Here is a 283,982-nt window from a genome sequence, read left to right as displayed (position 1 = left end):
GACGCGCTCGAGCAGTCTTTGATGATTTCTGCACGGGCCTTAGCAAACAAAACTACATTTTCCACTTTAGTCTCTTTGTTGTACAATCAGGTGATAACACACAATGTGAAATGTTGTGACTCCAGACACTCTAGTTTTGTCTTCATGTAAGTGTTAGTGTAGGCCCTCAGATGCAGGGAGGATGGGGGGTCCAGTGGGATAAAGGGATTAAGAGGGGGGCAAATTGACACCACTTGTCAACACAACCCCACCACACAACCCAACACACAGGCTTGCATATAATTGCACGCACATACACTAACACATAGAATAACCTTCACTCCAGATTAGCACTAGGTAGGTTTGAAGGTTTTGCATAGTGCCAGTGTGATTGATACCTGAGCTCTGGTGCTGATGCCAGAAAGAAACATTAGCTTGAGAAATACACATATGTATTTTTAGCAGTGGCTAGTGTGGCTGTATGGATGTTAGTGTCAGTTGATCTGTTTGTCTGTCAGTCAGTCCAGACTGAAATATCCCAGCAAATACTGGATGGATTACCATGAAATTTTGTGATCCCCAGAGGATGAAGCCTACTAACTTTGCTGATCCCCTGACTTTTCCTCTAGTGCCAACATGTGGTTGACTTTTTTTTTTTTTTTTTTTTGGTTTTGAGTGAAATATCTTCACTACTATTGGATGGATTTCCAGAACTAGTGATATTTCCGTCAGCCTTAGCTATGCATTGAGTTTAATACTAACTAGCCTTTTTAGCTGCTAACAGACTGAATTAGGATAGAGAACTGGATAAAAATTGCCTAATCATCAACATGTTTGCATTGTCACTGTGGGCATGTTAGCATGCTGATGTTAGCATTTTGTTCAAAGAAAAAGCTGTTTTCAGCAGAACATAGGTGGAGTTTGATGAGTGGATTTGCTGTTCTTGATGTTACAGGGCTGGAAGCGACATGGCCACTCCTGCTACATGGTGACTGGCCATGAACAGAGCTATGAAGACGCACAGATGGGATATTACTGCAAGGCTCCTCTTCTCACTGTGGAAAACAGGTATTTTATTAAACCGTCACACTGTCAACAGCCATGGCCGGAGGCACCATTTTTTCAGATTGTCCGTCCTTCCGTACACACGTCCATACATGCGTCTGTCCCATTCTTGTGAATGCATTATCTGAGGAATGCTTTGAGGGAATCTCTTCAAATTTGGAACTGTGACATCATAACGTTCTGCTAAAACACTTTTCTAGTCAGTATTCAACACCAGAACTCAGGAACAGAAGGGGAGATTGTGACCACATTTGGTCAGACACTGAATTTGTGACAGTAATCTTGGGTGTCCACCTTGAAACTGTGGTCACCACATGTATTGTGAGTCTGGACAGATGTGGATGTAAATGCAGCTTGACGGGCTGGTGGAGGCACATGGCTGTGAAGTGGGAAATCCAGTTGAGCAGTTGATTAGTTGTTTGTAGCACAGGTGGAGCCTCTGTCCTCACTTCTCGTCTCTTCGTCCTCATGCTGGCAGGTTCGAGCAGGCATTTGTCAACAGTTTGCTGAGTGAGAGTGGGGCCAACAGTACCATGTACTACTGGATCGGCCTCGTTGACCAAGAGAAGGAGGGAGAGTACAGATGGCTTCTTCACAACGGCACCTCTCTGCCTCTGACCTTCACAAACTGGAACAAACACCAGCCAGGTAGCCAGTTTTTGGGTTGATAATTCTGAATGCTTTGATTGTGTTTACTTGGGGATTTGGTTTAATGTGAATCACTTTTGCCTTCATCTTCTCTTCTTTTCCTCTTCTTTCACTTAGTCAGTACTGGTGGATGTGTTGCGATGTCAGGTGGTCCCGCTTTGGGTCACTGGGAGGTGAAAGACTGCAAGTCCCACAAGGCCTTGTCTGTGTGCAAGCAGAGCATCAGCAACTACCACGACATCCAGCTGCCAGAGCACCACGTTGATGCCTACGCCCCCTGTCCTCCAGGGTGGGAATCACACTCAGGGCTGCTCCTCTGTTTTAAGGTTGGACCATCCTCATCCTTTCTCTGTGCTTCTCTCTCCTCTGTCCTGACTCATGTTTCTCAGTCATCTTTTCAGTTTCATCTCCTCTCCTTGCCTCCCTTCTTTAATTTAGGAGTGCGAGGTCAAGAGTTTCACTGGTCAAACACAAGTGATCCAAGGGGTCAGAAGTAGACCCTCAACAACAGTGGCTGAAACACACAAATGACAGCCCATCACAGGACAAAAGCATAGACAGGACTAACCCCGAGTTTAAAGAAAAATTAACATTATGAGGTTTGCCAAAAAAAACATTACTGCAGGACTGAATACAGAAAATGTAGATATTACTGCAACATGCACAGAATATATAGAAACTTACACAGTAAAAACAATTTCTATGTGTGTGATGCATCTCTACAGCCCAACTGAAAATGTTTGTAGTCAATTTAACCTGTAACTCCCAGCTGACTGTGGGTTTTGCTCCTCTAGGTGTTCCACGATGAGAAAGTCCTGATGAAGCGTTCCTGGGTGGAAGCAGACTTCTTCTGCCAGGCCCTCGGGGCTCAGCTGGCCAGTTTCTACCACTATGAGGAGCAGGTGTTTGTTAAGCAGCTCCTCAGTACCATGTTTGAAGGGTTGGTACAGCCCTCTGGGCCTCATCAGTGCCGGAATGTTATGAGAACTGATAAATGCATCAGTTGGAGTGTTGTGTTTGAGGTTTTGTGTGCATAGAACAGCGAGCACAGGATTTAATTATTGGCTTTTGAGGATAAAACTTGGTCCGGAATTGTTTTATAGTATGTGTACAGATGATTGCTTTTCTACAGTGAAAAAATAACACCTAAATAAGTCATATAAGCAAGTAAAACACTTTAAGATATCAAGTTTCTTAAGTGAAATTGTGAGCAAGGGAGGATGTGCTACAATGATTAAATAATTGTAGAGAATCAAGTAAATGTTAGGTCTGGGTGGTGTGATGATATATACTGTGAGATGATGCCAGAAATAGTAATGTTTATTTGTATAACATAAAAAAAATATTAAAAGGAGATTTACGCACAACAAGCAGTTAAAACAAAGATACATGAATAAAATCAGCAAGACAAAACCAGTGAACCAGACATAATGAAAACATCTAAAATGTGCAGTGTATAAAACATCTGAGCCTGAGCTCCTCACTCCAGACCTTAGATGCCCTGACAGCAAAGCCACAAACCACTCTAGTCTGAAATCTAGACACAGGAACAGCCAGCCGGGCCTCGGGCTGCACAGAGGTTGGTGATATGAAAGCAACCATGAAATATAATCTGGATCTTGACACGAAGAGCCTTAAAAGTCATCAGTAAAATCTTAAAGTCATGAGGCAAATATAACAACTTCTGCATCTTTAAACGTCCAAACTGGTTGAATGCTGACTATGTTTTGCAGATGATTAAGACAGGTTTTAACAAGCTTGCTCATATGGTATTCAAGTTTTTCCTTTCTGCAGACTTGATGTTGTCAGCAATGGCACCATGAAATGACTTGATCTTTGTATGCTGGTTTTCTGGGCCAACGACAAGAATCATGTTTTTGTTGACATCTTAACCAGACAGGACAAAAAATCAGAAGGGTTAGAGATAAATCTGAATCAGAGTCTGGCCAAGTATGTGTACATGAACAAGGAATTTGACTCCAGTTTTCTGTTACACTCAATGTGACACAGTTCCAGGAACAACAACAACAAAGATCGGTAAATATAACCGTGATGTAGGCAAAAGAAATGTATATCGGTGTAACAATAAGATGCAGCACCATGCACCATAATGTCAGATGTCATGAGGTCTTAGAATTAAACCCTGAGGTGCTCCACATGATTTTTCCATCAGTGTGATTAAATATTTTGATTTGTCAGGTATTTAATTCACTGGATTTAATAAAATATATTATGAACAGTTTATTTCCTCCTATACAACTAAAAAGATTTCTTCCACTGTGTCCTGGTGAGTTGGGAGTTCAGATGTTAAAAGGTTACAAGACTCAGATGGACTTGTGTTGCAGTGTGTTTTCTGTTCTGCTCCTCTTTTTTTAGAACAGAGGGTCGCTGGTTCTGGGTTGGTTTAAATAAGAGAGACCCTGAACATCTCGGCTCCTGGGAGTGGTCTGACGGTTCCCCTGTAAGTACACAGAGGCGCCTGCTAAGTGTCCACAAGCCTTCATAATCAGAGGGCATATCCATCATGGTTTTGTCTCGTGCCTCTTTACTCCGGGCAGGTGGTGACGTCCTTCATAGAGGATAAAAACGAGGAGGATGACAGGAGGGACTGTGCTGTGTACAGTGACCTGACCAACGCTCTCATGCCGCAGCCCTGTGACACCAAACACGAGTGGATCTGCAAGCTGCCCAAAGGTAAACGCCCTCTGCACATGCTGCACATACACACAGCAGTACTGCATTACTGACTAAACTCTGATTTATGTTGCAGGTGATAAACTGGAAAAACCATATTGGTACACTGAGCGTGAGTAGAATTTTCATTTCCTTCATTTCCTTACAGACGCTGATACTGTATTGTCTTTACTACTGTGTGATATAAAGCATGTCAGGTAAAATATGGCCTGTCAGGGTGAAACAAGAGCATATTATGGCTGAGCTGGAGAAGATTATTTTGCCACAATCATAATTACTCCTCTGAAAGTCTTCTGTGAATTTTCTTATGACCTGCTGACTGGAAACTGACCGTGGAATCCACATACAACCCAAAGCAAACCCAAACTTATTACACTCAATATTGTATTTATTACGATACTTAAATTTTAAGATACTCATTTTCTTAGTTTTGCCACTGCTACATTTGTCTACTTGGGATAGCAGCACCTTATTTTACCAAACTTCCTGAGACTTCTTGAAAACTTGTCTAAACTTGTCTTCCTGGCCCCCCCACAGAGAGCGATCCCTGGGTGTTTTACCGTGGAGCTGAGTACCTGGTGGCGAAGCAGCCCTTTGACTGGGACGCCGTCTCTCTGGCCTGTCAGATGATGGGCGCCTACCTGCTGTCCATTCACTCCAAAGAGGAGCTGCACTTCATCAAGGAGCGCTTGCGGCGGGTCTGTTACTGCCACTGCTCATATACATATTGCCAGAAGTATTGCCAAGCTGCCATATATACAGATTTGTATTAGAAGGCATCTATTTTATAAACACTCTGAGGTAGCAGCAGTAATATGAAGTTTCCATAAAGAAACACTGTTATCTTTATGGAGGTGTAACAACTGTCTTTTAATGAATTATAACTTCCCCACCTCTTCACTGCTCGCACCACAATGTTAAGAGTAACAGCATCTGACAGCGTCGGACATAAACCCTTTCTTTGTCTTCAGCAGGCAGGAGCACAGTTTGATACAGGAGTACACAGCCAAAGCAGTGTACTGGACTTCATCACAGAGGCTCTTCTCCTCTGAAAGGCTCACTAGGCTCATTCTTCTAACAGTTTTTACACTCAGTGAAAAGCAAACATGTGCTTTAAAATGTGTGACAAATGACACGCTCGTCCTCATACAAACTCAAGTGTTTACAGACGAAACTCGACAAGATGAAATGTACCTCATGTGTGGACACTTTCATGCTCGAGTGCCTCCACACACACTGAGTAAGAAAAAAGCCGTTTTTTTTTTTTGTTTGCTGGCGGCCTTTTGGACCACACTAAAGGAGTCTCTTGTGGTGTTGAGGCTTGTGAGGGGATAAAGCGGACTAAATAAGGCGATGAAAGAGCTGACGCACGGGCCAAGGAGAGCGCCTGAATGGCTGCTCATGTGAGAGAGGCTCTGAAAAGCCGATCTTCCAGCCCAGTGAGGACTGGATTTGCAAAGGAGGAGGGTAAAAGTGAAGTTCTTTTTCATCTCCTTTCACTGTGTCTCCTCAGCTCTCCCTGGGCCCGACCGACTGGTGGATCGGCCTGTCTGTTGGACAGCCTGGAGAGGAGGTCAGGTGTGTGCGCTTTAAACATTTCCTGTTGCTGCCACTGATTCTGTTGGAGCAGTCGATGCTCTGCACTTGGTTGCAACTCAGGGGCCTGTTTCACAAAAAGCAATTTGTGAGAGCTGCTTGTGTAAAGATTGCAAATGGTTGCATCTACTTGCAAACTGAAGATCAATGTGAGTGAGTCCTACAGGGGTTTTGATGCTCATGCACGGTTTGCAGGTACAGTGTTTTGATCAGTGACACGTCAAAATGAGCAAGAGGAAATCATCTCGCGTTGCAAATCGTAGCTTGCGTGTTGCAGATTTGGTGAAGTGTGCTCCAGGTCTCTGAAATGTAAGGTTACGCCAACCAAAGTTTGGCAGTCAAGTAAATTATTTCAAGTGCAAATCATTTTAACAAACTTGAACTGAATACACATAATAAGAAATAGAGCCCAGCTAAAAAGAATTGAAGGTCTGCGGGTGTTGCAAAAAAGAAATGTAACAAAGGAGGTCTCCTCAATCACAGTTTTGTATGAACTACTGAACTGTCTAAGCAAACAAGAAAATTAAAGCCTCAACTGATTGAGCTGCTCTTCTATTTCCCTTCCCAGACAAAACACAACGGAGGCAAGCGTGACTAGACAGGAAACCTACTCCAAACAGCTTTTATGGAAAGATAACTTCTACTAATCCTGGCCCAGTCTCAGAGTAGTCTACAGCAAGTGTCTCAGATTACAGGTCAAAAAACAGGCAACAGGTGAAACTCAGGCACAAGATGCAGACATCTGATAACTCAGACACACAGGGACATTTTGTTAAAGACACTTATGACAAGAACTGTTTGTTGCCAGTTTTGGTTGGAAATGCTGTTTGAGGAAGTCATGAAAGAATCTGAGCAACAAAAAGGATTCTGTTGGAAGAACTAATCCCTCTAATTTATAAGGGTACAAAATTGAAACAAATGTACGTTTGAACATTAGAGCTTAGTAAGAAAACAATGTTTGTCCATCCAATTTCAGTTTACATTGCATTACAAAGAAATCCATTAAGTGTTTGCTAATTTGAGTCCTTTTCTGATGATCCATAGTGATGGAAGCAGGTTCACCACGTACAGAAGATGGAAGTCGTCAGACTGTCGTGTGGAATATGAGATTTCAATACATGAACACACAAGTCTGGTGGACAGTATGTTCACATTAAATATTGGTCGCAGTTTGTATTTTCTGCATCTTCAATTTTTGCATCAAAAAACAGCAGAAATTCTAAAGATTGCAAAAAAGTTCGCAGAATGCAACAAAGAGAAATGAAACCAGACTTTAATCATGATGTACATGAAGCATGCAAGACAGGTGTCCACTTAATGCTCTGTTCCCCTTCAAAGAGGAAGAATGTGGCAGGAGGAGACTGTAACGTTCCTCAAATTCATACCTGAGACAAACGCCGTACTGAATGCCAAATTTCCATCATGTTTGAAGCTTGGCTTGGCCTCTACCTTTGCAGATATTTAATGGCCCGTGACTAGACTGCAACTTTTTATCTTGTTGTAATCACAGCTTTATTTGCTTGCATGAAAACGTGCTGCACATCAGCGAGGGCTGTGCAGTAAGTATTTGTGTTTGTTTGCAGGTGGAGCGACAAGACAGAAGTGGAGTTTCAGAACTGGGCTGAGGGGGTTGCCAGAGGTGACCAGAGGAGAAACAGGTTGTGTGTCACCATGTCCTCCTTATCAGGTAAACACACGCACCAGCAGAAACGTGGTGATGCACGTGTACACGCACATGCTAGAGTGTGTTGAGCTTTTTCCTGGTATGTTTCAGGGAAGTGGTCGACGAGCAAGTGCAGTGATCTTCACGGGTATGTTTGCAAGAGAAAGACTGTGTCTGTGGTGGAGACTCCCAGGGAGCCGCACTACATCGGAGGATGTCCGGAGGAATGGCTGTACTTTGGACACAAGGTTCAGACACACACCTGGACATGGACACGCACACACACACTCACGCACAAACTCTTGAATCACATATTAATATAACTGGTCTAATGAGGCCTGGATGTCTGTGGGAAAAATGAAATAAGGGAGAAGCAGGATGTTTCCTCCCTCACCTAGATATAAAAAGGTTTTTATCATCAGATGTCAGAAACTCCACTTAAGGCACTTCTGCACAAGCTTTAACTGAGATCTGAGATCTGAAACATCATGACAGGCTTCCACATCGTTACTTGGCTCAATGGATAAGAGGAACGATCCCCTGTGTTACCCTCCCTGCACAAAATTGATCATTTTATATCAGGTTTGAGAATAACAATCAAATAAATGGAGACTGGTCTATAAACAGATAAAGAATGAGAATAAAATACATTTATAGTTCAAATTAATGTATTTTTATCTGCTTGCAAATACATTATCATGTGTTATAAACATTAATTAAATGTTTAGAAGTGCTTATGTAAAGTAGGGGTTATTAAAGTTATCATTTTCAATTATGATCCTCGTATTTTGCTTTAATGGTGCAAACTGCAGAAGAGTGGCTCTCCCATAGATCGCTTCTTAAACGGCCGCTCCTCTGAATTCCCATCTGCCTCTGGGGCTGAAGCAGGATGTTTGTGTTTACATTCACTGTTCTTGAGTGAGTTATGTTGACAACTTCAGAATAACCCCCCACTGATGTGAGTCAACCTCAAATAAAGAGTAAAACCATCTGATCTCTCAAATCATCTGCTAATGTCGACTAGTATTAGACGTCAAAATGCAGTTTTCTTTGAAGTAACTTACTGCATTGTTTAAGTAATGTAGATTGTTGCTAGAATCAGTACAATACTTTGCTATAAATGAAACATTATTATTTAGAAATCATCAACTTAAGAACACGTTTTCCACTAAAACAGATTCTAAATGTAACGCTGAACTAACTTGATGAGACAGACATTCATAATGTGTCGTTCCAGATGAGGCCCTCCGTCTAACATGTGGCCTTTAGCAAAACTATCATTGCTCTGCATATTTAACTGAATGGAAAGCCTTGCAGCAATGCCTGTCCTTCCTGAACATAAACATTTTTTTGGCATTTTATGCCTATTATTAGAGTGTTAAAGGAAATCAGGGGAATGAGAGAGACTTGTAGACTTTCTTGTTCATGGTTGACGTCATAAAGCATAAAGCATAAAGCATAAACCACCATAATCATTTTAAAGTATACATATAAGTACCTTTCTCAGCTGAACCTCATGGGTTATTAACAGTTAATGCCTTTTCTGACGTTACCTGATTTCCCTCAGCCACAGGAAGCAGAGCTGTGGCGATGCAGGAAATCAGCTGCCAAACTTTTGTTTCACCAATAAAATGAAATTAGGTCCTTCTCTGTTTATGAAAGGTAACTGCATGCTTGGGCTTTTTTAACTTTGAATCCTGACCTCTCCGTACAAGACTCCTGGTGGTGATTGGGGAATAATAATTAGCATTTCTCAGTGTGATGTTCATGCTTCGTGTGTTTGTGTGTGTTGGCAGTGTCTCCTGCTTCACCTCCCTGGCAGTCCAGAGGAGGGAAAGAGTTGGAAAGATGCCCAGTCCATCTGCTCCTCATTCAAAGGCTCGCTTGTCGCTATAGAGGACGAGATTGAGCAAGGTGGACACAAAGTGAACTGTACAACCATCTGATGGTTCATTTTATATGCATATATACACCATAAGATGTGATATACTGCTCATTTTTTTTTAAATTTTGCTTTTATTTTCCTGTTGACATGCCATCGCTTCTGCAGCGTACATCACCATGTTGCTCCAGGGAAGCTCTGTCGGTGTGTGGATTGGTCTGTGGGATGAGGACACCATGAAGTGGACCAATGGGAAACAAGTCAGCTACACCAACTGGTCTCCAATTGAACCAAAGAGTTATCTCATCGTAAGCTCCTGTGAATACTTCACACTGCTGACTGTTGTTGTCTATTTTTATCACGGTGTATGTGTTTGTGTTTGTTCTCTTAAACACTGTTGGAACATTGAACTGCAAACCAAGACAAGTATCCAGGCCTCTCAGTTCAATGGCGTCTGTGTCAGATGGAGGAGATTGAGAGAACACAAAGTTATGCTCTAATACAATAGCAAAGTGGGAGACGCAGCTGCTTCGAGATGTATTTTTAACACTATAAATTCTTTTTTATTGTCCATTAATCACCTGGCATGAGCCTCAGTTACTGAGAACGAAGGAGAATCAGAGCTGTAGCTTTTTCATTGCAACCGAAAACAGTGTCATAGTTGCTGGATTCATCCAGAATTGAGCCATCACCTGAAACTGAACTGCTTGTAACTGCTGGATGTTTTTCTCAGGTTTCTGCTCGTTGTCCTGTCCTAACTTTCATCTTCATCTCAGTGTTAGCAGTGCACACAGCAGAAGTTTAATCTTTAGATTGGTTTTGATTTGATTGGATTTTTTTTTTTTACTAAAAAACTCTGTGGTAGTCTGTATGCAGGAAAGAAACTGAGCATTTACTTCTGGATTGTCCCGACGATAACGATAATGCTTAAAAAAAAAAAAAAACTGGACTTACAATAAAAAAACATAAATCATTTAAAATTGTTGACTGGTTTCAGGTAATGCCATAATCTGAGCAAAGGTGTACGCACCATTTCACCTGTGCAAACACACTAAATACTGGCTGAAGGTATGTGAAGTGAAACTTCTGTGAGCAGGTTTGTGTGTGTTGATATGTACTTTATGAACCTTCAGGACGATGAGTGGCTCAGCGGAGGTGCCGACGAGCCACTGTGTACTGTTCTGTCCAACAACCACAACTTCCACCTGACAGGGAAGTGGTACGATGAGAGGTGCAGCGAGAGTGGGTATGGCTTTGTTTGTCAAAAACCTCAAGGTAAGATCCCCTCAGTTTCTGTAGCTTTGGTTTTGTTTTGTTTCTGTCTGTCTTTCTCTTTTGCTGTCAGACCCCTGTTGCTTTCTGATGCTGAATGGTCTCTCATACACTTCTCTTGTAAGCTCTTCTCTCTGCTAGTCAATATGAAGTGGAATCTTGAGTGTTGAGAGGTGTTCCTTTCCTGGCATTCACATAGTGCAGTACTGGCCCCCAAATACAGAAAGATTACAAACACAAAAAAACAACAAAGAAAGTAGAAAACACAATGACATTTGAAGGCAAATTAAGGAACAACTTGGCTGCACTCCAAATTGCATCCTTTGTCTTTTTACTTTTAGTACGCACTGCAGCTGCTTTTAGACTACGTATTGTTGCATGCATACAACTGGGACATGCTAATTTGTCATAATGCTCATTGAACTTTGACCCTCTCGCTCATACGTCCATTGCAGTCTGTAGGGTGAAAACTGAAGTATAAAGAAAAAGCATGTGATTTGGATGGGTGCTAAGACTTTGTATGAACCTTTTCTTTACTGCTCTGCCAAAGTGACGAATCATCTGCTCCACGAGGATTGTGGGTTAGAACAACATGCAACAATACATCCTGGTATTTTTGACATGCTGCATTTGACACACGCTTCATTCAGACTTACTAAATATTTTTCTTCATACACCGGGTGTAGATTCCCATGCATTTAACCACAATGGCTATTACAGCTATTACCTGTTGGAGGCCTGCTTCTCCTTGTTTTCTCTGAATCTTTACAAAGGAGTTGGCAAGAGCACAATTTGCATAACCCATAGGGTCATAATAGCCACGTTTATGGGAAATATGCCAGGATTATATCTGCTGTCTGTTTAATTGAATAAGCTGAAAAAGCACAATGACACCAGTGATGTGGCAGGTCACGTTTCTATGGATAACCAGGCCCCTCCTTTCATGGCATGGCGTTATTCCATTAAAAATAGAATTGATAGCTCTGATGGTTAACCTTAAATGAGTAGTTTGACATTTTGGGAATGCGCTTATTCGCTTTCTTGCTGAGAGTTAGATGAGAGGATTGACACCACTCTATCTGTCTCGAGACTCGAGGAAGTCACTGCTCTAACAGGACAGTGCCGTCAATTTTGTAACTCACTGCATGTGTGTACGCCTAAAATGTCCAACTTTTCGTCTACCTGTGACAGCTAGTCAACATGAACGCCTTGAAGTGATCATTCTGACCCAGCCTACCGGTATCTGACCTTCATTCCACCCTCCTCTCTTTTGTCCTTTCATTTCTTGTTACAGACACATCCAAACCCCCCACCCACTCCTATCAGCACCCTCCCCCTGACAATATTGAGTACAGGAGCCGCAGCTACAAGGTTGTGTCTGGCAACATGAGCTGGTACGACGCGATGCATTTGTGCATAGAGAATGATTCTGACCTAGTGAGCGTTACAGATGCCTACCACCAGGCTTTCCTTACTGTCCTTGTCAATAGATTGGCAGTCCCCCACTGGATTGGACTGTATAGTCAAGACGTATGTATCCTCTCATGCTATATGTACTGTTTACCTCTACACTGTGTGTGTGTGTGTGTGTGTGTGTCTGTTGAATGTTTGTGTCTGAGAGGTGGCATTGTGTGTGTTTGTTTCCTTTTCTACTGTTTGTCTTAGTTAGTTTGACATTTTGGGAAATACATGTATTCATTCTTATTAATAAGAGTTAGATGAGAAGCTCTCATGCTTGGAAATATGAAGATGACAGACGTTGGCTAGCTTAGCATAAAGACTGGAAGCAGGAAAACAACCCGGCTTGGTTCAAAGGCTAACTGTCCAAGGGTTTTCTTTTTTTTTACAGTCCTTACGAAAACCAGTAGTTTCACGGGGAGTTATTTGAGCCTCATAGTCTTGATGATGACTGATGTCAGGAAATCAGTTAAAAATGGTAGGTGGGGTTTTTCCCTGCCAAGCTACCTGTTCCCCCCTGTTGTCGGTCTTAATGCCAAGCTAAGCTAAGACATCACGGTGGTATTCTCTCTAACTCTTGGGAAGAAAACGAATAAGTATATTTCCCAAAACTGTTCCTTTAATACTGGTTAATTAATGAGCATGAATTACAGATCTGCATGCATGAGATGCATTTTTAGTTCAATACTTTTTATGTGCTTTTTGTCCTTGTTTTTCTTTACAAAAAGCAAAGTTTGTGCATGTCAGCAAGTCACCAGCATCCTAAAACTGGCAAGTGTGGCAGTTCAGTGTTTAGCCTAAACATTTTATTGAGTATCTCAGTTTTTGTCCTGCTCCGCTGTGCCATGATGCACCACCTGATAAGACTGAATTTGCTGCACAAAAAATTGAAAAATGGAAGATTTTAAACTGTTCTTGATTAATAGGGACACATAGAATGCTTACCTGCTAAATCTTAATATGCAACCCAAAGGTCTGAAGCACAAAGGAAAGCATTGCAAAAAAAACAAAAAAAAACAAAAAACATCCTAAAAGTTTCTTGAAACGGACACCTAATGTGTTTTGTTTTGGCTCGTTTCACTTAGGTGTCTGCTGATGGTTAGTTACATTCATCTCACATGCCTCTGGGGTTTTTCTCTTGCCTTTCAGAGGTTTTCTATCCACAGGCATGAGCTTTCCCAGCAGACAGTCAGAGATTTAACATTTGGATTCAAGTATCGCTGAATCCCTGCGGAATGTCTTAGTCATGGAGAGAAATGAACACAGGAAGCGAATGAGCTGATTCTCTCTCTGCCTCTCTTGCCTGATCTTGTTCATGTCTCAGCAGCCACCCAGAATAAATCTGCCCTTTAGACTTTTAGTCCACTCATTAATACAACAAACATTTGTTCAGCACTAACAAATACCTGAAGTATTTTTGTCATAGATTAGTAACTATTATGACTGCTTTGAATCATGTAGCTTTATCATTATATGGTGTGCGTCATGTCTGGTGAATCAGTCGCCGGAATCCCCCTTAACTAAAGCATGGTGCTTTCTTTGTTAAGAGGTTAAAAAAAAGTATTTTAATTTGAGATTTCTGGGTTTGTAATGCTTCTAAATAAAAAGCAGACCTAGAATAAAGTATTTCAGCGAGCATGAGTGAGAAACAATCATTTTGAGTCAGTTGGTGTGAAGATTTCTTGATGTTTAGCTAATAACTAGTTATGGGAAATGAAACATACTGTGCACAGTAAAAATCAAATACAAAGTCCATACATGCCAGAAACCAAGTACCACTGACAAAAATTGAGCATGCACTGTGCACAGTATTACGTAGCACCAACCTGCAGGTATTATTCAAGTACAAGAATCTGATATAGTAAACTAATGTAAGCATACATGCAAAAGATGCAGTAATTGTATATAGCAAGTCAGCAAGTCAGAGGTCCACATGAATGGCAACGCTGATTTTAAGAAGTCTTTTCTAATTGGATAATTCTGCCTCTTCAAGTATTTCCCTGAAACCTTTTTAATCAAACTGCTGTGTGTGCACAGGTAGACACCGCTGCAGCAGCTTGCATTTTAAGTAAGTGTTGAGTCTTATCGGCCACCACAACTTCTTGACTGACACTTTGGTGACTGTGCTTTCCTTTCAGAGTGGCATCAATTATCAGTGGTCAGATGGCAGCGACACGGTGTACACACACTGGGACGCAGCCGACGACGACGAAGACATTGTGTCCGGAGAGTGTGTGTACATGGACGTGAGCGGAGGTTGGAGGAGAGCCGACTGCGAAACTCTGCTGCCGGGAGCATTGTGTCATGTTCCCCCACCAAGTCAGTGCTACTTCAAGGAAACTTGAAAATCTGAGCGCTCCACTCTGCATCTCCTCAGCTGTTGCTGTCGCTCATAATGTGTGAAAATACACACCGTTTTCTGCCTTTGTTCCGCTCTCTCTCACAGGCAGTAAACCGTTCATCTCGTATGAGGTGGTGTGTCCCTCCACGTGGGTGAAATTTGGACAAGGCTGCTATAACTTTGAACCTGTGGTGCAGAAACTTACATTTGAAGAGTCGAGAGAGCACTGCAGACAGAAAGGTAAGGATTCGTGAGGTGGGATTTTGATAATTCATTACCTGTGTTAGTCACTATCTGTGTCATTTCTGTGTTGCATTTCTCTAGATGACAATGATATCACGACTGAAAATTAGAAAAGTAAACCAAAGAAATGGCTGCTTTATCACTGTAACCTGCAGGATGGATTGCATACTCCCCCTACAGGTCAAGTGGAGGAGCTGTTCTGAAAAGCACAAAGCTTTAGAAAACTGTCATTAAACTCTTAATTAGAAATGTCAAGCAGAAGAAATAGATAGAAACAGTAAAATCTTGCTTAATCTGAAATAACATTTACTTTTATTTAAGGAAAAGTTTGACATTTTGGGTATATGCTTATTTGCTTTTTTGCACAGAGTTGTGAAAGGGTCAGCGCCACTCTGATGTCTGTACAGCAAATGTGAAGCCACAGCCAGCAATTGGTTAGCTTAGCTTAGCAAAAAGACGAGAATCATGGGGAAACAGCTATCCTGGCTCTGTCCAGATGTATCAAAATCCACATCCAGCACCCCTTAAGCTCAGTAATTAACACATAATGTCTTATCCGTTTAATCTCTGCAAAAATCAAAGTGTGATGTATAGCTGTAGTTGACAAGACAGAGCCAAGCTAGCTGTTTCCCCCGTTTCCAGTCTCAATGCTAAGCTAAGCTAACATGCTGTTGGCTTCATATTTACTACAAAAACATGATAGCAGTATTTAAAACATGAATAATTTTTTTTTGTCCAAAATGTCAATGTTCCTTTAAACTGCACAGTAATTGTGAGTTTGCTGTGCTGCTGTCACTTTCCAGCCAACACTTCAGACGTCCTGACCATTGAGAGTGAGAAAGAGAATCGTTTCATTCTGGAGCAGCTGTGGTCTTCAGGGTTCCTTCACCACACCGTGTGGTTGGGGTTGTACTTCAACATTGACAGTAAGAATCTATCACTCTGCCATGCTGATCACGATCCCCCGCAGTCTCACATTTCATTAAATAGAGGCCTCTGCTTTTAGCTGATTCTATGGCCTGGGTGGATGGTTCACCGATGGACTACACCAACTGGGCCGGCAAAGCCCCAGACTCCAAGCTGCTGACTGCTGATGCCTGTGTTACTACCAGGGTGGTTGACGGTGTGTGGCACCTGTCACCGTGCACCGAAAGGCTCGGTTTCGTCTGCAAAACCACCTTAAGTAAGTTGAATCAGGGGCTGTAGCCTGGATCTTTGAAGCCTTCTTAAAGAAAAGTGGGCCCCTTGTATTGAGTTCATACAACATATTGGAGTATTCATTGGCCTTTTCTAGATGTGGGTCCTCAAAACCTTTTACCCATATGACAATGGGTTGAAATTAACAAGAGAAAATACATTCAAGTGAGAGACTTGCAGAAGTCACAAGCTGCCCAGGACGATACACGATTAATGTTGAGCTTCACCTTATATGTTCTTTTGCAGATATAGTGTCTGAGGTGGAAGTGGAGCCGCTAAATGGTAAAGTGCACTTTAACTGGAGTGATTCACACTGTACTGATTCCTATAGGTGCCCTAAGCATTGTTTCACATTGTGAGACGAGAAGCTCAGCGAGGATTCGATGTATGATCAAACATAGGAGCTGTCATGTTGTGTGTTTCAGGTTTACATCACGGTATCATCCCTGCCGCAGTGCTGGTGGCTGTGCTGATCTTTGCCCTGCTGGCAGGAGCGATGTGGTTCATGTACAAGAGGAACCGATCACGTTTTCAAGGGCTCCCCACTTTGGGCAGCGCCTATTACAGACAAACCAGCTCACAGGCTACAGAGTCGGATGGAAACGTGCTGATCACAGACCTGGAGGCTCACTCAGGAGAATAGCACTCAGTGACACCTGTTTCTTCTTTTAAGGTCTCTGTTGATCTCTCCCGTTGTCTGTCTGTCTCTCACCATTTCACCATCAGGTATAAATGCCACATGACACTGTAAAGCTGCGATGCTGACTCCTCAGGACAGTGGTGAGACGATGATGGCAAACGTCTTTCTTCAATATGAGAATATGTTTGAAGGATTCCCCGTTGCTCTCTCCAGTTTTCGTTCATTCAGCTCATTTCCACGAGACAAATGTTCATGGGATGTTTCTTGTGTTGACACTGAAGAGCCCGCGTTTGAATTCCTAGACTAAAAAAGTTAAAAAAAATGAGAAGATGGGATGCTTGAGAGCTTGAAACTTGCTAAAAGAGGTACTGAACAGTTAATGTTTGTCAAAATCGTGCAGTATGAGGATTTCGTCTATTATAATTAAGATTATTTAGGAAGATTAAAGACAATAATGAAAGGTTTTTACTCAATAAGATTCAAAGAAAAATCTTGGTCAGCTTGTCAAAAGAAACTTTCATTGTCATAAATAAGATGCAGATTGATGACAGAATAGAAATTAGTGATATTTCTGATGTAATTTTGCATATTTCACTCAGAATTCAGGAGCTGTTGGAGCTGCACATGTGGTGCAGCAGTGTTGTCAGTATTACTTTTGTGTTTTTATTTTATTTTCTTGAAGTATACATACTGTATATTGATACCAGAGGGTTTTTTTTATTTTTATTTTTTTTTTTTTTTGTACATTTAAAATTAACAGGATATGTGTAAGGCTGTAACTGATTGGATTTGTTCTCTTTTCATTCACTTTTGTCTGCTGATGCAAAGCAAATGATTAGATGTATTTTGCACAATTTTCTTTGTGTTTTAATAAACTGAAGTTTGGCCTAATGGGTCCAGTGGTTGTGTGAGGAATGAAAGAAAAAGGGGAAATCCTCAGTGAAATCCCCATCATCTCCTGAGTTCCCCTTTTCGGTCTATTAATTACTTCACTTTATGTAGAATTTCTCCAGAGAACATGATCATAATTTGCTATTTCCTCATTGAACATCCTCATGAAACAATGACTTGGTAACCAGTAAGGAATTCTTACAGTAATACCATCCAACCATGAATACTATCTAATCTATACCCACTTAAGCTTTGCAGGGTCAGCTGTCTAGCATTGCTCACCCATTCAGGATAAATGTGTTGCATCCTTAATGGAGAGTGTAAAGTGCAGGCTGCGGGCTGGCTCATTGTAGTGTTTTGTTATCACTAAAAACTGACAAATCAAAGGTCAGAGAATACCTTGCTTTTGATGACAGAAAAGTGTAATTAAAAAAAAAAAAAAAAAAAAAAAAAAAATTTAATCTACTTATGTTTAATTTATGTAAATAAAACACTCAAAGCCATAGACAATAAAGGTATCAGCGTTTTCATGGCAGCACCACATGGTGGAAAAATGAGACAGCAACGTGCAGCTAGACTGTATCTGACATCAGGATGTGGTTAATTAACTCTGCAGCATTTCCAAATAAAAATTAACCACGTATAAAATACATCAGGACTGTTCTGCTGTTGGTGGGTTAATGTGGACTTGCTGCAGTTAATGTGGACACGCTGCAGATTGTGGACGAGAAGCACAACATGCGTGTTTTCACTCGATGGAAACAAGCGGGTGGGCGTGAGACAAGGAAGTTGGAGAAAATTTCCGGGCAATCGGGAATGTAAGGGAGGGTATCAGCGCAAAGAGCCAGCAAATACAAAGGCAAAATAGGAAGACGAGTAATGTGGCCTTCAAAGTTAAAGCGTTACAAGAAATTTGCTGTTCAGGCAGCCCGTTCATTTTATTTCGTTTTGCTGTTAAAGCACCTCAAACACTTTATTGAATAATAGAAATTTGGGTCCATAAGGCCACACGGTTATAAAATATTCCCAGGCACAGATTCCGGATTAAAGAGACACACCCTTAATCTAATGTCGCGATACAGAGCGGTCCAGAAAATTACAATTATTCTCAGTTCAAGTAGAAAACCAGCACATAAGTAAACTGTGTTACTGACTTAAGTTGTTGCATTGAATGACTGCACTTGACGTCTTTTCGGATTTGTTACATAGGTTATTATAAAGATCGTGTTTTTTTAAACTTATTTTTGATCTATGGGTGAGTTTACAATAAATGATTTTAACCACGTAGAGAATTTCATCGTTTTATTGCTTTCCCTGTGTGGGAATAGGCTTCCGTACAATTTCTCGTGCCCTGTTTTATTTTATACGCTAAACCGGAAGTCTCTTTACGTACCGTGGCGAGGGCTAACTTGACAATGTCGTAGGAGCGGGACGCTGGATAACACAGCTGACAGTTGAGAGAACTGGGTTAGGTTAGTTATCCAGTCACTTTCAGTTTGGAGTCCAGTTATCGACCGGCCTATATTCACAGTCCAACACTCCGGGAGGGAAAACTCTTTATGAATCCAACAAAAAGACCCTGCAGTGACCATGCTGAAAATTTCCGAAGCGACACTTTGCCTTTGTTTGTTGACTCTGTTGCAGTCAACTGTTTTCTTGGGGACTTGCTCGCCGGCTAATCTCAGAAGTTTTGGTAAGTATCTGCGTCAAGCCTCGACACTTCGCTTTCGTTTCCGTGCCGCTTATTAAAACATCATTTTCAACCATGACCAAGCCATTTCTGCCTCCACACATGCGGAGAATAACTTCGCCCGCAGAAGCGCGACATGAGTACGAGGACAATAGCCACAAACCGGCTAGACTACAACAAGTGGAGGCAGATACAGACCCAGCCTTTAGTTGAAATGGTTAGTTAGTGGCTTGACATGGTTCCCATCCCCCAGTGAGTGTGATGCCACACCATTTTCTGACAGGTCAAATAAACTGCACACTCATCCCCCCCCAGTCCCCCCAGTACCCGTGTATATCATGTATTAACACCACACCTGTACAAGGCTGTCATGTTAGCAGGCTAGCTACTGTTTATGTTCAGCAGTCAGTCAGTTAGCATATAACACAAGCCTGAGCAGCTGAAATACTATACAGTGAAGCTGTAATGTGATATTATTTTCTATTTTAGAAATCAGTGGCGTAGGTGCTGTATGCATGCCAGCTGATTTGATCTGTTTGCTTCTTGTTTTGCTGTAATCACCCTCAGCTATTTACCCTGGTTATTATATATCCCTGCTTAATGTCCACTTCTCATTTGTTTGGCCAGCTGTGGAGCTGCATGTATATTTCTTTATGACCTTTGTGAAGATCTAAATGTTTCTAAGCCTTCCCCATACTTGATTTGTACTTTATTGGTTTATTCATTGGCCAAGTTTGATTTACCAAGTCTAAATTAATACTGGATTCAGCTCTATAAAAGATATATATACTGCACAGATGATCTGTGTTTAGTCATTTTTTCACTTATTGTTAGGTCACTTTCTCCTTGCAGGTTATTTCATTGACATGCAGTCCGGCCATGCTTGCTTGGTCTTGCAGCTGCTTCTTTGTGAGGGCTTTCCTCTGTGAAATTATAGTAATAATAATTAGATTTTATTCATCCCGTGCCATGAGTTGATCTGGGATTTTGCCCACGCGTAAAACGACGAATGAGCAATCAACCTCTGTTCCAGATATTTTCATTGTCTCTTTGGCTACTATTGGTTTTGTGCCCAAGGGTAAGAATGTGGTCTCCCTGCATTGTTCTAAATTGTCTTCATGCCTTTACTTACATTAGTAATTTCAGCCACTTTGTTTTATCAAGGATTTCTATTTGCTAATTTGCCTATATGACCTAAAAAGATCATAATCTCAGACCCTTTTAAACCAGTGTTGTTTTGTGTTGGTCCCATCACAACAGACGAGGATGCTTTCGCCATCCAGCACTCGAGCACGGGGATGTGCCTGGGCGCGGGGGCTTCGGCGGACTTGAGTGTCGCCGCCTGTGACCCGAACAGCAAGTCTCAGCTGTGGAAGTGGGGTTCGGGTCATCGGCTCTTCCACGTGGACACTTCCCTCTGCTTGGCGTTGGATGTCCGCTCAAAGACGTTGTCTCTGGTCGACTGTGGCTCCAACATCCTGCTGTGGTGGCGTTGTCTGGATGGAGCTGTTTTCACCGTTTACCAGATGGGCCTGGCGGTCAGCGATGGCAAAGTTGCCGCCAAACGGGACACTACCGACACTTGGCTAAGAGGAGGATCCCAGGACAGCATTTGCCAGAAGCCATACCGCGGTGAGTGTGGTTTGATTTAACTTATGTGAGAGAGAAGATGCTTACATACTGTAGAGCTGAGCACTGCGGAGCGTGCTTCAAGCTGCCCGTGATGGACTGAATAATACTTTATTATCAGTCAGGGTGCGAAAGTAGTGTTAAATTCAGTTTGTGTCAAGTGTAACGCATTCAGTTGTGTCAGAGGATCCACTTCCTGAATTGCATGTGAATTTACTCCAACCTTGTGTAATGTTACACCCAAGTATGTACAGATGCGTCCTCCTCAAACAGGTTCTTGTACATTTTAAATAAAGCCTCACCAGCGGGTCGTCTTCATTCCTGTCAATTATTACACCTTTATGCCAGGAAACAACAGGGTGTGTCAAATTCCAGCTTAAAGAGTAGGTCATTCTCTGCAATCTGCAAGGCTGAATACTTAAAGAGCGTTTCAGATTCAAAGGTGCCGTTTATGAATATTTGGGGAATTCCCTCAGCTGTGCTGAGTGTGCAGTGCAGCATAAAAGATGGCTTTCACTTTTGTTTCATAGGTATTGCTTATGGCATGACTCTCGTTCAATAGAAATTAATAGAAGTAGTGTAATAAATTCCGCTTTTCTTTACACTCAAAATGATCCATAAGAGTAGACAGGGAAAGTGTGAGTGTTGAACGCTTTTAGGTTTGTAGAACTGTGGTAATATGAACTTGATAAAATTGCTTACGTCTTGTTGATTACCATCTGTAAGACCAACAGTAGCATTAAATGTGATGAAATGTAAAATAATTTATTTTTATAGGATCTTTTGCTAAAATATGGAAGCTGACGTCTATATTTCACACTTTGTGTGCGTGTGGCAGCACCAGAGACCCAAAATAACACCCCAAATCCCAGAAAAAGTGAGTCTTTCATAATATGGGACCTTTAATAGAAAACTCACAAGTCTCAGGAGGTTTTCAGCTTACTGCTTATTTAGATGACCCAGAAAATACATTATTTCTAAATGTCTCTCTTTGTAATTAAACATAATTATGAAAAACAGCTCCAGGCTGAAGATACACTCACATGCTGCTTTTTTCCAGTGACTTTAAATCCCACATTTGCGCCTGTGTGAATTAAAACTGTTACAGGATATTTAATTCTCTTGCTTGTCTATGTAACAGCAACCTCATATTGTCACACCTTTTATAATTAGATTTTCTGCACCAACCCAGTTTTGATCCCTCAGTGTAGAATGTTGTTTCTCATGTAGGGCCCTATGATTTCCACACTGCAGGAAACACGGTCGGAATCGACTGTAAAACACGGAATAACATGTGTCCAAAGCCGAATGAACAGAAACAAAGTATGCTGAGGGAGGGAGAGGTAGCGTGCCAGCTAGAGCTCATCACTTCCACAGACTCTCAGAAGTGCAACCACATCAGCAGATGCAAGACGCAAGTTTGTTGAAGACTTCCTGGCTGCATGTGCAGAATCAGATATTCTGTTGGAGCAAATGAAAAATTTATGTCCATTCCTGGTCAGTTGTTGTAAACAAGGAGGAGCGTAGCCTGAACGTGAGTGTAGCCCCCATCAGTCCTGCGTCCGGGCTCCAGATGTTCGCTAAAAGAAAAATAGTGTAATGTTCTGTAACATCAGATTCACTGATATTCATGAAATTTGTGATATTTTCTTATTGAATTGTTGAAATTTTATTCATCCACTACATGATTAGACACTCTGTCTGATGACATTAAATGTGTGTGAATAGTGAAACAGACTTTAGGCAAGTTAAAATGGAAAATTTGGGAAAAGCTAAATCTGAATCTGGAGAACGTTACACAGAGCCCTGCTCGTAGTCGTTTTATGTGCTAACATGCAGGATCTGATGTAAGTTTTTGGTGAGGTGCCTGCAGTATGGAGAAACCTGTGCTCAGTGTTAGATGTAGTGTTTCACCATTTGCAAAAATGCAACACCAAACTGTCTAAAGGTCTTCTGTTTTTGTGGTGTCGTCCAGAAATAAACACATTTCTGTCGAACAGTGTTTTCAAAGAAAGATTTGCCTCTGGCCACAAGTCATTCTGCTCTCAGTTTAGTGAAATTACCCCCTCGGCGTGTGTGTCTGTGTCTTGAGAAGGAGAAATGGTTTGGTGTATGCAACAAGACACCAAATTTCACTTTCAGCACATCACTGTCCTGACATGTTTTTCGTTGATACAAATACCGGAGGCTCGTAAGAGGACTTTGACTTTGCTCTTCGCTCTCCTCTCCTCCCTGTGCAGTTGTCCACACCACCGATGGGAACTCTGCCGGCCTTCCCTGTGAGTTCCCCTTCAAATTCAACGGCAGCTGGCATCACGGATGCCTCCCGGATGCAGACTTCCCTGGACTGTCCTGGTGCTCCACCTCATTGGACTATGACCAAGACAGAAAGAAGGGGCACTGTCTAATACCTGGTATGTAGTGATTTATATTATCTTAAGTTTCACAATTTTTACTCTTATGTTGGCATTACTGCAAGAGGCTAATGAGCAAAATTGTCGAAGCTATTTTCTCTTTTTAATCTGTTTTTCTCTGCAGTGAATTGTGTTAAATTAAATCCGGCATTAGCAAAACTGAATGACACATACTCACTCACAGTCTCTTTGACTTTGCAGAGGAGGGTTGCCAGACTCTGTTTACCGGGCCAGAAGAGGAATTCTGCTATGAGTTTGTTTCCAGTGCGGCGGTGTCCTGGCAGGAAGCTTTGGATTCATGTCGCAGTCAGGGAGCCGATCTGCTGAGCGTGACTGGGCCCGAACTCCACTCCAAAACTTGTACGACTGATTTACTCTTTATTTCGTCCTTTTCCTCGTCTGTTCTGGTTTCTTCTCTACCTGTAAACTGACAAAAACATCAACAGAAAAGCATCAACAGAATCGAATGCTTTAATAAGAGAAGAATGCTTCCTAATGCACACATTAACAACATGTACTATGACTAAAAACTGCAGTAAAAATGAAGTTGGTAGGGCTACAAAACTACCGTAAAGAAAAGAAATAATGACTAAAAATGAATCCTATTCTAAATATATCAACTGGCATGTGCCTCTCAAAGCCAGGAAATGATACTTATGCCATTTGAGACCTTTGAAAGAAACAGTTTCATTTCTGAGGGCAAACCCTGCTCCTCGAAGGAGAAACATGACTGATTTATATAACATCACAAAGTATCTTGATGATATTGTTTCTTATCTTTGGCACACATCACATCATACAAGCAGTCTTATTCAGTCAGCGGTCTTGAAAAATGCATTCCTTCCCTAAAAACAAAAACCTTTCACAAATAATGTTTTGCCTCAGTTACATTTAATAGGTGTGGGGTTTTTCAGGGGTTTGTTGCTTATTTCCACTTGTTGTTTATGCGAAAGTAAAAGAAAGGGATAAAAGTGAAACTAGAATGACTAGGAACCATTTATTTGTACGACCGACAGCATGAGCTCATTAACACTTTTTTACGAATTCCAGCCGTATTAGTTGTTCTGAAACTCATCAGTCGAAACCAGTGCTGTGGTTTTGCTGTAAGAACCGTAAATTTGGAAGTGCCAATGTTGAGGCAGAGTGGTTTTTTTCTACTTCTTCTTCCTCTTTTTGTTCTTCATCTGTTGTTTCTAAATTGCGAAGAGCTAATTGCTAAGAGTTTCTGGATATCTTCACCCTGGAATGAGTTTTCCAAAAGTTTTTTGAGTGACCTGAAACTGCATTTGTGTTTGGACGAAAGGCCAAAACGCATAGACAAAACAGCGTTTTGAAAAATACCGTATGCGTGGGATAGACGTATCATTAGTGATGCCCTGACCAAGTTTTTTTGCCCAGATCTTGATTCAGGTCCTTTAATATTTGGCCTCTGCCGATACCGCGTCTGATCCCTTACTTAATTTGCCTTACGTAAGTTTTTATTGCTCTCACACACCTAATTTTTTATGAGGTTCTTGATCCAAATACTTAAGGTCATGGCACAGCAAGCAAAGTCTTTCAGCTCAAATGTCACATGCCCACATCACATGATATGAATCAAAGTCCACTTGGGGGAATACCATCCCTGACAGTGACGTGACGTGATCCACGAGGATGAAGATGCCTCACTCTTTTGGATTTGTTGAAGCTAAAGAAACACTCAGTTCACTTGTGGTTCTTCAGTGGTGCGATAGAGTGGAAGCTCTTCTCTCATAGACTATCTTTGATAAGAACTATCAACAGCCAAGTTCAACTCAGGCCTGTCTTCGAGTTACTGACAGAATCAACACTGACCAGTGACAGCGGATATGGCACACCGCCGGCAACGTTAGCAGTGGCTAAAAGCAGAAGCTGCAGCTGAATGGCTTTTACACTTCTTTGATAATGATTATTAGCGTTGTAGTGAAGTGAGTGTGTATATCTTTCCAACCTCATTGTCTGAACTCTTATCGCTGCGCCCAGTTAATATTTCACTTTAACATGCTAATTTTCACTGTCCTATGCAGCAGGAAGCTGCACTGTAGAGCCCAGCCAATGAAATATGCCTAGCTCGACCCTGATACTGATTGTAAGGAGAGGCTCGGGACGTCTCCACGTATTATTTCCTCTTTAAAATGTATCCGTGACTTGTTCTTTGTGCTTTGATGTTGCACTGTGCAGTTTTGGACGGCTTCGTCAAGATGCCTGAGAGGATGTGGATCGGCCTGCACCAGCTAGACACTTCTCAGGGCTGGCAGTGGTCAGATGGCTCCCCTCTCTCCGTCCTGCGCTGGGAGAGCAGTGATGATGGTATATCTTTTTTTTTTTTTTCCCCTTTTACTTTTCCCCTGTGTTACTGTCTAATCTTTGGCCCATTTCTGAGAGCGTCTGTGTAAATGACATAGAGATCTAAAAGTGTTAAAATGCTTATTGGTCACAAAGAACAGGTGCTAACGCTCAACAGTTCTATTAAAAAAACATGTATAGAGATTGTGCACCATATTTGTAGGCATAGCTTGAGCATAACCACAGTAAACCCATTTCAGTTGCCTGCAACACCTGCTCCTCATAGCAAACCAAACCCTGCATCCTGTTGTGATCTGCTGTTGCCGCTGCCCTTCTATGAACTGAGACTTGGTGTCAGTCAGAGAAACAATGAGGCCAGTGTTGAAAAGAAGCTCATTGTTCCTGGTTTTTGGACACAGTGTAACATTGGGATTGTTTGTGTTGCTGAATAACTCATTAATAGTACTGAATGGAAGGCTTTATAAAACCGTCGAGCTATTGTAATTTTGTTTGCTGTTTATTTCTTCTGGTGTTGTTCTTCCACTGGAGCGTGAAGGTTAAGGATACTGCAGCCATCTGGCCTTCGACTGATATCAGTGTTGCTATTAGCAGCACTGTTTCGGACCGTTACTGCAACATAAGATGTTTCTTTTATTTCACCTCTCAGTGTGAAACACAAGTTAATAACCTGAAAACTAGAGAGACACCCAGAGGCAAATGCCACTCCTCCGCTCTGCTGTCACAGCTCTATGTGATTTTATGTTTATTTATCGTGTGCGTTTGACAGGAATGCCATCCTCCACTGTGATTATTGAGTCAGACTGTGGAGTACTGAACTCCAAACACAACTATGAATCTGAGTCATGCAACAGACTGCTGCCATACATCTGCAAGAAGAGCGTCAGCGCCTCTCACCCAGCAGCAAATGGTAGGTTAGCTGCTGCCCTTACCTCCTGCTCTCATTTATGCATTTCTTCTCAATCATAAGGGAAACTAACATAGCCATGCTAGCAGCTATGTGAGGCTGTACTCAGGCAGGTGTAATGCTAACCATGTTTAATATCTTAGTTGACTAATTAATGACTGCGTACATAGTTAACACAAACTGCAGGTGTGTTGTCATAAACCTAAATCATAGTGGCACTGGAAGGAAGAGTGAGGGGTTCACCAAGGTTTTTATAATTTATCCTCCAGGGAACCTGAATGTCTCTGGCAAATTTCTTGGCGATCAGTCTGATAGGTGTGGGGACAGTTCAGTCTGGACCAACGTGGCTGACTGACTGACCGGCCAACATGGCCGCAGATCTGGAAGCTTCACTAGCAGCCCATAGCTTCATAAAACACATCCAACATGTTCCACATGTAGTTTGTCTGTTCTGGAAGTGAGGACTCTTTTGCTCGTCTATTTCTCCCCGTTTCCCTGTGAAATGTGAGACATATTGATAAAATTAACCCAACTCCTCCTCACAGCCTCCATCTGTCATACTCCTTCTCTCCAGAGTCTTCAGTATATAAAGAAACAGTGTGTGCAAACGGCTGGGTCCCATGGAACGGCTGGTGTTACAAGTTAGTCAAGGACAAACCTCAGACCTTTTCAGGTGCCCCTCTGTACTGTAACAACACAGAGGGCGGAGCCGTTCTGGCCAGCTTCCACTCCATCGACACCAAAGAGATGATCAGCACCTATTTCCATGCAGGTAAATCTCTCAGTTTCAAGTTTCCTATATTATTTTAGTCTGTAGTAAGTCCTGAAGTATTTATTTTACTTTGAACTAGTGAAATATCTGCTAATGCAGAGTTCACAGTTGTTTTTAGTATGATTCAGAGATAGTGATCACCAAGAGTCTGGATTTCATGTTCTCTCACAGACCCATCCTCTGACTGTTTGTCTTTAAACATGTCTAAAAAGTGATGTTATTATGTGTGTTATGGTCCATCAGATGGCCAGTTTTTGGATGTGTGGATCAGTCTGATCGGTATCGGCGTGAACCCCACTGTCTTCAAGTGGGTGGACCAGGCGCCCGTCACCTTCACCTACTGGGGCCCAAACCAACCAGTCCAACCAACTCAGGATCCCAGCTGTGTCTTCTACTCTGGAGAGGTGTGTGTGTGTGTGTGTGTGTGTGTGTGTGTGTATGTGTGTGTGTCATCGTGTGTGTGAGTGCATGTATTTTTGTGTAACCCCTCCAGTTGTATTCAGTCTTTTTTGTATTGGGCCTGTGTGGGGAGTGTGTACTGCCAGGCTTTGTTTTTGTCTTCTTATGATCACAGTGGTTGTACTATGAAGCAAGTTCCACATAGCCTGGCTTCCTTTGCATTAACTGGCTTCACAAAACCTAAAAGCTCAATCAGAGATAATGGCTGTCACAATGGTGGCTATTAGCTGTGTTAACCCCACTTTTCTTCATTAGGCTCTGTGCATGTTCCCATAAAAAGGGGGTGTTTGATGCAGCATTTGACTCTTCTTCTGCATAAAATGGACAGTTTGCACGCAGCCTACTTCAGTCCAGAGGCACAGGTCGTTATAATGGAGAAAAAAATATTCCAGTAAAAAGCAACACTGTTGCTCAAAATAATGCAAGAGGGGAATGATGCAGAAAACTGCTAATCAAATAAGTTTGTAAGTTCATAAACAGTATGTATTGTACCACTCAGTGCACCCTCAATGCCTCCCTTTAATTTCTACCATGACAATGGCACATTGTAGAGAGCTCTTATTAAAACTTGATCTAGTATACATTATAGTCAGGAATTGCATCCAGGTCTGATATCGTCTCCTAATGAAGTTTTTGGCAAAGTCAAAGTGAAATGAGAGAACTTGGCAGCAAATCAGCACCAAGCATGCAAACATTATCCAAAGTGCTATTTAGCTGCTGTGCCTTCATCATTCTTTTCGTGTTTGGCTGATATGCATGCAAAAAACCATGACTCAATGACGTAACTAATGCACGGCTCAGCAAGTTTGCATGTATGACGTATTCCCTCAGCAAAGAGTCAATATGGCTCATAAATATAATAAGGAAAAGAATTAGTGAAAGGGTGGTGCTTAGTCAATTTAAAACAGAAAGTCTGAACATAACCTCCCCTGGAGCAGGTTACGTGTGCTGCATACGTTATCACTGTGATTTTACCTGGGTTAAAAGAGAGCTACCAGTGTGACTTTGAAAACTCTGGCATTAGGCTAAAGATACTTTGCTAACCTATTAATCTTGCTTTGTAATACGCCCCTCTGCAGTACAGAGTATAGTTTGTTTATACGAGGCCTGCAAAATCAAAGCTGTGTCTGTTCTCCACAGTCTCATGGTTGGCGGGTTGGGAACTGCACACAGAGGCTACCTTTTATGTGTCAGAAGAAAGGAGAGGTCAAGGAATCAGAACCGCAGCCTGGATGTCGCTTTGAGGATGTGAGTATTATCTGAATGATGCGATTTTCCAAGGGAAGCTATCTGATATCTGCAATCGAAATCTGCAATGCCATGCATACGTCATAATACATCAATATGTGCATAATCATGAATCATTAAAAGGAAATGAGAAGCCTTGCACGTGTGTATTTTATTTTGATTACTTGCTATGACAGTGAGATGACATTTGACAAGATTTTGAGTGATAAAGGGGCTAAAGTCAGATCTGTAGTCGCATTAACAGCTATTGCTGGCATGGAAGAGATGTGTGAATGGAATTCGTTGTCATTTGAATGTAGTTCAAGTCTTGTCAATCCCTCAGGGTTGGAGGAGACACGGCAACTCCTGTTATCAAGTCAACACCAAACAAGTGTCCTTCAAAGATCGCTGTAACATCACTATAAGAAACAGGTAGGAGCCTGTTCAGCTGGTGACCCTACTGCTTGCTTCAGTTGCTGTACACACATTTCACACCAGTTCAATGGAAAACTGTTTCTAATTGTGAGGCCGCTTGTAACTCATTCATCACATATTCTTCTTAAACACAATCGTAGCTGTTCTTTCTGTGTTCGGACAGGAAAGGTTACTCATATCTGACTGTTCTTTCCAGGTTTGAGCAGGCCTTTATCAGTAGTCTACTGAGGGAGCATATGAGCAAGGAACCACAGTATTTTTGGATAGGGCTGCAGGACACTAAGAACACAGGGGAGTACCAGTGGCTGAGCCAAGATGGGTCCCCGGGTGTGGTTACGTACACCAACTGGGGCTGGTTTGAACCAGGTTAGTAAGAACCACACTGCTTCTGCTGCTCCACCCAGTACATAATGCAGGATTAGCACAAGACTAGAAGACACCTTTTACCATTCACTGTTTCAAGAGCAGGACACTGGCTGATGTGGATACTGGCAGTTATAAGAATATTAATGTCTGTAATACACCGTATGTATCAATGGATTAGACTCTGATTCTGTGTAATTTATATGGTCAAAAAATAACTGGATTTACAATCTCACACAATAGATTTAACTGTGTTTCATCTACATGTGTATTTCAGATCAGGACGGAGGTTGTGCAGTGATGTCCACGTCAAAACCTCTGGGAAAGTGGGAGGTGAAGAACTGCACCATTTTTAAGGCCGGCACCATTTGTAGAAATGACCTCAGTCCACCTTCACCCCCAGAGCCAGAGCCGAACCCCAACGCAACCTGTGCTGATGGATGGGTGTCCAGGCCAGACATCAAATACTGCTACAAGGTGTGTGTGTGTGTGTGTGTGTGTGTGTGTGTGTGTGTGTGTGTGTGTGTGTGTGTGTCTTTGGATGCCTGTATTGCAACGGGAATATTAAGTCTCTGTCACTGAAGCTGATCCTACATTGGACCAATCAAAATGATGATCTCTTTTCTGTAGTTTCTTTTTTATTGTCCCATGCTCTTCTAAATGACACAATCTGATGACGGTTGAACTGGCTTTTCCAGTCTGTTACTTTCCTGGAACTGTCAGAGTAGCAGTTATAAATATTTCTTTCACCTTGTCAGGTGTTTCATGAGGAAAGGCTGAGCAGGAAGCGCTCCTGGGAGGAAGCTGAGAGGTTCTGTCAGGCTTTGGGAGCCACCCTGCCCAGCTTCACAAATAATGGTGAGATGAGGGCCCTGCACAGCATCATGAGAGAAACCATCAGGTACACACACATGCACGCAAGTACTATAAAAAGTGCTCCTTCTTTCAAGCATTACTAGCGTTGCTTCAGACAGTCAGTCAGGCAATACCAGACATGCAGCAGAGAAATGATTCAAAGGCGCATACCTCAGAGTCAAGCTTCCTCTCATTGTTCACATAAACATTCAGCACTTCACTTGAATGTTATGTCACAACCGGACTTTGGGTCATGACAAAAATAAGAGACGCCATGTTCAACGATCACACTAAATCCTTTATTTTAGTGACTAAGCATAACAAGACATGGCGGAGCCTGGGGTGTGAATGTCAGAGGGATCAGTGATGTGGGGTGAAAAGCAAAGGAAAACTAAAGGTACAGACACACCGAATCCAGCGAGGACACATCTGACCACTGAAAGCTCCAACATGGTGGCCCGGTCACCAACTTTCTTCTATTACAGCTACACCGAAATATGTTTCTGAAAACGTTGTAAGGGAGAAAAAGGCAATTCAGTAACAGCATCTTGATTCATATTTTATGAGGACGACCTAATGTGACAGTTTGATCTGTTTTTGTGAGCCTGGTGCTTCGCGCTGCGTGGACTAATTTGCATAATGTTGAGGACGAGTCGTGATTATGCTAATTCAGATATGGCGGTGGGTCCGTCACCTCGCTGTATTCGTCTTACACTGCATGGATCTCCTGCTCGACATAGAAAATGAATTGGATATGTTGGCTTGACCTTCACCATCAGTCCCAGTGTTTCTGTACCTTTAAAGAGAAACTGCGGCTGCCTCATGAGCAGACCAGCCTGCAGGGGGAGAAAGAGAATGAGCAACCGAGTCTGGATTTATTATGTGGGAACACTGGGGCCAGCTGTCACCAGAAGGCACTGATTACCAAGCCCTCCCCCAATTAACTACCAGTTAACACACAGACACTGCTGACTAACTGCGGGGGTTATGACAGTTAAAATAAACACACTTGTTCAGTGAGCAGTTGAATTTAAACTGTTGTGTCTTAGGATGAGATGCCAGTGTCCCTTTTTAGAAATGAGGATTTCTGTTTCTCTCTTTTTCTTGGAAAGAAGATTAATTACGTAAGTGTCACGAATGATGGCGGTTTGCTCTGGTGTTCTTGTTGCAGTGATAATCGGTACTTCTGGGTTGGCCTGAACAGGAGAAACCCGGCCGATCGCTCCTGGCAGTGGAGCAATGGTCAGCCTGTGAGTACAGCCTTCACCCTAAAGCCCTGCACGCTGTGAGGAGACATACAGTAGAAATCTTTTGGACTAGTCAGCATGTTATAGTGACACAGTGACTTCTTCAAAGTCGAAACAAATCAAGTGCATTGAAAACTATAGGAATTATAACTGTGTAGGATTAAATGACTGTATTTCCTAGTGTATAAACCTGCACCTTTATTTATTTCCCTTTTCACACCTGTTTTTGAGTGTGAAGTCTGTGTATTGAATGTCTCCCCCACAGGTATCTATGGATGTTTTTCACTACAGTTTCCATGAGGATGATGAATACAGTCGAGACTGCACTGCGTTCAAGGTGGGCGGGATGAATTGTACTAATAATTGGAGACTTTAAGGAAGCAATAAACATTTGCTCTGCCTTTGTTCTCCATTTCTGTACCCAGTTATCTATCTTTTTATCTATGGTCTCTTATCTCTATCTGACCTTACGTTTTTCAGTGTTTTTTTTTTTTATTTAGTGTAGTGAGACCTCATTATCCGTACTGTACAGCTTGACCTGTGAATCAAAGCCATTTTTTCAGCTGTTAGTGGGACACATGAGAAGAGCTGCAGCTGAAGTCTGTCCCCATTATCTCAGTGATTTCATATCCTACATGCTGTCTAGAAACAAAATCCCAGAAAAGAGCTCAGTAGACGCCACGAGGACACTGTCACTCGCCTTTGTTTATTTGGTTCCTGCGCTCCACGCAGAAGCGAGCTTAAGCTGTTTCTCTCCATTTAAGAAGTACTCTTTTATCTTGGCACTCAGACTCCAACCTCAGCTCTCAATTAGTTTGTGATTGCGTTGTCAGAAAGGGAAACGTTTTCTTCTTAAGCGATCACTGAACTGCAGGGAGCAACAAGCTCTCCAACATCACAGTTATGAAGCTTTTTTTTTTGTATGTATTTTAATGATGATACGGGATTTATGCAAACAATCTGTGTCCTCTTTAGACATCGAGGAGCACCTTGAAACAACTGTTTGTGTTTCTGCTCCAAGACCTACCGCCTCCACCTTTCTACGCCACACCTTTTCACTGTGACGCCAGACTAGAATGGGTCTGTCAAATACCCCGCGGTAAGACTACACATACAAGCATTACTGGGTACTGTATGTGTGCAGGAAGCAAAGGTTTTTTGGTTTGTGAAGAGCTAACATCTCTCATGAAGTCTGCTTAATTAAAGGGTTTGTAATGCCATTAGAATTCAGTGGTCACACCGTAGTTGACTTATTTGTACAGTTCTGTATAATAATGAAGTAAAGAGAGAGATTTCCTCCACAAAGGATTTAAAAAACCTCATGAGATTATTCATAAATCTGCTGGAACACGGTCTATTTACTTGTGTATTTCTGGTTATATTCAGCTTCTAACTCATCCTTTGTTGATGCTTCAACAGGAAAGACACCAAAGAACCCAGACTGGTACAATCCCGGTAATGACCAAATCCTTCCAGAATCAGTGTTGAACGTCTAATTATCTTTAGAGTCAATAATTTGTATCTATCAGTGGTCAGAATTTCTGTGATTCATCATTTTTTATTTCTAGTGTCACTGTCTAAAACATGTCATGACTTCAGAGCTGTTATGTATTTCAGGTGGGCACCATGAGACATCGATCTTCATAGACGGAGCAGAGTTTTGGTTTGTGAAGGAGCCTAAGCTAACTTTTGAAGAGGCAAAGCTCTTTTGCGGTGCGAATGACAGCAAACTGGCTGCGCCACTCAGCTCAACCGCTGCCGTACAGATTCACCAGCACCTGAAAAGTGTAAGTGACAGGACGATGTGAGTTGTGTGTGTTTTTGTGCTCTGTTGGTTACTGTTAAAACACCTGTTTAGCTCTCAGTCCTAGGACGGCACACGTGCAGCTCACAGTATTCACAATTCACACGAGTTGTTCTGAAACTGTGGGTCCTTGAGTTCAGACAAAGGGAGGCGATAGTAGGTTTCTTCTTTGTAGATGAATGTCAGCTAAAAATCAGACTATCTTCTACCCATCAGACTCTAGGAGAGCAGACCTGCTGTGCCTAGTTATGGGTGCTGAACTATCATTAGACAGTCGCTGTTTGGGGCAGGGTTTAATAGTCTAGTAAGTCCACTGTATATGCATTCTGGTCAAATTAACCGAGACTCTTCACAAAAATGTGTGTAAAAACGCCTGTATGGTTAAAACAGAAGGTTTAAACCTTGAATAAATTGGAGTTCCCTATCCTGCCTTCTGCAGTTAACTCTGTTTACATTTTCTTTCTTCCCCTGGGCGCCCATAGTTGATTTGTAGATTGATGACCAGGAAATTCTTTCCACAATCTTCTGGTCTTGGAAAGTTGACAGTTTTTCCAGAGAATGCAGCTTGAAGCAGTCGGAATGAAGTAGAGCAAAATTCTGCCTTTTAAGCTAACCACTAAAGAAATAAAAATATCAGCGCCATAAAAGCTTATTGGCGTTTACTTCACAGTTCGTTAAAACTCACCACCAAATTTATTTTCCAAAAATGTGAAATACAGGCCGACTCGGCCTCGGCTGCATTCATTTTTCACCATTCTGTTTTCATTCTGACTCTTGGGAGTCCTCAAAGTTTATGGAAGTTTAACACTAAATCATGAAATGTTTCTTACACATACATCTAGTACAGTCAAGCTTTTTACAATAAAGTTGATTACACAGTTCTTTTATGATGTGGTACTAAAGCTTGCATGTTTTGAACAGCTATCAAGTTCTCTCAAGCAAAGCTGGTGGATCGATTTGAGAGAGCCTGGGCGGATATTCCCCATGTCGTAAGCCAGTCCAGTCACACACTATTCATGTTGTATATCAAAGAGATATTTATGACGCTTGCACCTGTATGTATGTGGTAAAATGTGATTGGTTGACTGAAATAATGTATGTTCTAGGTACACCCAGATGTACTTTTATCATTCGGTTTTCCTGGGCAAATGCACCTCTATCACACCTGAAAACTTCTTTCCAGGTGAGTAAACACCGTAGAGTTTCCATACACCTGAGGATGTTTTTTTTAATTCCCCACATTGTTTGTCCACTCTGGGCTACCATAGAGACACAGTGGTGCAACATGGTGGACTTCTTTTCCATTTCTGCCATATTCTGCAAAGAGATCACGTCAGGTTGATCTGACACATCTGTCTTTTAAGATTTTAAACCATATTTTCAAGGGCTTTAAGACTGGATTTTACACAGCTGTGTTTAAAACTGATTTCTTCGTTTACTTAATAAGGGTAACTTGTTTTAACCACTTAGTTGGAAAATATCTGCAACAAGAAAAAATGGCAACGACTGAAATGTTTTAAATATGGTCCAGAGCAGCATAGAACAAAAAGGTAACAAGAACTAATCTTAGGACTTAAATCCTGCCAAGGAGCAAAAATGCTCTGATGCAAATTACTTGATTCATAAATGCTTACGGTCTCTTTTACTAATACACACATTTGCGGTCATATGCTTACTTGCAGAGCAAAATCACAATTGCCGGCAGAAATTGTCCTTTGTCTGTGAGAAACACAACGTCACGTCAGTGGAGGTGAACCCTCTGGAGCCCCGGCCTGGAGGACTGCCCTGTGGAAATTCCAGCCTGACCTTCAGAAATAAGGTCTGATCCTTGAATTCATTTAATACTGCATCCACATTTTAGACACTGCATGAAACAGTTCGCAGTGAATTCTCATCACTCACATATGGCACAATAACATAGGACTTGAGATTCACATTACGATACTGGTCTCTTTTTTCCAGTGCTACACACTGATGAGGAGCATGAAGCCTTTGTCATTCAAGTATGCCAATGAGGAATGCCAGTCGGTGAGGGGAACCCTGGTCACTGTATCAGATCAGGTGGAGCAAGGTGAGGAAGTGTGTGTTTAACGAACAAGTCAAGCATGGTTATCATGTCGGAGCCACTGACTCAGATGATGTTAAATACCTTGATTTCTTATTTTAGACTTCATCACCACCCTTTTGCCGGGCATGACCAACATGGACAGGGTATGGATCGGTCTGAAAATCAAACGTGACGACCCCGAGTGGATGGATCAGTCCCCAGTTAACTACGTCAACTTTAACCCCCTGCTTCTGGGCATGCACAGGGCGATCAAAGTCAATGTAAGCTCTCCACACCTTCGCTTCTTTATGAAACGGTGACTCCACCAATCTTACGTGTCAAATGGTGTCTTGGGGACGACTACAGCGTAAAAACCTTTAGAAAGCCTTTTGCCTCACGTGACGTCACTTGAGTCTGTGTTAGATGGTGTCGAAGACTGCAAGTTTGAAAAGAACAAAAATCAGGGGGTGTGGAGTTAGAAAGAAGTGAGCTTACAGGCCTCTGTAGCCTGCTGCTCATTTCTGCTTGATGCTCACGGTTCAGGGCTACATTAACCGCTGCTAACATAACAGGCCTAAATCTCTGACTGAACGGTTGCCAGACAAGTTGAGTAATGTAGGCAGCAGGTTTTGACAAGGAAGAGGAACGTGGAATCAAAACGAAGTCTCTGGTTCCTCTACATTGGTTTTTATTGTTCATTTATTAACTTCAAACTGTCCATTATTATTAGTCATTCACAATGTCCTTTTTGTTTGTTTTTTTTCTTTTCTGATAGACATGGGATCCAGACAGTATGGATTTGTGTGTGTTTATGATCAATAACCCCAACTCTGCCATGCTGGGTACCTGGGACTATACTTCCTGCACACAGTATCAACATTTGTCCATTTGCCAGCACTATGCAGGTAAATCACCACTACCAACACCTAACCATGCTTTATTATCTAGATTTTACTGCAGTCAATTTATCAAGTTACTTAATCTGGCATGCTCAGGTTCCTCTTGATATTCATTGTGATTGATGTTTTGTGAAGTATAGACTGTGATGTCTGATATTTAAACTCTGAAGATACATTTGAAAGAGCAGAAAATTATAGATGCTTGTTGCATGACATTGTCCATCTCTCCCTTAACTTCCTATCGTCTCTCCAACAAAAGACATGAAGTGCCCAGATAATTACTGTTAGGGATGAAAGAAGTCCACTGTTTGCAACCAAGGTATTGGAGCAATAAGGGTGAGCTTACATGACCTGATGTTCCCTAAACACAAGGCTTCCTCATTTCAGATAAACTGGAGGCCCCCCACTTCCCCACAGAGCCCTTCCAAGTCAATAACCACACCTTCCTGCTGCTTGTCAAAAATCTCACCTGGTTCGAGGCGTTAGAGCAGTGCAGAAGTAATAACATGGACCTGGCGAGTGTGGCCGACACCCTCCTGCAGTCCACCCTCACTGTGCACGTGAGCCGTGCACACACGCCCATGTGGATTGGTCTCTTCAGCGAAGATGTAAGTGTGCCACAGACTTTATTTTAATCCACTGTTTTCCCTCCAGATTCTTTTCAAAATGTTTCTTTTGTCTGGCGTTCAGGATGGGATCCACTACCGCTGGACCGACCACAGTCACACCGTGTTCAGTCGCTGGTCCTCCGATGTCACCAGTGGCTCGTGTGTCTACCTGGACACCGACGGCTTCTGGAAAGCCACTGAGTGCGAGGAAGAGCTGGGAGGCGCCATCTGCCACAAACCACACGGTGAGAGGGGATATGGGAAACAGATGAACAGAAATGCCAGTTGTACCTCCTCGTACAGCTGATTCCTGCCAGAGATGGAACTGCTGGTGTTTTCTGCACGAGCAGAGTTGATCAACATTTCCTCTGGAACTATTTTGGTGCTTTTGCACAGCAAGAAAAGGGTTCAAAGCCATCAGTTTCAGCTCAAAATGTTTATAGCACATGGTTGAAATGCTGTGCTGTGTTTTAATGTACAGCCCTGCGTATACGTCCTCTGTGGTAACAGGATGTAGAGTCTGTTGTGGAGTAAATTTAGAACCTTAGAAAATGAAGCCATGGTTTCCCTTTTTGGCCCAGCTGTCAAAACAAAGCAGAGGCAAAGTTCTGGGAGTTATTCCAGAAAGAGGGATCATCGAATTGTAAGTTAAAGGTCTATAAATTTGAAACTGAGGAATATTCCTGCATTTTTCTGTTGTGAAAATGGATTCACAGAAGAATGCGATGACACGGGGTGTACATTTTTATGCTTGATTCTCCTTTATTAATTTAATCCATGTGGAGTGTCTGATCATTTTTCATATTTAACTTTTCTGTTGTTTTCAGACAGAATTGATTCATTTTGGTTTTCCTTTCCTGTCCTCTTGATGGCTTCAACAAAAGCACCCAAAATAGTCATCCTTCTTCTTCCTCTGTTTGATTTGAACACTTTACAACTTGTGTAACACAGAAGAGACCATCACCACACCAGAGGATGTTGCGGTGAAGTGCCCCCATAAGATTAACGGTCCAAACTGGATCCCCTTCAAGAACAACTGTTACTCCTTCCAGCTGGTCGCCTCCAGATGGGAGCAGTTTGACCAAGGGCTGATTCACAACACCTGCAGAAGTCTACGTGAGAATTTTACAACACTGGGCACATGTTGTTATGTGGAAGTTTGCTTGTGAAACTCTCTGTAACAGGCTGCTGTTGCTGATGGTGACACATTTCATGTTTCAGATGCAGAAGCAGACATCCTAACCATCCGAAATGCAGAGGAGAACGAGTTTATCACGCAGCAGCTCATACCGTTTCGGAACCTGGCTCAGTTTGTGTGGCTGGGGCTGTTCAAAGATAACAACGGTTTGTATTGCATTTGCTTTAGACAGTCTTATAGACCGATGGATCGGCTCATAAACTCTGACTAACATCACTGGTACCATAAATGAGCTCATTGACATTAATTTATATGGATGTGGGAGATGCTGCAAGAGCCCTCTGATTGGTGTGTTCTTACAGGCCCTGAAGACTGAAATGTAGTTAAAAGGTAGAACAAGTGACTGACAGACTGCAGGATTTTTTTGTCTCTTTCTTTTTTTTAATTTAAAATTTTTAAATCCCGTTTTCTATGTCTGTGGAGAGTAGTCACAGCCTCGTGCTGCTTACAGCGTTTTCAGGCTTGTGCAGTAAGATGTACAGTATATCAACACTTATACTGCTTGTTAATGTGCGTGGTTATTTATGACATCATGCCGGGTAATTCAAAGTAATTTTGTTCTGCTGTAGATAAACAGATGAAGTGGTATGATGGCACAAATGTCCAATATTCCAAATGGGCAAGAGGCAGGCCGGATTTTGAGGGACCGTTCATGGCTGGTCTCGCCATTGACACCAACTGGATCCTCATCACAAACAGAAACTTATTCCCGGAGTTCAAGCAAAGGTCCATTGTGGCCTGCAAACTGGACAATGGTTGGTGTATCACCCTTGATATCACAATTCATATTTCTCTGACCACCTCTAATATTATCGTGACTGAAAATGTTTCATCCGTTTTTAATCTTTTCCTACCAAGAACCCAAACAGCAGTACAACCAGTCATTCAAGGATTTTCAGCACTACGGCAACTTGACTTATGAGGTCGTAACCCGAAAACTGAGTTGGTTCCAGGCTCTGGAAGAGTGTGACCAGCGTGGAGGCCACCTGGCAAGTGTCCACGACATTCAGCACAGTGCACACCTGAATCTCATTGCCAAGACGGACGGCTACCCGCTCTGGATTGGCCTGTCGAACCAGGATGTAAGAATTTTGCTTAAACAAATTTTTGATATGAGCTGAGTACATCCCAAGCACGTTTGGTTTGGATTTCTTTCACCAGAAGGTCTAACCTGACAGCCTTTTTCTCTGTCTCCGTGCAGGTTAGTGGCTCAGTCTATGAGTGGTCCGACGGAACGAAATTTGACTACAAAGCCACCATCTCTGATCCACAGCAGAGCTCCAGCCCAGACAAAAAAGAGCCCAGCTGTGTTTTTGTAACCCCTGCTGGAGCCTGGGAGGGGACCAGCTGCCACGTGATGGTAGAGGGAGCCATCTGCTACACCACCACCATCACCACCCCTTCCCAGAGTAAGACGTTGATGTGTTTTTTATGGCAAAGTGGTACCATTGTGTAAAAGGGAAGCGTGTGCCTTCGACTTAAATTGTGTGGGAGTTGCACTGACTGTCGTCCACCTTGTTTCCTTGTTGTTTTGCATCAGGAGCCAGACTGCAGGCTGCCCCAGAGGCCAATCGCTGCCCTCTGAGCAACGGCGTGTCCCAGTGGGTGCAGCACGAAGATCACTGTTACGCCTTCAACATGAGCTTCTACAACTACAGCGTGTACAGCATGGAGCAGGCCAAGAGCATCTGTCAGAGCATGGGTGAGTTGTTGTTTGCTGTGTGAAGGGTTATAATTAGTATTCATCTGAAGGAGCCGTAGTCCAACATTTGTTTTCTTTTTTTATTCTGCTCACAGATGCTCAACTGCTCACCATAAAAACCACAGAGGAGAACGACTTTGTGTGGAAGTACATGTCTGATGACCCTCTCGTCACCAGCCGAGTGTGGCTGGACGTGGACGTCGATTCCCAAGGTAAACCCCAGAATCTGAAATAGAAGCAAGACAGTGGACGACTGAGGATTTAGAAAACATTACAGGACAAACGAACTGTGTTTACTGACTGAGTTCCTGAGTCCATGTATTAATATCCTTCATACAACCATGTGTTCACAAAGAGGTGAACCTCGCTCCATGCTCGCTTGTGAACGAGCCTTTCCAGGATGCCCCTTTCACACCCAATCACGATGCTATCACCTGTTACCAATGAACCTGTTCACCTGTGGAATGATCCAAACAGGTGTTTCTGGAGCTTTTTCTTCTTTCCCAGTCTTTTGTTGCTCCTGTCCCAACTTGTTTGAAAGGTGTTGCTGGCATCAGGCAGCTGAGAAACAGCACCGAACAGCAGACATGCATGTAGGCGAGTATTTAGGCGCTAAAGAGCCAGATATGTTTCCAGGAGATGGCAGAGGGCAAAAACAGAGCTAGAAGGAGAAGGAATATTGGACTTCATTCCTTTAGCAGCAGAAACACGACTCCAAATATCTTAGATTGTTAGAGTAAAATAATTAACACAGTCTGAGCTGATGCGTTCCGTGGAGGCTTCCACTTCCTGGGTTTTGATGAGTCATTATCTCCTTGTTCTTCCTCTCAGGTAAGCCTGTATCCTGGCAGGACGGCTCCTCTCTGGTTTACTCTAACTGGAATTCTCAGGCCTTGGCTACTGGGAAGGTGTCGGGGCCCCAGTGCGCCGTCATGATGACGGCCGATAAAGGAGTCTGGAACCTTGTGAACTGCAAGGCGAGCAACAGTCGTGTTGTCTGCAAAACTCAAGCAAGTGAGTATCACAACTGCAAGTGTTCACTTTCTTGTTGGATGTTCAATAAAAAGATGGATACTGTTCTCACATCTTTGATCTGAAGGCAGCACCCTGTTAGCTTAGACAAGCACGAAGTCAGGAATTGGCTATCCCAGCTAGGGCGGTGGGGGGTGGGGTTTATGACTTCTACTGCAGCCAGCCACCAGGGGGTGATCGAGACATTTCGGCGTCGCTTTTGGAGAGCTGGCATGTCGTCCATCTTTATGTACAATCAATGATACTGACCAAGAAATAGTCTGGCCCATAACCGTGCATAAAACAGTGAGTTATCATATTTTCGCGTTTTGCACAGATTAAACAAACCAGATATGATGTTTTAACAATTGAGCTCGAGAGGTCTTTGTGCTAAGCTAACTGGCTGCTGGCTGCAGCTTCATATTTACCACACATCTTGTTCAGTGGGAAGTGACAAACCTCTAAAAATTGACTGCTCAACTTCCCGTTCGCTCCTCAGAGTCTTCAGGCTCCCCTGTGGCACTCGGTCTCCTCATCGTGGTCCTCATCTCTCTCCTTTTAACCATCGGCTTCGTCATCTATAAGAAGAAGAGATCCCACTTCTCTTCTACCGTCCGCTACGAGAGGACGTTTGATGAATCGGACACCACCAGTATTATAACAGATGCTGACTGAGCTTGCTTAAGTAATCGGCCTCAGGGAGTATTGATGTGCCTGCCTCGTGTGCATTTTAGTGCTTTTCAGCAGGAGCAGATGCAGCCTTCCCCGTTTTATCAATTATTTATTTACCGTGCCTCCAAACCTTCTAGGATTATGTGTAAAACTGTACATATTGTCGGAGAATTGTGAATATCTGCCAAAACTCAGCTTCTTAATTTGGGTTATTTTAGATTGTGTTTGATAAAGAACCCTGTGTGATACCGAATGTAAATACTCAGGCTGACGCTTTCTGGTAAATGTTGATAATTGACATTAGTGGGATGTACTTAATGGGTGTTTTTTTTTTTTTTTTGCTTTTTTGAGCTCGTAACAAGATTTTGAGTTGATTTACAGAAATATGCAACCTGACAAAACACTCCCCTTTAGCCTTACACGTGGGGTTAAAATGCACTGATGTATGAGTGACTCCAAACTATCAGAAACTAAACGTGCACTTACCGATTCATACTGTACATACCATTACTCCATCTATTCCTGTTTTATTTCTCAACTTCAGAAGCTTTGCTCTTCACATTGTTCCAATTAACTGATACATCAGTGGACTAAAGGCCGGTTCACCTGAAAGTACAGTGCAATGTTTGACTGGGAGTGTGTCGCCTCTCTGTGATTCGGTTGAGAGCTAGTTTTTACCAAAGTATGCAGTGTAAAGCCATGCAAATGGAAGGAAGTAAGGACTGTGGATCTGACGTAAACATTGAATTACACTCCATGAGAAACTTTGCTGATCAGTTCTTTACTTTGTATTTTGGCTGCAACCCTGAGCTCCACTCCATAGCTAATATCGCCAAACCTCAACAAATCACATTAAAACTATCCGGATTGAGAGACTGCACTCTGGTCAAGAACATGCATTTGTGTTTTTATGTGGACTTTGCTTTTAAACAAAGAGAAACACAAACTGTGCCTTTTAACATCATTACTGCAGAAGAAATGGGAGGTTTTAAGCCACTGGATTGGGAATTTTCAGTGTGTTTACTGTTGACTCTTAATACCTAACAGTATGTTTTAGCTGTCAGTAGAAGTGATGAAAGAGATGAATCTGACATTTTAGTCCTGCTGATTAGTTTTTAATGCGTAGGACACCGTCTTAGCCTCAGAATGAATCAGACTTTCCTATGCACTTAACTACTGAGCAAGAACGCACTTTAATACATCGCGGAGCTTCAGTTCCGACCATGTTTAAGCACAACGAGGTTTGGAGAGTTTTTAAAGACGTTCAAATTGCACTGCCGTCTGCTGTGAATGCTTTGTAAATACGTGATGTTTGTTTTATAACTGAGATTGAACCAAAGATGCTCTGAGTCGTTTGAATGTCAGAAGCCTGAGCTTTCCTTTCAGTCTGTGGTACAGCTTCAGTGCGGCTTGTTAACCCAGTCATATCAAGTTGGAAACCAAATGTTTTTCTTTTTTTCACCACTCCTAAAGAGATCTGTAAGCTCCAATCAGGTACAGCGTAAATGTCCAATAAATGTTCCTGTCTTCCATGATTTGTCTTGTCCAGTTTTCTTTACTATAATTAGCGTATGTGATATCATTGTAAACTAGCAACAAGATTAGACTTATTCCCCCTCCACTGCATACAGAAAAATAACTGAGAAGCATTTTACAGTTTTTGAATCTTAATCTTCCAGCGCTGAATCACTGCTTTCAAACCACAGCTGATCAGTGTCTGAATTATGTAACCGTAAGTAAGAAGCCTGAGCAGGAGAGGCAGTTTGCATTCAATCTTTATTCCCAAAATCATAAGCATGAAAACTTATTTTGTACATACATAAAGCATTTCAAACACGAAGATGGAGAAAGTTCAATGGGTTAAGTTCAATGGGTCTCAGTGGGAAAGGTGAGAAGAACAGACGGAAAAAGGAATAATCAGGTTTTATATTCCCTCCGAAAAGCATCCATCCTGCATCACAACGTAAACGCTGCCCTTCCCTGCTTCTTCCATTTCTGCCTTTCCTTTAAACATTAAAGCACTTGTGGTATCACAGTTAAAAAGACTTGCATTTGTGTTTGATTATAACTGAATAAAGTGCACTCTTGCAGAAACAAATTCGGTGCTGTCAACCAGAATGTTTTACCAACTGGTTCGAGTTTGCATATCTGCAAAAGTCACCTGCAACAAAGGCGAGACGCATTGTGTGCATTCGGCATTTTTCTCTGCCGTTGCATTCCTGATGAATATGACGATGTAGAAGCATGTGTGAAAACGGCGTGAGCTACCGTACGGCGTGGAGAAGCCCTGCAACTTCAGATCCTCCGACCCAATATTTTTATTTTTATTTATTTTTTTTTTACCCTCATTCCACCACTTTGACATAACTGTTACTCATCTTCAAGATCGTCTTCCGGATCAGAAAAATCAATCGACGGTCTGTTGTCTCGGCTCTCCGCGTCACTTTCACCGTGGAGAACTGCAACCCAGAGACACAAAGTCAAATTCTGCAGCCACGAAATAACACCAGAGAAAACATCCAAGAGAGCAATCTACAGTTCACTGTGATGCACAGAGAAGCTGGGAGCTGTAAACAACAAAGTAGAGAAGGATTGAGCCACATACTTTCAAGATTGTCCATGTGTTCGTGAAGAATTCTCACCAGGTTGAATAACTGGGTGTGAAAAAAAAGACGTTTCTCTTCAACACAGGAACACACGAGTTTCATAATAGCACTGAATTAACACTACGGGTAAATCCAGGAAGTGTGTCTGTTAATGTGCGTGTTCTCACCCCAGCTGCATCGACTGCTCCCAGGACGTCAGAGAACCTCTGCTCACAGAAATGCAGCAGCACCACCAGATAGAGACCGCTGCTGATGAACTCATCATACTCTGACTGTAAAGCAGGAAAAGCAGCTTTCAGCAAACTGCACGTTTTTCATGCACAAGACCAGTGGATGCAGCCAGAGCTGCTTGTTTATGTGAGAGGTGAATGGGTAGCGCGTCACTGTTCTGATTGGTGGTGAGGCTGTTTATGTTTTTTTTATGGATAGTCCATCAATTCGTTATGTGACATAATAAAATCAACATACATCATTTGCTTCAATTAATTAGGAATGTATTGGGCACTGTAATTTTTTAAAATTCTCTCATAAAAGGAAATTAGATGGTGACTCACTTGCACGTGCGTCCTGTATAACTCCTGAATGTCAAAGTTGTCTATGTTCAAACGCAGTTTCTCCTTGCAGAGTTCACATGTTGTGATGGCCTCCAGGTTTGTGCCTAAAAGAGAAAAAAAAAACCCCCACAGTGATTTGTTTGACAAGACGTGGTTTTTCGTGAAAGCTGCAGCCAAATTAAGAAGTTTGTATTTACCCGAGCCAATCTTGGAGCGAAGCCACCTCTTGATGCATTCCTGGTGGACGTACTGCAGGCTGCCTGTGCAGCGGCAAGGCTGAATCAGGGGGTTGGATGCCGATTCCTCCCCCATCTGACAGATTCGGCACAGGTCGCCATCTTCCTCGTCAGAATCCTCCAGCAGCAGTCTGTAGCAGGACAGGAGGATATGTAGTTCCACTGGTGATACAGTGCCTGTATACATGTCTTGGCAGGGGTGTCTTAAAATCGGGCTAAATTTGTGTAGTCTGAACCAGGCATTAGAGAAGGAAACTGTTATGAAGCATTCTACTGTAGGCTAGATTGTGCTACCATATGATGTACATTTGATATTCATGTCATCCAACTCCCCGTGACACAGCAGTCGAGCACAGTATCTCATACCAAGCAGTTCTCTAAGAGGACAAGAAGTAACAAACGCATGCTTATGAGGGAGATCAAAATCCAATACCTCTCCTTGATCTTGCGCAGCTTCTCTTGATCCCTGCTGGAAATGGGCTTCTCCCTCTGGCCATCCAGCTGGCTCTCCACATCGCTCAGTGGACGCATAGACACTGAAACGTTTTCATACACTCCGAGTCTGCGGCGCGGAGAAAACTCGACCGAGGCATCTTCCAGCTCAGGCAGCGGCTCATCCTCCAGTTTGCAGGGACCACCTGCGCCAAAGGCCTCTAAACCAACTGCTCCCTCCTCCTTCTCCTCTTCATCCTCATCGCCCTCCTCCTCTTCCTCATCCTCATCATCGTCGTCATCATCTTCATCATCCTGTGATGTGTTATGCTCAAGGTTATCCCACCTTCTCAGTAAATGCTGCGGGCGGCCGTAGCTTTCTTCTAAGCCGGCTGTGGAGTGTGCGCTCTCGTCCCTAGCGTGTCTTCTAAGGCGAGAGAGGAGGGGAGGGCAGCGGCCGCGGAGGGAGGAGGAGAGCCAGGAGGCGTTGCTGCCTCCTCCACTGCTTGTGCTATTACTTCGGCTAACATCAGGCTCTCTCCACAATGACATCCTGGGCCGAGCCAGGCCACTACGATAGCCGTTGCTGTCGTTTTCCCGGATCGGGGCGAGGTCTGCTCTACGATTCCTGGGGACACCTGTGCTCGCCTCTGAACCTCCAGCGTTGGGCTCCACGCTAGCCATCTTGGCTCCCTCGTCACTGTCCACAGACTCTCCGCCAATTGATGGACTGTCATCGTCAAGGGAGCGAACGCTGGAAGATCCACTTGAGGAGTCTTGGCTGGAGCGGCGTGAAAAGAGACGGGACAAAAGGTGACGAGTGGAGCGACGGCCCTCTGGCTCTCCTCCTTCAGGGGCCGGCCTAAGAGGGAGCGTGGCCTCCGGTCTGGCCAGGGGACTGGTGCGCCAGGGGGTGCGGGAGGAGTAAGAAGAGGAGGAGATATCTGAGGAGGATTCAGGGCGTCTTGTTGGTTCCTGAGATGAGGAGAGGGTGGATGAGCCGCTCAAGAGGCGGGCTGTGGTTCTGTTGCTGAAGTCACGCCCCAGAGGAGAAGACCGGTGGGAGGTGGAAGATAAGAGGTGGCGATTTAGAGAGCTTTCTCTACTAGTGGAGGAGTAAGACGAGGAGAAGGAGGAGGTGGGAGGGTAGGCAGTCTCTTTGGGCCGAGCTCCCTGTGCATATGTGGAGGTCACCCTGTCTGTTGGATCTGAAATGAGAAGGATTGGCTTATATATAACAATACATTGAAGCAGGCTGCGTGCTATGTGTGAGTTTATGTCAGAAAATATACCTACACAAGGAGGAACCCAATCCTGAAGTCCGTCTTTCTCCCAAACCTGAGAGGCTGAGCTCACTCTTTGTCTCCAGCTCTCTCCTGGACAACAGCGGCTTTGCTGAGGAAGAAGACGTCTGTGAGAGTAAACGGCATGAGCTCCACGACGACTCGCGTGTGTCGTTTTGTTTTTCACCTGTTAAGAAACGAGTAGACAAACTGTTTTGAGATTTGCTGGGTTCATTTTCCAAACCAGTTTAAAAGCATTTGACTTGACATCTCATTTAGATCTGGTACACTTTTTAAATAAACCAAATACAGGCTAAGAAAATGTATTTTTTCAGTGTAATCATCACTAATTACTTACATGTCCAGATGTTCATGTATTAGTATCTATGTCTGGTAACTGCTAGTTGAAATTATGATCAAGTGCGACTAAATCTACGGCTGACAGAGACCGTGCAGAAAGGCTTTCGCTCCACAAGCTACCCCCAAGTTACAGCACATTTAACATCTGGAGCTGGTTGCAAGTGTGAACTTAACAAACACTTATGTTACTGCTGAGTAGAGTGAAGATTTATGCAGCCCTAAATTAAAACTGGTGACACCACGTAAAGCAGTAGAGCTTAAGAGATACTAAGTACTTACACATAGTATATGCTCAGTCTCACTGTTGCTAACATAGCTAAAAGAGATATAATGGGATGGTCCTCACGTTTGACCATCACCTTCCCAACACAATATACCTTAAGTTAGAAAACTTCAAATGTTAGAGTAAATAACTTTGTTAGGTTAGCACGACCACATATTACCCACTCATTACATCTGAAACACACACATTTCTCCATGTATCTCTATAAATAAATGAAGTCATGCCTACATTTACATGGGATCATCAGTTTCGTTAATAAATCATTTGGCCTCCTAAAACTATTTATTTTGGCAGTTACATCACAGCTTGTAGTGACTTCCTCTTTGATACATGGTTGATCCAGTGCTGCATGTTTGCTGCTAAAGTGTTTACTTGCTAAGATGTTCCTTAAGTTTAAATGGTGCTGTGTAATAAAGTTAAACAACACTTCCTTATAACTCCCAAAGGATTTCACACACAAACTTTGTAATGGATCTAAGAATAGCTGGTGCAACGTGATCCTGGAATACAACTGACAACAAAACTCAACACCAGCCAACACCTACTTCCAAAGTTCAGACATTTATCGGCGTAGTGTCACGCCATTGGCTGCATTTTTGCAACTATTTATGTGCACCAGTAGCCCACCACTCTAGTTCAGTCATGTTTCCCTAAAGAATTATTTAAATATGGTTTACTATAGTTGTTAAATATGTAAACCACGCATGTTATCACAGATGCACCACTGTTTCACCACTGTTACCACCTGCACTGAAACCAAATCAGGCTACCTGACAGGCTACTAAATACCCAGTATGTCCTGTGTATAAAGTGTGAATGATCACTGACGCTCGATGTAATTTGATTTCCTGGTATTTCAGGTCATCCGTGTTAGCTTCTACTGCTAATGAACTAACAACATGGTAAAAAGCAGCCATCTAATTTTGGCTCTCCACTGCAGGTGAGTCAACTAAAATGAGGAATGTGCAGCTCAAGCCAGGCGGTGGGGGTGCGCTCTGGACAAACTGTATGCAGTGTGAATTAACATGTCCAACCCACATCAGAGCAATAAAATACAGGCGTAAAAATCAGTGAGTGTTCCCTGGGGCAACAGTTTTTCTCATGACCTCCACAAGTCTGGTATTATGTACCTCTGCCACTGCTAAGCCCATTACTGGAATAGGTGGATCCTGAAACTGAGGTGCTGGGCGTTCTTGAGTACAGTCCTCTGTTGCTGTATGACAGTTTGGCCCTTTTAGAATCGCCATCATCAGTGGCGTTCAACAGAACTGAGCGCATCCCCAACCTCCCCTCAGAATCAGTCTGGGAAAATGAAGGCAGACATTAAAAAAAATGCATTCATATTTCAGTGATATCATTCAGAAATGTTCCTCTAACCTCCACTCTAAAACGTTTTAAAGTTTTAGAGAATACATTTCACCAGGCTGTGTTTTGCCTGCTATTAATTAGTACGGCTCCAGTACCAGTTTGCTCCTGCTGCTGAGAGGGGATTCAGCCCACGGGCGGTCATAAGATCTGCTGGAGGCTGTTCGAGAAGAGGGTAACTTCCAGCTGGCGGAGCAACTGTCAGAGCTGCTGTAGTCTCTGGATGACCCCAGGAGACGAGAACTCTTCAAAGGGAGAGAAGGTAAAAAGCGTGTTCACTCTTCCTGTCTCTTTGTAGTGGGACAATCACACAAACACTAGTGGCACTATGGAGTCATGTTTTGATGAGTGGTTCCCCATTTTGTTTGCATCTTGGGGCCAGCCAGCACAGGCGCAAGCGTGTGGTGAAATACATATTTCAACAGTCTCACTTTTTTTTTTTTTGGTGGGCGTAATGTGCCAAGAAACAAAGAGCAGGGAAGAAGAAGACTGCTCGCTGACATTAATATGGAAGTAAGCAGTGGGTTTTAAAATATTCAACAGACTGGCTTTGGTAATGTTTTCGGAGCACGGACATGCACTCAACTGGTTGGTTGGTTTCTGGGGAGAAACACTGAATGTAAACATCAATGCACACAATTTCCTTTTTGTTGTAAGATTCGTCTTTGAATTTGTGCTCATCTCAGTACCCATAATAAATTGAATCATGGAAGGGGAATGGTTTGTTGGGTCTTTGCACCAAGCTAGCTCTTCTGGAAAGAAGAGGAACAACTAAACAGGGCCCAGGCCAACAGTAACACTATCTTTTGACACAGGCCATAATGAGAAGTGGGACTAAAATATACACAAAGTGTGCCAAGGAATCTAGGCTGCCCTATAAAAAGACCTCCAAAGAGTCTACTGTTGCACCACTAATAGATGTAGCTAGCTACTGTACCAAGTTCCAATGGGAACATGGAAGAAAAGAGCTTACGTGAATGTCCTCTCTCTGGAATACACCAGAAAGGCAGATGAGTAAAGCCCCAAGACGAACAGGTACACAGATACAGTAGGATGCCATGGGCCCAGCAAGTGCTGCTGTTGTTGTTATTGTTGCTCTGGACTGTTTTATTCAACTTAAACCAACACTATCACCCTGCATGACCTTTCATACCAGGCTGAATTACATGAAGCTGGTGTTAACCTCCAATGACAGCTATGAAACAGACACATATCTAAAAAAAACTCTGAAGACTGATACAGCAAACTAAGGGAGTGGTGTAGTCCATCTGAATTTAAACTGTCTGTGTTGTAAGTCAGTTTATAAAGGGGGGTGTAAGCTCTGTATAGACAGCAATGCTATGCAGGGTTCAAAACCTTGAGCCATTTCTTTGCCATAAGCCTGAAGTATAAGCCATCAGCCTACCTGTTGGTCCAGATCTGCTTTGTAAGCCGATGATGCCCTCGGGAAGCGGTCATTGTTGAGCGCTGTCTCCCTACTGTACAACCTGCTGGAGCCCAGTGATGAGGAGGAGACTGATGGACTGGATGTGTAGGACGACCTTAAGCTGGGCAGACATGGAAGTCTGCGAGACCTGGAGTCCATCACGGATTGCCTGTTGGGACATGAGAATGAGAAATCCAAAGATGTTATTGGAGGATAGTCGAGGTGTGCTGGCAAGAAGCGGGAGGAACTTTTCCCAACATTCCCCACCCAATGGAAAGACAGGGCATGAAGTTTACACCTTGCAGCACGGAGTTTTAGAGGGGCCTGCAACCTCTTGATCTGACAAGCAGCCAGGCTTGGTGGGACGGTGTGTGAGCATGTCTAATTTGTTGACGGAGTACACGTGACAGATGTGTCTGTAAACACCAAAACCTGCCATCATGCTGCTTCCCGGCCATGGTATCAAGGTCGAGCTGCCTATCTTAGGGACTATGAACTCTGTCACAGCAATCTGACACTCAGCAAGCAGCAGCACTCTGAGCTGCGTGTCTAAGCAAACAGGGTGCTCTACAACAGCTATAAGATGCTGAGATTGTTTAATATTAACCTGCCTTACTATATCTAACACACAGTGCAGAGTCACGCAAATTGTAAAGTTCTCTTAAGTGCTACAGACGTATTAGTTGAAAGCCAACCTGAGAGGAAGAGTTGAGAGTTTCTGACATAAAGTGGTACGGTACAAGTTATTCCCTGGTAGTGATATGGATCCATGGACATTAGCTCGAGCACCTGTGGCCAAAGATAGCTCAGCAAGCCAGCAGCCTGTCAGACTGAAATGAACAGCAGTAAATAAGGCAGGATAACGAGAACATTTGAAACCACAACACAGCACTTCAATCTTTAAACCACCTGCAACAGAATACGAGATAATAAGGAAATGCAAATGCTTTATTATTTAACAATAAACAAAACAGTTAAGTAGAAGTAGTCCAGGAAGTACATCTTTTAAAGGAGAACAAAATATAAGATAATGTGCATATCATGCATAAAAACTTGTGCTTGTGTGGTTAACCACTAGCTGATGTATGCTATGTTACAAGCTGCAGATATCATGGCAGTTTATTAAGGTACACCTTTCTAAAATTACCGTAGTCTAATGGACAAACGTGCCGCAATTAAATGTTACTTTCACAAAGTTTATGATGTTCAGTTTCTGCTGCAGCTGTTTCAGGGAAGTGTTGGCTCAACTTTTTGTTCGTTTTGCAGTCTGTGGTTTGTGGTGTTGCACAACTGTATTGCCTTAAACGGAAAGATGTCTATAATGTTTTCTTCAACCCAGCTAGGTTAATGAGGGTAATGCTATTCAGCTGCACCATAAATCACAGGCTTCACAAACAACCATAAAGGTGAATTAACGACTTTTATGACACAGCGTCCAATTAAAAATATTACAACATTCATAATGGTAGGTTTTAACAGAGAGCTGTTTATTAGATTACTATAGTTTTAACTAAGGCGACTAAAACAATGACAACTGACCACGAGCTCTGTGTTGTTAGCTAACCTGAGCAATAGTAGCTATAAAGATAAGTTAGCACCTTATTTGAATACAAAGGGTAAGCAAAGACACTTTGTCATTCACTTGAACTACAGACTTGCTAATGTTTTCGACGTTAAACAACATTGTCCTGCCCGCTTGCCTCGCCATCTTGGTTATCTTTTCTGATGCCTTCTGACGCTTTGCTGACTGATAATTTACGAACCGTCTCCTGAACACCCAATCTCAAATAAGGTTAAACGTTAGCTAGCTAACTACCTAACTAGCCTTACTGTTAATGTTCGGTTAGCTACAAAACAACGTTAGCAGTTAACGGTTAGCTAATAAAGAAAAGGACACTGCTTTGCGTGTTTAGCATTTGCAAAGTAGTTGTCATTAAGTATTAACTTTCCCTCTGGTGGCCGTTCAAAAATGGTAACGGAATAGTTCAGCTGCTGTTTTCCGACGATTCGGCAGAGCTGTCTGCTAGAGCGGCTGGCAACTCGGTTAGCTACAAGCTAGCTGGTTAGCTTGACATTTGTACTGTAATAAGTCCTGAAATCTTACTTTGACGGTTCAGTGGCGCTGACTTAAACGTTGAGTGATGCTTGTTTGAGACAAGTCTCAGTACCAAGTGACTATTTATTACACGTTAACACAATGCACTGTCAGCAGACATCCTCACCTTTGATTTGTCTTGCTTTAGCACAGCAGGAACGATGGCGTCTGTGTTGACTGCTGGTAAATGCAGCAGGTCAGGTGATTTAAAGTTACCATGACCCGGAGGGAATGGCTCAGCAGAGGAGGTTCATCATCCTCATGCACGGGGTTCATCCACGTTTCTGTGAGTACATTTTGAGCTATTGCTTTAATGCACGTCGACAAGAAGTGACACATTTGTGGCACTGATAAAATTAAAGATCACGTCTCATAACGAATTTTGACGCCTCAGATATTTCCAGGGCAGGCAAGTCAAACAGCGCCACCACGTGGCTCATATAAAATCAATCATATTTTCGTTTTTGGGGATCGATACCACAAAAACAAAATGAAGAATGAAGAATGGCCCATTTCAGAATAATATAGATTATATCACTGGATTATAATTGCATGCATTCATATGGAAGCATCAGTAATGTTGGAAGTGGGGGTAATTTTAATGACTTTATGTACTGCTGGGGAGCTTAATCCATTTAAATACATCATGATTTCAGTTGATTTATATTTTGTATTAATAACCTAAATCTGCACAGTAACTGGTGACAAATCAAATAACTTTAGTGGAGTAAAAAGTAAAATCTTGGCTTCCGAAATGTAGAAGTATAAAATAGCATAAAAAGGAAATTATCAGGTAAAGTTGAAGTGACTCAAAATTTTAGGTCTACTTAAGGACAGTGCTTGATGAAATGTGCATTGTCAAAATATGTAGCTGTACATATGATGCCTCAAACTTCCTTTGTTACTTCTGTTTTCACAGCAAGGTCTCAGTTCTCAGCCACACAGGCGGCGGGTACTGTGTGCACGCTCCTGAAACAGTCTCACCACTTAATGGCTTAAAATAAGAGATATGTGTTTGCACTCACAAACAAAAAAACACCTCAGAGTATCAAGATTTACACAACATGTGGGATGAGGAATGAGCCTGGCATTATTAACAGCATGAGAGGTGCCAGTGTATTCCCCGTGGAAGGTATCGTATGTGCCATGTCTCTGCAGTCATTACAACTGCTCGGTTTTGTTAGTGAGTTTGGGATGTTGACAAAGGCTGCATCTGAAGCAGCCCAAACTTCAGCCAGTGAATCCAGAAATGACACCATTTGGAGATTAAAATCTGAAGTATCACTTGTGAATCAAGCAGACACACAGTCGTACATTACAAACTGTGGTGGACAGTAACTAAGTATATATACTCAAATGTTGTGCTTAAGTACACATTTCAGGCACTTTATTTTGTTAACATCTGTACTTTTATTTTCTTTGTATTCACGTTTAATGCTACTTTATACTGTGCTCCTACTTAGCAGGATTTCAAAGGGAAATACTGTGCTTTTTATTTATGTTACAACTTCTTACAGTTATTTTGCAGATTAAGATTTACATACAACATATGCAAAGCTTTACAAAAAAATCAGATGATCGTCTTATGATATATGAAGCAATGTTATAGATAAAACAAAACAAATCAATCTGTAACATTAAGATGCTGTTTAAATATCTGCAACAATATTAAAATACCAATATAATAATAGTATAACATTCTGAGAGAGGTCATTCTGCATTTCTGATTAATGAACTCTTTTACTTTTGATATTTAAGTATGTGCTGCTGGTAATACATCTATGTTTACTGAAGAAAAGCTATAATTGCAGGACTTTTTCTTGTAAGTAATTATTTTTGGTACAGCGATGAGATGTGACATGTGATTATTTTGATTATGACAGACTAGCTTGATAAACCTCACACTAATCAACTTCCTAATGTGACGGGCAGCCAAGACGTGGATGAGGAAAAATGAATGAAATCTAGGACTTTCGTGAAATACAGTCCATGACTGTGAATTTAGTAAATAAAATAATAGAGAAGATGTAGCCAATTATAGAATTATTGAAGGAAAAAATTAGCGAGAAGAGAGACAACAAAAACTATGTTTGAATTGCTTGTATTTTTATCTGCCATAAATGTACTGACATGCATTAAAATGTTGCATAACAGTCAAAACATCTTAACTGTAGCAGTTTGAAATTGATGGTGTTGGCTTGAAAGTTGATGTTTTTTATTAGATTCAGGTTTCAAGTATGGGTCTTTCACGTACAGAACAATATCTCATACACACCACTGATTGGATTTTGACAAAACTGGGGCATGTGATGCGTCTCATGTGCATCATGGCATTCTGACATTTTCAAAATTACTGCCCCAAGGGAGACGCTGTAAATACAAGTCAAAATTAATAAGCGAAAACTTTGCTTACAGCTACTTACACGGTTTTCAGCAGCGCTGAGCAAATGCCAAATACTTCACAAATGTTTTTCCATGAGAGTCATGAGCATAAGAAACACATCTGATAATTTAGCAGCTCCTCCTGAAGACAAAGGATTTGCAGCAGAGAGATAAAATCCTCCACAGAACACCCTTTGAACTGCCTTTGTGGGGACTATTTCTTCCATACAAAGTGTTTTTAATGAAAACTGTTTTGCAATAAAGTCAGTGGATTATCCAGAGTAACTTTGTTTCCTGAAAAAGATTTCTCAATGCCTTGAGCTGGGCAAATTAAATTTCATCCATTTTTGGAGGGTGGAGGCAGAAATCTCAGAGATGGATATCTCAAATCCTGTGTAAATAAAAGAAAAACTGTCTGCATCCTTATGTACTGCTGTAGGGATAAGTGAAAAAATACGTTTTTGTTTTTTTTTTTGGCATTTTGGATAAACTTAATACTTCTGGCAGTGAGAACAGCAAACCACATCAATAACCTAATATATTACAGTTGGACAGTAATGGTTATTATAAGAAAGTGAAGTAAGTGCAAGGGTCAATCTTCTCTACAAGATCTCTATTTTAATAACTGATTGTGCATATTAGGTTGGCTGCATGTGATGGCTGTTTTAGTAATATTTAATTTATTTTTTAGGTTATTTTGGGGCATTTTTTTGTCTTTATTGGACATTTGATAGTTATATAGTGCCAGATGTTTGTTAGGTGGTGACAGATATATAAAGGGAGAGAGCGATTCGACATGCAAAACAAATGAAATGACCACCTTAAAGATCAGGTGAAGTTTTTGCAGTTTAAGTGGTGTAATATATCTAGACGGGCAAAAGAAAGGACAGCAGGTTGTAGCTCTACAATAATTTGAAGCCAGGTGCTGAATGCATGAGAAATAAATGCAATAAATTCAAGCACAGACAGTCCACGCTCGCTGTTGGTTGCAGCCTCAAGCTGCAGTGACAGATCACGATAAAAGAAAGCATTAATGAGACAAAATGACAGAAGCAAAGAAAGCAATAGAGGATTCAGTGATAATCTTTCCAAAAAGGGGCATTTAGTGTCTCTGTCTAAATGTGCTGACTGCTTTGATAAGCACAAAACATTTGATCTAATGGCCACTGGTTCAAGTCTTTAATAAACAAATTGTAGGTGGATCACTGAAAAACAACTGACCTCTGATTATCTTTTGTAGTAATTGTTAATGCTTTTGTTTTTGATGATGATCACACTTTACTTGAAAATAATGAGAATCTGGGTCATTAGCAACACACACACACACACACACACACACACACACACACACACACACACACACAGTCATGTCTCCATTACCTTTGGGGATTACTTACATTCATTTCCCGGAGACTTACCGTAACCATAACCATAACCACTGCTTGCCTCACCCTAACCTCAGCCAAAGTCTTTACCTGAAAATGCACTGATTTATGTTATGGAGCCGTGCGTCCCCACAGTGTGCCTGTGTAAACAGATTTATGTCCTTGGAACATGAGTAATACATGTCCACACACACACACACACATCGTGTATACACAGTAATGTCCAGGGCTGACGTCATTATGAAAGCCAGAGGAAACCAGTAGCCACTAAGGGGCGCTGTAGTTCACGCTTTTCCCTTCCACATCCTTGGAAGAAGCAATTGAGCTGCACTACTATTTGCATGCCAGAACTTAGTGTTTGTTTAGTCAGGGAGGCAATTAAAGCCAATTTCAACAGGTTTAATTAGATTGATTTGAATAATTGCTTTGAAAGGCATTGTAGATCCCGTCATCACAGTAAATCCAGGATTAGCAGCATTCATTTGATTTGCATACTTTAACTCACATCTAATTTAGTAGACCTCGGGCAGCATTGATCAAAGATAAGTCTGAACACATACTTTCTATTCATTTTCTTTTCATGTTGCATATATTATAGACGTTATTGAAGGGTTTTTTTGTTTTCACTGAGTGAAATTCATTTACCAATTTAAAACTGTAACACACTGAATTCATGTTAAATGTGTGGGGGGTCCGGAAAAGGTCAGCTTGGAGCAGAGAGGGAGCAATGTTGCACAGCAGATGCATAATAATGTGAAGGTCAACAAGATACTCATCATGCTTGGTAAAAATGTAGCACTTAAAAGGCCGGGCGATCCGTTATTAGCCGCATGTATACAACGGTGAACGGTGATCAAGCCAAGTGTAAATCTCCTCAAGGCTAACAGAACAAGAGGTGAAGGAGAAACAGAGAGTGAAAGGGATAAATATAGGAGGGCGGTGCTGCAGATTAATTGCTGACAAAAAGGACGCCTGACCTAGACAAATGAGGAAGTGCAAGGTCTGGTGAGTTGGGGAGGAGGATGCTCAGCCCAATTGCGGGTCTGTAGGCCAATGCCACTGCCCCCCCCCCCTCCTCCTCCTCCTTCAGACACATGATTCTGCACACTGAAGAGAGACTACAAGCTCTCCTCCCCCAGTGCTGCTGATAGGATGATAATGGAGCATTCCTTTGAGCTGTTTCTCATTCATGCTGGCTGTGACAAGGGAGGAACATGCTTCTTTTTCCACTGGGGGCAGCTAACTCTTTCAGCTACGATCATGGTCCTATAATGTGAGATTTGCACAGAACCCCCTCGTCTTGCTTGAATCTTCTTATTTATGTGGTGTGGATATGAGACGGATGCCTACCTGTCTCTCTGAGCTGTTCATTGGTTTTGTCCCAGCTGTACTGGATAGCATTTTGTAAGTTTCCTGATGAAAAAGCATAATTGGTGCAAAATTGCTGGTGACCCCTCAGGTTTGGACAGTTTATAAAATCAAATGACTTAAAAAGTCACAAAATCTAACTGTCACAACAACTATGAGGACATGGAGATGTTGATGTTTACACTCTGCTCATGAAATTGACTTTAACTTGAGCTGTAACACACAGAATAACTGCAAGAATGTCTGGATTTGTCCAGCACTGTGTAATCACAAAGGAATGTCCTGAGACATTTCTGCTTTTCCTCTACAAGACCCCTCTTTTCCCACGGCTCGTCCAGGTCTTGAGAATCTGTTTCCTCTCTCTCCCTCCCTCTGCCTCCCTTCCTCCCTCTCGCTCGCTCCCTCGCTCTGTTTGTGGAGACACATGAATACCACAAAAGGCTGGTTTGTAGGAGAACTACAATACAAGCTCAGTGTCTTCAAGGGCGCAGAGAGCAGGAGTCTATGCCTTCTGAGAAATCTCTCAGAAGGAACATCCAGGCTAAGGTTTTGAGTTATTTCAAAGCGCAAATCAAACAGACGATTCATAGAAACAAACACGCAACACAGCAGCGCTGAGTGAACTTACTAAGCACATATTGTAACTTGTTGTCCCGGGGGAATTTCCTGTGTTGTGTTATTTCCAGAAACCTTGACACATGAATTTTTTTTTGTAATGTTCACAAATTGTATAGAACAACAAACCGCAGGCTAAATGTGCCCAAAGACTTGTGTTGTATGGAGTTCAATGTGTGCTCACAGACAGACAGTTTATTAGCATTTGTGTTTTTATAATGAGGAGGTCTTTGCCCGCTTGATGATGACGCTTGGCTGTATTCAATGTGTGCCTGCTTCAAACACACTTGTGGAGACACACATCTGAACACATCAGTAACAACGGTGAAAAAGCAAGGCCACATGTGTTAGCACTTTAGGTCACATGTTTGAGGGGCACCAGCTAAAACGCTTGCCAGTTATTTGCGGACATTCTTCTCTCGCCGTGGGTTTGCTCGGCTGCAATCGGCGAATATAAATCTGTACATGTTTCATTTCAATTCACATGTGTTGCAGATAAAATTTAAAAAAAAAAAAAGAAAAATCAGACACCTGATTCACAAAGAGAAGGTGCCCATTTTTCAATTAGTGACTTTTAGCAAAGCAGTGTTTTACCCCACACGACCACTAAAAGGCTTTCCCGAGGATTCAAAGAACATTTGTTGGTCTTAATGTTCCCCAGACACAAAGTGACATCTGCCTCCCTCCCTGCATGCCTGCTGCTCTTTGTTCAGGAGAGCACAGAGGGGAGAGCACATTGAAGGCAAAGATGATGTCACCATTGTGATCATTACTGTGCTGTGTGGTGCCCTATTTTTGACCAGGCGTCACTGAGGGCAGGCCAGAACGTCTGCCTGCACACTGCCAGGAGGAACAGTGGCCTGCCAGTATTAATTAAAACAGGGCCTGTTTTCATCAGTCCTAAAACCGTCTTTAGACCACCCCCACAGGCCCACCTAAGTCTATGTTCAGATGCTCCTCGGCAAATAGATCATTTGAGCAATCTGACGATGTGCTCTTAACCTCGTGCTCGTGACTCTTTTGTTGTGTTTTCGCCACATTTCAGTTATTAAGCAATGAACTAAATTATTTATTCAATATTTTTAGCATATCCCCATATCTTTGGTCAAACACAGACCTAAATCTATTCCATATATGCATGCATTTCCTGCTGGAAAACTCAGACTTCATACCTTTATTTATTGTTATTTATTAACTCCTCACTAGTCCTGCCCGGCTGTGTTAACACTCCAGTTCAGTGTGAACATGTCTGTTGAATAATTTATTATGCCAATCAAAGTAATTAATAGAGACTGTTAATTATAGAATTAATACAAAAAACACAGTCACACTAATAGAAATACACATGTGCAATTTTAAAAATGAGTAGTAATTTGCTTTAGGAAACAAGTGAGTATTTAGTCTGAATTCTGCTAATTATAACCCCAAAGGCTAAACTGGTATATAAATAGTTGTATCACTGCAAATTAGATCACTTTTACACACCAAACCTGCGTTTAATTTCCGAGAGATGATGTTCTCTTTGACACCACCGTACTTTAGGGGTTCATTTAACAGACATTATTCATAGTGAAACTTTCACACATGCAGGTGTGGCAGGCTGACTGACAGATGATACCTTCAGCATTCTAGATCTTTGTCACTCTCGGCACTTACGCAACATATTGTGTCATAGTTTTTATATAGTAGCCTTATTTGTTGAAGTTCCCAGTGCACCTGTCCTTCATAAAGAATTCACAACTGTAAGGATCAAAGAGGTTATGTCTGTAATGATGGACTCTGGTTCTGTTATCATGACCAGCAACACCCATAAATTCCTCCTAGCTCATTTGAGTTTCAAGATATCAGTAGTGTGCTGTAGGAAATTTCAATGTGCCGTTGGGCGCCATGTGTATCTTTAAATATAATTTTTTGGATGAGGCACCCTAAAACATTGAGCAATCAGGCTCAGAGGTAAATATCAGCTCATGATGCAGATAAACCAAGCTGTTATTACTCTGAGGGATTAAAGATTGTCTTGTAGAGAACTTGCCAAAAAATCTTAGAGTATCTTTGAACACTCTGGCCTGAAATTTATTCAAAATGTGTGAAGAACTCAAAATATTTTGTTCAGCCTACAAATAAGAAGTCAGGGATGTTTCTCATTTTGCCGTTTCTTAATTATGTTTTCTAATTTAGCTTGAAGTGTTCAGAGTTCAACCAGCTGAGGTATAAAATGTGTTCAGGAAGCTGTCACTCCTAATGTGTACCTTGTGGGACAATATGGCTTCATTCATTTCAGACTTTCACAGAGAACAAACAATTATAGTGGAGACGTCACACCTTTTTCTCAAAATGACGGCGCGGTGAAGTTTAGCAAAAACACGTGCCCTCACATGTGAAGCTACATTTGGTCTTATTTGATGTGTTTGCTGATTATATAAAGAGCTCAGACGCTGGCCAGCATTACGTGTGTGGACATTTATATTTACAGGGGCGTCTTTTTCCACAGATTTTACAATTGCGTTTAGAGTTTATACACAGTTCAAACATACCTCTAGAATGAATATGAAAGCTCATTCAATAGAAGGATTTTTCATGGCCTTGACGCACTCTGTGTGAAAATAGCTCATATAGTATGCAGGGACATTTTTTCCCATACTTAACTGATACTTTAAGGTCTATAATTAGACCAAAGGTAGCATTTTTATACATTTTATTAGCATCACATTTACTTTGGATTTGTTTTTCTGCCACCCATTTCAATGTAGCGAAGGTAACAAACAGATATGGGAATCAGCACGGAAGACACAACAAAATCTAGAGATTTCACACAAACGTATGCTCTCAAAGGTTTTTATTTATGGCATCCACATCAAGAAACACAAAGGTACTTTGTGTTAAGTATGCTTCACATGTGGTCATGTGTGGGCGTTGAAACCACTCATATTTCAGGCAGCATTTGCAATTATTTAGGCACGAAACACTTGGCAAGATGACTAATAACGATTTTGGGTTTGCTGAACATTTATCAGTATGTGGCAACAATTTCTTTTTTATGTAAGAGCAGTACATTATCGTGACGTGTTAAGAATATAGTTGAACATTTAAGGGGAATGAAGCACATTCATGTGGTTGTTTTCATGCTCTCTGTGTACCAAACTCAACCATTCAGATAGACAGTTTAATTTAATCATCCATTTTTATGTTGTCAAAACACAAATCCTTCCTTCACAAACACTTATTATACACTTATTTCCTTTAGCTCTTTCATAATTGACCTAATTGAGTTTCAATATAAGATATCTTAAAATATTTGAGAGGTTTCTTTCTTCATGACCACTGGTTGATTTATGTCAAGGAGAAGGAACTGATTGATTTCACAATTTGAAAAAAAAATCTTAATAAAGCCTGTCAGCAGTTTCAAGATGACTCTTACAATTCTCTATTCCCAGGGCTCCTAAGTTACTATAGAGCACAAGACACAGTACAGCTGTTATTTATATCAGTGACTATGACTGTAGTTTTTCCTGTTTTCATATCAAATAATTTGCTTTTTATAGTTGCTTGGTGTTGTTGCATAATGAAGGCTGGTGTCCCTTCAACAGAGGTGCCAAATTTCCCACTCAGATGAGTTTGGTGTGTCCTACAAAAAGTTGGTGTTCACACTAAACGCTGGTCATGTTACACAAAGCATAGCTAATTTGAGATTAGTTACGAATTCCACTTTGAGTGCGCTGCAGTGTAAATACCAGTATTCTTCCTCCATGCTTTGATCCAAATTTTCAGGGAAGTCGCTGCCAAATCAAACTTGTCAAAGTCACTGCTTAAAAAGAACAAGAAAGCTTTCCGCCCTGCAGAACCTGAACACTGCTAAATCTCTAATGACAGATTTTGCCAACAATGATGTCTGTCAATATGAGTTGAGAGCCTCCTGTGGATTAGCATTTGAGTGGAAACCCATAAAAGGTAGCTCCCCTTTGCATTACAAATCACTAGTGGGTGACTTAATAGAAGTAGGTCTAGTCTCCATGGAATTACAATAATGTTTCTTATTTTCCAGGTAATGACCATGCATTATTCAAGTAATGTGAGTGTATTTATGTATAATAGACCATGTAAACTTTGTAAGAAAATGAAAAATAAAACAAATGGACTGGTGATACACCTGCACTTTAGTAATGACTAATATCATGCTTTCTAGATGGGTCAGAGAGGACAGAGGAAAACAGCAAAACCTCAGTCATGGTAATAGAAAAAGTGCAACGGCCACTTATCTATCAAAGTATGCTCCGCTGTCAAAGATATATGCTAGCCACAGTGGACAGAAGTCAAAGCTAGTTATATGTAAACTATGATAAAGCAATGCACTGAAGCTTGAAATTCAACTGTGAAAGTCATTTCCCTTGAAAAATCCCCTCAGCTTCATCTGTCTCAAAATGCAGAATAAGAGAAATTGTATTGTCACAGAATGTAAGTAATGCCAGTGTGTGTGTGTGTGTGTGTGTGTGTGTGTGTGTGTGTGTGTGTTTGTGCGTGCGTGCATGTGCATCTGCTTTTCTTTTTCTTTGGTTTTTGTAAGTTTTGGCTGAGTATGAGTAAGGGCAATTTCAAGCCACTTTATTTTAAATTGATTAAATTATAAAGTAAGTAACTGTAGTTAGCTGTATTTAACAGCAGGGTTCCTCCAGGGTGATATTCATATGGACTTGCAGGAAAATACTAGGTTGATAAACCCCTGCACTTAAGCGCAGGTTTAGCAAATGGAAAATCTGCTGACATTTTGTGTGGTGTGTGTACACACTGACGTGGGTAAAGATGTGTTTTTATTTGATTCAAGGTCATTTGGCTTTGCTCAGGTTGGGGTGACATTTGCTTGTGATCTAATTCTTCATGGAGAGATGCATCACTGTAGGGCTGGGGCTTGTTTCTCCACTTTCCTGGCACAAATGACTCCTCATTCCCAGAAAAGGAACATACTAATTCTCTCTCTGTCTTTCTGTCTCTGTCTCTCTCTCTCTATCGGTCACACACTGACAACATGTGCACACAGGCTGCATCTCCTCATTGAATGACAGTGTGAATGTACCTCATCAACGAATGAGTCACTCTACTACTCTGCTATTATGATGATTTCTCCCTTCTGTGTATTACATCATGCAACAGAGGGTTCTGCTCAGTTACAGTCACCACTCTCCGAGTGCACTCATTTATTAGTCAGCCTTGCATGGAAAACATTATTTGGTCGATCTTCAGAATCACTTTTCATCTAGTTAATTTTGTACGCATTTACCAAAAAATACAATGTTTTAACAAGCTGACAGTGACTATTAAGGCTGACATTAGGATGACTAAAAACATGTCACAAAAACACTCAATGTAACATCCCTGGACCTATTTCCTGTAGACATCCCTGGGGTTAAAGGTCAAGGATTAATGCATATGTCACTGTCACATGGATTCCCTTATACCATTAGGCATAGCTCAGCTTTCTGAATATCTGCAGTTGGGTCTACACACTTGAAGCCATTGCATTTATTGCAAACCTTTTAGACTACGGGATTGTAGGATACCAATCAATAACAGCGTTCATCTGGCATAATTGCTGAATTTCATGTCAATGAGAGAATATGAGTGTTACTTGAGGCACACCAATATTCTACATATAGCAGCCGCAAATTGGTCCCTTGTGCTTTAATCACACAGGCAGTTCAAATCATTGACTTTGCAAATCATTACATCTCACAAGGCATTGTGCTCAAGACTACTGATGTATTGAAAGGATGCTACAAAGAGAAGATACTACATGGGTGGGAACAATAATTACAGTCCGGTTGCAGGGTTTTTACATTAATCTTAAAACAAAAGATTAAATTAAACTCAACTGTTAGAGCAGTGGAAGATGTTGGAGGAAGAGACAAACAATTGAGCTTGACTCATTCTATACAGCAGAACATTGTCTTAATTTAATTCATCGGGTGTTTATTTAATAGTTATTATGTAGGACACAACAATAAGTGAGGACTAATTCAATTGCAAGAAAAGACATCCTTAGGCCCCTTTTCTTGTGTGTGAACACTATTTTAAGCCCCATTTATGGTGTTCAAATTAAACATCTCAGAGTTGCTGGAAGCTTCTGGTGTTAATGGAATCCCACATAGCGGATTGTGTGGGGAGGAGAGCAGATGAATCTGTATTCCCTGAATGTGTCTGGGCAAAAATCAATAAATGCAAGCACAGCTCCTCGCTTCTGACGGCTGTCCCTGTCTTTGCATGGTGGACTAATAGAAAAATAATAATTAAATCCAAATTACCAGATTAATTTGTTTTCCATCAGTCTCAGGAGAGATCTTTTTTTTTTCCTGTTTCTTTAGTGGCTCATTATACTTTCTAATCAAGACAAAAAAAAGTCCCTCTTTTAGACAGACATGTTGTCTCCCTTCCCCCTTCTCTTCCCTGTGGTGTGCTTTCTCGCATTGCAGTCATTGTGCTGGCACTTATTATGTTACAAATGACCGAGGTACGGCAGGCATTCTCAGTGTGCATGCAAAGAGGGCCCACCCTTCTATGCTGCTAGTGCCTTCTCCTAATGACGATGCTCAGAGTGCCCCCCGACGCCGCCCCATGCAGCCCTCTCCCCCAATCCCGCCCCCATGTGCTCTCTTTAATGAAGATTCTCCAATGCAATTAAAAATCCTTGCTTCTTGCTGCTACTGTATGACAAACAGAGCCACTGTCATTCCTCATGGCCTGTCATTCCTGCTACAAGAGGCGGAGGAGATGGAGAAATACACCAGGGTGCCAGTGGCTAGAGAGACAGATAGAGAGGATTGTGCGTGTGTGTGTGTGTGTGTGTGTGTGTGTGTGTGTGTGTTTGAAGAAGAGCAAAACCCCCCATCTCAACAGGTAATGGAAAGGGGCTGAGAAGAAAATCAATGACCAAAGAACATGGAGAGCGAGCTTATAAAATGGCTTTAACTGCACGCCACAAGCTGAATAAGGGCTTCTGCGTCCATCCTCCAAAACTCGGGTGATCATGAATGTTTTATCAGACCCCCACCCCACTGCCACCTTTTCTTTTTTTCCTCTCTCTCTGTCTTTTTACACATGAAAATGACTGATTTATGAGTAACATCTTTGCAATTCTTGCAATAACATCAAAAAACGTTCGGGTGACACTTTCGGATGACATAACTGCAGAGAGAGAGAGAGAGAGAGAGAGAGAGAGAGAGAGAGAGAGAGAGGGAGAGAGAGAGAGAAATAGGAAACATTTATAGTCATTTATAATGTTTATGAAGCATTAATATGAATGTGCCTGTAAACCAACACTCCATCAAGCTGCTAACAATGAGTTCATTGTTTGTATGTGATTTATGAGGTGTCTATAAACTAACAGTGAACAGTTTGTTAATCCACTATAATACCTGTTAAAATGGATACAACCAGGGGTGATGGGACATGTCGCGAGACACACCAGTTGGCTCTGGCTCTGTGACCCATCCTCATCCTCATCAGGGTGGGGCATATAAGAACAGTTGCCCACTCCATCTGCAAAAACTCCCCACCACCCCTCCACCCCCTTGTTGTTTTCCAGTTGAATGAAATAATCTTCCCCCGTCTGGAAACCCAGTCTGGGTCAGAGGGCCTGCGTTCAGCCTGTTGCTTATTGTGTGTTCAGAGGAGGAGGTAAAGCATACAATTAGGCACAGATGGCTGTCTTTGCCAGGCAATGTATTGATCCTATCCCTAGGAAGATCTGTCCCATTTCTGTTTTTGTTTGGCGGATGCCTTCTCATTTAGAGCCTGTGTGAAACCCATTTGTATTTGTTTGATCATGTATCATCTTCTGAGGGATCATCATTTGGTCAGTTAATAATGAGACACACAAGGAATTTAAGTGACTCGGTATTGAGAGGGATAGATCCTAAAGGGAAATTTAAGATCTGTTTTGTAACTCATCAAATGCATATTAATGATAATAATTAACATATTGAGGAAAAAATGATACATCAATTGATAGAAAATGAATCAACAATTATTTTCACGATTGTTTAATCGTCATTTAACAAGCAAAAATGCCACATATTCACAGTTCCAGGTAATGAATGCAACTTTATTCATAAATTCCATAAAGAAAATCAAGTGCTGTTGTCTAAAATACGAAAAGGATTGGACACATTTCCCTTCCTCTGCAAGCTGCAAAATCTTTGCACGCAGGTATCATTTGATGCATTTCAGCTAAATCCACCAAAAAAAAATATAAATATAAATAAAAATAAAACCATAATCGGCATTATAGAAATTGATACAACTGATCAAAGTTAGATGAAAGTTGTGGCTTTTACATGAGAAAGGATCAATGTGTTCTTTTTTTTTTTTTTTTTTTTTTTTTTTATTAACGCAGCCTATTTGTTTATCATGTTACTTGTTTACACTAGCGGCCGATAATCGCCATAGGTCCGTGCGGTTCATGGTGCTACTAACAACAACATCAATAAAGTTACCGCCGCATCTTCCGCCAGCTCCGTGAAGCTAATGACAATGTCGCATTTAAAGTAATAACGTTCAATAACTGCATGCCTCCTTCACTCCAGCCGCTGCACAAATAATAAGTTTTCTTTGTGTGGCAGTAGTGAGCTGACGTCAGGTCGGTTCCTTGAAGTGGAGCTGAATAAACCTTGAGAAGAGTCTCCTTCAATCTGCTGTTAGTAACTAACACACACACTCACACACCGAGACTCAATTACTGCCCAATTCCCTTCTTTATCACTCGTCCCCGACCTCTTTCATAAGCAAAACCGACCAAGGAAAAAAAGAGGCGAGAAGAAGAGCGAGCCGAAGTGTTAGTTGAACTAAAAACCCACGCTGGAAATAAGTAAAGTGTCGAAACTAAAAAAAGGTAAGTGTTTTATTTCACTGACGCTGTTTTGCCCACATCACAGAAGAAGCGACGAGCTGCGTGGAGCTGGCTCCGTTTCGACTTTCTTAGCTGTTTTTTCTCCTCTCCAGCTTGTGTAAACTGCTTTACGGATAGTTTCTTGTTTTCCGTTAATTCATTCAGTTTGTGTATTCCGTGGCGGTACGTTTGGTCATATCCGTAAAGTTTTTTCTCTTTAATTTAAGTGTTTTTTCCCCCCTCTCTTCTGAGTGCTGACCTGATAGTGGGAATCGTCTTTGTGTCCCTCTCTTCGTTTTCTCTCTCGCACCGGGGCTGTTGTATTTGATAACTTATCTCATCGTTGACAAATTAAACTTTTTAACGCTTAATGGCGTCGTCTGCTTTGCTTTTATCGACCGTGTAAATGTGCGGTGGTCGGGTTTTTTGGGTGCGTATTTCGTGCTGGATGTCGGAACCGTCAACGTAAAGAGGAGGGGGGGACTGCGAGGCTCTGGACTGCCGTTGGTCCTCGCTGCCCGTCCCTTAAAAATCCATCCAGTTTAATAGGCCCTCGACGCGAAAATAAAACAATTAGCGACAAATACATAAATATCCCTTCGCTTCGGATTAACTTTGACGTCTAATATTCATTTCTTTTCGCCATAGCGGCTCGGAGTTTGAGCTTTTTGTCGTGTTGCTCGTCATACCGCCGGCCAGCCTGCCGGGGAGCTGCTGCCGCGGCCGCTTCCTCAAACCGAGCGGCGTGCAGGCAAGCTAGCAGCCGCTTGGCCGAGTTGTTGAAATTTATCCCTTTGTGTATATTACAATATCCTCCATTTTTTCTGCCCCTTCCAAAACAACAAGCCACTCGCCATCTTGGTTATTTTAAATTCGTCCCCCCTCGAAGCACCCCTGCCTTTCCCCCCCCTCTCTCTCTCTCCCTCTCCCTCACAAACACACACACACACACAGGCTACTTTAAAAGGAAATGGATCCACGTTTTTTTTTTTTTTTTCGCAAGTTTTTACCAAAGTTTTTAGACTTGTTAGGGAAAAAAGACACCGAGAATCGCGTCCTGTTGGTGGTTTTAGGAGGAAAATGAATGTGGTTATTGAAGCTTATTTGGGACAGTTTGTGTTTGCGGACGAGACGTTTGCTTTAAAAAACAAATATAAAGTGACGTCGTGTTGTCGGGATGGTGGGTTTTTTTTTTTTTTTGGTTTTTTTTTAGAGAGACAGGTGGACATGGCGGTGTGTCGCTCCAGCCTCAGAGTATTTGTGCTATTTTTAACCTAATGTCTTGTTAAATGTGATTTCTAAGTCGACACAGCGCTGCTATATGTTTATCTTTGCAACTGAGCATGAATGAATGAAGGGACGGAGGAAGGAAGGAAGGAAGGAAGGAGGAGGGAGGGAAGGAAGAAAGGAAGGAAGGATATTAATTACCAAGAATCCTATTAAAGGAAGAACAGTCAAAATGCAACATAACTGGATGTCACTGCTAAATGGTAGTGATTAGACATCCTTTGAATTACAAAGGTGTTTGAAATAATTGCGATAATTATGTGTAAAGAAAGGTGTTTGTTGGTAAATCAGTGCATCGTTGTTTACACAAACTTGATGTATGATTGATAGATTTGCCAGATTGGCAAGCGTAAGACGTGCACACTGTCACACACATCTCTCCTCATCATTGCACGCACACACACAGTTTGAATCACCCCTGACTGAGCTATAATACTGGTTTGCAACAGTTTAGACAGGAGACTCTTTGCAGAAATAAACGGTGACCTTATTTCTGTCATCCATCTTACAAAAGGTGTTATTTTAGCCCGTGCGTTTGCTCCGTCCCCCCAGAGTTCAAACTTGGCTCTCACTTTCTTCCCCCATGTCCTGTAAAGCAGCTTGAGAGAGAGAGGAGGGGAAAAGAAAACAAACTGAACAAATGCTTTGAATTGGAAAATCTGATCATTTCACCTCCCACCTCTTTTGTTTGCCCGTTTATTGCTGCAAAGCTGGAGTGCAGAGGAGCAGATGTTTAGCCAAACATGAAGGCGCGGTGCCTCTGTCCTTATGGGGATGGCTCTCCCTCCTCTCACTGCTGATGCATCGACATGACAGCTGCTTGATTTCATGGAGCTGCTAAGAAGCCATTAGTGGTATCAGTGAATTGAGACGGAACAGTGTCTCTCAGTTTTCCGCCGCTATTACAACTGCCTATTGTTAGCGTCATTTTGTGCGGATTTGTTTGAATATATGTGTGTGTGTGTGTGTGTGTGTGTGCGTGTGTGCGTGTGTGCGCAAGGGCTGCAGCTGAACATACAAACCAACAAGAAGTACTAATATATTTGTGCAGTGTGTTCTCCCATAATTTGAGAGAGAGAGAGAGCAAGAGCAAAAGTGAAAAAAGGGGAACAAATCTGTCAGAGTTTGTTTGCCATGTTGGTTTGAAATGAAAGCACACTGTGCTACCTCAAGCACACTCAAATCAGAGATGTCTCTCCTTGCCAGGCCAAGAAAAAAAAAAAAAATCAACTCTCGGCTGGAGTTTTATTCTCTCTCTCTCTCTCTCTCTCTCTCTCTCTCTCTCTCTCTCTGTCTGCTTCTTTCTCTTTCTCTCAAATTGGAACTGTTGTTTTTGAGGAGATAAAGGAGGACTTCCGCTTGACTTGAACATTCAGGAATTAAGGATAGACATAGTTAAGCCCTATTTGCATGCCTACCAAAGTCACAGCAAACGGTTGCTATTGACTAAGCTGATTAGGTGAAATTAGGTTCACGAGCTCTGTGTCTGGGGGTGCTGAATCTGACAGAACTTGGACAGCTTTTGAGAAGACAATCCCATGTGCACACATGGCTGTATTCTCTATAATCCTTTACTATTGAATATGGGGCTATCTTTTTTTTTTTTTTTGGAAGAAATGCATAGTTTCTGTTCTTTTGAAAATGAGGTGAAGTGGGATTTATGAGGTGTGCATGATATATATCGATCAAGTCGTCGCTTGACGCTTGCTTGAAAATACGCTATAGCATCGCTTCATATTGGGAGTGATATCAAAATGATGGTGAGTGTATCAGGCATGTGGATGATACATCTGCTACCAAGTGCACTTTAATTTTCTTCTCCTATATCACACTTCCCGTTAAATGTGACAACCACTAGCCTGTTTTGAAATGACAAGCCACTTCTCTTCTGTGTCTCAAGAAACTTTAGTGATGATTGAGCAGAGCTCAGCTTCGCATGTTGACATCATCTAATGCTTGTTTTCACTTGTGGCAATCGTGTGACAGTCAGTCTGCAAGGGTTCACCTGCTGGAACGTGTCCTCATCCCCTTCACTGATTGCAGAAACCTTAAAACTATAGTGCTCTGTGTTAAATCATGGCTGAATCAAGCGTGATTAAAGGACCAGTGTGTAGGATTTAGTGGCATCTGGCATTGAGGTCGCACACTGCAACCAACTGAATACCCCTCGTCTCACCCACCCCCTCCAAATGTGTATGAAAATCTATGGCGGCCTCTAAAAACACGAAAGGTGCTCCTTAGACCCAGTGTTTGGTTTGTCTGTTCTGGGCTACTGTAGAAACATGACGGTGCAATATTGTGGACTCTGTGGAAGAGGACCCGCTCCCTATGTAGATATAAAGGGCTCATTTTAAGCTAATGAATTTGTATTTTCAGGTGATTATACACTAATGAAATTATCTTTATGAATATTATATCCTGACAATAGATTCCTGTAAATCCTAAACACTGGACCTTTAAACCTATCACTGATTTTATGACTTTAACCTGGGCTACAATATTGCATTTTATATATGACAAGATATATCATAATGCAGATGATGTGTGCTTTAGGCAAGATGGCAGAAGACTAAACTGATTATAATAAACTAAGATGCTTTTCTATGGTCTGTATAAACACTTTGTAAACCCAAATATTTCACTGCACTGATGCCAGTGTTTTAAATTTAGACAGAGATGAATTAGACCTGCAAACAATCCATTGATAATAATGGCCATCTGGGAGCCCTGTCAAATCTCTGCATGTTAGCGCTGACACAGAGCTGTGAAATTTAGAGAGGAAGTAGAGGTCTGCTCTGTGTTAACCAAATGATTCAAGAACTAATGTTAGACAGAGTCCTGATATTTCCTCAGCCCTCCCCACCCATTTACATATGAATGTGCATGCACGCACGCAGAAAACAATCGGGACAAATGAAATAATGCACCGAGAAACTTCAGTTTAAACAGATGTTTTTGAAGTAGACATTAATCCTATAAGGGCTAATGGTCTTTTGAGAAGAAGTCCTGTTTTAGCAAAAGCCCTAAAAGCTTCTAGACATTAGATTGATAATGCGTCTTATTGTTACAGATCAAATCGGTGCTGCTGTGTGTCTGCCTTGCTGCTGTTTTGTGCAGGCCCATGCAGGCAGCTCGCTTATTGATACGTGTTTACGCGGCCTCGCAGGTTAATGTTCTCTCAGCTGGAAAGTTGGTTAGCTCTCAGATGATCTACCTAACCTTATGTTACCTTGCTATTTTGGTAACACTGCATGTTCACTGCATGTCCTGATAATCATCAGGGTACACAAATAATTGTCTAAAGTGCATGCTCAGTGACAGCCACTGTTAGTGTCAGCCTCGTCCAATATTCCTGCCATCTGACCATAAACGTCTGCCTATGTCTGTGTAACGAGAAATGCGACTAAATTTCGAAAACTAACCTAATGAGATGGGGCACACATACCTCCTGTTGTAGAAACAAATGAACGGTCTAAACTGGTAATTAAGACTGAACAAGTCAACACTCAGTTTAGCTTCCTCTACATTTCTGTGTGGATTACATATGGTGGATTAATTACCAAACAATAAGCAGTGTAAAGTGCAAGTGGGTCACCCCAGGTTGACTTTCAGGAGACAGAAGACAGAGCAGCCAAATTTGGGAGGGAAAGGCGATAAGCTGCTTCTTTGCTGTTCGTCCCCTGGGCCTCTATTTATCATTCAATGTGAGAATTTCCTTGATGAAAGTCAAGGTTGTTTGTGCATGCTCTGTCTCGTTGGGATGCCTGTTTTTCCACCAGCAAGGTGAAAAGGTTGATTTTCCCCTCCAAAGAGATGTCTTGTTTGGAAAGTCCAGGCTAGTTTCTTTTAATGAAGTCTCAAAAGGTCCTGATGATTTTTCCACTTCAGGGCTGTTTTTGTTTTGTACATTAGTGAGGAGGTGAAAATACAGATGTATTCTTGTTTTGTGGAACCGTTGAACAGTATGCGTACAAGTCCTCATAATTCACTGTTTGTCTCCACATATTCATGCGGTAAAGACACAGCAAAGGAGGTTATCACTTTACATGAGCTGAAAGCATCCATTAAATGTTGTCTTTATAAACGTTAGAGTGATAAGAAGCACAAAAAGCCCACCAACACTATGAATGCATTTCTTTTCGTCAAAAGAAATCACATCAGTGTTATTTGGCTTCATGAAACGGAGACATTCAGGGTCTCTTAACATTAGCTGAACTGGGCTGGATTGAAAACATGATGTTGGAGGATTTTGTTTTCCTAAGAAAACAAAACAAGACGCTTCCTGTCATTCTCCCCCACCTGTCTGTCTCGTCGAGGTGCCCATCATTTTGTTTCAGCAGGAACATGATTATGGAAATAGTGATGAGGTCTGGAAAACCTGCTATTTAGTTTGATGTTTACCACACCTTGACATTCTCAATCTGTAGCAGGGGGCCTGTATTTACACTTTTCTCTAGAATTCACCCATGCTGGCTGTGCTCAGATGGGAAAGGAAAAAGAAATAGGAAGACGGTTTCGGATGTGGGAATGGGAATGATATTGGTTTCTCTATTGGTGTGCCTCCTGGGTCACTGGGGTTCTTGATGATACTATAGAATGGCTTGTAGCAGGCAGGGGAGCTGAGAGCCTTGGTGGGTGTTAAGATGCACGTAGACACACATCCGCGCACACGCACTTGCTGTCAGAACACAGGCATTTACGCATAGGGACAGGACACACACACACATACACACGCACACACAAATGCATGAGATTGCGCCTCGACAGCCCCCATTTATTGATCTTCTTCAGCATTTAAAATCTGGTCACTGCTGCCACAAAGGCTTTTTATTTTAGCTGCGCTGGCAAAGCCTGCTCCAAGCTAAGCCAGAATTTTAAATATTTAACTCCTACAGAACGCCATGAGAAATGACAAGGATAGAAAAAAACAAACAGGAAAGCAGTTTTGAGCTGTGCAATGGCTATATGCGTATTTGTTCTGAACCATGTTTTATGTAAGCCACACTGGTACAATCAGCTCTCAATGTGTCGGCTGTGTAAGCGCCACAGTTCGGAGTCAAAATCTGCATATACAGCACCCTTTCCTTCAAGTTTTTTTATTTTTTTTTATGAGGAATTCAAGGGCGTCCTTTATTTCTCTCCAGAAAAAGTTACAGCTCTGAATTTTACTTAACTGAATGCTGACCTACATGGCCTTACCTTGTTAGCAGTGCAGTCTGAAATGCTAGCAGTCATTGGATTAGTCATTACTGGACCTGGGACAAGCTGCTGTTTTTAGCATTTTAAGGTTAAAAATGGATACTCATGTGTAGAGAGGTGACTCAACGATGTCTAATCCACTGAAGCTCTATAGCACGTAGTCTTCCAGTCATTACCATCTCTGTCTCTGAGTGTGGCGTGTGTCTCTCTGTTCTCACTGGACACAAAACAAGGTATTGAAAAATGAATTTCCCCTTTTTCTTCATAGGAAATTGTCAGAGTGTTCAGTTAGTCCCAGGTGGCGTAGAGGAAATGATCTGACTAGCTGTGTTCACGCTACATTTCGAAATAATTTGTCTTGAAAAGGTCAAAGCACGTTTAAGTGATTTCAAAACGCTTCCACATTGTAGTGAAAATGTACGTTGCATTAGCATCACTTATTAAAAAACACCACCAGGCAGCCAGAGCTCAAGGCTTCCTCGTCCAGTTGAACCTGCTGCTGTTGTTGTTTTTCTCTTGTCCGGCTTGCCTAGCCCCGCTCAGTCTGTGGCATTGTCCCGCTTTCCCCCTCTCCGTCTGTCTGTCTCTCTCTCCCTCATTCTGTCTGCCTCTCTCTCTCGCTTGTGCTCTCTCTTTCTGAACGATGACACTGAGAGACAGCTGTAACGTGAGACGCCTCTCGATCCTGGCAGGGGCTTGGAAAGCCGAGGCAGAAGGGAGGGAGAGGGCCTTTATCTGAGACTGGGGGCGCTGACCTCCCTCATTCCCCTTCTCTTTTTCTCCTTTCTCTCCTTTGCTCTGCGTCTGCTAGCATATCTTATCCTCCCCCCACTGACAGAAGCCAAGACTGCGCTCTTAAATAAAAAAGTGTCCCCATAGCAAAAACCTGATGAATGAGATAGTGTGTGTCGTTGCTGTTGACAACATTTCGAGCTGCATGTTGCTATTAAAGTCCAAGCATGTCCCCGTCTTTTGTCTCAGTTAGACGGATGCAACTTATGCTGTCAATGGTTTACAGAATAGAGTGAGTGATATTTGAGTGACGCACTGTACAATATGTTTGTGATCTGTAAGGGGACACTTTTTGTTTTGTGTGCGCATGCGCGTGTGTGCTTGGATGTAGATGGAAACATCCACACACACCCTGGACTCTAGGCTATGGCTGCTAAATCCTCTGTGAGAGCTCCCGTGTGTAATCCAAACATTTAGAGCTAATTTAAGCATGCAGGCAGGAGCAGCATCCTTTAGGAAACAACAGCTCTCTCTCTCTCTCTCTCTCTCTCTCTCTCTCTCTCTCTTGATCTCTCCATCCTCCACTCTGTGTGTGTGTGTGTGTGTGTGTGTGTGTGTACTGCGTATGTGTTTGCGTGTGCATGTCTCGTTGTCGCTGGAGGGAAATGAAAGCACTCAATCACTCACCTGTCAGAGTACTTCAAATTCTGTCCATAACACACACACACACGCGCACACACACACACACACACACACACACACACACACACACGGACGCAGACACATATGTGCATACGCACTTACCCCCGAGGGTTTGACAGGACTGGCCCTTTATTGACTCCCTTGATCAAGGAGACAGCAGATCCATTTAATAGAAGCTCCACACACACACAGGGATTGAAATCAAAGTGGAGTCACATCTGCTCTCCACACAACTCCACTGTAGCCTTTTCCTCTCATACAGCAGAGCTGGTAGTCATTTAAAACTGTGGCTGTATTGGGTGTTGAATTAAATTCTGAAAGCTGATACTAATAGCCGTCCTAGTGTTGTTCCTTGCGGGGTATGCCAACAGTTTCCTTGCCATAGTTGCAATATGATTACACCAAAACAGCTCTGATTCACCTCTTCGCCACATCTTTTGTTGTTGTATGGAGGGTAATCATGTCACGATACGAGCCCGGCCTGAGCTATAGGCATGTTCTGTTGGCCGTGGCCCCTGCGCTCCCCAGTTGGCCGTGTTTTGTGCTGAGTGTTTTGGAAGGCCAGTTAGCCAAGAGGGTGCTGGGAGGAGATGTGACAGCTGTGTTGGTCACGGCTACTCTGACCTTCACACGTCATCTTGATGGATCATCAAGGCTGTAACGATACACTGGACCTGTTGTGTTGGCCCGTGCTAGCCCGATTATCCACTGGTGATGATCTGGTCACATACTGTACTGATGTCATTGTTCCAAATGCAACCGTGGACAGTCCCCAGCAATGCCAGGTTGAGTGCGCATCTGAATGAGATTTATGTTGCAAAGAAAGTCGAGAAAAGGAAGTGGATTGGTTAATGCAGCAACGGGCTCTCTGCCATTAAGAGTTATCATGGCAACACAAAAACATGCGTATGTACACAGACAAAGAGACAGACGCACACAATGCAAGCTGGTGTTTCATATATATTCTGCCTCTCACAAATGCATCGCACTAATGTTCTGAGCTTTTCGCCAGTCTCAAAGCGCTTTACTTTGCGTGTCTGTGTGTGTGTGTGTGTGGTGTAACCTGTTCCCTTGAGATGGCACTTGCTCCATCAAGTCAAGGAAGAAACCATTTAGTGGGATGACAAACACACACATACGTTCACACACGTACACAGCACCGGGAGGCTGGGAGGATTTGAATTGCACTTAGACAAACGTTTCTCACACAAGTTCTTTATTCCTCCGCTCGCTCCTTCCTTTGCCCTGAACATACACTCACTCACATACAAAGGTACTTGCACAGAGATTCCATTTTGTCAGCTTTCAGCCCCAGATCATGTAACAATAAAAGATGCTGCCCTGCAGTTAAACACTGCCAGTAAATCACAGGGCAAAGAAAGCTGGGAGAAGCACTTATTTTTAAGCAGCATGAGAGACCATACTGGGGGTGGGGGTTGAGACAGATAGGGTAAGAGAGAGAGAGAGAGAGAGGAAGAGAGAGCTTCTTTGTGCACTGTGTACTGGCATTGTGTGTGATGAAGAGATGAATCACTGCTATTTAGGGATTGGTTTCCTGCAACTGATTGTGTGACGACTCGGTGGCGGACAGACTGTCAAGACTTGCCTATTTTGTTCTGGGGGCTTCAGGAAAATGTCTGCGGCCAAGTCTCACTCGCTCACTCCCACAGGGACCGGTGTGCCAGAGATCAACAGAGACAACAGAGACAAACACCTCACCAGTGTCGCTCTTCTAACAAGGCATCAAATATTAAAAAGCAAGGGATTTTAGGCCAATCTCAATATGTGTATTTTCAGAGTACACTTGTTTTTCATGCTCAAATATCAACAGAGTTTTTTTTTCTTTTCGTGAAGACTCACATGAAACATGGCGTGACCTTTCTTTCTTTCTTTCTTTCTTTCTTTCTTTCTTTCTTTCTTTCTTTCTTTCTTTCTGTTGTTTTCCTCTCTCTCTTTCTGTGGCTGGTACAAAAGTCCAACCTGCGTATTTAACCCTGTGCAGATGCCTGAGAGCGGCTATATGAATCCTGAGGTAAAGTCAACATCTGCGTGGCTGAGGCAAGGGAGGCAGATTAGGGAAGCTATACAAGACAATTGAGAGAGACATCATAACAATTAGGTTGTACACTGTCCATGTGCAAGCATGCCTGGAGTGTAAATGCAGGTAATTATAACTTTGCAGGTAGTTCCTGTTTTTCAGTTTCTTTCCTTTTTATGCCTTTCAAGTTAATTAGATGGAAATTACTAAGCAATGAAAGTAATGATCATGATTATAAAAATGACATTTTGATTGTATGAAGTTCACCAGCACAACTTAGGGCAGCAATTTGTTGTATCACTTTGTTATAAGCTGCAACAAATAGGTTTGTGTAACTTTGGAAAACAAACTAAACAACATTAAAGTTATGCTCAGGTTAATCTTTTCGTGTGACAAAATGGTACAATTGCAGTTATTATTTCACACTTTAAGAAATTTTTAGTCTCTATTTGACAGTGAATATCCTTTTCACCCTTTTTTTATGTTTCAAGTTGATAAAGATTAAGTTTTATTTGATAAATTCACTATTATCAAGGCTTTTTTGAGGATTTTCTGACATTTGTCTCTTATGTGATTGTAAACTAGATATCTTATTGGTTTGACAAAAGGAGCAATTTCATGATGTCATCCTGGATGTCATCCTTTTTAGAGCCTTTAATGGGCATTTTTTACTACTACTACTCCTGCATTTTATATGCCGAATGAATAATTGATTAATTGGGAAAATAATCTGCACATTAATCACTAATGAAAGTAATTGTTAGTTGCAGCCCTAATATCACGTACCAACATGATTTATGAGCACACTGCAGTTTAAGAAGTCGTCTGAGGAAGTGTGATATTGTGATATTTTATCCATCTGCCATTGATGTAAAACTAGGAAGATCTTACAGTAAAATGAGGTTAATAGACTAACAGCCTGATTCTCAGTCAGGCAAATGATGGCAGACAGCACTGGCTTTCTTATCCAGTGTAATTCACCTGCCTCGTGGCTGGCAAATCATTTTCTGTGCTGAAGCCCTATGAGCAGAGATCCTTTAATCATCCACTAATAGGCCTTTATGAAAAAGCTGAAGATGAATTCAGCCTACCCAGCTCTCGGTTATCATTATCACTGCGATGAGTTATCAAAGTATTTGTGTGTGTGTCTGTAGTCTGTGTGTACGTGTGTGCGCGCGTGTGTTTGTCTGTCTGTCTGTGTAAGAGTGTAGATAATGAAGGGAACCATTTCAGTTCGATGAGTGCGGTTATTATCAACACTGCCAGTCTAGGTGATTTCTGTTCAGTGATAGATTGAGCTGTAACGACAGATGTGGGTTACTTTGTTTCCACAGACTTTGACATGACTGGAGGGCATCTAGAAAGACAAAATCATGAACTGTAATATACACATTTTCTTATTTCGAACAAGTGACATTCACAGGAATTACTGGAAAAAAACAGCAGTAACTAGAACGACAGCCACTATCATCATCTCAGCTGTGCATTGATCAGCTACTCCTATTCAAATATTTCACATGCATGTGTGAGAACCAGAAATGTACATGTTCTCAGCCACACCACAGCTTGGGAAAAAAAAAGTGTGGTGTGGCAGTGCTACTGTTGTACCAGTTCCCCCATGAAACCATGTCCCTGAGTGCTCCATAACTACCAGGACTGTGTATTGAGATATGGAGTTATCGTACTTCTACAATTGGCTGTGTTTTGTCACTATATAACTGTATTACCATCTGCTTGATTTTACGATGTATGGCATTATTCCACCAAAGCACGCCAAATGCCCCATCTTGCAGTGTTAACAAAAAATAATTCATGTATTCACCGTAAGATTCGGAGCCGCTTCAAAATTTACAGGGTTCCTCCTTGGCCCATGCGACACCCTTTCGCCAAGTTTCATGAAAATCAGCCAATAGTTTTTCCGTAACCATGCTGACAAACAGACGAGCAAACTTACAAACAAACACACCAAGAATAAAAAAATAAAAACATCACGTGCTGATGAAGTGTCCACCAGACTTGATTCTGTTGCTGTTGACCAGATGGATGTGTTTACTGTCAGCAAAACCTTGTTAGATAGCTACCCACACACGCTATAACACTGTTTGTGTGTTGGTGTGGCTGTGTGTCTGGAAATGTCTATGAGAGCCTTCTTCCCCATGTCTGGGAACATGTGAATGAGGAGGCTCGAGGTCTGAATCAACTGTTTTTTTTTGTATTTTTTTGATATCATCTAATCACGCGGACGCAGGTTCCCGACATTTCTAATGATGTAGCTAGAAACTCTTCTACGGAATCAAGAGTTCAAGAATACACGTATATCCGCATAAAAGCTGTGGCGTGGTGTGATGTGCTGCACATAGCTGGGTGGCGTCTGTTTTGGTGAGCTCCTTAGATTAGGCTCAGGCTGTAAGAGCACGGGAGGGCCTTAGAGACAATGCATGAGAGATGGGCGTGAGAACGCCGGTAAGGCTTGGTTCTCTGCAAGAACTGTCTTGTGTTTAGGGAAAATATCCACACACTCAAAGCTCCAGTGTCTAGATCCATTTCTAACAAACAGGTTTTGCAAGAAAGGGCTTGGGGAGAAAGAGACTTTTTGTGTGTGTGTGTGAATATCTTCCTGTGTGTGCGCAGCCACAGCTGTGTTTCAGACGTCACTGTACTTTCTATTTGATGTGTCTGAAAACCAAGCCGTGGTGCTGTAACTTTGATATCCAGGTAGTTTTAGGAGCTTCATCCCCTTCAGGCTCTCAAAAGGAAAAAACTTTCCGAATTACCACAATGCTGCATATAATCTAGCCATTTTGATCATCATATGAATCAAAAGCCTGCTTGAAAAACATTTTATTCCTGTGACTCAGATTGTATTTTTAACCTGAACTATTTTGTTTCTGCTTTTTCTCCAGGTGTTACAGCAGTTATGTCAAAGAGCTGAAGACATCTCTAACAGTGAGTACACGCAACACTAAAGAGCATTCACGTCTCCTCTTTATCACTGCGTGCCCCTGGTATATGTGTGCGTGTCACAAAGCAGTTGATGCGTAACTTTTTAAAATATATATTGCCACCCACTTCTGCTTTTACAGTTTTTTTTTATGGCACGCCAGAACAAACTTGCAGACTCCTCCAGTTTCAGGCCTAATTTGATTTTCATTCATTCAGTGAAAGAGGATGTTTTTTTCTCCCCCAATTAAATTTAACAAGAGCCCCTTGAAAAGCAGTTGTTATGATTACATTACAAATTCGGGGTTCATTCAGTGAATCAAGCAATTAATTAGATTTCTCCCATTCTAATCAGAATATTTGTCTGAAACGTACGCGCCTAATAAACATCCTTTGAGTTTGCTATCTGTGCAGCGCCAACGCTGAATGTAAATGGTTGTTAACTGTGCCCTGCAGTTCTTCTGGGTTAGGATCTTGGATGGGGTTTACTTGTTTATGTACACTGCTATGTGCAGCTTTAATCTCCTCCTCCCTCCCTCCGTCCCTTCCTCTCTTCTTTCTCTCTTTCATTTTCTATGTTTTCTCACTCTGTCTCTGTGAGAGCTTGCTGTACTCAGGGGCGCGGCTGCGTCCTCAAGGCTTCACTTCACACACACCAAGGTGGCAGTTTGTTGTTCCACACACAGACAATGACTTGCACTTTTCTCTCCTGCCTGACTTGATGGCCTTGTGCCTGCGAGTGTGTCACTGGATGAAATGGGATCTTTTATAGAAGGGTTTTTAGTGAATGCAGAGCGCAGGGAAATACCTGTTTCGCCAGTGACTGGCTCCTTAGCCTTGTGTTACCAGACCTGATTCTATCAAGTTTAACCGTTACTGCTTCATCTCTGGCTGTGAATGATACATTATATCCCCCCGCAGGATGGTGCAAGCTGGCTGTATCAGTTATGATAAGTATTGATGAGTCCTCTCTTGGGGAATCAGTTTCTAGGGGGTGTAGCCTTGTAGCTCAACCCCCACCCCTGGCTGTTCCTGACTGGTGTCTTGGCTGCCTGACTTTTCCTGCAGCCCCATAGAGAGCAAGCACAGCAGAGCACAGGGAAAGATGGAGCTCATCCAAACAGCTATGGTGTAATTAGCTGACATTTGTTGCTTGGAAGACAAGAGAAGGAAAAAGGAAAGAGCTGCTCAACTCAAACTCCCAAAGGAATATGCAAATGTTGAGAGTGAGAGAAAATGAAAGAAAGACAGAGAAATGTGTCTAATGGCATGTAGATATAATTATAATACATTCACGTATGGGTGTGTGTGTGTGTGTGTGTCTGTGCGTCTGTGTGTGTGTGCTATGAACCCACTGAACTTTATGGGAGTATTTTTGTCAGTGTTTTGCCACTAGAGCACGGACCAGTGGACTAATAAATATATTAGGATGAGAATGACTAACCGGAGTGCTTTCTCTGCGAAGACATGATACCTCTGTCTGCTGTTTGGCGTCCATGTCTTGTAGAGCATGTCTTAAGGTATTCAACTACATCAGATAGGCATTACACAACTGAGCCACACAGTACCCACATGAAGCAGCCATCCACAAACGGGCTGATTCTCCGGTTCCAGAAAGGTTGTGCGTGTGCTTGCGTGCGTTCGCTTGTGTGTTTGTGCGCATGCATTCAGGGGAGAGTGCTGTAATGCATGTGGACTATCTGTACTTAAGCCAAGGTGCTGTGTGAAGGAGCAGCAATGCTTACGCAGCCCCATCTGCTTGATCCAAGCTTGAAATGCAATGCCTTTTAATGACAAAATACTGAGTGGCTGGGAGGTGTGCGGAGAAGAGTGTGTGTGTGTGTGTGTATTTGGGAGGGTGTGTGTGTGTGTATGTGTGTTGTACGAGTGTGAAATAGAGAGGAATAAAAGGAGAGGGAGAAGGAGAGAGAAAAACATCTCGAAGGTCAGGAGCAGCGGGCGGCCGTAGGGGAGAGACACGTGAGAGAGAGATAGTCTTGCGTCAGCCCCACAGCAGTCCGCTCTTTATGTGTGTGTGTCTGTGTATGTGTGTGCGTGTCTGTCCTGTGGGGCCAGCATTTCCATCCGCATCCCACCGTGTGTTACAACGGAGAAGCATGCCAGTGTTTCTATTCTCAGCATCTCGATCTGCAAGACTAGATAGATAGATAGATAGATAGATAGATAGATAGATAGAGTTGTGCATACACATTGTACATTACAAATTACGTGGAAGCAGTCAGTCATTGAGCTACAGATAATTTTTTACATGGCTCTTGTGACAGTGGAAGGGGAAATTACACCTTCTAGCCTGAGGGGAAAGAATTTGTGTCTCTCGCTGCCTGTCACAAAACCTGAATAGGGTTTTCAACTACTATCATTTTTCAGCTCTTATTCATGAGCCCTCTTTGTTTCTCACAGTGTCTTCTTCCCAGTGCCCTTTAAACTGGTGCTCTGTTAGATTGGAGAAGTGTTAGAGATAACGCCTAAACATTTAGTACTTTGTACTTGCCTCGGAGCTAAGATTGTTAAAAAGCTGCTGCGAGATTGTCCTCGGGATAGAGAGCAGTGTAGATTCAGCAGACACACTCCAGCATTAGTTTGGGCTTACCCATCCATGTCTCTCTCTCTCTCTCTCTCTCTCTCTCTCTCTTCCACGCTCACTCCCGCTCTTTCTCCACGCACACACAAGAAAAAACACTGACCGTTCCCCTTCTGCCTCCCTTGGCCCGCGTGGTCTCAACAGGGTTCAGTCCTCTAGCCAGACTTTTGATTCGCCCCCTATGCCAAACAGCCTCTGCTCTCCTTGTCCCTATGAAGGGCTTCAGTGTGGGGCGAGGCTGCTCTTTTACAGACCCTTGTTGCCATGAATCACTGCTCGCACCCAGGGAGCCTCAGTCCACTCGGGGGCTGCCTGCCCGCACGATAATGTGCGTGGTCATGAGGGGGCCATTTTGAATGGAGGGCCAGACAAAACAGGAGCTAAAGAACCCAAGCTGTGAGCTTTCCCAGAGAGGGCAACAATGGGAGCGGCCTCTGTGTGTGTATGTGTGTGTTAATGTGTTTGTTGTAGTAGAGGGGAGATGTTGGACACACAATGCTGAGTTTTGGGTGTCATAATGTAACATAATTGCATGCCAGTAATTTATGAAACATTAGGAGTGGACATTCAAACCCCATATATCACAAACCTTTTAGCCCCCACACAAACAGGATTGCAATTTGAGCCGCTTGGACTCAGCCCTAATGCCTATTTCACTGTTAGGTTTGAAAACAAGACATGGCCAAGCCTTTGCCATCACTTGCACTTACCATTCACCTCATGCTCACGCTATATATTCATATTTTTAAGCTTCTTTGATGTTGATCAATGCTAAGCCACTAAACATAAGTTTGTAATAAGGAATCCATCACATGGTTTATTGGCTTTAAAGGTTAAAAGCTGCTTGTATGCAATCATAGTTTACATTTTATGTTTGTTGCTTGTTCCTCGCTGGTTTTACTGTTGTGTTTACTGAATATATAGATTTATGTAGTCATGTGCATTATTTTTAAAGAGTTCCCATTTCTTTTATTTGACTATTAATTGGTTATTATAAGTGAAATTGCTATTAGCAAGCTGTTGTTATTTTCTGTACGTAGTTCATGCATGCATGTAAGTGTTGGGGGGTTACTCTTTTATGGAGATAATTAAGCAGACCACACACACGCTTTCACTCACTTTCTCTCTTTTTCACACACAAACACACACACTCACACACACACACACACACAGACACACACACACACACAATCACCAGTCTCACCCGACGCCAGCTGTTGCCCTATGAGAGCCTCTAGGTTTATTGGGTCTATCTGCTGGTTTTATGGCCAAACCACATCTCTTCAACTGTCTTTATCCCTTGCTCTATGTCTCTACCATGGCCTCTTGTCTCTTGACATCCTCCACAACTTCCTGCCCCCTAACCCCCTTGCCCAGATCTTCTTTCCTCCTCCCCCACATCAAACACCCACACACCAGACGCATAGTCCACTATGGATGGGTTTCTGACTACAGTTTGTGCCTGTGGCTGGGAATAGTTTGTCCCTGCTGGGCCTGCGCGTCTCAGGGCCTGTTGGCCAGGCCAGGTTATAACCTGGATACAGCTGCAGTCCAGAGGAGCCATTAGCAGTGCCAGGAGGCCCCCAGCTCCCAGTGAGGGCTCATTACTGTATTTGTGCAGTCACACTTCTCCTATGAAACGCAGCGGTGTGCCTGGTGAAACTGGCCAGGACATTGAGCCTCGGGGAAACCATTACAGCTCCATTTGGAGTTCTGAGAGAGAGAGAGAGGAAGAGACATAGACAGAAAGAGAGAGAGACAGAGACAGAAAGAGAGAGAGAGAGAGAGAGAGACAGAGAGAGAAAGAGAGAGAGAGCGAGACAGAGAGAGAAAGCAAGGTTTCATCGAAAGAGGAGAACGAATACTAAGATTTATATTAATCATTAAACACCTTCAGCTTTCCCTGTACTTAACTGTGAGAGTGTGAGTATCTGTGTTTATTGGATTTTACTTGCTCTTTGTTCAGTGTGTGTGTGTGTGTGTGTGTGTGTGTGTGTGTGTGTGTGTGTGTGTGCATGTGTTTGTGTGCTCTCTGAGGCCCAGTTCAGCTGTCTGGTCTGGTGTGCAGATGGCCGAGTTGGGGCCTGCTGAATGAGATACCCCTTTTCTTTGCTCTGTCTCTTTATCTGTCCTGCTTTCCTCTCCTTTCCTTTCCTCTCCTTTCCTTTCCTCTCCTTTCCTTTCCGCTCCTTTCCTTTCCTTTCCTCTCCTCTCCAGCTTTTTTCTGCTGGGTTTCATTTACCAGTTACATCCCTGGCTGCCTCCTCTCTTTCATCGCTGCATCTGCTGAGGGCCATCTTGGGCAGAGGAGAGTTTTCCACCGCTCTATTTTCTCTCTCCCTCCTTCTTTATGCGCCTCTCAGGGCTCAGTGCTGCAGCTATACGCGGTGGCTTTGGAATGAAATGTCTCTTAACCTAGCCATGTGCCCCGGAGCTACGGTAATTGCAGGTGAAATTCAGCTTCCTCTTTAAAATGCCATCTCTCATTTCCAGTTACCGGCCCCCTCCGTATCTCTCTCTCTCTCTTACTCTACCTCCCTCCCCTCCTGCCTCTCTCTCTCTCTCTCCCTCTGGCTGTCTTTCAGAGGCGTGTGAATCCCTCAGCCCCTGTCGCGTCTCTCTGCCCCAACAGACACTCCCACAATGCACAGCGCTGATGGTTGCACAGTGATATCAGCCATGCAGAGGAGCGGGAGGGCCGCTGCGTAGCCACATACACACTCAAATGTGTGTGTGTGTGTGTGTGTGTGTATGCGAGAGAAAGAGAAAGTGCAAAGATAGGATGACAGTAACGAAAGTGTGTGTTTGTTTGCGAGTGGGAGACAATGAGCATATACGTCTGTGAGAGGAAAAGAAATCTGTTGTTGTGCTTGTGTGTGTGTGTGTGTGTGTGTGTGTGTGAGTGTGTGTGTATGTATGCGTGTGTACAGCGTCAGCAAGGCGTGAGCCGTGTAGAGGTGACATCAAGGTGAACACGGCGTGCGGAATGCTCTGCCGACTCGGGAGGCAGCAAATGGCTCTGTGGCAGATGGAGTCTTTGTCAGGGAAGAAAAATGGCAGCTCAAGAGCGTCAGAGAAACCCCCGCACCCCCCCAACCTCAGTCTCTCTTGTACACACACACACACACACACACACACACACACACAGACACACTTTTTTTGCACAGTTGGTCACACATGCATGCATGCAATACATGCATGTACACACACACACACACACACACACACATACACATACACATATTGACACACATACCACCCCACCCCCCACCCCCCACCCACACACACACTCACGCACACACACTCCTCAGTGAGCTGGGCTGGCGGGCGGTGACCTTCCCCTGCTCGGAGGGTTCCCTGGCTGTTTGATCAATTATCCCTCTCCCATTGTTTACCAGGAAGCAGGAGTAGAGAGGAGAGGAGAGAGAAGGCTCAAAATGGCCACTGTCAGGTGGAGGGATCCATTTCCCTGCCAGCGTGGGGGTGGGGGTTAGGGAGAGAGAGGGAGAGAAAGAGAGACCAGAGCTGTGAAGCATGCTAAGAGGGAAGGGAGGAGCGTTGTTCCCTGGCAGCTGGGATGATATGACATTATACTGAAGGTATACCTCTGACCGTGGTTACCATTTGTGATGCTGAACGTCATCTGTTAAAAAGTGGCCGTTAGATCCCCAAACTTCGGACAATCAAACACGAGTTGTCTACATTTAAATCCCAAAGGAGCACATTTTTCCCCGCTCTTAATGCGTAAATCAATCTCGTCTGAATTTCTGAAACGTATTGTCATGTCCGCACACACACATGCATGTATGCATAATGCCACAGTACTGCAGGTACACTTCCTATTTTTAGCGTGGAGAAGTGAGGGGGGGTACATACTCTAAAGGTCAGGTGGCAGAGCGAAAAAAACGAGTGGGAACAAATGATGCACTAAGCGAATGACACTCTGAGGTCCTGCTTTAATATGTATGTATCGCAGGTTGATGGCTGATTTCATTAGCGCCTCTCATTGTTATGCATAGATTGTCCTCCTGCAGCAAAATGAATATTGTATTCACACGCGCGTGCACACACACACACACACACTCACCCTCATACACACATACAACAAGCCGCATTTTCCAGGGAATACTGTATGTTTGGATGTTGCAGAGGGCTTGAAGAAAAGGTTGATGTTTCCACAGGCTGTTATCTGTGTCGGCTATAATTAAAACAATTTACAGCGCTGTCATTTTAACACAGGTTTTTGGCGCTGCTGTGAACAATTCCTGTCAGGTAGTTGGTGTGATTATTTAGGGGTCCTTGTTGATATTAGAGTAAATTATTTCCAAAGCGGCCAGGAAAGACTATCTTTGTTTAAATGACTTGAGTGGAATAAGTCATGTCGTGTCTGAGGGTTCAGATTACGTCACTTCAATTTACCTAAATCAGTGTGTGTGTGTGTGCGTGTCTGTGTGAGCGTGAGAGAGAGGGAGACAGAAGAATATGCTGAGTGCATAGCCATTAGTGACTATATGTGTTTATGCGACTGTATGCTCATCATTGCGCACAGAGGATACATATGGCGAGTGTGTGAACATGCCTGACCAACTCTTTCTAATCCTCCAAGATGACTGTATTTCAGCAGGAATTCCTGTCCTTAGTGGGACATGAGCAAATGTTCAGTGTGAGATATTAATAGCTATTGTGGGCGGAAAAGGGAAAAAAAAAAGCCTCTGCATTTTTCCATATGTTTTGTAAGGAAACAGTCCAGATGGATTATCTCTTGGTCTGGAGCTTTCTCTTGCCTAAACCAGCTCAAATCCAAGTAGTGTTGGACTTGCCAGAGTCTCACACAAGCACACACACACACACACGCGCGAATGTGCTCACACTCCGTCTGAAGTACAACAGGCTATTACTGATTAACATGTCTAAACTCAGCCAGTTCAGAAAGCCACTCTAATTCCTTTTCCATCTTGCTCTCATGTGAATCATGGATGACGTGACGGTCTTTCTTCCTAACATACCTCACGTTCCTCGCAGTCACAGAGATATGTTTGTCGCCTTTCTATTTGTTGCCTGAGAAACCATGTTGGCTTGTCTTCTCACATTTCACACTTGGTTTCATCCCCTTAACCCCTAATGCTCAGCCTGGATGGGCTGCCTGACCTCTTGAGTCATGGATGTTACACTCATCGGCATCACAAGGGCCCGAGTTGGGCTTTAGTTTGCCCAGTGATTGTAAGCACACATGGGAGAAAACTTTCTTGGATCAAAGATTAAAAAAAAACATAAATCCACCGACACTGACCAACACATTCATCATTTATCTGTTGTAGATTTTAATTTCAAAACTATTTCTTTGCTGCTTTTTGTATTCATTCTTTTGGGCTTCTTTGCTGACATAGTTTCAGAGTCCTTGTGAGCCTCATGGCTTCTCGTTTTTGAAGATTTATCAAGTAGTAAGACCCAGACATTCACACTTGGTCTTGTGCCTTTAATGCAGGAAGACAAAGCAAAACACCCACACTCACTCCTTGCCTGATTTGACTCACGCGCACACATACACACACGTTCATACCACACATAGGCACATTATGAGGTGTGACAGGACATCACATATTTGGAGTTTCACAGCAGGCTGGCATTCCAGGACAGCAAAGAAGAGATAATGTCAGCGCACTGCTGGTTAACTCACTGTTTTATCCTGTTTCTGGGCCACAAAGCGTGAAAGGTGTCTGTTTATGACACACACACAAACACCACACATGCATACCATGCACACCCACAACACTTACACAGACCACTTTGCCTCTCCCAGCCTGTTAGACGACAAAGGCTAAAAAAAAACTTCAAGTGACAAAAGATGCCCATAGACATGGCTGCCAGCAGAGACAAAAGCTACGCTCTTGTGTGGATGCATCTGAGTTTTCTTTTTTATGACACATGGTTTCTGGAACCAGGAAGTGTGCCACACTGACTGACAGGATGTAGGATGATGTTGCGTTGGTGTTTGAATTGTGCTTTTAGAGGTCACAGTCCCCTAAAATAGCTTTTTGAGTATATTATTGTGCAACACATCTACTTAAAGAGCAGGCTTTGTGAGCGTGTTGATCCTTCATAACCCATTGCAGCTATATTTAAATGAAGAAATCATGAAATTCACCTAGTCAGCAGCGGAAAAAAGTGCTTCCTCTCCAAACCGCCCACACTGCTTTCAGCCTTGTTGTGACTTGTTTGTCTGTCGTTGGAGGATTTCGGCTTCTTCCAGAACAATTGCACTTAAAAACCCTCATCTCCAGAGGAGCTGGTTACACAGCAACAGAACCGAGCTAAAAACACAAAAATACGAGTGGAGCCTGTGAGACGGAAACTGGAAAATACTCCCTCTCCCACCACGACAAAGTCTCTCTCTGTATGCATGTCAGGTGCATGCATGCTATTGTTACTTTCATCACTGGTGTGTGTTGTCATGTGCAGCTGTTTGCTCTCCAGTTAGTGTACTGTGTAGTGAGTTAGTGGAGTTACGGCAGTGCGGAGCCTCTCTTCAGTCTGAGCTTCTCTCTGATTTATTCTTAACATCTGTCTTTGGCAGGTGTGTGGAACCACAAGGTCCTCTCTGAGCCTGTGATGTAGCTATCATTGCGGGGAGTGTGTATGTGTGTGTGTGTTTGCGTGTGTGTGTGTGTGCATTTGTGCAAAACAACAGAGAGGGCCTTCCTCCACCCTCTCTCCTTGGGATGAGTCATATTTGAGCCCTGTGTAATCCAAGCTTGTGTTTCATGTGTGTGAACAGACAGACCCTGAACAGTGGTCTTGGTCCTGACTCCCTCTGGGGCAGTGAGTGGGTGAGACACAGCTATCAACAACAGGCCCAGGCAGCTTCGGTTTCAGGCTCGCTACACAAGGAATCCGCTCGTCGTGACATATGCACAGATACACACACCAACCACAAACATACATTCACGTTGAGCCAAAGCTATTATTCTGCTCCCTGTTTAGCTCCTCCTTAAGTAATATCAGGTAACAAAAGCAGCTTGATGGCAAGCTTTGTGATTGGTTCAGCTACAAGGAAGTGTTAGGATCCAGAGGATGGGCCAGTGGATATAGTTTCACATGAAAAGATAGTGTGACACATTGGTGACACTCAGTCTAACACAGGTAACTCTGTGTGTGTGTGTGTGTGTGTGTGTGTGTGTGTTTGGGCACGTGTGTATCCACCTGTGGGAGTGTGATTGCAGTGCAGTAATGTCAAGGCTGGGTTTGACAGAGTCAACAATGGAGGCTCAAATATTTTGACTTTTTGTATGAAATCACGCAGGGAAAGTGTGGTGACACAGGAAATAGGGCCATGTCACAGGAAAAAAAGGAGCTCTATTTTGTGGATATTCTGCACGGCATTTCAAAGCACCCCATCGCTGGTGTGACAAACTCTTTTAAAGGCACAGCTGGACTTTTAAAAGGGTCTTCTACATTTGCCCCCAGGGGGCAGAAAAAGTGTCCTGGATAGAGCAGCGGAAAGGTGATACTGGCAAAGTGGTAGAGTGAAGCCGTTTCCCCTTATGACTGTCATTTATTATCTTTTTATTCTGTATGGAAAAGCAAAAGTATCATATTTTATCACACATTGAACTGCAGAGAATAAAAAACGTTTCTCGGCCATGTAAAATATTTGGCTGAAATTTAAGTTTCGCTTGACTGTGGGAAAAAAAAAAACCCAAGCAGACGTAATATTCTGTACGTGTTACTAGATATAACCTGCCCTGATTTTGTCTTTTGACAATGACGAAAGGTAGGTAGGAGCGCAGAGAGAAGAACACAAGGATTGGACGGTGACATTTTCGCTTTGTGAACATCATTCGCTCGATCTATCGGGACCAGCTTTTTTCAGAACTGCTTTGAAACTGATGTCACAATAACAGAGAAGAAAGAAAGAAAGAAAGAAAGAAAGAAGAAAAGAAAGAAAGAAAGAAAAAGAACTGTGTGAAAGTAACATTACGCATGCCTTAAGGCAAACTGTGGTGACCACCATGTTGTACGGCTCAGGGCTTAATCTGAGCTCACTGAATTTTGGGTTTCCCTGACTTGGTTTCATTTCCAGCCTAATCAAAGACTCTTTATCTCTCACACAGTGGTCCTCTATTTGTTTCATTCACTTAGCATTTTTTGCTATTTTTGTAGCACTTATTGAATCTTCAGTTTTTACAGTTTGTTGACTAAGAATTCTAACTGGAAAATCAATGGTCAATGTCATAATGTAACAGAAGAATCTTCATTTGGTTAATATTTCAACATATTTAACTTTGTAATTGTCCCCTCAATCCCCTGCTTGTGTGTGTGTGTGTGTGTGTGTGTGTGTGTGTGTGTGTGTGTGTGTGTGTGTGTGACAACGAAACCCAAATCAACACATGTCCGCATATCTATACTATTCTGGCTCGATAAATGTACCAAAAAGCTACTGCAGTTAAACCAATATTCTAAAAAGTGCCTGCATCAGTGCAGCCTGAAGTTAAATGGATAAATAATGGCCTGTTTGTCATTCCTGATGCATGTTGAATTGGCATTTATTTTAATTAATTACCTCAACATTGGAAACACGTGGCTTTGCTCTAGTTACACGCCTGATGGCTGTAAGCATTTTGGCAGGAGTTACACAACAATTGCAACCAAATTCTTCCACTTTCACAAAAACAGGAAACACCAATCTTTCAACAAGAGATTTTATTAATGCAATTACAGGTTTATGAGGAAAATATGTTACATTTTGGGTGTCCTGATGCCTTTGTGGTCCAAGATACATACCAAGTATCAACAGTGTCTCTGGTTTAATTCTGGCGGGAACCTGTTGGTTGTCACTCCCTTCAGTGATGTTGTAGGTCGTTAGTTTTGCAGTCTTGTAAATCCAGACAGAAAGCAGTGTTTATCCTGTGATTATAGACCACTTTCATTATTTGGGGCAGCAAACATTATTACAAGGTTTCGTGTCGCTGAAGTCAGTAAGCATCTCAGTGCTCAGCAAGAAAACTGCTGAGAAATCTTTTGGATAGAAACCAAAACCAAAGATATACACGCTGCCTGTCACCTGTTACCTGTTATTATATGGGACTGGAACACATTCATAAATGGGCTGGTTAATAATAAAACTGATAAAACCAGTCTATCACCGTTTCCGTTATCATTTTAACCTTCACCCAAACACATCTCTCATGTGACATGCGGTTGTTATGCTGTGCACATTTCCTTTTTCTCCTGTCTCAAACAAGCAGCATGTGTTTTTTTTTTCCACCACTTATTGAATGAATGAAGATTTTCTTTATGTATATTCTTTTTCTTTCTTTTGTTTTGATAGTGATAGCTGAGAAAGACAGGAAGGGCAGGGGTGGGTGTGAGAGAGAGAGAGAGAGAGAGAGAGAGAGAGAGAGAGAGAGAGAGGGGATGACATGCAGTAAAGAGCCTGAGCTGGAATCAAACCTGGGCCGCTGCACTAATCACTCAGGCTTGATACATGATATCTACCACGTGAGCTACCAGGGCGTCCATCTTTATGCGTCTTCTTACTAAACAGGAATTTAAGATAAGATATTCAAATCTTTATAGTTACACAAATATTTACATTCCCCAGCATACGGACCATTTCTGTACTGTCTCATTCACAGTCGTTCTCCACACTGAAATACATTTGGAAACATCAATAACACTGAATAAAGAGAGATTCCCTCATATTTAATGAATGAACTGAAATCACGCATAAATGGTAGTGGAAGACAAAAAACATGATGAGTTATCTATACAGAACCATAAAAGTGGATAAATACTATAACTATATAAATATATATAAATTCTAATACTATATAATAATACTGTCTAAATACTATTGTTGCTGTTATCTCCCCATTAGTTAAAATCCAAGCTTTCAGCTTTATCTTCAGGTCCTAACTTCACTGCCTCACACAGACAACAGTTAAACTAATCAAGCCACCGGTCAGGCCCCAAAGCGACTTGGTCAATGTGGAAATGTGCAGCTCAATATAGACTCAATGAAAACCTTACAGTCACTTACCCAACAAATCAACATGTAGATGCTTGCCAGCACTGCTGTGTTGTCTGAAAAGGGACCAGTCATCTTAATATATGCAATTGTTTTGTTGAAGAAGAAACAAGGAGTGTCGTCGCGCATCACATGAGCTCCAAGTCAGGGAGTACCACAGACGTGTATTGGCAAGTTTAAAAAAAAAAAAAGGTGATGAGATGGTTGAAGATTTGCCCTCGACACACTCTTCCTCCCCTACTTTCTGTCTGGAGCGGTAGAGTGGGAGTGAATTCTGGGCTTTATTTGTCTGGCATTATCTGCTCAGTTCATCAGTAAAGGTTGAACAGATTTACTAACTGTCACTGATAGTTTACAGAGACTAAGCTCAGATATTTCATTATAAAACCTACGCAAATACTACTGTTTTCCCTCTTCCCTGTTTTGGCTGCATTTTGCGATTCTTGTGTAATATGGATGTAAATTAGTGCCTGATATTGCGGCTTATGTGTTTGTGTGTGTTTATGTTTGCTTGTGTATGTGTGAACATGTCTGTGTATGTGCGTGGGCACACGCATGCGTGTGTATGTGTGGTTTTTGTAACAGTACAAAGATGTCCCAAGGGTTTTTTCCCCTTTTCTCATTACAAATGCTAATGTCACATTAATGAAATCGGCTTAGTTTAAGGTTTATAGCGTAGCCTACACTGAGAGATTTGGCCTCGACACTTCCCACATATTTCAAGTTGAATCACATTTTTTCCTGTGGGCATACTATTCTGAGTTACTCTAAAATGTACCGGCCCTGAGTGAAACTTTGGGTGAAAAGTTTAGAGCATGGTTGCCAAGCTTTGTCATCGTTGTAAATTGCCGGGCCACAGGCTGTCGGTTGCCCAGCTTCTGAGGACGACTGTTAGCTTAGCTAGAGCAGTAATGGCTTCAATGAGGGGCTGGCTAAACTAAACACTGTGTTAATGTGCTAGCAGCGGTTTGTAGAGTCACTCGCTGTTAATCATTGCTCAACAGAGAGCTTGTCAGGCACAACAACATACCAGAGACTTAATCGTGGTTATAGATCCCTGTTTTTTATGCAGAGGACATATTTAACAGCTGGGTTTCTAATCATCAGGCCTTTCCTGTGAGCACGTACAGCAATATCAGCAGCCACGATTCCAAGGGTCAATAAAGATGTGAGAAAACAACAGCTTTCACATGTAAACGCATTGTTTTACCGTCTGAAATAAAAATGTATGGATGTTTACTGGACTGCTGATTCATAATGTGAAAACAGAAAGAAATGATTCTGTCAGAAAACTTTGATTTAAAGACAAACTCCCATAATATGCTTTTTTTTCTGATTTGGTTTTCTATTTACACCCTTTCGTCATCAATCTTAAATCATTCTCTCACCTGAGTGTGATGGGCATTTTCTAACCTTTCACTGGTGTTTTACTTCTTGCCTCAATTTGTCTTTTTTTCCCCCCAAATATTAAAGACATTTAAATCTTATGCGGGGTCTAAGAGGAAGAGATTGTTCTTTGTAATTAAAAGCCAATTTCATAAAATTGATTAGATTATGCTAATCAAGGGAGATTATATCTTAAAAGCAGTGTGAGGAAGGGAGATAGAGGGAGTGTGAAGAGTGGAAAGGAGTGACAGTCCAGCCGCCATTACAAGCTGCTGATTTCTGCAGAGTGCTTCATAAAATGTCAGAGCGCTTCTCCCTGAGCAAGACACTGAAAAATGGCAGCGCTGTGATGTGCTGGCACCTCACCTGCTGCACTGTGTGTGTGTGTGTGTGTGTGTGTGTGTGTGTGTGTGTGTGTGTGTGTGTGTGTGTGAGTGAGTGAGTGAGTGTGAGTGTGTGTGTGTGACAGAGAGCGAGAGAGAGAGAGAGCGCAAGAGGAAGAGAGACTATCAGTGTGTGTGCATTTGTGCAAGTGTGCGCTTGCCCGTGTGTACATGCCTGTATGTGTGTTTTTACATCTGTGTGTGTGTGTGTGTGTGTGTGTGTGTGTGTGTCCATGCTGGCCTCCCTCCCATGTTGCAGTGAAGCAGAACAGAGTGGCTGACTGCCTGCTGCTTTGCCTCCCTCTCTGTCAATACAACACTATTCTCTTCCAGCCAGTCATTTTCACATGTTTAACATTAAGTAAAGCACCCGTTTGAACAGAGGAATACAAGTGATTGACATGTCGAGTTTAATGCCGGTGGATTTTCTCTCATCAGAGCGTATGTTGCCAGGCGTTGTTCTGAAACTGCTCAGTAGCCTTTAAAACCTTCATTTCGTTTTCGTATTTGAACGCACATGTTGCACTGTGGATTGTGTGCCACTGTAAACACCTAACATGTTTTCTGTTTACTAGCTGATGTGAAGCGCATGTTTGCCTTCATTTAGCATTTGTCTGTTTGTGCTGGAACAGAAAGCCAGGGTCCTTTAATGAAGTCGTTATGTCACAGGTTTTATCAATTCAACAAAAGACTTGTAAGGGTAAAAAGCAGAGTGAGAGAGGAGAGGCTGGGTGGGAAAAGGTGTTAAGGTGCGGGCTTGCAGAAGAGATAGTAAACACAGCATCAAGCCAGAGATGTGGAATGCAGGAAGTCAGAAACTCTCAGCTGATAATCAGAATTCTGCGTATGTGTGTAGTATCACTGGAAAAAGCAAATGTGACTTCATCGAAACTATGTACAGTAAGATATTTCAGGCTTTGCTGTGACCTTGGGTAATGCAAAAAGGTATTGCAAGATCATGTGTCAGGGAGTTGTTTTACAGTGATTTACTGGTAATTAATCAAGGACTTTCAGAATGTTACGGTTGGTATTAGTGCTGCAGCTAACAATCATTTTAATTAGCGATTAATCTGAAAGTTATTTTCCTGATTAATCGATTAATCATTTGGTCTATAAAATGTCAGAAAATGAGGCCTATAAGCCCAAGGTGACATCTTCAGATTGTTACGTCCAACCAAAACTCAAAGATATTCAAGATTTTTTTTGGCATTTCTGCTTTATTTGTGGGGATGACAGCTGCAGAAAGAGAGGAAAGGCAGAGAGAGGGGGGGTGACATGCAGTAAGGGGCCTTGGGCTGGAATCGAACCCAGGCTGCTGCAGTAAAGATTCAGCCTTGATACTTGGTATACACTACGCCAGGTGAGCTGCCAGGGCACCCTTGAGATATTCAGTTTACTATCGCATAAAACAAAGACAGCTGGAACTAGATAACATTTTGCTTGAAAGCTGTCTCAAAAGATTAATCAGTTATCAAAGTAGGTGTTGGTTAGTTTTCTTCTGATCGATCAATCATCTCTTAGGCTGTAAGAAGCTGTTGGTTTTGTTAATTTTTGTCATATATGTATAGAAACAAGCAAAGAGTTTCTGGCTTCACTGTCCTCTGTGAGTTGGCCATAATGGTGAATTAAATTGAATTATCACAAACTGTTCCGTCGCAGAGGTTGAATCTAAACATCTCACAGTACGGACACATTTTGCTGCGTACCGTTGGGCAGTGTGACAGCCAGTGAAGAAGGACTCTGTGTGGCTGACGGGAGCAGTAAGAAAATCGTCTGTGACCGTACATTTACGACCTATTCTGTCGGACAACACGTGCTGCAGGAACAGTCTCAATCCAGACTCTTGTTAGTGGTAGCCATGAATAAGCTATTTCTGCCATCACACCACTTATCTGAATTCTGTCACATTTGCACAGTGATATCAGTTATCTCCTGCAAGGAAAGTTTCAGTTGAACGGAACTGACTCGAAATGGTTTCTTCCCATGGAAATGGACAGAAAGGGCTCCAACGATTGCTCAAGCAAGGTTTGCCGCTCTCTGGCTATTCCATTGTTCTGTCACTGTCAGTTTGTTTTGCCATTTGACATGCATGTCATTTGCATTATGCATATCTGAGGTACTGCGCTCATTCTGCCCCTCCCCCTCTTTCCCCCTCTCTCTCTCTCTCTCTCTCTCGCTCTCTCTCTCTCTCTCTCTCTCTCTCTCTCTCTCTCTCTCTCTGTCTCTCCTTTCCTTGGTAATTCCCTGATATCTTGATGCTATTTCCTGTTATTCGGTTTTATGTATTTTTGTATTTCCTGCATTTATTTGAATATGTGCAGGTCACAGAATGAGGGATATCTTATTCAGATTTAAACAGGAAATCACGCTCAACAGTGATAATCCATCCATCTGTTTATATATCAGAAATATTGTGAATTTTTATGTGATTGCAGTGAAACCTGATATGAGCTGAAAATCAGGCACTATAAATAAGGTAATTCATATGAAGTATTACATTTTTTGCTCTTTTTTAAACATACAAGCACTGAGCAAAACATTTTCAGTATTAATATAGTGAACCTTTTTAGATTACGTGTACATTTCCTATAACAAATTTGGATATTTTGGATTTCTGGTTACAGTAAATCAGATTTCACCGAGCAAAACTGATAAGACAGATGTCTACTGAGACGCAAGAAATAGGACTGGTTGTGTCCAAAACAAGATGTTTACTCCTGAAGCAGATTAAGTTGTTGTTGCTTTAAAGCATCAGTTTGCTCCAGCTCCCCTGTTCTGGATCAGTCTTGCTGTAAATGTTATTTTTCTCTAGACTCAAATCGCAAAAGTACTAGATATCACAATACTCAGCAGTTACAGTATTGCAGAACTACTGACATGGACATTGTTACTGGAAACAATGAGACATAATTAAAAATGCATTTTCAGTTGATTTAGTAGTGCAAAAATTTTGCAAACGTCTGCAGATGTCTTGTTAAATACTGGGAAATTTTAGCAACTGTATTTAATGTGTGGGATGTGTTTTGTGAAGTGAGTTGTGCACCTAGTATCTAAGCTCAGTGTTTCAGGCCTTGGGGTACGTTTTTTTGCAAATCATCAGTTTTACTCTTTGCATTGCGTTGCTCTGCACTGAAAATTGGAGTAGAGCAAATGTAAAATACTGCGGTGTGTAATCTAAATGGTAAATAACCTCCACAGGCATTGGTTTACCACTCACCTTGCTCTCTAATGCATGTGGTGTGTGTGTGTGTGGGGGGGGGGGGGGGATGAATGTGTGTCTATATTCTCTGAAGCATTGAGATGGTGTTATTCTGTGCTTCCAAACTGCTCCAAAGTCATTACGGACTCTTGTAGACACATGCAGCCAGTGGCGAGCAGATCTGGTTCAGTCTGCAGAAAAACCGTAATGAGCAGTGAGACTGGCAGATGAGTGTGAGTGGCTAGCAGAGGGAGAAGGGCAGATTCATCAGGGATGATTGCCTGATGCACACTTCTGGTTTTTTGATGTGAAGACCCTGCTAGGTTACCATGGGGAGAATAATTAGCTTTGGCTGGATGCAGATGCGAATGAGCATAAGAGATGGGAATTTTCTTATTGAGCTTACTTTATGATACTTAGAATGGTGCATACGGGTGTGCTTGTGTGCGCATGCATACACATATACTCAGAGACTCTTTTCGCAAACACACGCACACAGACACACACTCTCTACCGGCTCATTCTCTTCTATTTATGGCCAGGAAATGGGAGTAGTGCTATGTCTGGTTGAGCTGAGTAACACTATTCTGTCACACATAGGTTTGACATCAAACACAAGTGACAAGCCTATCCTATTCCTCTCCACCGAGTCATCACCATGTCCCAAAATCACATTATTGTCACTGGGAACCCAGCAGAGACGGATGGTGAGTAGGGGTGTTGATTCCAGCCTTTGGCATCTACAGTATGCTTGAAAAGGCAAATAAAGCCATTTGGCAAGAGCTGATTTCTTGTCATTTCAAAAATATACAGAATGCGTGTGGCATGCCATTTGGTTTTATATTTTATCTAAACCCTCTTACAGCGACATGGATACGCGTGCGTTTTTTACGACAGGGCCCAGTGAATACTGAAGCTGGAAACTCTTCAGTGCTAACGCCACGCTCTACCATTTCCGACACACAGGACCATATCATTACCTTTTTGCCCTGGCAGGCAGTAAGCAGCTCTAGCGTGGTAAGCTCCAGTGTTACATGGAGGCAGGCAGGCGGGCAGTGGTGTGGCTGTAATAAGACCTGTGGCCAGCACCACTGCCAAGGCTAGCTGAGGCGGGGTGAGAGATGGTGCCCATCCCCTACATGCCCTGCTCTGCCATCTGTCACTGGGCAGGAGCAGAGCCGAGGGAGGGGTCTGAGTCACTCTAGTTGTTGTCACCTAGACAGGCCACACTGGGGCATGCTGTCTCTTTGTACTCCTTTCAGGCCTTGGCGCGATCCATTGTCAGTTTTCGAAGCAGTTCCGCAAGTATCCTATTTAATATTTGGATTCGGTGATTCAGTGTAGATTTTTTTTATTCACACATTTAACATTTATTTCATTAAGGTCTTTCTCCAAAGTGTCATGAAGTGCTAGAGTGCAGTGATATAGCACAAGCAGCACAGGCCATTACAGCACCACCAAAATAGAGCTGGAATGATTAGCCAATTAATAAAATCATTTTTAATTGAAAATACCAAACATTCCCTGGCTCCAGGTTCTGAGTTGTGAGATAATAATTAGTGTGATAACAAACTGGATGTCTGTGGGTTTTGGACAAACTAAGCGATGACATCACCTTGAGCTTCAGCAAATTGTGATGGACATGTTTCATTAATTTATCGACCTAATGATCAATCAGCAGCCCTACAACAAATCTCACTCTTTCTGTTATGACCTTTCGGATTCTGCAACCAGCATGATATCACACAGTACATGCTGTCTCTTTAAATGTTCCCTGAGTTGATGTTTGACTCTGGACAAAGGTTGTCACTTAATTTTTGCCAAGGCGCCTGGTTATGTCATTTCCTGGCTGACGGTGTGCGTGCAGGGAGGGGAGGGATGAAGGGAGGAGAAAAGGGGTCAAGTGAGCTTGTGCGTGCGCTCTGCTATAAGCAAGATGATCTTGCTCAGTTAGTGTTCATTGCCAACAAGCATGCAAAGTACAAACATCCATATGCACATGTCGCGCCTACAAAGACACACGAACGTATACAAACACAACAAGAGCGATGGGACGTTGGAACAATGTGCCGGAGCAAGGTCAGAAATAAAAGATGTTCATGCTGATTCAGAGGCAGTGATCTCACTTTCACGAACACAACTGCAACAGAAAGTACCTTTTCTGTGTGTGTGTGCTTGTGTGCGTGCATGTGTGTGTGTGCGTGCATGCCAGTGTGTGTGTTGCCTTTCAGTAATGAGTCATTCATGAGAACAGTTTGTCACCTGGTAACCACCAGAGGAGCTTGTGGATACTAGACGTGTGTTAGCAATTCTCAGAAAGACCTGGAAATTATTGAATTAAATCACTGGAAATGGTAAAAACAAGTCAGTGTGTTTGTTTTGAGCAGCACAGAAAAACTAAGTGTTAAAAAAAAAAAAAAAAGAAGCAATGACTCCCATACGCTGATTAAACATGAAGTGCTAATAGTGGATTACTCATTCCGATCCTCTTCTTCACCAGCAACCTTCATCATGACACACTTGCTATGTTGACATTTCTGTTGTTAGCTGCTCGGAGCAGAACACAGCTAAATGGAGGTCTGCGTTTGACACAGTTGCAGATGACAATAAAAGGCAGGCAGTTAGAGATCCAGAGGACAGAGTGAATGTTGCGGAAGCAGCGTTCATACAGTCTTTGTCGGCTGCGGCAAGAAGAAAAAAGAAAGAGAGCTGGGAGCCACCGTGTGTCTTTGAATGGGGTCAGGGCATCATGGGGAATAATGCATTTCCCCTTCTCTTGCGCCAGGCGCTCCTTCCATTACGGCTGGAGAAGAGACATTGTGTCCACACTCTGATTACCACTGATCCATGCTGATGACTCTGTTGGCGGATTATCTCAGTTAGTATCAGCCATCTGTTACTGTGTGTACGTGTGTGTGTTTTTGTGTGTGTATGTGTGTGCGTTGAAGGGGCGAGGAGGAAAGGGGCAGGAGTGAGACACACAGGGGGTTGAATAGTTTGAGGCCGTGACACATGCACACACACACAGACGCACACACACACACACACACACACACACGGACCCACATACACACACACACACACACACACTTCTATATGCACATGTATTGGCAGTCTTACGTAAAACCGCTGCACGCGTAACCGAGCACCATTACATACACACAGCACAGACATACAACACCACAAAACAAATGCATGATGTAAGGCCACATACCAAGCAGCACAGGCCATTACACCACCACCAAATGCACGCACTCCATCTCTCCTTTATACTACTCTGCTCTCCTTTCAGATGATGCTGACGTGAAGGCTCCTATATGACGGCCACATGCAATCATAAAACCGCAGAGCTGTTTATAGCTACACTATCTCCTGAAGGGCTGTTGCATCCAGCCACTATTAGCTGCACGCGTTGACAGCTGGGTGCTGTGGTGTATTTGTGGACGTGACTCTGAATCCGGCGCTGGAGCACATCTTATAAATCATAGTTCAGCCATTAGCATAAATTCTCCCTCTCCTTGCATCTGTGAGACCTGCTGTTTCTGGTTGCACCGCTCTGCGTTGATTGGTTGGTGTTGTTCAAGTCAAATTGATTTAGCCGTTCACGGAGATTATAACGCTTGCCTTATACCGCCACTGTGGTGTGCCGTTAATTACCTATAAAATCAAGCTAATTCTGATGCTAAATCCATTTTAATTTCTCATAATTAAGTCAGGATTGGATCCTTAAATACCTTGGCGCTCCATTATTGTTGCAATCATTGTTGTGGCTGTGCATTTGGTGGTACATTGCTGAGCTCAATCTTATTATTGTTATTAGATTTAATTGCACTAAGTGATCAGTTTGTAGTTGTCGAAGGAAGATGGACTTGCCTCGCAGTCGTTTTTCCCCCGCTGTCCTTTCTTTCTCCATCTCTCATCCCAGAAAGAGGCCCTTTGAGAGATTGTGAGAGATGAGAGGAGATGAGGGGGAGGGTAGCTCTGCTTTACACCTCTGCAAAGGAGGGATTGCTTTTTTGTTGTTTGTTAGGGGGGAAATCAATTCTGTTCACATCATCACGTTTTGACAAGGCGAGACATTAAGTGCAGATATTGAGAAACGACAGGAATGGTTTACAGCCTGTCCTTCATCTCCTCCACTTTTTTCCTTTCTTCTGTCTTTTTTTCCACAACAAAATCAGAGTGCATTGTCTTGCTTATCCTTTTTTTTCCCCCCTCAATCTCGTTTTCTCTCCCTCTTCCTCTGTTTTTCCTTCCCTCTGAAAAGGTAGGGAATGATCCGCTTCACTTACCAGCTGACACCACATAAGCTTGCTCGTCCTCTGAGACACGAGCCTTTTGTTTTCATGTGCATTATGATAATTATGAAGGGCCACAGCTCCTCTCCATTTTCATCACACTTCTAATGATACTTACATTTTTTGTCAGGAGCAACCATGAAAAAAAGATCACTCTTTTTTCTAATCTTGTGAAAGAATCCCCTTTTTTTCATGTTTTTTTTTTTTTTTTCACCCTAACCTGACATTTAAAGGGTGACAGCCGAAGTGAAGGAGCACAGAGTGTGACAGCCATTCATGCAACAAAATGTGGCAGAGAGGTAACAGTTTTTGGTTAGGATTACGCTGAAACTCTTCATCTTCACTCAGCCAGAAATTTATTCTTGTAACTAATATTAAATGCTCATTTATTTGCTGTTCGGGTTGATAATTTGGCTCTTTAACCCACATCCCGTCACCTTGCATGAGAGGCCCCTCAAAGGACCTTTGACCTTGCTCATAATTACACAACCACCATCTTTTCACTGCAGCAATGGCAGTCATGGCTGCCCAAGTCCGATGGCACACCAGCCTCCTCCCCGTGGACTGCAGCAGGTTTTCTTGTCATCCTCGCCTCTCGCTCTCCCTCTCTCCCTCTCCCACTCTCCCTCTCTCTTGTCAGTGTTGCTCCTGGCGAAAGGCTGATACTTGATATTCAGAGGATAGCAGCTTTTGTCTCAGAGATTTAATCAGTGGCTCTGCTCCCACTGCAGAGGAGAGAGGGAGGGAGGGTGGCGGAGGGGTGGCAGGAGAGAGGGAAGGAAAGAGAGATGGAGGCAGAAACTGTTTATGTGTAATGACACAATAACAAAGCCTGCCTGTAAAACACAATCTGCAAACTGTGCTTTTGAAGGGGATTTTCAGTCCTGGATTAGTGTCAGGCAGAGGGATATGGAAAAGGAGAAGAGAGAAAAGAGTCAGGTTGATGTGATAGACAGCGGAGGTGATTTTGTGTATATGTGTGTCTGCAGTGGGGGTTGAATTGTGTGAAGTGTGCGTTCAGCCGTGTGTGTACAAATTCATGTGTTTTGAAACTGCTTTCTATTTATTTAGCTGCACAAGTTAGCGGCAATGTGGGCACAGCCACATTGTGTTCTCAGTTGTAAGCAAAAGGGGATTAAAGTTGAATAATGTAAGTAAAATATTTGGCTGCAGAATGGCCAAATGTTTCTTGTGAGGGTTTATGTTGTTGGTTGGTTGATAATGGCTGGCATGACGACTGTGAGACTGATAATGGAAAGCTGCTGTGTTGGTTAATGCACCCATCATCTAAAAGCCTCTCCATTTAGTTCAAGTTACAACTGAAAGGACTCAGGGAGCAATGTTGTCTTTAAAGCCTCAAAGAGCTCTTAAATTTAAATGTCTTTTTTATCAAGGGGGTGTAAAGGGATCCTGGTTGTCAAACACAGGTGTGCGTGTGTGCACATGTGAGTTTGTTTGCGCGTGTGAGCCCCTTGTGTGTCTGAGGGAAAGGAAAATGACAGAAAAGTTAAAAATGTGTTATTTGCCCATTTTGTTTTTGGAGTTTTTTCACTAACCTCTGTCAGTCCCACTGCAACCTCAGCAGAGTGAGTTCTCGGTAAAAGTGACCGTCCTGTGGCAGCACACATTGGCAGCACTGGTATTTTTCCTTGTGTCAAAATGTTTAACTTGCTTTGTTGTCTGGTATTAGAGTCCTTAAAGATGTCATCCTCCTTCATAGCCCATATAGAATCAATGGAGGCTTGGAGCCAGTGAGCATGGCTAAATAGAAATATTGTTCAGGGGAAGTGAGATGTGAAAGGAAAAGTGTCAGGAGATGTGTGTGTGTGCGTGCGCTTGCTCGAACATGTTGTGTAGGTGTGACAGTATGCATTCGTGTGTATGCGTTCAAACGTGTGTGTTTGCGAGTGTACGGGTGGGTGTGCTTTGCTATTGTAACCCTGCTGATTGGATTGTGTTTGACAGATATGGAGTCTGGAGAGCGGCTGGCCTCCCCTGCGCCCACCCTGTCTGCTGCTCGCACCTCCTCCCCTGCGGCCTCTTCCTCCTCCTCCTCCTCTTCTTCCTCTTCATCATCCCCTGCTCCCCACTCTAAGAGCAGCCTGGCCCCGAGCCCCTCAGCACTGGGATCCACCCTCAGCACCTCCGGTAAGAAACACTTTTTCTACCCCTCTGGATCTTCTGCCTCTTAAAGACCATGTCTATTGAAGAAAAAAATACCAGAAAACACTGCAAACAGTTTCCATGTAACCATAAAAACATGTCAAATATGGTCACCTTCATGTCTCGATAGCATTCAGAGTCCTCCTCATTTCTTTACCATGAAAAATGAGTTTCCTCCGGTATTAATTATACAGTTATTTTGCAGCCTGTGTGAATACACCTCTCTCCCAGCTACAAAGATTTTTTTTTTTTCCTGACAGCTTGGGTTGCAATTGAAAAGCTGCTGCATTAATGAATCCCAAACAATTAGGGGGCTCTTTTGTGTGAGAAACACACACATGCTTCGCCATGTCTCCTGACAACCTTCAGCTCTCTGGCTCCAGCTGCCTCAGAGTCAGGCTCAGCACGACACTGTGCGTGTGTGTGAGTGAGTGAGTGAGTGAGTGTGTGTGTATGTGTGTATGTGTGTGTGTGTGTGTATGAGAGAGAGAGAGAGAGAGAGAGAGAGAGAGAGAGAGAGCCTCTGCCTGCATGATTTAACATTTGTCAGCCACTCAGTGTCTAGTCAGCCCTGTACAGTATCCAGCCTCCTTTCTATGTATTGGTCAAAGCCATTAGGCAAAGAGGAGTGTGTGTATATTTGGTGTGAGTGTGTGTATGTGTTTGTATCTCTGTGTGTTTCGCGAATGTCCCTTGTGAGAGCGAGTGAATCATTTGCTCATACTCGCTTTCTCCTCATTTCTTAATGTCTCGCTGTTGTTTCATAGGCCTAGTATACACACACACATATACACACACATAAACCAAGATTGCGCAGAGCAGGGAATAGAATATCCAGCTTTCTCCATGATTGTTGTCTTTTCTTTCTGTTACGAGAGGAGGAAGCGAGCAAAATAAAGCCCCTTGTTTTGTCCTCCATCTCGTCAGTGTTGCCCCAAAGAAGAAGCCATTAGGAGCATCTCCTCCTTATGCATTATACATCCCTCTTATCCCTCTGTGCCATTACGTGTGCTCAGATTTTCTAGATAAGCGATTTTGGACTGAGCGTCAAATGCAATGCTGACAGGCAGGCTGTTAGCTCTGAACTTCTGCTGTGCTTTAAGCCAATTCTTTTTCACTTCACACAGCGTCTTGCTCGTTGCGTGGACTGTAAGTTAAACATATATACGGCGCCTATGCGCATACACAACTAAGACAAAAGAGCCATCTCTGTCGCTCTCCCACATCCAAGTATCATAATTAAAAGGAAAAACATTTTCAACCAGAAAAAACAAGAATATGTCAAGTGTATTGTGTAAGCAGGTAACATCAGTAATTACGTTTTGCAGTGATATAGTATCATCACAGACTGTGCAGGCATTGATTCAAAGTCCTTTGCCAATGTGCCAATAACACTTAAGGAAAAAAAGCTGAAGAACATGGAAATGAGCACGGACTGTGTGTGTGTGTGTGTGTGTGTTTGCACGCGTGTCATTGATGAGGATATCACTTGGAGAATAAAAGCTGATCGGCGCTTGTAGCACTCTCTTCTTCGGGGATCAACTCACGGATGCAATTAACTTAAATCTGTCTGTGGAAATTTGATTGACTGCAACAAACAACAAATTAATCCCCCTTCGGCAGCATCCAAACATGAAAAAAGCAGGCGGTGCAGTTTGTCAGAGTGGAGGAAGGATTGAAACAGAATGAGAAAGAGGGCGAGGGAGCGAGAGAGAGACACAGACACAGAGCGAGGAAGAGAGAGTAGGTAATCCTAGGTATGTCTTTCCTGTGCTTCTGTCTCGCTTCAAATTTTTAGATTTAATTATTCGCCTTCTGGAAGCCTGCATTAATATTGAAAAGGCATTTGCAGATGCCTAGAAAGGAAAGGGGTGTGTGGGGGGAGAGGTGGGCACCCCAGGCATAAGTGAACGCTGTGGCTGGCCTTTCTGGGGGTTGCATTGCAGTCGTTTATCTTCGTATCCACTAGCTGACGCTGGCAAGGCGGGCTCTACATATTCAGCATATTCTAATGACATTCAAAAGGCAGATTTTGCTGTCTTGTGGTAGAGAGGGGCCTTGAAACCAACACAAAGGGCTATACTCTCTCACACTGCTGGCATGCTGGTGAGGCTTTGTTTCTCGCCACACAACCACACACAGGTTGATTCTCACTTAAAAATAGTCTCCGAGATGCATCTCCAGATTCATGTTCATTTACAGTCTTCCTCTGTGTTTTGGTATAACGCACAAATAACTGGCCCTCCTGTGTCTCCCTCTGGATAATTAGATCGCAGACTGCATTAGTTCAGAAAACACTGTGCTCCAGTGTCACTCTATTTTACATTTCTGTGGTGTGTGCAAGTGTATAGTAGTTTGACATTTTCATCTGCACTGTGTACAACACTTTCCTTTTCTTCAGTCATCACTTTTTTGCATGTGTATTACCTGGCTTATGCAGAGGCATCAAGCAGGCTTGCTCTCTTTTTCTGGAATAGAAATTGAATTTGCATGAAATATGCTCACACCAAATTGCATCTGACTCTGGGAGGAGGTAATACGTGGCAGTCGCCCCTGCCAGAAATGATTGTGCTCAGGAAAATGCTAGACGATGATGATGTTGATGAAGTATTCTTCTGTGCTGAAATTGAATGCCAAAAGGATGGAAGGAGGTTAGCTTTTTACGCCTTATACACACACTTCTTTTTCTCACCAACAATATCCATTCTTTGTCATAGTGCAGCATATACGGAGCACTCTAAAATGGAGAAATATCAATACACAAATAGTTGTGTGCTGAAATTGGATTATGACAAAATGCTCTGTAATTTCAATGTGAATGTTTTACTGTATAGAAATAAGCATCGTCCTGAAGCTGCAGTCACTCTGTCATGCTCAGAAACAGTACGGCTGCCTTTTAAAATTAGGTGCAGTGTGCACTCAGTGAAAGCTAAATCTGAAGGTAATTCTTACACAAATAGAAGTCGGTCTTTCTGTATTTAATTCTTCTATAGTCAGGTGGATAAGAAGCGACACCTTCAAAAGCTGTTTAAGTCTAGTTTTAACACCCCGTCGGTCCTTACATGAAAAGAGCTCAGTGAGGCAATTTGAGAACAATGTTCTTGGTCTACACAAATAAACATACGAAACTATCATTAGGGCAATGAGTTCTGCTAAAGGTGCAATAAACAACTGTCATACCAGCTGTGCACTCGTGTCAAAATTCACTTTATGGAAGAAAAGATTTGTTAGATATGCACAAGTAATAAAATCGAGTTAGAGCTGAGTATTTTTAGACACTACAGTTCACAGTTCAAATTCATCTTTAAATCCTGTGATATAGGACTGTTTAATTAGCGACTAAACAGTAGCTTGCAACAACAAGATGCCATTAAACAGTAACAACTATCAAGAAGAAAATGTACAATTTTAACAATAAAGTCAAACTCTCAAACTGTGTTAACAAATCAGCATCTTATTTACTGAAAAGGAAGCAAGTGTTATCTTGTGTTTGCATATTTAGTGGAAATGACAAAAAAAACTCAACACAAACAGCATCATTTCTCATTGTACAGGACAGTTTTTGTGTGGAACAGACACAAGTTGAGAGCACATCTCGACTTGTTGCTTTGTATCACTGGCTAGTGTGTTGTTATACACAGCTATCTGTTATGGATGGCATTTGAAAACATTTTGGACAATTTGAACATGTCTTCCTTGGTTTGGATCTATCTCAGGCCGTCTGTTTGGAGCAGCGGGAGAGCAGCCCTTCATTGGCTCCACATTGTCAAGTGCCTTCCCTCTGGTCAACCACCCAGCCTTCGGAGCCATCTACACTGCCGGAGCAGGCAGGCCTGAGTTTGGAGGCCTGGGTTCCCTGGGCATGTCAGCGGCTCTGGCTGCCCACCCCCAGCTAGGAGCCCTCTCTGGTAAGACGTGGACTTTTGAGTTTTGGGCAGCAAATGGCTAAATGGGGAATTGACTTTAATCCTCTGCTCTCCTCTCCAACAGAGTGGTGGCGAGCTGCTGAAGCCCATGGACGAGGAGCTGCTGCCTTTCTCCCCTCTTTCATCGGCTTTCCTCCATTCTTCACTCCTCACATCCAGCCGAACCACAGCGCCAGTCCTGTTCAGATCAGGATGCCCGGCAAGAACAGCCATGCTCCGCCTAAAGGTACAGCACACATCTGCGTTATTACGGTAGCCAGAGACTAGCAGGTGATCAAGGAACATTTCATTTTGTTCTAAATTAAACTTCAGCATGTCCTTATAGTTATCAACATCATCCTGTCATATGAGTGATGTGATGTGGACGTTTGTGAATTACCTGCTTCTCTAAGAGGCACTGAAAACACACAACCCTACCTCTATCTCTCTTCTCACAAAATCTCTATCATCTTCTTCCACAGCCTAAATCCACTTTGTCCTATGATGAGATTTCTCCTTTTCAAGACACATTTAATGACTTTCATTCCTCCCTTAGTGATTCTGTCAACCTCCCCCCCCCCCCCCCTTCCCTCGTGTTCCCGCTCGTAATCTCTGTTTCTTGCACTCTTTTAATTTCACAGTATCTTTTAATTTATCTTTTATTATGTAAACCACTCATGTTGGGCTTGTGCCTCGCGCAGCCAGCATGTTTGATGAGATACATGTATAAATCAATATTTTTATTAGTCTTATTCCATTCTACAGTTAGTTCCAGATATTTCATTATCCTGTGTAGCAAAGTTCTCGGTGAAGATGGAGCTGATTAGTAACACAGTACATCTGTTTTGTGTTACCAGGGGTGAATGGGGCAGTGAATGGCAGCGGGGTCTGTCCTCCAACCACACAATCAGGGAGCTTTTCTGCGAGTCCGGCTCCTGTTCAGGCAACGGCCAAGCCAACCAAAAATTCAGACCCCTCAAACAGTCACCGTAGCAGCCCTCAGAACAATCCAGCAGAGTTGGTGGAAAAGCCAATCCAGAAAACTAAAGAGAAGGTCAGTCCTGAGATTTGCGTTCCTCCTCACTTTGAAAAGAGGCGACATGTGAAAAGCACTAGTCATGCATTATGCAGTGAAGCTGATTCTTGCAGTTTTTTTCCTCAACTCAGAAGCCGCGAAAGAAGGCAGCAGATACTTGTGTGGCAAGCAACAGCGAATCAGGCACGTCCTCGGACAGCTCGAGCGACGGGTCCCTCAGCAGCGATCTGGAAGACTTAGTAGAGGATGATGAAGATGATGATGATGACGATGAGGACGACGAGGAAGAGGACAAACAGAGTGAATTGTCGGATTCTGAGAAGCGTACAAAGAAGAAAACAAAGGTAAATTAGGATCGTAGATAATTAAGTGTGAAAGCGTTTTTAGTTAAATACAGAGACAAAGGCAAAGCAGGAAGCCTCTCGGTGCGTTCATTCACTTAAATGTGGAATGAATTATTCGTTCTTTGTTCTAACAGTTCTTAATTTTACTTCCCTCCCAGGTTTTGATACCCAGCACTGGAACTGCAAAGACTGACAGACGACTTTCTGGGGAGCCCCAAGACAAGAAGGTCCCCTCCAACCCCCCTGCCCTGGTGCCCTTACCCGGCTCTGTCTCCCCTCCTGCCTTGTCCCAAACCTCGCCGCTGGCCCTGCACAGCTCTAGGTCCCGGACAGAGGGGCCACAGCAGCACTTCAGTGTGATCCAGTCCACTGGCATGGCTGCCAACTCAAAGCCCCTGGCACTCCTCACTCAGCCTCGTAGGGAGTCTTCACCGTCTTCCTCCCCCATAGCCCTCACCACATCTCCAAAGGCACTCTCCAGCACTGCGTCTCCAAAACCTCCCAAACTGCTGCCCTCCTCCTCCCCCCAGCACCTGCCCCTCTCCCTCTGCTCCTCCCCTAAGCCTCTCTCCGTCCCTTCTCCACCCCGCTCGACTCTCCCACCATCTACCTCCCCAAAACCTTCTGGTTTGACCTCATCTGTAACAAGCTCCAAGAAGTTCTCTCTGAATCCGCCCCGGCACGTTCCTGGCTCTGCAAAATCCAACAAAAGGAAACATCTGGAAGCTTCACTTGCGCAGATCAATGAGTTCAGGCTCAAACAGGTAAGCCAACCTGTTAACAGCAGCTGAAGAATTTTAACCATGTCCACACAAATGACACCAGTACTTCGCATATTCACAGTGTGCTGTGAGACAAAATAACTATAGCTGCACAGTCAGCGTTAGTGAACAAAGTTATTCCTAACAAATTGACAGTAATGAATTTATCCACTGAAGCTGAGTGTGCACTTAGATTTGCAGTTTCTCTCTTTTTCTTCATCATTACCACACCATAACCATCACCTCGTTTAATCCAGTGGCCATTTACCACATTTATTTAACACGAGATCCAAGCAGCTCGCAGACAGCTGCTGTGACTGGTAAAGCTGCACACTCAATTTAAAACTGAAATCAGAAGATTTGCTTTTGCGGTTTCCCATTCACAAGAGGCAAGGGTTTTGTATCAGAGAGAAACATGTTCCAAAGGGCCTCTTTAAAATTATAACATGGCCTTAAGCAAAGTATTACAAGTGTAGTTGGACATCAGAGAGAATATTTGCTTTGTATGGTTGAATTAGAAGGCAGTACTTGTTTGAGTAAACTTGCAGGGCACAGGGATTGGACATAGAAAAACAATCAGACATCTAAGACATCTAATATGTTAATATATATCACCAATAGCTGGATCTGTTTATACGTTTGGTGTGACAGTGTTGAGTTTCTGTGCTAACCTTGGGAGAGGAAAGAGTTCAGAGTCAGTGATTGTTTTGTCATTGTGTACTGTAGTTAATGACTCTGTTTTTACAGATAGGCAATTAGTAATGTGTAATGAACACTAGGGATGTTAAAAACATGCACTCTGCAACAATTTGTCACTGATATCTTTCCAGCCTTGTAGTGAGTGCTTAGTCTCTTGCACAAGATACTGGAGTATCTTCACAATTTAATTTCGTGCTTACATAGGTTAAGATTTTTTTCCACATTGCACGCTGTACTGTTTCATTTGATGAATGGTGTTAGCTGTTAGATTGTTTTTACTTCGTTTTTCTAGCTCAACTTAGCACTCTAACATCTCGCTCTTGTAGGTTTAAGTGTCCATCATACTCCCTGAGCTGGTGATTTAACCTTAAAGCTGCTTTCGGCCAGATATGTTCTGTCAAGTTCAAACTGCCTTTCATGAATAGCTCATAAGCCCTGTGATCTATGTGTTTTCATGATGGTTTAAGTATTCACTACTTTTAACTAATTTACTGTGGTTACTGCGGCAAAGATTGGCTTGTTGATAACATGATTAATGCTTTTACTTTCATTACCATTCTGAAGCACACTTTGTGTCTGCACACATGCTACTGTATTATTTATGTTTTTCAATTGGTTCAGATGAAATGGTGTAAAAATTGACATTTTTCTTTGCTTTGACTACAAAGATGCCTTTTCCTCAGATGAAATATGAATGATAGCACAATAATCAATAAGCTAAACCTTTTGAGATCAGCTTATTCTGTGAAAATCATTTCCCCTTTCCTGTTTTACCAGTATAGAGAAGTTTACAACGAGCTAAATTCCCCCTGTGGTTTCAGCACTGTTACTGTATTTCATGGTCTGTGAAATTGATTTGTTTCACTTCATATCACATCCAGTTGAAAGTGCAATGTTAAAGTCTAACCTGCCTTTGCTTAAACACAGATTGAAGCAAACTTGTCATAATCAGTGTAAAAAAGGCAAACATGCTCAGCTGCATGATAATAATGATGATGGAGCTTTTCAAATGTGCAGACAAGTAATTACAATTTTAGAGATATACTCGGTGTGTCTTTTTGTGAACTTGGCCAAGTACAATGCCTTTAGTTATTGCATTTATGTTCTTTTTGTTTCTCAGAAAGGGACTTAGACACAGTTAACTGTACCAGTGTTCAGCATTGTAGTTTTGTCACCTGCTCAAACAATCAACAGTGATGCGAACTGACAGCTAGAGCAACTCTACTTTGTCCCATTTCTTTTCTAATTTTTTTCTCCAAACCTTTCTTTGTTCCTCCCATTCGGCTGTTCCGTCTCCCTCCCTCCCCCTGACTCCCTGCCTGTCCTTGTTCTCTCCTTCTCTCCTCCTCCTTTATTCCCAGACTCTCATGTCCCAAGGGCAGACGTTCCCAGCTGAGCTAAAGAAGCAGAAGCAGGGGCCAAACAAGTCCCCCAAGAGGACATCTCTGTCTTCATCGCCATTGCCACCCGCTCCGCCTCCTCCACCCCAGAACAATCACTCCAACCTTTTCCTCTCGAGTGCCCTGCTGGGGCTTCCTGAACCCCACCACCCCAATGGAGTCATCCAAAGCACCACTCAGGACGCACCTTTGGCCCTCATCACCAAACCTCGCAAAGACTCTGCCTCTCAAGGCAAGTCCCCTCAGTGCGACTCCGATGCTGGGTCGATGCCTGTCAATCTGAGCACAGGGGCGAGCAGAACCCAGGCAACCGCCCAGGCTGGTGCTCCGTCACAGCCCCCCACTACCTCACCCCATGCCGCAGGCCATGGATCCAGAAAGAACAAGACCCCCAAGGGTAAGGGACAGACACCAGGGCTGGGACAAGGACAGGGACAAGCAGACCCTTTAGCTGCCTGGAAGGGCTTCTCTCAGAACCACCTGGTACAGTCTCTAGTGGATTTGTTTCGTGGAGGAGAGTCCGGGATCGGGATTCCTGGAGTTAGCATCCCCGGAGTTGGAATTCCTGGAGTGGGGATCCCTGGGACATGTAACCCCGCAGCTGGTCTCCCGGCTAACAAGGAATCTGATGACTCCGGCGATGATGATGATGATGAGGATGACGACCTTGAGGAGGAGGAGGAGGAGGATGAAGAGGACTCAGATGATAGTCTGTCAGGTTTGTTTGCTTCTATGTACCCTTGAGTAAAAGTCACTTTCACAATTCAGTAACGAGCTGACAATAAAATCTCAACACCACGGCAACAACAGTTATTTTAATTACTGATTGCTCTTGATTATTGTCTCCATTAGCCAATCAATCATCCAGCCTATAAAATGCCTCTTTGAATGGCTCGATATCTCCGACCAACAGTCTAAAACATATACATATTCAGTTTATAATCACATAAGACAAAGAAAAGCAGCAAATTTTCCCAACTGAGAGGCTGGAAGTACACAATGTTCTGTGCCACCATTTCTTCCCGGAAAATAACTTATAATAGTTATCTAATTGATGAGCTAATCAATTAATTGACCAGTTGTCTCAGCTTAAATTAACATGAAGTTCAGTCATTTAAGAACTCCATTTGAAATCCTAGAAATACAGCCATACAAATAATTGATTTAACTACCATTTGCTCTGGTGAACTGATACCTCATTCATTTTGAACTCTGAATCGACTTTGTGTCCTGGACTCATTTCAGAGTCTGACAGCAACTCAGACAGCGACATCTCTGGGAAGAAAGTGAAGGAGTTAAAGCTGCTGCCGTCTGGATCATCTAAGAAGGAGTTGACTCCCCGCAGGATAACCAAAGGCCCAGAACTACTGAACACCTCAACCAATCACACCGCCACCAGCTGCTCCCCTCTCAACCTACAGGTCATCAAGTCTCCCACCATTGTCACCAGCTCCAGTGCCTTGGCCTATCACAGCTCTCCAGGCTCTTCCTCTTACAGCCTAGCCTCTCCATTAGGTAATGTGTTTGAAAATCTGTCTCCAGAAAGTGTAAAAATTAGGGATGGTTTTAGCTGGATCTCTGAAGTTCAGCAAATAGAGTTTTGATTATGACGTGCAGCAGAAACAAATGGCGTCAGAGATTAGAAGAAATTCTGAACAGAACAAAAAGCTACAAACTCCAAACAAAAAATATGGTTAATTGGTTAAATGTTACCTTTACTGCCACCCTTGTCCTTTCACTGACTTAATGTGAACAGCATGTACAGTACCACAGAAAAGCTATAGCTGAGGCCATGTTTTGTTTACCAAAACATGAACAGCCCATCATCCTTAGACGACTGTGAAGAGGGATTGTTACTTTAAGGGAGGCAGGAAGTTGTGGTTGTCATGGCCTAACCAGAGCTCTGAGGTCCTGTAGGTACATGCCTAAGAGCCCTGACAACTTGTTTGGCACAGCAATGAAGTTTATTTCCGCCCTCTTTCAATGCGAAGAGATTACTCAGATCAGAGAAATTAGGACATATGTATAGCTTGCCAGGAATGTTCCAAACAGACACTCCAGTCTGTCCTCTACTGTAAGTCATTTTCTTTTTTTTCCTTTTTATGCTATTTTTACATGGACACTGTTCATCAGACAGTACCATGTGATGTAAATTCACTCCTGTGTTCATATATATCTGGCTCTAGTTATATGATTTCATTACTGCAGCCCAGAGAATTGTGTGCAAACTTTTGTGGCCATGCAGTGCTGGTAAATGTAGTTTTGAAAGGCCACTGCACCCATATGTTATTGGCTACCTGCCAGGTACGATCACTGGTGAGTTCAAGCGCTTTGACTGCTGCTGCTGTATATGTGAGGCTTCCACTCATAAGCTGTGCTGTCAAATTGATGGTTGAACTCTGTCTCTTCACAGGCTTAGGGAAGAGGAAGAGGGTGATGGATGAGAAGGAGTTGATGATACCTCTGGAGTTGGGGTATGTACAAGAGGCTGAGAGAAAGAAAGGTCTTACAAAGCGGTTCACTCCAGAGTGTGTTGAAATTTTTGTCCCGTTCATTGTAACATCAACGATTGGCTGCAAATGTACGATACACAATGTGTTTCTGAACAAGTGTGCTATTGTTTTTTATTTTTAACAACCCAGGTGGCGGAGAGAAACAAGAATGAAACCACTTGCAGGGCGGCCGCAGGCCGAAGTGGCCTACTACGCCCCGTGTGGCAAGAAACTAAGGCAGTACCCAGATGTGATGAAGGTACTGCGGCCTCACAGCGCTGCAGTCTAGTCTACGTCCATGATGCATAAGCAAATGTTTTGAGACATGCAGATGAACAGTTGAGTTTGTAACAGGGAGTACAGTGGGAATCATTGTGGGTGGCATGGTTTATAATTTATTATGGACGGATAATTTTTTCTAATAACTGCTCACCTGCATTGCTCAAACAAATGCTTGTGTATCAGGATTTGTTGTGTATTATCTATGCTTTTGCCCCAGCTGCAATCCACCCCCACCCCCACCCCACTTTCTGTGACCTTAATAGTGAGAGATGATATTCTTAGATTCACTTCTCGTGTCACTTTTCTCACCTTTCCTTCCCCGATTAAATGATTAATGGTTAGTGTTGGGATGCACAGCTTCGGGCCCCTATTTTTACACTATATTATAGTCTGTAATCTTTTTTGTTTGCTTGATCAAAGGCTCTACTACACTAACTCTCTTTGAGTGTAGCAGTGCAAAGAGAGAGTACTCATTCACTCACTGCTAGTCAGTCAGAAGGCAGTAAAAAGCCTAGCATGGCCACAGATAAATAAGAAGGGGCCTGAATTGTGCACCCCAAGGTCAGAACCGTTTTTCTCCCCTGAGAGCTTTTGCTCTTTTTTTTGTCCCCTGGCTTTTATAATGATTAGTAGCACTGCACAGATGCTCACTGTAACCTAACTCCCTCCAATCTAGTCCCTCCCAGTTGCTTTTCAATGTCGCTAATTTCTCAAATTTTTTTCTGCCTAAACCAACGCCATTATTATTTTCTCTTCTGTAGTATCTATCCAGAAATGGAATAAGTGGCATCACGCGTGATAATTTTAGCTTCAGTGCAAAGATAAGGGTTGGTGACTTCTATGAAGCCAGAGAAGGACCCCAGGTGACTGCCTTTCATCTCTCTCTCTCTCTGTCCCTGATCCCTGTTCATCTTTTCATCTAGCAGCAGGCAAAGCTTCATGCAGCAGTCACTGTCAGGGCATGGATAGGATTCAACCAAAACCCTCACTAGTCCTAGTTCATAGACCTCTCACTGTGCATGGATAAATGTAATAATCAGCTGACATTACTTCCACAGGTGACCAGTGCTATATGCCATGTTATGTGTATGTGATACACACAGAGATACGTTAGAAAATAGACATGTGTGTCTTATTGGATGCAGAGTAGAGAAAATTCTTGGTGCTGAGGGGCCAGAGAAAAACTAGATGATAAATGACAGATCAGTAAAGCTTGTTAATGAATTGTTTAGCCAGCTTTTTACTGTGTATTATAGAAAATCTGTTTAGAAATGCACAACATCTTATTATAACCACTGCTACAATACACCCAGATTAGTCTAGCTAATTATTAAATTGTTCCTTAATCACATGAAATGATCGACATGTTGTTCACTTTTACATCTCTCGCCACCCCCTCCCAATCTCTCCATCTTTACTTTACCCGTCTCCAGGGTTTACAGTGGAGCCTGTTGAAGGAAGAGGAGGTCATTCCTCGTATTTTGGCGATGGAAGGTCGCAGGGGTCGTCCCCCTAATTCAGACCGTCAGTTAGCGGGCGAAGGTACAAAAGGTAACCGACGGAGGAAGGGGCGGCCCCCAAATGTGGGTGATCCACTGGCACCCGAGGGCCCCAGTCCCAGTGAGGTCAAACTTCTGCGCAAACTAGAGGCTCAAGGTTAGCAGAAGAAATGAGGCCTGAAATATGTTTGTCATAAGTGTGTGTGCCATTAATCAACCAGCCATTATTCAGGTGGCAGGTTTTTTTTTTTTTTTTTTTTTTTTTTTTTTTGGGGGGGGGGGGGGGGGGAGTCATTTTTTTCTCCTTTGTGCTTTGTGTTCGTTAGATCCACCGACTTCATATGTTGTAACATAGATACCTTTAAAGATGCTGGGCTTTCATAATAGCCAGTTATAATAATCAGTCAGTTATAGTTATGAGATATATTTGGATCATGTTTATCTCAGAATTTGAAGATGTTCATGGACAAATTGCATAATACATGTCTTTATGGGGAAAAGTTTGTTTGAGCCTCTCCCCCTAATTTAGTCTTCTAAATTTTACAAAACCTGAAGAGTTATCTCAGTCAAACGTGCTAGGTCAGGCTACAGCAGCATTCAGGTATTCTCCTGAAATTTCTCACTGACTGTTGCCTTTGTGCAGAAATAGCTCGACAGGCTGCCCAGATGAAACTCATGAGAAAACTGGAAAAGCAGGCACTGGCGCGTGCAGCCAAAGAAGCACGGAAACAGCAAGGTAAACTCAAGTTTGTTTTTTTTTTCTTTTTGTGTGTGTGTGTGTGTGTGTGTGTGTGTGTGTGTTGTAGCACAGGGCTGTAAGGATGGTAGCAATGGTCACTTCAAACCTCTTTGATCTAAATGGGTGAAGTATAAAGACCAGCAGAGCCTCTGCTTCTATAGCCTTTGTATGTATGTACATATTTATTTTCATCACTTTAACGCATAAGCTTTAATCTTCCTCCCGCTCTAATCTTCATTGCTACCGTGAGGCTGGTTTCAAACATTATGCGTATACGTTTTTTTTTATTCCTATACACGACATCAAAGATGAGCAGTCAAATCGAAATCTCAAGACTGTTTCCTTAGCCCTCACTTAAACTCAGAACTAGAACCAGACATGATTTATTTTCAGAAATGTATAGTGCACCACAGGAAGACCATTTTGATCTGTGTTCCTACTATTACGACATCACTTCTACATGTTTTTAATTCAGCTTTTGCTGCTGATAAAAGTCCCGCAGTATGGAAATGCTGAGATCCATTGCATAAATTTGGCGACAATGGTGACCTAAAAACTATCTGCCTATATCTAAGCTGTCCAGATGGAGCTTAGATATAAGCTGTCCCACAATCACTCCTCAACTCACAATTCAATGCCTCCATGGAGGATAATAATTAGTTTAAGAGGAGGGTTTAGACCTGGTCCTAGTGCAGTACCTGCTACCGGCAGGCTAAAGCTTTTCATATTGATGTGTGTTTGGTTTTAATGATTGTGTCTGTGTGTCTTATTATTGTTTTGTGTGACTGACTCATCTTAGTTGTGATCTAGTTCTCAGAATTTCTTGCCCTCTTGTGTAAAATACATCTTGATCTCAGTGAGACCTCCTGAATAAATAACGCTCAACAACTGGAATTCTCTCAGATATGAATACAGCTGGTAACGCAGCTTTGTAGGTCATTTTTGTCCACACTAATGTAACACTGACTTGACTCTTGTAGCTATCATGGCAGCGGAGGAGAGGAGGAAGCAGAAAGAACAGATCAAGATTCTTAAGCAGCAGGTGGGTCCGCTTTCTACATGTGTGCTGACAAATCCTTTTCCTCCCTTTCTCCTTATCTAAGTGTCCTGACACACATAGTCTACTGCAGGAAATGCTGAATGGTTGTTTTGTGATGCTTTAAAGCTTGCTTTTCAATTACCATCATTGCTTGGTGGTACTCAACTTATTGTTGTGTCTTTCTGCGCATCTCAACTGGAATAGAGCGGCCGGAAAGTGATTTTTATCTCAAGATGTTGTCCAGTGTCTCAAATATTAAGAGATTATGTTTTTTTTTTTTTATAGGAAAAGATCAAGCGTATTCAGCAGATTCGGATGGAGAAGGAACTCAGGGCACAGCAAATTTTGGAGGTACAGAATCTGATCCAACAGCACCTCTGATTAAGCAGAACATTCCTGGATAGTTACAGCCCCTCAGTCTATAGTGTTTTAATCTTCCTAAAGCTCATTACTGAACAGCAGCATGCATTGGAGGGAGTTGCGTCTTCTTAGGCATAATTCCACATGGAACTAATGCTAAATTGGTCTTGGTTGACGGCTGTTGAATATTAAAATGGCTGTTGCTGCCTCTTCAGACCTTATTTAAATTGGACAGAAAAGTCTTTTTTTTTCATCAGACAACAGTAACAGTTTAGCATAAGTGGGTCGAGGAAAAAAAAAAGGTGCTGTTTTCCACACACGCAAACACACATGCAAAGATGCATGCACATCCACGTACACACACACACACACATATGCAGGCGCACACAATTATACTGTAGGAGCTTCAAAGTGTTTTAGCAGGACTAAATCAATTTTGAGTTGACACGGTTGACAAGCCACTCATAACGGGAGGCTTCAACATATTCACAATTAGGTGTTAAAGAGATACATTATTCATTCGCTGTGTTTTACAAATTTCACTGGCATTCAGAAGCATAAAATCTCTGCTCAAACCAGAAAACTGCAAACAATCAGTTAAAGTGCAGCAAAGCCTCCACCCAAGACTGATTGATATATGTCCGTCTCCGTGATCCTTGATCTTAATCTTTATTCATAGGCCAAACGGAAAAAGAAGCAAGAAGCCGCCAATGCCAAAATATTGGAGGCAGAAAAGCGCATAAAGGTATGTTTATATTTTAAATAAAAGCCTCGAAACAGATGTGAAATTACACCTACTATAATATTCATACATATGTGTCTTTTTAATCAAAAGTCTCATGGATGAGATTATTTCATACGTACCGTGATGTGAGGCTTGTTCCACTTAAGAAGTCGCTGGCAATAAAATTAGAGCGGCCCTTTGAAACGGGCTGAAATTCCATCAGTCTGTCGCGATTTTTGTGATATTGGCACAATGGAAGCATATTGATTTTTCCCTCATCTTCTCTTTCTTGCCTTCAAGGAGAAAGAGTTGAGGAGACAGCAGGCGGAGATTCTCAAACACCAGGTAGGCATTCACTACGGCTGGCTCGGCCTCTTGAACGTGATAGTTACTGCTGAATAAAACCATTTACCTCAAACTTCACTTGAGTAGGAATGTGCAGGCGTGTATGTGTGCGTGTGAGTACGAGTGTGTTCGTGCATCTGTGTGCTTTTAAATAGAGGCATGTGTGAGTATACAGTATATAAATGTGGTTAATTACCAGAAATCCAATTAGTGAAAGTCTGCAGTATTTCTCTATATTAAACCCCATGCTTATTGGTACTGGATATTACTTCTGTTCCATAATATTTTGCCAACTCTCTCTGCCAGGAGTTGGAGAGGCATAGACTAGATATGGTATGGGTATGTTTATTTTTGTACATCTAACACCTGCATCGTGTAACTGGTTGTGTTATGGTTGTCATAGCAATGCATTAAGTGTAGCACTGGCTGCTGTCATACTACATTCTTCTGCATGGCTTTCCAGCAAAACCAACAAAAGAGAAAAAGAGTCAGTATGCTGCCTCCATCTGCTCGTCCTGAGGGACAACTGACCCTGTCACGGTGGCCAGGCAGCTTCTGTCCCCCTCCCCCATCCTTCCCCCTTCTACTCAGAATGCATTGCAAAGACTGCTAGCCAATCCACACTCACTGTCTGAAAGTGCACTGGAGGAGTTTCCATCCATCACATACATTGTCTAACTGTTGTATTGGAGTAGCCTGTGTTACCCATGAGTGCTTGACGATTTCGGCCCAGACATTGAGCTTGTGTCTGTTCGTCCGTGCATCTGTTCTGCAGTCCACAGAGTGCTGGACTTTAACCTGCCCCATCCCAGCCTCTCTGTCATTCACTGTTCCTGTACTCTGCACAAAGAATGAAAACAGCTACTGAGAATCATTTTGTTTTTATGGTGGAGAGACTTCAAAGCAGATTTAACCCCCCCCACCCCACCCCACCCCACCCCTTGTTTGGTGAGGGTACAGCACAACTGTTACTTGAAAATAGACCGGATAGAGTGTAGAGCAACAACATAATCAAATCCACCATGGGGACAAATATGGTTCTGTGTAGCATTTAATTTTGGCCTGGCTGTCTTGCTTGTAGCCCTTCTCACTCATACACAGTCACAGCTGAATCCACAGGTCTGCCTATCTGTTTCACAGTAGACTCTGAGCTGATTGTTGAATCAACCCCTTATACCTTCACTCGGAGCGCAATGAAAGGGGGGCAAATTGAGATACATGAAATAATCGTGGTATTTACGGTTGTCACATGCAGTCGTTTTGCTTTTGATTTATTGTAGTTTGTTATCATAGTATCCCTCAACATACTCAATGTTTTTGATGAATTGGAAAGCTAGAAAAAGCTGAATGCCACAGGCTTTATGTCCTTTTTGAAGTTGTCTTTTTGAAGTTTTCCATTTGTAGATAAATCAAACCAAGAAGGACATAGAAATATTGTAGCAGAGTGCTTGGCATCTAGCCTGACTGAACAATCCTCACAAACAGCACATTTTAGTCACTATGTGCTGGAAATGTCCTTGGCAAGCCCTAATAGTGGCAATTGTGTCTTTCTGGTGGATCACAGAGGGAATGACAGCCTGATACGGTGGAGCGGGAAACCTAAAGAGATCAAATGAAATGATAGTCAGTCACCAGTGATTCCTGTGCCCTTTTGCAGTAGACTGTGTATCATGCACCAAAGAACAACGTAGATGTCTCATCCTCAGCAGTCACATACTGTGCTAATACTTAAGCTGCCAAAACCACTGAAGTGGAACTGCCCTGTTTGAAGCTATCCTTTACCATCCGCTCGCATTTGCCGTCCCCTCACCAAATATTATGAGAATGATGTGTCAAATAAACATTAGCATCGACTCATGTAATAGAATTTATTATTTTGATTGTGACGCCAGTGTGGCATATCAGAAGACTTCTGGCAACCAGCATTTTGTTGCTTTTGTTGTGTCAGCTTTAGTTTAGAGGCGCCGCCACCGATTCCAGCTGCTTCTCTTTTTTGAGCCTGTCATCACATCTACTTTGTATCGCATCTATGTGTTGCTTTTTGGTTGTCATCGTACTACTGTACTCTTCACTTATGCTTCCACCATACATGTGAAAGTGTATACATGTGAAGCATCGTTTTGTGTTTGTTCAAGTATGGTGCCTATACTAAATTTAGTGCATCACAGTTTTGCGTTATTACACCACATGCTAAATTTAGTCGACCTTGAGTGCCGTATGCACAATGTGTGCTTGTTAATGTGCCTCTGTTTTTTGCCACTCTAGGAGAGGGAGAGGAGGAGGCAACATGTAATGCTGATGAAGGCTGTTGAGGCTCGCAAGAAAGCAGAGGTAGTCCATATGCACGCAAATGAATGCAGAAATACACACACAGTCCACTCCATAAAAAGAGCCTAAGTCATTATTCCCTGGATGGATTCCTGCTTTCTCTCTTTTTTGTGTGCTCTTTTCCTCCATTCATTTTTTTTCCACACACTTACCAAGTCAAAAGATTCTGGCCCTCAAGCACTTTTCCTTTGAATGCACAGCAGCATTAGGCTGAATTCTAATACTGCTCAGCAAAGTCAAGTAAACCTTCTTGTCTGTTTTCGCACACACACACAAACACACACACACACACACACACACTTTGCTTCCCTAATGCTCCCGTGAATTTTGGACTCTCTAGGAGCGTGAGCGCTTGCGGCAGGAGAAAAGGGATGAGAAGCGCCTGAACAAAGAGCGCAAACTGGAGCAACGGAGGCTGGAGCTGGAGATAGCGAGGGAGCTGAAGAAGCCAAATGAAGACATGTGTCTCTCCGATCATAAGGTAGTTTAGATAGTGGCTGATCCGGTCAGGGCTGTGAATGTAAAGTTCATCACCTTCCATTGTCAGTTTTTCTCGTTTGAATTCAGCTAAATACCCGGATTTAGGTCAGCAGGTTGACATACTCACAAATTTCCTGTCATAATAATGATAAAATTATTATTACTATTATCATTATTATTATTAAATAGTAAGTTGTGCATTTTCTTGAGGGTCAGTGTGTGCCATAAGACCACATGGTGCACTTTTATATATGGAAGTGTGTGCCCCCAAGTGGTTAAAGGAGAGTACTGCATAATGTAGAAAATAAGGAGTCATTACTTTGAACTGAAAATCACCATCTTGATAACAATCAGCAGATGTCAGCTTTAATAAGCTCCCATTTTCCACAGTTGTTTAGATTGTGACTCTGCAGTTCAAAGTGGATTTAATGTATTTCTCCCGCGGTAACACATACGTCAACAAAAACAGCGAGCAATCCTAACTTTACCTGCTTTCCTTTGTCCAGCCTCTCCCTGATTTCTCCCGGATTCCCGGACTCATCCTACCAGGACGTGCTGTGTCCGACTGCCTGATGCTGATGCAGTTCCTGCGAGGCTTCGGAAAGGTTTTGGGTCTTGATTTGAATACGGATGTGCCCACCCTTGGCATGCTACAGGAGGGCTTGCTCAATGTAGGGGACAGCATGGGCCATGTCCAAGACCTTCTGGTCAAACTGCTTTCTCTGGCAGTCTGTGATCCCGGTTTGCCACCTGGACAAAAGGTGAGCAAGTTCATTAAGTCATATTTTACCTGTGCATGATTCTGAACCAGCAGAACCAGATTGAAAATTACACCCGAAAAGGCCATATGGCAGTTACTGCTCTAGCTGGTAGTTTTAGTTTAGGAGTGACTGTACAGTATTACATGCAAATTTTTAATGCAGGACTATTAGACTTTATAAAGGATAATTGTTGCCCATTGTGATGTTGTTATTTTTGGTTTTAGTGTTGTGTGTGACTTTCCTCTCGACTGACATTGCAAATAAGACTAAAATTACAAATAACAAGCTTAGAAGTAAAATCTATTTAAATTTGTCGAGGAAGCATTCATTAACTTCATCCTCTGCTTCTCCATCAGACAAAAACCATGCTGGGGGACCACCTGACCAATGTTGGCATCAACAGGGATAATGTGTCTGAGGTGCTACAGATGTACATGGGAGCCCATTGTGCCAACACAGAACTGGCCCCTCTGGCCCTTAGTCTGAAGACCAAGGCTTTCCAGGCCCACACGCCTGCCCAGAAGGCCTCAATCCTGGGCTTCCTGGCTAACGAGCTGGCCTGCAGCAAACCTGTTATCAGGTAGGAGAAGCAGCTGAAGCTACAAAAGTGGGACTGTCCAGCTGAGCCCTGTGGTGTACCTTTTCAATATACTCTGCATCATTGACATAATGTCGCATGGTTAGAAAGTGGTCTACAATTCTTCCCTTAATCTCTGAATTCACATAATTAAAGTCACAAAATAAGAAATCCAATCTAATCCTACTCAGCAGCTACACACTGAAACAATATACTGTTCTGTATGTGCCTTCATATTACTTCACACTCAAGCTCTTCAGTAGCCAATAATGGTATGTTTTATTGATGCAGCGGTAAATGCTTAATAAAGCTGCAGTAGGGAGCAGTAATTTGTAGAACAATCCTTTTGATTGTAAGCAACTTATGCAAGTATTAATTTGTGCTGCGGGATGCCAGTGTGTTAAACTTTTTACTTTGACTGTAGATAGTTACTAGCCTCCCCGTGCTTTCATCTTTTACTCAATATATTTGACGAGAATATTAAAAAATGTGTGCACATAGGAAAAACTGACGGGATTGTATTTTGTCTTGCAGTGAAATTGACAAGAGTCTGGATCAGATGGCAAACATGAGGAAGGACAAGATCATCATGGAGGGAAAACTGAAGAAGTAAGTTTTCTTAAACCGTAAAAAGTAATGCGTTGATTCTCTGTAAACTGCCACGCTGAACCTGTTTGTGCTGCGCAGGCTGAGGGCCATTTATGCCAAACGCACTGGGAAGAGGGAGGCCAGTATGGGTGTGGAAGAGAACCAGTCTGTTTGCACACCGTCCTCTGCCGGCAAACGCAAGAGAAAACTGGGTGGGGACAGCGACGATGATGATGAGGACGACGACGACAGTGAAGACCAGGCAGAGGATGAGGAGGACGAGGAGGAGGAAGAAATGAAGAAGGTCAAAAAAGTGGAGACGTATGATGAGGTAAAAAGAGACAGATTCAACTTTAGATCCATTGCGAAAGCTGACTTTGAAAAGTTGCTCGCAGACATTGACGGTGTTTCGTCCTGTCAGGATGAAGTTGATCAAGCCACCAGTATCGAGGAGCTGGAGAAGCAGATAGAGAAATTAGCCAAGGTATGTTCTTCTTTAAAATGTACATGTGCTGTGACAAAGTTAATACCCATTAACATAATCTATAAGGCATCAGAAAATGAATGCATGGTTGGTTGACACAGATAATGCTTGATTAAAAACGGGACACACAGTGAGATAGAAAAAGTCTCTTGGGAAAGCAACTATGAAGAGATAAACCACAGAAACGTGGAGTATTGTTGCCCTGTGGTTATGCCATGAAGACGTGTTATTCTCATACACTTTCATACAATACACAAGACGAACACCCCCTACACTCTAGATAATAGATTAGATTTTGGAAAATGGTAAAAAAAAAATGTATTTTCTTAAAATAGCTACCACCTCGTAGTGCTTTGATGTGCACTGTGCTTAAAAAACAAATGGTGTGTTGTACATTTTATGAGCATTTATGCTGACATGGGGCTATTTGTTAATGAAGGCATTAATTAGCTTAATAAATTACCTCATTAACATTAACATGTAATGCTTAATATATGATGGTGATTAGAAAAGAACATTAAATAGCAGAGGTGTCTTTTCTTTTCCTGAAGGTCTGTGGATGAAAATAATGTATAGAAATCATGTTTTGTACCATTGCAGCAACATCATCAGACCAGAAGAAAGCTGTTTGAGATATCCCATTCTCTGCGCTCCATGATGTATGGCCAGGACCGTTACCGCCGCCGGTACTGGGTACTTCCCCACTGTGGAGGGGTCTTCATTGAAGCCATGGAGAGTGGAGAAGGTAGCTATGGTACAAGCACACACACGTCTGATGAATTTTTATATTAAAAAAGTGTAATATCTAACATTAAAATGTCCAAAAGCAACTAGACTTAATGTTTCCGATGACGTTCAAACCCAGAAAATCTGTAATATTATTCACGGTAGCGGTGCATTTAATTTGCTCGCCTTGACTTTCTCTAGTTGATATAACTTCAGGGAAACACGGCAAACAGGAGATGACACATCAGGGACTGAGGAAGGAAGTCCACAAATGTGACTGAACTTAATGTGAATAAAACTTTGAAACATCTGCCGGATACGTCAGATAGATTTTCATCTACGATGGTGGTTGTTAAGTGATGAAGACAATAACTCCCATGATCCTATGCTGCTTCACGACGTCAATAAACCATGTGCTCATCTGACTGCATGGAACATTTTATGCACACTCAAAACATATCTGGAAAGTACAAATTACAGTAACAGATTTGATTTTGCAGGAAAAGGAAAGAAGAAGTGCTGTCTATGAATGCTGACTATGTGTCAGTTTAGCTGCATGTTCAGCTGTTTTTGTGTCCGGAGGCATTATGTTGTCTGTCCGTCTGTCCCGTTCTTGTGAACTTGAAATCTCAGGATTGCCTTGAGGGAATTTCTTCAAATTTGGCACAAACGTTCACTTGGACTGAAGGATGAACTGATTCGATTTTGGTGGTCAAAGGTCACCATGACCTCACAAAACACATTTTCGGCCAACTCTCTAGAATTAAATGCTAATTATGACAAAATTTCACACTAATGTCTCAAAGGATAAATGATGAATTGATGACATTTTATATCCAAAAGGTCAAAGGTCATCTTCACTGTGACATCAGATGTTCTGCAAAAACACTTTTCTGGCTGTTATTCAACACCATAACTCAGGAACAGAAGAGCAGATTATGACTTTGACATGGATGTAAAATGTAACTTGACTGCAAGGCAGTAATTCTAGTTGGAAGTTTGAGATATGCTGTTGATGTTTTACTTCATCTTAATTCTTTAAGACTAATTTGAGATTGCATATGCAAACTAATCTAACACAACACAAAAGTTTGTTCCAGAATAATCATCACTCAGTTGTAATATCAACCACAGCAGTTAAGTTGTCGGCTACATTAAGCGTGCGCTCTCTTTCCCTGCAGCTCCAGAGGAACTGGAGGAGGAGCGACAGAGGAGGAGGAGAGCAGCAGAGGAGGTCAAGGTCAAAGAGGAGCCTCAGGAGATTGAGGTGCAGAAGGAGAAACCCTCCAACCTTGATGTGCAGAGCCCTCGAACGCAAGGCTTGGAGCAACAGACAGAGGAGGAAAAGGAGCATGGGGGGACGAACAACTCCCCGACCCTCTTCTACCAGCAACCAGGCTGCGTATCCAACCTGTGCACATTCCGGGACGTCAACAAGGACGTTGTCAAAGAAACTGTGAATTCAGAGGACAAGGAGAGTCCCCATGTGAGAAAAAACAGCAGCCCCGCGGGCACTCCTATTGCCACAACCACTGTAACATCATCCTCCCCTACTCACAATACCTCTGAACCGGCAGTAGCAACAACACCCTCCATGGTGACCACTAATGACAATACAAGCGTCCCTCCCCCAGCCTCAACTTCTTTATCAGTCCCCTGCCTGCCGGCCCCGCGGGAAAGCCCGGGGAACACTCCTCCAACCTCATCCCCTGCTCCATCCCCACACATCGCATTCCAAGCCAACGACCAGCTACTCAGAGTCCTGACGGAGAGGAGCGGACACTGGTTCAGTCTGCTCCCTCGAAACCCCTGTGACCTCGCTTCCATCACCACACCTCCTCCAGGAGTGCCCCGTGTGTCTCCTCAGGCATCCTCCACCCCTGCCAGGCCCAGATCCCCTCCTCCATCCCCTGCCCTGCCTCTCACCCCTTCTGCTGCCTCAGCCTCCGCCAGCCCGCACCACCCAGCTGGCCTCCTCAACTACCCACTATCAGCCCTGCAGGTGAGGCTGCTGAGCGGACACAAATAGAGATAGCTGTGTTTCTTACAGTTATTTTTACCGTGCATCACCTCAACTCTCAATATTGCTCACCTTGACCTGCACCTCCCTCACCCTTTTGTTTTTCCTTTTTCTCCCCAGGTGAAGTCAGGTGGTTCATTGCTAGGAGTTTCTTTCGGAAACTGGCCCAGTGGCATGATGAGTCCCAGCCTGCCTCTGTGCAGCAGCCCCAGCCCCATGCCTGGTCACTCTCTGGAGGGCACAGCAGCAAGTGTCTCCAGTAAGAGTGAATCACCTTTACCTCGCATTGAGAAAACCTCATCAATGCCCTCTCCTGCTCTGGAGATGCCCAAATCCCTGGACCACCCCTTACCTCGGCCTATTCCAGAAGGTGAGTGACAAAAAACTTGTAGAGAAATTAAAGTGGAGGCCACAATCAACCGCCATTTTTAACTGAGAAGAATTCACCACCCCGAAAAGATTGCACTTGCCTGAATAGTACAATATAATTGGATTAGGGAACGTTCTGCTCTACTGTATGAATTTCATTTAGGTATAACATACCTAGTTGAATCAACTACCCTTTCACAGTGATGAATGCTCAGTGTCTCTTAGCTTACATGCTTGTTTGTGCTCATTGTCTCAGAGATGCTGACAGGGTGGTGGCGGGTGTCTGACATCGAGGAGCTGAGGGCTTTAGTCAACACTCTACACAGCCGAGGCATCAGAGAGAAGGGCCTCCAGAGGCAGATGCAGAAATACATGGAGATCATCCCCCAGGTCTGCACCAAACACAGAGACGGTAAGTGTCTCAACTCTTCCTCTGAGCACATAATCACTCATATATATATAGCTTGGATTCATGAACAAGACTAAGGGCATGTAGAAAGCATATTTTTAAGGCAGTAGATACAGACTTTGTGTGCTGTCTTCAAACAGAAACATGTCCTTGATGATCCCTGAATACTCTGCAAGCACTGTATTATTTCTAATTGAACTACTCAAATATCTGTGCGTGTGTGGCTGCATCGCTCATGTGTTCACCTGCTTTGGTGAGTGTATTTGTGTGTGTGTGTGTTCGTTACTCACTGATATCTGTCATGTTGTTTATTTAGTGGCCATGATCGAGCTGCGTGAGCTGGAGGAGAGCCAGGTCAGCGTGGAGTCAGTGCGGGGCTGGTGTGTTGAGGAGCAGGCGATGGAGATGGACATTGCCGTGCTGCAGCAAGTAGAGGAACTGGAGAGGAAGGTTACCGCTGCCAGCCTGCAGGTCAAGGTAAAATATTAACACAAGTACAATAATAGCTCCCAAGCCCTTAAGTTAGCAGTTAAAAATGTTTTTAAACATGTTGGGCATCGTTAGCAGAGGCCAAAAGACAGAACAACTGATTTCCTCTTCCAGGGCTGGACATTTCCAGACCCGCAGTCTGAGCGAGAGGACCTGGTGTATTACGAGCACAAGCCGCCCACCAAATCAACGCCAGCGTCAGCAAACGTGGGAGACAAGGACTCCAAGGAGCATTCAGAGGAGCGGGGGGAGAAGGGCGGGGTGACGCGTCACCCGGACAACCCGCTGGACATAGCAGTGACACGTCTGGCCGATCTGGAGCGCAACATCGAGAGAAGGTACCTGAGGAGCCCCTTAGGTACCACCATTCAGATCAGGCTGGATAATGTGGGTACGGTCACTGTCCCTGCCCCCGCCCCATCCACTAGTGCTGACAGGGAAGGGTAGGTCATTTCTCCAACCAAAGCTCCCCACTCTCCCACTAAGACCCTTTCCTCTTTCTGTGTGTGCTTTTTGTTTCCCATATTACTCAAAAAGTGAGGGTCTTTGCTGCTTTCACAGCAGATTTTTGTGGTGGCTTGTTGCATTTTTGTTTCTTTGGTCTTGTGCAGTTTTTTGAGTGGGGTGGGGGCTCCACTCAGCTTCATTTCCTGTATAGGCATTGTTTACTGGTTTAATGGTTTGTTTTTTTCTGCAGTCATCTGCATGGTGTTGTGCATCAGTAACCTTGGTTATGGGCATACTCTTGGCTCCCACTCTACAGCATACACTTACACAGGTTTTACTCCTTCACTCTTTCTGCATGAACGTCCCCTTAACATAACAAAATCGGTGTGTACTTCCCCCTGGTGCCCCTACACCCCTAAAATCTTCATGCCTGTCTCTGCACAGCTGGAACTCTTTATCGTCTGCTGTGTTGTTGGCGGCTCGTTCAACTGATACAGTTTACCGCCTTTGCGTGTGTGTAAATGCACCCTAATATTCACCTGTATGTGTACATTTTTGTTTCTCATCACCTTCCCATCATCCCTCGTTATCTTCTTCCAGCGGTGAGGAGGAGGTGGCACATGGTATGAAGGTGTGGAGGAAGGCCCTGACTGAAGTGCGTAGTGCTGCCCAGTTGGCCATGTGTATCCAGCAACTGCAGAAGTCTATTGCCTGGGAGAGGTCCATCATGAAAGTGGTGAGCAGAGGATAAAATAGAACCACACCATATTTCCACTCCACTAATTACAAGCAAATTCTATTCAAGAAGAACATGCTTGATTTTAATAGATGCACTTGTTTTTTAGTACTGTCAGATGTGCAGGAAGGGGGATAATGAGGACCTCCTCCTGCTGTGTGATGGCTGTGACAAAGGCTGCCACACTTACTGTCACAAACCCAAGATCACCAGTATCCCAGAGGGAGACTGGTACTGCCCGGCCTGCATATCCAAGGTATCAGAGCCTTTTACAATGCATTGCTATTTCTCTACAGTGGATCTCTTGTAGAAAGAATCCTACCTACGTATTTGTGCGTGTATCCCATTTCATTCACACCTTCCAATGTCATTTAGAAGTTTAGGAAAGTATATGGCAGCCAAAACAGATATTTTTGTGTTTTAACTGTCAATGGATGCACCAATATTTAAATCCGACCATTTCCATGCTCAAATAATAATAGTTTTTTAAGTGTTTTGGGGGTTTTTAATGCCTTTATTTGAGTGACAGTAGAGAAATAAGAGGAAATAAGGAGAGAGAGAGAGAGAGAGGAAAAAAATGACACACACCAAAGGTCCAACTGCAAGTATCATACATTTCCCCCAAAGTTTTATTATGTTTCTTCTCAACTTTTATTGTCTGGAGGAGCCTGCACTTGGCCTTTATCCCATTAAGTGACAATAAAACCCTCCATTCATATTCATTCTAATAAAATTCTGAGAAGCTGGAAGCTATTTCAAGCTATACAGAATGTTTTTATGTAGATGTGGTCAGGGAAAAACTGATGTAAGATATGACAAATCGAACCAATAGTTTAGCTCTATTAACCAGAAGAAAAGGCCAATGTTAGCATGATAAATCGGTGTAAGTGGACACTAAAGGGTTAGTTTTAATTGCACTAGAGCTCAGAGAATACATTTTTCACTCTGTACAGGCAAGTGGTCCATCTCCCAAAAGCAAAAAACCTCCAAGCAAACAAGTAGCATCCAGCGGAGGAGGTACTAAGAAAGGTGGAGAGGCGAAGAAGAACGGGAAGCAGGCAGGTAACGGTGAAGTGTCGGAGGACGAGCCGGCCAGCGCCAGCAGCACACCCAAGAAAGGAGCAAAAGACACCAGCAGGAAGAGAAAACCAGAGGAGAGCTCACCTGCTCTGCCAGCAGCCAATCAGGAGAGCCCTGTGTGTGTGAAGCGAGCCAAGACAGCTAGAGACAACAACAGGGACCTGGGATTATGCAGGTATGTGCCTCTGGCTTGCTCATACTTGTCTCTATGCTGAATTTTTCATTTATATATCACCGTCCTTTACACTGTGTTTTGGCCACTTGTGGGCAGCAGGAACAAGCAGTAAATACAAAATTGACTTTATCGTCACTTTTGAAGATGATATTGCTGCAGCGCTGAGGGGAACTGCTGCAAAGTTGGTTCATACTTCTCTGTTGGCTTTTTACCATGAGCAATATGTATTTGATAAAATATTGATTATAGCTTTTCAGGCTTTTTCCCTAACAAATGAATTTCTTAGTTGGTGTCTAACTGTGTGTGTGTGTATTTGTGCGTTAAACAGGGTACTCCTCGCTGAGTTGGAGCGGCATCAGGATGCATGGCCTTTTCTCACACCCGTCAACCTGAAATCGGTCCCTGGCTACAGGAAGGTCATCAAGAAACCGATGGACTTCTCCACCATACGTGAGAAGCTTGTGAGCAGCCAGTAAGTTCCCATCACTTCTGTTTGTTCTTTTTCTACTGAAAGCCTTCAGGGCCTTTGCGCAGAATTTAAAGTCAGAGTCGTGTTTTTCAGGAATGAATTTTTAGTCACACCGCAGTATGTGATGCACTGCGTGTGTGTAAGTTATACTTTCTCACCATAAGACTTTTTTTGTTTTTTTTTTAATTTCAGGTATCAAAACCTGGAGACTTTCATCATTGATGTCAACTTGGTCTTTGATAACTGTGAAAAATTCAATGAAGACAATTCAGACATTGGTCGAGCTGGTCACAACATGAGGAAGTTCTTTGAGAAGCGCTGGACGGAGCTTCTGAAACAAACAAACTAGACGACGTCTGTTCAGATTCTCCCCGTAAGCCCATTCAACCTTTCATATCGGAGCACCAGGTTTTACTTTTATCTTTGTTTTTCTGATGGAGAATGTGGCTTTGCAGGATGGAAGAAGTCAAATCCTTAATAAGGAACCCATGGTGTGCTTAAGAGAGATGTCACCTTGGGGAAAAAAAAAAAAAAAAGTCGTTACATGAGGTGCGCTGGATTTTATTACAACAGGGATAAAAGCCCCAAAGAGTCCCAGAGAAATGGGGTGTCGTAGTGCAATACCTTTCCCTGTCTCAGAACACTGCACTGAATTAATCCTCAACTGTCACTGATGTGTCTGCGCTAGAATACTTTCCACTACTTGTAAATAGTCTTTTGTTATTTAATCGTATTATAGTGAATGTATTTAATTTTGTAATAATTATTTATGAATCAAGGTCCACTTCATTTTCTATGAAAAGGAAGAATCAGCTGAACTGCTTTGAATTAAAAAAGGAATGTGTCTTTGTGTTATAATTTTTCTCCCAAATATCAAACAAAGCCAAGAAAAAAAAAAAAAACCTGTTTACACTGTTCAGTGCTTTGGGGCATCAGAGGACTGTATTCATTTGTTCAAACTGTAAGACTGCATTTATTTACAGGAACAGCAGAGGAACAGTTAGACAATGGTGATTCATGTGTATATACTGTTTATTAATGTCAATATTATGTCTTGTTTGGAACGATGTGTAAAAATTGTTTAAGAATATTAAGATATTGTTTATGCCTTAGAATGATTGTAGCATTCTATTTTAGTGAACGTGATGAAAACATTATCATAAATATTGTTTGTACAGTATATACATATCCTCTGCAAACACTGTGGTATCCTTAATCTTGGTAGTGCCTACCCTTCCAACAGGGGCATGTAGGGGATGTTATTGTTTTTAGTTTTCATTCTTATGACATTATTTTTTTTTTTTTTATATGATTTCAATCCAACAAGGCCTCCAAAGTTGGACAGTGACACAGAAATCATTCCTCACCATAAAAGAAAAAAAGGAACAACAAGCATTCAGTTATGCTTCCATGATGCATTTCCTCGTAATCTGCCACAATACAGAGGACCTAAGGCCATTTGTAACCACTGTGTTGAACCTTGCTGTGTGTTGTGGCCTGATGGAGGCAGCTAGATTTTTTTGTACCCAAGTCAAGAGTACTTGAAGTTACTTTATTTAAGATATTGTGGAATAAAAGTATCATTCTTTTGTAGGAGCTTTATTTTTCACTAGTGTGTGGCACGGACCTATTAAAAGGATGTTTTTCAACGTAAATGACTCAAACTTGTTTTATTTCAGCTCCATCCTACAAAGCTGCTTCTGATGAAAGGGGTTGTGGTAGATCTGTGATCTGATTTATTCTCTCAAATTAGAAATCATGTGTGCATTTGAGGATCTGATTCTCAGTTCAGTTTTCAGGTGTAGACTATTACACAACACTGGTGCCAAAAACACAAATGTGAAACTGTTTCAAGATCCTCATTAAGATGAACTTAATCCAAGCTGTATTTAAGTATTTTCCAAATAAGAACATTTCAATTTTTAATGAGATTAATTTAAAATAATAAGTTATGATTTTAGTTTTGTGGTTGCTCATTTAAACTAAACTGTTGGCAGCCTGATTTTCTCTGAAAAACAAAAATCAGACAGCGTCCAAATGCAAGCAGAAGTACAGCAGGAAGGAAATGTTCTCGATCAGTGAGACAAATATACATAGGTGGCAAATATAATGCCTCTTTTCTGGGTCGTGGTATACATTGGATGCAAACGTCAAAGAACACACAGGTTTACAACAGAAGCTAAAATGCATAAAGTCAGTTGTGGAAGAAGAATTTAGATGGAAAACTTTCTTGGACATGTAGTTTTACTTCAGTGAAAACAGAGAAGTACTGCAAAGAAAATGCGCTTTTTAATCAGAATGACTTCTGTCCGTATGCAGCATTATTTTCATGTTGAAGTTGCTAGTTGGTCGTGGTGCAGCTAACTGTAACCACTTTATATACTTTGAGGTTTAAAAATATGACAAGGCAACATACTTTATAAACTGATCATGTCTTGTCGGTGTTGGTCTTAACCTGGAAAGTAACCACTGCCCTGCAAAATAATTATAGTAGAGGAAAAAGAGCAATATCTCTCTCCGAGGTGTAGTGGAGTAAATGGAAAAACCTGAAGTACCTCAAATTTGTTCTTGAATAAATGTACTTTCCGCCATGCTGCTTTGTTCATGCGTACTGATTGCATGCAGGTATTTTCATTACTAAGTATGACACATAATACAGTTTCTAATGGATTCCAGGTGGTCGTGTTCACCCACTTACAGGCTGTGACGTGTAAGGTTTAAAAGTCCTCCTGAGAGCTCCTCAATCCTCCAGAGACACAGGATGACGTAGCCCACCCTACGTCACTACGTCAGGAAGTAAACAACATTCAGCTGAACGGACAACACGACGGAGAAAGGTAGCCTTACTCTACTCTGCTGTAGCTAACATTACAGCGACACTCGATGGTATTTACCGTCTGAGTTTGCTTGTTCGGGCTTTTCTGTCACAGTTTTCTTCTGGCTGCTGAATATTTGACGTGAGTACATGAAGCAGAAAGTTGCGTCTCGGCTCTGTTGCACCGTTAGCTTTAGCCTTAGCTACAGTATCCACAGATAGTGTCCCAGCGGCGTTACTGGTGTTTGGCTGCTGCTTTTTCCTTGGTCTCTTCGTGAAATGATCTAACAAATTCTGTTTTTCCACATTAAATAAGGAAAATTATGTATATGCTGTTGAACCTGAATGATTTATTTGAAAACTTTTGATCCATAATTGCGATTGTATTACTGAACTGTGGACTTCAGACTCATGAAGGTCTGAGTCCTTAAAGCACTTAAGATTTGACTCCATGAAAACTTGACTTGAGGAATAAAAATAAAAAGACATGAGTTTCTTAACTTTTAACCGCAGTGGAAGACTGTAAGAGGCAGACTCAACTTGGCTGCTTATCCTAAATAGAGCTGCAACAATTAATCGATCATTTGTCAACTATTAGATCAGTCGGCAACTATTTTGATGATTGATTAATCATTTTTGGTAAGAAAAAGTCCAGATTATCCGATTCCAGCCTCTTAAATGTGGATATTTTCTAGTTTCTTTCCAAACAGAAGCAGTAGTGAATTCACAGGAACGCAGGAATGAGGCAGGTAAAAGGTGTGCAGGTGCAGGTTAGGGTTCAGGTTCAGGTTGCTGGAAAGCAAAGGCATGGATGATCTGGCTAGTAGCAGGTAGAGGTGGGCTGGTGTAAACACTGTGGGGGTCATTCAGGAACGAGGAACAGGTGAGCAGGTGGATGTAGGAGGCAGGTGAGTGGGGCCTGTGAGAAAGTCAGAGAGTGTCTGTTGGACGGAGGTTGGTGGGTCTGGACAGACTGCATGACCGACTGTGGCTGAAGACAGAGCCACCAATATACACGCTAATAAACCAATAAATGGTGATTATCTGTAATTTAATATAAAGTGTTACAATATTTTTTTTGAGTTCAGGACTTGTGAATTTCCTGCAGTGCTGTGTGACAAAATAAGATGGTGTATTGTTTAGTTGTGTCTCTGTTAACCTAAATCAGTAGATCTAAATGACACATTTCCCCTTTATGTGATGTTTTTCTCATTCCCTCTGCGTGAACTTCAGGCCCAGCTCTCCAGATGACGTCTCTGATTTGCACTTTACAAGACCATCGAGACGATGTCAACTGGTGCGCCTTCTCCGGCAAACTGTTGGCCACGTGCTCTGGGGACAAAACTCTCAGGATATACAACACCCGAGACTTCTCGGAGCTGCCTTTCTCGCCGCTGTCGGGGCACGGCTACGGCGTCCACTGCTGCTGCTTCTCCACCTGCGGACAGTTCCTCGCCTCGTGCTCGACCGATGCCACCACGCTGGTCTGGTCCATGGACACGGGCGAGATCGAGGCCGTCCTGGAGCATCCTGGTCGCAGTCCCGTGAGGATCTGCGCTCTCTCTCCCGACTCTGCCCACCTGGTTTCTGGCGCATCTGATGGCACTTTGGCTCTGTGGGATTTCCCCTCCAAACAGCTGCGCAAGTAAAGTTGATTGCTTATTTTACAGACTAGGCTAGACAATGATTGATGGATTAATTGGGAAAGCAGATCCAGCGATGATGTAAATGGTTTGGCAATTGCAGGCTCGCTATTTATACTGGCCTGTAGTGCAGTACAGTTGTTTTGCATGTCTATTCATCCTGTTAAACCAAGTGTTTCTGCACAGCTGCAGATAAAGTTCAGGCTACACTAACATTATGAGAATTAGATTCCAGCGCTGGCTGCATACGATTGTTTCTGGCTCATGTGATCCAGTTTCCAGTAACTCAGAGCGTTGTAGGATTCAGACAATTATTGGTGTCAGATAGAATAATCAATTCCAAAATTCACAACATGTTTTTATCTAATGAAGTATTCAGTTTCAGTCCATACATGTTTAGCATTCAGACATTTTCACTGCGGTCAAATACCTGCTCGCTCTCCCACTTGCCGCACACAAAGGGAGGCACACACTTGTATTAGCGGGGCGGTGTAGCAGCAATTAGCCTAAGGGTGTGATTATTGTTTCATCATTATTTTATGCCTTTACTTGATTCACCTGCTGCCTAAAATGTGTTTATGCTGATGAAACTGCCAAGTTACATTCATTAATGAAAGCTGCAGTCTTCTTTCTCATATATTGACAAAAGGAGCTGAAAGTTGCTGCAAACGCCTCAGAACAAAGACAGAAAAGTGGGTTCAAACTGAAAAAAGACATGCCTGTTGACGCAGCTGCTGTCGGTTGTGTTTGTGAAGGACCGCAGCAGTGAGTGACACGACAATGGTAGCCTGCTCCTTCAGCCCCTGCAGTCAGGTGTTCATGACCGGCTCCACCTATGGAGACCTGCGCCTGTGGAACCTGGACATGAACCAGCTCCATGCGGAGAAAAACGCCCACGACTTGGGGGTCACCTGCTGCACCTTCGCTCCCACCATCCTCAGTGGTGAGAGCCGTGGATGTGTATATTCTTTACCCACCTCACGGCACACGGTGTAGTGCGGTTTAGTGAGCAAGATACATTATTAACATTACATTTTGACAAGTAATTCACTGGAAATTAAATTAGTATGAGTGACTATTAATGACTGTATAAAAGGGTCAGCTGTACATGAAACTCTGCATTTCTGCCAACATATATACAGCTACATCATCTCTACATCAGCCCCTCCTCCAGCTGTATCAGTTGGGTTTTACACCTCAAACATATCATTCCTTTGTAGAAGATGAAGATGGTGGCGTAGGAGTGAACATTACTGTAATAACGTCACATCATGTTTGGCCTTTGTCTAATTTCACCATGTTGGACAGTAAGATCTGACCGGTTGCTTGATATCAAGGCTGAAACGTGTTTGTTTCTGTCCTTTAGGTGATCAAGTCGTGCAGTTTCGTCTGGCATCCTGCGGGCAAGACAGTCACCTGAAGATCTGGGCCATCAACAAGTTCAGCTCTGGAGGTAGAGTGACATGTCTTTACATACCTTACAGCCTCTCTCTGATCGCCTCTGTCATTGTTACGACCTCCTGTGGACGTCAGCTTAGATTGTAAACCTGAAGTATCAATGCACACTGTTCCTGTGTTCATATATTAGTTAACTACAGTAAAGGTGCCACCACAGAGAGCAGAATTTGACTGCTGTGTTGTTATACGACTCCACGCTGCACATACTGTAGTTGTCTAGGAGAAGTCTGAGGCTGAATATTGACGTGTGCAGTTTCTGTGTCAATGAACGTCAGCCTGAGTACAGCCATCAGAGGCACAGCCCTTTGCTCGGGTAACTGGTTTGTTGTAATATATCAATACGTCTATAGACAAGTCACTGGTGCTGCCAAGTGAAAGTACATTTTATTTTAGATAAATCTAGAGCAGCTGCCAGTTCAAGCCCTTTTTTCTGTGCCTTTCATGCTGTTAGAGTGCTTGTATTTGTGCACAGATTTAGCATAAATCTCTCCACTTTTATGCATTCAGCAGCTCCCCGTCTTTCTTCTGTCTGTTCTTATTGACCCGTTTGAGAAGCCTTTTTCCACTGCACATCCAATCTTCAGAAAAACAGCCCTCTGCTTACTGGTCAGTTTGACATCAGTCAGAGGGAAAATTGGACTCATTTTGTGTGTAACTACAGTTGTTTCTGTCTCTTACAGCCTGTAAGATGCAGCTCCTGCACACCTTAACCGGCCAGTCGGCTCCGGTGCTCTCCTGTGCGTACTCCTCAGACGGCCGGCTGCTTGTGTCCGGGTAGGATCATTAACAAGCTCATGTTACGTTTTTTGATTCATTTCTTCGCCTCGCAGAGACTAAAAGTCCCTTGAAAGTGCTAACCCATCACAGTTATCTTTGACTCCTCTTTACTTTTGGTCGAGGCTCTGTTAATATTGCATGGTAATGTTATTTTAAGAGCGAGTGTCTCTGTTGGACAAATGCAATTTGATGGGCTAAAACATGCAAAACCACCTGTATGTTACTTTGACAGACACATTTAAAACCTTTCTATGCAACCTGATTCCATCAAGAAAATGCACAAGCCCTAAGAAATCTGTATTTTACATCAGTCTCTTGATCTTGAGTAGATCAGCATCCATGTCTTGATCTATTTAGGATCGAGAGATTGATGTAAAATATGGATTGATCGCCTGGACTTTGAAGAAGGTCTCTCCCACACATGTCCAATGGGCTGCAGAGCTTTAGGAAAATAAAGTATATGCTGGCTCTATGGTTAAATTTTAGAAGACATGGCGACCATTTCTGACATATGAAAATGTTGATGCTCATAAATGATTCTTATTCAAACCAAGTCACCAACAATATTGGCTGTATGAATGTGTGTTTGTGTTATTCATGTTTACATTTGGATCTATTTTGCCGTTTCCTTATGTACTTTTAAAATCCATATGTGTGTGTAGATAGATATGTAGATAGACTATGAGTTCTTATCATTTTATCACTATTTTAACTACACTTTGTTTCATATGATATTTCTACTTTAGATTTTTTAACTGTTTTATTTTGCGTTTCATTTTCCATCTGCACAATTTGTCTGTCTGTTTTTCTGTGGGGTTATAACAAAGGACTGCAAACAAACTTTTATATTTTGGTATTTCACACTGAAGGTATTACGAGGCTGTTATGTTGTTGAAGATAATTAAAAAAAAAAAAAAACTAAGTAGGCCACCATTGACACGACTGTGACAGTGCAGTACATCAGTGTAACCACTGGAGGGAGACACGGCTCGCTGTATTCCTGAGTGAGCGTGACTGTGGACGTGAACATGCTGTTACCGAACAGTCTGTTACTTTAAATATTGCTCACATAGTTTGATCTCTTTACTTCCTTCAGCTCTGTGGACAAAACTGTCACAGTCTATGATGCCGTAAGTACCTCTGCTTTTTCCAGATTTACAGAGGAGTCAAAGGTTTCACCGTAGACTGAAGTTGTATACCTCTCCATTCACAACGTTCATGTTTTGTTTTTGCGCCGCACTTTGCAGGAAAATGCAGTTTTGCTTTACACACTGAACCAGCACGAGAGGTAAATACTCACTCATATTTACATGGTTAAGTTTTGTTCTTTTTTTTCCTCACTGAATGTAAGCATGAATTTGTGAAACCCTTTCATTTCTCTCTCGTCTTGCCAGTCAGAATAACTCGTGTACACTTAATGCTGTTCAATTATTCCATGACATAATTAATGCCCTTTCACATATCACATCATCATGTCATGATAAACCTCTTATATTGAGATATTGTGGTTTTTCTGTCTAACAGACTCTGTCACAATGTGAGATCTTGAATATTTAAAATCTCTTATCTGAATTATACATGTCTTTTTGTGGCAAAACACCAAAAACCATTTAGAAAATACCAAGAAAATAGAAATAGCGCAGCATATTGAAAAAGGGGTAATAATTCTGCTGGTATTATTTTTGCCCATATTGCTCAGCCCTGTTTATACTCCACCACGTCAACACTCGACGTTGCTTGTGCTGAATTTCTAAAAGAGGTCTTTCACACAGTTCCTCTGGCAACTGGTGGCAACTCTTCTGTTTACAAACACACATAAGTTCAGCCTGTCTTTAATGAACAGATTTTTGGGTAAAATCCACCGCCAGATGCTTTATAAGATGCTCCGCAGTGCCAGCACTCGTCTCCGGGCCTGTTTTATTCAGTATTTTTCTTAATTCCACAGAAGACTTGACAAATACGATGAGGCGTCACATTGAGACACTTGTTTTGGAAGGTTTTGACACGGCGGATTGTTCGGTGCTATAAAACATGAGAAGTAAATGTGATTTCAGTACCTTTAACAGACCACGGCCCAAAGCATGCCTTTAACAGCTTTAGAAAGAGGACGGACTGCTTTCACTCTGTCTCTCCCCCTTTACACATACACGCACATATAAGCCACGGCTGAATGATCACACTTATAAGCTATTTAAGTCCATCAAGCCACCTGTGATTGAAAGGCAGAAAGCTCACTTCCTTTCAGTTGAGCGAATGAAAGTCATTTTGGAAAATCACCAAGTGAAGTGGAAGTAGATGTGGCAAGTTGAGAGAAAGTGGATAAATGGCGAAGAAAGTGAATCACAACACTTGACAAAATGCCTCCGGGAAACTCATCTGACTTTAGACAGACTGATAATACACACATACAGTGCATCTTGAGGCCGGGTTAGTGCGCGCCTTTGACTGAATTCCTACTGGAGGTTTTTAGAGACATTGTTTGAAGCCAGCTCGTTTTTGTGGATCAACATTTCTGAGCAATCCAGCTTAGGTCTTTGAGAGATTGTCCTCATTAACGTTGCCTTGACTTTCCTGAAACTGCTGCAAATGTGATTTCAGTCCTTGTTTAGCTCTTAGTGCAGCCTTTGACACGGTAAGCCGTCGCTGAATTGGCCCTCTGATGGAGAACATTTCCATCAGTGCTACATATTTAGCCGTAGTGCCCACATTTTAACCCTTTAAGGGCTGAACTGCAGCGTCAGGCAGGGACCTTACTGCTGCTGCAAGCCTCAAGACGGAGATCTGGGGCTTATTTTCCCCCTTCAGTTTGAGCTCTTTTTGTGTGATCATACAGAGAAAATTACACCTCACTGTGAACAGAACCAGCATCCAGGTGATTACTGTCCTCTGCCGCAGGTACGTGACAGCATGTTCCTGCTCTCCGACTTCACCGCTGATTGCTACAGGATCTATGGATAAGACTGTAAACATCTGGAGGCTGGAGGACGGATGCAGTGGTGGGGAAAAATACACACACACACACACATCACTCCAATAGTGTAACATCAGTATTTTGAGGATTAACTACATTTGTTTTGTCTTGCAATCTATTTTTGTGCCTGGCTCCTTTCCTCCGTCTCGTGCCCAATGGAAAGGCGGGAAGTCATTTCCTGGTTAGTTTTCCTTTTTCTTTTCTTTTTTTTTCGACACTTGACACTTGAAAGGAAGAGAAAGAGTCGTTTTTTCGATGCCAAATAACATGCTAAATAACAGCAAACAGGATTCGGCAGCACAGCACAGAGCAGCTTTTATTGCTCCTGTCTGCGTTCCCAGGTGGCATTCTGTTTGCCAGCTTTGAAAATTTGCAGAAAATCTTTAAGACGCTGCCTATACTTTCTGCTAAATATGGCTAATCCAAAAAGGGCTGTTAATGGCCATTAACGTTAAATCTTCAGCAGTCCCATTGGAAGAGTTGCACTCGAATACCAGTTGCTTTCATTTCATCTATGTGTTGAGATCTTGTGTGTTTCATCTGGTGGTGAAGGACACAGGTGTTGTGTACAAGAGTGCTCTCTTTCCCCTAATCAGCCTTCAGTCTCAAGTGTTGCACGTTTGCTCAAAGATTGCATCGCATTTCTCATGTTTACGGTGACTTCTTCCTCTTTTCTGTGTTTCAGAGAAGTCTGCTCTGACATCAAGTGATGGTAGGAGGGAAGAAAATATGCCGTACTGTAGAGTATGTCGCACTGGGGTGCCAGTAGAAAGTATCAGTAAATGAGACACCAGTCCTCATGCAATATGCACACAAAAATAATTGATGTGTTTACCAGCAGGTGTCAAATCCAAGTTTGGTCTAGCATTTTCTGTCTGCAGTGTGTAAGCTTCTTTTCACCTTTTAGTTTCATCTTGTGTCAGTGAAAATGTCGATGAAACCTCCAGACATTTCTTTTTATTATTATACAAGCTGTGCTGGCCACAGACCCCTAATCAATAATTAGTCTGCAGGAATCCAGGATATCCTTGCATGGAGAACATTTGGCCATTTTCCAAAAAGGTGTCGCAGGCGTCAAGGACTTACCGTCTCGCTTTGATTCACCCTCTCAGGGAAAACCTCAGCGGGCCGGTCGAAGCTGCTGGTCAGCGATTGGTCGGAGGGGGATGTGTCAGCGTGGCTGGTGGAGGAAGGCCTCGGGGGACTGGTGGACAAATTCACGGCCAACAACATAGACGGGACAGAGCTGCTCAGTCTCACCAAGGAAACGCTGGCGTCAGAGCTGCACATAGGTGAGGAAGACGGCGGCATTGCAGCGCTCAGCAAGACCAGAATTTAAGAGTATAAACCCAGTCTTATGGGTATTACAGGCCCGGCCTCTTGGTAGAATGAACGTGGACGCGTGTGGATTAGGATTTTTGCACCTGTTTACATGGATAAAAGGCGACACATTAAATTAAAGTAAGGGCGAAGGAATGAATGTATGTTGATGGGGGCTTTACTCAGCAAGATTACATAATATTAGGCTGCACTGCAAAAGTGCTCGGCTTTGGGGCTTCAGCAGTTCTGACTTTAATCTGGAGCACTTCATCAGTTACATAACCCAATCCCCAAAACAGTATTTCCCATAAGGTATAAAGTGGATTTACACCTAATATCATTAGAGTTTCTTGGTTGTTTCCAAGTCTGTTTGAAATGGTTTTTGTTTGTGGAAGTTTTGGCTTCTCAGACTTTGTCTTTCTGTCTTTTCTTCTGCTAGATTAGTGACCTCTAAAGTAGGAGTGTTATGTTGTTGATGTCAGTCTACCAGCTAGGCCAGTATTCGTCATGTAGTTGTCAGCAAACGTTTGTTGTATTGCCATGCCGTCATTTCCATCCCACAGCCGCTGTCAATCACTCCTCACTTTACACTGCTTCAGTGCTGTGACAGCTTGTGCTCACATTGTTCTGTTTTTAGTAACGTAGCATAAGTCCCACCTTTCCAGCAGAACTGACTTTATCCACTGCAGATTTTTCAAAGCTGGGAGTGAAATCGGTGAAGGGTGCTTTCCTTCTAAACAGGCGGCACAACAAGACGAAACCCAATGTGCCAGTCAGACAATGAGGCTTCTTTGTGTTCAGCCGTAGTTCGCTCTGTATTTTATGAGATCATTCATTTTGTGAATCTTTAGCAAGTGCGTCTAATTTCTCCAGCAGTCCGGTTCTTACCAAACAACGTTATTAAAGCAACAGTATTAAAATGCCCTCCAGCGCCCGCGTAGTACTTAACTTTGGACAGACAGTCAGCAGACATGATGTGCACCCTCCATGTTCACTCTCACCCACGCTCACATTTGCCAGAAAGTGTTAAACGCAGGAATAATAAATGCTCAGAACTTTGATGTTGATATTATGATGTGCTAGTATTTGCTCAATCCACATAGCGCTCCAGTGGTTTCTGTTTTAATGAGAGCAACACAAAGTCTCGATTGGTCTGTTTTCTCCTCTGGCACGCTTCCTTACTCTCTTCCTTCCTATGGTTTGTGTGTGTGTGTGTGTGTGTGTGTGTGTGTGTGTGTGTGTGTGTGTGTGTGTGTAGAGTCAGTTGGCCTGCGCAGTAAACTCCTGAGGAAGGTGGAGGAGCTGAAAAGTGATTCGGTGTGTTCAGGCATTCCTGATGAGTTCCTGTGTCCAATCACCAGAGAGCTGATGAGGGAGCCAGTCATTGCTGCTGGTAAGCAAAGATCAGACCTTTTCCACTTCACAGATTTCACATATAATGACACAACCTGGAAGTTTTCCCTCAGCGTTCACTGATTTACTCATATTTGTTTGTGTAATCTGAGTATACCGTGTGTACCATCCCAACAGATGGATATTCATATGAAAGGGACGCCATCGAGAGCTGGATCAACACCAAGAACCGCTCCAGCCCTATGACCAACCTCCCCTTACTGACCACTCTGCTCACCCCCAACCACACCCTGAAGATGGCTATCGGCCGCTGGAAGACCAGCCACTAGCATTGAAATACCAACGTGCCCCAAATACTTTCCCGAAAGTAGAAACTAGAGTTCAGTGCTCACAGGGATGCCGCAGCATGCCAGGTACAGGTGTGTCTGATTTTGTTCCATTTGAAGCATCTGCACAATGTGGGAGCTCTCGTTTGTGAAGCTACAATTTTTGACCACTGAGGAGCAGAACAGTAAAGTCATAGCAACATCTGGCTTTTATGGCCGACGCGTTGTTTTTAGTTTTCTGTTTACACATCGAGTAGATACAAAGCAATGTTGGCATCCCAGGGGAGTGCTCCTTTTGGCTCCTTTTGGCTCCTTATGCCTCCTTTTGGCTCTTAAAGTGGCTATAATCAAAATTTTTATATTGCTAAAACTTTATAAGGAATTTCAGGGAATTTTCGTTGTCCGGTCTGCAACTTCACTGTTTTCGTCCACTCTCACTGATCACATAGTGTTGTTTTCATTGGAAAAGCTGAAAAAAAACATCTGTATGCTACCTGTTCAGACACAGTTAGCGATTAGCTGGTGAACATAGTGGAGCGTTTAGCAGCTTCAGAGCCAGATATTGTCCGCAGGAGTTGGAGGAGACCAAAAACTGAGCTAAAAAGGGAGTGAATATTGGCTTTGAGTTCATCAAACACGACTCCAACTGCTCCATGTCTGCTGGATGTGTAAATAAGCAACTCTTTGCTAACAAGTTCACCATATCGATGAAGTGTCAGTGCTGCGTTCACAAGCTGTTTCTGCTGCCTACAAGTGGCCAAACAAAAGTCACTTTTGCAGGTTTAATGTTCACCTGCCTTTCATCTAATGCTCGTTCTGCCGACTGCTCAGAAACATACCCGACTCTCTTTGCCTTGCTAAATGTTGAGACTCGCTTGCTTCAGCTTTAGGACATTGTACACAGAGCAGGTAGAGCACAAGTGGTTTCTTTGAGCTGATAATGGCCTGTTTGTTAATCCGAATAAAACAAGGTGAGGTGTTCATGAGTGCCGCACAGAAAATACAGCATTATTGAAAAAACAAAGTCGGCAACTCTATAGACTCCGAATTACAAAAAAAATCGAAAAAAGCACAGATGAATAACATTTTGATGATTTAATCTTCATCAATCTAGCAAACCTCATGATGAACCATGTTCTTTTGGTCTTAAAATGAGTTGCATTTATAATATATGTATCCATAAGATCCTTGTGAACAAAGCTAAACAAAGTGCTTTGTATTGAAAAAAACTTTGATGAGGAGGCTTTAAGTTTTTTTTTTGTTGTTGTTGTTTATTACTTTTTATTGACTTTTAACAACCCCTAGAAATATACAGTACCTTCACTGAGATTGAATGGAAAATTAGTAATGTTGGTTATCTTTGTGAAAACACTACTTGCTAGTAAGCATTACATGTAATACATACATATGTGTTTTAGATTGTCTGAACATTATAGGACATTTCCTGTTAAGAACCCTCTGAGAATAGTGCTCGGCCACAGTAGCTTCTGGTTCACTTCCCTGTACAAGCGAACATCCAGCTCTGAATGATATTGGTGACATTAATGAAGACATTTCTGGATTATTCAGAAATTGCAGTGTCCACATTTTAATGCAAGTAGTTTATTTTGATGATTGGTTAAATGTGAAGTTTAGTTATGTTGCACTGTGAAAGGACAAGTTTTTATCCATCGTACACACTCCGCAGTTTAGCCAGCATTTTATGGATTATGCTGTGAAAAAAGCAGATGTAGAAATTTAGTCCTCCATTAATCTTTTATTATACCACAGTAATAATGTGGTAACATTCTGTAATCCATAGTATGACTCTGAAAAGGGTATATGACAACTATGGACATATAGCAGTGTAAGAAGTCTCTTAAGATTTGTTAATCCTCTGCTGTCGCTTGTTTAAATGCTCTCTCTGTGTCCAAATAAACCAGTAAACACTTCATATGAACGTGTTCTCTGCTATGCAAAAATAAATAACATATACTGTGAATAATGAAGCAGTCAGTTCAATATTAGCTTATGACAAGAAGTTTCCAACAATGTCATGTACAGTGCCTTTTTTTTTATCAAATGTACCAAGAAAAAGGATCTCAAGTACACAAAGTAATTTCTTCCGAAGCCTGTAATGCCGACAGATAACCACTTACAGGGAAATATATAATCTGCAAATATAGTGTACACCGTACAAATATAAATGTTTTTAAAAGACACTCGACAATAGAAATGGTCATATCCTGCAGCTAATAGCATGAGGTTTTTTATATTCGTGCACAAAGCTTTCTCTGACCTCTATATTTGATATAATAAATTAAATGTTTAGACAATATACTACTTATTTTTTTTAAATCCCTACTTAAGGTATGTCTGGTTTGCTTGAATACACTAGTGTAGCTGTAGACATGTAAGCAAAAGCGTAGTAGCCTGAGTTGAACACTGGTTCTAGATTGTAAATGCAGTGCAGCAGCATAACTCTACAAAACAGGCTCAGGGAAGGGAGATGTTCTCAAACCAGTCTCCCTTGCTACCTTATGTGGGACATAGTTTGTTGAAAACAGCCTGTATCTGTGCTTTGATAAACTATATTCAGACGTTGGACTCTATAAATGAGCGTTTGGGTTTGATGGGAGCCATGTGCAGAGCCGGGTTGTCTCTCGTCAGACTCGCCTGTCTGTGCCTCCCTTCGGGGAAGCGGAGATGGGAGGACCCGGTGCCTCTGGCCTCTCGCTGGTGGAGCCGCTCTCCAAAGTCCCGGCCCTGCTGCTGGCTGTTGGCCTGACTTCCAGAGATATGCTCCTGGAATGAAGCGCGTTTGAAATCACTGCTGAATCCTTGAAACTCCATTACCGACATGCTGAAACTCTCCGCCCCTCCTCCTCCCTGTCGGCTGAGGCCAGAGGTCTGCTGGCCCTGGACTCGTACTGATTTGTCCATTACTCCCATGAAGGGCCGGGGCTTTAGCTCAGGCTTTGTCTTGAAGCTCCCACTGCTCTTGATGGGGCACGGGGGGTCCGGCACCTGCTGCCTTCCACCGTCTGATAGGTTCCCACTGGAGGCCTGACTGGAGCTGGAGCCTCTTGAGCCTGCTGTTCCTCCTCCTCCACCACCACCCTCCCTCCTAACCTCCATACTGGACCCCAGAGCGAGAGGCAGGCTATCCAGAGCCACAGAGTGGGTGGAGAATCTGTCAGAGCCCCTGGAGAAGCTGGAGGAGCGGGGCTGGTACATCTGGAGAGGCCCGGGTGGAGAGGAGCTGTTGGGGGACATGGGGTGATAGTGCTCAGTGGGGCTGTGTCCAGAGTGTTCACTGGCTGATCCGGGGCCGATGTCAATACCCAGCACCGGTGCGGGCCTCAGGGAGGTGGACATGTGTCTGCCTGGCAGAGGACTGGAGGGGCCACACAGAGAGAGAGGCCTGCCCCCAACCCTGCTCCCCGACTGGAGGGAGTGGCAGTGGTGATGAGTCCTGCTGCCCTGGTTCTGGGTCTGCCTGTTGATAGCAGGCACGGGCTCAGGCAGGTCCACAAACAGTTGGTTCTGCACATATTCCTCTTGAGGGAAACATGGTGACTGATCCCCTAAACCAAAGGCCACACCTCCAGGGAGAGTCCTGTTCGGAGCATATGGATTCAGAGGCCAAAATTCTGGACTTTTCCCACACGGCAGGCTTACCTCCTCACCTTCCTCCTTCTCCTCCTCCTTCTCTGCATCCGTCTGCTCCGCGGGGGCTTGCCTCTCCAGACTTCCCTGTGAATAGACGTCTGTCTCATCCTCTGTGGCTTGGTGGTGGTGGGTGTGAGGGTCCCTGTTGTAACCTTGCGTCGTGCTGTTGCTGGGTATCTTCTGATGGTGTTTGACTTCCTCCTCTACCCGCACCAGCAGGCGCCGGATCTCCCGGTTGGACGGGGAGAGTCGTGCTGCTTCGTGGAGGTCTGCCAGCGCTGCAGCAAACTGCCTGGGGAGGACAGAGAAAATGAACAGAGGAGCCTTAAATTACAGCGCCATAGAGATGTAGCATCCCAGTGATTTGCTGATTCTTGCAAAAATAACTTCCCATTGAGCAAAACGATTCTGCTTTGAAATACCACACTTCACTGAATATGGCTGTACCTGCTGCTCCTCTTGGCACGTGCTCTGGCATAGTACGCTTCATAAGACCTGGGTTTGAGTTCCAGGGCTTTTGTTGCAAACTCCTCCGCGATGCCAAAATCCTGTGTTTTCAGATGGGAAAGTGCATTGAGCATTTGAATTTAAATTTAAATATTAGATTCAGCACGGTGACAAACAAACCCCCTGCACGACCAGCCGCGTGTTTAACTGACTCGGCTGGAAAATGTTTGTTTTGCAGAAACAATCCCAGCCAGTTCCAATAAAAATAGCGTTTGCATCTCCATTATACAGATCTGAAGATCGAAGCCTGTTTAATGAGACAGAACTCACACTGCAGTCATTTTTGTCGAGCAGGAAGAGAACGAGAGGGACAGAAACAGACAGAGAGCAGCTTGCTTTTCTGCTGGTTTTTGCTGCTCTCATCATCACTCTCAGGTGAATATTTAATGACACCAACACATTGTGATTCTGTCCTTCAGAGTGAGGTCAAAATGGCAGCCTTCAATGTGAGATTGTGAACATTGCTGTTGAATGTTTAATGACAGTATCATGTAGTCTCTCTGCTGGCCCTTACTGCCTGCATTCTGATATAATATGTGGATTTAGCCAGCCCACTCGCACGTCCACTGTAAATAACCCCCTGTAGAGACGCAGAGAAAAGAGAGTGCGCTCGGTCTGCCAGAGAGAGTGACCTTATCACATCACATTATCTGCTCCATTATTCATCGGCCACAGTGACCCTAAGGATGGCATTTTTACACAGTCTGTTAGGACGTCTGTCATCACCAGGGTGGGTTCCAAACCTGGCTGCAGGCCACACACACATCTATCTCTACACTAACAGCACACAGTTATTCATTATGTCACCACCTGCTTCCAGGTCCTACACGTACATTCTGTTTACCAGGGAGACATGAAATTAGATCTGAAAAGCCGAGATATTTTTACAGTGAGCAATACCGCTGCTGACATTATCTTTTTATGTCGATACAGATAAATTATATATCTTAAGGAGCCATCTACCTTGCCTTGCCAGCCCTGCTGCCATCCCCTCAGCGTCTAATAAACCTGCCAGTGTTAAATAGTGCATGAGTAGTTTGATACAGCTGTGGGCCTTACATTGGTTTTCCTGCGGCAGCGGGAAAGGTTTAGGTAGAGGGAGACCCGCAGGTCTTTGAGCCCTTTCAGCTCCTCTCCTTGCCCCTCACGAGGAAGCTTCCTCAGGGCGTACTGGTAACGCTGGCCTGCCTCCTTCATTCGTCCCTTCTGAGAAACACACAGGAAAAGGGGGAGAAAATAAGGAAGAGAAAGGAGAAGGGAAGACAATTTTTGACAGGAGCCTATTTAAATAAAAGGCTGCAAGGTTTGCCACACCCCCATAACACACTCTTAACATTCACATTAATATACCTTGTAAAGTATGTTCCCTTCCTCCATCAGCTTCTGCAGCAGGATGAGGAGAATGTCTGGTTTGGAGGAAGCCATGGCCCACGTGGCGTGACCTGATGGAGGGGTACAAATATTTATCTTTCTGATATCTGTCTCGCCTTGTCTCTTTTACTTTGTGTCTTACATAAATCATGTACCTGATCGATCATGTGGAGCTGTTCTGTAGGCTGTCGTTTGATGGAGAGAGAGAGAGGGGTGAGGAGGGAGTTAGAGATGTGGATGTAAAACTGCAGGTGCTGCAGAATAGAGAGTAACAGTATACTGTATAGAAGTGAAATAGGCAGCCAGAAAGTCATAAATGCAGACTGTGCAGGTGCAAGAAAATTGCACATAGCACAAATCTAACCAAGTGAGCTGCGTCTACATTGATTGGTTGTAGTCAGATACAAATATGAATACAGTAGGGAGCAAGGGAGATGGTGATTTAACTTAATGCTCATTTTAGAGGCTGAGCTACAGTTTGTGGAGCTGTTTAACTGTGTCATATAACATTAAATGGCTTTTGGCACATTTTGTGATGAGTATAAGATTCCTAGAGGAGGGATTTACTGCAGGGCTGTTACGGTAAGCATGGTGTTTATACCCATCTTGGATCCTTTCTTAAGCACTGAGGCCACCAGGGCGGGGTTCTGGCAGCCAGCCGCCCGGTCCGAACCTCTGGTGCTGTTGTTGTCAGCTCTCTCCAGCACCGCCCCGTGCTCCACCAGGAAATGCACCTGGCCGTGCGTGGAATAACAACAACACATTACATTTCTATTTGAATTTGAGCAATGAAAACGTCAGATCTTTCACTCATTTGGTTTATTACACACTGTATGCTTCACTACATTAGCAGACATTAGCAACGCAGCTGTCTGCTCCTTTATATCCTGATGATTTTGGAAAGTTTTTGATCATTAGAGTAGTTTTTGATTACTGTCATGCTGATAATTAGATTACACGAATGAGAGTTAAAATACTCAGTTTGAAGTTTTTCGTCTCCACATGAACTGTGATTGCAAATTGACGTCCTGCGTTGCAGTTGCAAATGATTATTATAATTATTTCATCAATTATGATTCATTTCATTTGTTTAAAATAGCTTAAAATGTGTTGTTGCGGGTGTGAGATAATTATATATTGTACTTTGCTAATTATCTTCTAATAGTTCTTGTGTTTTGCAACTTATTGTCAAGCATACGCTGAGGTCTAATTTCATCTTTTTGGTAAGGGACATTTAAAATTAAATGCAAATAAAGACAAAGTTTTTTTTGCCATTGTCAACATAATGTCATCGAAACAACAGCATGAAACCCACTGTATCTGCATCCCCGTTAAGGGCAGCAAGGTCGAGAGGAGTCCGTCCCTGTCTGTCTGGTTGGTTCAGGTCTGTGCCTGCCTCCACCAGAAGCTGCACCACACCTTTCTGGCCCTTCAGACAAGCCCAGCTAAGTGCAGCTAGCCCCTCCTGATCAACAGAGGTCAGAGAGGCACCTGAGGACCAAAAACAATGCAAATATTGTTCAAATACATTCGCTAAACATGTTAAGATATTAGTGGGGAGGTGGGGACTCTGACCCTTTGACAGCAGGAGTTCTGCAGTGCTCGTATGGCCCTCAGAGGCAGCCAGCATCAGTGGAGTGCGACTCAGCTTGTCGCTGACATTGATATCCGCACCGTGCTTCAGCAGCAACTCTGCAACCTGGAAAAAGGGAGAAAAATTCTTCCAAAAAATGCAGAAAAAAAGAAAGAATGAAGAATTGCTTTGCCAGTGACTCCTCACCTGTGTGTGTCCGTGTTTGGTGGCACTGAGCAGCGGGACCATCCCCCTGCGGTTGGGTATCTCCAGGCCCGGCCCCCGCTCCAGGAGGAACGCACACATCTCCAGCCTCCCTCTCCCCGATGCCGCGCTCAGCACTGACAGAGAGTCGGCATAGAGATGAGACGACGAGGCGGAGAAGAATATGTAATTGACACATTTAGGAGAGATGTAGGAGCAGGAGTGAGAAACAGAAGGAAAAACAAGGCTGGTCATTTCCATAATCTATTTCATTCCAACAGCTGTTGTAGCTCTTCATATTATATCTCTGGTTAATTTGTTGAACTGTAACATTTTGCTAATATTTTCTGTTTTAATACAAATTCAGATAAACTGACAAGAACTACGAGATCAAAATTTAGCAACAACACTTCCTCTCTCTTATTCCGCCTCCCCAACAACAAAAGGAAAGAAAACACAATTCGTGTTGCTTTGACAAATGTTGGCCATTGGTCCTTTTTTTTCACTACGTGAAACATTCAGCTAATTGAGCATCTGGGGATAGAGGCATGGTATTGATGGCATTTTCTAACCCCCAAGTACTCTTGATTGATGACATGATGGTTCATGTGACCATGGTTCAGTGAACAAATAGGTTGTATAATATTGCCTTTAAAGAGAAGTTATCGTCACGAGAGACAAAGAAAAAACAATCTGACTTTGTGCAGCTGCGCAAAATAGCAACAGATTTAGTGAAGCTGCTGCTCTAAATACACAAACTGAAGCAGCCAAATGAATGTCTTATTAATGAGAATATTCAAGCTGTGCCACACTGTAAGCACTACTGTCATGGATAATTATAATCCCCGAAAAAGTACAAATTCCAGGTTAAGTAACCAGGCTTCAGAATGAATCCTTGACTGATCATTTTATTGTGCAAATGGACTGTAATCCAATAATTCTAATACCAAACATAAACACGAAACAAAGCCCTTGTACTGTACATGCAAAGGTGAATGTTTCAGAGGCTATTTCATGCTCTCACTTTTTCTATCTCAGCACTGGAGGGGACTGTGTAATAGAATTATACTCTAATGGTGCTGGAGGCAGAGATACAGGCTTCATCCGACATGCTTTCAGGAAATGTACCTAACAGAATTCTGCAAGCTGCACTATCGCATCTGTGATAGAGGTAAAAGTATCACAATTGAATAACAGCTGCTTTTTAGATGCTCTGAATGTGGCTGGACAGGATATTCTGTGCGATAAGCGTGATGCTTCATTTCTGCCAAAAACAAAATACTATTTACAGTCAAATCAACTTTTTGATTATCAACCAGAGCATCCTAAAATCATAATACTGAATCCAATAAGCAGCATCTAATGCTCCTGAGCTCCTGCAGCTCTAGTCAGAGGTACTCTAAGTCAACTGTTTAATATTTATTCATTGCACACAGCTAGAATGTGCCTAAAATGCATCCCTAAAGCCCCTGAGCACGACTCTAGAACCACACTGATGGACAGAAAGAGGTGAGAAAGCTAAATTTATCTGACTGATAGGAGAAATGTACCCGTTTCTCCCCAGAGAGAGTCGTGAGCGTCCATCTGCACTGCCAGCTGTTCATCTTTCAAATCCAGCAAGATCTTCACCACCTGCAGGAAAACACAATTTTACAGTCTGTATTGCTGGCTTGCTGTGCAGAAAGGAAACCGAAGCATCCGTAGACCTTGACCACAGCAAACTGCATCTAATAAATCCTCCACATCAGACAAGGACAGCCGCCATGCTCTACATAAAAAATTTCAGCCAAGTGTTCAAATGTGTTTGTCATTCGGACCTTGAGCTGAGATGCTTACCTGTGTGTGTCCCACACTCGCTGCAGCTGTAACTGCCTGCTGTGCTGCCTGTTTTTTCCCAGTCACCGTCTCATTGCCGTGATGCTGCTGTGGGTCAGAGGGGATCTCTTCTCCCCAATCTTGGCCCAGCAAGATGTTGATGACTTCTGCATGGCCCTTCAGCCCAGCATGGACCAGCGCACACTGGCCATTCTTATCAGCGTGTCCCACCTGGCACAGAGGGGTACACAGAAGGACTTACAACACTGGTCCTGCCCAGTGCCCGAATATACTGGCCTAGATCAGGCCTGTTTATGTCATCGGTCTCCCAGAATAGATCCCGAAACTGTGGTGAATGTAAAACCAGGGCTGTTCAGGATATCACTGGTGTAAAAGTACTGAGAGACAGACTGTTCTGTCACAGATTTAGATCTGATTTATCCACAGCAATTATGCTTGTCACGCCCTCAAACCCACATTTGTCTCTTTTCCTCTTTGCACAGCAGTGACACTGACCTTGGCCCCTTTCTTGCAGAGCAGGCTGACGATGTCGGCGTGTCCTGCAGCAGCGGCCAGACAGAGGGGCGTCATGCCGCTGTCAGTGGTCCCATCTAAAGGAGCGCCCATTTCAAGCAGCAGAGCTACCATCTCCACATGCCCCAGGTGGGCGTGGACGGCCAGAATGGGGGCGTGTCCCACCACCTCCGTACACCAGGTCACACTAGCACCACCTAGCATCAGCAGACGACTTACCTGCAGAGTGAAAACAATGAATCTTTGTGTGTACGATAAGATATCTGGGTGTATGTTTTTAACCTAGAGCACGTGTATGTCACCTTGATGTTAGGTGTGTACAGGTTCCTCAGGGAGGCCAGCGCAGCGGACAAACTGTCTGTGCTGCAGTTCACCCACATGGCCTGAAGAACGCTGGAGGACACACCTGTCTTCTTACTCAGACCCTGTGAGTGTGTGAGAGAGACACAGATAGAGAGAGACAGAGAAAGAGGGAGATTAAGCTTGTTCAGATGAACTCTACGGTGCAGAATTCGAATTGTATCCCAGGAGTAAAGCAGGATGTACAGAGTGCAAGTCATGCATGCAAACAGTACAATATTCACTGTACTGTGGGCGTTTATCTATATGAGTAGTGCTAATGTGTGTGGGTGATGGTAAGGACAGGGGTTCACACTTATTTGTGTGTTTCTTAGTGTGTTTCTATGCAGCAATATACAGCAAAGTACAGGATGTTGTTCGCGTGAAGCCATTGGGAATTGAAGAGATCCAGAAGGGTTTAGGTACAATCAGTTCCAGTCATAAACCTACGTAAAAAGCTATATACATAGTATCACAGTTCCTGTTACCTTGAATATGTGAGCCTTGAGGATGTGGTGTCCCAGTTCCATTGTCTGCTGCCGGTTCAGCTTGCCTTCCTGTCTGGAGAACATGAAGGCCAGGAGAGCGTGGCCACTCCTGAGGACATATGCATAGTCCTTATCAATCAGATGTGGCTTCAGTTCTACTCTGTCAAGAAAGTCTTCTTTTTTTTGATGGAAATTTATACACTTTTCTCTTGTGAGTTCACAAGACTTACAGCACATGCATCTTAAGGATCTTCTGCTGTAAGACATTTGACCGTTAGTCTCACCTCGGATCACAGAGGAAGTCTGAGCTCTCTCCATCTGCTCTCCAAACCAGCCACTCTCTGAAGGAGGGATGACACAGCATCCGCGTGCCATCCCTGCGTCTCACCTACAAACACAAATGACTCATGAAATGACTTCAATGTAAAGGTACAATTAACTGACATGATCAGCTTCTCCAGACAGGTTGTCTTTAATTGTCAAGACACTGGAAGTCCTTTGGATAAAGACTACCTCTAAATGACTGGGTGTAAGTGAAAATTATGCACTTCATAGCAAAGCAAATGCAACATTCAAACCTTTAAAAAAAAAAGATTGAATCATTATGTACGTCATATCAAGAATCTTACCATGAATCCAGCCAGGCTGTCTAATCTCTGCTGGAAGTCCTTCCACTCCAGCTCCCCCCTCACACTGCCTGCATTCAGTGCCCTGAACATTTGCTCATCAGTTAGCGGGTGCAGAGACGCCAGTGCCACATTTAACACCGGAAGTATCCGCTCAAAGACTTCTTTATCCGGGAAGCTCACCCGACACATCAGCAGGTACACCTAACGGATAGTCGTAAGTTAGCACATGCTGTTTATGATGTTGTAAGGGATTTGCATTTTTCCTAAACTGACTTCAAATTAGACAGACAAGAGCAATTACACAACAGAAAATTATGTTTTTGTACACCTAAGTTTGAAAACTGAAACATGCAACCCCTACATATTGATCTAGTTAGTCAATTTATGATTGCAGATGCATGCCTAAATTGGCAGGTCACTGATGTTCAGTATACTTTGGAGTATACACCATGTCTGTCTGTGTAATCAAGTGCTGGCAATGCTTTATTAGGCTGTCCCATATTAACTTCTAAATGTAGTAGTTGATATCGTATCTCATAGTCTCAGGCATTGTGGAACTTTGGTTTTTAGCGCTTTAGGTGTGAAATCCTGAAGATACACATTGTATTTATCAATAGCAACAATGGGAAAAAAAGCAAGTACAAAGCTATAACTATACAAATAATTGGTGTAAGAATTCCAGACATTACATCATAAGTCTGGGAAATAGAGATAATTTGGAGTTAATTAACTAGTTTAAGTTGTTAATTCTGCCATGTGTTCCAGATTGCACTTCTACGCTTGCTCATGTATTTAACTGTGACTGCCCACTCCCTGGCCTATACATCTTAAGCACACCTAAATGCACACCTGTGTTCTTTTCCACATCCATTATCAACTCATTAAATCATCACATTTCTAAGTCTTTGTATATATATCACACTTGCTCATCCTTTGGATCTTTTTTACACTGATGATTATGCAACATTAAAATGGGTCTGTCATTTACTTTAGTCACTGTGGACTATTTTTGGCACTTTGTTTTAATCCTGACATTTTTATCTCTTATTGATCTGAGTAGCGTGCGAGTACATGTTTTCTCTTTTTAGCGAAAGATATGCCTGAACAATGGTTGTCGCCTGTGTACCTTGTGTGGGGATTTTATGGACATTGATTACTTCAGCCTCAGGCGAGATGCCATTTCACGGTAGACAGCTCCCCAGGATGACTGACAAGTGTTAAGTGTTGCAGAAGTGTTAGACTGTGAACTTGACCAGATGAGGAAGAGGAGGGCAGATCTAAAAATACACTCAAGCTAAAATGTGTCTTTAAAGCTGTATAGATTAAACACTAATGTTAGTTTACACAATAAGTGAAATGGTTAACCTTAATGAAAGACACATCTGTGATTTTGTCAGTTACTCACAGCTATTTCAGCAATTTATTCATTATTTATACCTTATGTTAAGTATTTCAGTTGTTTTTCCTCTATATATTTCAGCCAACAATCACTTTAGCTAACACTTTCAAACATTAACCCAGAATTTTTTAACCTAACCATTTTAAGCTTTTTTTTAGCTAAGGGAACAGTTAATCATCACAGTATAACACCAAGTCAGTTAAACTTCAGGGATATCAGTCTGTCCATTTAGGAAGCACAAGTGATTGTGACTCAATTACACCTGCTTTGGTGCAAATGAAAGTGATAACAGGTGTGATGGAGAGACAAAAGCAAAGCAACCCCCACAAAAGGAATGGTTTTGCATGTGGTGGCCACAGACAGTGGCTCCCTCCTTATCCTTCCTGACTGATTCTCTCTAGGTTTAAGTTCTGTTCATGCCCCTGTCGCTACTGGTAGCATGACGCGGTACCTGCAACCCAGTCAGGTTGCACAGGTAGCCCAGCTCCTCCAGGATGGTGGTTGCAAGAAGGTTTGCTGTGTCTCCCTGCACAGTCTCAAGAGCATGGAGGAGATACCAGGAGACTGGCCGTTACAAAAGGAGAGCTGGCTAGGGCCATAGAAGGGCATCTGCTCCTTTGTGTGAGGAGGAACAGGAGGAGCACTGCCAAAGCCCCACAAAATGACCTCCAGCAGGCTACTGGTGTGCATGTTTCTGACCAAACTGGCAGACACATACTCCATTAGGGTGGCATGAGGGCCCAATGTGCTTTATGGGACCTGTGCTCACAGCCCAGCACAGCAGCCCGATTGGCATTTGCCGGAGAACATTAGAATTGGCAGGTCCACGACTGGTCCCCTGTTCTCTTCACAGATGAGAGCAGGTTCACACTTAGCACATGTGACAGGCATCAAAGAGTCTGGAGACGCCATGGTGAACGTTATGCTGCCCGTAGCATCATCTAGCATGACCACCAGTTCGGTGGATCAGAGGTGGTTTGGGGAGGCATACCCATGGAGAGTCGCACAAACCTCCATGTCATAGCCAGTGGTACCCTGACTACTGTTAGGTACTGGGATAATCCTCAGAGCAATTGTCAGACCTTACGCTGGTGCAGTGGGTCGTGGGTTCCTCCTGGTGCAGAACAACGCCCGGCCTCATGTGACCAGAGTGTGTAGGCAGTTCCTGGATGACGAAGGCATTGATACCATTGACTGGCCTTCATGTTCCCCTGACCTAAATCCAATTGAGCACCTATGGGACATACACAGGAGTTCACCAATGCCCTGATCCAGGTCTAGCAGGAGATCCCCCAGGACACCATCCGTCGACTCATCAGGAGCATGCCCAGACGTTGTCGGGAGTGCATACAGGCATGAGTTACCGTGATGAAATTCATGCAAGTTGGATTAGCCTGTGATTTCAGTTTTTTACTTTGATTTTCGGTGTGATTTTGAGTCCTCAGTAGGTTGATGATTTTGGTTTCCATTGACCGTTGTTACATCACTTTGTTCTCACCAAATTACACAATGTACATCAGTAAAGATTTTCAACTTAGCATAATTCGTTGATCATGATTCGATGTGTGATTTAGGTGTTCCCTGTTATTTACATTTAGCTAATTATTTCACCTTATTTTTCATTACTTAGCTGTCTATTTCAACCATTTATTCATCAATTTAGCTATTACAACTGTCTATCCGAAAAATTTCTTTAGCTAACGTTAACTATTTCAGTTAATTAAGTATTGCTTGTGCTGAATATTTCAATGACTTATCTATCCCTTTTAGTTAACTATTTCAACTGTTATACGTCACTTTTAGGTTGCTATTTTAACCATTTATCTAATATGCCACCTTTAGCTAACTCATCTGATTGCTTGCCACCTAGTTTTCCTGCACTCTGAATCACAACATGTGGTGTTCAGGTGTTACAGCTGACTCAATATCTGTATATAAATATTTTCTATTAAAACAAATTTGAATCGTTTCAATTTAGTTGAGCTTCGCAACAATCTTTCCACATATCCTCAGCAACTGCCACACGTACCCTTGGGCTACAAATACCATTTACTCGTTGGGAATCATGTCTGACCTCTGACAGGGAGACAGGCACCACCAGGTAGTTTCCCCCTTTCAAAGCCAGGTGGCCCTTGTGGAACAGATCTAGGGTCAGCTGAAGGTAGAGGATGGAGCCGTGGCTCCGTGTTGAAAGGTGACTGCTGAATTTGCTGAGGAGCAGCTGATCGGGGGCCGAGCCTGTTGGTGTGGTGACATTAGAGGCGATCTGGGCACTGCTGCTGACCCGGTGATGGATGTAGTCACTCAGGTCAGCTCCCAGATCGCTGCTGTCTGGCAGGATGTCCAGAGAAATGCCAGAGAAGGGAAGAAGGGTTGTGATTTCCTGCAGGAGTAGAAAACAGATACATTCTGGGTGCTTACCGGCAAAAACAAGCACCACACACAGGCTCAAGCGCCTCAATATTAAAAGAATAGTGAGCAGCATGTCTTTGGTGCATTAGCTAAGCACAGATTAAAAGCACCAAAATCAGGGCCTATTTCCTCAGATGCTGTTGCCTCTGACTCACGCAGAGCCATGGGATACAGTACAGTAAATAGTGTGACAATGACTCAAGCTCCAACATTGCTCACAGGCATCTCTCAGAGTCACATTTCATCTCCTCTCTTGCCATCCTCAACTGCTCAACACCGGCCAAAACCAGCTATGACTGATAAATAAAAATCCATGTTATTGCATCTCAGTTCCTCATTAACAAAGAGTGACATTTTAGTTCAATGGCAAGTAATTGACCTGTGGTTGTGGACTGTGCTCTACTTAACCCTTTCTCAACGGTTTGTGAAATATTCAGGTTATACATGAGTAAAGCACTTCATCTGAAATGGCTGGCAAAAATGGAAAGGGTGAATAATGATCCAATCGGGGGGTACTAATAACTGTACTCTTGATCTTTAAATTTTGGTATTTACATACTCGCTGACTTCAAATGTATCACAAAGAAAATGACCCGAAATGTGTTTTGTGTATTCCCAAACACTAATCAAATTATGTAACCAGCTGGCTGGCTGTCAAGCTCCAGACTCCCAGCAGACTCCCAGTGGTGTTACCATCCATTCAAGGCGTAATCCTTGCAGCATTTGGAGGCTTGGCTTTGGCATTGGACAGATGCAGCCGCTGTTTGGTGGGATTACCAACCGGATTGAGAAAATACATCAGACTAGAGAGAGCAACGCTGCCAAAAGCCACAATGCCTATACCATGGCTGTAAAAGCACAGCAGTGAAGTACACTGTGTGTGCAGGGAGCTAAGACAAAAGAAACATGTATTGGCAGACCTCTTAGGCAATGACTTCACCCAAAATACAAAATCATATTTTTTCACTTCACACAAGTGTTGTCCAGTCATCTAGATAGTTCTATTTGCCCAGATTTTGAGATTCCCATGATGCCCAGTGCTCACCTGGGATAAAGGCTCTGCTTGGTGCTGGAAGGGCAAGAACAAGTGGTGCAAAAAAACTTCCGTACACCAGAGTCTACATCCCAACGCAACAGAGATGAATGGAATTTTATTTGTGATATTTAGAAATCACATTCAAATCATCCAAAAGCAACATCTTTTTCCAGAAACAGCATCCTTGTAATTCATAATAATACACAGACCTGACTCTCAACAGCTGTCACAGGCCTGACTTGAAGTCCAGTGAAAATTGTTCACAATGAGATCTGTGGATTATCCAGAGCAACCGAGACATTTTGTCTGGAAAAACACATCCATCCATCCATCTTTTATATATTACCCACTTATTCTTTGCAGGGATGTGGGAGGCTGCAGCCTATCCCAGCTAACATTGGGTGAGACGTGGGGGACACCCATGGATTGAAAGAGCTGGATATGGTGCAGCTGCCCACCAATCAGCAGTAGTAATTTGCAGTAATGCAACAAAGAGTCCTTTGCACCAAAAAATATTTTACCCATAGAAGAGCTGTTTTTTGACATGTCATCTCATAACTCATTTTTAAACCACAAAGTTTTACATTTGAAAAAAGTTATTTTTATGTGCATGTTGTCATGCCAATATAAAATCTATTGGACAAGATGGCCTGAGTGGGCGGGGTCAGGGAAAGAAAAACTATTGCACATATGCAGTGGGCTGCATCATGCAGAAGCAAACCAGGTAGTTTTTTTGTGTTATGAGCTTAGTGAGGAATGTTAACTCAAATAAATGTTCACCATCTTGGAGTCCGCTACAATTTCATTGTCTGCAATTAACATAGTACCATTTTGTGTGTGTGGTGAAACCAGAGCACCTGGAGGAAACCATTCATGGGGAAAACTATGCTGCTGACTTTTTAAATGAATGTATCATTTCAATAACGTGAGGACCAGAAACCAGATTCCATCTACCTCCACTGTGCTGAGGTGTGAGTCAGAAAATATGTTAATAGTAATTTGGGTGAATCAACTGTTCGAGACGGGTGTGCTGTGGTTTTAAGATCACTGTAATGCTGTAATATTAATAATCTCACTTACCAGGAGGCCTGTCCGCACTGTGACCACCAACTTAAGCCAGAGTGGAAATTTGGAGATTATTTTGGTAATGAAAGTGGCAATGGTGTCCCCATAGTCTGGTTTATGGAACTCTGCCTCATTAAGACTGTCAACCAATATGATGTAGTCTTCTTCAGGCAGCCTGCGCTCTGAGTACACATGAAGCAAAACACAGAGAGAAAATAGGTTGAGGAATGTTATGAGACCAGATATATTACATTAGCTTTGCAAAGACAACATAATAAGGAAACAAACAAAGATGGTATGATAGTTTTATCCAAATCCTTTTATGGCTAAAAATGGGTGCATCTTTGTTTTCCAGCGCAGGATATTTTGAAAAAAGCACCAACTGTTGATATTGATTATATTCTGTTGAAAGGGGCCAGAGGCCATTGTTGTTTATTAGCTTGAAACAGGACATATCCATCATGTTTCACATCATCTAAGTTGTCAGTGAATCCCTGCAAGCCTGTGAGGACTCATACACTCAAGCACAAGGGCTCTCCATTTTTTTTTTCTAACCTGCTTAATAGTGATGGAGTAGACAAAACACTCCTCTGCTCAGACTGTGGAGGGCCTGGCCATAATAACACATCAATCTAACTGACTGACTGTATCATGAGAAACTGAGCAGGCTAATATGTCCGTAACATTCACGGCCTCTCCAGAGTATTTTGACCTTGAAATCCTCTGGGATGCTGATGATTCACCGGGGCAAAAATAACACTCATCATTTCCCTATGTAAATGACCTACCATCTGTTTCACTCTCTACAGTGTTTCAAATCATTGACCTTAACTAGGGAAAATAATCTATGGACCCGTCATGGAGTCATTAATGGGCTATTTCATACAGGAGATGGCAGTAGCCCCCCTAATTGCAGGGTGAGGGAAGCAGACATTTTTCCACCTTAAAACTGATACTATTTTAAAATTTAAAAGGTCTTTAAAGTTGAATATCACATTTGTCTTAAAGTGTGTGTGTCTAGACTTCATTACCCTTGCGCAGGCTAGCGATGGGCTCGAGGACACCCTTTCGGAAGGCAGCGATGGGGTCTTGAACGCAGGATCGCAGGCTGAGCGTGTTCTGTAGGTGAGGCTCTTGTGCCAGCAGCTCCCTGTACGGGGCCAGCTGTGGCGCCCTGGCCAACAGGGCAGCGACACTGTGCACAAACTCCGGCACCAGGCAGGTGTAGGTGTTGTCAGCCTGACAGAAATGGTAGGCTACCACCTGACAGGAGAAATAAGCAGGTGAAAAACTGAAAGCAGACAAAAATATTATTCCCTAAATAAAAGATGTGTAACTGATGTTGTTGATACTGCCATCCCTCCTTCTTCACAATGGGATGACACGTTAGCGTGCCAGATTTGCCGCCCCTCTCGCTCCCCCGTTTCCTCTCCCCTTCTTCTTGTTTTGTCCACGAGCACGAACGCCACCTGTTGCTGATTGGCTGGAATAATGTTTTGTGGCTCGGTCCAAGCCACTTTGTTTGTTTCCCATTCACGGAGCCAGGGCTGTTTACAAAAACTGGATTTTCGTCCAGCGCACACACAGAGCGGATAGCCAGCAGACCGTGAGGAGATAACTGATGAATTTCAAATTCCTCCTGAATGACTCACCCCACCTTTAATGGTCCGGGTGGAAATGTATGGTGGAAATAGTACAGGAAGTTTTAAAAGTGGCCATAATTCATGATTTTTATTGAAAAACTGGAGGTGGAGGAACCCCATATGAAAGTTGGTTTGAAATGACTATGAAAAAAGAGAGAGCTTTTGAAAAAAACCTGAAAAGCTCTCTTGGCCATTTTGGGCACACTTTTGAGACCACTTGTCGATTTGCAGCTACTGTCAAGTCCCATGGTGCCACGTAGGCTTCCTTATTGTGTCATGAGGTGAAAACACATCTGGTAAAAGGCTGCAGAGGATAACCCATGCAGAATGTCTGAATATTGAACTGTTTACTATTTAAATACCTACACCTCTGTGTGTTCAGCCAAAAGCCTGCTTGCTTACATTTTAGCCATCTGAATCAGGAAATGTCATAGTGCTCTTACTACAGCACATCCACACTGTTTCCAGCTCCTGAAATTTGAGGATTTGCAGGTTTTGAACTATGGGTTGAACAAAATAAGGGATTGTGAAGGTGTCACAATAATTTACATTTTTCTACATTAACTTTTACTACTTTGCGTACATTTTCTTGATTATACTTTTACAGTATGGTATTAATACTTTCAGCTCGCAAAGGATCTGAATACGCCTTACATCACTGGTAAAGACTGTGGTGGTTTGGAAAAATTGGGCTTTCTTTATGTGCAGTGGAGAGGTGTGGGGTCGGGTTTCCTGTGCTTCCTTTCTTGGCAGAGGCTGGGCGTGGTTGTCCAGGTGGCTGAGAGTGGGATCCTACTCAGCTGGGACGCATCACAATCAGCACAGTATAAAGACTGTGGACTGTTGAAGATTCATCGGCAGATTGTTTCTGCCGCTTAGTGGTATGGTTGGCCAGTTACCAGTGTAACCAGTTTGCTATCTCTGAGAGTTTGTTCTCCAGCGTTTCATCACCTGTGTCTTTCTCCCTTTGTTTTTGGAGTTTACCAGTTTCCTCCTTGCACATTTAATAAATTCCTGTTTTTCCCTTTCCCCTTGTCTGCGTGTCTGCTATTGAGTTCAATTCCTACGTGAAACGTAACAATGACTCTGAGAAGAGGCGTTAAACTGTGTCAATTCAGTAATCTGTCATGGGGGGAAACAAATATTACTGATTACTGACGTTATCTGTTCATGTCCCCGGAAGAACAACATAACAAAGGAGAAAAACAATATCTGAGACTAATATCACAGAATATAAAACCGATAACAGTTACAATAAAATAACGCAGAGATATAAAGACAGAAATTTGCAGAAATCGTAGAGGTAGCTGAGTCATGAAATAGCTTCCACTTATGAAACTCAACAACAAGAGCTTCTTTCAACAGATTACTGCAGAATTTCTCTAAAACACATTCAGTAAATACAAGTTGGCTCATTCAGGCAGCATGCTGAATCATAAACACAAATATGAGGTATGAAACACATCACTATTAGTGAGGGTGGTTTTCGCAATAACCATTAAACTTTCAGCCTGAACAAAAGCACAAAATAAAATTGAGATAAATATCAACTGTCTCACAGAAAGATTAATAGTAGTTATGTGTAAACTGTGTGATAAATACACACCTTCAACAGTGTTTCATAGGGCTTAGATGGGTCCCACCCTCGACCATGAGAGGTCCACACACAACGTTTTCGATGACTTCACTTTTGAGCGAACATCCTCACCATCACAAACAGTCTGACTAGTTCCCATGGAAACTCTTATTGAGGACAAGTTAGTAAATTTAGAAGCTTTCATGTCATCTATGTGATGCAATCATGTGCATGTTCTACATGTGCCCAAAAAGGGAGCTGACATTAAAATCTTAAGTCACAAACGTGCAACCCCGTAGCTCCTTAAAGAAGGAACCGTCTGATGTGTGTTTATCCCTCTGAATTGATCCCTCTTCAGTCTTTGGTGAAGGCTTGTAACAGCCATAGCTCCTTGCGGTACAGTTTATGATGCTGTATTATATTACTGCGCCAACAAATCTGGTGAGAGAAGTGCAGGAAAAAAATCCAGGGCAATCAAAGAGCCATTACAAGAAGCTAAATCTCAGGGCGTTTCTATAATGTAAACATGATTTCCTGCTTTGTTGTAACTGCAGGTGAGTCAGCAGCCTGCTCAGGATAAAATAGCAAGAACTACTATACAGAAGGGCATTATGTGGTTATATATATGTGTGTGTGTGTGTGTGTGTGTGTGTGTGTGTGTGTGTGTGTGTGTACGTGCTCGAATCTGCACACACACACATGTGAGGACCAAGCCAAATCTTTTATTTTATTTTAGTCTTTTTTGATCAGCACATATTTCTTTAAAAGGCTGGTCCTTGGTTAAGATTTGGGTTTAGCATTAAAATCAGGTTGAAGAGTCAGGGGCAGGGTAAGACACGAGCTTCTGATGGATAAAGGACTATTTTCACATTTCCATAAATACTTTTACTTGCCTTCTTGTGGAGACTTAGATGACAAGATTGATACCAGTCTCACATCTGTTCATTCAGAATAAAAGCCACTGTTCGCAGTCTGTTAGCTTATCTTAGCATAAAGACTGGGAACAGGGGGAAACGGTTAGCCTGGCTTTGTCCGAAGGCGACCAGCACCTCTAAAGCTCACTAACGTGCTATATCTCGTTCGTGTGAAAATGACCATTTTTGTCATGTGCCGAACTTCCTTGAACCTCTGCAGGTTGCCTGGCAACTGCTTATAGCCAAGAAACAGTCCAGCACATCACCACAAGTAAAATAAAGAACTGTGGTTTTTACACGGATTAAAGACAGAAGGTATATGCAATAATTAGTGAGCTGTTGAGGTGCTTTCATCCTGTTTCCAGTCTTAATACTAAGCTAACTGTCTGCTGGCTTTGGCTTCATATTCAGATTGCAGACAAGAGAGCGGTTTTGATCTTCTCATCAAACTCTCTGCAAGAAGAAGTAGAAGAAGAACAAATATGTGCATTTAATGTTGAGCTATTGCTTTAAGGAATTGTGTAATTAAGGGTCCTCACAAGTACAGAAATGCAAACGTTAGTGTGTATATGTGTTCTGAGGTTACCTTGGCAGCTAGGCATCTGACAGCCTCTTTCCTCTGTGCTGTACCATCACATGTTCCTGCAGCAGCACTCTGGTTGGGCTGGGAATCAGCTGGCTGTTTGGAGGCTGCTTTCCCCTGCCTATCCCCACCTGAACAGAGCACAAAGCAGCAACAAACGCAAAGCTGCCATTTACACTCGTTAGATGAAGTCTCTGGTGTAAGCACAGGAATGTCAAGAGTGAAGTCTATGACGAAACACAATTAATCTGCTGCAATTAATTAGTGCATCTGTAAGCAAGACTGTGCAAAACCGCATTAGATGGCAGCGAGGGTGTTTGTTTCAACGAGTGCAGCGTGATATGTCTGGATTCCTGCACACCTCATGCTGTACCCTGAGTAAAACTTAAATCAAGATGACATACAGTACAGATATCAATGAATAATGCAATGATGCTGAAAATGACTGGCACTGTATTCTTTTTGAACACTATTTTCTTTTTCCATACTGCTTCGTCTTCAGCCTGTAATTGTAATAATACTCCATATTTCACTGCAGGAAAAGGCTGAAGGAAGGAGATATTAGAAACATCTGTGTTTCTGGCCTCATCTCATTCTATTAAAAAATAAATACCAGCACGTCAAGTGTGCAGCGTGCATTTATGGCATAATGTGCAAAAACCTGGTTGGATGTGATGCTGCTTTCTTTTTCTCCAGACAAAATAACGGTTTCAGCGTCATTCATGGAAAAAAAACAACAACAACAACAACAACAACAATCTCAGTCCCCTTACACAACTGCAATCAGCAGAGAAACCTCAGGGGAGCACTTGAAAGGAGAGTGCGTGACCCACTTACCAACTCCTTCCCAAAAAGTGATATTTCTTCCAGTATCTTACAAGAATCTGACTTTAATGGAGAACGCTGGAGAATGTATGAATTCAACTTCTAACATTTCACTTCTTACAACCACGATTCCCAAAAAGTTATGAAGCTATGTATGACATAAACCCACTGTGACAATTTGCTAATGCTCGTTTACGTATGCTTGATTGAAAACAGCACAAAGACAATATGTTGAATGTTTCCCCTCTTCAGCTACATTGATTTTTGTAAATATCTACTTATTCTGAATTTGATGCCAGCAACACAACAGGTGATAGTATCATGATTGGCTATAAAAGGGGCATTCTTGAAAGGCTCAGCTGTCCACAAGCGAGGATGGAGCGAGGTTCACCACTTTGTGAACACATGATTGGATGAAGGATATTACTCCATGGGCTCAGGAACACTTTGTAAAACCGTTGTCGGTAAACACAGATTGCTTGCAAGTGATTGCATTCTGTTTAAATTTATGTTTTACAGATTGTCTCAACTTCTTTTGGAATTGTGGTTGCACACTAATGCTTTGAGATGCACACAAAGACAAATGATGCTGCTGTGAGTAAAGAAAGGAGTCTTACATTTAGGGGAGGAGCTGGGGCTGTGAGGGATGCTGGGACCTCCCTGTGGCGTACGCATGCCATGACAGCTGAGCGTCACCAGCCGCCAGACGATTGCGGTCTTGCCGGAGCCTGCGTTACCAACAATGACAGCGCCGCGCCCCTCACAGCTGCTCATTTTTCTCAGAACCTCCTCCAGACGCGTGAAGAGCCAATCCCGGCCAACAAAGGGTGTTTCTGCGGTGATGCCGGGGACTTCAAACAGCAGTGGTTTTAGCATGATGTCAGCTGGTTTGAATGGCACCAATCTCCCTGGAAAGCGTTGAAGAGAACATGAGAATGGATGACTGCACTTAACTCAAGCAGTGATACTGAAGAGCATACATCTTCCACAGTTTTCTGCAGATGTTTCTGCATCAAGCTATATTTATACACTGATTTTACCCCGAGGTTAAGCCACAAAATACCTTTGGAGTCATCATTTGTGCGTCCAGCTGTGTTGTGTTTACGGACGGAGCTCCTGTGCCCAGCAGACCTTTGGTTGTCCAGAAAGCTCAAATCCTCCAGGCGAGTGGAGCTGGTTGCTGTACACGAGAGCAGGAGGGGAATGGATTGAGGGTGTGAGAGAAATGCAGGAAATGTGCAAAGATACACATGCATACCACACAAGTGTCAGATTCATTGCTTGAATCAATTATTGTATCCATGGAGACGTGAGACATAAACAGTTGTTGCTCTCAGTGATAAATTCTCAATGCCCTTGAGGAGAGAATAGAGAGAGGAGAAGAAAGCCACTCATCTCACATCGTGTAATCTCAAGATGACATGAGTCTGAAATGACCAAATGTTTCATACTGTCTCACACATCAGGACACCAAATTGGTGATAATCGCTGGAAACTCATCGCCGGCCGTAATGCAAAAATGTATCATCTGACAATAACAGGATTAGACACGTTCTTATAATGACTAAATAAGCCACACAAAAGCCAACATGATAAATAAAAATGAAGAACATGTCGTACAGAAGGCCAAGAAACAAAAAGAAAGAGGTGTTTACTCCCACATTCGCCTATCCATCCACCCACTCAGACCACAGAGATTACAGGTCAGCCAGGCTTACTTTCTGCAGTTTTCAAGACATTTATCAGTCTTAAGTCCAGGCTGTTGTGCAAAATAAAGAAATAGGCTTTGTGTAATCAGCTGGTTCTTAAATTTGGTCCTCTGCAAAAATGAAAAATCTATTTCTGCTATTGTAGCGTATCATTATGCAGCAAGACACAGAGGGACAAAAAAATAGAAAGTACACTGAACTGCAATTCAATCCAACGGCCCTGCAATAAATACGAGTTAACGTTTGTGAAGCTGGTGTTGATTCAACACTATTGTCATTTTTGAGGCTGTTGCTTCTGTCGGTTTTGTATTTGATTACACAGTATTGTAAAGTGTAGACAAAAAAGACAAAATATTTTCGAATATTTTTGAACAAAATATGCTGCATAGCCAAGACATCATAAACATATTTCTGGATATTGAGTTCAGTGCAGCGTCACTACCACTGACAGGCTAAAAACAGTCCATAAACCATGGAAAACATAACAAGAGAAGTACCACCAGCAAAACAGACCATTTTAAATGGGCTGGATTTGTTTCAGAGAAGTTTAACTGAATTGATTTACATCTTACTTTGTGTCCTTTTTTAAAAAAATTGTTTTTTGGTGTTTGCCAGCTTTTGCTTTTGTTCAATTGTTGGCAGGATTTACCTGGGAGAAAGAACAGAGATGGACATAAAATACAACAAAAATGGGTATAATTCAAACTCCAGAAACTAACTAAGTTTTCAGACTGTCCTGGAAAGTTAAATTTTTCTGTATTAAATGTGACTTTATGAGCATAAAACCTCAGATTGAGGTTCCTAGAGTGGTTGTGGCAGCAGTTGACAGGAAAACAGGTCAAGAACCTCTGGTCTGGTCTGGTCTTAGACTGTTCCCTTTCTCTCTGTTAGTGAAGGGGAATCTAATTAAGTGGTTTATGAATCCAGGCATGGCAGAGAACCAGGTAACTAGATTACAGTCACTGCAACCCAAAGTGTCTGTGCTTACTGGGACCTCTTGGGTTGTGACAGTCAGTTTGCTCTTTTTCATATTATTGGATTAAGGAAGGATACATCTAGATTGAAGTAAAGAGCATTAGTGTTAAAATATATAGTATTACTGATAAAAAGGATTCCAGCTGCATGGAAAAATGAGTAGGAAAAAAACTTGTTATTTTAAGAGTTTTCAATGGCAAGTTACAGACTGGTCTGTTTCATTCATTCATTGCTGTAATATATTAAAAAAATCCTCTGTAAAATCTGGAAATCTGGCATTACCGCCGCCTCTAATCCCTTCAGAGTGGGATTGGAAAAAAAGGCCTTGGTCACGTTGCACTCATCTATAAAATACTGTAGATAGACCAGTCGAACAGGCAGTAGACAGGAAAGTGTAGCCCCTGGACAGATGATGATCTCATATAAATAATCATATACTATACATGTTAAATGCAGTCAGTGCTAATCTCAGTGCATCTGAGGGAGCTGCACTACATGTCTGTGCTGTTACAGGCTTAAAGCTTTAAAGCAGCAATTATGATCACAGCCTGAAGATGCTGGCCAGCAGCGTCCTTAAGCATCCTTCGTCATGACAAATCACTAAGTCAGTTTGCGCCAAGACGTGAGCCACACAACATGAAATGTGTTGTTTGTGCTCTCTTAAATGATGTTTCATGTTTGCTACATGTGTAGTACTGGCCCATCCTCTTAATCTAGAACAGGGAGAAAGGCATACTGAATTTCCTTTTGCAACACAGGTACAAAGAAATCCACCACCCTTTTAGCACTTCAGCAAATCAGATCATGTTCTGATACATCCAGCATCCCTGCATGTGTCCATCATCCTGCAGCATCAGAGTGAGAGCGTGGGTGAATGCTACTGAGGCCATGTTATAATTTACAGGGCTGTTAAGAGCACATGGAACATGCTCTGTGGAGTACCCAGTGGACAATGACTGACTCCGTGATGCAAACAAATCAATCCCAATGCGCACAATGCAATTGTGATAAAAGAAAATAGACCAGGAATGAACAAATAATAAACCCTGGAACACTGGGAATATGAAATCCCTTTCAACAGGTGGAAGAGGGTTTTTAAGACAGGAGACATGGAGGAAATGATTGTAATTGTCAAGCAAGAGCCAAAGTGAAGAACTGAGGATTGAAAGAACATCCACAGTGAGAGGATGAAGAACAGTCTGCAGCAGAACAGTGTGAAGGAGGTGTGGAGTGGGATGAGAAAGACTGCTGACTAAAGACAGCCAGGCCAAATGGCTGAGTGGATCAAGGAGACAGTTAAAGAGTTAAAACATGTTTTCAGTCAGTTTGACACCAGGACAGCTCATCCCTCCAGCCCTGACAGTCCAGCCTGACAGGACCCTGCTCACCACCACTGATCCCACACTCACTGCCTACCTTTATGTTCCCTGTTGGGGACAGCGTGGTTGATTATCCTGCAGCCCCTGTTGATCCTTCATCACTTAAAAGGTCAACTCTGCAGCACTGGCCCGAGCTCCCAGCATATCACATCCGCCACTTCAATCAAGTGCAACCCACCTAATGCCAGTTCTACAGAACCTATTCAACCTTAGTTCGACATTTTGGGAAAAACCCTTATGAGCTTCATGACAGAGAGCTAGATGTGAAGATTGACACCACTCAATATCCGGTTAGCTGGTTAGCTTAGCACAAAGACTAGACACCACAGGGGAAACAACTAGCCAGTGCTGTCCAAAGGTAACAAAAGCTGCAGAGCACGACCTCTAAAACTCACTAATGTACAACAGAGATCTCGTTTTTGCTTAGTTTGTACAAAAACCGAAATGTAAAAACAACAATTCACCATTTTACAGGGGTTATATGCTGGACTATTTCTTGGCTGGGATCAGCAACCAAAAGTGAATTTGAAGACTTTTACATTTTTGTTTTTTTGCAGTTTTAATTAGTGAGCTTTAGCAGTGCGGGTAGGTGGATTCTGTCATCCTTGGAGGAGCCAGGCCAGCTGTTTCCCCCTGTTTCCAGTCTGTCAGCTAAGCAAACGCCTGCTGGCTGTAGCCTTATATTTAATGCACAGATATAAGAGTGATATCAATGCTCTCGTCTCACTCTAAGCTATATGTATTTCCTAAAATGCATTACTATTCCTTTAACTTCAATATGAAGATGGTTCCTCCACTGCAGAAAACCTCTTGCTCTGACTCATTATCGAAAACGGGATGCTCCAGTGCCCTTATAGGCCAGTGGCACTGACATCTCACATAATAAAGACTTTTAACAGGCTGCTAGTGAATCATCTTAGACCCCAAGTGAAATACTCCTTGGACTCTTGCTAATTTAAAAACTGGAAGCATGGACAGCACTAGACATCGCATCTGCAGTTGATGCAGCTACTGTGCATCCTCAGCCTCTGACTTGTTCACAAAGAAAAATGCACTCCTTCTGCTGCTGCCAGCCATCTCGTTGCACAATGCTTCCTGCCAAAATGACCCCAGTCTCAGCCCACTAGGGGGGTGATGAAGCAGGTAACTTGCACTGACTCTTCAAACTGTCTTGGACTACCTTTGGTATTCCTGTGCTTGCGACAATCAGCATTTATGTCAGGGAACCTCGTGAACATGAGCGACTTCCATCCATTCCATAAATACTGATTATGAGGATGTTAATGAGAACAGACAGCGAGGAACGCTCACAGTGCACATGGTCACATGAGGTGATGGGACCTCCATCTATTCTAGACTTTGAATTATGCATAATTGCACAAATGAACCTGAACATCTGCAATTCTATATATATTAGGATAATATAGATGGAATATACTCAGATTGTAATCAACATTTCTTGATGTCCTGCTGCTATTAATTTTGCTGTTTTGCGTGCACAATGTATCGTACAGGCTACATTTTCATTATACATAATACATACATTTTCTGAAATAGCGTTTGTGTTCAAATTTGTAGTACCTTATATTTATAACACCTCCATTCATTTTATTTCTTCCATATGGGAATAATTAAAGTTTGGTTTTATCTCCTGCCTCCTTATGTAAATCATCATGCATATCACCATTGCTCTATGGTCTGATCTTTCAGGAATGTGGAGTAAAATTCTAGTGGCTACAGTACAGTGTGGCTTGCTTTATCTTTATTCTGAATTTCATCAAGAGTGCCTAAATGAAAGCACCAGCTGACAGAAGAAACTGGCAGGCGTTACTGTGAATCCACTCCTTAGGGAATCTCTTCTTTTGCTCCCACCACAAATGAACTGACATCTAAGGGAAGAAAAAGAGCCTAGTGCACTAGCAAAGATCGTGACTGGAGAGGGAGGGGAGTATTTTTATGACAACTGGAGGCCTCCCAGGACATTTAACTGGTGCTGCTCACTGTGTGTATCCAGCCTCAGTGGTAAGTAGAGCACCGACACATGGTGCAGTGAAGTTTGGTTCTGCATCACCGAGATCTGGCAAATTATGCTCCTCTCTGGATCGGATGAATAGTCGGAAAATGGCAAGCCAACAATCAATTCAATCAGTTTGTCATTCAGTCAATATTTATCGGTCCATTATTTAATCACCCGGGTCACAGCTGTCACATTCATGCTCCCATTAACCTACTTCATCTACAAAATAATGGAAGCTTTAGCAAATCACTCACTTGCTCGCTAATTAACACATTACATCTGGATTGCTTAAAAAAAAAAAATAGAAGTGTACAAACGATATGTGGTGGTTTTCAGAGGAGGTTATGTGTGGGACTATTTCTTGGCTGGGAGCAGTGACTTCCTGGAAATATAACATGTTAATAGGTGAGCTATGGAGGTGCTGGTACGCCCATTTTGTTCCTTTTGAACAGAGTCAGGCTAGCTGTTAGCTGTTAGCTAACAAGCCGCTGACTGCAGCTTCATGATGAATAATGAAAGCATAAGAGGGATAGTGATGTTCTCATCAATCTCTTGGCAAGAAAGTGAAGCATTTTACCCAGAATGTCAAAGCATTCCTTTAGTGTAGAGTAAGAAAAAGTAAACGTACCTGCCACAGAATTTGGACGGGGCATCACAAGGGAGGACGTGCTGTGTATGTGGTGCTGCGGGAGAGGTCTTTTCGGTGCTGGTGGAGTTCTGGGCTCCATGATGTCAGTCCTAGGTAAGGCCTCATCTGGCTGGGCAGTCAGATTGTCCCTGGTTGGCCCAGGATGGCGGTCCTCGCTTGCATGGCCCATTACACCAGCACCGCCCCCCAGGCCTTCATCCTTAGTCAGAACCTCACTGGAGGCGCTGCGCTCCTCATTCTCAGAGGAGCTAGTGATGGTTGCTGAGCCGCACAAGGAAAATATGGGTTAGGTAAGGCAGCCAAGAACAGAACATATGGCATGCAACTGCTTTCTTGCATTCTCTTATCAGCTGAAACTGACTATAGACCTAAAACAAAGCATTGTCTTCAACTTCAACAAATCACATTTACACAAACAACAATAAAATACATCTGCTTTATGAGCCCTACACTTGAAACTCATCAGTCAGTGAGTTTTACTGTACTTGATGAGCCCTTTGCACTTTTGTATTTCACTATAAATACAAACTCTATTTAGGGAGAAAAAGGTGTCCTATTTTAGGAGAATCAGACCCATAAGCAACAAAGACAGCAGTGTCCCAGTTTTGACAGGAGGGAGCTGAAGCCTTGAGGCTGAAGTGGCACAGGCGACGTAGAGAAACTAGCTGCGGGGCAGGGGTACACATTTGACTCAGAACTAAGTGATATGGCATCTAACTTCCTGTCACCACTGAGGAAGGTGTGGCGCTGTAGTGACATCAGTCAGACTTGGGATTTCTGATAAGGTAAGCGGTTCCACATTGAGTTTAATGGGCCATTGGTGCCTTTTTTTAGCTTCTAGTGATGCATGGCTCAGCTTTTGTATTGGACACGCTTCACCTAGTGTGAAAACCAATCAGAGCTCATACAAAGTGGATAGACATCATTTGAAAGTCTGGCCAGGATTTCCAGCAGATACACAGCAGCAGCTCTCACCTATGATTCCACTGTCCTTGCTCTCCAGGGTGGAGGTCGGGCTTTGAGAAGGAAGCCCAGGGCTGCTCCCGGCGATGGGTCCAGGGGCGGGAGGACAAGGGGTAGGGCTGGATATGGGGCTGGAGAGAGTTCCACTGGGGCTGGTACTGGAACTGCAATGCGGTGAAGGTATGGATAAAGGCTGGGGCAAAGGCTGGCCTCCAGCACTGGTGCTGAGGGTGGAAGAGGGGCTCTCTGAACAGGGGGAGGCAGTACTGCAGGTCAGGGTGGAGCTGGGACTCCCCCCCTGAGCAGAGGTATCACACTGAAAATGGGAGAGCAGAAAGGTAGTGACATCACAAAGGAGCTTGAAGTGGCATGAAGTTAAGATGTATACACAGACTCAGCCATTTCAAGTCAAGGAGAAAGAGCAGAGAAAGAAAAGTAACATGGTTACACTTGTAAGTGTAGTAAATTAAAAGTGTCAGTTGCCACCCTTTTTAGCAGAACTCCACTCTGCATGACAGTGTTTGTCTTCATGCACACTGTTTTGTGTGTTTGGGTCTGAGTGAGTTTGTGTGCACACAGATGGGAAATGAAATGATAATTCCAGCTATTTTCATCCTGGCTGTCATTTTCCCAGTTTTTCACAATGATGGCTGGCCGTATTCAAAACTAAATCACCCGCTATAGACATTTGCTGTAAGAGTCAGTGTACACACATTCTTCTGTTCCACATGGGGCTGATTTCACAAAGACGAAATGAAAAGTGAAAACACTTTTCACAGGTGCCAGGATGCATTTTGAGTTTGGAAAATCCAATGAAGACACAGCATCCGACTGTCTGAATGAGGGTACTAGTTCAAATCGCACATTTAATACCACAATGTACGCACGTTTCAGGAAATCTGACAATGGACGAAAGCACCATTACAGTGTGTGCTGGTGGGATAAAAGGATACGCTTCAGTTGCAACATGGAGCAGCTGCATGTAAAACTCTACGGCAAAGCGAAATACAAAGTGATTTTGAACGCAGTAGGTCATCACGGTGGAAAAAACTACAAAAATAAGAGCCAGGTTGAAAAAAGCTGTGATGTTTTCAAACATCAGGGCTCCATCTCAGCGGTATCACATCTATTGATAAAAGGACTTCCAGCCCACTTGTCAAGAGGAAAGAAAATATATACATGGCGTATGCTCAACAACAAGTACATCTGCACAATATAATGCAATCTAAAGTAGCTGTCCGGCAGTAAATCATATTTCAGGAAATTTATTCTGACAAATTAAATCACTACTAACAGTTGTATTATTAATGTATGTGGCCTTTTACCAATAAAGGCAGTGGTTAAAAAAAAAAGCCACGTGATATATTCAGAAGAGCTCTAAATCTTTCACAAACATCAAGAATGTTAATAAATGTTTTTGGATGAAACAGTAGTATTTCTTTTACAGCCCTTATCCTTGTAGCTCAAACACGTGCATTTCAGGTCTCCTCATTACTGATGCAACATTTCTGCAACACATAGGGAGACAAGGCAGCAGAGTTGAAAGAGCTCACTGTTATTCCCTTTATACCAGAGCCTCATCTATCTTAGCCAGGACAACCCACATTCCTCATATGAGCCTCGCTATCTCTGTGAAACTGACTGAATCTGGAGCTCAGGTGGTGGAATGAGGCTGAGAAAATGGGCCAAGGCTGAGCAATGCAAAGGCACAGAGATGGAGGGACATAAGCACATGCAATAACTGTCATACAGAGGGGCTAAAGACGCAAAGCGACACAATTAATAATGTTTCAAAATATATATTGATCCATTTTTCCAGTGGAGGATTTGCGTCCTCAGATTCCACAGATCAGTTAACACAGTGTTTCCTTGCACACAACTTAATTTTAAAAACACACTCAGCTACTCTTTAGTAAGTAACATTTAAATGTTTAAAGACTCCTGAAGGCGATGTGAGGGCTAAAAACAGAAGGGTGCTTCATAAACCATCCATCGCCTTTTTATATGACATGACAGCAACAGGCCTCTAAATCAATAGGCTGCCTTACCTTCTTTTCCCTCCTGTCCTCCATAGGAGAGCTAGCAGTGCCGGGCGTTACTTCTCCCAATAAGAAGCATAGCCTGGTCATCAGTTCCTGGGTAGAAAGGGAGGAGCCCGGCTGGGGCTCCACGTGGAGATCTGGAAGACACGCGCATTCAGGACACACGGATTAACGAGCAAATAGAAACATGGCAGGCCAGATGAAAGCGGCATCTAACTGATGCTCTCGTTTCAGCTCGGCTCGCTCGTAAGGTTCCCACCCAGCAGCATCGCTAGTGGACTGAAAGAAATGTATGCATCCACGGGTCAGCACAGCTCCAGCTGCCCTGATTATGAATGCACAGACAGTGGCTTTCCAGTCCCTGGTTGAGGCGGCAGCAAGAGGTTGTGTGAGGTTGCGAGTTCGCCTGTGCACACGCCTGCCAGGTGCTCTCGGTTAAGAGACGGGTTGTGAATTTCAATGAGCTTGGTGTCGACTCTGGAGCAGAAAGGAGGAGTGCCTTGGCTCTGCCTTCGTTGTTGCTCCTGGAGAGATGGGCTGACACAGGCCATGTGCTGCATTCATTTATCACTGTTTAAGGCTCCCTGATGCTTTGACCTCCAACCCCGGCTCCTCTAAGGTCCACGCTCACCTCTGCAGAGTCAGGCGTTAGCAGCTTTCACATCTCTGCGCTTTAACCAGCTGAGCAATACATTCCTCTGTCCTCACGTCTCACCTATGTACTGTTATCAGCTGAGCAACATGCATAATGAGTAGGCATATTAACACGATGACAGGACATCACGGATTACAGGAACAGCTCACTCCTCCTCACAAACATCTTTGCGTTCAGACCTCGCATTCATTTTCGCACTCCCTCCACTGGTTCTTCCTCATTCTGTCTTTCTGGCTCACGCTCTCTTTTTAAAGGCACTGCATCACATCGCTCCCTCATTCAACTGTTTTCAAAAAACAAGCCTAGCCTAGGCTAACCTAGCCTGGAGAGCCAAGGCCTCTAACTTTTGTTCCACAAAGCACCCCAGTGATGGCCTTTTCTCAATACTCTTTTCACTTCACAGCTTGAAAAGCTGCCGAAGACTTGGGTAGGAAGAGTGGATGTGTATTTGAGAGAGGGGGAGGAGAGAAAACTTTGCATTTAGTCAGCAGAGCAGCGAGATCCAATCTGGAGTAACATGAGGACACACTGAATGTCCAGTACTATTCATCAAACCACCTAGCAGTTGCCATTGGAAACGGGAAGCTGAGAGGTGCCTGGCAACCGGGATGGAAGATGCCTCATAAAATCTGTTTAGCCTAAGGGTAGCCCTCTGGTCAAAAGCACAAAGAAAGCTGGCTGAGATGTGAGTATTTACACTGTCATTGTTTTAATCCAACCTTAACTGTGCAAACAGCATAAGTCAGGGCAAGACTCGGGAGAAACTGTGATAACACAAATCCACTCTCAATAATACACTGAGGATTACACAGACATCACTGTGCCTACATACATCTGAAGGAAAAAACTTGCAAAGCCTTGAAGATGTAATTAAAACACAGCCAGACCACACTTTCTCTTCCATACCTCATCATTCATCCTCCCCTCACCTCCACCCCATTCATTCTCATTCAGCTTCCCTGATCAATACCTGCAAAAACAAGCATGATGAAAAACACACACCCACACGCTCCTGTTCTCACCTCTGTGGTCTGTCTTGCCACGGCACGAGGCAAAGACAGGAGGTTCTCTCGCACTGGACGAGCCATCCACATACTCCAGCTTCCTTACCCGTCCTTCGGCCACAGTAAAGAGGGAGAAGGGAGAGGGAGGGAGAGCAGGCAGGGAGGGAGGGAGGGAGGGAGGGAGGGAGGGATTGAGGGTGGAGATAAGGAGGGATATGAAAGAAAGTGAGAGAGAGAGAGAGAGAGAGAGAGAGAGAGAGAGAGAGAGAGAGAGAGAGAGAGAGATTAAGCCTCCCCAGATGAGATCTGTGTGCAGAATTTGAATTGTGTCCCAGGAGAATAAAGCAGTATATACAGAGTGCGAGCCATGCATGCAAACAGTACAATATTCACTGTACCGTGGGTGTTTATCTATAATATATTAACATTGCTAATTAATGTGTGTTGTGTGTGTGTGCGTGTGTGTGTGTGTGAGGAGAGAGATGGCAGGGACAGCAGTGCACTTGTATTGATGTGTGTGGGTGTGTCTCAATTTATGCAACAACATCTGAGGGTTCTTGGAAGCAGAGAATCTTTAGAACTGGAGATCATTCACAGGGATGAGATGTTTGCCAGCACTTAAATGCACTGAATTCTTATACTCAAGGTTATTCGCCGCTTGAATTGTGCGTGTGGTTCGACTCAGAGATGCTCAGCGCATCCACAGCTTGATATTCGGTTTTGCATGACTGCTGAAGACGCCATGGCAGTATATGTCTTTACTTGCTGTTATTTTCCTTGTCATGTTCGTTCTGAGTACTTGGGAAGAACAAGGCAGTGCTGCATGAAATGAAATGTAAGGACACCTTTTTTCTGAATGGCTGTACTTGCTGCAGGACACTGCCACCTAGTGCTTATTTGAAGGTGAGGCCCCCTCCTGGTAAACATGGAGTTTGTTTTCTATCCATCCAACAATAATTTGTGTTGGTGCATCATTAAAATGTCACAGAATTTTAGTAGTTTTCTTTTTGGTAATTACATTTTAAAATAGCTAACATTTCCCAATGCATGCACATACTATATTTGCTTATTAGTTACAAAACAGTGGGTAACATCTTTGTGATTTTCATGAAGTAATGCGCATGTGGATGTGGCAAAAATGTGTTAGCTTGATGAGTCCCCCTCCACTCAAAGGTTTGTTTTGCTTGCTGTCATATATAAACTATTTAACCATCACTGTATTCTCACATTCATCTGCTGAAGGGGAAAAGTTTCTCTGTGCTCACCCTAAATCTGACTTAAACACGTGCAACATTAACATGCTAAAAAGCATGATTTTTTGACATCACAAGCGTGGAGACAAATCTTGGTCCAGTATGTGACTCACACAAGTGCGATTGAGCACCTGCAACCTCCAGCGTACGTACACTGAGAATGAGCTTTTTAGTAAAGCAGGAGACAGCTTATGTCCAGCAGTTAAGACTTTGAGTTATTGACTGTTTTGGTCTGTTTTTTGTCATTCGGAGCTTATGTGAACATTGACTGCAGAGATCGACATGAAGCATGAGTAATTCATCTGTTTGTGCAGGTAAAAGAAACAGGACTCACTTGCATGGCTACTAACAAACAGTACATGTGACGCATAAGAGTACTTCGTTTAGAGAAATCTGCCACCAAAACATCTTTTTACACAGATGGCATGAAAAAGTAAAAAAGCAAAAGAAGAAGTAGGTAACTTGACCTTAAAGTAAGATTTTATTTATTTTCTTATCATGAGTTATTTTTGAAGATGACTTGGATCCAAACGAAGGCAATGTTTCAAAATTGACCCACCTAATTGGGGTTCCTTGCTTTAAGCTATCTTCTTCAATCATTTACTCCGACAATCTGTCACATGGTTCTTGGTCCTGGGGGGCACAGTCTGTATGCTCTTGTATTTGCTGTCACATGTACGGAACAGCTGAACGCACAGAAGCTCTCTGCTAATCAAGGCAAACCCATGAAAGCATTCTGCTATTTTTGCAGCTATTCCCTGATGCACAGCTTCTTGTCATTCTCAGCATGTTCATAATGAGACCGTGCTTTGTTTTCATTACTATTTCAAGAGAACCCACCTGTGAACTTGATGCACGACTGGGAGGGGACTATGTCGGCCTGCCGGGGGAGAAGAGGGGAGGAGGGCAAGGATATGGACACACCCTTGGTCAGTCTCATCAGCTTCATGGGGCTTTCGGTGTAGCCACTGTCATGGTCGTGGAAGTGTGTGGAACGCCCGCCACTACCCCTCTGCAAGGTGCTGTGAGTGTACACCTCACCACCTCCGCAGAGAAGAAAGGCATTTGTGAACAAAAGATAGAGAAGAGCAGGTGTTTGGGTTACAGGAGCACGATTTAGAAAGCTTCAGTCGATAACAAGGCAGAGTGGATCCAATGGTGGCAGCAGACTCAACATGTCGCAGAGAGAGCTGTAAAATATGTCTCACATAAGGCTGTGACAGAGAGAACATATCTTGTCTTGGAGGCATACGGCTGAATGAGGTAATGGAAAGTTGGCAATGCCAGAACATCTATTTAAAGGAATGGGACCACACTCAATAAAGAGGCTACACTTATTATATTTCAATTCAATATTTGAATCATTTTCATGTCTGCTCGTATTGCAGCCATTAAGCCTCTTTCTGTGTCTTCAAATAAACATTCCGCATGAGAACTCACAAAGCCAGGTGATTACAGAGACCTTATTGCCACTTGTATTGGTTACACCAGATTGCAGTAGTTTCCCTGTGGTATTACTCAGTCATTCACTTCATTCTGCCTTAAATGAGTCTGCTTCTGCTGTTATTATCATGAGCAAAACAATTACTCAGGGGTCTACTAATACTGCAAATTCACATGATAGGCTGTTGAATAATTCCTTAATGGGTAAAAAGATCATTGTCTTAAGCTTTTGAGGGAGAAATGATCTCTCTGCAAATGATCAGAGCCATCCCAATGTACTGTAAACATACTATATCACTTTAATGAGACTGACACAGTTCTCTATCTTCCTCTCTGTTCTCGCTTCCCAGAGCAGCAAATTATTAAATATTAATAGGCAACATGGTTGCTCTAATACTGAGCTCTACTTATGTTCATCTATCTCCACTGCGCAGTCTCAAATCTCCTCTGTACTGCAGAAAGTTGGCAAGTTCACCCTGTGAAAAATTTAAAAAAATCATAGCTGAATTTCGACAGCAACAATGTTAAGCAAACCTTTCCTCTGATGTTTCACTGATAATACTACAAAACGCTCAGATTCTTTACAACAAATACTACACATTTCAAATGAGTGCACAGATTCATCTCATTCAGCTGTTGCCCTTAAATTCCCTCAAATTCAGTATGTTTTTAGTAGGTCAGAATGTTTGCCTAACCCACTCTAACTTCTCCTGACACACTTTAAATGCAAGCAGCGGGACACTGTGTGAAGGACAGAACACACTGATGAATTAGGCTAATTGAAATGGCTCTACTTAAATCACCCAAGAGAAGAGAACCTGAATATTGCCATCAAATAATGCAAGAGCTAGTGAGCGTGCAACATAAGATAAATCTCTCCCCAGGTGCATATTTATGATCTGGGGACAAAAGAAAAGCGTATGATAAAATCTATAATATAACGTCATTAAAGCCCAAAGATGCAATATTGTCTTCATAGTGAGCTGACATGCTACAGTTTTGGTACACAGGTAGTTTCGGTGGTTTTCTCCTTACCTGGGTGCCTCTGGTTCTTTTTGTCTCCTCGTTTTCCTCCTCCCTCTCTCTTGTTTCCAAACACTGCTCTGAACATAGCTGGGCTGTTGCTTCACTATCTACCTCCTGTGGAAGACTAAGCAAAATGTTAATTTGAATTAGGAACACATTATTTCAAGCACCATTACCCCCCACTGTTAGTTCTTAATTCAGCTGCTGGAGAACCAGAATTAACTGGTGCTTTTTAAGACGATGATAACTGTTTAGTCTTGAGTCATTTCTTTACATTAAGCATTGGAACACAGAGGGGTAATCACACATTAAAAAAAAGAGAAAATCCTAAAATGAAGCCTCAGGTTACCTGTTCTTAAGTCTCCTTTGATGCCTGCATGTCTTCGAATAAATCCACAGGGAGCTGATGGAAGAAGACCATTTAAACTCGAGGAGTCCAATTAAGAAGTGCTGCTCCTCCTCAGCCAACTCACGCAGTGTTGGAGGGAGCGTCGGGCGCGCGCGTCGTGCACATGCGTGTCTGCCTTATGTTCCACATTTGATGTGCCCTTAATGATTTCATGATTTATTTGAGCTCGTTTTGTTCTTTTGACCTGCTGCATGGGCTAATTTCCATTAATCTTCATTAGTTATGTCTCTCTGCCACTGCTATAGCAGCACCACCACAAATAATAATAATAAAAATAATAATGAAAATAACAGCAGAGTCGCCTATGGTACGACATAGGCCAATCCTGATGAAACTGTTGACTCCTTTACTTTACACAACACTGGCTATTATATCATTATTATGGACTATTAAAAATTCCTGCATGTCACTATCTGTTATTATAATGTATTTTATAGTCTAATACACTGTTTTGTAACATGTACATGTCATTATTATTGTCAAATATAAATGTAAGCACTCTGTACTGTTTATAGAGATGAAGACCACGTATGCGTACACCTACTAGTACACCTGTATACATGCACCTCCATGCTAACAGCAAATCCTGTGGCATACATTATGTGACACTTGTACGTACATTATAGTTAATGTTCATATTTGCATATTATAGTTTTTGTCTTTGTTGTTAGTTGTATATGTGTTTCTATTTCTGTGTATCCTCCTGTGAATTGTTCTCGGTACATACAAGTACATTAAGCGCAACGAAAAACCTTGTATGTTAAATTCCTTGTATGTCTACACATGGGCTACTTGGCCAATAAAGGCAATTCCGATTTTGTTAGAATAACATTGTTAGAGCAAATAAACAACAGACTGCAGCATTACTTGCATCGAAGCTTTCAAATGAATAAACAAAGTTAAATCCATTGTTTTCCATGGGGAATGGGTTATGAGGAAAGTTCTCAGAGCGCACTTTGTTAATTACGGTAAACAAAACGCGACATCTCCGGCTGTGAACACTAGAGGGCGACACTGTAAATTAAAGTTTCCTCTTTGTCCTCAAGAGGGCGGAAATGAGTCATGACGGCTAACCTATTTAGTCTGGAAGCTACAGTCCCATCGGTCCTTTCGCCGACTGTGCTCTCACTAGAAGTGGACAATCATCCTCAATGTATAGCCAAACTGAAAGCAGCCTCAGCGGTTCAGTCATCTCTACCACAATGCTCTGTTGTAAGTATATAAACGTTATGTCTGTCGCCGTGAAGAGGGACAGCAGTTAGTTATGAGCCCAGTGCTTTGAGTTTTAGTGTAAAATCTCAATATGTGGACACGTGTGGACACATGGTGCCATTTTGTATTGTCTGAGTCCGTTTTCATATAGCTTTTGAAGATACTCGCGATGCAACGTTAGTCCTCGTAACAATTAAACTGGCGAAGTAGATAATCCAGCTTGACGTCAGGATAGTGTTCATACCCGCAGGGTTTTGGCCAAGGAGAACGCGAAAGGCAGAACGTTATAAAATGTAGCTTAGCACCGGAAGTAGCGTTCCTTCATTGCTACCAAACCCATGCTTATTTTAAATTTTGTAGAAAGGTTTGTCTGACATCCATGGGCGAGACAGTGTGTGTTTTAACTTAGCCCCTCAAACCGCAGACTTGCGTAAACATCGCGTAAATGACAAGTTAAAGTAATGTCAGAGATAGTTGGTTAGCTTGTCAGTTAGCTAATCCCCTGTGTTATACGTTACTGTATGCTAGCTGCTAGCGTGTGCTGTCAGTGACTTCAACAACTTATTCGCCAGCTCGATGTTTTATGAATAAATATTACAGTAGGTAAAATTAGTTGCATCAAACGTAACGTTGTTCAAAGATACAGCAGTGCAGTCAGTTTGCTCCATAGCCGTGGATATTTTAACACCAGACTCTCCATTATCGCGAGATTTTCACGGGTATCGTTAATTTTCATTTTGTATGGCGTTATGTTAGAAATAAAGAAACTGCTTCAGAAACCTAACTTCGAAACTGCACCATGCTGCTGAATATAAAGTATCTGCTTTATGTAGCTGACAAATTTCCCCTCTTTTCCTGCACTTTTCCGCAGCAGATCACATGCCATGTGTTGGACACTTGGATGAACCAGATGGGGGATGATGGCTGTGTTTGAGCTTCGGCAGAAAGTCCCAGTGATGATGGTGCTGTGGCAACACCACAATCTGCCATGGCAGGATAAAGAAGCTCTAACGAGATGACAGCTACCGTCTTCATCAAGTCGTGGGTGAAAAATGTATGCAAAGTGTTTACTTTGTGGAAATGTGTGCTTAAGTCTACATGACCAGTCACGAGCTGCATCTTTGACAGCCTGGGCTCTCTGCTGTGAGATATCCTGGGTTTAACTATTTTAGATGCAATATTAAATATCCCTGCGCTTTCTGCCCGCCTCTTTCCATGGCGTCTCGGATTGAATAGGGGAGAATAAGTCAAAAAACAATGTCTGATATTGACCTGTAGTTCCCATTGATCATCTGAACTGGCTCACGTTACACCAGGTGTTGTTTCTAAACATGATACCCTTTAAATCCACGCATATACCGCAGACGTTATTCTATTAGGAACCTGAATGTAATGTGCATCTCCCTTTTCCAGTCTCAAGGTTTAAGCTTGGGGAGATGAACCTGGAGAGAAGATAACTGCAGCAGCTGGAGCGGACACTGTTGCAGGTGAGCACTTGTAATGTTGTTTAGTTGGGGGTTAATGCCAATTTGCATCCACTGATAGACCTGAAGCAGGCTTCACTGGCTTCTGGGTTTGCACAGAGATGCTACACTGAGCTTTCCTCGCGCTTTCTGGCTGCTACTTTCTATAGCAGCACAGATTGAATTGAGGAATACATGTAAAAAGTCGTGACTATGGATATTTTTATATCACCCACTACATTTTGAAGTTGATTCCTGCAGGCTCTTGCATTCAGCGTCAGACGTGAGAACTGTCTGGTCAAAACACTTCAGGCACACATACACGAAACTTAACATTTAGCAGACAACTGTCTTAGCGCTTTTTTCAGGACTATTTCTATAACATTTATGTGCTGTGTTACATCTGTCTTATGATTTTTTTTTATTATTATTTGTCATGCAGGTATTGAGCAAGGCGCCACAAACAGCTGATGGAAACTGAACCAGTGGAACTTTTTTTTCCTCTTCTCCTTGATGGCAAACAGACTTGCTCTAAAATGTTTGTACTGAGTTTGCCATGTCTGATCTTGACATGTCTGATTTGTCTTGTACAGCATACATCTAAGTAGTATGAATCAACATATTGTATGTATGTATGCATTGTGTCAAACTGACAGTATTTTGTCATTTAAATAAACTTTTCACTCCATTGCTGAAGCATTTTTGTGAATTTAACTTTGAACTTGAACATAATGCCGAACCCCATTTTATGCATGGTGGTATTAAAGTTTGAGGAAACTATTTCAGCTACTCTGCCTCCAACTATGCTTAAAGCCATCATACTCTGATCTACAGACTTAAATACTGTACAGATTAATAATGCTTTAAGTAGTATGCATGCAGTAACATTGACTGTAAACAAAGCCCTTTAAACATTAAGTGGAATTAAAGAGGGAGTAACAGATTAATAGAAGTATGGCCTCAAAGGATTTGGGCCAGATAAAAACCTGGAGCTGAGAAATTTGCACTGAATGTTGGATGGCTGGTTAATGCTCTTCTGTGGTTCTCATTGCTGTAGAGATATTTCTGATGTCATTCTAGTACAAAGCCAGTAAAATGTTTTTTTCTAGTGAAACATTTATTGCATAAGTCAATTAAAAATTCCTATGAAGATGGGCTAATGTGAAGACACCTGAAGCAAAAAATGGAAAGCATTACAGCAATCGTGCTGGACTGGAGAATTTTGTCAAAACAAGCTCAGCCTTAATTTGTCTTTCTAAGTCAAGGGTCACAAAGCTGTTTAGCTGTTTTTTTTTTTTTTAAAAGCATCACACCAGTTCAAAAAAAGTCTGATTATAAAATGTGTACAAAAAGAAACTTGGTCAGTGTGTCAATTCAGTAACGAGAGCCATTACCTGTGTCAACACATTAAAACATGAATTCAACGCTAAGAACCAGAGTCCTACACCCTGTGCCTCTGATGGACAGAACAACTAATTCAAATAAAGGTTTTTCCTCAAGGGTGTGCTGGAGCTGTGACAGAAACCACATCAGGACAAGATGGTGCACACCTAGTGTAAAACCTCAGTTTGCTTCCCAATGCCACTTCTTGTCTCCTGACCTCACTGTGTTTGGAGACCTGATGGAAGGAAATCGGGAGAAAACTCCGAAGTCCAGTCAAGGTCTGTTTTGGGAGGGACCTCCACCAATCAAATGAAATGCAGTGTATCGGCCTAGAGAGGGTCAGGAACTATTCGTCAGTCTTTTCCTCGCCTTGGTAATGTCGATATTCTGGCTTGAGCTCCCAGGTATTCTTGTGTGTCCCCTTCACGTTGTAGATGCCAATGTCACGCAAGATCTCCTTCAAGTAAATCTGGGGATAGGAAAAAATATATGAGAAAAGATGAATATAATACTCTCATTTCTTGTGACTCAAAGCTATAATAAATGCATGTTCTGCAAATAATCAGATCTCACAAGAAAAAGCTGCAGTCTGCACTCTCGTCTTACCACAGGCTGTTTGGTGATATCCACCAGGTCTTTGATGTTGTAGTACTGGTGCTTCTCAAAAGCAGAAAACAACATGTCCAACACCTGCTGTTTGTCCGCTCTTGCTCTCTTGCCCTCCTCCTTCTTTTTCCTCTCATACTCAAGCTGCAGAGAAAAATAACTGTGTTATAAGTGCAGGCTGCATGAAAGAAACAGAGACAATCCTGTGTAGGATTTATTTCTTACATTGTATGTATGGTTGGCCACAGGTTTGTAGTTGCTGGTGACAGGATTTTTCAACTGCTGTGACAGCCTGACTGGCTTGGAGGACTCCTCAATTTGTATCCTGTTAGATGATAACAATTACAACAATAACATGTAACAAAGCACATGGAACAATGACAATAATATGTCCTCATACAAATCAAGATACACAAATGTGACAATACAGTCTCACCATTACAATCTACATCATATAACACTGCAAATGGACTGTAGGTTCAGGTCCTTAACACAATGACTTGTGTGTATGCATCATTGTCAAAACACTCACCTCTTCAGCCTCATATAGCTTTCACTAACGGCAGGTCTGCACTCAGCTCGCTGCACCACCACTCCCTCCAATGCTACTTTATCTGAAAAAGAGGAGAGTAAATTAAAACCTCAGTTTAAGTCCATGTGTCCCAGTGCATTTTTCCGTCATAAGGAGGGAAGGGTGAGCGGTTGCATGTGTGTAAGAGAGAAGGGATGACAGGAGACACTGTGAATGAACGACTAGGAAACAACACAGTCATAAAACATTTTCTTTTACTTCTTACATAAATCTTGTTCAGTCTGGGCTCTCTCCCAAGTTGAAAGAAAGATGTTAGAGCATCACAATTATTCCTCCCATAATTCAAATTCAGTCAATGCATTTCTACCAAAAAGTCTCACAATTCACAATTGTCTAGTCAGACATTATCTTTGTCAACATAATGTCACAGCTGGATTTGCAACCACCACCACCACCTCCAGTGTCGACCAGTCCGAGCACAGACTCATTTCCATCCTCCAGCCATGATGGTACAAACTGAGTGCAGAAGCTCCATAAGAATTATACAATTGTGCTCATGAAGAGAAGAGGCCTGTGTGCTGCGTCAGGGCAAAACTGGGTGCTACATTAAGACAATGTGTCCACAGTTTGGATTCCAACACATGCATCTTCCAAAGCATGGGTGTGGATTACTAATTGTGATACTACAAACGCCATTTAGTAATAAAATTACAGACACTCAGTGTGTCTGACTCCTAGTGGTGCAACTTTGTCACTCGCTGGCGAAACGGAGGACTCACCTGGACCTGCCCCTGCCCCCGAAACTGAGCTGCTGCCATCAGATCTCTCTTCTGACTGGCCTACAGGAAGGGAGGGAGGGATGGTAAAAATGAAAATACAGGGGATGGAAGACGGAGGGGTGGGAGGAGGGGATCGAACAGTAAGAACCACACCCAGGGTTTAGTCGCACACGAAAACGTCACACAGAGCTTCTCGTCGCCATCTGACAAGTACACACGCTTGCGTGTGAGCAAAGCAAGCATGCCCTCACAATAAGCGAGCACAGATACCCTGTCCCACCACAAATACACATCCACCACAGGGCTGCACAAATACTCAAGTCAGTATTTTAAACATAATGCATTACTTTTTACATTTTCTGATGCAGAGCAGGTGCCTTCTTTGGCATGTCTCCATTGAAAAAGAAGTTTCATATAAAGTCATACTATGGTGTTAAATGAATGCATTAATTAAAACAATCATTACAACTGTGCAGCCCTAAAACACACACACACACACACACACACACACACACAAGCAAAGTAGCACAAGCTCACCGGCACCCATAGCATCAAAACACCTACATCACACTCAGAGGGCAGACGCAGCTGATGAAATTCAAACCAAAACAAAGAAACACATGCACAAATTAAATAAACTCCAAATTCAGCAATGATTTGAATTGATATTGATCTAGTCTATGTTAAAAGAATTCCAAATCGGGCCATTGTGCCTGGTCAGATACCTTATCTGCTGAGGTGATTGGCAATGGACTGAGAAGGTAAACCACAAACAAATGGCTGACAGAAGAAACACTGAAACTAAAATCCCAGATGCAGAGAGATCAGACTGGATGAGGACAAATTTCCAACAGAGCAGCTCTCTTATGTTTTCCACTGAGTGTCCAATTATCCAATCTGAACAGCACATTTTTTGATATGTACTCTGTTAGGACTGTGGACAACTTCACACTCTGCTGAGATTTCCCAACACACAGACACAAGCAGAGCAGGCAAAAGAAAGACTGCATGAAGACAGCAAGCTGTACAAAGAGCAGCAAGATGGGCACCTCCACCACCTGACCACAAAGAACTTACCTCTGGGCTTTAGCACAAACAGATGTTTCACATGACAGAAAATTTAGAATACAATTTGTGGACACTCACAACCTCTTTCAGCCAAGAGGCGTTCAAAACAGACAATTAGAAGATGGAAAGAGAAACTCACCTGATGAAGTCTCTGTGAACACGGCCAGCGTCTGACCTCCCACTGACTGCATGGTGAACGGGTGCTCGCGGGGCGCAGACACAGTCTTATCCTCTATACCCTCGATCACAGTCAGCTCTTCGTTCAATGTGAAAGACACCTGTAAAGAGCAGTGTCATCCACATTGAATCTTTCCTGACTTTTGATCTTACTGCCATTATTCTGTCTGTATTTCTTTGAAAACAATGATCTTCAAGACCTACAAAGGGTCTTGAAAAACAAGTTTAAAATCAACACAATTTCCGCATTGCAACTAAAGCGTACTGCTACATGTGCGCCACTCACCTCTGCTTTTCCTTGGTTTCCTTTCCTTGGAGATAAAAATAATGAGCAGAATTAGAATTGCCTGATAGCCAAGAATAACAGGGTCACAACACTTGCCTTGAAAACACACACACACACACACACACACACACACACACACACACACACACACACACACTAAACTTAGCAGGCTGGCTTAGTGCTCAGTTGTTTCACATACTTGCAGATTCGGAGTTTCCCAACCTCGCCTCTGCCCGTCGCCTTTGCCCACTGCTGAGAGAGGTATTTGGGCACCTGCGTGAAGAAACATGGGTGTATTTTACGAGGGCTGCTCTCACAATTTGACAACAGACCTTGTGATATTAACATAAATGTAGGAGCGATCCCTTTGTAAAAGTACTTTAACGTACTGCTGAGATGAAGTTGTACCCATTAACCTCAGGGATGACATGTGTTGTATGTGTCTGGAGCCACATTTATTCACAATCTGTAAATGTTAGCATTAAAACATGATGCACATGGCTGTGCAAACGGTTGCTAACCGTTATTAGCTCTTTACAAACGGTTTCCAAATGTTTCCATACAAGGGTTCCCTTCCTCCAGACCCCAGTAACTAACGTAAAGCTTCGCTGCTACTCTGACCACCTTTTATTTACTTTGGTTATGTTGCAAAACGGTTGTCTCTAGTTAAATCAACGGGTTGTGGCGTGTTGTCCGTGAAAAACAAACGTACGATGCGTAGTTTTGACCAGTTTAACTTGGCTAGCTAACAGTGGAACTTAGCTAGCGTTAGCTACAACACGGTTTCTTTCATTGCAGCGATGGATGCTAAGCTACATTAGTTAGCCTACGCTGTGTATAAATTAATACCTGTTTTATAACCCATGAACTAGCGTTATTAAAAACATTAAATTATACGCACCTTTACAAGCCACACACCCGTGTTCTGCTTGGCACCAGTTAAGTCCACTTCTCCTTTCTCTGACATGTTTTAAAATTGTGCTTCTGCTAACTTATCAATACAACCGCTACACGCATGCGTAAAAGACATAAGAAAGTATGGCAACTGTGATGGTCCAATTGCGCAGCTTTACATCTGACCAATACGCTCATAAGTATGAATGCACGGGTAAGTAATAATCACATACAGCTTAAAAAAAACAAAGTTTAATTAATGTAAAAAAAAAAATGCAAAAGGAGCTTGACAGATTACAAACCTAAATGATAACGCAGCACAACAATACATTTTACAGCTGAGCTACAAAAGATATTACATAAAATCCAATGAATCAATCACACTTTTGCAAAGGGCTACATTTCTAGCAGGTTTGACCAATGAAGGAGAGTTTTCACTGAATTTGTTGGAAAAATAGCAATCTTCTTTTTTTTTTTAAAGGACTATTTCCAAAGTTTTCACTCACTGAAGTTTGACAGTTTTGTAACACATTACCCTCATGCACCCATTAATTTATCATTTGTGATTACACTCACACTAGAGCAAAATTGTTTATCATTATAATTGTGTTGTGGGATTGTTTTACATAATAAATCACGATGCTAATCTTGTCAACATTAACAATTCCAAGCAACTGCTAAATGTGTGTATTCCCAATGTAATTCCTGAAATATTTCAGCATACCAGATTAAAATGAAAAATCCAACAGGATTAATGTCAACTGAAATAAACTTAACAGGTGATTTTATACATCTCAAAAGATAGCCTAATAAACTGTATATAATGTAGGAAAAAATGCATTCATTTATTTCTCTCCTGTGTCTCCTGGAAAAATACAAGCTTCACTGGCTGCTCTGTTGTTTGAAACATTTGTAGTATTGCGTCAAGTCAGGCATATGAGTATCCAAAGAAACATAGTCCATATTCTACAAATCCTATATGAAACTGTCACCAGCCCAGACTGTAACTGGAAGTCTGTACATTCGAACACGCTTCTTACATTTTGAGAACTTGTCACAGGAACATTCTGTCCTTGCTGTGGGAGAACCGTGTGTTCAGTTCCTGAGATTTCTTCAGCAGCCGCTGCTTCTGAGCTTCATCAAAGCGATTCACCTGCAGGTCTGCATCCCGATCGAACGGTCTCCTTTCCACTGGTTTGTCAGCCCTCTCCTTCGCCTTTTCCTTCATTGTCTTTGTGTGCAAACTAATCAGAGACTCAGCACGTTTAGACTCCTGATAACAGAAATTTTAGACAAATGAACACTTGTACAATGTACAAAATATCTTCCATCAATTATATACAGGGACATTTAGGGAAAAAGAATGAGGTAATCCCACTTACATTATACTTAGACACTTTCTCTGCCATTTCCAAGTCCTTCTGAGAGAGCTGTGGGACATCATCTTTCTCCACTTCACCCTTCTTCTTTCCCTCAAGGCGTTCCTATTGGTCAAGAATAGACTCATAAAAGACAGGGAAGTAATATCTTGGCCAAAAAAGTATGAAGTTAAGTTATTTTTCATTAACTACCCTGGTTTTGCGCTCCCTGTCTGCGGGTGTATCTGTCCAAATGGAGCGATCCTTGTTCTCTGGACCCGACCTCTTCTTGAAGGTTCGAGCCCCCAAGCCAATGTGCTGCAGTTCTGGTGGGAGTTCTGTCATCCATGTTTCTCTGGCCAGCACCTCGGGAGCATCCTGTTTACACAGAAACACACAGGAATGGATTCAGTCAGTAGATTTAGGAAAACTTTCTAAGTCATAAAAAGAACACATTTTGCATAAATATTGGTATTATGCTTCTATCTATGTTACTTATATTGTTCCTGTTTGAGAGGTAAGCATTTGATTGCAGATATGCAGATGAACCTGGAGACAGGAGGGGAACGAGGACTCACCTCTCCTGTCAGCTTCTCTTTCATCCTTAGAGCTCTCCGCTCAAAGTCCAGAGCCACAGAGTCTTGAATTGGCCCTTTAGACGGCATCGGTCCGATCACATCCTCATCCTCGCTGCTAGAGGACTCAGCCCGGTAGCCTGGAGGCAGAGCAGGCCCTGGGAAATCCTCTCCATCTCCACCATCATCATCATCATCGTTTTCATACGCTGCTCTGCGAAACCCAGGAGGCAAAGCTGGTCCCAGCACAGGCGGCCTGAGGGAACACTATGAAGTTTCAGCTCCCATAATTTACTGTTTTAACTATTTACACTGGCAATCACTGGGATGTAGAGTTCATTTGCTCACCTTTCTGGGGAGCTCTGTTGTTTCTTAAATCCTGGAGGCAGGGCTGGTCCAAAGAAACCATCATCTTCATTTTCTTGTACCTTAGTCTTCTCTGCCCTGTTCACAAGACATTTGTTAGCTTTGTTTATCGAGAAATTCATTTCAATAACTTTTCGTCGATTAATGAGCGTACCTCTCTGCAGATCTGTCTGCATCTGTGTGCCATGTTTTTGCTCTTTTGGCCATCACCTCCTGGTCACTGTCATCCGAGGAGCTCGACGGTTCCCCCCGTTTATAACCGGGAGGCAAAGCGGGGCCAGAGACTATCAGAGAGTGAGAGAAGAAAAACCATGGAAAAAGCATCCTGATACAAACATTACTGATTAATGCAAAAACTAAAAAGAAAGTAAAGACGGTTGATAGTCTCTGACTAAAAATGTTTTGCCTCTACTTACATCCGTTTTCATTCTCAGAGTCACTGTCGCTCTCCTCCTTCCTTAACATCGGCGGTAAGGCAGGTCCGATCAGTTTATCAGACGACATATTTGACACTTAACTTACTTAGTCACGTTAATGTCAGCGATTTATGTAAAAATAAGACAACAATCCTGGCCCCATTAACCAGAGGTACCTCGAAGAACGAATTTGACCTTTCACACCGGAAGTAAACAGTGGCGCTTCAGTATTTTATGTAAAGCTCGTTAAAGATCGCCCAACTGAAACCAGTAGTAATCTATTCTGCTACACGAATAAAAGCACAAGAAATTAATTGGATTTTACTCCATGCATGCTACTTTATCCTGAGGCTTACAAGTTACGTTTCAGCATTCAGCCATGTATATGTTTTCTGGAGAGCATTATCTTAAAAAGGTTGATAAGCTTGCACATTAGATTAATATGTCTGTTCTTGTATGAATAATCCCTATATGACTAACATATCAGGACATTTATATGTATATATAATGCTTCTACGTATTAATGAGCTCTAATTCATCTGGTCAACGTATTCTGTTGAGAAACATTTCCCTAACTACACCTTAGACTCCCACTCAAGTATTTTTTCCAATGTACTGCTCAGAAATCAAACAACATTTTATTTTGACGGCTGAGACCGGAAGTATTATTGCGATGTTATTTTCGCGCTCTCAACGTCGGTACATACTTTGTATAGCAACTTCAGCGTCACACCGTGTTTGAGGCATTTCAGGACATGTTATGAAGCTATGCCTGTCGTGTTTTGAAAGATATTAGCTACCCATATATAAAAAATATATAAAATGGGTAAAAAGGATAAAGGAGATCGGGGTGAGTTACTAATGCTATGGTTTAACCTAGCTAGCTGTTAGCTAACTGTATGACAAGCCGAAAGATGCAGCTCTTGAGGGAGGAATGGTTTAGCTAACTGAAACTCACGTTACACATGCACTTGATTATTCCGTGTTTTGCTAAAGGATAGTTGTATTGAAATGGTAGTCCAGAGAGATGGCAGGTGTTGGTCGTTTCCTCTTACTAAAATTCTTATATTTGTTATGGTAATATCATATGATAGCTGTCTGTCCACATTCTGTGCCTCTCGTATTACATTCTTGGATGTAATTGATATCTCTCCAGCTGCAAAGAATAAAACAGTCTAAATGGCAAAATTATATTTCAGAAAGAAGGAATCTGTCATAAACTGTATGAATTATTGATTGAAAATGTGTCTTTTAGCACACAAACACACAGGGGCATCTAACTGTGTGCTACATGCTCACTACATGCTTGGACAAAGGCTAACTGTTCAGATAGAATGCAGGACAAGCTGTCTTAAAGTAAGGATATACCTAGATCTTGTGTAGAAAAATTCTGTGGCCACACCTGTGTTAAAATCCTAAAGCAAGAGAGTTTACAGTGATGTGCTTTTATGTATTATTTGTCCCTTCTTATTGCTGACAGTGTTTTCTAACTCATGTCTACAGACAAGAGGTCAAAAAAGCGTTTCTATGAGGAGGAAGACGATGAGGAGGAGGTAGTGGGCAATGAGTCTCAGGAGGCCATACCTGCTGCTGCAGGGAAACAAGTGGATGAGTCCAGTACTAAACTGGATGAGTATGGAGCCAAAGACTACCGAGTTCAGATGATGCTGAAGAATGATCATGCGTCACGCCCCCTCTGGGTGGTAAGACATGTTTGGATTGTTGATTTCCTCATTCATGCAGTTTGCAAAATAAAAGGTCGGTCTTTTTGCATATTTTTCTCATATTCTTCTTCTCCCCTCCAGGCTCCAGATGGACACATCTTTCTGGAAGCCTTTTCTCCAGTCTATAAGTACGCCCAGGATTTCTTGGTGGCCATTGCAGAGCCAGTGTGCAGGCCGAACCATATCCATGAGTACAAGCTGACAGCCTATTCGCTGTATGCAGCTGTCAGTGTGGGGCTGCAGACTTCGGATATTGTGGAGTACCTGCAGAAGCTCAGCAAGACATCAGTACCTGATGGGATCGTGCAGTTCATTAAGGTCTGAATGAGAGAGTATTTAGAGGTTTGAGGGAAGAGAAGGGAGGGGGAAAGTTATTGGAAAATCTTGAGTCTTAATTTCGTAGGTGAAAAATGTGTTGAATTAATTACTGCTTTTATCCCTCTCTTTTTTCCCCAGCTCTGCACAGTGAGCTATGGCAAAGTCAAGCTAGTGCTCAAGCACAATCGGTAAAGTCATTTCAGCAACCGTTCCCTCTGCCTTTGCGTCATCAATCATCCCTTCTTTAACTGTTCCACCTGTCCACCCTCAGGTATTTTGTTGAGAGTGCCTTCCCTGATGTGATCCAGCGCCTTCTGCAGGACAACGTGATCCGTGAATGTCGTCTCCGTACAGCAGACGGAGCGGACACTGAGCTTATTACTGAAGTCATCCACAGCAAGTCAGCGGTATGCCATTCCACATCTTTTTTCGCTCACACAAACATAGAAAAACATTCATTATTGTATTAAATTTAAATAATGTATGAATTTAAACATGTCTTAAACATTGACATGTTTGTGTTTACTACCTAATGTTGGGTGAAGAGACTTAAATCACAGTCACTTTAATCACAGCCAAGAATGATGTAGGGACATCAGCAACAGCTAGATGTCATTATGCACTCATTTGAACAAAGTGATTTTGATGACTGAAGGAAGGATGTCTTCTGATGCAGGAACTGAAGAGTCATGTCAAACCCTGAAAGGACCAGTGTGTAAGATTTACAGGGATCTATTGGCAGAAATGGAATATCCCTTTGAGTAAATTACAGTTCCATTAAATTGAAAAGCAATAAAGGGTCAAGTTTTGGAAATAACACTGAAGAGGTCCAACAGCTGTTGTAACTGCGGTCCTGGTCATAGAACAACAAATGTTCCTCTGTGTCTCCTGACAGATCTCCAAGTCTGTTCAGGACAAGGGGGGTGCCTCCTCCTCACAGCAGCCCAGCGACGAACAAACGTCAACTCAGCAGGTCCCTGAGGACATCTTCAGCTACTACGAGCAGATGGATAAAGAAGAGGAGGAGGAGGAAGAGACTCAGACTGTGTCCTTTGAGATTCGCCAGGTACACATCTGATTTTTGTAGGTTTATCTGTTACAGTAATCCTTTTGTTTTTTTAGATTTTAATATTGTTGCCTGTGGCTGCAACTAATAATTATTATCATTATTGATTAATTTCTTATTTTTACAACTGATTGCTTGAATTGTCAGAGAACAGTCAAAAATTGTGAAAAATGGCAATCACAGTTCTCTCCAGAGTCCGTGGCGATTTCTTCAGCTTGTTTTTTTATTAGGCCAACAGTCTAAACATGAAAGATAATCAGTTTACAAGGATATAAATCCAAAAAAATCAGCAAATCCTCATATTTGAGAACCTGAGAACCAGAGAATGTTTTGCTTGATAAATCAATTAAAGGAACATCAACACTGTGCTATGCCCTGCTCTGACCTGTTGTGTTCTTCCCTGATCTGGTGCAGGAGATGATTGAAGAGCTGCAGAAGCGCTGCATTCAGCTGGAGTACCCCCTCCTTGCAGAGTACGACTTTCGCAATGATACAGTCAACCCAGACATCAACATAGACCTGAAGCCCACTGCTGTGTTGAGGCCCTACCAGGAAAAGAGTCTGCGCAAGATGTTTGGGAATGGACGAGCTCGCTCTGGGGTCATCGTGCTGCCCTGTGGTGAGACAGCTGGTTTGGAACATCGAGTGAAACAGAAAGCACACAGCCGAAGCATTTCGTTCACAGAAAAACACAATCCTGAAGTGACAAAATGATAGAACTCACATATGAAGAGAAACAAGGGATACAGTCTTACTTATTCTCTGTTCATTTTACAGCATACCCTCAACCCTGTCATCATTTTGTAGCATAAATCTTGGATGTTTCAATTGTTTTATCTCCCCTCTCCTTTCCAGGAGCGGGCAAATCTCTGGTGGGGGTGACGGCGGCGTGCACGGTACGCAAACGCTGCCTGGTGTTGGGTAACTCCTCGGTGTCGGTGGAGCAATGGAAGGCTCAGTTCAAGATGTGGTCCACTATCGATGACTCTCAGATCTGCCGCTTCACCTCCGACGCTAAGGACAAGCCCATCGGCTGCTCGGTGGCCATCAGCACCTACTCTATGCTGGGACACACCACCAAGCGCTCCTGGGAGGCTGAGAGGGTCATGGAGTGGATGCGGAGCCAAGAGTGGGGACTCATTATCCTGGATGAGGTGCACACTATCCCTGGTGAGCTGTTGCAGGACATCCGTTTTCCAAGTGTAACTCTTTGGCATTCAGTGGGATATAGACACATATTTTAGTGATATTATGCTAACATTATAACTGTGTGTTTTCTCTACAGCCAAGATGTTCCGTCGTGTACTGACCATTGTCCAGGCACACTGTAAACTGGGACTCACTGCCACACTGGTCAGAGAAGATGACAAGATTGTAGACCTCAACTTCCTAATCGGGCCTAAGCTGTTTGAGGCCAACTGGATGGAACTGCAGAACAACGGCTACATTGCCAAAGTCCAGTGTGCAGAGGTGAGTCTTACAGTAATAAACCAGAAAGTTAAAGGAACTTAAACATCATATTTCATGAATTGGACATCTGTGACGTGTCAGACAGCGTTCTGGCGCCACGTGCAACATGTTGATCATTGAATAATTTGGGCTGGTGTCTCACATGTACAAGAGGTGGACCCTTGTAGCCACGACTCAATAAACAAATGACTTCTTTGTAAACAAAGATATCTCAGAGAGTGCGCTCCTTAGTTGTACAAACCAGTGGTTACATAAAGCTTAATATCATATGACTCAGTCAGAGATCTTTGTTTGTGGAAGATCCATTTTAAGGATTAAGGAGGTTGTTTTGACTATTTTAGGTAATCTTGTTATATAATTTAAAGTTTTTGTAATTTGATGCGACCTTCTGAAATATTGTGCCAGTAGAAATGACAAACTGCTCTGCATGCAGCAGTTAAAAAATCGAACTTCATACTTTGTTAAGATATATTGGGATATGTACCCATGAATGATCTAAGGCTTTGTTATACTGTTTTCCACTTGTGTGGGTTCCACACTGATAAAACTGCCTGATGTCTCCAGAGATTTGCAGGGAGTATGTGGCCATTAAGACAAAAGAAGCGCCTCCTGCTTTATTTCATTTGTCAGTTTTTAGTCGTGTCAGGACTGCGGGTGCAAATTAGCTGTTGAGCTAAGCCCAGCACATTTACATTGATGTTGTTAAATGTTAACGTTGATGAATGTGCACTGCCCTCACAAATGAACAAATAATAAACCAAAATGAAAAGTTTATTGCATTAAGCGTACTAAAACTGCAATGCAGGCCTTGAACTACGACTTCTGCTCTCATGCAGTATGTCTTCATTATTGCTGTTACTGTATGACAGCTGGCTGCATGACTAAATGAGCACGTTCCACAATGATAAAGCTGAACGATGTACTCTGTCTGTGTTTCAGGTCTGGTGCCCGATGTCTCCAGAGTTTTACAGAGAGTATGTGGCCATTAAGACGAAGAAGCGCATCCTGCTTTATACGATGAACCCCAACAAGTTCCGTGCTTGTCAGTTCCTCATTCGCTTCCACGAGCGGCGCAATGACAAGATCATTGTCTTTGCTGACAACGTGTTTGCCTTGAAGGAATACGCCATTTGCCTCAACAAGTAAATTACTTATATAAAGCGCTGTGCTTTGACTGTTTCATTAAATTGCCTGTTCAGGTTAGATTTCTTTGTTTTTATTTCTGCTCTCTCACTTTCCTCTCAAGACCTTACATCTATGGTCCAACCTCCCAGGGGGAACGCATGCAGATTTTACAGAACTTCAAACACAACCCCAAGATCAACACCATTTTCATCTCCAAGGTAAACCAATCAATCTATCATGGATTTTGTGTATGTAGCATAGATTGTAATTGTTCAGCCACCATGCGCCCTCTTGTGGCCAGTAGAGGGCACACCAGTGTTTCTCTTAGCTGTCCATGATAAAAGTCAGGTTGCATACTGTGCATGTAAATATGCACAGTATGACACAGTGTTCTTGTTTATTATATGGATTCTGTGTTTTTATTGCTTGATGCAAGCATGATGAACGGTTTTCTTCAGTTTGCATCTCGTCAGGGAATCAGATCTTTGTGTAAAAGGAAATCAGACACATGCTTGCCTTTAATGAAGCAGTAAATATCTACTGGCACAGTGCCACAGTGGTAATATTTCATCTATATGAATTTGTACCATGTTCCTTCTACCAAACAGGTCGGAGACACCTCATTTGACTTGCCAGAAGCCAACGTTCTGATACAGATCTCCTCTCACGGTGGATCACGCAGACAGGAGGCCCAGAGGCTCGGCAGGGTCTTACGAGCCAAGAAAGGTCAGTCTGTCTGTAAAAAAGACCCCACTTTAGAATGTTTGTGACACATTCTGATATTTCTATATTGATTACTTCCATCAATGAACAAAACCCAGTTGTTCTCACTCCACCTGTCTGCTTGTTGTTTAGGAATGGTAGCAGAGGAGTACAACGCATACTTCTACTCTCTGGTGTCCCAGGACACCCAGGAGATGGCTTACTCCACCAAGAGGCAGAGGTTCCTGGTCGATCAGGGGTACAGCTTTAAGGTGTGTTCACTGCAGCATCTTATCATCTCACCTTATTTACGTCTCCTCACGGAATTGTAGCACTAACTTCACCCAGACTGGGCATATCTTTCATGAAAACCATATCAGTTTGCTTTAATTACACTGAAGGCTAAGTCACACTAGACACAGAATTTAAAGATTTTCTTCTTTTATTTGGAACGTCCATACAAACAAAAACATCACTTGAATTAAAAAAACAAAAAAAGGAAGCTTAAAGGTTCCAAATGAGAACAACAGAGGTGCAACAGAGGTGCATTACCACCACTGACTGTTTTCTCACGTCACATGAGAACGTGGTGAGCAGTCCTGCTGCCTAAATCACATCACCTTGCGTGGTCTTGAGTTTCCCTTTCACACATGTGGCACATTTGTCCATGTCAGACGTATTCTCAATTAAAGAAATACTCCGTATGGTTTAGGTGAAGAGTGGAACCTGGGTGGAGTGTGCAGGAGGACTCATCCATAATGACTGTTTTTGCATTGATGTGATGTGTTTGTTTATGTATCCGCAATGTACAAGCAAGCAGAAAAGAGTATGGAGCAGCTATTTTCCGTGCAATGCCATCAACACTCCCACTCGCTGGCTGTGTAGCGGTAGCAGTGCATACACTGTGAATGACAGTGTGTAAATACAGCTTACAGGTAGCTCCCGCGGTGCAAACCACATTACTAATTTTCTACCAGTGTACACATTTCTTCTGTCATGTCATCCAACTCTAAAGTACAGTGTCAATTTTGAAAAGTTTTTCTTTTTTTTTTCCCAGTTTCTGTTATCGGTATGCTTACCCCAGGCTACTTACAGCCTGATATTATGTATTCAGAAGTGTTTGGTTTCATCAGATCCAGGCTGGCTGGACTTGAGTCGTGTGAATCGGGCCAAAATGCACCAGCACTGAAATCTGAGCGTTATTCTGGCAACAGCTGAAGTTTGCTTTAGAGGGACAAAACAAAGAATGAACCAGAAAAGAAACTAGTTTCAGGAAAAAAGCATCTTCTGTTCACAGAGATAGTTTACAGGAGAACTCTTTTTCTTAACCGGATTTGTGATAAGTCCTTCAGGTCAAATGGAAAAAAGTTTAGGAATAAACAAAACTGTGCGTTTGATCTTTGGACTTCATTCTTGTACCATTTCTAAACATTTCTAAGTTTCCATGTTCCTCTTCTCTGCTAGGTGATCACAAAGTTGGCAGGTATGGAGGAAGAGGACTTGATGTTCTCCAGCAGAGACGACCAACAGATGCTGCTTCAGAAGGTCCTGGCTGCTTCTGACCTGGATGCTGAGGAGGAAGTGGTGGCAGGGGAGCTGGGCACACGACCGCAGGTGAAGACTCGGACTCAGAAAACACATACACATAGTAGCCGTTGCATGCTTACAGCTGTGCTATGGCTTCTTACAATATTCTCACATTTTGTCTTTCTCCTTATCAGTTCTCGAGGCGAACGGGCACCATGAGCTCCATGTCAGGCGCAGATGACACCGTCTACATGGAGTATCAGAGTCGAGGCAGCAAAGCCTCCGCACTAAACAAGGGCGTTCATCCGCTGTTCAAGCGCTTCAGAAAGTAGATACACTGACTCAACCGCTGAAGACTTATACTGAAGCTCAGGACCAGCTGGTCCAGAGAGCAGAGCAATGACTGGAGATGACCTGAAACTGAGTATCATCTGAGCTAATGATGTACTGTACATAGCTTCCTCCTGGTAGCTGATGATGATGAAGTTGAAATGACCTGCACACCTGGATAAGAATCCAGCAGATGATGCCTGCGGAGCTCCACTGCTCCGTGTGGTAAATTTGAACGTTCCAGCTTCCTCATGCGCCTACATTCACCACATTTGTAGATGAAATGCAAACTCTTTCCAAGTGTCAACCACTGTTGGCTCTCACTTAAAAGACAACTGTCCTGCGTTGCAGTGATTCGGCTAGCTTGTCATGACCAATTCGGCACTGGTTGTGAAATTCAACCGAAATTCCACAACGCTTGAAGGCTTTGATTTGCTGTCCACTGTACATTTCAACCACAAATGTCTACAATGGGAGTGGATGGGGACTGGAGTATAACGGATAGGTGGTGTGAGCTCTTTAAGTAGCTAAAGATCAGCTGTAAGTCATTTGGCTGCGAGTGGAATAATGTGTTTTATCTGCTGTCAGTGGTTGTTTCAAGGATGACTGTACATGAGGGGCAAAACAAAGGATGTGTGTTGAACTTTTGTCAATGCAAATTTTTCTAAACATGGCTACATTTCATGCATTAAAACATCACAGATTAAACCCACATCAGTCTGTTCCTGATCGCCCCACCGATGGTAGTTTTCACTCACATGTTCTGTTCCGTTCTTTAAAATGTTTTGTAAAAGAAAAATTATTTCTTGAAATGATCTTTTCCTGTTTCTGCCTCTGATTCTGAAAGAATGAAAGCTCTGCATGTTTTATGTCTTTTTGCAAGCCATAAGGGAAAACCAGTAGCTAGAGGCTGGATTGAACATTCGTCTCCTAAGAAATGAATCCTAATGGTTACAGTTTGTCTGTTTTTATACATTGGTTTAGAACTATAATGTGGTAGCTTCACATCACATTTTTTTCCCCACACAACAATTCATTTTAATTTGGCCGAATGAATGTGTATCTGCGAGGGTCCTCTCCCTTGAAGACCAAAAGGAGGCAAACTTGGCATGAATAAAAGCGGGGGCAAGAGGGGGTTGAAGGGTTGGGGGATCTGCTTCCTCTGCTTGTTGATGACTTGAAGATCTTCCAAAAAAAACAACATCTACAGCCGGGTGCCTTGTACAAGCTGCCAAAGTGTTGAGTGTGGGAAAATACCCACCTCTGCCCAGCCACCCTTCACTAGACCGCAGGGCACAATTCCCTCTGAGTGGCCCCGTCTGTCGCCTGTTTAGTTTAATCCCTGTTTTTTGTCCTCGGCAGAATTGAGGCTTATTGGTTTGGAAGGACTGAAAAGTAGTGAAGTAGATTTAAACTCACGTATCCGCTGAGATGAGAGGAGTGAGAGGATGGGTCATCCGTCTGACGTACATTTATCATGAGGCAAAATGAAGAAGTTGTTCACAGACGACATGAGGATATGACGTGTGCTGATTCATATCCTCGTAATTGAGGGATGGTTTGTGAGTTCTCAGACTTGTGATTAGTTGTTTTAGCTCAGTGTTTTCATTTCTCAGAGGTGATAAAGGCACCTGAAGTTCAAAAGCAGTTTGACAGTCCTGTAATCACACAGTGTGGAAATTTGCAATGTTACAGCAACAAAGGGAATACTAGTAAGAAACATCTGTAAAAAGTAAGACATGATACATGAGTAGACAATATAGTAAGTCAAAATTGGAACAAGGCAGGATAAGTAAAACAAGACGATGCTTCAGTTACACATTATTGCATATAGGAAATGATGATGAACCTCCACTTCAAGAGTTAAGACCGAGTTCATGTCTGCATGTGTGCTTTCTGAGACAGACATAAATAATGTGCAAATGTTTTACGTTTGCTTAGCTGCCAGACCATTTATCTTTCCGGAAAGTTTTAATTACATATCAGGTTCAAGAGAGATGTGACTCATATAAATCTCGTGCCTCTATGAGCTCCAGACTTCTCTGAGCAGTTTGTCTCCGACTGACTGCTAAACATGATCAAAACCAGTGCGCGCTTACATATGGAGGCGTAAACAGCTGATGATTTGTGCACGTGCTTACATTGAGCCAGACTGTCTGGGGGGTTAAATGTAAACACGTAATGGGTCTTCATGTAACGGTGACCACGTCAATGTTCAGTGTGTGTGTGTGTGTGTGTGTGTGTGTGTGTGTGTGTGTGCAAGGGTGCGGCGTGTGCGCGTGCACGCAGTCTGATTGATTGCTGTGATGTAACTGTGTTTTGGCACGTTGTAATACACTCCTTTTCCAACAAAAGAGTGAACCCAGCAGCTTTTTTTCGTGGCAGGGGGGAACGCCCACACCCGAATTTATCCCTCCCTTCTTTTGAAGCGAACATCCAATCCTCTTCCACTTCTGAGGTTGTACAAGCAACTATTTAAAAGCGCTCCACAATACAATCCTATCTAATATTACATTACCACACAGGGAGGACAGCGTTTCACACGTGCCAGGAACATGCATTTGCAGATGTGAACTCTGCGCTTGAAGACTTTGCAGAAGACTCAGTCATACATCGTTTTTGCTCACGGAAACGCCGAAAAGTGTCCAAATCATGGCAATCCTGACTCATTTTACGATAGCATGCTGGAAGAACTTTCAAGGCGACCGGCTAAATAAGCAGCTTTTCTTCATTTTACGCGCCTTACACAAGTCAGCAGCCAGCGAGGCTTTTGGGATTGCGGCTGGAGAGGAAGCCCTGCCTGAACGATTGATCACACCGGCGAACGTCGGCGAGAAGACCTCAATCAAGACCCTGAAGGAGATGCCTGGACCCAGCACCTTATCCAACTTGATCGAGTTCTTCTGGAGAGACGGGTTTAGCAGAATTCATGAAATTCAGGTAATGTGTCCAAATGCCTTTTTTTGTACTTTATCTCGTTTGATTTTGACAGATGAAGGCATCGCTTTGTATTTCCCACCAGTGGCGAAGAGCCTGTAAATTCTCAGCGTCAGCTAAATTTGCCACCTATGCGTAAAATGGCACAGGACGTTGCGTAAAAGCGCACCAGGAGTTTGGCCGCTGGTCAGTTTTCCACTCCAAGGCATGAGTTTTGTAATCAAATTCACGTGAGTTACATCAAACACTGAATGTGTTTTGTCTAAGACAAGTTGCAGCAGTTAATCTTGTCACGAGACTATTTTGTCCCAGTTTATGGAGAAGATATGAAAAATAAAAAATAAAAAATAAAAAATAGGAAATGCAAATTAGCCAAACTTAGTCGTCAATCGACACGTCAAAACAAGACAAGATGAATACCTGTTTTGTCACGTACCCTGTGATGTATTCTCTAGATTCCATTAGGTCACAGCTTATGATCTTATGTTGAAGCTGATAATGACACACACACACTGTATCATGACACGTCTTTAATTGCCCATGGTAAGATAAACACACTCGCCCTCTTTCGTTAAATTCCACTATTTTCATCGTCATTTTAATTATTTTTAATTAGTTGTTGTATTGAAATTTAATCAGTGCTCTCTCTTACCCCCAAATACTTGTTTACACTTCATAAGATACTGTTTCTTAATTTGATGTGGAAATTACTCCCAAGTGATAAGATTAGATAGTTGCTTACTAACACATTTATTTTATAAGACTTAAGAAATTTAATTTAAACCAGTATTTGAAAAGTCATGACTGAGGATAAGATCAGACCAACAATAGGTCATGGTGCATCCCCAGGTTTCTCCAAGAGCGGGTTATTTGATAAACAGCAAGAGCGGCTGTGTGGATGCTACCATTTTCTGGCATTCAGGCATTCAAATATAGATATCCGCCTTTGCTGACACAGCAGTCAGATTAAATCAAGGTAGGCCTTATTTGGGTGGTGGGTAATTGAAGGTTTAAAAAATATCAGTTACAGACTGGTTCTATTGGAGATCCAGTGACACCACTGGTTTGGCTGGCATACAACACTATTCAGCTGAAATGGATTCAGTTACAGTTACTATTTGATCTCCATCAGTTGGATAAAGATTTGTTTTTATTTGTAATACATTTACACTTTTGAGCCAGTTTGTACTTCATTACATGTAGATTTTATAAATCCCATTTCTTCTGACTCACCAAGTTTCTCCAAGTCAAGCAAGTAAAAATTACAACTACTTATTAATTGGTGTCACTCCTGCTTTCCAGATGAAGCACAAGAAGATGTATGGCAAAATTTTCAAATCCCGTTTTGGGCCCCAGCTGGTGGTCTCAGTGGCAGGCCGTGACCTGGTGGCTGAGGTGCTGAGGGCTGAGGGCGTGGCCCCTCAGAGAGCTAACATGGAGTCTTGGAAGGAGTACAGAGACATGAGAGGCCGTTCCACTGGCCTCATCTCAGCGTAAGTCCCCTTTAACCTTTGACCTTCAAGGTAGGACAAGGGCCTCCTGAAATGATTGACTTTAGGTTTCGACGGGAAAATCGCCTCAATTTCATTGTGTGTAGATGGGCACAGCACAAAACTTTGTGTCTGGGCTACAACTCCAGGATCAACCCACCTCTAGTGTGCATGCTCTTGTTTCTATAAAGTCTGAAATACTGTACCACCTTTTCTCCTGTTTCCTGTTTCCCAGTGAGGGAGAAGACTGGCTGAAGATGCGGAGCGTGCTCAGACAGCTCATCATGCGCCCGCGTGACGTCGCAGTCTTCTCTGATGACGTGAACAAAGTGGTAGACGACCTGATAAAGAAAGTTTGTGCTCTGCGTGAGGACTCTGATGGAGCAACTGTGTTCAATGTGAATGACCTCTTCTTCAAATACGCCATGGAAGGTTAGTAAAGATACTCCAAAGGTTGTTTGTGAAGGAGCTGGACGTTGGGCAGGATGGATTTGAAAATGATAGTGTATATGTATCATAGATTTGGGGGGGGGGGGGGGGTCAGTGATGTTGTCAGAGAGGACAAAAGTTGGGCAGGAGGAGCTAAAAGCAGAGAGGAAAAGGAAAAAAAATTGTCAGGAAAAATATGCAAACTATGTCATTCAATCCTCTCACATTTACATTTTCCATGCAGTGATTCTTGTCAAGTCCTGACAATCCATCAACAGCAGCTCCAGTTCACACTGTGCTAAAACGTACAAACCACTGATGTGCATCTGTGGTAGATTCCGAGAAACAAGTGATGGGTCATGAATAATTGTTGCAGCTTTCCAACTCCTCCTCTCCTCTCGTTGCCTTTGTCTTTACAGGTGTGGCAGCCATTTTGTACGAGTGCCGACTGGGCTGTTTGGAAAATGAGATTCCCCGTGAAACCCAAGACTACATCAGTGCACTGCACCTCATGTTCAGCTCCTTTAAGACAACGATGTATGCCGGGGCGATCCCCAAGTGGCTCCGACCCATCATCCCCAAACCATGGGAGGAGTTCTGTCTCTCCTGGGATGGCCTCTTCAAATTCAGTAAGTGGTGTACGGTTTGTACTTTTTCCCCAATAAATACCTTTTAGCATAGTTGTGTGTTGTCTTCTAGTGTACTTGTACCATGAATATGAATGATGAATATGAATGATGAATATAGTACAAAGACAAGATTTCTAATGTTCAAGCTGATACACTTGAATGTTTTTGTCAATATACATTTGAATTTGATGCCAGCAGCATGTTTCAAACAAGTTGGGACAAGGGCACATTCCACAGGTAAACAGGTTCTTTGGTAACAGGTGATAGTATCATGATTGGCTGTCAAAGCGACATCCTCAAAAGGCTCAGCTGTTCAAGGATGGAGTGAGGTTCACCACTTCACCACCAAGTTTTTCAAAGCCTGAAAACCACTGAGTGGCTGTGACCTTTGATCCCTTTGGCACTGCATTAAAAACGGGACTCAGGAACACATCAGAAAACCATTACCGGTAAACAGACCTCATCGCTCCATCTAGGTTTGCAAGTTAAGACTCAGCAATACCAGAAACGCTGCTGAGTTCACACGTCACATTATTCTTGGACGTTGTCTCCTCCAGGCCAAAGAGGAAAAGGACCATCCAGATTGTTACTGGCACAAAGTTCAAAAGCTATTATCTGTGATTGTATGGAGGTGTGCGAGTGCCCATGGCATGGGTAGTGGGCAGTCTGTGAAGGCACCATTAATGCTGAAAGGCACATACAGGTTTCAGGGAACATGGTGCCATCCAGATGACGTCTTTTCAGGAACATCCCTGCTTATTCCAGCAAGACAATTCCAAGCTGCATGCTGTGCATTACAGCAACGTGGCGTCTTAGTAAAATGGCAGGTACCAGACTGGCCTGCCCACAGTGCAGACCCGTCTCCCTTTGACAATGTGCAGTGCATTATGAAGCACAAAATATGTCAGCGGAGACAACGGACTATTGAGCAACGGAAGTCGTATATCAAACAAGAATAGGAAAGAATTTCACTTTCAACACTTCAACAATTCATGTTGTCAGTTTCCAAACGCTTACTGAGTGTTTTTAAAAGAAAAGGTGATGTAACACAGTGGTAAACATGCTCCAGTCCCAACTTTCTTAATATGTTGTAGACATCAAATTCACAATAATTGTGCATTAAAAAAAAAACAGTTAAGTTTATCAGTATGAACATTTAAATATCTCATCGTTGTACTGTATTTAATTGACCATGGGTCGAAAAGGATTTGCAAAACATTGAATTCTCTTCAACTTTTGTGGAATCGAGTTGTACGTTCCAGTGTGCAGTCATTGAAGGATTTTCATAATAAAATGGTATTCCAGAAGTTTACTACTGCACTTCCAGAAAGTTGGTGAACTTGCAACGGACAGATTAAAAAGACAAAAAGGGAATGGAAGCAGGGGAGGCAGAGATATCCTGCCTCAGAAGACTTCACACAACTGTTTTCACAGACTGAGGAGCACTCCTCATGACAAGTAAAATAATGCCCCTGTAAGATTTCTTGTCCCTTTGCCCAAATCTTTCAAAAAGATCATTATAAGTGGTTTTTCAGTTGTAAACATGTTAGATAACGCTTCCTCCGTGGTGCTTTTTAAAATACAAAGCTGTAAAGCTGAGGTCTGGTCGAGTATTAGCAAACTTTTTTTGCATAAATAGCCTGGCATCAATAGAAAGGAATGTTGATTTGCATATAAATCTCTTCTGCTGTATTATGGGGTTGTGGGAGTAGGGGTCCATCTGTTACATAACCTCTTCTTTCCTCTCTCTCCTCTCCTTCACTTCCCTCCCTCCCTCACCTCGCCTCAACTCCCCCCTCCCCCTTCCATTCATCCCACCTTCTCTGTCTCTGTCTGATCGCAGGCCGCATTCACGTTGATAAGAGGCTCACAGAGATCAAGTCCCAACTGGAGCGGGGAGAGAAGGTGAAGGGGGGGCTGCTCACACACTTGCTCATTACCAAGGAGATGAGCATAGAGGAGATCTACGCCAACGCAACGGAGATGCTACTGGCTGGTGTCGACACGGTGTGTGTGTGTGTGTGTGTGTGTGTGTGTGTGTGTGTGTGTGTGTGTGTGTGTTTGTGTGTGTGTGTGGCTGCGTTTGTGTAGAAGTGTAAAAGGACGTGTGCAGAGAGGGGCTTGAGGAGAGGTGCAGTGAGTGTGGCTTCAGCAGGAGGTGGAGGGGTTGGGAGTAGCGTGTGTGTGTGTTGGAGTCAGTGTTGAGTTTCAGGGGTTGGGTTTCTGGCGCCATATCCGTGCCTGTGTAGCTGTGCCAGCGTCAGGTCAGAGCAGTGAATCGGGGGGTTACACGGTGTCCCACTGACAAACTTGTTCTCACTCAGATTTAGTTTCTCGTCATTTGTCTCCGTCTGTTAGATCTACACAGGGGGGCTTTTGTCTTTTTTCCCCCTCTGCCAGACATCTGTGTTATGTGTTCATGTGTTTCCACATTAGAGCTTAATTAGATAGCACCTTGCAAATAATTAAGACGGCTGGTTTAATGTCGTTTTTGGGGAATTTTATACCTCGTTAATTGGCAGTTTAAAGAATATGGAAATGGGGAAACTTGAAGGGAGCAGGGGCATGACGAAGAACAAAGATCCCGGGGCCAGATTTAGACCCAGGATGTTACTTTTGCATGGCTGGCGCCTCAACCCACTGAGTCATCAGGCGCCTCCACATGACACAATCAGGCAGAAAATGAAAGATGTGCTCAAAAATAATATTTGTTATTACACACATTAATATCTCTGAGACAAAAAAATGTGTTGCCTGATAATAGGAATGATTTCTCAACTGTGTCACACTTGTCTGGTACACGTGTGTGTGCATTTGCATCTGTGTGCATACTCTGTGCACATGTGCGCAGTTGCTGCCTAATTTGTTTGGGGTACTGTCAAATTAATGAGAATTATGGGTGTAGAGTGTTTTGTTCTGAGTTGGGGCCACAGGATTAAAGGGTGTGTGTGTTTTCGTTGAACTTGTTGCAACGGCCACGTCCTGGTAGGGGGTGGACTTAGCTGAGCCATTACCTGACCCCGTGGTGCATTTGCCTTTACTCAGCACACACAAAGAGCTGTCAAGACACGTTAGCCACAGCCAGAGTTATAGCACAGACTGGGCAGAGGTGAGATGGGCTGGGGGGGGCGCAGAAGGGGCTGCAGAAGAGGGACGCTGTCATGAAACAGCAAAGATCGGGGAACTGGCGTCATAAGGGGGACGAGGGAGGGAAGAAAGAGAGGGAAGTACGATGGATGTTAGGAAATGAAGAGAAGATGTGGGGGATAGAAGGGAGAGGCCTAAGCCTTTTAGAGCTCTGTTTGGATGAGCGTTTGTCATATGATTCCTCTCTGGCTTTGTCTGAGGTGTTGCCAGCGTCTGTCCCAGCTGGGGTTGATTAGGTGCAAGTTGGTTGATGGGAAGAGGGCGATGACAGACTGGGAGGGAGAATCTGAGGAAGAGTAGGGGGAAGAGGGAACAGTGAAAAGGACGGTGGCTCTTAAACAAGGATATAGACTTTTCTGCTCATTAGTTCCTCCACTGACAGATATTGACCTTAAACTGACCTCTGGTGTCTATTCAGTGTGATCTTAGCAAAAACAAGGCTTCCCCTCTTCCACACACGCATTTCACGACATGTGTGAGTATCAGAGTGAGGAGGCCGGATGGAAGGATAGACAGGATGCCAGGGAAAGAAGTAAGATATGGGTTTGGGCAACAAGACCTGTAGTACAGTCAATGAAGATGTGATGTGACTGCAGGAAAGATGATGACTATTTTCATATCATTTGCTCATCTGCCCACGTCATGGAGAGTAAAATGTCAGTGATGTGCGAGTCAGAAAAGGGAGTTGGGGCAATCGAGAACAGTGAGATAACTGAGTACGTAGGGTGGTTGCGATAGAGGAAAGAGGAAATGAAAATGATCAGGGTGTGTCACAAAATGTGTGGGAAGTGTTGGCAGAGGGAGCCCATTGAGGAGGAAGCGATCGAGCAATGATACATGGCAAGTTTAAAAAACAGAGGGAGGGAGAACTGGCTTCAATATGAAATCTGTGATATTATAACTGGATTACTTCTAATTCTCTGCATCCTCATTACATTTGATGTAAACTGCACACAGTAATGCTGCTAAGTGTTTGGCACAGTTCAGTGTATTTAGGGATAAAGGGCTGAGAGTGCAGCTGGTAGTGGAGTGGACTCGAGTGTCTGCTTAGCACGTGGAGTTGGCCCCCCTCTCCCCTGAAGCCCCTCAGAGTTTCCCAACACTTACGCAACATCACAGAAACTCTTATATCAGCTTGTAGTCAAACCTGTTGCAAAACATCAAGAAAAAAGGCAACAGAGATTTCATGGAATACACTTCAGATAATTAAAGAAATTCACTCCTCTGTTCTCCCAGACATCCTTCACCCTTTCGTGGGCCAGCTACCTGTTAGCCCGCCACCCTCATATACAGCAGCAAATCTTTACAGAAGTGACGAGGACTCTGGGACCTGGAACAGTGGCCACAGCCGAGGATGTCCCTCGTCTGCCTCTCATCAGGGGGCTGGTCAAAGAGACTCTCAGGTGCATAGATTTTTAAAGTCTTCCAGTTCCAGTCTAGCTGTCAATGTCTCACTTTTTTTTTTTTTGGTTTACTCTCACTTGCAATATTGCAATACAATAGTTAAATAGATTTTGAAAATTAGGGGTTGTTTATTATCTTCCTCGCCGTGTCCGGTTATCTTACAATTAAGCTTTGTAGAAGATTAATGTATATTGCTGTTGAATAACAGTCTTTGTGCGCCCCTCCCTGGGAGCAGGCTTTTTCCAGTTCTCCCAGGCAACGGACGGATTACCCAGGATGACTTGGTGGTGGGCGGATACTTCATCCCCAAAGGGGTAAGACTGATGGAGACATAATAAATGCGAGTCTTCTAGTGTGTGCTTGTGCTGAAGAAAAAGCGTGACCATAAGAGCCGGCCAAAAACATTACAGTGGAACCAGATGTAACATGATCCCGCATTACTCATCTCTCTCTCGTACAGATGCATGTACAATAGCACAGCTGTTTTCATTACACAATGGACATTCTTCTGTTTTCCCACTCTGTTAGACTCAGTTGGCCCTGTGTCACTACTCCACATCTTTGGATGAAGAGAACTTCCCCGATGCTTTAGACTTCCGACCGGATCGCTGGATCCGGAAAGATTCCACAGATCGTGTTGACAACTTTGGCTCGATTCCCTTTGGCTACGGCATCAGGAGCTGCATCGGCAAGAGAATAGCAGAGTTAGAGATGCATCTAGTTCTCACAAGGGTAGGGGATTCATCCACTCTTGGCCACACACACACTCATGTTTGTATAAATATATCAACTAATATTAGTGAATGAAGTTTACGCTGTTGTGTCATGCATACAATTATATTATGTGTAAGTAGAAAAACAAAGAAAACCAGCTCAACTTTCACTCTTCTTCAACCCTCAGACGTCCATCGGCTACAGCACAAACCACTGACAAACATTTCCTCTATTAGACTCTAGAAATTACAGTAAATACTAATTAAATAGTCCACCTTGCCTTCTTTCCCAGGCTTTCAAAACAATTCAACAATCTGTGTTTTTGCTTCTTGTGCAGCTCATTCAAAGGTTCCACATTGGCGTGTCTCCCCTCACTGCCGATGTTAAGGCCAAAACGCACGGCCTGCTCTGCCCTGCTGCCCACATCCACCTGCAGTTCACAGACAGGGAAAACTAGACGCGGACTTCTCCCTGCAAGGTCTACTGTACTGTATGTTTTTAAAGCGCTGATTCTTTGTTTTTTAATTAAATACACTGCTTTTAGTACACCTTCCACTGTTAGATTGTAGATACCGAGCTGAGACTGAGGTTTTACTCAGGCAAGAAACGTGTCTCACCTTCTCCCGTTCGTTAGTGAGGAGGACACAGAGATAGTACTGGACTGACAATGTAAAGACTCTTCTTGTATGTATATTATTTGTACTTAGTGGAAACCACTTCAGTTTGGACTGTTACTCCTTCCATTCATTCTATTCAAAATAATGAGTGGGAAAAATGAACTGCAGTCCATATACTCAAATTGTATTATTTTATATTAATGTGCATGCATGTATGTAATAATGTGTGCACACACATTAATACATAATCACAGTTTCCTCCCTGAGCATAAGAAAGTAACTCACTGAGAATGTTGAAGGGTAATCATGAATGTACTGAAGATTTGCTGTTTTAAGAGGTACAGTATGTATATAATGAGCTTTATTTTAAGACTGTGTCACAAACCAAAATTTTGTTGCAGGTAGCTTTTTTTTTCTGGCACCTCAATAATTTTACTAACAGTGAGTTGCATCAGATGATTTTAACCCATGTATATCCATGAAATAATAAACACAGTTAGGAAAAACTGTAGTTGTCGGGAAAAAAAACGTCCAGCTTTTTAAAATAAAAACTAATTTGATCACCCTGTGAGTTAGAACTAATGAATTAACCACCATAAACTGAATTAATCAGAAATTAGAACATTTGCTCACATAAATGAAGTGTGCATCTATTTTTTCACACAATATATTTGGATCCAAAAAACATGTTCCGTATTTTTTGTTTCATATGCTGTTTGTGTGAAGTGTTTTTTTTCTGGAATGTCAGTTACATTATGGTTTTACTGAGAAAGATAATGTATGTTAAGTGTTTGTAAGGAGAAGAGACAAGTTGTTGGATTGTACCATTATGAAGGATCACACTGGTTTGCACGGAGGAAAATGGAAACATTTCATATCTTTGTATTTATCTGCTCTTTTGTCTTTCTGTACCTTTTTACTGTAGTTCCAGTGAAACTGGGAAACAATAAAAATATCTAATTATTTTACCATTGTATGTGTTGTTCTTTGTCAAGCTCCAAAATGCTTTTAAAATGTTGATATCAGCAGCATATTGAAGGCAGAGCATTGCAAAGCAATCTTAATACATTTTTAGATACTACAAACATATAGGAATGGAAGAAAACAAGGGATAACTAAATAAATATTTACTCTGTAGTTTTTGAGAATTGAGTTCTTCACACTTGTTAATTAGTCAAATGTTTATTATTATTATTATTATTATTATTATTATTATTATTATTATTATTATTATTATTGATCTTATCCCATAGATTTACAATAGAACTAACATCTTATGCTTAAATGCTCTCGAGAAACAGGCTCTGGAATGATCCTGTGAATTCCATATATCTGACTTGATAAACTGATGATTAACTTTGATTAAAGCATTTTACATTTATTCTTATTATTGTTGCATGTTCATCTTTTTACGACCTTTGCTCTGTGGCTCTAGTGAAAATATATCCTTGTCCTAAGTGACTCAGTCAGTCAAATGTCCTGCATTTGTTGTAAACTAATTTCGATTCACCGATGTCATGCACGTAGTAAGTCTCTGATTATAAATAAGTACTATGCGGCTTGGAGTGATGTGGAGTTTCTATAAATAAACTTCTGAGTATGACTGCGTACACGATACACTGCACATCTTAGTCTCGCGATATCTTGCCAACGAGAACATAAGCGGAAGTAAATAATCGCCATGGCATGGTTAGCTCGCGACAGGGGATAAAGTAACCAGCAAGAGAAGCGTGGATGCTCCATAAGTTTAACGGATAAAAATCATTTATAACCTTCTGTGTTAGTTGGTTGAACTTTGAGAAATAATAGTGTCGCTTGTCTGCATTTCGTCAGTAAATCCTTTGCGAGAGTGGAGAAATCGTGTAGCGCGTTTGGGGCCTGGAGAGACGAATGCTAACGTGGCTAACCTGGCGAACGTTGAGACGGCTCTTTCGCTAACTTCGCTTTTAGCATCATAGCCTAGCGAAAGACTTCCAACTGGCTAGTTTCACCAGAAAATCTCGGCTACCATTTCAAACAGATAATTAACACCATCCCAGCAAGCGTTAACTCTGGCCGTGGTGGAGAGAAAGTTCGGCTGGATCTAAAATGATCATTGAAAACCTTGATGCCTTGAAAACATGGCTGTCTGATACCCTCGAGCCCATGTAAGTAACGTTAACTGTTAGCGACACCCCTTTAGCCCAGTCTGTTGCACAAGCTAATGTTAGTTAGCAAACACACAGTACACCCGGTGGTAGGGTGTTAGTTACAGATAACGCTATTTATCCACGTCATTTTAAGTTTCTTATTTCGATATTCGTGTATTTTATGTTTTTTTTTTTCTGTAAACTTCCAGATGTGATGCAGACCCTTCTGCCCTTGCCAAGTATGTTGTTGCTCTGGTGAAGAAAGACAAAACTGAAAAGGAACTTAAAGCCCTGTGTATAGACCAGTTGGATGTATTTCTTCAGAAAGGTAATTAATCCCCGTTTCATGAACGCGTTACTCTGCAAGCCTTTTCTTTCATTTATCATATGATCCAGTGTGTGTTTTGGTTTATTGTGCTTCAAGATGTAATCTGTACCCTCTCTTAGAGACCCAGCCGTTTGTGGATAAGCTGTTTGAAGCCATTAACAACAAAAGCTACCTCCCGCAGCCAGAGCAGCCATCCTCTCTGGTCAAAGTTGAGAAAGATGAGCAGAAAAAAGACGAGGTAATTTAAAGCTTCTTAATAACGTTAGTATATGACATGACAGCTAATGTTATAAAACTGTATTTCCATCAATATAGAGGACCTCTCATGCATGTGGCCATCTTAGTTAAGCAATATTACATGAAATGACTCTTTTTCTTCCCTCAGAATAATCGTGAAGAAGAGCGGGAGAAGAAGTTTTCTCGGCGAGTAAATCACAGCCCTCCACAATCAAGCTCTCGCTACAACAGAGATGGCAGGTTTGTGCAACTACCTCCCGTTTTACCTGTTTGATGTTTGTCTATCAATTTGTATTTACTTTCCACTAATTATTATGTCTCTGTTTACCCAAATTTTTAGGAGAGGAGATGATCGCAAGAGAGATGACCGCCCCAGGAAAAGGGAGTATGACCGCAACCCACCAAGGAGGGACTCTTACCGCGATCGCTACAATCGCAGGAGAGGCCGCAGTCGCAGTTACAGTCGGAGCCGCAGCCGGAGTTGGAGCAAGGATCGCATCCGAGACCGCGACAGAGAGAGGGATAGGGACAGGGACAGGGACAGGGACAGAGACAGGGATCGTGATCGCAGCAGGAGCCGGTCACACAGCAGAACTCGGTCCAGAAGCAGGAGCAGAGGTAAGAACGTGATTGGTGGATCTAAAATGATCTTAGGCTGTCCACACTTGATTACCAGCAGGATCACTTTGTGCAAGTTTAAACTATTGTATTTTTTAGGGAGAGAGCAGTGACACAGAAACCCGGGTTTTGAAACACTACTTTTACATCTTGCAGTGTGCTCAAATTTCACTGCCTTTGAACTCTGATCCTGTTTGTTGCAGACTCTTGTCTGTCCAGACAGATTACGGTTTATCAGCAACACACAAATACAAAGATGATGTCATACATCTGTCAAGTTGAAAGTTGTAATCCTTATGATTTCAGTATGATTTGGAGACACCTGTAGTTACTGGTGGTTACAGCAAGTGTGGTTTAATACAAAAAGTCACAGAATTCTGGGGCAGTAAACAAACTATTGTTGCATGAGTAAAAAAAGTCAGGCAATCATTTTTCTTTGTACTTAATTCTGTGGGCAAACGTGATCAGAGTTTATGGTTTATGAACAGCAAGTCACAGTGAAAGGTGTTGTTTTCCTGTCTGAGGGGTTGGAGGTGTGCAGCCTGTCACTTGCTGCTCTTCATCAAACAGCTCACTGTGACTGCTCCTTGTTCCATTACTGCCTGCAACATTTCAAGCTGATTCACTGCCAAAAAAGGCTGAAAATGACCATTGACTTGTTTTGCAGATGTGTTTTTGAGGAATGGTAGCGGTCAGTGTCAGTCTCACTGACAAGCACATTGTTTTTCCTGTGACTACGTCATAATACAAGTCAGCTTGTGTTTTTCCAGTTAAATACTGGTTTGCGTTAGCACTGACTTAATACAGCATTTGTTATTGTATATTGTAATTTATCTGCACGGAGCTGAGCATTCAGAACTGACATATCTCAATATTGATAGCAGCTCAGACAACGATAAATGGATATTGAGGACAAAAATAAAGAAAACAAGATTTAAAATGTTGTAATGTGTAAACAAATCTAGTTTCTTGTAGGTATACAGGCCACAATGGCAGTTACTTTACTTTTCTACATGGCCCCACTTGTCTGTTCACAGAACGAGATTCTGGGAAGTTGAAGTATGATCACGATCACAGGTCAGAGAGTGGTGATGGCTACACCCCAGCAGCCCTGGTCTCCACTGCAACCACGTCACACTTTCCTGTGCCGACACTGAGCAGCACCATCACAGTCATCGCCCCCACCCACCATCACAGTAACAACACCAGTGAGAGTTGGTCAGACTTCCGCCCTGAGCACCCTGTGGATCGTGGCCCTTTTATTAGGGGACCACCCCCTCAACAGAGGAAGCGATGCCGTGACTATGATGGTAAGAAAAGATGATAATAAAACTTATTTAGGGTGGGTTTTATCGACGTAGTTCTTTGTGTTTGATCTTCTACACGTCTGCTGTCTTTTCCAGAAAAGGGCTTCTGCATGAGAGGGGACATGTGTCCTTTCGACCATGGAAGTGACCCAGTTGTGGTGGAGGATGTCAATTTGCCCAGTATGCTGCCCTTCCAACCACCACCAATCCCAGGTGTGGACCCACCACCGCCCCCAGGCCTGCCACCACCACCACCTCTCATGAACCCCCCACCTGTGAACCTGCGGCCCCCTGTGCCCCCACCAGGTGCCCTTCCACCCAGCCTTCCACCTGTTGCAGGTAGGAATTCAGAAATTTCTCTGAGATTTGACTTTATTTGTTCTATGACACAGGGGTTCAGGAATAAGAAAAGTTTATCTATATGTACTTTTTAAGACGTAAGTTACACATTTTTTTACAGTGATACAGTTACAGAACAGCAACAAACAAATTAACAAACAATTTATATGAATAAGCAATCCATTGATAAAGAAAAGTGAATGAAATGTGAGTCTTGAGGTCATTTTAATTTTTTTAACAAATGTAAATTGAATTGGATTGTAAGATTTAGTATTTTCTTTCACTCCGTCAAAAACAGGTCCCCCTCCTCCACTTCCTCCTCTGCAACCATCAGGCATGGACGCTCCTCCCAATTCTATCACCAGCTCCGTTCCCACCATTGTCACATCGGGGATGCGTTCGTCACATCCGCAGGCCTCGGTGCCGCTCTTCAACTCCGGTAATGGCTGTATGTCTTTTAAGTTACAGATTTAATTATATATTTATAAATCACTATTGCTGTACCTTGCTGTGCTGTTTTATGAGTTAAGTATCCTCTCTCTCTCTGTCTCTCTCTCTCGATCTCAATCTCAATCTCAATCTCGACCTCGACCAGACACCTATGAGACAGATGTGTATAACCCTGAGGCTCCCAGCATCACCAATACTTCCAGGCCAATGTACCGCCATCGGGTCAATGCACAGAGACCCAACCTGATTGGCCTCACAATGGGAGAGGTGGACCAGCCACCGAGAGGTATTGTTCATATGAGCGGAACAATCTGAGCTTTGAATAGATTATCCAACAACATGCATGCACTGTCCCTCTTACCATTACCATTCTTAGTTCTTTGGCCAATGTGATGGCCTGTTGTGCTTCACAAACGAGGAGCGTACCAGTATTCAGTACACGCTACTGTGTTTGTGTCTGTTCAAAAGTCTTGCCTGTTGTGTCAGAACTGACCTGTCAGTGTTTGTCCCTCGTCAGACAAGATCCCAAACAACAGTATGAGGATTGTTATGGAGTGTGATTCGAGGAAGAGACCGGGTGTCTCCCATGATGGAGGCCTACCCCCGAAGAAACCTTGGTTTGACAAGTAAGATGCCCTTTTCCTGTAATGACAAAATTGAAATAATTTGTTGACTCATTGGATGAGCACGTTTGACACAGATATGTTTAATACTTTCCTCATTGCATTGTTAAATAATTTCTCTTCTCTGCTCAGACCCAACTTTAACAAACCCAACCACCAGGGCTACCACAAAAGACCCCCATTCTCTCCTAACACCAAGCTGCTGGTTCGGCAAATTCCCCCCGAGCTCAACAACATCAGCAAACTCAATGAGCATTTCAGCAAGTTTGGCACCATCGTCAACCTACAGGTCAGTCCCTGTGTGCTGCTGTAGATGTGAAAGTCACAGCTTTAATGGCTGGTAGTCAATCAGATATATAGCTCCTGTGTGGTGCAATCAGTGACTCAGTATAAAAGTATAATAAGCTTCACTATTGATGTTTGACACATAAGGAAATGTTTGAATGAAGTTTTGGTTTGTGTAGTGGTTTAATTTTAGTTTTTGTTATTGGCTTTTAAAACTTGGTTCATAGGGTCAAAATTAGGCCATTTAAACATCCGGTAAACCAGTAAGTCAATAAAAGAGGTTGAGAAATGTCCAGAATAGAGGTACCTAAAATAAACCACCCACCCTCTTTCAAATACTCTTTGCTATACTATTATATTATTATACACCGTTACTGTGACAGATGGGATGGATGAAGGTAAAAACCACATCATACAGTTGCCCTTGTGTTGATTTGATAACCTGTCAGTGTTGAGGTAAAGCTCAGATGACTCACCCAGTGTTACCTCCAGTATTCGCTGTATGTGCACCACTGTTCATATAACTGTCTCATTGTACCATCTTGTTTTTTTTGTACAGGTGGCCTACCAGAATGACCCAGAAGGTGCACTGATCCAGTTTGCCTCTCCAGACGAGGCCAAGCGGGCTATGCAAAGCACAGAGGCTGTCCTCAACAACCGCTTCATCAGGGTGCACTGGTTTCGTGATGATGGGAGTGATGGACAGGGCCAGGGCCAGTCTCACTCACAGCAGCAGCCTCAGACACAGCCAGCCATGGTAAAACCTCGTTTTAAAAGTGTCATTCATAACACATGGTAGTTCTTGTGAAACCTTTCGTCTGAACACATACAAAAAATGTTGCCATATTTGCCTGGGTTGAATTTTCCAGTCAGGGTAAATATCCTGAAATACAATACACTTGCACTTCTTGTGGATAACTGGCCAATGAATTTCAGTATTTCTATGCATTTAAAGTACTCTGTCATTGCTGTGCTTTTGCCTTTGCAGGGTTATAGGGTCCATAGACTTGTTAAAACACAAGTGTATTGTGCAGTAAGGTTTTTAGGCCTGTCCAGCAGTTTTCTCTTGATTGGAGAAATCCATTATAGAAGAGGCAGAGATAGCAGTTCCTCTGCCAGCATCAGCTTAAATAGAGCCTAATTCAGTGCAACCACAGCTTGCTTTGTTGATCTGTCATTGTTGCTGTGTGAAATGTAACACTCGCTTCAAGGGTGTTTTTGATCATCTGTAAAATTGGCCATGGCGCACCACAGTGCTGTTCTCGCTTGTCTTTCACATTTTGTCACTTGGAAAAACCTGTTGCATTAATGCCAGTGCTGCCTCCACTTCCAGTTACAGTATAAAGAAGAGTGTTGTGAGTCATTCTAGCAGGCGTAGGAAGTCAGTAAATAAAGTAGATGAGGCGGATGCACCTAAAAGTTCAGGACGATGAGAAAACTGGAGGATGAACCGTCAGAATTGTTGTCTGACAGTGGTCGTGTTAAAATGCACTAATGCATTACTCCAGACATAATGTGATTAACGTCTTTGTTGCTCAGCAGCCCTCCGCCACATCTCTGAAGCAGTCTGTCAAAGATCGCCTCGGACCCCTGCTCACGACGAGCTCTGAGCCCTCCCAAGATTCCAGCATAGCCTCTCAGGTATGTGTGTGGGGGTGATGGCGTTGACGGTGTGCTTCACATATACTTGTCCAAATCAGTAGGAGGTGTGTATAAACATACATTTTCCTCCCTTTGATGCAGAATCTTTCCAAAGTGTCAGTGAAGGACCGTTTGGGTTTCTCTGCCAAACCAGCAGCTCCAGTTGAGAAAGTAAGTGCCCCCTCATTGCTAACAAATACTGATTTTCTCTTGGAATTTCTCTTCCTTCAAATCGTTTAAATGTTATGTGTTCATCACTTTTCTCCCCTTTCCAGGTGTTTTCGACATCCATGGGCCTCACAAAGACTGTATACAACCCTGCTGCCCTGAAGGCTGCCCAGAAAACCTCAGAGGAAGCCCTGAAGAAGAAGCAGGTGAGAGGAGAAGTGGAGGGAATGGTGGGAAAGTGAGATGCAAGCCACGGGGATTCTCATACTGACAACTAATCATGTCTTATAATTCCTTTCTCAGGAAGCCATACGGCTACAGCAGGATGTAAGGAAGAAGAAGCAGGAAATACTGGAGAAGCACATCGAGACACAGAAGGTAAAATAATGCTGGAGTAGAGATTTCAATGCACTTCTTGGACATTCGAGTGTCCCTGTCTGCTTTTCGATTCAGACGCAGCCTCTTTACAGAACGTTTAAATGCCACTGTGTGAGCTGTAAAACAGGTCTGACTCACTACCTAAGCCACACGCAGAGTCCCCGAGCCAACCAGTGGACTCTGCTTTGCTTTGTTTAACAGATTTACCAGCAGTGTTTGAAAGCTCTGCGTGGGATCTATGACTCATCTGTTTGATCTTCGTTAGGGACGTTTAGGATCATGTGTTGGCATGTCATGTTGTTTCTGCCTTGAAAGTGACATGACAAAAAATCTGAAACAGCTTGTTGTTTCAAATGAAATGATGCATATCTTCACCACCGTTCTGAATCTTAGCCTGTCTCCCGTCCTGTGTCACTTGCGGTTGATGTTTTGTAATTATTCAGGAACTCCGTTTGAAGCGGCACAAACGGCAGTTCAACTTGTAAATCTCTGCTTTTTTTTTTGCTCTGCAGCTCCTAATATCCAAACTTGAGAAGAACAAAGCAATGAAAGCGGAGGATAAAGCCAAGATCATGGAGACTTTGGGCATGTTAACCAAGAGCATCACCAAACTGCAAGAGGAGATAAAGGGAATCTCAAGCAGCAGCAACCCACTACGCGTAGCAAAGAGCAAGGCCCAGGTACTGTTCTCTCCCAGATTTACATCAACCCAGCTCACAGAGGCCCACACATCTCCTCACTGAGCGAGCAGTAAGACACAGTATACGGTTTGCTTTGTAGTTTGAGTTAGTGGGAGGTGAGATTTGTATTTAAACAGCTTTCTCTCTGCATTTTTATTCCGTAGACATTACAGAAAATGCATCTTTGGTCATCTGAAAGTGCTTAGTCAAATGCAGCTGGGTTTTCTGTTTTATCCAGTTGCCCTTGGCTTATGTCCGACTCGCAATGTTGTTTTTTTCTAATGTGAGTTAATAATATGTTCAGGCACAGAAGGAACTGCTGGATGCAGAGCTGGACCTGTACAAGAAGACTCAGGCCGGGGAGGACACTGCTATGTTGAAGATCAAATACACCCAGCTGCAAATTGAGGTAATGATTTGATCTTGGAAGAGAAAACTGTCCCTCAAGCTTCAGAGGAAGTGCTATAATGCTACTTTTTTTTTAGCAGTCTATTGTCTTGCTACCTTTGGCCTTTTTCTCAAATAGAGCTTCTGTATTTGTTGTAATAAACCACCACGTACAGAGAAGAAGAAACGCAAAACTTTCAAAGTCCTTCAGAGCCAGAGGAAAAATTTAGCAGTAAGTTGTCAGTCTTGGCAGTACATGTACAGTACAGGCTACAGTGGGTCAGTTGAGAAACGCTGCAGCCTCTCAAGACCAAAAAAAAAAGTCTCGTCTGGTGTTTCCCAACTTCTTGAAAAGTGAAGGAGTTTAGCCCCAAAGCCCCTGTAACAACCCCGCCTACATTTAAGAGTACTGTCTGCAGTGGGAAAGTAAAGCAGATTGAAGGTTTAGGTTCATGGGTACTGTACCAAACATGTCTGGAGCTTTACAGACTCACCACTTGAGGGCACTTGTGCTCTTGTAACTTCAAATAATCTGCTGGAGTTTTATCTCAACAACTCTAATTATCAAGACATCAGCCAGATAGTTGTGCTCTGTTTGACTTTTTTCCATCCCTGTTTTTGTTTTTAACCCAGGCAGCGAAAAGGGGACTCCTGTCACCAGGACGAGGCCGGGGGGTCCACGCTCGGGGCCGCGGCGCTCCCAGGGCCCGGGGACGGGGCTCCAGAGGGCGGGGAAGAGGTGTGCCACTGCATGCGGTCGTGGACCATCGACCACGAGCGCTGGAGATTTCTGGTTTCGCAGACACAGATCGGGTGGACTTGCTGCCACACTTTGCTGTAAGTCAGCCTAAAATGAGACAACTGAGAGACAATATGACCTTTTGATGGAAGCGGGAGGTGGGAGATCAGAGGACTCTGTGTTAAAGGGCACTGCTAGCTTAGCTGTAGAGGGGGTGGAAATTCTCATTGCTCGCTGTCAATCAGGACATGATAAATAAAACTTTCAGCTGTTCTCACATTGTACTTTGGATTATGGCTGTTCAAAGACAACTAACAAAAGACAAAGTACACAGTGTAAACAACGAGTTAGTACCCCAAAGTGAGAACACAAAGGATGTCAGTCAAAACAATATTGGGTTCTGTATATTTTAATTCTGTAAACTGAATTATGCTCATCAGATACATTAAAACCATGTGCATTGAATTATTTTGATTGTTCAGTGTAGCAAAACAGTGTCCTCTGCTGGTTACAGCTGCACGGTGCAACTGACCGCCAATGGTGCAGCAACATAGAAAGACTCTTAATACAAATTAAACTGTACAAATTAAAGTGGCACATCTAGTGAGTCCTCTGGCAGGAGCTGCCAGCATACAGTGACAGCTATGCAGATGCTTTTATATAACGTGCACCAGTTCATCTTAGTCTCTCCAGTATTCTGCATGTGTTTGAGTCTGAACAGTCAATACTGCTAAGTTTAACAGCTGTGCTACGAGCTAACAGTGAGAATGACATAATGCAGCTGCAACATTAGAAGCAACCTGTAGAGAAAACACCCTCAGCACCTCCAGGAAACTACCAAGCTAATTTAAGATTTGCTTGGTAGTTCATTCACTCATCAGGCACTTACAGTAACAGATGATGCACGAGATGATTTTTCAGTAATTGCACAGGGATGAGTTAGTTTGTAAAATGACCAAACTGTTGTGTGTTCGTGATTTTGAAGCAATTTGGAGAGATTGAAGATTGCCAGATTGATGAAAGCAACCTGTCTGCAGTCATCACTTACAAGACAAGAGCGGAGGCAGAGCAGGTGAGTCCGCTACCTGCCAAACACACACTTAAATACTCTTGAATGTCTTTCTTCAGAGCTTTTTGGACTCTATCGCAGTTGTCTGCTTTGCATTTTGACTAAGTCCATTATTTTCACTCTGCTTGTCGAGTCCATAATCTCCTCTAACCACGTGTTTTTCCTCTGCTCTCTGTTTTGTCCACCTGCAGGCGGCTCTTCATGGAGTGAGGTTCAACAACCAGACTTTACGCCTGGCCTGGCATAAGGCTGTCATGACTCTCAATGCTGCGGATGCTGATGAGGCAGAACCAGAGGAGGAAGAGGTTTGTGAACAGTTCTCACTTTGTATGCGTTTGATGATGAGCCACCGATTCTAGAATAAAAATCCACTGGGAAATATTCACTTTAGTGGAGGTATTTGGATGTTGTCTGTTCAGAGGAATCTGTAATCTGTCCTGTTACATGGAGGGAACACAAGAGGGAGCCATTACACGTTACAGCAAGGATTGTCTCCATGTGGCTTTTGCAGGGCCACTTTCATTAAGCTTTTGGTCTGTCATGAAGTTATTAGCATGATCCTCTCACGCTGAGAAATTAGTCCCTCATGAGACCTTTTAAATATATTGTGCAAGATGAGTGCTGATGGTGCTCTAAAGAAAAAGTCTTTCTGCTCCCATTCACTCCTTATTAGTAGGGGGTGTAATGATGCACAGAATTCCCACTGCAGTGTATACGTTGGATTTAGGGTCACGGTTTGTTTTGTTTTTCAGTGCATCAGGGAAAACAGAAAAAAGTGAAAAACGTGAACATTCAACAGTGGATCACTGTCCATAATTCATACTGTAACAGTTCAGGCACTCAAATGCCAGTGGGGCGGCTGTGGCTCAGGAGTATACGTACATCGCTTTGGATAAAAGCGTCTGCCAAATTGTAATTGTAAACGTAAATGAGAAAAACCGAATAACGCAGTTGTCAGGAATGATCTCTGACTGTTGATAATTCCTGAACAACTTGTGCTTAAATCCTACATTCTTAAGATTGAGTATGGTCACATACCTGCAGAGATAAACACTCCTATAGCGTTAGTTTAGCTGCAACTGATGAGGAAACCGCAATGCTGCCGTTCACTTACTGTTACACTGTGCTAATCCTCTATAGTAGGGTGTCAAACTCAAATACACAGTGGGCCAAAATAAAAAAAAAAATGTTCCAAGTCGAGGGCCGGACTGGTTCAGTGTTTATTGAAAACTGATTGAAATGACCATATTGCACATATTGAACCTGGAACCAACACAGCTTATAAGACCGTTTTTTTTTTTTATCTATAAACAACAACATTAAACATTAAATACAAGAAAAATCAGTTGCATTCATTTCTTCTGGCTCTTTATGCAGCTTTTCCAGACAGTTTTACCTGTCACAGTGTTTCGTTTCATAGTGTCTTCTCATGTTATATTCTTTCATGACAGCCACACTGTCTCTGCACAGAGGACAAACAGCTTTGTCCTTCATATCCGCGAACACATACTCTGCCTCCCACCTGCATTGAAAACCCCTGTTTTCAAAGTCCATTGTCCATTTAGCCATTTTTCGGGGAGGGTAGCTGAAAGTTGACCACAGGTAACGAGCTCCATCAGTCTGCTGATGAATAGGGCAGGGACTCGCGCTCATGGGCCTTTGATTGACATGCCAATGCACTGGCAGTGCATTGTGGGACTTGTAGTACTAGTGGTGCGTGCAATATACCGATGGTCCAGCTCTAATAATAATATTTAGATATTATCGTACAGGCCAAAGATGATTCCATTGGGCCTTGAGTTTGACATATGTGCTCTACAGAGTCACTCATGTCAGCCTGTTTTTTTTCTCATCAGTACCCGGAAGAGTCACTGAGTGACGACGCATTGCTGCAGGATGACGATGAGGAAGAGGACGACAACGAGCCTCGCTCCTGGCGCAGATGAAGATCGGTCAGATGCTCCTCCCTGGTCGCACCGCTGTGGAACACAAGCAACAATCCAGCAACTTTCTCAGATTTCAACGCCTATTTAGAAACCAACATGTCACATTTCACTTTGGCTAGACTTTTTTTTTTCCTCCCCTCACACACGTGTAACTGACAGAGCAGCCATGGTTTGATTCATTTTAACAATGATGAATTTTTTAAATGCTCTTAACGTAGAAATAGTTCTGTAATTTTTTTTTTTTTTTGGTCACAAAAACACAAATAGTTTGTTTTGGACATGTGACAACTGATCACTGGTTGAACTGTCAGATAAGAAAACAGATCCTGTGTTGTATTTAACTGAACGACAGACTAGCTTTTGCAGAATAGTATTATGTTGACTGGTTTAAATGCTCTCGTGTAAATATTTTATGTCGGTGTTTAAATGATTTGTATGAAAGCTTGGCTTCTCAGTTGTTGGCTTTACTTTGGATTGTACAAAAAATAAAGAATTGAAATGGTCTGAAAACATCCTGCCCAAAGCAAACAAAAAAAAGAAGAAAAAAGACAAAAAAAAGAGAAATTTGTGTGGCAGTGAAAAAAAACTCCCAAAAGAGCTGAAAAAAGACCATTTCAAAAACAAAAAAAACCTTCCTCTTCCCTTAAAGAGCGAAATTCCTACAAAATTCCTAAAAAAAAAAAAAAACTCCTCTATGAACACTTTTTTATTTTATTTTGGATCGGTAAGGTAACGTGTAACACTGATGTCCATGCCGAGGTAAGACCATGACATAATCTGTCTGTATGCTTCTGCTAAATGGTAAAATCAGCTCAAATGATTGCCTAATGATCTGTACTTGGATAGCTCTGCTGGAATACATTTCATCTAAGTACTAATACAACAGTAACTCAGAATACTTGTGTTTTTTTTTGTTGCAGGAGCCGTCAGTCTGCGGAGCCCAGCGCCAACTCCTCTTTCTCCAAGAAGCTTCAGCATTTTAAAATTGAATCTCTGTTTACTGTAACTGTTTTTATACGGTACCAAACTCAGTGTTTCTGAATTAAAATACAATTTTTGTTATCATGTTGCTTATTATGTGTGATAATTTCCTTGAAGCAGGCAATTCTTGAACCATCTTGTTCTTTCTTGGGAAATTTGGCTTGTGTACTGTTAAAAAAAACAAAAAAAAAATAATCCACATTTATCCCTGTGGAACATTTGGGTTAATAAATACATGAAAAAAAAAAAAAGGTTTTCAGGACCTTTTAAGCATTTTATGTGTATCCAACTTTCATAAGTTAATAAGTTCAAAAGTGACCAGTGTCAACTCCTATGATGTACTTGAGCCACATTCATGTCATACTAGAATGTCCGACTCGTAAATAGAGTTCACGTGAACATGCAAGCTGTAATTATGACAGAGAAAGTGAGTTTTTTGAAAGCTCTGACACATCCGACTTGGCACTTCATACTGCAGAAGTTTCTGAAAACAAAACAAATATGGACGCCTGTAATTACCTGATTCCAAAAAAGTTATGAATGAAAACAATACAGTCATTTGTCCGTCCCAACTTGTTTGAAACGTGTTGCTGCATCAAATTCAGAATAAGCAGATATTTACGAATCAATGAAGTTAATGAGGTAAAACATTAAACACATCATCATCTTTGTACTGTTTTCAGCCGAGTACTCATCACACTGTGTTATTTATGTCTTACACAACATTTTATGAGTGGTGGTTGTGAACCCATATTTAATGTGAATATGTAATACTGTCAATGTGCAGCATTTTAATCATTACACAGTCAACTCTGATCATACGACCATCCTGATGATGTGAACGGTATACATATGTAGAATATTATACATATTTATAAAAGGCCAGTCTCTTAATTTTGAGCTGTCACTGGTAACATGGGTTAATACCAACTTTACAGCTTCTCGTTCTTTCTTCAAACCACAAGTGAATATGAGTCATAGTGTTTAGGTAAAAGGGATTTTGCCTGCTGTAAGGGGTTGGTATACACCTGCAGAGAGGCTCTCCACAGTACAGCTCCCACAATCCCTCAGCCTCGAATAAGAGAGGACAAATAACCCAATCAGTGTCCACCAGTTCAGTGTTCCTGGCCCACCCCTGGTGCCTGTCAGGCTTGCAGAGATAATTGTGAGAAATCAGATTTGCCCTCGTAGAATATCTGCTGTTTATCATTTAAGCCCTTTCCCCCTGCGCCGCCACCAAAAATACCCTCCCTCATCGCTCCGTCTGTCAGTGCGGGAGTGTTAAATGCCCCCTCCAGCCGTCTCATTTACCTACTGTGGTGCCACCAAACTCACACAAGCATCATTTGTGATCAAACAAGCTGTTGCAGTTCCACCTGCACACTTGTGTGGTTGTGTCATGAACCTACAAGTTGTATCTGGCATGTTACTGGTTTGATTGACACCCACATTTCCTGACATTTGTTTCGTACTTTGTGCAACGGCTCCACAAAAAAAGAGAAAAACTTAAGACCGTGCAGCACGCTGTCTTCAGCGGCGATGTGACCAGCATGCAGGAACGTCTGCCAGCTCTGCCTCCCTTCGTGTCTCAGTGGGCAGAGGATGTTTATATGCTCTGTGTGAGCTCTGAAAATATGGGCTAACAAGTTTACAGCATCCGTGTCATCCATTATATAAATCTTTACCTTCTGATTTGTGTCAAGGAGACAAATGGCATGAAATTTTGGAAGGAGCTGTAATAACATTCTCTCTCTCTCTCTTTCTTTTCTGTAAGGACCAGGCAGGTGAAACTGTAAGTATGCTTAACTTAAAAAAAAAAAAGACAGATAAGTGTTCAAAGTCTCACTTTTGTTTTCTTAGAAGAAATTTGCTGTCTGTCACTGAAAATGACTGTAGTTCCTTTAAGAAGCCCTCAGGGGCTCAAGAAGTCGGTCATATGGATATGCAACAGCTAGGAAAATGCAAAACATTACACGCTTCTAATGTATTTATTCAGATTCATTTGAATATTATCCCTGCATTTTCACAACACAAAAACACTGCTGCCTGCCAATTAACACCAATTACCACTTAACCAGTTTTGCAGAATAATCCGTACAAACTTCAGCCTAATGGTTGTATAATGTGCAATAACACAGTGTTTTGGCCACTTGCTGTATGTCACTTTTCCATTAAAGGTGAAGATATAAGGAAGGTGCTGATCTGAAATCAGCGGTGACCCCTCCCAACACACGGCTCTACGCTTTCACACGCCTTGGCCCCATCGCTACAATGCCAGTTCTCTGTAAAGCCATTAATATTTTATGCGATCATGGGCCTCCATAAGCAAATTTCAGTCCCTAGCAAGTTGAGCCAAAGCATGATTAATTTAGTGTTTATACCCTGACAACCCTTTAAACAACACAGGGCCCCCGGCCACAAAGCAAGGCACAGTTTGAAACAAAACTAGCAGCCCCTAAATCATAATCAGCATAGTCATTCAGGATCATTTGAGTTTGGGGACACATTTTTTTTCCTGTAACACCAGCTGCAGTTTTGGTGCGAAATCAGTGCCCGTGTGAGGACGGCAGCCTCAGTTGTAAAGCCTCAGTGCTTAAATTTAGTGTTACATAAAAGAAATGTCTGTTATTACTCAGCTGCAAGACAAAAACTCGAGTTTCTTTTAAAAAATCCTCTCCATCATCCTCCGTTTGTCGGGAAATACTGCTGTGTTAGACACAACAAAGCCCTTTAACCCTGTCTGCTGACCACAGATCTCAGGTAACCCTGCTAGCAGGAAGTGCCATCAATAAATCAAGACATGGCCGCCCTGAACCTGCAGATCACAATAAACCTGTTTCAGCCATGATGCTGCAACCAGAAAGCTGCAGCTAACCTGTTTACAACTCGCAAATAAGCAGCTGTTTGCTAATTTGCTATATCAATGTAAAATATGATAATGTAAACGTGCTAATATGCTTTCACTGCATCGTGTTACAAGTTTTATAACTAGGTTTGGGAACAAAGACCTCATCTTGAACACATCCCATTTCCACACAAAGGTATTTAAGCTCACCTGATCCTTTACTTTCCTCTTTATCCCTCCCTCGCAAACCCCTTTTCTCTTTTCTCTCTCCCTCTTCTGCCTTGTTTTAATACAGGGAGCACTAACTAAACTAACTAAATCTAGTATCATCTGAAAAGACAGATCCCTCACCCAGAGTCTCGACTCCCTCTTATCTCCCCACCGGCACTGGTCCATCATTACACTCCCTTCATCCAAACATCCACGACCCGCATTTATCCCTTCATCCCCCAGTCTTCTTCCCCTTAACCCTTCATCCCTTACTCACATCCCCTCATCCCTACATCTGTCACCCTTCTTCCCCTTTCCCCTCTATCCCTCACCCATCATCCCCTCATCCCTCCATCCCTTTGTTCCTCACACTTCACCCCCCATGCCTTTATCCCTCCATTCTCATTCCTTCACCCCACTTTACTCCCTCTGAACCCTTATACATCCCTCCTTCGCCACCTTGGCTCTCATTCATCCATAATATTTATTAAATCATTCTAAATCTGTCTCTTACTGCCGTGTCTTTGTTCGTGAAATCATTAACAATGCCTCTGCTCTGCTTTAGTGTCCCAGTAAGCCGCTACAGTGTGACAAGAAGTCAGCATGCACAGGGCAGAACAATTGACCAGGACCCTGAAACTGAAGCAGCAACATGGAATTCAGTCATTATTTGTTTTAATATTTGCACCAGTGCTTTTCCCACTGTGACATGTCAGTGAAGAGGATCCATCACAACAAGAGACGCAAAATCTCATAGTTGTTGTATAAAGTAAACGTTATAAAACCTGCTGACCTGAGTTTGCTTTCATTTGACATAATAGTTTGCAGATATAAATTTGCATGACTGATAGCTGAAGTGGAAAGGAGTCATGTGACTGGACGCTGCCAGTGGCTCTCTGATACCTTATCTGCAGTCCTCCTCCCTGTTACGATGAGTGTGTGTTATTGTACTACAGTCATTCACAATCTAATTAGGCTGCACGCTAACATGATCACTGTACAGTTCAACTTCATTACAGATAATCTCTGTGCAGACACGGCCGGACACGGCAGGCCCCGCCCTCTGCCCTCGCTCCTGTCATTGATTGGTGGAGTGATTTGCAGCAAGTAATCCAATGTTGTGTGACAGGTTGTAACTGAGGTTAAAGATGGCAATTTAATTACGTGTCAGAGGTCACATTAATGGCTGACCCTTGACCCAAGACTCTGCTGATTAGTGACAGCCTTGTGTTATTCTTTGAAATGAACAACATAACAGATGACTATAAGTGCAGAATAGTGTGTCACTGATGCAGGATCAGTGTTTTTCTGAAATGAGAATTCAAGCTTCCTATCAAGCTTTTGTTGGTTGATTTCTAAGTACTGTACAGTAAATGGTTTGGAAAATTTAGCCTTTACAATTTATCATTTATAAAGATATGTATGACTATCTTGTATTTGCAAAAATACTTGGTATTTCTAACATTATACTTTACATATGGACTTTTTGTTTGGCATTTCTTGATGCTTGTCATGCATTAATCCATCAAAAAATAATCTTTATTCAAGAAACACACAAAATAGCTACAGTCTGTCCTGAAACCCTAAAGTAACTGACACTTAATTTTAAAAACTTAAATGAAGAATCCTCATTCAATAGATCCATTAAAATTTACAGTTTTAATTAAATATGCCTCAATTGACTCAATAACACAAATCCTGTCATGGACTAATGCGACACAGTCATGGCACTGATGAGGCTCCAGTATCTTTATTAGGTCAAATGAAAACAACAAAACCACACTTAGCAGGCTAATGTTGCAGTTATAAGCCCTAAAATACACTAGAGTCTGTATTTAAGACTGTATTCTCTCAATTAATATGGATTCAACAAACTGAACATGATGCATGTTTGCAGTGGCTGCACACATCTGAACTGGGATGTGTTGATTACGTTGAAATCCTACTGTGCTTTTACATTATCACTGAGATATTTGACTTTACACAAAGCAAGCTAGTGCTACATTAAAGGAACAGTTTGACAATTTGGGAAATACAGGTATTTGCTGTCTGGAGGGTGCTGGGAACAGTAACATCCTGGTCTCTCCATCGGTAACTGCTTCTGTCCAAGAAATAGTGAGACAACTTTTAATCCAGAAATGGCCATTTAGTCAAATCGTGAGAGCCTGACAGGTTAGATCACAAACAACGTTGTGCAGAATAAGAAGATACCACACTAGAGGTCAGCCAGGGGACAATATTTGATCAATAGATAATAAAAAACGACTCTTCCAACCATACCTTCACCAAGAGATTGTACATTCATGTTCATGCCAAGGGCTCATATATTTGAACCCTGCAGACCTCCAGCTGCTTTGTTTTCAATGTAACCTAAAGGATTCCTCACATATATAATCTTTTGTTTTTTGGTAGATGAAAAGGAATATGTGCCTGATTTGTTTATGATACTGTGAATGAGTGCAGAGTTGTTCTGTTGTGTCATTAGGCCCCTGGGTACAAGCAGCGGCTAACATTTCTATAGCGGGCCACATATGCAAATGATAGGGCAATTGTAGATATACAAATATGTACCCATGGTCCGCGCGCCCTAATGGCCTCCCTCCCTCTGGCTAGCTCAATGGCTCATTTAGATATCCGCCCGGTTTATTATGTGAATAAGTCACGCCTGGCTTGTTACGACCCTCTAGGTTCCTGTTTCTGCTGTGTAGCTGAGATGTGTGGTGCTCAATTAGGCTGCCTGGCTAGCAGAGTTAACCCTTTGCGCCAGATAAGCGTTTTTTTTTTTTGTTTTGTTTTTTTGTTTCTCTCAACCAGATGGGGTTGGTACAGTATGGGGGGGTTGCAGGCTGGGATCAAAAGATCAATCCTAATACAGTGCTACCAAGCTGACCTCTCAGATGTAATAAAGGTGCCATCTTTCACCCTTGGGGCCTATTCAGAGCCTCCCACCCCATGAACAAACCTGGTATCTTTAAATTAGCTGACTTGCTTGCCCTGCAGGTAATTGCATTAGTTTATCAATGTTCACCACAATTTATTACATACTCCAGCACCAGTAGGATCCTGGTGTTAATGTGCTCTGTGAGGAGACAGGAAAGCAAGGCCTTTGTGTTGGAGAGTGTGTGTGTCTTTATGTGTCTCTTTGCAAATAAAGAGAAGTAAACACAATGACACCAAGAAGTGAAATCCCAGTTTTATTGTCAGTGGTAGGTTTTACCTGTACATATCTAGTCTTAATGATGGCCAGTCTTATATGTGCATATTTGGATCACATTATATTACATTTCACTACAGACGAGTTAACATTCATAATGCAGCATCCATATAATTTAGGTAATGTTACTGCTGTATTTGAGGGGACAGATGAACTCCTCCTTCTCTCTGGATGTCCAGCGGTTTTCTTCACTCTGTCAGTGATCATTAGAGCTCCAGCACTTGGTTTAAAACTTTATATGACAGCAGACTGATATGCCTTAATAGGTGCTTAAATCAGATTGCCTTTCATTGCACTAAAAACAATATTACTGTCTGCACTTTTCAATGGAGTTCTCTGGCCAGAGGCTGCGGCGTGCCTCCCTCACATCTGTATGCATTATGGATCTGTCTGAGGTAATAAACAGACCCTGCTCTTATTCCTGCTTCCTGCTATCATTATTCCTTGCCCCTCAGATGGATTATAGCCCACTGTGCAACATGTAGATGAGTGGCGCTCCTCTGATTGCCTTATGGCCATCAGGCTTTGCATATTTACTGCCCATGAATCACGGCGAGCTGAAAACCCACAGCAACATATTCCGATCCTCCTCCCTCCTCCGTTTTTTACCCTCTTCTCTGTTTTACACTTTCCCTGTCATCCGGTCTCTTATTCTCGCTTCTTTAGCTGTCGCTCCCTCACTGCTTCCCCCATTTCTACCACTCTTCTTTCACTCGTCCTTCCCTGTGCCTTGATCCTGCTCTTTGCATTCCCAGCTGCTTAATTAAAGCATGTATTATTAATACTGCTATATCTTTGTCCATCCTTCTTCCCTGTTCATATGACTGCTACATTAAGTGTAAATTGTTTCGCTGTAATTCCCTTTTAATGTCCCTGTTATAATCAGTGTTTCTGGTGTGTGGAGGCAAGGGAGGGGAGAAAAAAGAGGGAGAAGGCGACTGAGATCACAGGCTTTTACTGTAACTTACTGTTTGATGTGTGGCTTGCATACTACAGGCCCTGTAATTAGGTCTGTTTTACAAGTCAAATGTATATGGCGCCAATCTGCAAAATATGAGATTAATAAAAGAAAGTTGTCAGACGTGGCTGGCTATGGTGTGCAGGCTGTCTCTGCAAAGCCCCAAGGAAAAAGCAGCACACTTCAGTGCTTTGCAAAGAACTGTTAATATCTCCCTTTTGTTTTCAACAAGACATTTGTGTCATAATGTGGCCTTTCTCTTGCCTTTTTTTAAAGGGTCAATTTGCAAAAAATGCAAAATTGTCAGTGGACGTGTCATCTATCCATGAAAATATGGTGTTACTTGCCCAGGTTCTGAGATCTATAGATTTCTGATTGCACTCTACTACAGTGGAATTTCATTTGTGGTGCTCACAGCATTAAAACATTCCATTAAAAAACTAGAAAGAAAAACCCCCAAAACATGTTTCCAGAAACAATCTCTGCAGACCTTGCAGACAGTTTTTTTTCCATGCTAGCCGGCTGGTCCATCACTTTGGTCACATCTCAACAACTCTTGGATGGATATTTTGTGCATTCATGGTGCCCAGAGGATAAATCCCAGTGACACACACATTCACGTTCCACTCAGAATGAATGCTAAGAACTGGTCTGTTTCCTCTACCGTCACCATTATGGTGGTTTCTGACTAAATTACTTGCAAATGACATTCCCATTAGCCTGAGATTTACTTTATGTTTAGTGCTAATTAGCAAAAAAATTGCATGCTAACACACTAAATTAAGATAGTCAAGATAATGCAGTAAATGAGAAACCTTTTTAGCTTTAGCCTACTAGTATTGCCAGTGTGAGCATGCTAACATGCTGACACAAGCATTCAGCTCAAAGCCCCTCTGTGCCTGAGTACAGCCTCACAGCCCCACTTTTATTCTTGTCTAAATATAATTTTCACACTGTGAGCACCACAAATGAAACTCCACTCACTTCCATCGTGTTGGACCGGTTGCAGAAATCTCAAAACCTCAGCAAACAAAACCAAAAGCACTAGACTGGCTAAAGTCAATGGAAGTGGATGCTTTTTACAAAATTGGCAGAACCGATCCATCTGAAGTGCCATCAAACCTGAAGGAGAATTTTGGACTGAGAAGCACTGAGCAATATATATTATTAGCTCATAAGCCATCCATCCCCTGCCACCCTCCTCTTCCCCTCTCTAACCATCATGTCTAATGAAAAGGCGTAGATGCTTTACCATTTATCAGTCACAGAGTGCTGGGTCCACCATTATTGATTTGAGAAGGCCAATTGGCTGGGAGGGTGCTGTAAACTGGGCGATTTAAAACCTACATCCTTCATTGTCTCACGATGGTTGCAGAATGAGATCGTAAGAGGCCGAACGAGTGTGGTGGCAATAAATAAAAGGAAGGAACTATAATGTGGCAGACAGACAGGGCCTGTCGATAGGACTGGCGTCTCTGATGTCCTCAAAGTGATTATCGGGGCAGAGATGATTAGCTGTGGTGTAAGGTACTGTAAAAGTGTGGTGCGGGGACATTTCATCCTTGTATCTGGGCTCTGCCTTCAGTGAGACAGATGTTGTGCATGAGTAATGACACAACTATCATGTCACAAGGAGGCCGGCCAGTGCCATGTAGCGAGTATAGGTAACAGGGAAAGAGTGTGAGGGCCCGGTAATATCGTAAAACAGTGTTTAAATATTTTAATTTCATTTGTCAGAGGGGCCCCTCCCTTGCACTCCATTATCCTGCCAACCATCCTTCATCAGCTGAATGAGTGCATTATTCATTAGCACTAATTATTTTCACATAACGTCTGCCCCGATATATTTAACCTCCACATTACACCCGGGATAATGGCCTTGTAAAATTGAATTGCGAGAAAGAAGTGGAGTTGGAAAGCTCATTTAAAGAACATAAGAGGAAGGAAAAAAGAGTGAGGGAAGGGCAGGAGGGGCTTTTGAAGCAGCTGGAGTTGGGGGGGTTGACAGGAAGAGTGTTAAGCACTTTGGGACATGGAGCCCCAGAAGTGATGGGACATTTGTCCCTGTCTCATTTGCATGCTAAGAGAAGAGCCCGGTGGTTCTCTGTTGGGTTGAAGAGATGCCTAAATGCCCTGTGGGGTGAAGGTGCCCTCCAGCCACAGAGTTAAGATTAGCTCTCCCTGACCTGACACATGACCTCACACCATTAATATAAAAACACATGACCTGGGACAGCAGGAGCAGAGAGCAGACAGGCGAGTCTTTTGTCTCTTTGACCCTGCTTCTCTGACTCCATCTCAGCTGTCTCCATATTCACCATTTCGCCTCCTCTGTCTTCATCTCCGCTCGCACCTCAGTTCTCTCCTTCATCCACTTTTTTTTGCTTTTTACTCAGCTCCATACCTGTCGAAGCCCCACTGATGATTGAAATGGGGTTGAATCACCCACTCAGGCCTCATATTCCCCACTGACAACTACAGACGTTTTCCATATGGAAAAAAACAAAGTGAGGGCCAAGGAAAGCTTTATTCCTGCTTTGCTTATTCATGAGTCTGACATTCGCCAGCATGCAAAATTTAAACCCAAACAGGGTTGCTGCTCCACTTGCTTTATCTCGGCTCTCCTCTGGGCAAGAGTTGTGACCCCATGCCAATAGCTAAGTCAATCTCTCAGCCACGCACACAAAAAAAACAGGAGTTCACACACATACGCATGCCAACACTTGCCCACAATCACATGCAATGCGTTTCATGCACGAGTTAAAGGGAAGCTTCAGTATTTTCCAGCCTGGACCCTATTTTCCCATGTTTTTTAATCTTAGTGACTAACAGGGACAACAGTTTTTGACACTGGTCCAGTATTGAGTGAGAACGCTGCAGTTGACAGACGCAAAATGGGTTGCAATCTAATTCCTCTGGGCCTTCATGCACTGTCGATGTTCATCACTAAAAGTGCTTGGTTTTTCCACTGACAGGCTCAGATTGTTGTTCTGAGTATTATGGAAAGGATCCCTACAGAGATAGACCTTTTTGTTTAAGAGCAAGATCCTTTTTGTATCACTAGAAACATCTGACATATCGCTCTCCTCAAATCCACCAGACTCCATTCACAGAAACACTCATTTCATCATTGTAAAACACACTTCATGCAAACTCGACAGAAACAAAATAAAGCTCTCAAAAACCATCTCGGTTAGTCTTTCCACTGTCCCAACAATCACCTGCTCTGCTTTGGTCGAAACAAACCCTTAATTCACTGACTTGATGTGAAAATATCAGGAGAGGAGCAAGACAGAGGGCGGCCATCACAGAGGCAGCTGGTGTACAGCATGCAGAGCCAGAGCAAAGTGATACAACAGCTGTTTTTGGTTAAACAAAAAGGATCTTCTGCTTTAACAAAAAGGTCTGTCTCTGCAGGGATCCTTTGCATAACTGTTACCCCTGTTAGTGACTTAGACACAAAGACATCCTAAGTAGAAGTTTCCCTTTAACTGGAGAAAACATCTTACCTGTATAGTGAGCGTTATCTAGCAAGAATTAACTTCCCATATTACCACAGCATGTTTTTTTCTACAAATGCATAAGAATGATCACAGTTGCATGAAGGTCACTGCACTGAATCGACTCATTAATTTTTAAACATTTCTTAATTAAGTCGACTGTCATATGAATATCATTCTGAATAAAGCTGCAATTGAAAAATGCCCACGAATACAACGTGACCTCTTCAACTCACTTTGTTCCTCTGACCCACAGTCCAAACCCCACACATGTGAATTATAATGCAACACAAGAAAAAGCAACAAATCCATACATTTGAGAAGTTGAAACCATCATGGTATTTTAGCCTAAAAAAACTTACTTAAATAATAATTTATTAATTATGAAAATCACAGACTACATTTCTGTTGATGAACTTGATTAATTGACCACTCAGTTGAGCTCTTTCTGACACTATTCATTACATCTCAGTAGCATATTGCTGATTGTAACGCAGCAAAGATTTTCCCAGTGACATTAAAAAAACTTTTCCCTTTTTTTCTTTGCTCTCCTTGTGCTCTCTTTCTCTGATTTCCTGAGTAATGTTGCAAACAGTGACCACACTCTTCTCCGGGCTATGTGAATGTGAAAGTGAGTGTACTGCTTTGTATGCTTGATGCCTGGTAATTGCAGTTCATTTCAGCTGGGAAAAAATATTATTCTCACGCCTTTCTGTGTTACGCCCAGAAGGCAGCGCTCTCTATGTGTAAAGTATCTGTCTCCCTGACATTTAGATTTGCCTTTTAAAGATGACATTTTTCAAAACTGGCATTTCTTCATATGTTTTCTAGAGGCGACAAAATTATTCTTTTACATCCCAGTCAGAGTGTTCATACAAGTGTGTAATTTATCCAACCTTAAGTTGTTTGGTTGTTTTGTTTTCCATAGTGATGTTGATACAATTCATGATGCACTAAAATTGTTATCATTGTCTGATGTCAGTGTGTGATAGTTGTACCTGCCTAACATCATCTTTACTCACACTGCCTTAAGAGGCCATGCTTGTTTTAATAAATGCTTTAATTTTGCATTCAAAAACCACATTGCAGGTAAGTCTGTGCATGAGTTACCATCTCTTGGCCGTGTCGACGGTGGCTGAGGCTGGGAGAGTGCACGGCTCACCTGCAGTAAAAAACAGAAAGCGCACATTTGTCACATTTGCCGTATAAGTGTGATTTATATGTGGCACAAATAACCTATATGGCAACAGCTTGATAGGTTTGGATGGCAGTTGACAGTTTTTGGGTGTCTGACGGAGGATTAATGGTGTGCCGAATGCACAGTTATCCAGCAGACATGCTCATCTTTGAATGACTCCTTTGAATCGCTGGAGATTTCCAATTACTGCACTCTGGTGCCTCGCAATGAACCTTTATCCATTCTGCAAATGAGCATGCTATCCCTAAATAATTTCCTCAACAAAGATGGTGCTACGCATTATGAAATATTCAGAACTCAATTTTCCTGCTCTATCAGACTTTGGAAGGATCCATAATTACATGATAATCCACAATGTAATTCATTTTGGGTACTTTGGGAATCTGCGTTGGCTTCACAGTAAAATGTTAAATATGTTGGTGAAATGGGATAAAGCCTGCTTTGTGGGCATTTGGGATTATTTTTAGGGGATTATGTATGACAATCTTGTTTTACCATTATTTTTCACAAGGGTGATATCTTCAGGGTCATTCGAAAAGTCAGGACTAATGAGACTGTAGCCAGACAGCTGACACACGGTCGGACAGACTTAGAGAAAATCATACAGTACATAAATGAACAGAGAGTCAAGATTGAAAACGGTTATTACAAAGAGTGCAGAACGACCTAGACACATAAACTCTCCTCATAAGTGGCTGTAATCTTTGGGAAGTGGCAGGTTTATGTTAAAAAAACTAACAGCACCCCATTACAATGTAATTTCAGATATGGTATAATAATATAAAGTAATAGCAGAGCATTAGAAACCAGTGTGGGATGGCATTGGATTATGGTTCGCTGGCCAGAAATGTGAGGTTAAAGTTCAGTTAATGTGCAGCACACATCTACGCTCGGAAGAGTCATGTGTCAGATATATTGGTATTTTAAAGGTAAACAGAAAGAGCCTCTTATACACGAGACAGAAGGTTATTTGGCCAACATAGTCGTTGTCCATCTGTGTGAGCGCACAGTGGTCCACAAATGAGGATAACTATATTATCTGCACATGAATTTACACTGAATTGTATGCCATAAAGGCTGTGCTTCACACTTCCTGTGTAGCTGCTGCCATATACTTGCAGAAGTTTATAATGTATAATACAATTTAGACAGCACTATCTCACCGTAAGATATTTAAGAAAGTGGGCCATAAAAAATCCCTTAGCCACTGGCTTTAAAACCAATAAAGTTAAATGGAGCCGCTGACATTTTTAGTATTGCCTTATTGTAAGTCAGCCCTCCAACTGCATGAGTGTGCGTGCAGCCGATGAGGTACAGTGTCAAAACAGCTGTCAGTCACGGCGACAGAACGCTCAGCGAGGTGACGTTAATGACGCTCTTGTTAAAATGCGAAGCCAGAGTGATAACGGCGCCGAGCTTAAAGGCCACAGCTGTCACAGCGGAGGAGAGCTCGAAGCAGAGCGGCGCACTGTGGTGGAGAGGAGTGCGGGAGGCTGCTGGAGTTCACAGATACAGAACATGACACCGGCTGCACAGGTGAGCCGTGTCGTCTCTATCGATCTATCTAGAGAAAGAATTCGGCCCTCCTGGAAGATTTCATGTGGCCCCTTTGGTTTTAGAAGTCGCATCAGTCAAGTGGGGATCCTTGATGATTGTTGTATGAACACTTCTGAACATGGAGGGTCCTATTTTTGTTTAACACCTACCCCATGAAGATGAGGGAACACTCCTGGTTACGGTTAGATTAAGAAACAGAAAAAGTGTGGCACAGCTCTAAATGTGTCTTGCACAGGCTGTCCTCAAAATCGGAGTGAGCGTGCAAGAAGGAGCCTCGTGAGGGAGTTCACCAGGAGACCTACGACAACTCTGAAGGAGTTACAAACTTCAGAGGTTGAGGCTGGAGAGAGAGAGACTGTGCATACGACAGCAGCAGCCTGCAGAGTGCCAAACTCTACAGTGAGCCAGAGGGCACATGGGAGACTGTGAAGCCAGCTGGAAGAACGCTCCGAGTCTGATGAGACCAAGATTGAGTTTTGGCCATCAGAATAAATGTTGCACATGATCGTGGACATACTGCACCAACCCCACATGAAGCATGGTGGTGCCACCATCATGCTGTTTCTGGCCACCTTGGATTGGCTCCCTTTTAGCTCCGTTTTTGGTTTCAACCAACTCCTGAGAGAAATATCTGGCACTAAATGCGCTAAATGCTCCACTACACATCTGCCAACACTGGGTTTTGAAAATAAGGGACATTTTCTGGAGCCCCACTCTGAGCTGTCCCACCACCCTGACCACTGTCCACATACTCCTTACATGTAGACAAGGCTACACACAGTGAATCCTACAACCACAGCTAGGCAAACACTTGCTTTAAAATATCAGAACAACAAGGACAAAGGAGGATAAAGGATAAATTCAGCACTTAGTTTGAATATGTGTCACTTGGAGGATATGAACACATCAGTAACACATTATGCTTCACTTGTGATTTGAGACAGGCTAGTGGCAAGAGCGACCATTGTTAGCAGAGGGTCATTATGAAAATGGATGGCAGAGATGGTATAAATGCAGTCACTGGTGGAGCATGTTTCTGCGCCTCTTGGACGTGCTTATGCTTGGCAGATTTGTTGCTTTTCCTTCCGTGTGATACACTAAAACCTGTGTGGTGTATTTTACAAAAAGCATGACTTGGACCAATGTTGCTCTTCATTAAGTACAGAGTACTTAGTACACAAACTTTAAGGCGTTTTGGCAGCTACTCCATCCCTTGTTTTATTGGCAGGTGCTGCTTGAGAGAATGACACCTCGTCAGTAGATGTTACACGTAACGCTCGACATACTACCACCTGCTGTACCGGAGGGGAATGTAGCGAAGACGTCGACTAGACGTCTATGCCTCCTATCAATGTTCTTTTCTAAGAAAATTTCAAAATACGGGAGATTTGTGGGAAAATATTTAAAAGGGAAGACAGATGGAGAGAAGGGTAAAATGGGGAGAATCTTGTAGAATCAGTGTCCGGATGTGCAAAGCTGATCGAGACCTATTCACACAGACTCAAGGCTGGAACTGCTGCCAAAGATGCATCTGCTAAAAAGTGACTAAATACTTATGCAAACAGGTATTTTGGATTTTATATTTACCTTTATTTTAGATCAGTGTATATAGATCTGTGCCTACCTTAACATGCAGTAAAAAGGTCGTTTTTATTGATCAGTGTAAAAAAGCCACATTAAATCTACTTTAATATGATATTAAACAACAACAAAGCAACAAAATATGAAAACTTCCAAGGGGCCGTGAATACTATTCAGTCTCTATCTATCTATCTATCTTTGAATAGATGAGGTGAAATACATCAGAATATAAGGCTGCACACCTCAGTCTGTTGTTAACAACATTAGTCATTTCCCTCTGAAAAAAGACATTTTTGTCAGCGTAATCAAACCCTGATGTCCCTCATTTTCTCAACACCATTTTGTGATGAATTCCCATCTGCAAAGTATTTCCGAATACTTTGCCCAAGGAGGTGTAATTTAAATAATATCAGTCACTGTGCTGCTGCCAGAATAAGAATTATGTCCGCACTAATATCTCATCTGACATGCAGCAGAGGAAAGACTTTCCTCCTGAATAACAAAAATGCAATAATTCACCCAACGTTATTATCAACCTAATTATAATGGGAAATATAGTCGAGTCCCTTTTCCTGCTTGAATTCAGAACAAATTAACAAAATGATCAGTTATGTTAATCTTGTTCAGGATGGTTGACTATCGTTCATTTAAAGACCACAACAGAGATGTTTAATGGGTGTGAATTACCAGAGAAATTGGGTAAAATGAGGCCACAAACTAAAACACATACTCAACAATTCCTCCTCCCTGGTCTCATTTAAAGGTCACATGAACCATATAAATATTAAACATTCATATCAAATTTACCATAGTATGCAAACTAACCACACACCAAGAGTCATCCCATTTTCGAGACATATTTTCATAATTATATCACTATAACAAATTTAATGAGAGCAATCAGCACTGAACATTTTTGCCTCCAAGGAAGCAGAGGTCCCAGTCAGTCACAGAGGTACTTCTTGGTCATTCTCTATTAATTTGCAGAGTGTGTTCTCCGAGTGTCAGGGTCTCGGCAGTGTCGTTCCCCAATGACTTCTACCTCCAAGCCCGCTGCACGAGGGGGGCCCTAATTAGGCTCTCATGTGTATTTAATGGACTCGCTGCCTTTGGTCCTGTGAGGGAGCGCCTGATGCTACAACCTATGTACGAAGGGTCCTCCACACGTGGGAGTCACTCTGAAGAGGTACTCGGTGTCCAACGTGTGTGTGAGTGTGTGTGTGTGCTCGACAGGGCCCAGACCTGGAGTGAAACTGCAGCAGTCCAGTGTTTTGTGTCATTTTCCCAGCTTTGTCCGTTCTTGAGGTCCAGGCCTTTTTGAGCCTGTAATATACACACAAGCAAACAAAAACGTACCTGTTATCGTTTACACCTTCTCCTGGTGTGCGGATTTAACCCTTTCGTTTTGCTGGCATTGGCTTTACTTCCTCATTGGTGTACGTATAAAAGATTGTAATAATGGCAAAATCAACAATTTTTGACTTGAATTTTTTTCTTTGCAAGGAACTGGGCTTTGGATGAAGGTGACAAAATATAGGCACCGTTCACAGTGAGGTCTGTGGATCACAAGAGCAATGGGAGCATTGTCCATGCAAAGAGATGCATTTGCTTGAATATTTTTCATTATTTTTTTTAGCATTATTTTCTCATTTTTCAGTTTTATCGGACAGCTGTCAGTAGAAAGAAAGAGAGGGGTACGCAACACGTCCCTGACTAGAACTGAACTGGTTATAGTTATGGTCACCAGGACACCTCTTACATATATTTCTTTAAGGTTTTCAACACCACAAATTGTGTTTGGTAAAGTCAAAAATCTCAAAGACGTATAATACAAGACATGGATGAATAAAACCAAAACTATCTGCATGGCTAAATATCGCTAAATGAGTGAGAAAGTAAGTGAGGAAAAGACGTGTTTAGTAGTTTGGGTGAACTGACCCTTTCAGTGAATTGCACAGAGAAATCTGATCCACGTACCTTGCACGGAAAAAATCACCACAGCACGGTCACAGTTTTGATTCTGCACGTGGACGAGCGGCTGCTTAACTCTCACCAATTTGAATGTTTTCGGTTTCAGTCTGTCCTAATGAGGACAGGCATCTGGACCAATCTCACAATACGGGGCTGTGATGAATGTGACCCCTGTGGTAAGGCCTTGCCCCCAACCCCACCAGGACACATAAAGCAGTAGCACAGCCCCTGTTAGAGGGCTGCACGGGAACATAAATCGGTCCTGGCGCTTCTTAACTGTCCAATTTGCATGGCCCCTGCACAAAGAGGCTAACGATGTTTTACAAGACAAACATGCACGGATACGTCCACAGAAGCATTCACGCAGGTAGACGAGAAGGTGGCGCTTACTTATTATACAAATGTTTGTGTTTTTGTGGGCAGCACGCCGTACGCTTTTGTGCACACACGGATAAAATTCGAGCCTGTCTGATGCGACTGTTTTGATGTGACTAAACCTTGAAACTAAAAACAAGAATTGTGAAAAAAAAAAAAAAAAACTAATCAGACACAAAAGATGAAATCTTTGAGAGAAAAGAAAAGAAATTTTCAAAGTGAGTGAGAAAGAAAACACAAAGACAGGAAATAGAGAAGGCGCGAGACTGCCGATGGGAAAAGGCAAGATGAAGAGGGTGGTGAGATGGGAGTCTGGGTAGTTTTATCTGGTGGGCAGGGAGACGGTGGCGGGAGGATCTGTCTCTGTTAGAGGGAACACGGCCCTGTTATTAAAGCCATTCATCACTGGCTGAATATTCTCCCTTTAATAGGCTCTGTCGTTAATTACCCAACTTTGTCAAGATAAGGAGTCAGGGGCTCTCTGTTTTCTCGGCCCGTTCACAGACAGGCTCAGTACACAACGCGCACACACTTTTACACACACATGCCTGAACACATCATGAGGTGATGGGACACGTTTTCATGGATGCAGAAGTGGGAGAAGGCGCGTGCACTCACACGCAGAGACACACACACACACACACGAAAAGTAACATTTCCTACCTTTCTCTTTCGTGCTTCCAAAAGGTAAAGGGTCCACATGGGGTCCACAACAGCAACACCTGTCCAATAATAAACTCCAACACAACAGCCCTGTGAGAAACACCGGCATTGTGAAGCTCATCATGCTCAGTTTCTACAAGGACTGTCAAAGAGGAAGTTGATTGGACTGCATTAAATACAGTAGATGAAACAATCAGTCGATTAATTGGTGGACAGGAAATAATGATAATCAATTGTTTTTTATGTAAAAAAAGCTAAAAATTCATTGGTTCAAGTGCCTGACGTGTGAGTAATTGCTGATTTTCTAGGTCTTCTACAGTAGAGAAACATACCAAAGTGCATTTACTCAAGCAGTGTACAAAAAGTGTACTACAAATGTACAAAACAGAGGTACTATCTAATTCTAGTTTACTACAATTCAGAGGGAAACACTGTATTTTTTACTCCCATATATTTATTTGGCAGCTTTAGTTGCGTTCAGATTAAGATTTTATAAACACGACCTGTCATCAGTTTATAAAATATGGAGCATTTTTATAGATTACAACACAAAACAATAAAAAAGTTGGTAAAATTTGTTCCATCTGAACCAACTACAAAAGCTACTTACACATTAATGCATTACTAATAATAATCCAGTGCTGTACGGTATTATAGACAGTAATAGTACACCACTCACAGGGACCTTTTTCTGTATTTCAGTACATTTACTTCATCTATACTTCTATAATAGTAAATTGAACTGCTGATCGGACAAAGCAGTACATTTAAGGGCATCTCTTTGTCTTTATTTTCTGACATTTCGCAACCAAACAATTATCAGCTAATCAAGAAAATTATCAGCAGACTGATCGATAATGAGTGAACATTAGCTCCAGTCTACAACACTGTGGTGGAAAAGGATCACACTGAGGTCTGACCACCCCTGCTTTATCTCAGTGTGTCCACTCATGTCAACACATTTCATATAAACACCACACTTAACAGGTAACGTTATGGCATTAATCCACTCTCTACATGCCTTTGGGCAGTTTCATTAGTGGGACTTCATTTATGTTGAGCTAACTGTGCCCTGTATAGACAGCTATAGCATCCTCATCCTCCTCCTCTTCCCCTAATCAGACTCTTTTGTGATCCTTTTATAATTAGCCACTTAACTATCCGGCAGAATGGAACTGTGGCTGTAAAGCATTTACAAGGGTGCTTGACAGGACACGCCAGCACCTTTTGTTTAGCAATTAGTTTGTCTGTGAAAGGGACAAGACAAATAGGCTGGGAGAGCATCTGGTGGCCTTGTAGCTCTTACTGTCTGAGAGAGAGAGAGAGAGAGAGAGAGAGAGAGAGCGAGGAAGAGGAAAAGCGGGGCAGAGAAGAAGGAAGAAAGAGGTTCAGAGCCTATTAGCAACAATAAGGATCGTACCACAAGGATTTGCTACAAGGGCTGTAAAGTTTACAGTCTGAGGAAACTGATCTGGAAATGAATAAAGCAGCTCTGACAAATATGATGATAAGAGACTCAGAGAGGGCTGTGTAATAGGGACCTATTTTTCGCACACTACTGATTAAGAACTGGCTAAGTGTCTGTAGAGATTCCCATGTGCACAATGCAGCACAGGCAGAGTTTAGTATGCGTCCCAGTAGGGTTTCCTTTAGTACCCAGTCATTTACATTGTAGTTATCCGAAGATAGAAGAAATGCAAAGCAGCGTGACAGCCCCTCCATTGATCCCTTTGGCCTGATTAGCTCACCAGTGTACCGTCAAAGCAAACTAATCAGATACATTGATCATGGAATACTTTTTAACGCTTCCCCAGGCAATAATATGATTTTTCTCAAGTCAAATTACTAGTTATCTGTTGAGATGTGATGCCAGACTTTGGGGATTTTAACACTTCCTATGAGATGTCAGTGAGAGTCAATGGCTCGATTTCAAACTCTGTAACTGTTTAGCAGCAGTACGGCAACGACAGTAAAATGCCATTTAATTTCCTCAAGCGTTGTCATAATTTCTCCGAGCCGAGTTTTGTCAGACACACGGTGATAATCGCAGGTGTTACTCACTCACTGTTGCGTTGGCTTCATCACCCCCCTCTGCTGCTTTCGCTTTTGTCCAGAAGAGGTTGCTGTGTTCCCTGCATACAACAGGAGGTGGAGGGTCACGATGGATCCCGAGCACTTCTTCCTATGAGGCAGAGAGGGAATGACAGGGAAGCGCTGGGTGTAAAATCACACATCAAAGTAGCTTCTCTACTCTTTGCACTCCTTAAACACAATAAGCTCTTTAAACAAATTACAATGTCCAATATACAGTAATGAAAGCAAATATTTGGACCATTATTGTTGGCTATTTGGCAACAAAACAGGATCCAAATGAGAGAAATATTTTTGTTGACTGTTGTCACCACACAGCCCCTCAACACCGAACACCCATTAATTGATTATTGATGTCATTTTCATCACTGACAGTAGGGGGCAGGATCCATACATTGATGAGACTTCCATTATGTGCAAGTCAAGTAATTGTACTGTGATGCCTATTAACACTCAGTTAACACAATCACGCAGCTTTGGAGACAAATATTTTGTGGCTCATATGTGTTTATTTGCCTGGACTGTCTATTTAGCTTCAAAGAACAGCTCTGACTGCACATTACACGACTTTTAAAAGGGATTTAAAGGAAGAGGAACTTGGCTTACATCTTCAGAGTTAAATATTCCTTACCCCATTTACACCAATATCTAAACAAGCCTCACGACAGAGCCTGAGCAGCTGTGAGAGATACGAGTCTCTCTCTGATACCTGTGTTCCCGTGCTGCCGGTGATCAAACGCTGTGATAGCATAACATCCCTCCCTGTCTGTCACACCCTCAGGCTAAACATCAGCAGAGCGCCTTGCAGCTGGCAAATGTTCTCATGACAAAGTTAAAATGTCTCGATTAATATCTGACTACTCTGCTCTTTTTTTTTTTTTCTTTTTTTTCTTTTTTTTTGTCACTTCCCCTCGTCTCTGCTGCTAGCTGCTTATCCAGCTTGTGAGTTCGGCTGGATACATCAGCCTTGCTGGCGTTACTGCATCAGCAGGGAAAGATTCAGCCAAGATTTGATTCAGAGGAAGTGAAGAATCCCTCTCTGGCTGTTTGATGAGCGTGCTGTGTGCTTATGATGCTTTGATGGCTGTTTCTGTCCAGATTCAGAGGCATCTGTGGCTGTAAAATCATGTCAAAAAGATGTCTGAATGTTGTATTACGAGAGCAGAATAAACACTGCAAATGCTAAATAAATTGTCAATATGTGACCATCAACTGATAAACGGCTGCAATAAGGTGAAACCACTGCCATCATTTCCGAAAAATGAACTTTGTTTCACCAGGAAAATGTTTCCAGATACCTTCTAGACCAGTGGGCCCCAATGATTTTGACTTGCACCCCCTTAAAACAAAGCATTGTCGACTATTCATCTATGACTTTCATTTGAATATTTTGACTTTTTGATAAATCTCTGCAGCAACAGCAAAGCAGCAATCATTTTAGAAACATCTACTGTAATCATCTCAGTGCTCCTCAGATTTATTTTGAGACCCCTCTGGAGGGTCTCAACCCCCAGGTTGGGAACCACCGCCCTAGCCAGTGTCCACTTGTGCCAGGGAGTGACAATCCCACCAGTAGTGTTTCTCCTTCTGGACAGTTAATGTCTCATCCATCCATCAACTTTTAACCAGGCCTCATGCGTGATGCCGTGTGACTTAAAAGCCTGGCTAGTCAGACCTAATTAGCTGACGCCTAATCAGACAAAGTCCCTGCGCAAGGACACAAAGTGGATTTCAGGGAGCAGTAAAGACCTTCTCTGTGGTTGACTCAGCAAGAGGAACACAAAGACTCAGAGGCAGATGAGGACCCCATCTGTGCTGCACAAACCCTGAACAATCTGAAAAATGTGTGATGGTCTGATGACACGTGAGCTCATTTAACCACAAATAAGACTTGAATGTAAATACATATGAACTTCCCGTTATTCTGCAAACAGTCTCCTCTCTCTAAATGTCTGTGTTCCTCCTGTGTCTCTGTTTCCACATCTGCTCAATAGCCCCCCTGTTAATCATTTCTGTAGTGTTGCCTTTTTACTGGACCTCCGAGACCCGAACCCCGGTGTACCTGTTTGGGGTTTGATTAACACTGCATTTTAGCACGCGCTATTCAAACCCAGTGGAGGGAGCTTAAAAGGGTAGTGTGCTGAAGCTAATGTAGCCTGTAGTACAGGACAGATGGAGAAGTGATAAATGGGGAAGAGGGATGGTAGTGAGTCAATTCTTGTTGGCTTCATTGTGTCAAAGCCGGTCTGATGCGGAGATGCTGAGTTAGAGAGGGGTTTTTGAGGGTGTTTTTCAGTAATCTAAGAGGAGCGGAGAGCACTTCAGAGGACGGGAGGGGAGAGGACAGGACACCAGATAGGAGAGGACGAGACAGGAGGAGGCAGAACAGCAGTACAACAGCCATGTCTCCTCACTCTGTCAGTCCCTGCACACTGAAATATTGAAAAGCTTTTGTTTTGCCTAGTTAAACATGCACTGATGTGACACAAACTGTGAACAATGCCATTTCACACCCACGGGAATCCTCTCTCTCTTTATAATTCATGATCGAGTGACGACTGCAGCCATGCCCCCAACAGTTTGCTTTCAACATAATACAGCTGGTACGTACATACTTTAAAAAAAACATTTAGCTCAGTAAAGATATAACAGTGTTAAACTGAATGTGTGTGATGTCCTTGTCAGCTATAATGATTTCAAACTGGTTTTTCAGGAACAAATGAGCAAAAACGGCCCGTTTTAATGGGCTGAGGTCGTTTGTCTCCCTCAGTCAGGTGAAAGAACTGTTTGTTGTCCCGTCTTCTTCTCTGTTACATCAGATGCGTAAACAGAGAATTGAATGAGCTGGAAAAGTTGAAAAGGTGACTTTAAAGCCCATCATAACTTTTTTTCCCCAACAGTGGCACATTTTCTTGCTGAAAAGGGACAGCGCTGTGGTAATATGAAACTCAGTGGAGAGGGTTTTTGAGTCTGCAGTTCTCATTGGACCAGATGCCAGTGTCACAGAGCAGCTTAAAGAAAAATCTTGAAAGGTTATAGAAGTTTTAAGAGGCTCCAAAGTGCAATTATCTACTGTTCCTTGACATCAGTCCCCTTCCTCAGCTGCAGCCCACTGCTTCAGAAACTACATGCTGATCTTGAAATTAGAGCTACACCGATAAATTAGCTGAGCTAGCTGCAGATATCAGCGTTGATGTATACATCAGGCTGATATGGAAATGAGAAATTGCACTACAGAAATGCTAAACATATGTTTGAGGCGATTACTCGGTTTTTTCAACTGTAAGACGTCCTGCTCAGTACATATCTTAATCAAAAATGTTTGTTTATGGCATGTATTTATATTGATATTGGTATTAATATAATAATGACATTGAAAAATCCAGTATCTGCCAGGCTATATGAGAACAATAAATAAATAAATAGGTGAAATTCTGTGTGTGTGTGTGTGTGTGTGTGTGTAATATATATTTACATATATGCTGTGTATAACAATAGCATCTATAATAATAGCATTTAATAATTTGGATTATGGTATTATAGTGTTACATAAATAATAATTAAAAGTATAGCTATTTACTATTGTAATTGTCTGTTTAAAAGTGTAGATGTTTGTTCACTGTATCAGTTATTTATTTTATTTTTTTATATATATAGTATAACATTTCAATGTTCCACCTTCATTAAGTAACCTTGTAATTGTACTTACGTAAGACTTCAGTCTAAATAAATAAATAGATAAATGCTTTAGGGAAAAACAGACATGACAGTTTAGATTAATTGAAACAGCTCTCCCAAAAAGCTTCTAATGAAAATACTTCATCTTATTTTGTGAATGTGGCAGCCTCTCTTGATCACCTCAGTTGTTTCTATATTACTCATATTCTCAAACACACACAGATGTGCACACATGGAGTCTGAGATTCAGGGCTGACAGTGGCTGTTACAACGAATACAATACCCACACAGTGGAAGTCACAGCTCACCTGTGAGAGAAACAATGTCACACCTCAGGTGACGAAAGCGACAATCCCACCATGACCGATCCAGGTCTGGGCCCCGGCTAAATCCAGTCTGCTGGCTACCTGAACCCTAAAGACATGGAGACAGAGATTTAGCAAATACACAGCGATCATCCTACAGCATAAAACTCTATTCAGAAGGACCTACACACACACACATATGCACACACACACGCACACCACACAATCTCACACACAGAATCCCTGGTATGTTGTGAGCATGAATTATACATCTCTCTGGAGGATTTGCTCTTTTTGTTTTCCTCTTCTTACCCTCATTTTTATTTTTCCGTTTTATTTTTCCTCTTTGTAAAAATCAACAACAGTATGAGGATTAGACTAATACAAGAAAAGCGGTGTTTTTACCATCAAAACACTTGATCAGTCAGTACGAAAAGGTTCAAATGATCTGCATCAAAGACACATGAGCAGCGGCAACAGAGGATGTTGGATGAATGCAATTTCAGCCTGTCATGGATACCTCAATGCCCAGATATACAGTATCCTTTTTCTGTGTCTGCATGTGTAAATGCAAGCAAAACCTATTTTTTTTTTGCTGTTCAGATAAAAAAAAATGAAGCATCTAAAGAACTCCACTGTTGACAACATGTCTTATTTTAGAGCGTTACCCAATGCTGTGGCAAAAAAGAACAAAAACATATCTGGAAAAGGTTCATGGAGAACTGCTTTAAGTCACTCATGATGAATAAATTATTTCATCGTCACTGTGGGGAACCTGATTTCTACTGACATTCAACGAACATGATTTCAGAGGATGTGGAGTTATGGGTCAGCAAATTAAACTGTAGCAGTACGCGTTGTGTGTGCGCATGTGTGTGTGAATGTGTGTGTCTCAGATAAAACAAACCCTACATACAACAGCCCAGGGACACTCCAACCATAATTGTGCAGGTGGCATTTTAGAAATACTCACACAACAGGGGTCAATTCCTCTTCAGGTCACTGAGAATGACATCATCAAACTACTATTAACTCTGCAAACAATCCTAGCCCTGCTGCGCCTGTATTGACAATGGATTCCTTCAAAACAAACAGCAGGCTGCGGGCTTTGCCCTCAATCTAAAACCATAACCTCAGAGTGAATAACAGAGAAATGTCCATCTAGGCAGGATGGACCGACACAGAGCGGACGAGAACTAAAAATGACACGGCAAACAAATCTGAGCAACCACTTCCCCTTCACCTCCAGCCCTCCCTGTTCTTTCTAGTAGGCATTTGCTCTTGTTCTATACCCGTCAGCCAGTATTGCTCTCTTACACACACACACACACATGTGCAGAGCCACGTATGCGCCTACAACGGTGGCACAAACCATGCGGGCGGACCATTAAGTGCTTTGTTTCTTTTTCTCTCATTCACGCTTCCTGTATCTTACCTAATTAACCTGTTAACTGGATGTTTGAACGTAGAGAACGAGCTTTGTGCCATGCCTTGTGAATATGACCTATACAGGGTGCCCTTGTTTTAAGATGTGAGCTCCACAGTGGTCAGGAGAGCCCACGGGGGCAAGGTGTGTATTGACATACAAACATGAGGAAAGCGTCCAGATGCAGTCCACTGTTTTTCTGTAATAATAGCTAGCAGCCCTGCCGTTAAATAATTAATGCGGTCTATCCAATACAAAGTGGACGGCATGCAGACTGCACTCCGCTGCTCTCCATCTCATTCTCTCTCTCCCTCAGTAGACACAACGCGCATGACTGTGCTTATTTTTGTTTGTTTCTATTAACACTCAGACTATTACTACGTGTTGATAATAATGGAATAATAAAGACAATATCAATAATAATAACATAACCTTCCAAAGTGCTACACAGTGATGTTACTACTACCACCAATACAACCACGATGCTCGCTCCCACTGTGTCTATCACTGCCACAGTAATACTCATGACAGGTTTATGGATTAAAGACAAACGTCACAATAATCTGCTTCTGTTTTATTAAGTTAGTAATATCGAAATGCACAGAATATTCATTTCAGACAAAAGCTCAGTTTGTGGATCAAAAGGACTGATGCATTTCAATCTGGGTATTATTGACAGCCCCACTTAGCGCAGAAGAATACATTCTGTGACATAACCTTTGCTGAAGCCAAAGTGTTAATGAAAAAGGTACAAATTGACCTTAATGAGTGAACCAAATCTTAACGATCCACTGCCTCAGCTTTGCCCTCTCATTGAGCACATGTTGTTTTTCTCCACTGTTTTTACAACAGACAGTCTTATTTGGCATTACGGTGCAATAAAAGCACAGAAGCATATCGGAGGTTATGGCAGGAGCAGTCACATGATCAATACCCTCCTGACCCTCGTCTCCTTGCCCCTTACACCACTTTTCTTCCTTTCTCCCCTCACCACTTTTCCTCCCAATCAATTAACTTCCCCAAGTAAACAGATCTGTCCCCACGCTCGCTGCTCCCCTCTGTAACCGGATATTCTTCCTCCTCCTCCTCCTCATTCTCCTGCTTCTCCTCCTTGTCCCAGCCAAGTCAGAGAGAGAAACCAGACACCTGGCAGAATGTTGCTGCTAGCTCTCTTCCAGTGTGCGTTGAGGTAAGAGGGCTAAATAAAGACAAGTGACATCATCTGCACAATCTTCATCCTCATCCTCATCACTGACATCATGACCTCTGAATGGGTCATGGGTCAAAAATAAAATATGACCCTGCCGTCTCCTCATAAACACTTAAATGACACAGTTGTAACATTAATGTGAAATCAGTATCCCTTAACATCAGTGCTATATATTGATGGTGTATGAAATAGCTAAAATAATGTCCTTATAGGAATACAGTCAATTTACTTTGGACACTTTAATGACATTTTGCTGCTATTTTTTTCTGTACTTTTACCAAAAATTTTGAATGCAGGACTTTTCCTGGCAACATTTTTACACGGTGGTATCGCTACTTTTTACAGGATCTGAACACATCTCCCACAGCTGTTTCACAGCTCACAGTGTAGCAGCTATTTATGAAAGGACAGACTTATTCATCATCACAGCACAGATTCACAGACCGGACTTCTAGTCTTTTATTTAGTCCTCCATCTGGAGAGCCAGGCTGCCCAGACAATGATGCAAATGTGTCCTGTTTGTTTATTAATGAAACATCCTCACCCTGCTCTTAGAAGTAGACCTGAGCAGATACCAACTACATTTACAAGAGACTCATGAAATGTATTTTTTATTCTAAAAATGCAGAATGTGTAAAATGCTGAAATTGAAGAGGCTCTGCTAAAAATTAGCCAAAAATACACAGCGCAGCGTTTTGCAAATAAACCCACCTTCCCATTATCTTGCCCGTTCGATAGACTAGGTGACTACAACAGAAATTCCCATGAGTCCTTGAACATGAAATTGTTCATTCTTGCAACACCCCAGCCACTCAGAGAGTGGAGATGCAAGCAGGACCAATCTATATCTCATGTGACCCTCAGCAACATGTCGTTATGCTTGCTAATCAGATTTAGAGACAACAAGTGAAAGGATGGCCTCTCTGGGCCGTTTGCTTTCACAAATGGATCTGCTTAATATGGGAGATTAATAGACTACTATCTAATCTTCTCTGTGATTGAAGCTATGATTTGGTTACAGAGAACCATGATGGATGTTGAGGCGGTGGCACATGAGATTCATGTTAACCCTTTCAAGACACAAAAGCAAGGTTGCTTTGCAAGTTATTTACTGTTAGAAGACAATGCAGAGCAGCAATCACAATAATGAAGATGTCTGCAGGGCTGTTGTTGTTATTAGCAACGGTATGCATCTCCCAGCTGTGTCAAATTAGAATCTGAATTACTTCTCCGAGGTTGCGAGAAAATAATTTTGCTTTGCTCGAGTACGTTGTACGTGAGCTGTTTTGTCCCACTATGGTGTTCAGTTATCACCTTTTTTTATAGCTTGTTGTTCGCAGAGGCAGATCAAAACAAGAGCTAGTTTAATCAGAAAAAATCTTTTCTGTTCTCATTTTTGTCTTTATGAACCTTTTAAAAATTCTGCTGCACTTTACTGAAACCTTCCACAGTTATCACATTGGTTCAAAGAGAATCCGCATTAGATCCATCTGGGTTGTTCTTTTGCACCAAAGCTCCTAAAAACATGCAATCAAGCTATTGCTACCTGCAAAAAAAAAAAAAAAAAAAAAAAAAAAGCTTCTAATTATAGAAGACACTTGTTACAGTGTCGGTGGTGAAATGGGGGTTTGTAATTATGTTTACTGGATCTGAAGACCAGTTTTTTCTCTTGCTATAATGGAATTCTGTCCTTCAGTTGTCTCAGGTCTTTTGATGTTGCACAGATCAGAAAAATTAAAAGACACCCTGATGCAGATGGAATATAATAATTCTGCTGGATGCAAAATGATTTTCCCCCATTTGTATCATTCTGTTTTTATATGTTCCTGATTATACCGTTACACAATGTGCGCAATCCTGGTACTCATCAGCTTTCGTCAGACAATGATTTAGCCTCCGGGGGCAACGGCCAATGTTTTGGGCCTTCTGGTGTAGCCAGCGGATATCCTGATGATGGATATCCAGGCCAAGACCTCCTCTTTTGTACGCAGGTCACTGCTTACAGTCCGATCTGCAACTTTACTTTCAAACTTGACACTAACTTGAAATTTTGGGTAATGTCTATAAACACATATGCATATGAATGCAGATACATTCTTAAAAAGCCAACGAAAAGCTAAATTGATAGCTGATGGGTTCTGAGAGTGCACGCAGACCGCATGCAACCAAAGCCCTCTCAAATGTGACTGGTCAATACATCTTGGACTTCAAACGGACTACAAACGGAAACTTGTCCCTTGCCTGCAGCTTCTGTATTCCTATGCATATATCTGTTTATACCATGATGGTGAAATCATAACTGGGGCGGACTCTCTTATAGCATCACACTCGAGGTCAGTGTCTGTACCAACTGTGACAGAGCTGTCCTTGAGAGAAAGACGACATTCACGAGTACTTGGACTGATCAATACAAAGAGAGAGAGAATATATTTATATGACCTGTTGAAACAAGAAGAGTTTGCTAAAAAAAAAAATTCCTAGCCTTAGGTCCACTGTGAATTTTTCTTGTGCTTTCAGCTCCAATTTACGACCTATATTTCATTTTTGGTAAAACTTACTATTTCCAAGTTCCAATAGTGAACCTTCAGGCTCAACTATGTCGTTCACTTTTAGAGAAAAGGATCTGCCATCGGCTCTCAGTCAGAGTTGTTCTTATTTCTGCAGTATGTTCTGCTGCTTTAAAAAAAAAAAAAAAAAAAAAGATGGGGGGTAGTAGCAACATCATCGTAAGAGCTTGTGTAAATCACAGAGAAAAGCTGTCGTCCCCAATAGGGCCTTGTTAGTCGCTACAGAACCATAATGACTGATGCCTCACAGGCAAACTAATTATCAGGTACTTAACAGTCCGAACCTACGATACATCTGCCATAGGCCGAGGAGGGATGTGAGGCACACGACCACCTCCTTCATCTCTTCTCCTCTTTCTCCTTTTATCTCACTGTCAATTTCTTCTTTCCCTCTCAGTTTCTTTCTCTCTCTCCATCCATGCATCCCCTTTTCTTTTAGCTCTGCCTGTATCTGCTCCTCTGTTTCTCTTCCCCTTCTCGCTGTTCTCTCAGGGAACCAGCTGGGAAACTGGCCTTGGGATACAAGCTGGAAGGATACAACCATATGCTGGATATTTTTATGGAAGGTGCGAGTATGTGTGTGTGTGTGTGTGTGTGTGTGTGTGTGTGTGTGTGAGGAGAAAGCAGAGGGAGGGGTCTGACTTCTTGTTGAAATGTACAACAGTGTAATAGCTAAGTAGGACATTTATCTGGCAGTGGTTTGTTTCCCCTGTTGTGCTCGTGTGTGAGTTCCTGAGTTCCCTCTCTATCCCACAGCTAAATGCCTTCAACATAGAGAATTTCTGTTGCTTTCAAACACACACACACACACACACACACACACACACACACACACACACACTGCAAACTGTACAGGCAGACTGCTGAGAGGGAGCTGCTAGAGACACTGACACAGCTTGCTCATTAGACAGTTTCTTCTTGGATTGAGGCCAAATATCTGTAGGTCATAAACTCACTGATGTAACAGGCAATGTAACTCACTGATGTGGGGAAGTCTTCAAAAGATACACATCTCTTTTTAGGACTGCCTTTTATCATCATTTACTATACTCATGACGCATTTTTGCACATGAATATGAAGAAACACAGCATATTGTAAAGCTGTTGTGAGCTGCCACGGTGAAGGGATCGTCATAACACAGACAACCTTTATCTCACCACCACCTTTAGCTCGCCTGTCATTACACTGCCTGCTAGTCCCAATAAAAACATACTTAAATAGTGTGGGCTTCCTTCATCTTTCTTCACTTTGAAATGTCCAGCTCCCCTTTCCTGTGATCCCTGTGACAGCTGGAGGTTGTAAATACGTACCTATGTGTCTCCTCTGGTACACATCGCCCCCATGCAGTTGGAGCTGTTAATGCAGCTGCTAACACATGATCCCTCACTGGCTTCCCACCAGTAAAACGTGCCAATTGTGCTTGTTTGATTGCACCGAACAGACTTTGAAGTTGGCCTCTGCTGTAGCGTACCCCTCATTTTCTATGTTACACATAAACTTTTGTTATGGTGCAGTGTTATACAGGAATCGTTTGGTGTTTGGGGAAAAACGCTTATTCCTTTCATGTCAAGAGACAGACGAGGAAGTTGATAGCACTCTCATGTTTGTCTCTTTGATATGAAGCAACAGCCAGAACAGAGCTAGCGGTTAGCGCATACAGTCAGCACAGTTTTTGCACAAGCTTGTTTGTACACTTGATTTTTTTCTATGTATTCAACAAACAAGCTATAAAGTGGTAATCAGTGAGTTTTAATGGGAGTGACAGGTGGATTTTGTTACATTTGAGCAGAACCAGGATATCTGTTTCCTCCTGTTTCCAGTCTTTATGCTAAAATAAGCTAATCATCCTAACCAACCATCCAAAAAGCAATGATTCAAACAAACAAAGTCCCTATTTTATAGTTCCACACACAGATAGTTGGAAGCATTCACTGTCGATAACTGTTGAGAAAACTGGAGTCATTTTTGTGGCATTTTATAACACATCCTGTAGCCTCCTTCTCGCTCCACTCCACCCTATTCACATGCACACGTTTTTACCCCCTCAGGGGAGAGTGAAGGGGCAGGCTCCATCTCTCATTAACCTACTGGTTGAATAAATCAAAGTGCAGGGCAGAGAGGAGAACCTCAGCCTCGGCCATTCAGATAAGAACCCTACACCAGCTCATAGCCTACAGCTCGGTGATATATGGATCTGCAGAGGCTAATAGCAAAGTATTGACAGGGAAATGGTGTGCTTATCCTGCTCCTGCATGCTGGGGAGAGGTCCCCAAAGCAGATGGGACACACTTTAGGGAGAGGGAAGGAGGAGGAGGAGGGTGAGAGGATGAGGTACAAGTGTACTGGGACAAATTAGACTCTTTATTGCTTTATTTCAGCTAATTTGTCTCTGATTTCAAGTCTACAAACACACAACAGTCTTAGTTTACTCAGTATTGCATCTGTAGTATTGCTTACTTTTTACTTGTTCTGGCTTTTCAGAAAGCCAGCAGTGGATGTCTCCCTCATGTTAGTTTTGTAAATAAAACTCTTTGTCAGCTTAAGGTGTATGTTTTCATAAATATGTTTTATGTAAAAAAAAATAGTTTGGGGGTTGTAGAGGTCCTAAAGTGTAGATTCATCAAGAATGTAACATTCAAGAAAGCCTACTTGACATTGTTAAGTAGTTTTACAGGGAAAAATCCTGTAACTCAAAAAATTTGGTCAATCATCACATTTGAAGTTACATAAAATGTCACAAGTTGTGTGTGTGTGTGTGTGTGTGTGTGTGTGTGTGTGAGTGAACTTTAAATCACTTATGACCCTCTTGAAGCCAGAAGATCCTCAGCCTTTTAACCTTCCCCCTAATTTTCTACTCATTTTCCATGTGAATCCATGGAGGCATATTCTTCATGCCTGCATGCGGAGCTGCAAAAATAGAAGAAAATACAGAAGCCACAGCCAGCTATATTCTTCTCTTACAAGAAGCAATAGATCAAGATGTTGGCCGTCCTCCCATTGGTGGAGTCTTTAATGCTGGAGTCAGTAGGTTATCGCTGTGGGACCTGCACCTTGTTCTAAGTGCCAGCTTTATCAAGCACAACCAATTCTTCCTCTGAAGCGGCTGTGGATGCAGGAGACGGGCCCTAATGGCAACACTTCATCAACCTCAGAGAAGATGCACAGGGAAACTGCAACCTCTGATGTCAGATAAAGATGTTGATACTGTTCGGTTACTGGACCACCAGGGATAATTTGGTTAAAGCCTACGGAGCACCGTTGCTGCTGGAGTAGTTAAGATCTTGCAACTGCCGGCTGACATTCTTAGCGACTGATTCAACAATGCTGAGCCTCTCTGATATGCACATGCGAGATTTACTGTATGAGCTGCTGTAACTCAAACAAGGACACGCTGTGTTCCCGATGATGTAAGAAAATGACAGCAGTGTTAGGAGGCAAGTGAATGATCCTGGTTTTGTGTGTCATCTGGAGACATCACAGTGTCGCTGTATGGCCACCAGGGGACAGACAGGCTAACCGTGACTGAATGAATGAATGAATGAGGAATCTAAGGTAGATACTGACTGAGTGCCATTCCACCATCACTCATAAACAAACAGACATAAGGAGAAATGTCTGCATGTCAATCAAATACTACTTACTGGTACTGGTACTTATGGTATTTTGTTCACATGTTGAAGTGAAAAACAATTACAGTTGCTCACGGTCTAATCTTGTCTACACTCTGAATCAGCATTTTTGTGGTGGTTGTATTCATGAGAGTATAAAAAAAAAATGCCATTAAAAACTTATGTTATTGTCAACTCTGGAATATAACGAGCACACATCTGCATCAATGAGCACCGAGGGCAAAGGCAATGCACCACCCTGCTCTGCCAAATGCCTCTGTTCCTCTAAAGGACACCACATATGACCATCTTTATATCTGGATGCCAAGCACTGTACCGGGGCCTGTCTATGACCATGATTACCCACTTGACATCTTTATAGCTGCATGGCAGACATCCTCTTCAGCAGAGCTGGAGAGAGAAATGCAGAATGCCAAAGTGGCCCCACAGTGCTGGTGTGGGACATCAGAGTTTGGTGTTGAAATAATTAGCCTGTTTAGCTGCCATCTGGGCTCTGGTTGCTGGCGTGTGGCATGAGCCAGGTGCTTCATGGGTAATACCACAGAGAGACATACAGCAGATGCTCATGGGTAGAGCTGGCCACCTTGGCACAGATCTGGAATCAGCTAACCTCTATACAAATCTTTGCTTCAGATGTTTACCACAGGAGGAAATGCAGACAGGACTGGTTTGAGGACAGTTTCTTGAAGCATGTCCATTTAGAGGGTTTCAAGTAACAATTAGTTGTGCGGCGACGGCTTCATGCAAAAAAGTAAACTTCACGATTCTGTTAAGAGTAACTAAGCAACTTTACAATCTAACCAAGCAAAAATCTATAAAATTGCATTCTGCTCAGAACTGAATGTGCGATAACCCCACTCCATCTGACATAAAGCACAAGCCAAACAAACCACATAATCAACACTCTTATCTAAGAAAAGCAGGTGCCATTTAATTACCGCCCTGCCCCTACGTGGCTCAAAATCTGAAGAGGTCTAAGCATTTTTTTGAGCAGTTCAGTAGGCCAGTAACTTGATAAGGCCCCTGGATTTACTCGATGAGGTAGAAAGTTCCTGAGCAAGCAGCAGGCATGTGGTTGTTGTTCCCAGAGGGCTGGGAAACCGTATCTGCCCTGGAGGAGCATCCTCTTTGGTAAGCACTTCTTATCCAGGCCATCACTGCAGGCCGATAGCAGCAGGGTAATATCCAGTAACTGCAGCTTTATGTGCGATCCAATACTTGGATCAATCCCTAGGACAGGAGGATTGCCATTAACCCCTCAGATCTCTCTCTCGTTGCTTCTTGTTTTCTCTGTCTTCGAGTGAATCTCTCCTTTTTTTGATACCACAGAAATCATGAAATCATTTTCAAGAGGGAAAGAAATCGCTCTATATACTATTCTGTAGCAGGAGGGCAGAGCACCACACTGCTTTGAATTTCACACAAAACTGCCAAAAGCCATTTCCAATAAAGGTGACAGGTCAGAATTCGTGTTGTCTTGCATCTCACCATAAATTGTTAATCATTTAAACGTTCCTTTAACTAACATGAAGCCTGTCAAGGAGGAAAAAAACTGTATATAATGGTGTGAATATACCACAGTATGTCCATGTGCAGGCGTGTGCACGTTCTGTTTGTATTGGGAGGTGAAAAAATGCATAGGTTTGTCTTTCTGTATCTACAGTATGATTAAGTGTGTGTGTGTGTCTGTGTGTGTGCACGCAGGCGTGCGTTTGAGTGTGTCTACGTGCAGAGAAAGCTAGAAAGCCAGTTATAAAGAGAGATGGTGTGAATAGGAAAGAGACAGTGGGTTTGAGACTTTGTTTGAAACTCCCAATACTTTTGGGAGTATTGCCCCATATATTGTCCCATGTGACTGAGCAGAAGAAAGATAGACTGAACCAAAGCTGTGTAGCTCCTGCAGAGCATTTCTCTTGCTCTCTCACTGAATATAAATGGATAAATAGTCACTGAAATTAGTTTAAGGTGCACTGCTACTCTCATATAAAAATGACGTTACATGCTACAAAATGGGCGTTATACATATTGTTCAGAGGTGACATGTTCAGCACAGATTCATCAAACAAAAGCACAGACATCTGAAGATGTGAATACGGATCAATGCAGGTGCATTTTTTTTTTTATATCATTCAAAGGTGTGACTCGTATGCAAATGTCTGATTTTAATTTTGTACTCATCACTGCAAAATTATTCAGACTCATTGAAAAGAAGAGACTCAAGCTTGCGTGATACAGGTGGGATGAATCCACTTAATATCTGTCATGAATTCCACAACAGAAATACTCAGTTCATAACTAGACAATCAGTTTATCATCATCAGTGGGAAAACTAAACTAAACAGAATCAAACCAATGGATTATAGCAGAAAAGAATACTCTCTTTCATTCTAACCTGAATATTGTGGGAGTGTTCTTTACATTAGTTTGACAGGACTTTGACTGAGGTTTTTCATCAAGAAACAATATTTATGTCACCCTGGTATTACAACAATCTAAACTGATCATTATTTAGTTTCAATTAGTAAAGATTGACTGTGACTAAAAATAATACTTTTATATGGTGAGTTACATAAGAGTAGTGTACATTTTTCTTGCATGTAAAAGAAGCAAAAACAAATTTTCAAAGACAATTACAACTGACAAATTATTCACACCAGACAAGCAGTTTAAGTCTCATTAGAAGTTTGAGAAGTTTCACTTACCTTGATTCATTTTTTTTTTTTGAAGAGGGTCAAGACCCCAGAGCTTGAACGCAGGTGTAGAACAGGAAGGTTGAGCATGTCCTCTCTCTTTTCCACGCAAACGTCAGAGGCCACGAGGCAGCTAACTGCGCCTGGCTGCATCACAGGATCAAGCACGGGTGCAAGAGAGCCGTCCGGGCGAGCCGGCGGCCGGTCTGTTGGAGGAGCTGGTCAATCAGCCCCGGCAGCAGGGGACAGGCACTCTGGGAGAAGGGCTGAGCTGGAGTGGGCTCTGCTGGAAGGCTTTTTCGACTCTCCTTCCCTGAATGAAAGCAATCCCTAAGAGTGAATGGGTAATGAGAGACCGGCTCCTGAGATTTTAGCTTTCTTAATCATGTTCATAATTAATTCAAGAACATTGATAATTTCATTACATTCTTTTTGTCTTATCAATAAATGATGTGCCTGCACTTTTGGTCTTGTGTATACGGGAGAGAGGGAGGAAGAGAGGGAGAGAGAGGGACAAGAGAAGTAATACTGCACTAAAAGCACAGGAGATGGAAAATGATACAAACAGGGAAGTGGTAATTATAATCTTTGACCAAGCCACTGGCAGCACAATATGAAGTCAAGTGGCTACAAATAATTAATAAGGCCTCCCATTGCGTGTGTGTGTGTGTGTGTGAGTGAGGAGGGGGGGTGACAAATGTCGTTGTTGAATATTACTTCACCAGCCCTCTTTTAGTAGTTGTAAAAAAAAAAAAAAAAACACGATACAACTATTAAACATCATTGTGTTTTCACCAACATGGTGTTATACACACTGCTGCTATCACTAATACGCTCACCTTTAATCCTCACCTTTACGCAGACAGGGTGGAGGATGAGTGTCTCACGCCGCCCTTCACATCCAATAAGGATTCAGGTTTCAGGGACATTAGTGCGCCGAAGCAGTTTTTAAAAAGACCACTCTCCTCCCTCCCCTCTCTCCTCTTCACGTGCCCTCTGTCAGGTCAAGGAAAGAAAAAGACAAGGACTATTTTCTGTCTTGTGGCATATATAGTTTCCAGTTATTTGGCAGCAGGAATAATGAGATAATATGCATTTTTAATAGTTCATCTTCAGAATATTCAATAACCCTTCACCTCTGCGCATGCGGTTATAGATTCTGCGCTTTATCAATCGAACTTTCTGTTCAAAACCGAGCTGAAAATAGGACGAGAAGGAGGGCACAGGGAGGGAAAAAGGGTGTAATGGATATCTCTGTTTCCTAAAAATACTGTGAGGATGATGGAGTCTGAGGAAGGCTCTGAATCACAGCCTGCTCTTTTTCCTCCAAAACAAGACAAGTAGATGAATGGCTCTGAGCAGCCTAATCCGACAGTGAGTGATTGACCGCTCTGCCAAAGGTCTAATCTGCTACCAGAATAGTGGAGTAGGCTGTTTATTCTGATCAGACTTTCTTGATCTATAATCATTAATCTATTGCAAGACGAGTATTTGAAGCAGCATGTGTTGTGGCAGTTTCTCACTGAACATTACAGCCTTCTATCAATTATCATAAAGACTTCATAGATAGATCTCCTGGATTTCATTCGCGCTTAAAAACAATTGGTGGGGGAAGTTTTGCATGAAATCAGGGTAATCTGACCATAAGAGCAGTGCAGAAGCATTATTGCAAGGCTATTTGATTTTGGCCACTTTGTAATGGATTTCCAGCGCGTGACACACTACAATATAGATTGGTAAAGCTATATGAGGCATTAGAGATTCAAGTACTTTATGTCCTATTTATTCCTTATGTGCCACAGGCCCCCTGTCTTGAGATATGACCAGCTCGACACAAGAAACCTTTAATAAAATAAAAAAGTAAAGAGGGGAAAATAGAGATTTACAGCTGGCCATTTTGACAGTGGACTTGATATAAGGTGTTCATAACAAGTTTTGCATTTTATTCCTGGTCCCCTCACACACATTTTAATCATATTTTATGTGATCTATGTATGCAGCACTCATCCTCTCTCTGTCACCCAACCTCTCCAATGTGTCCCTCTTAAACAGATTGCTACAATACTTGTAATGATGGTCCTTCCCAGCTGTGCTGCAGGAGAAGGGAAGGGAGCAGCAGGCTATAGTATTACCATAATACCCGCTCCCTCCCTCCACTGTCCCAAGGGCCCATGTGAGGCTGCATGGGGATGTGGGGTAACTCTGCTGTGGAGGGGACTCAACTGGCTGCCGGTCCTGCAGGCTGTGCGTGTGCGTGCGCGAGTGTGTGTGTGTGTGTGTGACTGTGACATGGCTGAACCTGCCTGTGGGCGATGTAATAAAAGCGCCACACACTGCTGGTAGTGATGGTGGCACTGCTGCTGTAGCTGCAGAGGAGGGGATAAATATAAACCGGGCCCGCGTCAAGGAGACGGCCCTCCAGTCACAGCCTGACTTACATCCTAATAATTAGGCCCCTTTCCAATAAAACAAGGATTTGTAGCCATGCATCTATTTTACTTGTGTTTGCTACTGCAGTGGGAGGGATGCATGATCTGCTGCAGTCTCTGGATGAAGCTGAGGCTTTGGGAAGGCTTACTTTCAGCAGTGTTGGAAAGTGATCAGCAACATTCGCGCAATTTACCTCTCGACCCTCAAACTTCAGAGGAAATCTTTTTTATCCTCATCAGCATCTTATGGAATTTACATTTATATGTTCCATTATTTATTTTCAAATATTCCATATTTCTCGATGAAAGCTGTTACGATAAATTACTGAGGGCTACTTTCAAGTTCATGCGCTCGTTTGAAGTATAGACATTCTGCCATTCTCTTGAATTTACACACAAGCACACATGCACACACACACACAACTGTCTCTGATAGCGGCTAATCAATAGATGAGGCCTGCAGGTTGCTGTTGCATGTTATCTTAAACCTCCTAATCTGCACTGGCTTTATTTTTTCTCTTATGCTCTCTCCCCATCATTGCCTCTTTCTGCTTTTTGTCTCCTTTTGTCTCATTGCAAATCTACTATTGGACATGCATTATTTACAGTATGCATAATCATAGAAAACAGGTGATTATGTCTAAATATTTTACACTGTGTGTTTTAAACATCACCCTCTCAAAACCAGACTGCTGTTTGCTTTCATGAGTAATATTGGAACTTGTTAGACATGATACCAAAAAGTGACGCTACATTTTCTCCTCTTATATTTAGTCATACTTCAAACAGATTCCCCACATTTTGTCCCACCTCCGGCTACCTATCACACTGATGGCTGAGGATTTCCAGAAAGCACACAGGGGAAGACAGAGAGAAGCAGCGACAGAGAGATGGAAACAGAGAAAGAGAGAGAGAGAGAGAGAGAGAGAGAGAGAGAGAGAGGGGAGCTGGGTGGGGTGGCAGTCCAGGCAGGGGGTATCAGGCTAATTAAAGCAAGCATTTGTCAGAGATTAAGCCTTAAACAGAAAAGGTCATCCGTGCACCAGAGCGCACTGTTTCGCTGCTGTGCTCTTAGGGCAGTCTAAACCTTTCCAAGCTAAATGGTAAAGATGCTATTTGGCAGAGATGGGGGAGGGGATCCAGGTCCCGACCAGTGGTAAGAGTGACACCCGGGTCATTGGTTCTCCACTGTCCATTACACATGCTGGTCAAATCTGGCGATCGTTGTCATTTAGGGATGAAAAATAAGTGCTCGAACAAGATCAATAGATGCAGCCGTCTGTACCAGCTGTGATTAATTGACTGTCACCAATTAATGACTGGCCTGTTGCAAAGCAATGCAATCTCCGAGGGACAATGAGACTTGTCGGAAAATGGGTATTTATTTCATTTCAGTCCGTTGTTAGTTATTCAAGAGTGAGTTTCCCAGTAAGAAATTCATGAACCACTTCAGTTACAATTTGCAGGTTTACTATGGCGCACTACAGCACCTCTCTGACAGCACCTTGCATGTCAGGTGCTCTTTGAAGTCATTTGTAATATTGAGACGAATATGGGCTTGAACAAAAGCTCGTACAGTGAACACAGCCACATAGTTTGTTTTTAGTTCAATGGGAAGCAGATACTAAAAATATTTGACTATTTTCCTGCCTGTATACATTTAAATAAATTCTCATTATACCGTAACATTAAAAAGTAGCATCAAACAATATTGCGAAAGTTGATACTATTTTAGCTCTGTTTATTTAACTTAATCAATTTAATTGTCAGTATTTTCTCATAAAACCAGTGTTGCTATGAGAAATGAGTGAGAACGCGTGGTGGCCTGTGATCCATTTAATATTCTGTTGAAAACAACCAAACAAGTGCTGGTGATGTTTTTAAAGCGGGATCAATGTACAAGCTTTTTCTTTTTTTTTTTATTAGCAGTCAGTCAATTCTAATCACATTAGATCCTGAGAAGATGTCTTGGTTTGAGATCCAATGAAGCACGGGACATGTTGGTTTAGGTATGAGTAATGGCTCTAGAGGGCTAAACTGTGGTGGATGTAATTTTAAATATTTACGTATAGAGGAAATTATGCTAATATTAGAATACTCGGTTTCGTTATAAATTAGATCCTTCTCCTGAGATGACGGTTTGCAAAATATTACATTGCAATCTTCATTATGGGCGAGCTTTAAATGAATGAATGTGCCGTGTGCATCATCTAAGGAATTATCATTCTGCACTCATTTCTGGTTTTGATATTGCAAGAAAAAACATAGTGCTTAGGTTTGGCTATGAGTTATCGTTTTAAGAAAACAACAAAAACAATGAGAAATATGTTAAGACATTACTTTGTGCGTTGTTGTTGGGAGTACATTGACCTATAGCAACCAAGTTTTTTCAAGCGGGACCTACTCAGTAAGCCGCTCTCTGCTTTAGGTTTTGCCAGAACTTCCCTGTGTAAAGAATACTAAGGAGTTTACTCGAAGAACAGCTATATCTGTTGACAAGATAATTTTAACCGAAATAGAAAGTATCTGGATGTTGCTGTTTATCTGCAAGTGTAATATTTATTTATTTACTTATTTATTTTTCGTACCACAGTAAACCTCTGGAAACTCTTTCAAGACATGTTTTTTTTCCAGTTTCATGCTTAACATTTATTTTTAAGTTTACTTTTTTTCCATGGAAAATGCTGTAGTATGTGTCTAATGCATGATTTTCTCTGTGTTAGATACAAAATATGATGTCCAGCTCTGAGCGTAAAGGTCAGACCTTCAATGTTCACTGATAAAAAATCTGTCAGCTGTGGGTTCATATTTTAAATTGTGCATCTTTGATCTTGAGGTCAGTCAAGATCACATCAAGTGGAAACGCTGAATTAAATAGAAAGTAAGACGTGTAAACTTTACGGAGGGAATATTTAGACAAAAGATCAATCGAGCCTGCCTTTCAACCAGGTATTAATTGATTGGGATAGAAACCAAAACAGCAGCAGATGATCAACTTTCACACAAAGTGACAAAATGTACTGTAGACTATAATCTGCAACAGTGCAACTAAATTCCAAATCCCCAACTTTTATCTATTCTCACCTAAGACCTATGCACGTACAGTAGTACAATATCATTTATTCTTTGTTTTATTATTCACTGAAAGGACTCATCGTGCTGATTTCATACAAAAGCTCCAAACTAGCATTTGGGCAAAAAAACACTGACGTTCAACACATCAAATGTTAACAAACTGATCTCTTTCATTCCACCTATCAATATTTTTTTTTACATTAACAATAAGCCTTAATCAATTGACTATCTTACTTACAATAGCAATTAATATGTGTGGTTCAGCTTCACAGCTCTCATCAATCCCACAGCAGCAGCTTGAATATTATCAGCACCAAAAGGCAAACAAAGTTACTGACTAGCTAGCTGAGACAGCCAAACATTTTAGACTTTAGTTGGTGGAGACAAAAGAAAAAGTGCTAAAAGGACAGTGGGCTTACATTCATCAGGTGGCCACACTTGAGTAAATGATGCACTTACCAAGATTTCACCACGCCATTTGTTATGGTTGAAACGGTAGACTACACAGTTAGCTCATGTGCTAAACGTTTGCTTTGTATAGCCTTTTAGGCTTTTTGGCTTTCCGTAGTTTTCAGACCGGGCGCGCGGCGGAGCGGGACCTGTTTGGGAAATTTGTATGCGCTCAGTGGAAGTGTGTTTTGTGAGCACAGTGTTTTCCTTCAAAGCATGGCTCTCAACTTTCAGACATCCACCCTTTCTCTGACTTTGCCGATTTCGTGTCAGATATGTCTCGGGAAGGTAACTGCCGCTCTGTTTTAAACCTGTTGACGTCCGTCAGCCATTAAACAAAGATGGTGTGTTTACGTTACACGGAACAAACTGCTGCCTAGTAACGCTAAACTGAATGTTGTTATGTTACAACCTATGTGCAACAAGAAGTTCTCACAGCAGACGTTAGCTTCGGTTATTGACTCAAGTTGTGTTTCCTGGTGTTAAAGTATCTTATTGTCAATGTCAAATAATAATCTTCGCGTGTTTCGCTCCGTGCAGGTCAGGCAGCCGGTCATTTGTGCCAACCACCACGTGTTCTGTTCATCCTGCATGGAGATGTGGTTAAAGAAAGCAAGCCAGTGTCCCACCTGCAGGGTCCCTATCACAGCAGAAAACCCCTGCAGAGAAATCATCGGTGAGTAGCTCCATACAAACACTCATCTGACTGATTCACCCATTTGACCACATGCACGGTATCATTGCAGTCTAGTTAACTTAAGATTGATTTATTGTAGGCCAGTAAAGTGGCTTGCTTGTTCCACTGAAGCAAGCAGTACACATAGACGGTGAGGAATGACAGAAGACTTTGGGCAAATACTTTGTTGTTACAATCAACTGTTATGATCCAGCACTGTTGGGAAATTGAGAAATATGTCATTCACAATGGCAGAGATAGGAGGAGGTCAGCCAGATATTCATGGGAGTGATGTTAGAGTGTGCTGTATGTTTGCTTACACATAGTTTTTGTTCTTCCATACATGGTTTTATGATGATGATGATGATGATGATGGGGATTATTTCTGAAAATCTTGATCACACGAATCCATAGTTTCCTTTCTTCCTTGTTATTGCTGGCCTCATCACTTTGGATCCCATTGCAAAATGATGAATGAAACATGGTGTAAGAGCTAGTATAAAATATCCTTCTGATCCCAGTTTGTGAATACAACTTGAATCCTGATCAGCTGGACCCAGTGAATGCACCTTAAATGCACCTTAAAATAAAAGCCCTGTTCTCTCTGCACACTTACCTATCTAAGCAAAACCCAGGTGATGTATTGGTAACTTGCTTGTAAACAAGGTAAACAACTACAGCACCACTGAACCTTCATCACAGCTGAGCGACTTTGGAACATTGCTTCAGTGTGTTTTCCTGTCGAGTGTGTTTATCTGTTGCTGCGCTGGTGTATTTCTTTAGGAGGCACAAACGAGAGCGATCACAGTGATAGCCCTTCCACGAGGAAATGTCTCCGAAAAACCAGAGGGGAACTGCTCTTACGGGAGTATGAGGTACAGGTTCATCGTGACATGTATTTTCATATGTTTTCACAGCAATAACAAGCAGGTTGACGCTCTTGAGTAAAGTTATAAAGGGATTTCTCACCAAAAAATCTAAGTTCAAGCTATAGGGTTGAAACAGAAGAGTTTCAGGTGCAGCCACTGATACAGATTTTCTTGGATAATGCAGTCAGAATATTTGATAGAGCAGTTTATTGTTACTCTTTGGATTATTTGCATTGCAGGAGAAAAAAGTGTAAATTGTTAATTTAGTTATGCCTCAATACAATGTCAGGTTCTGTGAAAGCAAATTGTTTCAGATTACAGCAGTGTCCAGCTTTCAGGTTGCCACAAAAGAAAAACAATGTGATGGTTTACAATGACATGGTTCAATAGTAGCAGTGCTAACTTTTCAACACGATGGTGAGCCTGCCTGTATCACGATGGCACAGTAACGTCCTTATTGTTCAACCCGTTCCTCTCTGACAGGAGGAAATTGACGGGCTCATCAGAGAAAATGAAGAGCTGAAAACAAAAAATCAAAGTCTGGAGTCACAACTGAAGACTGCTTTGGATCCCTGCATCATTAATTCAGTGCAAACGGATGACAAAAAAGTTGACCCCTATATCTTGGAAGAGTGGACAAACAAGCTGCGAGCTGCCACAGATGTTTGCGACAAAGTAAAGCAGGACATGGACAAGCTTAAGGAGGTATACAGCCGAGAAGGTTTAAGAAATTGCATGATTTTAATGCTACGGTATATTGATGGTCAAAGGAGAGCTGTGGCACCTTGAGCGTCCTCTTTAGGGGGTCAGAGAACAGGGGGGAAGTTTGCTTTCTATGAAGATGTCCATCATTTCACTGTAACTGTATTCAGGTGAAATATACATGCTTTAATATTTAGTTATATGTTATGTGTTAAGAACTATAATGATATACTGAAACCCCCCCAGAAAGAATGTGATTGGCTTGTAGTCATCATCGTAATTCATCATTTCATAATTAAGGAGTTAGGGTAAACAGCACGACACAGTGTTTATTTACCTATGTAAATTTCAGTGGAACCACCCATTGAAGATGAATTTAATCGATGCTTCTATCTGTATAACGTAAATACTGTTAATTTGCTACCTCTGTGGAATAATGCGCAACATGCTCCAACTGTGTGTCCTCAGGCAAATAAGGCACTGCGATCTCAAAATGTCGACCTCGTACAAGAGAACATGAGACTGAAAGCAGAGGTGGCGAGCAGATCTCCTCAGAAGTAAGTGTCCCTCTTGTGTTAATGGTGCAGAAATGTTCAGCCAGGTAGGGACAAAAAATGCTGAAGTATTTGACGTGTGCTTCCAAGTCACTGTCATGGGTAACTGTACAGACAAAATGAACTGTTACGCTGCATTCACATGGATTCTGGCAGATGGTAGACTAATGATAAAATACTGGCAACATGAAGTTAAAATTGCCGTCCTGCAACAGAATGTACAACGGGACTTTACGTAGCTCCATCACACAAGGAGAAAATGGGGCAATCTGGGCAATGAGAAGCTAATAATTAATATCTAATAATTAACCGTTCTCTGTAAACAACACATCACCATAACAACATGTCATCACGCATGTTTCTTTCGGCCATTCCGAAAACTGTTTGTTTAGTTGTACTGTGCCATCCAGAGGGTGTTGTCCGTGGAGGCAGTGGCTTCCTGCTAAGGTTTGTAATTCCTGTATCGTCGGGTTGCCCCTTTGTCTGTCAAATCAGCAACAGTTAGGCCGCTTTCAACCGACCACCAATATTCCATAAGACAAGGTTTATTATTTTATTTTGCTTTTGTTTTACTTTGCTGTGACAAATAAAACACTCAGCTAGATATTATTTAGCTCTTGTCACACGATGGTCCGCGAACAATTTAAAGATACAAAATGATCTGTCCCCAGGTTTGGTCGCTACACAGTGGCAGCACTGGAGGCTAAAATCCAGCAGTACGAGCGTGAAGTGGACCACTTGAAGAGGGCTCTGGAGCGCAGTGACCAGTACATTGAAGACCTGCAGTGTCGGGTCAGTAAGCCCGAGAGGACGTGTCTTGACGTGCAGGAGGCGTCTAGGAGTAGCAAGGCTGTGTCAGACGCTTTAACACAGCAACAGAAAATCAGCATGATGATGAGAAGCTTGAGTGACAACGAGAGGGGGTCAATCTGCAGCAATCCAGAGGCGGCATGTCGGACGTTTTCCAGAAATCACAGTTTGATGTTCATGCCATCTGCAGATTGCAAGGAGCTGAATAAGAATCTGAGGGAAGAGCAGAAAAATGAGGACATGGAAAGCTCCTCTGACTTTTTGCCCACCACGCCATCCTCTGCCTTCCGGTCCCTGACTCTGAGAAGCCCCGGCATCCGAGAAAAGAAAGTTGCATTTAAGCCTGTGTCTTATCTGAGGAGGCTTGATTTTGAAGAATTTCCTAGTCCAGGTAAGAGTGGCAGCACCATGGAGAACCAATTCAGCAGCCTTGAGAAATTCCCCAAAGGCTTGCCCTCAAATCCTGACACGGAACCCTCAAAGTCTGTCTTCTGGGGTAGTTGGCAGAGACCTGGATCTAATGAGCCGGGCCTAAGTAAAGAAAGCTCACTTAAAGGATCCACATCCACTGATTTTGAAGGTGATAAACCTGATAGTTTCCAGATGTCCAGCGAGGCCTCCATGGATGCAGCTTACCTGGACAAAATCTCCGAGCTGGACTCCATGATGCTGGATGGAGAGAGCTGCAGCAGCAGGGACTCTCAGATCTCCTTGAGTTCTTCCCCTCTTACAGACTTGGACAGAACTCTCATCCCAGAACCGCAAACCTGCCCCGATGTCTTGTCAAGCCATGGCGGCAAGCTCGTGATACAGTGTGACCAGAAGAACCACCCACCTTGTGACCATGTGGATGGCCCCTTGAATGACAAAGAGGCTCCAAAAGGCTCTGCAGAGGAAGGTTTTGCTGCACAGAGGTCAGACAGGGAGACCAGTGCTCATGTTCCTGGGTCTGCAGGGGATGGAGGGTCCTCGCAGACTGACGAACTGTCTTTTGATTTGCTGTTTGATTCAGTGGAAGAGAATAAGGCTGGTCCCTCCAGCTCCCTCAGCCCAACAAGCCAAGACACTGATCACGTAAACCCTTCCTCTTCCTCCTCCTCCTCCAGCTGCCTCAGTAAACCTGTGAACACAAGAGAGAGACACGCACTGAACATCAGCCAGCCAACAAAGAGGAAGTCTCACAGTCCTTTTAACACAAGCAGTCCCACAAAACTTTCAAAGCTCATGTGAAGGTTTTAAAACCTGAACCTGTTGGTTCTCGCCGTCACTGTAGTGTGTTGTGTTCTGACCTCACAGCCACACATGGCTGGAAACATTGACTCCGTGTTGCTTCAGAATAAATTTGTGAATGTGATGCTCAGGTGTAACTTATTGTCCGTTATTGCTATTTGCCAGGTGTGACATTGCATACATTAAGAATAAATAGGTTAAATATGACAGGTATGTAGTCAACTTGTAGGCCTGTAGGTCTTCACAGTCTGTGTCATTATCAGACAAACACCTCTGTGCTGCTGTTGTTGTTCTACTGTAGTGCATCACTTTTGGTGCTGAGACATTTTTCAAACATACTTTCAGCCTGTTTGTATGAGCTTGTCATTTCAGTTAAGCCCTCATGATAATCTTAATGATGATGCCCATATTGAAGAAGAAGATAAACACACCATCATGAAAAACACTGATATTTGGAATTAAATATTGCAATGTAAGAGTGTTAGGAAATAAAATAGTAATGAAATGACAAACAATGTATTAAACTTTGTTTTCTTTTGCAGTACCTTGATCACATGATGCAGGCCAGTCTTGAGGGTTTAGACTGATTTCCACCATATTGGACTGTATTTTGTGCTAAATTTCCAAAATGTGACTTCTGGTGGGACTGAGATTCATATTTAGTGGACAAGCGAATGATTTTTTTTTTTTTAAAAACATTACCATGTTTCATATACCATATTTCTGTGCAACCTTTCCTGATTATTTGCATTACATTAAACAGTAACCATTATTAATTTGCTGCCATTAAAAGTCGAAAAAGCAATGCCCATTCAGGTCGATGTAAAAGCATGTTGTAGCCTATAACGACACACATTAGAGACCTCACACGCGCAGTAATTCCATTGCAGCAGAACGCGCCTTATTTATTATGCAAATTTAACGATATCATGTATATTTCACATACCTCTAATCGCTGCATGAAATTTTAATTGGGTAACCGTTGTGGTTTGAATAAATGAAGTGTTAATTCATTGGGATTAATTAATTTAGGTAAAGACTGTGTACAAGGTTACGCTGGTGTATTCAATCAATTTGTTTAGTGCTCATCTGGCGATGATGGGCTTTAATGATAAGGCAGCGGTGTCAGTACATCTAAGGGTTAAGATCAGAGACGGGACAAACCGTGTAACCTACACATTTAAAGATGTGGCACTGGTGTGAACAACTGGTAAAACCAATAAAATAAAGAATATTTGCACACTGCTGCGTCTTTGTAATAATAATAATAATAATAATAATAATAATAATAATAATAGTAATAAGCGTCGTCATAATAGTTGCTCTCCTGTTACCATTGTTGTAGACTGTACATTTTGACACAAAAAAGTGCACCGCAGACTATAATATTGAATGCTTAACCCACTCATTTAGACACCTTCCCCGTATAATTCTTTAAAACAACTTCCTGAAATCAGATGGATAACAAGTCCAAAGTGTATGGCTGCTAAAATAAACAACGTTAAGTCAATGGTTTACGGCCTCTAAGTAAATAATAAGGCCTAAAGGCGTTGGGACCGGCGCAGTTCCGTGGCTGGATGGAGTGGAGCGAGCCCTTAAAAAAAAGCAGGCGTCTAGTCTCCAGATGTTCCTGCCTGCCCTGTGAGCAGTTTTTATCTGTCAGCCTGTTCACTGTTCTGGCATTTTATGTCTCGCGAGAGCAGCCGAGCATGGGCTTGACGAGATCTGAGGCGCTCAGGTGTAAGAGCCTCTCTCATCCCCAGCAGTGGGAAACAGTAGACAGATAAGTGCGTCTGAGAGACTGCAGGCATCTCTGTGATCTCCGGGCTCAAGGCTGCACTCGGCGCACTACACAGCGAACTACACCGCATCATTACCGGATAGGCAAAGGATCACTGTGTATCTATGACTATTTTCCAGCTCTCGTAGCCGTTTCACCCTCTTCTTCCCGTGCACTTTAATTGGAGAAGCTCGCCAAGATGATGTCCATGAACAGCAAACAACCGCACTTCGCCATGCATCCCTCTCTACCCGAGCACAAGTACACCACCCTGCATTCCAGCTCGGAAGCTATAAGGAGAGCCTGTCTACAAACTCCTCAGGTAAATTATCCCCCAAAAACTTCGACTTTGTCCTTTTTCATGCCTCGGCTGCATGTCGCGCTGAACGCTGTCTGTGCGTAATAACAAGGGCTGCTCCAAGGCACATTCAGCCAAGACGCGCACTTAATGTTTTTTTCATGTATTCCACGGCAATCACTTCACGAGTGTTCTTTTTGAAAGCATGCTCACGCAAAGGCTGGCTTTACTGTTTTTGTATTAATTTTTATGACTTGCCGCTTCTAAAGGAATACTCCGGCTGTGTGATGTGTCGCCAAAAGTCCCGACTGACAGATATGTTGCATTTGTGTTTTTTCTTTTTTCCTGACGTTTCGTTTCTCTTTCTTCTCCGTGTCGTTTCCCTTTTCTTACCCATTTCACACCCTTTCGTTCTCCCTTCCTCTCCCCTTTTAATTTCCGCCCTTGCAGCTGCAGAGCAACATATTTGCGAGCCTGGATGAGACCTTGCTGGCCCGGGCGGAGGCGTTGGCGGCCGTGGACATCGCCGTGTCCCAGGGCAAGACGCACCCGTTCAAGCCCGACGCCACCTACCACACGATGAGCACCGTACCATGCTCGTCGACATCCACTGTTCCCCTGGCCCACCATCATCATCACCATCACCACCACCACCACCAGAACCTGGAGCCGCCGGACATTATGGACCATATCACTTCACCGTCCCTCGCCCTGATGTCCAGTGCGCACGACGGGACCGGCGGAGGAGGTGGTGGGGGCGGCGGAGGTGGCGGCGGAGGGCTCATCTCCACCTCCTCCCACCCGCACTCTCACATGCACGGCTTGGGTCACCTCTCCCACCAGGCTATGAGCATGAACTCGCCTCTCACTCACCACGGGCTCTTACCGGGCCATCACGGGGGGAGTCAAGGCGGCCCAGGGCTCACTAACACCGGACTCCCGTCCGTCAATGACTCGGACACAGACCCAAGGGAGCTGGAGGCTTTCGCGGAGCGCTTCAAGCAGCGGAGGATCAAGCTGGGGGTGACCCAGGCGGACGTGGGCGGCGCGCTGGCTAATCTCAAAATCCCCGGCGTGGGATCACTCAGCCAAAGTACAATTTGTCGATTTGAGTCGTTAACTCTCTCCCACAACAACATGATTGCGCTCAAACCTATCCTCCAGGCCTGGTTGGAGGAGGCCGAGGGGGCCCAGAGGGAGAAAATGAGCAAACCTGACATTTTCAACGGAGGAGAGAAGAAGCGCAAGAGGACCTCGATAGCGGCCCCAGAAAAGAGGTCTTTAGAGGCTTACTTCGCCGTACAGCCTCGGCCGTCGTCCGAGAAAATAGCAGCTATAGCTGAAAAGTTGGACCTGAAAAAAAATGTGGTGCGAGTGTGGTTTTGTAACCAAAGACAGAAGCAGAAGAGGTTGAAATTTTCGGCTACTCACTGATGGGCGAGGAAAAGAAAAGGAAAAAAAAAAAGTGTGACTGAATTTGGGGACCAAGGGACACTAAGACACCATTTTCAGTCTTTTGTCTCCAGCGATTTTACACGTTGGTGCACAATGGGCTTTAGATACCCATTTTATGAGGCTTCATATATCTTGTTTATTTTCACGTTATCGGTGAATGTGAAGTATGCAAATAACAGATTACACAAATTTCGCTCAGTTGTTTCGAGGGAAAAAGTTTAGCGACGTCGACATTGCCTTTTAAAACATGTGGAAAGAGGTAATTTGCTTGATACTATAGCGAGTTATTTTCTCCGAATAGGCCTATTATTTGAAGTATAGCCATTTACGAATTACCTCATTGATTGTTGAACTGTGTTTTCGGTTTGATTTCTGTCGTTGTTGGTATAGAATAATTCATGAATCTGTTCATTTATTCATCTGTTCCTTTACTCTTATTTGGAGGCTGCTACAAACGCAAATTTAGTTGCAAACTTTTATGGCTAACGAAAAAAAAATGTAGGCCTGCATGAAATCCTAATTCACGGGCAGTAATTCAGCCTCTCTAGGCTGTCACATCTAGAGACACAGTATATTTATTTTGAATTTGCACAAAAGGCCCTTTAGGTTTCTAGATCGGTTATGTCGAAATGGTTTTGTATATACAGACATCACTTTGTCACTTATCAGAGGTGAGCTCCTGTGTTCTGGAAATTAATTCTAGGGTCTATCGACACCATTGGCATCACGAGGAAAAGTTTCAAAGAGACCCAGAGAGCACGAGAGCCTTGTCTGCTTCATGGGGGAATTTTCTTTCCGAAAACAAAGGTTTTCTTTAACGTGTTTCAGTTTGCAGTGCAAACACTCTATGCATTGGAAAAAGAATCACTGCGTACAGTAGAGCTGTCTACTGATAGACCTTCTTTTGTGGATGGTGTAAGTCACTGTTAAATGCCTGTTTTCACATTGAGATCACCACGTTGTTTGTCGTGTTAATTGTTACGGAAACGTTGTGTAAGTAATATTTTACTTTGTGCACAAGTATGTTTACAAAACTGCGGCGACATGTGCATCATGGAAAAATGTCCCACTGTCTCCTTCCCTCTCTCACAACTTCTCCACTCTCCTCTGTTGTCCTCTTACTTTCATTGGTACTATTCATCCTGTAAGCCAAATCCAACAGGGAGGTGTGTTCCAGCAATCTTCTAATAAATTGAAGAAAGAAAACCACGTTTTTCTGCTTGTGATTGGGCCTACACCGAACATAATTATTAAGGTTTTAATCTCAGTATTGGTGTCATGGTTTGACGTCTTATTGTGGCCACAGTTTGTCTATTTGCGTTATTTAGATGTCTTTTTTGATTTTAAATTACCTAAAAAAAAAAAAAGTGAAAGTTTTCTCTTGCATTTCTACCATCGAGATAAAATATTAATCATTGAAATAATGCTTGCATGCGTTCAAAGTTGGTCCAATTTATGGTTAAGCAAATTTCTCTAATTTGGGAACATGAAGCAAACTTAACAACAACGAAGTTAAAGAGATGAAAAAGGCCTTTGTCACACTTTTAAATGGACTTTTTCACCTTTAAATACATTTTGTACCCATTTAAAAACGATGTAAAAATATTAAAAACACAGGTAATAATAATAATAATAATAATAATAATAATAATAATAATAATAATAATAGCGTCACTCTTTGCTTGAGAAAAGTTAATGTATTTTTTTAATGTTACAACAGAATAAGTTAAGTGATCTAATAATTATCATAAGTCATAAAAAAAGGATTTTTTGTGTTTTTAGTTTTCCATCTCTTTGAATGTTTGCACATATAATTGGCTTCATTAGAGGAGAACAGGCTGTTAAATGAGACATCGATCCGCGTGTCTGGAATCCTTCACTGAGACAAAGTCACCGCCTTTTGCTGTGTTGAAGACCCAACAATCAACATTTAATGGAGTTTCACAAAGAACTCAACAGCAACATTAAAGCGAGAGAGAGAGAGAGGGAGGATGTGTGTGAGAGAAAAGAAATGAAAGAAATGAAGAAAAGTGGATTTATGTATTTTAAATGACCACTGCATGACCTCCAACCTCCTCCAAATATTTCTAGTCACTGTATACGTCCATATATATATATGTGTGTGTGTATTTTTGGTGAGCTTCACTTTCCGCTGCATTTATAAAAACGAATTTTTAAACGCAAACTAATGCAATATTAATCGCGATTTGCTGATATAAAATGCAATATTTTCCGACAGCTATCGGGGGTTTCAGGGGGGAGCAGGCGGATGGAGGAAGTGGCGGTATAACAGCAGAGAAAGCTGCTCCTTATTGCTTTTCTTTAGCTTTTGGCTACATGGACAGAAGAGTGAGCGATTCTTTTAACGTGAGTAAATCATTTTTTAGTTTGATTTTTGTGGATGATTCGTTGTTTAGGCTGTGCTACATGTTTGCCATGGATCCACACAGGCGCAGCACCTTTAGATGCCAGTCTGCTTGTCAACAGTGGTTTTTTTTTTTTCAACTTGCAGGTCATCGTCATCCTTCGTGCATGTGTTGTCACTCCACACTGGTCTGCCTCGCCGTATTATTTCAAGTTTCTAAGAAATAAAGGCAAACGTTTTTAGCAGAAAGATTAGCCAGAAAGTGTACAAAACACAAGAAAGCCTGAATATTTTCCCCAGATATTTCACGTGAAGGCAGCACAGACTGATGCGGAGATAAATGTCTTCAGAGAAAAACTGAATTCTAAATAAATTCGGACTTTTCCACGTGCTGGACGAATTCACCCCCCTGCTGTTTCATGCAGAAGGTGTGTGCGCGCGCATTTCTGCATGTGGCTCTGTTATCATCTATCTATCTATCTATCTATCTATCTATCTATCTATCTATCTGTTATTTTCATCCCATGAGTTCAAACTTTCCACGGACGGAAACACAACACCGCCGGCGCTGAACACGCTCCACGCGAGGAACCGCACGCGCCACATGGCAATAATTTCAGCACCACGAACAGCTCCGCTGGCGAGCTGAGGAGTGATGCATTATTGAAAGCCTATATCAAACAGCTCTGGGGTGCTGTCTCTCCACACAAGGGCTCTGGATGAAGTCGGACGGTCTGCCTGCACAATAGCCTCTAATATGTTAATGGCTGTAGGGGATGCCTGAGGTACCGTCCCCAGCTGCCTCGCCTACCATATGTCAGCCCGTTACGACAGAGTCCCCTATTAATCAGGGGGGTATTTCATCAGTAACTTCGCCGATATCATAACCCTTAAAGCTCTATCAATAGTGGGCCGCAGCATCGGCTGGTCGTGTACCGCCTTTAGCCTGGGCCTGCAAGAGCCTCCCTCCCCCGCCTCACACCCTCCCCGCCTCCCCCTGTCCCATCCCGTGATGCTTTTGGGTGCCCCGTCACGTACAGCCAATAAACGTCTGCGATAACAATTCGTTTTTATCCGAATTATTATTATTATTATTATTATTATTATTATTATTATTATTATTATTATTATTATTATGTAACACTCTGTGATCTTATCTCAGCAGTATTCATCGCCTCCTCTCCTTGCTCCTTCGTATCTTTGCATAGGCCGCGATGGATTAATCACGGGGCCTACCGAAGGATCTCATAACTTAATTCCTTCAGGCTACTAGTCGGGGGAGTAATTAATCTATACCGTGGATGTAAATAAAAGGAAATTGGATTCCTGACAGACGAGACGAGAGAGTCTGTGACACCACGTCGCCAAATAATGATTTCACCGCACGTTAGGGTTACGCAGGCGCTCAGATTTACGAGCGCACGACTTTTTACTATAGCTCTGAGCGGAAGGGAGTGGGCCTACCCTAATCGCAGCTGTTAGGCGCCCAGGTTAAGATGGATTAGATCATTATAATTACAACACTACAAGCTAAAGTAAAAAGAAACGGAGAGCGCACATATTCCGCGTTGGTGCCGTATGCCCTATTCTTGTCCTTGTTTTTTGACATTGTTCTCCTTCTGCAGTATCTTAAAACAAAAAATAAGAGCTCCCATCGAGGGCTCCGTTGATCTAACAATGCGCAGGAAGGTTGGCCTTTGGACGGAAATGTCAAACCAGGGATGTGGATGGGTAGATCCCCCAGATCTGCACTCATTTCCCACTTATATTTGCTCAGTAATCCGCTGTGGCAGCCCTCCATCGCCCGGGACCCGGTTTGAGAGGCGATGCTGTTGACACAGGGGTATATTTCAATCACAGAGGGTTCAGAGTCAGACGAACAACTTATTTGTCTAATAAATCCGTCATTTAGTAAGAAAAATATTTGATCTTGAGGGGCTGACCTCTTGTCATGTAGCTACTGACAGATAAAAATGGGTATGTATGCTTCACGGATATGCGGGTAGCCGCATACCAAAAAGCACAATTTAGATTCCTATTTATATGAAGCACACACACACACACACACACACACACACACACACACACACACACACACACACACACACACAAAGATCAAAGTCTGCCAGCACACACCCTCTTATTGTGGCTTTTGTTAACAAAAAACTAGAGCTGGAAGACACCAAAAGTTTTCTTTTGTATATGTCTGAAGCAGAAATGGAGGATGGAACCATTCAGCCGAGGCAAGAAAAGCGTGACCATTAAAATAGTTCCAATAGATTTTGTAACACATAATTCTGTGAAGATGGTGAAGGCTGGAATGAACCTCTGTGACATTGTTTCACTTGAATCATGTGGCTGCAGTTTTAAAATTAAGATAATTAAAACAGACTATGCTCGTTCATGCCGCCACCAAGAGTTATAACTTTGTCTCAAAAATGTATTCTCCCTCACACACACACACACACACACACACACACACACACACACACACACATACACACACACACACACACACACACATACAGAGAGAGAGAGGTGGGGAAAGCTGAAATCCAATTGCAAAGCAGCTTGGGCAGTACCACATAATTTGAATTTAGAAACAAATAAAATTAGATGGCAGCTTTAATGAGAGTACACTATCAACCAAATTAGCTGAACAGCTGAAGTCTGCAGTATGCCAAACTGACATTTTAAATATAGTAGATAGCACAGTGACTGCAGTGTGCCACTTAAAGTTGTGAAATCAAAACCCTCCATAAAGCTGTTTACTTCAACTATCCTAGTTCAATAACCCAGAGCATTGCAGGAAACTTTAAAATCTTATTGTCTGGTTACTGCAACCTTTATTCACTCTTAGGTGTTTACCAGAGTCCAATCTAATTGCACTGAAACAAGCCTGAACGCCATCGCAGCACCACTCTGCAGCTTTCTTTTGATCACCATGCAAGACTTAAACACTTCCTCTCACTGGAGCTGATTTTTAATGTGTCATCAGTCACCATCCATGTGCCAACCAGAGCTACGAGCAGCCGTTTTCACTGCAATGGTTGATTTAACCGATTAAGCAGCTTCAACCGGTGAGAGCGTCTAACGAGGGAAATGACCTGCTGTTGGGTTTGACTGGAGCAAAATACGTGACTCTTAATGTGACTGCAGAGCCCTGAAGTAGACGTCTGTGATGTTTGTTGATGTTGATGCTGGCAGATGTTTAGCTTTGATATACCTAAACCTTTTTGCATTTCGTGCAGGTTATTTGCAACATCTGCATTTGTCTGCTTTGAAAAAACTGAAACAAGCATCAGTCTGTACTGTAAAAGAGGCATACAGCCAGTACATTTAACAGTTTTAATCATCAAATTATTCTAAGGATAGGGCTACTTAATTTAATCATAATCCGTCTTTGCAGCTGTGTGAAAAACTACGGATGGAAATCTGAAAAAAATCCTCAAAACAAAGCTGAGTAGGTTTCAACCCTCCAATGCTCAAACGTTTGACATCCATACTGATAAAGTGCAGCATTAAAACATCAAAACGCTCGTCAATGTCTGTGCTGGTTCGTCAGATGTTTCACCTCATTCAAAAAAAGAAAAATAGGTATTGCCACCTAAATGTCACTTTATGCTAAATCTGCCTTCCTACCTAAATGTCATTTATTTCCCAAGTCCTGTCTCTTAAGAGCCGTCATGGCCTCGGGCAGAGTGCTCTTTGAACCCTTGTATTGAACCCATTTCCCCGTCGTCATTACCAACACGTGCTGCAGACAGAAGGTGTGCGGTGAGGAGAGGGGCAGGAAACAAGAGGCAAGACAACACCATATAAGGAGATTCCACATAAACAGCAGCGTAAATTCAAGCAAAAGCAAATAAAATTCAAGTTATGGATGCAATTTCATGTGAACTAGAAAAACTGAATCTCTTGCGATGATTATTATTACATATCATTATCACTTTATTTCATTATTGAAGTTGCCCATTGTCTTAAGCCACAAGTGCACGCAACAGAA

The 283,982-nt window shown here is 42.5% G+C and overlaps 13 protein-coding genes, 1 long non-coding RNA gene and 2 other non-coding genes across 35 annotated transcripts in view; 12 read left to right on the top strand and 4 right to left on the bottom strand.

The window, feature by feature from the left end:
- Positions 1–17,567, top strand: part of pla2r1 (phospholipase A2 receptor 1) — a 25,147-nt gene extending 7,580 nt beyond the window's left edge. For both annotated transcript variants that reach the window (XM_076730912.1, XM_076730923.1), the window contains 21 exons: positions 935–1,047; positions 1,523–1,692; positions 1,810–2,018; positions 2,487–2,632; positions 4,069–4,153; positions 4,251–4,386; positions 4,463–4,498; positions 4,924–5,084; positions 5,900–5,964; positions 7,566–7,669; positions 7,757–7,893; positions 9,442–9,559; positions 9,696–9,835; positions 10,661–10,802; positions 12,094–12,329; positions 14,396–14,576; positions 14,704–14,838; positions 15,645–15,767; positions 15,848–16,024; positions 16,285–16,320; positions 16,464–17,567. In XM_076730912.1, the coding sequence (XP_076587027.1) occupies positions 935–1,047; positions 1,523–1,692; positions 1,810–2,018; positions 2,487–2,632; positions 4,069–4,153; positions 4,251–4,386; positions 4,463–4,498; positions 4,924–5,084; positions 5,900–5,964; positions 7,566–7,669; positions 7,757–7,893; positions 9,442–9,559; positions 9,696–9,835; positions 10,661–10,802; positions 12,094–12,329; positions 14,396–14,576; positions 14,704–14,838; positions 15,645–15,767; positions 15,848–16,024; positions 16,285–16,320; positions 16,464–16,681 (2,868 nt within the window). In that variant the 3' untranslated portion in view covers positions 16,682–17,567. The remainder of the gene's footprint in view (positions 1–934; positions 1,048–1,522; positions 1,693–1,809; positions 2,019–2,486; positions 2,633–4,068; positions 4,154–4,250; positions 4,387–4,462; positions 4,499–4,923; positions 5,085–5,899; positions 5,965–7,565; positions 7,670–7,756; positions 7,894–9,441; positions 9,560–9,695; positions 9,836–10,660; positions 10,803–12,093; positions 12,330–14,395; positions 14,577–14,703; positions 14,839–15,644; positions 15,768–15,847; positions 16,025–16,284; positions 16,321–16,463) is intronic.
- Positions 17,568–19,005: 1,438 nt separating this feature from the next.
- ly75 (lymphocyte antigen 75) lies at positions 19,006–43,365 on the top strand. The gene is made up of 35 exons (XM_076730900.1): positions 19,006–19,262; positions 20,520–20,891; positions 23,129–23,302; positions 23,504–23,662; positions 25,502–25,630; positions 26,394–26,534; positions 27,106–27,303; positions 27,547–27,707; positions 28,903–29,010; positions 29,333–29,421; positions 29,621–29,790; positions 30,065–30,264; positions 30,546–30,688; positions 31,814–31,892; positions 32,155–32,226; positions 32,865–32,988; positions 33,309–33,344; positions 33,507–33,676; positions 34,615–34,682; positions 34,800–34,876; positions 35,376–35,512; positions 35,656–35,764; positions 35,861–36,021; positions 36,516–36,645; positions 37,027–37,247; positions 37,330–37,492; positions 38,199–38,363; positions 38,469–38,591; positions 39,015–39,200; positions 39,304–39,527; positions 39,647–39,854; positions 39,986–40,147; positions 40,243–40,359; positions 40,979–41,161; positions 41,658–43,365. The coding sequence occupies exons 1-35, from the start codon at positions 19,160–19,162 to the stop codon at positions 41,831–41,833; spliced, it is 5,238 nt and encodes a 1,745-aa protein (XP_076587015.1). The 5' UTR covers positions 19,006–19,159; the 3' UTR covers positions 41,834–43,365.
- Positions 43,366–43,587: 222 nt separating this feature from the next.
- On the bottom strand, positions 43,588–52,756 carry marchf7 (membrane-associated ring finger (C3HC4) 7). 3 transcript variants are annotated; one of them, XM_076730934.1, is made up of 11 exons: positions 52,598–52,756; positions 50,355–50,544; positions 49,048–49,194; positions 48,715–48,886; positions 46,955–47,128; positions 45,660–46,866; positions 45,188–45,357; positions 44,991–45,094; positions 44,604–44,708; positions 44,436–44,484; positions 43,588–44,289 (listed from the first exon to the last, which is right to left on the bottom strand). In XM_076730934.1, exons 2-11 carry the CDS (start codon positions 50,532–50,534, stop codon positions 44,201–44,203), a joined length of 2,397 nt encoding a protein of 798 aa, XP_076587049.1. In that variant the 5' UTR covers positions 50,535–50,544; positions 52,598–52,756; the 3' UTR covers positions 43,588–44,200. The 3 variants fall into 3 exon arrangements, with proteins under 3 accessions (XP_076587049.1, XP_076587057.1, XP_076587066.1); XM_076730942.1 differs by having other exon boundaries at positions 52,480–52,630; XM_076730951.1 differs by lacking the exon at positions 52,598–52,756 and adding an exon at positions 51,071–51,180.
- Positions 52,757–66,884: 14,128 nt separating this feature from the next.
- baz2ba (bromodomain adjacent to zinc finger domain, 2Ba) lies at positions 66,885–133,469 on the top strand. Of its 11 annotated transcripts, none has more exons than XM_076730810.1 (38): positions 66,885–67,098; positions 79,957–79,999; positions 103,854–104,036; positions 107,768–107,959; positions 108,042–108,203; positions 108,814–109,010; positions 109,124–109,336; positions 109,495–110,100; positions 112,158–112,914; positions 113,442–113,711; positions 114,610–114,670; positions 114,839–114,947; positions 115,732–115,833; positions 116,404–116,626; positions 117,113–117,205; positions 118,189–118,250; positions 118,533–118,598; positions 119,287–119,352; positions 119,632–119,676; positions 119,983–120,009; positions 121,942–122,007; positions 122,345–122,485; positions 122,991–123,245; positions 123,602–123,825; positions 124,357–124,431; positions 124,510–124,741; positions 124,832–124,894; positions 125,495–125,639; positions 126,802–127,622; positions 127,761–128,010; positions 128,266–128,421; positions 128,735–128,895; positions 129,022–129,350; positions 129,955–130,090; positions 130,200–130,346; positions 131,044–131,345; positions 131,674–131,817; positions 132,007–133,469. In XM_076730810.1, the coding sequence occupies exons 3-38, from the start codon at positions 103,856–103,858 to the stop codon at positions 132,161–132,163; spliced, it is 7,236 nt and encodes a 2,411-aa protein (XP_076586925.1). In that variant the 5' UTR covers positions 66,885–67,098; positions 79,957–79,999; positions 103,854–103,855; the 3' UTR covers positions 132,164–133,469. The 11 variants fall into 11 exon arrangements, with proteins under 11 accessions (XP_076586925.1, XP_076586952.1, XP_076586917.1 ...); XM_076730837.1 differs by having other exon boundaries at positions 119,983–120,015; positions 129,022–129,245; XM_076730802.1 differs by having other exon boundaries at positions 119,983–120,015.
- Positions 133,470–134,597: 1,128 nt separating this feature from the next.
- wdsub1 (WD repeat, sterile alpha motif and U-box domain containing 1) lies at positions 134,598–146,410 on the top strand. 3 transcript variants are annotated; one of them, XM_076730770.1, is made up of 13 exons: positions 134,598–134,771; positions 135,863–136,274; positions 137,028–137,215; positions 137,639–137,725; positions 138,411–138,504; positions 139,604–139,637; positions 139,755–139,795; positions 141,403–141,503; positions 141,642–141,659; positions 142,164–142,190; positions 142,591–142,770; positions 144,057–144,191; positions 144,329–146,410. In XM_076730770.1, the coding sequence occupies exons 2-13, from the start codon at positions 135,877–135,879 to the stop codon at positions 144,478–144,480; spliced, it is 1,455 nt and encodes a 484-aa protein (XP_076586885.1). In that variant the 5' UTR covers positions 134,598–134,771; positions 135,863–135,876; the 3' UTR covers positions 144,481–146,410. The 3 variants fall into 3 exon arrangements, with proteins under 3 accessions (XP_076586885.1, XP_076586903.1, XP_076586894.1); XM_076730779.1 differs by having other exon boundaries at positions 134,610–134,651; XM_076730788.1 differs by lacking the exons at positions 141,642–141,659; positions 142,164–142,190.
- Positions 146,216–182,657, bottom strand: LOC143320803 (protein TANC1-like). The gene is made up of 29 exons (XM_076730756.1): positions 182,506–182,657; positions 182,166–182,280; positions 180,528–180,731; positions 178,453–178,545; positions 176,782–176,912; positions 174,746–175,049; positions 173,750–174,031; positions 168,105–168,221; positions 167,659–167,949; positions 166,220–166,347; positions 162,532–162,763; positions 161,516–161,682; positions 159,062–159,370; positions 155,589–155,789; positions 155,244–155,347; positions 154,960–155,068; positions 154,435–154,557; positions 154,115–154,351; positions 153,620–153,829; positions 153,334–153,415; positions 151,787–151,920; positions 151,582–151,705; positions 151,322–151,497; positions 150,608–150,740; positions 150,162–150,191; positions 149,986–150,077; positions 149,695–149,841; positions 148,576–148,676; positions 146,216–148,420 (listed from the first exon to the last, which is right to left on the bottom strand). The coding sequence occupies exons 2-29, from the start codon at positions 182,239–182,241 to the stop codon at positions 147,052–147,054; spliced, it is 5,706 nt and encodes a 1,901-aa protein (XP_076586871.1). The 5' UTR covers positions 182,242–182,280; positions 182,506–182,657; the 3' UTR covers positions 146,216–147,051.
- Positions 182,658–183,669: 1,012 nt separating this feature from the next.
- LOC143320797 (uncharacterized) lies at positions 183,670–185,929 on the top strand. The gene is made up of 4 exons (XR_013077185.1): positions 183,670–183,777; positions 184,649–184,831; positions 185,191–185,264; positions 185,683–185,929. It is a non-coding gene; the product is annotated as an uncharacterized LOC143320797 (long non-coding RNA).
- LOC143325979 (small nucleolar RNA SNORA31) lies at positions 184,891–185,025 on the top strand. Its single transcript, XR_013077597.1, has one exon. It is a non-coding gene; the product is annotated as a small nucleolar RNA SNORA31 (small nucleolar RNA).
- Positions 185,307–185,439, top strand: LOC143325976 (small nucleolar RNA SNORA31). The gene has a single exon (XR_013077596.1). It is a non-coding gene; the product is annotated as a small nucleolar RNA SNORA31 (small nucleolar RNA).
- Positions 185,930–186,345: 416 nt separating the features above from the next.
- On the bottom strand, positions 186,346–191,111 carry gtf2f2a (general transcription factor IIF, polypeptide 2a). Of its 2 annotated transcripts, XM_076730728.1 has the most exons (9): positions 190,973–191,111; positions 190,271–190,344; positions 190,072–190,096; positions 189,748–189,886; positions 188,541–188,600; positions 187,762–187,843; positions 187,455–187,554; positions 187,230–187,373; positions 186,346–187,092 (listed from the first exon to the last, which is right to left on the bottom strand). In XM_076730728.1, the coding sequence occupies exons 1-9, from the start codon at positions 191,036–191,038 to the stop codon at positions 186,970–186,972; spliced, it is 813 nt and encodes a 270-aa protein (XP_076586843.1). In that variant the 5' UTR covers positions 191,039–191,111; the 3' UTR covers positions 186,346–186,969. The 2 variants fall into 2 exon arrangements, with proteins under 2 accessions (XP_076586843.1, XP_076586852.1); XM_076730737.1 differs by lacking the exon at positions 188,541–188,600 and having other exon boundaries at positions 190,973–191,101.
- A 90-nt stretch (positions 191,112–191,201) lies between these two features.
- gpalpp1 (GPALPP motifs containing 1) lies at positions 191,202–193,900 on the bottom strand. Its single transcript, XM_076730715.1, has 7 exons — positions 193,681–193,900; positions 193,419–193,548; positions 193,247–193,342; positions 192,902–193,154; positions 192,537–192,701; positions 192,348–192,449; positions 191,202–192,238 (listed from the first exon to the last, which is right to left on the bottom strand). The coding sequence occupies exons 1-7, from the start codon at positions 193,766–193,768 to the stop codon at positions 192,020–192,022; spliced, it is 1,053 nt and encodes a 350-aa protein (XP_076586830.1). The 5' UTR covers positions 193,769–193,900; the 3' UTR covers positions 191,202–192,019.
- A 452-nt stretch (positions 193,901–194,352) lies between these two features.
- Positions 194,353–202,932, top strand: ercc3 (excision repair cross-complementation group 3). The gene is made up of 15 exons (XM_076730698.1): positions 194,353–194,530; positions 195,184–195,383; positions 195,486–195,722; positions 195,861–195,910; positions 195,994–196,129; positions 196,618–196,788; positions 197,203–197,407; positions 197,644–197,958; positions 198,074–198,258; positions 199,198–199,400; positions 199,505–199,601; positions 199,992–200,109; positions 200,239–200,357; positions 201,550–201,699; positions 201,807–202,932. Exons 1-15 carry the CDS (start codon positions 194,503–194,505, stop codon positions 201,942–201,944), a joined length of 2,352 nt encoding a protein of 783 aa, XP_076586813.1. The 5' UTR covers positions 194,353–194,502; the 3' UTR covers positions 201,945–202,932.
- Positions 202,933–204,443: 1,511 nt separating this feature from the next.
- cyp27c1 (cytochrome P450, family 27, subfamily C, polypeptide 1) lies at positions 204,444–214,278 on the top strand. Its single transcript, XM_076730685.1, has 9 exons — positions 204,444–204,882; positions 206,182–206,372; positions 206,605–206,801; positions 207,218–207,427; positions 209,271–209,434; positions 211,811–211,977; positions 212,214–212,292; positions 212,507–212,710; positions 213,030–214,278. The coding sequence occupies exons 1-9, from the start codon at positions 204,595–204,597 to the stop codon at positions 213,147–213,149; spliced, it is 1,620 nt and encodes a 539-aa protein (XP_076586800.1). The 5' UTR covers positions 204,444–204,594; the 3' UTR covers positions 213,150–214,278.
- A 683-nt stretch (positions 214,279–214,961) lies between these two features.
- rbm26 (RNA binding motif protein 26) lies at positions 214,962–227,162 on the top strand. Of its 4 annotated transcripts, none has more exons than XM_076730655.1 (22): positions 214,962–215,456; positions 215,648–215,766; positions 215,886–216,004; positions 216,152–216,243; positions 216,344–216,621; positions 217,659–217,931; positions 218,025–218,267; positions 218,566–218,715; positions 218,863–219,003; positions 219,235–219,343; positions 219,473–219,629; positions 220,185–220,382; positions 221,168–221,266; positions 221,369–221,437; positions 221,542–221,640; positions 221,738–221,812; positions 222,325–222,492; positions 222,797–222,901; positions 223,513–223,716; positions 224,604–224,690; positions 224,879–224,992; positions 226,544–227,162. In XM_076730655.1, the coding sequence occupies exons 1-22, from the start codon at positions 215,398–215,400 to the stop codon at positions 226,631–226,633; spliced, it is 3,048 nt and encodes a 1,015-aa protein (XP_076586770.1). In that variant the 5' UTR covers positions 214,962–215,397; the 3' UTR covers positions 226,634–227,162. The 4 variants fall into 4 exon arrangements, with proteins under 4 accessions (XP_076586770.1, XP_076586786.1, XP_076586778.1 ...); XM_076730671.1 differs by having other exon boundaries at positions 214,968–215,456; positions 218,566–218,706; XM_076730663.1 differs by having other exon boundaries at positions 214,984–215,456; positions 218,566–218,706; positions 221,165–221,266.
- Positions 227,163–269,401: 42,239 nt separating this feature from the next.
- On the top strand, positions 269,402–274,446 carry obi1 (ORC ubiquitin ligase 1). The gene is made up of 6 exons (XM_076738153.1): positions 269,402–269,525; positions 269,778–269,913; positions 270,697–270,788; positions 271,266–271,487; positions 271,953–272,041; positions 272,710–274,446. The coding sequence occupies exons 1-6, from the start codon at positions 269,454–269,456 to the stop codon at positions 274,076–274,078; spliced, it is 1,980 nt and encodes a 659-aa protein (XP_076594268.1). The 5' UTR covers positions 269,402–269,453; the 3' UTR covers positions 274,079–274,446.
- A 1,383-nt stretch (positions 274,447–275,829) lies between these two features.
- pou4f1 (POU class 4 homeobox 1) lies at positions 275,830–278,806 on the top strand. Its single transcript, XM_076730634.1, has 2 exons — positions 275,830–276,180; positions 276,607–278,806. The coding sequence occupies exons 1-2, from the start codon at positions 276,058–276,060 to the stop codon at positions 277,588–277,590; spliced, it is 1,107 nt and encodes a 368-aa protein (XP_076586749.1). The 5' UTR covers positions 275,830–276,057; the 3' UTR covers positions 277,591–278,806.
- The last annotated feature ends 5,176 nt before the right edge of the window (positions 278,807–283,982 follow it).

The sequence above is a fragment of the Chaetodon auriga genome, chromosome 1 (genome assembly GCF_051107435.1).
Source record: "Chaetodon auriga isolate fChaAug3 chromosome 1, fChaAug3.hap1, whole genome shotgun sequence".
In the NCBI taxonomy this organism is placed as follows: Eukaryota; Metazoa; Chordata; class Actinopteri; order Chaetodontiformes; family Chaetodontidae; genus Chaetodon; species Chaetodon auriga.
This window is presented reverse-complemented; position numbering and strand designations above follow the sequence as displayed.

Excerpts from the sequence above, each read along its gene's own strand:
- ly75 (XM_076730900.1), top strand. The coding sequence starts at position 19,160 with ATGCTGAAAATTTCCGAAGCGACACTTTGCCTTTGTTTGTTGACTCTG. Across the intron at positions 25,631-26,393 it reads CTGGGAGAGCAGTGATGATG|GAATGCCATCCTCCACTGTG; the intron begins GTATATCTTTTT and ends TGCGTTTGACAG. Across the intron at positions 27,708-28,902 it reads GTGTCTTCTACTCTGGAGAG|TCTCATGGTTGGCGGGTTGG; the intron begins GTGTGTGTGTGT and ends TGTTCTCCACAG.
- LOC143320803 (XM_076730756.1), bottom strand. The coding sequence starts at position 182,241 with ATGTTCAGAGCAGTGTTTGGAAACAAGAGAGAGGGAGGAGGAAAACGA. Across the intron at positions 155,069-155,243 it reads GACTTCCTCTGTGATCCGAG|GAGTGGCCACGCTCTCCTGG; the intron begins GTGAGACTAACG and ends ATATGTCCTCAG. Across the intron at positions 150,741-151,321 it reads TTAACGGGGATGCAGATACA|GTGCATTTCCTGGTGGAGCA; the intron begins GTGGGTTTCATG and ends ACGCACGGCCAG.
- rbm26 (XM_076730647.1), top strand. The coding sequence starts at position 215,398 with ATGATCATTGAAAACCTTGATGCCTTGAAAACATGGCTGTCTGATACC. Across the intron at positions 216,622-217,658 it reads GTCCAGAAGCAGGAGCAGAG|AACGAGATTCTGGGAAGTTG; the intron begins GTAAGAACGTGA and ends GTCTGTTCACAG. Across the intron at positions 223,717-224,603 it reads ACTTGCTGCCACACTTTGCT|CAATTTGGAGAGATTGAAGA; the intron begins GTAAGTCAGCCT and ends GTGATTTTGAAG.
- pou4f1 (XM_076730634.1), top strand. The coding sequence starts at position 276,058 with ATGATGTCCATGAACAGCAAACAACCGCACTTCGCCATGCATCCCTCT. Across the intron at positions 276,181-276,606 it reads CCTGTCTACAAACTCCTCAG|CTGCAGAGCAACATATTTGC; the intron begins GTAAATTATCCC and ends CCGCCCTTGCAG.
- obi1 (XM_076738153.1), top strand. The coding sequence starts at position 269,454 with ATGGCTCTCAACTTTCAGACATCCACCCTTTCTCTGACTTTGCCGATT. Across the intron at positions 270,789-271,265 it reads TGCTCTTACGGGAGTATGAG|GAGGAAATTGACGGGCTCAT; the intron begins GTACAGGTTCAT and ends CCTCTCTGACAG. Across the intron at positions 272,042-272,709 it reads GCGAGCAGATCTCCTCAGAA|GTTTGGTCGCTACACAGTGG; the intron begins GTAAGTGTCCCT and ends ATCTGTCCCCAG.
- marchf7 (XM_076730934.1), bottom strand. The coding sequence starts at position 50,534 with ATGGACTCCAGGTCTCGCAGACTTCCATGTCTGCCCAGCTTAAGGTCG. Across the intron at positions 48,887-49,047 it reads TCAGCAGCAGGAGCAAACTG|ACTGATTCTGAGGGGAGGTT; the intron begins GTACTGGAGCCG and ends TCATTTTCCCAG. Across the intron at positions 46,867-46,954 it reads AGGATTGGGTTCCTCCTTGT|ATCCAACAGACAGGGTGACC; the intron begins GTAGGTATATTT and ends TTCTCATTTCAG.
- gtf2f2a (XM_076730728.1), bottom strand. The coding sequence starts at position 191,038 with ATGTCAGAGAAAGGAGAAGTGGACTTAACTGGTGCCAAGCAGAACACG. Across the intron at positions 187,844-188,540 it reads GGGGGCAGGGGCAGGTCCAG|ATAAAGTAGCATTGGAGGGA; the intron begins GTGAGTCCTCCG and ends CCTCTTTTTCAG. Across the intron at positions 187,374-187,454 it reads TGGCCAACCATACATACAAT|CTTGAGTATGAGAGGAAAAA; the intron begins GTAAGAAATAAA and ends TTTTCTCTGCAG.
- wdsub1 (XM_076730770.1), top strand. The coding sequence starts at position 135,877 with ATGACGTCTCTGATTTGCACTTTACAAGACCATCGAGACGATGTCAAC. Across the intron at positions 136,275-137,027 it reads CCCTCCAAACAGCTGCGCAA|GACCGCAGCAGTGAGTGACA; the intron begins GTAAAGTTGATT and ends GTGTTTGTGAAG. Across the intron at positions 139,796-141,402 it reads ACACTGAACCAGCACGAGAG|GTACGTGACAGCATGTTCCT; the intron begins GTAAATACTCAC and ends CCTCTGCCGCAG.
- cyp27c1 (XM_076730685.1), top strand. The coding sequence starts at position 204,595 with ATGGCAATCCTGACTCATTTTACGATAGCATGCTGGAAGAACTTTCAA. Across the intron at positions 206,373-206,604 it reads TCCACTGGCCTCATCTCAGC|TGAGGGAGAAGACTGGCTGA; the intron begins GTAAGTCCCCTT and ends CCTGTTTCCCAG. Across the intron at positions 211,978-212,213 it reads CTGGTCAAAGAGACTCTCAG|GCTTTTTCCAGTTCTCCCAG; the intron begins GTGCATAGATTT and ends CCCTGGGAGCAG.
- gpalpp1 (XM_076730715.1), bottom strand. The coding sequence starts at position 193,768 with ATGTCGTCTGATAAACTGATCGGACCTGCCTTACCGCCGATGTTAAGG. Across the intron at positions 193,155-193,246 it reads CAACAGAGCTCCCCAGAAAG|GCCGCCTGTGCTGGGACCAG; the intron begins GTGAGCAAATGA and ends GTGTTCCCTCAG. Across the intron at positions 192,450-192,536 it reads ACAGGGAGCGCAAAACCAGG|GAACGCCTTGAGGGAAAGAA; the intron begins GTAGTTAATGAA and ends CTTGACCAATAG.
- ercc3 (XM_076730698.1), top strand. The coding sequence starts at position 194,503 with ATGGGTAAAAAGGATAAAGGAGATCGGG. Across the intron at positions 195,723-195,860 it reads GGATCGTGCAGTTCATTAAG|CTCTGCACAGTGAGCTATGG; the intron begins GTCTGAATGAGA and ends TTTTTTCCCCAG. Across the intron at positions 201,700-201,806 it reads AGCTGGGCACACGACCGCAG|TTCTCGAGGCGAACGGGCAC; the intron begins GTGAAGACTCGG and ends TCTCCTTATCAG.
- baz2ba (XM_076730802.1), top strand. The coding sequence starts at position 103,856 with ATGGAGTCTGGAGAGCGGCTGGCCTCCCCTGCGCCCACCCTGTCTGCT. Across the intron at positions 116,627-117,112 it reads GCGCAAACTAGAGGCTCAAG|AAATAGCTCGACAGGCTGCC; the intron begins GTTAGCAGAAGA and ends GCCTTTGTGCAG. Across the intron at positions 131,818-132,006 it reads GAGAAGCTTGTGAGCAGCCA|GTATCAAAACCTGGAGACTT; the intron begins GTAAGTTCCCAT and ends TTTTAATTTCAG.